We start from the raw sequence: 237,317 nt of genomic DNA, 5'->3' as shown, positions 1-237,317 counted from the left end.
GAGTGGAGCTTTGCGTTCTACCCCGGCTGGTGTCGTCTCCTCGCAGGGTGTGAACGTCCCCTCCCCCGACCCCTCACAATCGACCTCCCCCGACATCCACCTCCCACCCAGATGGCTGTCAAGGTCGCCATAAGGCAACCTATTATATAGTACATAAGGCTATAGGGTAAGACGTTCATGTCCAAATTCACTGATGGTGAAAACGCATGCAGACGAGAATAATCAGGGGAAGTGGGAGAATAATAAAAAGTACCATTGCCTTGTCATTCGGTGTTACTGGTTAGATGCGTCCTCGACGGTGAAGCTTCGGAACACCCTTAGAAGCTGGAGGTGGGCGAGGTTATAGAAGAAACTATTTCCCTCACCAATGTGTAGCTCTTGACTCCCTGCATGTAGTCGAGCCATGTGTCACTATTGCTTGTTACTTTAAAAGTATCCTTTTTTTCCCCTAGGATTTTGGGAAATAAATCCACGTGTTAATTTATTGCTTTTGTTGTTCATTAGGCTTTTATTTTGTTTGGGATTTTTTCCGATTTTTGGGGGGGTAGGGTGGGGGATACTGTCGCAGAGGACAAACTGCGAGGTCATTGTAAGATTTTTTTTTCCCTTTCATAGAAAAGAAAATGTTTAAAATAAAATTAAATATCAAACCAGTCCTGAAACCTACCCGAAAGTTTGAGGATATAAAAGATTCAAAATGTGATGCCTTGATTGGTGTGGCTGACCTTGGGCAAGTAAATTAAGCTCTCAGGGTATTTATCCCATTTCCTCCTCATAAGGAAGGAGGGAGAATGTCATTAGTAGCAAGGGGAAGCATGACAGTGACCAAGGCAGCAAATGTTCATATAGGAATTCCAGGTTTAGCAGGGAATGTCTATCCAGGTGATCTCGCCATGAAATGAATGAAGGCTCATTAGTAGGATGAAAAATAAATGATATGATCATTGAAATGCTGAAAAAAATATTTTAATCATTGATAACTTCTAGGAGGGGGCTGGAGAGATAGCTGAGAGGTTAAGAGCACTGGCACTTCCAGAGGTCCTAGTTCAATTCTCAGCAATCAAGGGTGGCTCACAACCATCTATAATGAGATCTGTTGCCATCTTCTAGCTTGCAGGCAGTACACTGTATACATAGTGGAAAAAAAAAGAAAAGAAAACTTCTAGGGGCTGGCAATGTAGCTCAGTTGTCATATTGCTTACCTAGCATGCCTGATGGAGCACGTCCTTAATTCCAGCACTTGAGAGGCAGAGGCTGGCAGATCTCTGTGAGTTCGAAGCCAGCCTGGTCTACAAGAGCTAGTTCCAAAAAAATAAATTAAAAAAAAAAAGAAGAAGAAGAAAAAAAAAAAAAAGAAAAAAAAGAGCTAGTTCCGGGACAGAAAGAATTTTTTTTGTTTGTTTGTTTTTCGAGACAGGGTTTCTCTGTAGCTTTGGTGCCTGTCCCAGAACTAGCTCTTGGAGACCAGGCTGGCCTCGAACTCCCAGAGATCAGCCTGCCTCTGCCTCCCGAGTGCTGGGATTAAAGGCGTGCGCCACCACCGCCCGGCGACAGACAAAATTGTTAAACAGAGAAAAAAAAAAGAAAACAGAGGCAAGGGGATCTTTGTGAGCAAGAGGTCAGCCTAGTCTATACTGGGAGATCCAGGCCAGTCAGAGCTGCATAGTAAGGCCCTATCTCAAACAAGACCTAGAGGACATGTAACCATAAAGAGGCCCAGCACTTGGGAGGCAGAAGCAGGAGAATATCTGTGAATTAGGGGCCAGCCTGGTCTACAGATCAAGCTCCACAACAGCCAGGACTACACAGAGAAACCTTATCTCATAGAGAGAGGCTTTCTCTCTCAGATATGGTAGAATACTGAGATCCCCATAGCTCCTTCTGAAAGACTACACTTCCCAGCTTCTTACCCTATAAAGGGCCCTAATCCCATCTTCCTCTGCAGGCATTTTGACCATGGGGTGGGGGAGACAGAAATGGCCCCTTACCCTGTGTAAACATGGTCATGGTCTTGTCTATCTCTTTACAGTTTCCCTTAATTAACAATCCGGCCCTGGGCTGACAGTCAAAGCCAATGGTGACACTTAGTGAAAGCCTGTGAAAAGAATAAACCTGCTGGAGAGAAAGCAGGAAGCCGTTCAGGGCACTGACAAATCCACAGCTGCTGGGGGCTGATGCCCTCTCCTGACCTCCACAAGCGTCACGCATGCATTTGGTGCACAAACTAGACACAAGCAAAGCACATGTACATTAAACATAAAAATAAAATGATTTCTCCTTTAAAAGTTGAGGCTGGGATGGAGTGGTGAGAAAATTCCATAAACTCAGCACACCAGTGGGAGTGACATGAAGATTAAGACTTCCAGGTTTCTGGTCAGTGGTGGCGGACATCATTGATCCCAGCACTCCACTCTGGAAGTAGAGGCAGATAGAGAGGAGTTAGAGGCCAGCATGATCTACATGATCTGCAGGGTGAGGTCGAGGACAGGCAGGGCTACACAGAGAAACACTGTCTCAAAAGAAACAAAGAGCCGGGTGGTGGTGGCGCACGCCTTTAATCCCAGCACTTGGGAGGCAGAGGCAGGCGGATCTCTGTGAGTTCGAGGCCATCCTGGTCTACAGAGCTAGTTCCAGGACAGGCTCCAAAACCACAGAGAAACCCTGTCTTGAAAAACCAAAAAAAAAAAAAAAAAGAAAAAAGAAACAAAGAAGTCAGAGTTCCAGGTGTCTGGCTATTGGGGTATACACATGTAATCCCAGGATTTGGGATTTGGAAGCAGGAGGATAAGCAATTCCATGACAACCGCAGACGCTTGGTAAGTACAGGACAAGTTAGTATTACATAAAGAATACCCTCTCTAAAAGAATAAAAAGCATTTCAGTCCTGCAAAAGGCTTAGTTCTACAATAAAGAAAACCCTGTCTCGAAAAACCAAAAAAAAAAAAAAAAAAAAAAAAGAGCTAGCTCCAGGACAGGCTCCAAAGCTACAGAGAAACCCTGTCTCGAAAAAAACAAAGAAGTGTATTTGCCGGGCAATGGTGGCACACACCTTTAATCCCAGCTCTCGGCAGGCAGATCTCTGTGAGTTTGAGGCCAACCTGATCTACAGAGCTAGTTCCAGGACAGCAGCCAGGTCTGTTACGCTGAGAACTCCTATATCAAAAAACGAACAAATTTAATAAGTCATATACATATGACTTACTTAATTTATATATATATATATATTTTTTTTTGAGACAGTGTCCCTCTAGGTAGTCTTGGCTGACCAAGAACTCACTATGTACAACAGGTTGGCCTCCAACTCACAGAGATCCACCTGTCTCTACCTGTGGGTGCTGGGACTAAAGGAGTCTCACCACCACAACCAACATGTCTGTGCCATAGAGAGCTTTCTAAGAAGGATTTTGGGTGAAATCTCCTATAGTAACTTAAGCTACCCACAGCAGGAGAGACTCAGGAGACCCAACAGTAACCCCATAGAGCAAAGAGACGGTCTGTTAGAGGTCATGTGGGTACTGGAACCTCAGGAAAAGCAACTCATACTAGTAAACTCTAAGCCAGCTCTCAAGCCCCAGACAGAGATCTTAATCCAGGTTACCTTGGGCCTGGGCAGATTCCTATTGTTCCATGCACTTGCTAGTCTGTGTGCAGCTTAGTAAAAGAACTTGATAAGATCCAAGGCTGAGCTTCACCAGGGTAGTATCTGATCTAAAAGCCAGGCTCACAGCCTCCCAAGTGCTAGAATGACAGACCTGAGCCAAAAACTTTTTCTTTCTTTCTTTGTTTTCCTAGATAGGGCTTCTCTGTGTAGCTTTGGTTGTCTTGGAACTCATTCTGTAGACCAGTATTGCCATAAACTCAGAAATCTGATATTACCCAGTATAACTTTCTCTCCCTCTTTTTTTTTTTTTTTGTTTGTTTTGTTTTTAAAGAAAAAATTCTATGTATAGCTCTGGATGACCTGGAATTCACTCTGTAGACCTGACTGGCCTGGAACTCAAAGAGACCTGCCTGCCTCTGCCTCCTGAATGCTGGAATTAAAGGTGTGAACCTCCACCACAACGCATGACATTTAATTTTATAGTATGGAAATAGTTTTACCTTAACCTGTAGATTTCTTTTTTTTTTTTTTTTTTTTTTTTTTGGTTTTTCGAGACAGGGTTTCTCTGTGGTTTTGGAGCCTGTCCTGGAACTAGCTCTTGTAGACCAGGCTGGTCTCGAACTCACAGAGATTCACCTGCCTCTGCCTCCCGAGTGCTGGGATTAAAGGCGTGCGCCACCACCGCCCGGCAACCTGTAGATTTCTTACTTGCAAAGAAGAGATATTTAGGTTCTGGGCGTCTAGCTCTGTTGCCTGGGTGTATCCCAGTATTATACAAACTTCTGTGTTTAATCCCTACACCAAATAAAACCAGATTCCACGATGAAAGCCTGGATCCCAGTGTTCTGGAGATGGAAGCAGGAAGATCAAGAGTTCAAGGTCATCATGGCCAAAGTAGTTTGATGCCAGCCTGGGCTGAGCTAGGTGAGACCCTGTCTCAAAAAGAGAAAAAAGTAGCCGGGCGGTGAAGCATGCCTTTAATCCCAGCACTCAGAAGGCAGAGGCAGGCGGATCTCTGCGAGTTCGAGGCCAGCCTGGTCTACAAGATTTAGTTCCAGGACTGTACACAGAGATACCCTGTCTCGAAAAGCCAAAAAAAAAAAAAAAAAGAAGAGGAAGAGGAAGAGGAAGAGGAAGAGGAAGAGGAAGAGGAAGAGGAAGAGGAAGAAGAAGAAGAAGAAGAAGAAGAAGAAGAAGAAGAAGAAGAAGAAGAAGAAGAAGAAGAAGAAGAAGAAGAAGGGGGCTGGAGAGATGGCTCAGAGGTTAAGAGCACTGCCTACTCTTCCAAAGGTCCTGAGTTCAATTCCCAGCAACCACATGGTGGCTCACAACCATCTGTAAAGAGGTCTGGCGCCCTCTTCTGGCCTTCAGGCATACACACAGACAGAATATTGTATACATAATAAATAAATAAATATTAAAAAGAAGAAGAAGAAGAAGAAGAAGAAGAAGAAGAAGAAGAAGAAGAAGAAGAAGAAGAAGAAGAAGAAGAAAAAGAAGAAGAAGAAGAAAAAATAATCATACTCAAGCCTGGAGAAATGGCTCAGCAGTTAAGATCACTTGCAGTTCTTCTAGAGGACCCAGGTTCAATTCCTAGCACCCACATAGCAGTTCACAACTGTTTGTAATGCCTGTTTCAGGGGATCTGACACCCTCATACAGACACCTACATACAGGCAAAATGCCAATGCACATAAAATAGGAACACATTATTTAAATAAATAAATAATAAATGAAATAGTCATTCAGCAATTTAGCAAACAAGATATAGAGAGAAAACTAAGTCTCTGAGGGAAAATCATATAGAAAATATCAAAAACATCTCATCACATGATTTTGCTTTTACATTGGTAGTTTCTTTTTTATTTTTTTTTTAATTTTTTATTTTTTTTTGTTGTTTTGTTTTTTTTGTTTTGTTGTTTTTTTTGTTTTGTTTTTCGAGACAGGGTTTCTCTGTGGTTTTGGAGTCTGTCCTGGAACTAGCTTTTGTAGACCAGGCTGGACTCGAACTCACAGAGATCCTCCTGCCTCTGCCTCCCAAGTGCTGGGATTAAAGGCGTGTGCCACCACCGCCCGGCTTAATTTTTTAGTTTTTTTTTTTTTTGGTTTTTCGAGACAGGGTTTCTCTGTGGCTTTGGAGCCTGTCCTGGAACTAGCTCTGTAGACCAGGCTGGTCTCGAACTCACAGAGATCCGCCTGCCTCTGCCTCCCAAGTGCTGGGATTAAAGGCGTGCGCCACCACCGCCCGGCTAATTTTTTAGTTTTGTTGTTATTATTTTGTATTTGTAACTAGCTTGCTTGTTTGTGACAGGTCTTAGTGTACAGGTCAGACTTCCCTCAAATACTTGGCAATCTTTCTGACTCAGCCTCTCTAGCGCTGGGAGTATAAACATAAGCTGCCAGCCATTTGCTGTAAATACTCATTGGTCACCATGATAAACATCACTCTGAGTTAAAGGTAAGCCTACTAGCCCGGCAGTTGGAAAAGCGAAAGCAGTGATCTGAGAGTTGAAGGATAGCCTGGCTACAGTGAGTTCCAGGCTGCCTTAGCCTTGTTGGGGAGATGGCAGGGAACAGACACCCAGCAGGGTGGGATCTCTTGTGGTTACATGGTCTAGCTGTTAGAGAAGCAAGTCTTTAGAAGTCAGCAGGCACAATAAACCTTTTAAATTTTGTCTTGTCATTGGCTAAAGCCTCTTGCCAGCAGATAATCAAGAATACCAGCACAGTTAGCCACATTTGAAGGTTGCTTACATGGAAACAATATTACTTTCTTTATGGTTTATTTAATGTACATTGGTGTAAAGGTGTCAGATCCCCTGCAACTGGATCTTCAGACAGTTGAATCCAGGTCCTTTGGAAGAGCAGTCAGTGCTCTTAACCACTGAGCCATCTCTCCAGCCCCAACAATATTACTTTTACATATGATTTTCAATAATAGTAAAATAGCAATGACCCTGCTTAAGGCCTGAGCATATATGCCTTGATGTGTGGCTGTATTACTTTCCCAGATACTTTCAAAGAATCTTACAGGGGGCTGGAGAGATGGCTCAGCGGTTAAGAGCATTGCCTGCTCTTCCAAGGGTCCTGAGTTCAATTCCCAGCAACCACATGGTGGCTCACAACCATCTGTAAGGAGTTCTGGCGCCCTCTTCTGGCCTGCAAGCATGCACCCAGACAGAATATTGTATACATAATAAATAAATAAATATTTTTTTTTAAAAAGAATCTTACAAAGTAGATTAAACATGTGTTTATAATTAATAAAAATAAAGCCGGGCGGTGGTGGCGCACGCCTTTAATCCCAGCACTCGGGAGGCAGAGGCAGGCGGATCTCTGTGAGTTTGAGACCAGCCTGGTCTACAAGAGCTAGTTCCAGGACAGGCTCCAAAACCACAGAGAAACCCTGTCTCAAAAAAAAAAAAAAAAAAATTAATAAAAATAAAAAAATAAAGAAGCACTGCTCTTGCTCCCCTCGTCAGCCAGGGCTTCACCTCATCAGATGCAACTTATCCAGTGCACATTAGTGACTACCTATGATCTATTTCCCCCAAAAATAAAAGGTTCTTTTTAAAAATTATTTCTTGCGCCGGGCGGTGGTGGCGCACGCCTTTAATCCCAGCACTCGGGAGGCAGAGGCAGGTGGATCTCTGTGAGTTCGAGACCAGCCCAGTCTACAAGAGCTAGCTCCAGGACAGGCTCCAAAACCACAGAGAAACCCTGTCTTGAAAAACCAAAAAAAAAAAAAAATTTAATTTGTATTTTATGTATATAAACGTTTGCCTGCATGTGCATCCTAGTGATGAAGGCTCCCCTGGAACTAGAGTTCAGATGGTTGGGAGTCACCATGTGGGGTTGGGAACTGGTCCCTTGGTCCTCTGCAAGAGCAGCACTGAGCCATCCCTCCATTCCCTTTCTTCTTTTTTAGCCTGGGTTCTTTGTCTCATTTTACCATCAAGCTGGGCCTCACTGGGCGGTGGTGGCTCAGGCCTTTAATCCCAGCACTTGGGAGGCAGAGGCAGGCGGATCTCTGTGAGGTCAAGACCAGCCTGGTCTACAAGAGCTAGTTCCAGGACAGGCTCCAAAGCCACAGAGAAACCCTGTCTCGAAAAACAAAAAACAAAAACAGCAACAACAACAAAAACACTAGGCCTCAAAGTTGGTTAGTTTATTGTATTGTTTCATTTTGCTTTTTTTTCTTTTTATGACTGTTTAGCTTGCATATATGTCTGTACATCACAGATCCTGGTACCTCCTGAGGGCAAAATAGGACATTAGATTCCCAGGGGCTGGAAATACAGTTTTGAAACTCCATGTGAGTTCTAGAAACAGAACCCAGGTTCTTTGGAAGAACAACCAGGGCTTTCAATCACTGCACTGTCTTTCCAGGCCCATGAGTTTTTGTTTTGCTTTGTTTTGTTTTTGAGACAGGGTCTCACTTTGTAGCTCTGGCTGCCCTGGAACTCACTACAGAGAACAGGCAGGCTTTGAACAGCTCTGCTTGCCTCTGTCTCCCTGGTGCTGGGATCAGAGACCTCAGAGCAGAGTTTGTGCTCTTCAAGTGGTACGGGTAGATTTTCTCTTTTCGGTGGCTAGGACGGACAAGAATGTTTCCTTCCTCCTTTAGCTCCCCTCCTTAGAATATTGCCAAATGCTGGAAATATGACATTTCATTTAGTTCTCCTCATCCTTGACTAGAGAATAGTTAAGGCTTGAAGAACTTTCCATCAACAAAGTCAAACTGGGAAGACCTCAGGGTCAGGTGAGACTCAGGTTGCCTGGGGCCAGGCACTGTGGCGTTGAAGCCCTAGGGCCTCTAGCCAGCTGCCTCTGTGGTTCTAGCTTCCTGAGTTCTCACGCTGTCTGATTGCAGAGCTGTCTTCCTGGGTCTGTTGTTGGGTGTTGGGCTGACTTGATGAGTTCTGTATCTCCTACCTCTGAGGGCTAAGGAGCTTGTTTTTTTTTTTTTTTTTGGTTTTGATTTTTCCATCATTTTCATGACAAAGTAGTCCTGAGGCTATGTATTAAAATTTGCCCAACCAAGTTTGAGAAAGATCAGTTTCCTAACTTTTTTTTTTTAAGACAGAGTTCTCTGTATATCCCTGGCTGTCCTGGAACTCACTCTGTAGACCAAACTGGCCTCAAATTCCAGAGATCTAAAAAAAAAAAAAAATAAATAAAATAATTCCAGAGATCTGCCTGCCTTTGCCTCCAGAGTGCTAGGATTAAAGGCGTGTGCCACCATTGGCTAGTAAAGTTTCCAATTTAGTATTTTGTGTTTGGTCGTTATTTGATCATTTTATTTATTTAATTAATTTTTTCTTTTTCTTTTTTTTTTAAATATTTATTTATTTGTTATGTATACAATATTCTATCTGTGTGTATGTCTGCAGGCCAGAAGAGGGCACCAGACCTCATTACAGATGGTTGTGAGCCACCATGTGGTTGCTGGGAATTGAACTCAGGACCTTTGGAAGAGCAGGCAATGCTCTTAACCACTGAGCCATCTCTCCAGCCCCCCTCTTTTTTTTTTTTTTGGTTTTTCGAGACAGGGTTTCTCTGTGGTTTTGGAGCCTGTCCTGGAACTAGCTCTTGTAGATCAGGCTGGTCTCGAACTCACAGAGATCCGCCTGCCTCTGCCTCCCGAGTGCTGGGATTAAAGGCGTGCGCCACCAACGCCCGGCTCTATTTTTCTTTTTTGAGACACAGTTTCATTGTATAGCTCTACCTGGCCTGGAACACACTATGTCGATTAGGCTGGCCTGACTGCCTCCTGAGTTCTAGGATTAAATGTGTAGCTTATGTTTTCTAGAGCTATCTTAAATAGGCTATATTCAAAATCAAGTAGGAAAACAAAAAATCATTTGGGGCTGGGGAGATGCTTCAGTAGTTAGGTCACTTGGTCTCTTCCAGAGGACCTGAGTTCAGTTCTCAGCATCTACACGGGTCTAATAGCCATGGTAACCTAGTTCCATGGGATCTGACGCCATCTTCTGGCCTCACTGACACAGCATGCATTAAGTGCATAGACATACGTGCAATACATGCAAGCAAGACACCAAAAACATGAAATAAAAAATAATTTTTTTTGCCGGGCGGTGGTGGCGCACGCCTTTAATCCCAGCACTCGGGAGGCAGAGGCAGGAGGATCTCTGTGAGTTCGAGACCAGCCTGGTCTACAAGAGCTAGTTCCAGGACAGGCTCCAAAAACCACAGAGAAACCTTGTCTCGAAAAAAACCAAAAAAAAAAAAAAAAAAAAAAAAAAAATTTTTACATTTTTTTTTTTCGAGACAGGGTTTCTCTGTAGCTTTGGAGCTTGTCCTGGAACCAGCTCTTGTAAACCAGGTTCACCTCAAACTCATAGAGATCCTCCTGCCTCTGTCTCCTGAGTGCTGGGATTAAAGGTGCACACCTCCACTGCCTGGCCCTTTTTTTTTTTTTTTTTGCTGATGTCAGAGCCTGTGGTTGGAGTTTCTCTGTGTCTTGGTAGTCAGTCTCAAATAACCATTCAGAGACTTATTATTAATTGTAAATGCTCAGGCTGATCACTAGCTAACTTTTCCATCTTAAATTAATGCATATTTCTTATTTACCCTCTGCCATGTGGCTGGGCCTTCTTTCTTTCTTTTTTTTTTTTTTTTTTTTTTTTCTAGACAGGGTTTCTCTGTGGCTTTGGAGCCTGTCCTGGAACTAGCTCTGTAGACCAGGCTGGTCTCGAACTCACAGAGATCCGCCTGCCTCTGCCTCCCTAGTGCTGGGATTAAAGGCACCACCGCCCGGCCTGGGCCTTCTTTCAACACAGCACCTTCTTCTTGCTTCTCTCTCTGCATCTCTTGAGACTCTGGAGACTCTGGCATTCTCCATCCCAGTGTCCTCTGTCCGGCTGTCCCGCCTATATTTCCTGCCTAGCTACGGGCCAGTCAGCTCTTTTATTAAACCAACCAGAAGGTGCCTTGGCAAAGGTGCATCTTCACAGTATACGAAAAGATTATTTCATAACAAGGACCCGTCTATGGAAATCAGGGGAAAATTTTCCAGAGTTTATTCTCCCCTTTCACTTGGGGTTCCGGGATCAAACTCAAGTTACCAGACTCTCAAGACAAGCCCTTCTACCCATTCGCTGAGAGAGTCTCAGTATATAGCTGAGGTTGGCCTGGAATTCACTGACATGGCCAGGATGGATTATCTCCGCCCCCCCACCACAACCTCCCAAAAGTAAGATCAATCAAAGTTTAGCTCTGAGGACAATTTGTTCATATCAGTATCAGCAGCGTCTTTCTTCTGCCATGCCTCCCTCTTTTTTTTTTTAATTAATTTAACTTTAATTTATTTGCCTTGGTGTGAAGGTGTCAGAACTCCCCTGGAACTGGAGTTATAGACAGTTGTGCTTCCTTGTGGGTGCTGGGAATTGAACCCAGGTCCTCTGGAAGAACAGATAGCCGGGCGATGGTGGCACACGCCTTTAATCCCAGCACTCGGGAGGCAGAGGCAGGCGGATCTCTGTGAGTTCGAGACAAGCCTGGTCTACAGAGCTAGTTCCAGGACAGGCTCCAAAATCACAGAGAAACCCTGTCTCGAACCCCCCCCCCCAAAAAAAAAAGAACAGATAGTGCTATTAACTACTGAGCCATCTCTCCAGCCCCGCCTCCCTCTTTTGTATTTGGAAGAACTTCTGTAGAGGCTGACCATTCCTTTTCCCTTGTGGCCTGCCCCCTCCACATGACCTGAAACTGGCTGCTCAACAGTGACTGCTGGTCAAGACTTTGCTCAAAGACAAAGATCGAGCCGGGCGGTGGTGGCGCACGCCTTTAATCCGAGCACTCGGGAGGCAGAGACAGGCGGATCTCTGTGAGTTCGAGACCAGCCTGGTCTACAAGAGCTAGTTCCAGGACAGGCTCCAAAGCCACAGAGAAACCCTGTCTCAAAAAAAACAAAAAAAAAAAAAAAAAAAAAAAAAAAGACAAAGATCGAAATCCTGTGCTGAGAAGGGCACCAGCTGCTGCCTCTGACTTGAGGCACTGGGGCTTCCTCGTTTTCCAAGCCTGCTAGCGTGTTGCTGCTCAGGACTCCCGCTATCCTTCCTACAGTCCTCATATTTGCCTATAATTACAGTAGTGTCGATGCTGTACTTACACCAAAATATTTTTTTTTTTTTTGAGACAGGGTTTCTCCGTAGCTTTTTTGGTTCCTATCCTGGAACTAGCTCTTGTAGACCAGGCTGGCCTCGAACTCACAGAGATCCGCCTGTCTCTGCCTCCCGAGTGCTGGGATTAAAGGCGTGCGCCACCACCGCCCGGCCACACCAAAATATTTTTTTTTTTTTTTTTTGGATTTTTCAAGACAGGGTTTCTCCGTAGCTTTTTGTTCTTGTCCTGGAACAAGCTCTTGTAGACCAGGCTGGCCTCGAACTCACAGAGATTCACCTGCCTCTGCCTCCTGAGTGCTGGGATTAAAGGCGTGCACCACCACCGCCCCAAAATATTTTTTTTAAATATTTATTTATTATGTATACAATATTCTGTCTATGTGTATGCCTGAAGGCCAGAAGAGGGCGCCAGACCTCTTTACAGATGGTTGTGAGCCACCATGTGGTTGCTGGGAATTGAACTCAGGACCTTTGAAAGAGCAGGCAATGCTCTTAACCACTGAGCCATCTCTCCAGCCCCAAAATATTTTTTTTAAAAGTTTTTTAAGACAGGGTTTCTCTGTGTAGCCCTGCTTGTCCTGGAACTTGTTTGAACTCAGAGATTCACTTACTTCTGCTTCCTGAGTGCTGGGATTAAAGGTATATAAACCACCAGTGTCTGACAGATGAAAATAATTTAATTTATAAACTTACAATTTCTCTACCAAGGTATGAGAATTATTCTTCTTTTTTTAAAATATCCATTTATTTATTATGTTTACAATATTCTGTTTGCGTGTATGCCTTCAGACCAGAAGAGGGCACCAGACCTCATTACAGATGGTTGTGAGTCACCATGTGGTTGCTGGGATTTGAACTCAGGACCTTTGGAAGAGAAGGCAATGCTCTTAACCGCTGAGTCATCTCTCTAGTCTGGTATGAGAATTCTTCAAAGTTGATTATTATTATTATTATTATTATTATTGTGTGTGTGTGTGTTTGAATGATGTGTGAGTGCAGGTTAATTTACAGAGGTCAGAGGACAACTTTCAGGGATTGGTTCTCACCTTTTACAGTGGATTCTGAGAGTCAAATTACTATATTTTTGTTCGTTAGCATCTGAGAAATTTCATTTTACAGGCAGATGTAGGGGCTTATATATGGGATGCTGGGTTGGAGGATTGCCAAGTGTTCCAAATCACACCTGGTCTCTACTAATGCAGTTCTTTTTTTTTTTTTTTTTTTTTTTTGATTTTTCGAGACAGGGTTTCTCTGTAGTTTTTGGTGCCTGTCCTGGAACTAGCTCTGTAGACCCGGCTTCTAGTGACCTCAGCGGTCACGGGTGAGTTCGGACTTGGTGTTCCCGCGTCAGGGAGGTGGGCGTGGCCTGCTCGCGCTGTTGTCCCGGTGACCGGGTGGGGCGGGGCCCGGGGCGGGGCTGACGGGCCGCTGCGTCACTTGGTGGTGGCGATGGTGCGTGTGTGTAGGGGGCGGGGGATACGCTGGGCGCGTCCCCGGGGTCACGTGGTGCGCAGCGCGCACAGTCCTTCTGTCGGTTGGTCCTGGAGCGGCGCAGCAGGAGCGGGGCCGTGAGGTGAGCTCGTGGCGAGGCGCGGCGACGCGTAGCCAGCTGGCTGGGGCCATGGCAAGGGCAGGCCCCGTGCCGCGCGCGCGCCGTGCGGGCGGGACCGGGGACGGAGGCCCACGCTACTGCGGGACCCTGGCTCAGTCCCGCTCCCCGTCTGGCCCCCGATTACCTAGCCCCGGAGGGAGGCCCGGGGACCTCTGCTGTGAGCGTGGCGGGCGTGCGAGCGCCGCCCAATCACTGCGGCTGCCCGCGGGAGTGACGGCCACTACGGCCAATCAGCTCGGCCCGAGGGGGCTGGGCTGCGAGGTGCGGGCCCGGGGCGCGGAACGGGGCAGTGGGGGTGGGGAGGGGTGCCGGAGCTGCACCCCCAGCTTGACCAGTGAGATTGGGGTGCATCCTACACTGCTGCTTATGCCATGGGAACGCGTTTTCGTGTAGCACTTTTCTTATCCTGCTATAGGAAGCACACCCTGTCCTCAAGACCCTGTACATGGGAACATGGGAGTGTCCCCTTTCTCTATAGTTTGTAAAATCTGGGCGTCGCTCCCCTTCCTTAAGCGCTAGTCCTGGGATTTTTCTCTCAGTTTCTAACCATCCCTGAGAACGGACTGAAGACATCCTCGCTTTTCTTTGCTCCCCTATTCTGAGGCGACACTCCCATATTCAAGCCTAATTAACAGTTCTCCCTTTTCAGTCTACTGATAGGTCTCTCAGAAGTCAGGTCAGTAACCAGAGTTTTGGAATACTTTATTATTTCCCACAACTCTGAGGAAAAGAATCCTTCTTTCCAGGCCCCAAAACTGGTATGCTTTGAGAAGTTAGTAAATTTGAGGGCCAGTTTTTTTTTTTTTTTCTCCGTACTACAGTCTGAGGTGAGCATCCCTTTCCGGTTCTAGTCCAAATCCTGATGCTATGGCCCATAGTTTTCCTGTTTCACCTATAAGGGGTTTCACTGACTTGTACTTAAGTCTGTCCTTGGGGTTGTGACTTTTCAGGCGTTCTCCAACCTAACTTGTTTCTTGGGGGAGACGGCTTTCTTGTCTGAGAGTGTGTTTACTTTCTGGGCTTCTTCAAAGTTTGAGTTGCACCCATTTTAGCAGGAAACATCACCCTGGGGGTGCAGCAAATGCTGGACACACCTTTCTCTTGGATCCTCCCACTCCTAGATGGGGTCATTCTTGAGCACTCCCTCCCCCATTTTCCCACCTTGTCCTTTTTTGTTGTTGTTTGGTGTGTGCCATGAAATGCATGTGGCGACCACAGGAGAACTTGAAGGATGTTATTTCTCTGCTTCCCCTTCGTGGGTTCTAGGAATCAACCTCAGGTGGTCATTCTTGGCTGCAAGTGTCAAGTGGCCAGCTAGCCAACCATCCAGTTTTGAGACCAGGTCGTGCTGTGCAGCTCCCCTGGAACTTACTGTGCAGTGCCGGCTGCCTTCCAATTCATTGTCCTGCTGCCGTGGCCCGGACTGAGATTACAGGTCCTCCTACTGAGCCCCTCTTTTTTCTTTCTTTTAAGCTTTTCTGCCATTCAAGATAGTTTCACTCTTGTGTTTCCTTCCCTCTTTAGAACCGCATTCCTCTTCATGGGCCCTCCCAAGCTCTTCAGTGTGTCTCTTTGGTCTTCCTTCCTCTGTTGAATGCATAGCTGCAGAACGCTTTCTGTGCCCTCCCCGGGGCAGTTCTTTTAGTCACTCCTCCCAATCTTTTCTTCCCTGACAGGATCCCCTTCTAGGCTCGCGGTTTTCATTGTTGTTGTGAGGCCCTGTCTCACCAAGTCCAGGTTATCCCGGAATTTACTGAGTAGTCCAGGTTATTACTTATTGAGTAGTAGTCCAGTTTGACTTTGAACCCACGGCATCCCCCACCTCAGCCTCGCAAGTGTTGGAATTCTGCAAGAATGCCTGGCTCACATGACTTTTTTTTTTTTATGTCGTTTATCTTTCTGCAAATAGAAATTCCCTTTTGGTTCACTGCCTATCCAGGCATTTTTCTGGTTCCTGTTGGACACTGTTTTGCTTATCTGGTGATGATAATGATTGTCCTCTCTCTTCCTCTTTGTTGGAGGAAGAGACTTCCTGACCTGTTGCTGCAGTCAAATTATAAAGGAATCCCCTTGTAATTTTTTTGGTTATTTGTAGGACTTTTTAATCTTCTGATGTTTTACTTCCTGTAAGTTTCTGGTGAAGTTCTCAATAGTTTTTGTGGGTCTGACCCCTGCAATCGAGGCAGGAGGATTGTTGCAAATTTGAGGGCTGCCTGGGCCATTTGAAGAGTTCCAGGCCGGCTAGGGATACCTAGCAAGACCCTGTATCAAGCAAACAGATCTGATTAGGTAGGTTCTGTCGTCGTCGTCGTCGTCGTGTGTGTGTGTGTGTCCCCGGTCCCAAGAGGGTTTCTTTGTGTAGCTCTGGCTATCCTGGAACTCCCTCTGTAGACCAGGCTGACTCATAAAGAGATCGCTTGCCTGAGGGCTGGGATTAAAGGCATGCACCACCACTGCCCAGTCTCTTTTTTGTTTTGCGTGCTTGCTCTCTTTCTTTCTTTCTTTCTTTCTTTCTTTCTTTCTTTCTTTCTTTCTTTCTTTCTTTCTTTCTTTTTTTCTTTCTTCTTTTTGAGACAGGCTTTCTCTGTAGCTTTGGAGCTTGCCCTGGAACTCGCTTTGTAGACCAGGCTTACCTCGAACTCATAGAGATCCTCCTGTTTTTGTGTCTTTGCCTCTTGAGTGCTGGGGTTAAAGGTGTGTGCCACCACCGCCCAGTTCCTCTTTTTTATTTATTTTTTTTAAACCCCCCTGTTCTGGGTGAAGGCTTTAAGAGATTTTTCTAGTAATGTATGCCTTGTAGCCCATAAACTACCTTCCATTCGCTCTGTATCAAGAAAAGAAGTCATATGGGCTGACGGATATAGCTCAGTGGTGGGATATTTGCCTACCGTGAGTGGAGGACCTGAATTTGATTCTCTGCTTGAAAAACGGTTTTAGCAGCCTTATGTGGTGGTGGTGCCACTTTTAATCCCAGTACTTGGAGGCAGAGGCAGCAGATCTCTGTGAGTTTGAGGTCACCCTGGTCTACAGAGTGAGTTCCAGGGCTGCCAGAGCTATATAGAGACTCTGCCTCAAAAATAAATAAATGAATGAATGAATGAATAGAAAGAAAAAAAAAACTGTGTGTATTTCTCTCTCATTCTTCTTGAATATCTGAATATCTGCCTGTCTTTTTTCCAAACCCCCACTTTAAAAATCTACAAACATCTGGGACATCTTGTCTCAATAGGTCCTCATCCCTAATATTTCTCTTTTCCCCTCCAGATTTTTGCTTTTCATCCTTGAACTCTGATTCATTTCTCCACAGCTGGCGTTTCACATGCTTAGGGGATAATGACTCCTCTGACCTTTCTTCATTTTGGGAAGTACTTGACAGTGCAGCTGCAGGAGGCGAGGCTGGGGGAGGGCATTGGGGTCTGAGAAGCTATATCGTAGGACAGGGCAGGAATACAGCATTTCAAGACTCAAGTCCTGAATCTCATTTGGAAACTGGACATTTGCCAGGCACCTGCTTCCTAGGGATGCTGGGGGATTTAATGGTACCCCTGGGAACCTGTAGGAATTAATGGAGTTTGTGGGGAAGTGCCCTGAACTGGGTGTGAGAACTTGGATAAAATTGACCATTATTGTGTTTTGGAACAGCTAAGCTGCTTCAAATTTTTTGTTTATCAAAACCATAGAACTAAGTTGTGTTATTTCAGGAAGAGAAATAAATCCTGTGTTCATTATATTTCTTAAAAAAAATTGGAGGTCTGTCTGAGTAGGTCCTAATAAAATATGATTGCTTATGTTTGTCTCTTTATTTGGCTGTTGCTGCTCTGTATGATGCTTTAAGTACACCCTTGAAGGGTCCTACATTCCTGCTTCTCATCTTGAATGTGGAAAGAATGACCGACCTCTCGTTAAAAATGCTGCTTGGATTTAGTAGATGGGGTGGGGTCTGAATATATGCCATTCTAGTTTTTGGGTGGTGTTAAGATTAGGGAAGAACACATGAATAGCCATATCCACATTCAGCTGGAGTGCTCAGTGAAAACAGAAATCTGATTGTTAGCCAAATGGTACTGTTTTCCCTTTTTCCAGACACAGTTTATAAGGTTTATAAGTTCTTTCAAGTCCATTGTTCTCAGACAGGATCTCGTCTTGAATTGTCTGCTGGGGTTGCAGATTTATACCAGTGTGTCCAATTTCTTTCTTTTTTTTTCTTTTTGGTTTTTTTAAGACAGGGTTTCTCTGTAGCCTTGACTTTTCTGGAAAGCTCTGTAGTTCATGCTGGCCTTGAACTCACAGAGATCACCTGCCTCTGCGTCTGGAGTGCTGGGATTAAGGGAGTGTGTGCCACCATAACTTGGTTTGCTTAATTTCTTTTTTCCCTCCCTTTTTTTCCAGTTAAAAAAAAAATAAGGTTATTTTGTTTTATGTATTTGCCTGCATGTTTATATCTGTACCACATGCATGCCTAGTGCCCACAGAGGTCAAAGAGGGAATTAGATCCCCAGGAACTGAAGTTACAGTCAATTGTGAGTTGCTGTGTGACTGTCAGGAATTGAACTGGGTTCCTCTGAAAGAGCAGCCAGTGCTCTTAATCCGTGAGTCATTTCTCTAGCCTCCAACCCTTCCTCCCACTTTTTGAGATAGTCTTGCTGTGTGTAGCCCAAAGCTGTCTTACCTCAAAGTCTGGTACTGTAGATAGTTGCACTGTAGTTCCCTGTTCCTGGCCAACCTTTAACTTTTTAAACTGTCTACAAAATTACAGGTTTCTCTGTATATTGCCAGATTTAAGTGTGTAAATATATGTTGTTTAAAGGTGAACTTTAAAAAATTTTCTTTTGGCCTTGGGTGCTGAGGTTTGAACCATGGTATTGCACATTCAAGACAAGTGCTCTTCTACTGAGCTCTCGTACCCCAAGTCTGATGGATAATTTTTGACATGGAATCATTCTAGTAAGTACTGCATAGCCAGTTTGTTCCTGATTCCTCTCTTGTTACTGTGAGAAGGGAGTCAGGGTTCTCCACATCAAGCCACTGGAGTCTCTGCAGTTCTCTTTGATTTTCTGGTTCTTCAAATGGACCTGAGAAAGGCCAGGCTGAAACTAGGTGCTTGGCCCTGAATGGAAGCTGCTGGTTCGTCTGTAAATGCTCCAGAAGGCAGTCCTGGAGATCTGGTGACATTCTTGGATGAGCTCTTAGTTTGTGACACTCTCTCCTTGTGTTTTGGGGACATTTCATTGTTTTAGATTTTTAAGCTCGGTTCTCTTAAGTAGCCTAGACTGACTTTGAACTCCTGGCCCTTCTGCCTCTACCTCCCAGGTGTTGGAATTTTAGGCATCTGCTGCTTATGCCCAGCTCTCAGTGGTTTTTTTCCATTCTGAATCTCTTGATTCATTCGTACCTGTTAGCCTTCATGGCCCTTTTCCAGCCTGATCCTATTCCAGGCCCTAATCAGGACGAACCCGAACGGCGAGACTGTTTTGTGTCCCTGATCTCCCTGTAAGCCCTCCATTCCTTACACGAATGTCAGATTATCTTCAGTGACAGATTTGATCTGGATCTGGCACTGGTCCCAGCTCTTACACTCACATGTAACCTCAGGCCAATCACTTTGTGCTCTTGGGTCCAGGCCTCATTCTCTCCAGCTGGACGCTGGGCAGTTGCTGATCTGTAGGGACCTTGTTTAGAAGCCCAGTTGCCTGCAGGAGTGCCTACTAGCAGGTCTGATTTCCTTGACGTGCTCCTGTGGGCAGACTGCCAATGCTTTCCTCGTCCCAAGTCACTTTTGCTGGTGCTGTCTCCTTTCTAGCCAAACAGCCAGCTTGTCTTCATGCCCAGTGTCAACATTCTTCTGCCTCTGTGTACTCTTGTCAGTTGTGGGATATATTTCATTCAGAACTACCTGACGTTCTCAAAGAAGTCTGACTTGTGTTCTCCATTCAATGTTAGTTGCCTGTCTGCATCACCAAGAGGGAGGCTGTTTGTTTTTCAGGCTGTAGTTTGTATTTATCCACATTTACTTGTAAATGCTTTTTTTTTTTTTTTTCCTTTTCTTTTCGAGACAGGGTTTCTCTGTAGCTTTGGTGCCCGTCCCGGAACTAGCTCTTGTAGACCAGGCTGGCCTCGAACTCCCAGAGATCCACCTGCCTCTGCCTCCCGAGTGCTGGGATTAAAGGCATGCGCCACCACCGCCCGGCTTGTAAATGCTTTTAAATAATGCTTATTTTAAGTGCACGCACATGTGCACACACATGTATGAAGTATTTGTATGTATGTGTGCATTTTTGGAATCAAGGTGGTTCTTCAATAACTTAGCACCTTTATTGTTCATTTATTATTTTGAGACAAGGTTTTACTATATAGACCAGGCTGGCCTCCAACTCAGAGATTTGCCTCATTTTGCCTGGTACACACCCCTCCCCCCTTTAAACTTTTTTTTTTTTTGATACAGGGTCTTACCACATAGATCTGGCTATCCTGGAACTCACAGAGATCTACCTACCTCTGCCTCCTGAGAGGTGGGATTAAAAACAAATTTATTTACTTAATTTTTTTCTTTTCCCCACCTCATTTATTTGTTATTTTTCCATCTTAATTAAAAAAAATATATATATATTTTAAAAATATTTATTTATTATGTATACAATATTCTTTCTGTGTGTATGCCTGAAGGCCAGAAGAAGGCACCAGACCTTATTACAGATGGTTGTGAGCCACCATGTGGTTGCCGGGAATTGAACTCAGGACCTTTGGAAGAGCAGGCAATGCTCTTAACCGCTGAGCCATCTCTCCAGCCCCCATTAAAAATATTTTTTGTGAGCCGGGCGGTGGTGGCGCACGCCTTTAATCCCAGCACTCGGGAGGCAGAGGCAGACGGATCTCTGGGAGTTCGAGGCCAGCCTGGTCTACAAGAGCTAGTTCTGGGATAGGCACCAAAGCTACAGAGAGAACCTGTCTCGAAAAACCAAAAAAAAAAAAAAAAAATTTTTTTTTTTTGTGTTTTGCTTTCATGTATGTCTGTGTACTTTGTGTATGCCCTCTGAGGCCAAAAGAAGGTGCGGGCTCTCCTGGAACTAGAGTTACAGACAATTGTGAGCTTCCGTTTAGGTGCTGGGGATTGAACCTGGGTCCTCTGGAAGAGCAGCCAGTTCTGTTAACCAATGAGCCATAGTTCCAGCCCTTATTATAATTATTATTATTTTGAGATGATATCTCCCTGCATAAGTCAGGTTGGCCTTGAATTTGAGAGAATCTACCTATCTTTGCCTCTTCAGTGCTGGGTTTATGGGCGTGTATCATCCTGCCTGGCTCCCTCTCCAGTCCCCCTGCCCCCACCTTTTCCTCTTTTAATTAGCAGGGCAAGTAGCATGAAATTTTAAGGGTGAAAGGGCAATTAGCAACCAGATGGAGTGGATTGTATTATGTTTAGAATTCCAGCACTTGGGAGGTGGAACCCAGGGGAATCAAAAATTCAAAGGCCGTTTCTTGGCTGCATAGTGAGGTCTGCTTAGGTAGGTTATGGGAGACTGTCTCACACAACAACACAAAAAAATGGTTTGCTTTGCTTTAAGACTTGGAGGGAGTGGGTGGTCGTGCATGCCTTTAATTCCAGCAATCAGGAGATCGAGGCAAGTGGATATCTAAATTCAGGCCAGTCTGGTCTACAAAGTGAGTTCCAGGACAGTCGGGCTAGACAGTAAAACCCTGTCTCGAAAAAACAAAACAAAAAGTGGGGGCTGGAGAGATGGCTCAGTGGTTAAGAGCATTGCCTGCTCTTCCAAAGGTCCTGAGTTCAATTCCTGGCAACCACATGGTGGCTCACAACCATCTGTAATGAGGTCTGGTGCCTTCTTCTGACCTACAGTCATACACACAGACAGAATATTGTATACATAATAAATAAATATCAAAAAAAAAGTTCAAAAGTGTATTGTGGTGCTTTTAGTGCCCCTGTTCAAAAACCAATTACCTGATAATTTCTTCCTAGATTCTATTTATTCATTTGTTTATTTTTTTTGTTTTGTTTTTCTAGATAGGGTTTCTCTGGCTTTGGAGCCTGTCCTGGAACTAGCTCTTGTAGACCAGGCTGGTCTCGAACTCACAGAGATCCGCCTGCCTCTGCCTCCAGAGTGCTGGGATTATAGGCGTGTGCCACCATCGCCCGGCTTTGTTTATTTATTTTTAAGGCAGGGTCTCAACTTCTATCTTTGGCTGGCCTGGACCAAGCTGTCCTCTAAGGCATAGAGATCTACCAGTCCCTGCCTCCTAAGTGCAGGGACTAATGAATCACCATTTTCCTGAATTTTAAAGGTGCTTAATATTGTGCTTCTGAATTTTGAAAACATACTAAGTACAGACACCACAAACTATTCCAGAGGGCCTGGAGAGATGGCTCAGCTGTTTTTTTTTTTTTTTTCGAGACAGGGTTTCTCTGTGGTTTTGGAGCCTGTCCTGGAACTAGCTCTGTAGACCAGGCTGGTCTCGAACTCCCAGAGATCCGCCTGCCTCTGCCTCCCGAGTGCTGGGATTAAAGGCGTGCGCCACCACCGCCCGGCGATGGCTCAGCTGTTAAGAACACTGGTTGCTCTTCCAGAAGTCCTGAGTTCAATTCTCAGCCACCCTATAGTGACTCACAACCGTCTAATATAGGATCTGATGCCCTCTTCTGTCATGTAGACTTCTTGCAAACAGAACATTCATATACATAAAATACATAAATAAATAAATCTTAGAAAAAAATTTTAAATAAACCCTATCCCAGAACTGACACATTTACCTGAAATCCCTTTGCTCCAAAGGGTGAGGCGGGGAGCTTGAGATGCAGTGTTTAACCTTTTGACATTGCAATATGACTGACATAGTCATCTGCAAATGCATTGGGCCATATTCATAGCTATCCTGGGTTGCATCTGCCCTGTAGATATAAGTTTATGTGCCTGATAGAGTTTGAGGCTAGCCTGGTCTATTATCAAGACTTTGCCTCTAAAAGAAGACAAACAGGGACTGGTAAGATTGTTCAGTAAGTAAGAGTGCTTGCTGATGACCTGCTTTTGATTCCTGGAATCCATGTAAATGTGAAGGAGAGCAGCAACTACAGAAATTCATTCCTGCAGTCACAGATATCATATACACATGTACATAATAATAAAATTTTTTTCAGAAATTAGAGGAGCCGTGGGTGGAGCTTGGTGGTGTGTGCCTTTGATTCCAGCACTCTGGTGGCGAAGTTAGAATGAAGCTTATTGTTCCAGGTATCTGTTCTACATAGGGAGTTCCAGGCCAGCCAGGGCTCCGTAGTGAGACCTTGTTTCAAAAAGAGACAGAATAACATGGCTCAGGTGGGTGGTTAATGTAGCTTGATGATAGATTAGTTACTTGGGATATGGGAGTTCCTGGATGGATCCCCAGTAACATAAAACTACTAGATTTCCAATGAGTTCCTTGAGAATGTTTTGATAACCATTACTTATGGGGTCTGGAAATCAGTATTTGAAGGTGCATTTTTTTTGTTTTTCAAGACAAGGTTTCTCTGTAGCTTTGGAACCTGTCCTGTAACTAGCTCTTGTAGATCAGGCTGGCCTCAAACTCACAAAGATCTGCCTGCCTCTGCCTCCTGAGTGCTGGGATTAAAGGCGTGCGCCACCACCGCCTGGCTTTCAAGGTGCATTTGATCTACTGATTTAGTGTCCTCGCTTCTTAGGGAGGCGTATGGGGAAGATATCTGTATATATAATAATTGATGGTCCTGGGGCTGGACCCTGGGATGCTCTCATTCTTGGTAAGTGTTCTATCACTTAAAAAGTTTTTTTAAATTAGAAAATAATTTTATTTATGTGTTAATTATTTATTTGTTTTTCTGAGACAAGGGATCACTATCTAGCTCTTCCTATACTGGAACTTACTATATAGACTGGCCTTAAATTTACAGAGATTCTCCTGTCTGTCTCTGTCTTCAAGTGTAGGGATTAGTGTGGTGTGTGCCAACATGTTCAGTGCCCCACCTCCTTAAATCAAAAAAAATAAATAATTTTTTTTGTTTTCTTTTTAGACAGGGTTTCTCTGTGCAGCTTTGGAGCCTGTCCTGGAACTAGCTCCTGTAGACCAGGCTGGCCTCAAACTCACAGAGATTGCCTGCCTCTGCTTCCCGAGTGCTGGGATTAAAGGCGTGCACCACTGCCTGGATTGGTTTTTATTTTTTGTATGTGGGCGTTTTGCCTGCATCTATATATATGTGTGTCATGTACACGCAGTATTCGTGGAGGCCAAAAGAGGGTGTTGAATCCCCTGGAACTGGAGTTACAGACGGCTGTGAGTTGTCATGTTGGTGTTGGGAGTTGAACGGGGGTCCTCTGGAAGAACACTGACTGCTAGCACTCCTCAGTGCTGTCTCTCCAGCTCCTAGCCTTAGCCTTTTTTTGTTTGAGATGGGTTTTGTTGTGTAACTCTGGCTGTGTAGTCCTCCTGCTTCAACCTTCAGAGTACTGGGATTACGTGTGTGTGTCTTATTTAGCTAGCCACTCAATTTTGATAGGTTGCAAGCTTAGAGAAAGGAGGGGTGCTGCCTTTGGGTTGCTTTCTCAGGGACTGCCCCTATTTTGTCTGTTCTTGACTAACAGGGAGGTAACCTCATCAAAATCAAAACCTTTACTTGGAATAACGTTAATAGCTTTGTTGGATCTTTGCCTGGGTCTCTCCAGTTGGACCTTGGTTATTTGGCCAAATGGAACTACTGAGCTTTCAGAGGTCTTGTAAAATGTAAGAGTCTAGTGTTAGTCACCAAGCGTAAATAGGAGGGTGTGGGAAAGGGAGGTGGTGCTTGAGTCAGTGGTCTTTGGGAAAGGACTCAGAGGTTCTATTGGGGGAAGACTTTAAACTGAGGCCTTGTTCCATGAAGGAACATAATCCTAGGAATTCAGGCCAACTCCTAGGTATCCGTGGGGAGTGCATTTGAATGTCTTTTCTAGGAGAAGAATGTGATTTTGGAGGTCTCTTTCCTACATGAAAAAGGTCTATTTTTTAACTTTACTACACCTTTAATAGTAGCACTCAGGGGGCTGGAGAAATGGCTCAGTGGTTAAGAGCACTGACTGCTCTTCCAAAGGTTCTGAGTTCAAATCCCAGCAACCACATGGTGGCTCACAACCATCCGTAAGGAGATCTGGTGCCCTCTTCTGGTCTGCAGGCACACATGCAAACAGAATACTGACAATACTGTATACATAATAAATAAATCTAAAAAAAAAAATACAAATAAAAGTAAAGGCATGCGCCACCACCGCCCGGCTTTGCCTTCAAAAAAAAAAAAAATAGTAGCACTCAGGAGGCAGGCTCTGAATTTGAGGTCAGTCTGGTCTCCCTCCATAGGGAGTCCAGGCCAGCCAGGGCTGCATAGTGAGACCCTGTCTTAAAAAGACAGTGTGGTGGTGTGTGTGTCTACAGTTGGGTAATTAAGTTACCTTTCTTGCTTCTGTAGGTACACAGATAATTGAAATACCTAGGTGTAGTGATATTTCATTGGTATTTTAATAAATAAAGCTTGCCAGAAGTTCAGAGAGTAAAACAGCCACACTGATCAGCCTTACAGACGAGACAGTGGTGACACACACCTTTAATTCCAGTAGCCACACTAGCTTACCATAGAAACCGGGCAGAGCCGGGTGGTGGTGGCGCATGCCTTTAATCCCAGCACTAGGTAGGCAGAGGCAGGCGGATCTCTCTGAGTTCGAGGCCAGCCTGGTCTAGACGAGCTAGTTCCAGGACAAGAACCAAAAGCTACGGAGAAACCCTGTCTCGAAAATCAAAAAAAAAAAAAAAAAAAAAAAAGGCCGGGTGATGGTGGCGCACGCCTTTAATCCCAGCACTTGGGAGGCAGAGGCAGGCGGATCTCTGTGAGTTCGAGGCCAGCCTGGTCTACAAGAGCTAGTTCCAGGACAGGCTCCAAAACCACAGAGAAACCCTGTCTCGAAAAACCAAAAAAAAAAAAAAACCAAAAAAAAAAAAAGAAAAGAAACCGGGCAGTATTGGTGCATGCCTTTAATCCCAGCCTTAGAGAGGAATATAAAATGGGAGGAGAAGCCGGGTGGTGGTGTCTCATGCCTTTAATCCCAGCTCTCAGGAGGCAGAGGCAGGTGGGTCTCTGAGTTTGAGGTCAGCCTGGTCTACAGAGCTAGGACCAGGACAGGCAGAGCTGTTACACAGAGAAACTCTATCTTGAAAAATCAAAAGAGAGAGATTAAAAAAAGAGAGAATTAGTTGTCTATTAAATAATGTGTTTTAACATTCTATAAGCAATGAAAGGACTGCTTATTGGAAAAACTTAGTTTAGCTGTGTTTTCCTATGACTTTCAGAAAGAACACAAATGTAGCCAGGTTATGGTGACTCATGCCTATAAACCTAATATTTAGAAGGCTAAGGCAAGAGGATTGCTTCAGGAGCTAACCTGGGCTACAGAGTGAAACTTTATCGCAATAAAAGGAAATAGGGGAGAAAAGAAAAAGAATCTACAAAAAAACTTACTGTAAGTGTGGTGCTCATGCCTATAATTTTATTATTTGGGAGGCTAGATAGAGGCAGGTAGATTTCTGTGAGTTCAAACCCAGCCTGGTCAATGTAGCAAGATCCCGGCTAGTCAGGGCCACAAAGTGATCCGTCTTTGCGGGGGCGGGGGGCACAAAACCAATCAACCAAAACTAAAAAACAAAACAGTAACACCCTCCTCCCCCCAAATCTCAAAACCAGGTCTCACTCCAGACCTCTAGTCTGCAGTCTCTAGACAGTGGAGTGGCTTGCAGGCTGAAGTCCCTAGGGCCTGAGAAAAAAAGTTCAAAAGGTAGCAGACCTCAGGGACAGAAAGAATAATGGCCTCTTTTCAGGTGCTGTATTCCTTAGGTTTTGCCATCCTCCCTGTGTCCCCAAAGTTAATGGTTCATATGTTTTGTTTCTATGCAGAACTTTTTTTTTGCTCTTTCCTTTTTTCTTTCTTTCTTTCTTTCTTTCTTTCTTTCTTTCTTTCTTTCTATCTTTCTATCTTTCTATCTTTCTATCTTTCTATCTTTGCTTTTCAGAGTTTTAGCACAATGAAGTCCTTTAATCTTGACCTTGTTCCACTTTCCTTCTGAGGAAGCTGAGGTCACCTCATAACAAGCTTGTTAGATGCTAGGGTGCCCATTAAGAGTTCCTTACCTGCCAGGTGGTGGTGGCGCTCGCCTTTAATCCCAGCCCTTGGGAGGCAGAGGCAGGAAGATCTCTGTGAGTTCGAGGCCATCCTGGTCTACAGAGCGAGTGCCAGGTCAGGCTCCAAAGCTACAGAGAAACCCTGTCTCAAAAAACAAAGCAAAGCAAAACAAACAAATAAGAGTTCCTTACCTTCTGGAAGAGTTCAGCTGAAACCAGTATTGAGTTGTGATTGAGCAGGTCAGATGTCACGGGAGGGTATAGAACTGATACCTTGTTGAGAGGTACTGATACTGATGACTGTGCCCAAGTCTAATGAACCAGGGGGGCTTTTCTGCAAAGGTTCTAGAGGTTGGAACTACAAGCAGTCTGGATTAGTAGGACTAAGAGCTGCAAGATCAATAGCATTGACAGCTTATTGTGAGTCAGGTTCTTGTAAACCTGTGTGAAGGTATACACTCCATATTTTAGGGGAGGAGCCTGAGGCTTAGGGACAAAATAGCTTGCTCAGCATTATGTGATCCCAACCTGGGCCACCCTGTTATAGAGTCCTGGCTCATAACTGCTTAGATAGTCTTTCCTCTTTCCCTGCTTTCCAGCTCCCATCTTTGGAGACTCGTTTGGTTTGGCATGTAGTTGTTATCTGGAGTCAGACTAAGTTCAGTTCTTGGTTCTCATACAGCCCAGCCTGGCTTCCAGAGACTAGACTGTCCCTCTGTACTCAGAACTGGCCTCAGACTGAATCTCCTGCCTCCACCTCCCAAGTTACCAAGCCCTCCCTGCTTGTGTGTATGTGGGATGTATATACATGTTTGTGTTCATGTATAATCACAGCCATCAGGAGGTAGAGGCAGCAGGAGGGTCCGGGTTCAAGGACATCCTCAGTTACATGAGAGTCCATCTAAGAAATAATAAAAAAAATTTACAAAAGTGGGGGGTCCTTAATTGGGTACCCCTTGGTAATGAAGAAACCTTGAAGTAGGGCATACAGAATGGTGACCAGAAAATGGAATAGTGCCGGATGTTTAATCTTGGCCACTTGAAAAGCTGAGGCAGGATTTGGCTACAAAATAAGACCTTGTTGGAAAAAAGAAAAAAAAAAAAACACAAGAAAGGAAAGATGGGAGAAAGGAGTTCAGGGCACTGCCTGTGTCAGGCTGGAGGCCTTCCTGCACAGTGATGGGGAAGACGTTCCCTTAGTGAGGCTGAGTAATAGGCTAGAGGTCATAGAGAAAAAGTATTCCAGGGAAAAGCCTGGGCACCAGGCTCTCCCACTGATTCTGGAAAGTTTTACTGATTCAACCAGCTCATTCTCAGCAATATGGCATGAATAAACTCAACCCATTTAATTATAAAAGAAAAGCTTAGGTTCTCAGAATGCATTTTTTGTTGATTTCCAATCAGTGTTTCACTGTGTACTTCAGATTACCTGAAACTTGGGGCAACCTTGTGTCAGGTGTACCCTTATTTTATTTATTATTATATGTGTAGGATGCATGGGTGGGTTGGGGTGGGCTGTGTGCTATGGCACCCGTATGGAGATCAGAGGACAACTTTTGTAGTGTCAGTTCTCTCCTTCCGTCTTTATGTAGATGCAGGAATAGAAGTCAGCTTGTCAGGTTTGCATTGTTCATCAAGTGTTTTTACCCAATGAGCTATCCCAAAGGCACCAGAAAGCTTTTTGTTGTTGTTGTTGTTTTGTTTTGTTTTTGTTTTTCTCAAGATGGTTTCTCTGTGTAGCTCTGACTGTCCTGGAACTCACTTTGTAGACCAGGCTGGCCTTGAACTCAAAGAGATCTGCCTGTCTCTGCCTCTTGAGTCTGGGATTAGAGGCGTGCACGACCACTGCCCAGCTAGAAAGCATTTTTAAAACCTCTATTATTGGCCTGGTATTGGTTGCACATGCATTTAATCCCAGCACTCGAGAGGCAGGCAGATCTAGATCACTGTGAGTTCGAGGCTAGCTTGGTTTACAGAGTGAGTTCCAGGAGAGGTTCCAAAGCTACAGAGAAACTCTGTCTCGAAAAACAAAATACTCCTCCCCCAAGTAAAACCCTTTTTTTTCTAAGGCTGGAGAGATGACTCATTGGTGAAGAGCATTTACTACTGTTGCAGAAGACTTGGGGTCAGTTTTCAGAACCCATGTCCAAAGACTTGAAACCTCTGTAACTCTAGGTCCATATGTGTGTGATGACTCTGTGGGCAGTGTATACAGGTGGTACACATGTACATACAGGCAAAATACTCATACATGTAAAGAAAAATCTTTTTTTTTTTTTGGTTTTTCGAGACAGGGTTTCTCTGTGGTTTTGGAGCCTGTCCTGGAACTAGCTCTTGTAGACCAGGCTGGTCTCGAACTCACAGAGATCCGCCTGCCTCTGCCTCCCGAGTGCTGGGATTAAAGGCGTGCGCCACCACCACCCGGCTAAGAAAAATCTTATATAAAAAACCCCACAGTCCTCTTGGGAACTGGAGAGGTGGTTGAGTGGTTAAGAGCCCTTCTTTGGGTTCAACTAGCATCCACACAGCAGTTAACAACTCTCTGAAATTCTAGTTCTAGGGGATCCAACATCCCTTTTAACTTCCACAGGCACCAGGCATGTTTGTGATACACAAACATACATATAAGAAAGATACTTACATAAAAGAAAGTCTTTTAAAACATACATATACATACACACACACACACACACACACACACACACACACACACGGCTGGGTAGATGACTGAGCAGTTAAGAGCACTGACCCCTCCTCCAGAGGACCTGCATTTGATTCCCAGCACCCACATGGGGGCTCACAACCATCTGTAACCCCAATTCTAGGTGACTCAACTCTTCTGGCTTCTGTGGGTACCATACATGCGTGTGTGCACAGGTAAAACGCCCATATGTCTAAAACAGAAAACAATCCACAAGACAGAACTAAACTCTCTGTCCCTTCCCTGTTTTCATCTCTCCTGTCTTTATCCTGTCAAATTTAATAGACTAATGGAACTCATTTAGTGTGAACTAGGAAAGAGCCCTTCTTGAAACCACTTGTGAATAGCTTCAGATGTATTTATTTGTGGCACAGACTTGCTTCAGACTTACTAGGCAGTGGAGGATGAGCTTGAAGCTCTGTCTCCATTTCTCAGGCTTGCTTCATGGTGTGTGGCTTTTATTTTATCTTTTTAAGGTTCTGGGAATGATACTCATAGCCATGCTTGCCAAAGCATACATCTTATGCCATGTCCCTCAGTCCTGTGCTAGGCATTTTAATGGGACCTTAGAGACTTTTCTGGTGTGATCTTCACAACGCCCAGGATAGAGGCCATTAGCGCCATAGATAGAAAACAGGAAGGAAGGCCTGAGGAGGTAGCTCATAAACACAATTGGAGTAGTAATTACAGATCTGGACAACACTTGGGAGGCAGAGGTAAGCAATTTAAAAAGTGAGTTCTAGGCCAGCCAGGGCTACATAGTAAAACCCTTCTTTAAAAAAACTAAATATTGGGGCTGGAGAAATGGCGCAGTGTTTAAGAGCACTGACTGCTCTTCCAAAGGACCTGGGTTCAATTCCCAGTACCCACATGACAGCTCACAACTGTCTGAAGATCCAGTTGTAGGGGATCTGACACCTTCACACCAATGCACATTAAATAAACCATAAAAAAATAAAAAAAAGAAAAAGAAAAAAACTAAATAATTAAAAAAAAAACCTAAATAATTCTGGGGTCAGCTTCTTGCTATGTGAATGTCCTTAATTTTCCTTCTCTGTATGGGAAACTTCCTACCACTTTCCTTCTGACTTCCAAATGGATTCTGTGGCACACATAGACATACACACAATAAATAAAAGTGTAGTAAAATTTTTTTGTTTTTGTTTTTGTTTTTGTTTTTGTTTTTCGAGACAGGGTTTCTCTGTGGTTTTGGAGCCTGTCCTGGAACTAGCTCTGTAGACCAGGCTGGTCTCGAACTCACAGAGATCCGCCTGCCTCTGCCTCCCAAGTGCTGGGATTAAAGGCGTGCGCCACCACCGCCCGGCTCAGTAAAATTTTTTTTTTTTTTCCAAAAAATTTATTTATTATGTATACAATATTCTGTCTGTGTGTATGTCTGCAGGCCAGAAGAGGGCACCAGACCTCATTCCAGATGGTTGTGAGCCACCATGTGGTTGCCGGGAATTGAACTCAGGACCTTTGGAAGAGCAGGCAATGCTCTTAACCACTGAGCCATCTCTCCAGCCCCTCAGTAAAAATTTTTAAATGAAAAAATGCTCAGTTGTTCCTAAGTGTAAGCATTATTTCTAGATTTCTCCGGAACTGGATGTAAGAGACTGTTGGTTTGTTTGTTTGTTTGTGTTTTGTTTTTCGAGACAAGGTTTCTCTGTCCTAGAACTAACTCTTGTAAACCAGGCTGGCCTCAAACTCAGAGATCCATCTGCCTCTGCCTCCCGAGTGCTGGGAATAAAGGCGTGCGCCACCACCGCGCAGCTGTAAGAGACTCTGGGTTTCTTGTGTTCTGGGTTGTGTAGTCTTCTGATGGAAATGACAGTCAGATTCTAAGCATCTTCACAGCGTGGCCTTGCTTTCCAGCTTGAGGATTAAAAGAAGGCCACAGCTAGAGCCCCAGCCATGTTTCACTTTCCTCTCCACAGGACCCACATTAGCTTTGGTCCTTTCTGGAAACTTAAGTATTTCTGCTTGTTGTAAAAGATGTGATAATGCTGGCACAGCCTTTGAAAGTCTTCAGGGGCTTTATATTCCTTTATTCCAATTTTGCCTCTATGAATACAAGCACAACCACATCTGCTTCTAGGGTAATCTTATTTTTGATTAACAGGGATTTCTTGTGCTTGGCTAATTTTTTTTTTTTTTTTGGTTAGATTCATGTCGATTTTTATTTATGGATATATGTGCCTATGTGAGTATGTCTCTTGTGTGTAGATATCCATAGAGGCCAGAAGAAGGCATCAAATTCTCTGACTATCATGAGCTGCCCAGTGTAGGTATGGGGAACTGAACTCAGGTCCTCTGCAAGAGCGACAAGTACTCTTCTCTGCCTCTCCAGCTCTGCCTTGTATAGTTTTCCTATTTTTTCTTTTCTTTTTAATTTATTATGCATACAGTATTCTGTCTGTGTGTCTGCCTGCAGGCCAGAAGGGGGACCAGACCTCATTACAGATGGTTGGGAGTCACCATGTGGTTGCTGGGAATTGAACTCAGGACCTTTGGAAGAGCAGGCAATGCTCTTAACCGCTGAGCCATCTCTCCACTCCCCTTGTATAGTTTTCTATAACCTGCATAAGCTGTTAGTGCCTGAATGCTTCATCTTTTCTGCAATTGTGTCTCACTTCAGTATCATGGGAACAAAAAATTTAGTCTTAATTGTATTACCTGGTTTTGAAGGTCCAGTAACATAGTATAAGTATGAAGTTCTTTAATTTTTAAAAAATTATTTATTTTTATTTTATATGCATTGGTGTGGATGTATGTCTATGTGAGGGCGTCAGATCTTGGAGTTACAAACAGTTGTGAGTTGACATATGGGTGCTGGGAACTGAACTTGGGTCCTCTAGGAGAACTGCCAGTTCTCCCAACTGCTAAGCCATCTCTCCAGCCCCTAAAGTTTTATAATATCTATGTGGAGGGGCTGGAGAAATGGCTCAGAGGTTAAGAGTATTGCCTCCTATTCCAAAGGTCCTGAGTTCAATTCCCAGCAACCACATGGTGGCTCACAACCATCTCTTATGGGGTCTGGTGCCCTCTTCTGGCCTGCAGGCATACACACAGACAGAATATTGTATACATAATAAATAAATAAATATTAAAAAAATATCTGTGGAGGTCAGAGGAAAGTTTATGGGAGTTTGTTCTTTCTTTCTACCATACGAGTTTTTGGGAATAAACTCAGGTCCTCAGGCTTAGTGGCAAGTTTACCTACAGAGACATCTTTCCAGTCCACAAATAAATTCTTGCATTTAAAAATTTGTACGGCCGGGCGGTGGTGGCGCACGCCTTTAATCCCAGCACTCGGGAGGCAGAGGCAGGCGGATCTCTGTGAGTTCGAGACCAGCCTGGTCTATAAGAGCTAGTTCCAGGACCGGCTCCAAAACCACAGAGAAACCCTGTCTCGAAAAACAAAAAAAACAAAAAAACAAAAAACAAAAAAACAAAACAAAAAAAAAAATTTGTACGACAGCAAAAGAAAACATTTGTACAAAGTCCTAGTTATGACGGCTTGTGCCTGTAATTTCAGCATTTGAGAGACTGAGGCAAGAGGATTGCTTTTGAATTTGATATATATAGTTTTGAGTTGTACAGTCATAGCAAGTTCCAAACCAGTTTGGGCTACAGAGAGACCCTGTCCCCAAAAGTAAAATTGTTGTTTTGATTTGTATTTCCTTTAATTTAGGGTACTTAGCTGGGCATAAATCACATACTTATTGGATCTTTGTGTCTTCCCCTGTCACTCACTATAATTCATTTTTAGCATGCTTTTTTTTTTTTTTTTAACCTTTTTGTCCTTAGAACAATCTTTGTTAACAAAGGAAGTTGACTCTTTGTCCTAATGGGCTATAGTTATTTCTCCATTTGAACTGTGTGCCACAGTGTGTATTAAAGATTTCATTACTGTTGACTCAGGGCATTGAAAGAGCACTGTGTCTAAGTAAATAAACTGGACTCCTTGTCTCCTTTGGACCAGTGGGTTCCTGTTTAGAGAGTTTGAATGTAAGGAGTATTTTGAAGTTATGCCGAAGTCTTGACAGTAGAATCCTACAGATTGTATCAGGTATTTTTCCTCTTGGGAAATTCCCTGTGTCCGTATAGAAAGAACATTTCCATATTGAGCATACACTCTTTTCCTCTTTGTAATCTGAAGAATAGATGAATTAAGATTATTTTTATTTTTTAACTAAATGTAGTTGGATGGTGGTGGCATATGCCAATTACAGCACTTGGGAGGCAGAAGCAGGTGGATCTCTGAGGTCGAGGCCAGCCTGATCTACAGAGAGTTCCAGGACAGCCTGGGCTACACAGAGAAACCTCTTGAAAAACCTAAAGACAGACAGACAGACAGGGCTACACAGGGAAACCGTCTTGAAAAACCTAAAGATAAATAGATAAATAGATAGACAGATAGATAGTGAGGGCTATACAGAGAAACCGTCTTGAAAACCCTAAGGATAAAATTATTCATATATATATATATATATATATATATATATATATATATATGATAAACCCTGAATGTTAAAGTAAAAATATATTTTAAAATAATACTGTTTTGTTTTTTGGAGATAGGGTCTCTGTAGTCTAGGCTGACTTGAATCTCCATGTAGCTTTGAACTGGGATCCTCCTGCTTCTGCTTCCCAAAGGCCTGGCTGGAAAAAAAAAAAAGCAAAGTCTCACTATGTAGTCCTGGCTTTCCTAGTACTCACCATATAGATTGGACTGGCCTTGCCTCCCAAGTGCTGCAATTAAAGACATGCCCCACCATACTTGTTGTCCCCCCCCTCCCAACAGGGTTTCTCTGTAGCTTTGGAGCCTGTTTTGGAACTCGCTCTATAGACCAGGGTGATCTCAAACTCATAGAGATCCTCTAGTCTCTGCCTCCTCCTGGGATTAAAGGCGTGCACCACCTTACCACCGCTTGTCTCATACATGTCTTTTTAAAATTCCCATTTCTATGTTGAACTGATTACAAATATTATTATTAGTGGTAGAAAGATATTAGTATTTTAAAATTCTTATTTTCTGTTCCAAAATTTGTATTGGTAGCTTTGGAGCCTGTCCTGGCACTCTCTCTGTAGGCCAGGCTGGCCTTGAACTCACAGAGATCCACCTGCCTCTGCCTCCCAAGTGCTAGGATTAAAGTTGTGTACTACCATTGCCTGGCTACAAATTTTTTTACATTTAATTGTTTTTGCATTTTATATGTGCTTGTGTTTGTACATAGCACAGCACAGGTGAAATGTGTTTCCTCTTCTCACCATCTGGGTTCCGGGGATCGAACTCAGATCCTCAGGCTTGGCAGTAAGTGCTTTTATTCACTGAGCCATCTCATGTGAGACTTTTTTTTTTTTTTAAAAAAAGGTTTATTTATTTTGTACACAGTATTTTGCCTGTATGTGTGCCTGCAGGCCAGAAGAGGGCACCAGATCTCGTTATAGATGGTTGAGAGCCACCATGTTGTTGCTGGGAATTGAACTCAGGACCTCTGAAGAGCAGCCAGTGCTCTTAACCGTTGAGCCATCTCTCCAGCCCCTCATGTGAGATTTTTTTTTTTTTTTTTTTTTTTTTTTTTTGGTTTTTCGAGACAGGGTTTCTCTGTGGTTTTGGAGCCTGTCCTGGAACTCGCTCTGTAGACCAGACTGGTCTCGAATTCACAGAGATCCGCCTGCCTCTGCCTCCCAAGTGCTGGGATTAAAGGCGTGCGCCACCACCGCCCGGCCCATGTGAGACTTTTTTAAAGATTAAAATTTAATTTAGTATTGTTTGAGCTAGGACCTTAACTCCGTAGCTCTGGCTGACCTGGAACTTGATATGTATGTTGACCAGGTAGGCCTGAAACTCACAGAGATTCCTTGGCTTGCCTCTCCAATGCTGGGATTACCTGGCCCTCGACTGTTCAACACCATGGAGACTTTTCAGGAGCCCCTGAAATAATTTGATCATCTTCATTCATCAGTTTCTGCTTTATGCCTATATTATTATTTACTTATTTTTCTCTGAGACAGGGCTTCACAATGTAGTCTTGGTTGGTATTGAACTTTCAGTGATCCTCCTGCCTCTGCCTTCCTTTGATTTCACACATGTGTTAACACACCAGACTTGATGGCCTACTCTTTTTCTTTTGCTGTGCTGGGAATTGAATACAGGGCCTTGTGCACTATAGAATTCATTTAGTCAAGTCTGGCCTAGAACTGGAAGTTGAAATGTAACTGAGCATAACCTTGAACTCATTTATTTACTTTTTTGAGATATAATAAATCGGTCTCTGTAGCTCTGGCTGTCTTGAAATTTACAGATATCAGCCTGCCTCTGCCTCTGGAGTGCTGGGATTAAAGTTTAGTTAAACTGGACTCATGAGATAGATCAAGCTGGCATAATATTCTTTGTGTTCCTTCTACCTCAGCTTCTTGAAAACTGGGATTTTGGTGGGTGCCAGAATGCCTGGCTTGCCTTTTTTTTAAGGATTAATTTTTATGTATGTGTGTGTTGGTGCCTGTGGAAGCTAGAGGAGGGCGTTGGATCTCCTGCAGCTGGGGATACAGGTGGTTGTGATCTGTCTGATGTTGGGAACTGAACTTTAGTCCTCTGAAAGAACAGCATGTTAATCAGGCCCTCCTCCTTTTCATTTATTTATTTTGTTTTTGTTGTTTTTTGGCTTTTCAAGATGTGGTTTCTTTGTGTAAATAGCCCTGACTGTTATACAAAATTCACTCTATAGATCAGGCTGGCTTTGAACTCACAGTTTGGTCTGTTTCTGCCTCCCAAGTGCTGGAATTAAAGGCATGTGCCACCATTGTCCTGCTTTATTTAGATGGTTTGTGAGACAGGGTTCTTTGTGTAGACCTGGCTGTTCTAGAACTCACTCTGTGGACTAGGCTGGTCTTGAGTCCAGAGATCCCCCTGCTCTGGAGTGCTGGGATTAAAGGCATAAACCACTGTAGGCCGAAGTTTCTGTCCCTCAGGACACTCCCAGTTAGCCAACATGGAGGCTTAATATTAATTATAAATGCTTAGCCTATAGCTCATGCCTTCTCTCAGTACAGCATGTCCATCTTGCTTCTCTTTGCATCTGCTGGTGACTCCAAAGTCCTTCATCTCAGAATTCTCCTAGTCTGACTCTCCTGCCCAGCTATTGGCCAGTCAGTGTCTTTATTAAAGCAATCATAGCCACATATATCCACACAGTGTAAAGGAATATTCCACAGCATACCACCATGCTCAGCTTTATTTAGTTACTTGAGATCACTTTATTTATATTTATTTGACTCTCACTGTGTAGTAATGACTGCCCTGGAACTCACAGAGACCTACCTGCCTCTTCTTCTGGAGTGTTGGATTAAAGGTGCGCAGTACCCTGACATCCCCCCCCACCCCTTTCTTTCTTTAGTGCTGGAATGGGACTCAGGACCTTGTGTAGCAAATACAAGGCAAGTGCTTTAGTACTTGCTGAGGTGTGCATGCAGCTCTAGGACTCTCTGTTTCTTTTTCCTTGTTCTTTTTATGGTAAGGTCTCTTGTAGCTAAGGCTGGCTACAAACTCCCTAGGTAAGAGGATGACCAGGAACTTTTTTTTTTTAGCAAGAAAAATAGAGTTTATTTATTTATTTATATATTTTAAAATATTTATTTATTATGTATACAATATTCTTTCTGTGTGTATGCCTGAAGGCCAGAAGAGGGCACCAGACCTCATTACAGATGGTTGTGAGCCACCATGTGGTTGCTGGGAATTGAACTCAGGACCTTTGGAAGAGCAGGCAATGCCCTTAACCGCTGAGCCATCTCTCCAGCCCCCTAGAGTTTATTTTATGTGTATCAGTGTTTTGTTTGAATGTATGTCTGTGTATTGTGTACGTGCTTGGTTCTTGCAGAAGCCAGAAGAGGGTGTTGGGGGGTCTCTGAAACCTGAGTTACAGAAGGATGTGAGCTGCCATGTGGGTGCTGGAAATTGACCCCAGGTCCTCTGAAAGAGCAGCCATTGGCCTTAACCACTGAGCCATCTTTCCAGCCCTGGAAAGGAACAGATTTATTTATTTACTTTTTAAAAGATTTATTTATTATGTATACGGTGTTCTGCCTGCATGTATGAATGCATGCCAGAAGAGGGTACCAGATCCTCCTTATAGAGGGTTCTGAGTCACCATGTAGTTGCTGGGAATTGAACTCAGGACCTCTGCAAGAGCAGCCAGTGCTCTTAACCTCTGAGCCATCTCTCCAGCCCAGAAACAAATTTATTAAAGAAAAGTAAGGAAACCTTTTGAGAGTGACAGATTGACAAGGGAGGAATACTAACCCTCTGCCTTTACTTGCTTTGAGTATAGGCGGGCCACCATGCCTGGCTTTATTGGGTGCTGGGAATCCAACATAGGGCCTTATGCGTGCTAGGTCAGCACTCTACCAGCTGAGCTATGTCCTCAGCCCTGTAACTCGTTGTCTACTTTTCCAAAAGTAGGGTTGGGTGCCAGCTTTCATTCTTGCTTTGTTGTTCAAGGTTGACATCAGGGGTCCTCTTTCAGCCTCCAGGGAGCCAGCAGTACAGGCCCAAGCCTCCATTATTGCCTCATATCTCAGCTTACATTTGCTTCCTTTCTAGCACTTCACTTTTTATAGCAATTGCAGCTTGAACTGATTTCTTTTTATTGGCTACATTTTAATATGAAGGCTCCTTGAGGGTAAGAACTGTTCGCCTTTAGGTCTTGACTAAATTTCTGAATAAATATTTGTTGAATGTGTCATTGAGTAGTTGAACTCGTTCACAAGAGCATCAGAAGTGAGCCTTAGAATCCTCGCTGAGAGAGCCCTCCGAGCTTTCAGAGCTCACTGGCTGCCCACAGTGGACACGGTAGAGGAGTGCTGCTAGTGGGGGCACCCGATAGGATAGGAGGGGCTTGGTATTTTGAATAATGCCTACTTGGTTTTTTTGTTTGTTTGTTTGTTTTTTTAAAATTTGTGGTGCTGATGCTACATGCTGGGCAGACTTTCCCAAGTTTCATCAATATTTAATTGGTTTTTTCAGGAGAACAAAAGCAGCCCTGTTGATGACTGAAAATGACAAAGCATCCACCTAACAGACGAGGAATCAGCTTTGAAGTGGGAGCCCAGTTGGAAGCTCGGGACCGGTTAAAGAACTGGTACTTTTATGTTTTTTGTCCTGCTAATTAAAGCATTTGAGGGAGGGTGTCTCACCAGCACCGGTGTGTTCTCTGGCTTCTTCAGTCTCGGAAGATGCAGGGAAACTTAAGTTTAGAAAACAGGTCCGTCCTTTCTCTTTGATAGGGGGATCCCTGGGTCACACTTGTTCCCTCCCTTCAGGATAATTAGATTGAAATGCTGAGGGTTTTGACTGCATTGCTGAATTTTGTTTGTTTTGTGTGACAATGTGTCCGGTAACTAAGGCTGACCTTGAATTGATAGAGTAGCCTCCTAAATGCTGGAATTACAGGTCCCTGCAACTGTGACTGACTTGCTTTAATTGCCTTTTGTCCTCTGGCTGTCAGATACTTTGAATGTTCTATAAATGTGGTCACTGATAATGTTGGCATCTGGGGATTATTCTAAGAGTCATATTGAATATTTGGAGAGCAGTCTTCAAAATTAAACATACTTGGGTTTGGTGGCATATACCTGTAATCTCAGTAGCTGGGAGGCCAAGGTAGAAAGATTACTGAGAACTGGAATAGAGCTTGGCATAAAGAGTTCTAAGTCAACATAAGCTACAGAGTGAAATCCTGACCCCAAAAATCCAAACTAACCAGCTAAGATTCAAGTTCAGTTGGTAGAGTTGTCTAGCATGCACAAAGTCCTGGGTTTGATTCCCATCACTGGATAAATAGAGGTGGAGAAGTAGAGGCATGGGTATCAGAGGTTCAAGGTTATTTTACCTGCTGCATAGTGAATTTGAGGCAAGCTATGATTATGTGAAACCCTGCCTGAAAAGAAGAAAAAGAAAAACAGGACCGCTTCAAAGATAGTTGTAGTTGAGGGCATCCTAGAATTTGGTTATTTCTTAGTGCTCCAAAGCACAGACGTTTCAGAACACAAACCTTTTGAATGTTTGTAACGAAGAGTTTTAGCCCTTGTGATAGTTATCTCAGAATAGACTGACTGACTTCTGTGATGTAGGAGAGTCAAAGGAAAAGACTTGGCCAGAAACTGACCATGCTATTAGGATCGAAGACCCTGGGACTGGAGAGTGAATTTAGTGAGAGAATGCTTGTTTGGTATAGGTGAGGCCCTGAGTTCAGTCCCTAGTACATCAGAAATAAAAGAAAATGTAGTTTGGTTGCATTTATACTGGTTGTGGACAGAATTACTGGTTCTATAATTTTTTTAAATATTGGTTTCAGCTACTTATATATTTTTTGTGTGGGGGTAGTGTATATATGTATGTGCATGTTTTCAAGTGCATTTGCTTATGTGTGCATGTTTGGTGGTCATTTGCCTGTATATGCATGTGGGAGGAAGATTAAATGGATTCCTCTAACACTGCCCACCTTATTTTTGAGACAGTCACTCACTGAACCTGGAACTTGTTATTTTGACTCAACTGACTGGCCAGGGAGGCACCATGATCTGCCTGTCTCTTTCCCCTCCCCAAGTAATGGGTGCCGTGTCTAGTGCTGGGGATTCAAACTCAGCTCTCATGTTTGTATAGCAAGTCCTTTGTCACTGAACCATTTTCCCAGCCTTTCTGGCCACCAAGGATAAATGGAGATTGAACCCAGGGCTTTGTGCATATTTGACAATTGTTCCTTCTGTTCCAAGCCTGTGTTTCTGGTTTTGTTTGCTTTCTACTGCTGTGATAAACTCAGAAAGAAAAGGCTTTCATGTCTGGATCATAGTTCATCCCTGAGAGAACCCAAGGCAGGAACTCAAGCAAGGCAGGAACCTGGAATCAGGAATTGGATGAAGCAGAGATCACAGAGGAACTCCGCTTACTGGCTTGCTCCTAGAGGCTACTTAGTTTGTTTTCTTACACATCCTGCCCAGGGATGGCACGGCCTAAGTGGGTAGGATTGTCCTACATAAATTGTTAATTAAGAAACGCCCTCACATACTTGCCTAACAGGCCAGTCTGATGGAGGAATATTTTTTTTTTTAAGTATTTATTTATTTATTATGTATGCAATATTCTGTCTGTGTGTATGCCTGCAGGCCAGCAGAGGGCACCAGACCTCATTACAGATGGTTGTAAGCCACCATGTGGTTGCTGGGAATTGAACTCAGGACCTTTGGGTCCCCCCCCCCCCCCCCGAGACAGGGTTTCTCTGTAGCTTTGGTGCCTGTCCCAGAACTAGCTCTTGTAGACCAGGCTGGCCTCGAACTCACGGAGATCCACCTGCCTCTGCTTCCCAAGTGCTGGGATTAAAGGCGTGTGCCACCACCTCCCGGTTTAACTCAGGACCTTTGGAAGAGCAGGCAATGCTCTTAACCTCTGAGCCATCTCTCCAGCCCCCTGGAGGAATATTTTTGACTGAGGTTCCTTTTTCCAGATGTTGACAAAAAAACTAACCAGTACAATTTTTTTAATTTATTTTTTCTTTATTATGTGTGTGTCTAAGCTCAGGTCTGCTGTGCGCATCTGTGTATTTGCAGAGGTCAGAGGACAACTTGCGGGAGTCACTTCTTTTACTGCAAGATCAGAGAAGCGCAGGTCATGAGGGATGCAACAAGTGCTTTTATGAATTAAACAATCTTGCTGACTCTGGTTTTCACATTTTTGTTCATTTGTTTGTTTGAAACAGAGTTTCTCTAGAACTCAGAGATCTGGCTTCCTCTGTTTCCCCAGTATTGGAATTAAAGATGTTCACTACCATTTCTGGCTTTTTTTTTTAATGAGCATAGGTATTTTTCTGGCATGTATGTATGAATTAATGACTGTGTGAGGCTGTTTGATCCCCTGGAACAGGAGTTACAGTTGTGAACTGCCATGTGGGTGCTGGGAATTGAACCCAGGTCCTCTGGAAGAGCAGCCTGTGCTTTTAACCACTCTAACTCCAGTTTTGACATTTGTTTAAGATCTGCTTTTACTGGGTGTGATGATGCATGCCTGTGTTTCCAGTACTTAGCCTAAGACAGGAGGATCCATCAGTAGTTTAAAGCTAACCCGAGCTACTGAGATCTTATCTTGATAAACTAATAACCCAAAAATAAAAATGTTACTGTTAGTATTAGGGATCAAGGGAAGCCTTTTTTTTTTTTTTTTTTTTAAATACAGGCCAAACTGGTCTTAAACTCACAGAGATCTTCCTGTCTCTGCCTCCTGAGTGCTGGGATTATAGGTGTGTGCCACCCTCCCACCCTGGCAACATTTTAATTTTTAATTTGAAAAAAAATCTAGATACAGATAAAGCTAATTATAATTTACTTATCTATCAAAATCAGTAAATGCATTTTTGTTTAATTTGCTTAATTTTTGTTTTTGAATCAAGGTCTTATCTTCCTGCTTCAGCCTTCTGAATTCTGGAATTTGTTGCTTTAAAAATATATTTATTTATCTTTAAAATTTTTAAAGTACTATTTTATGTGTATGAGTTTTTTGACTGTATGTCTGTTTGAGTTCCACATAGGTGCCTGGTGCCCAAGGAGGTCAGAAGAGAGTGGGATCCCTTGGAACAGAGTTACAGAGAGTTGTGAGCCACTCTGTGGGTGCTGGGAATCTGCAGGAGCAGCCCAGTTCTCCTAACTGCTGAATCAGCTCCATTTTATTTGCGTATGTGTGTACCTGAGTGTATATGTGCAACACATGTGTACAGGAACCTTTGGAGGTCACAAGAGGTGTTGTAAGTCCAGCGGTAGTGGTGCACATCTTTAATCCCAGCACTTGGGAGGCAGAGGCAGGTGAATCTCTTTGAGTTCAAGGCCAGCCTGGTCTACATGGTGAGTTGAAACCATGTCTCAAAAAACAAAAACAAAAAAAATCAATTTCTTTTGTTTGTTGTGTGTATAAGTCAAAGGACAACTGGAAGGAGTATTTTCTCTCTCTACTGTGTGGATGGAACTCAGGCATCATGCTTGGTGGCAGCACCTTTAATCTGTTGAGCCATCCTGTTGGCCTTCTTTTTATTTTTTATTTTTTTTTTAAATATTTATTTATTATTTATACAATATTCTGTCTGTCCATGTGTCTGCAGCCACAAGAGGGCACCAGACCTCATTACAGATGGTTGTGAGCCACCATGTGGTTGCCGGGAATTGAACTCAGGACCTTTGGAAGAGCAGGCAATGCTCTTAACCACTGAGCCATCTCTCCGGCCCCCTTATTTTTTATTTTTAAATTATTATTATTATTATTTTGCCAGCAAGGTCTCAATGTGTAATTATGGCTGTCCTGAACTTGTGATTCTCCCTACGTGCTGGTATTATAAACGTGGCCATTCTGTCTGGTTTATGCTGAGTGGAAGACTAACCCAGAGTTTTGTGCATTCTAGGCAAGCACTCTAGCAGCTGAGCTAATTCCCAGATCCAGTTATTTGCTTTTAATATAGCAACCTTTATATCAGACAGTGAATAGAATGCTCTCTTGCTTGCTTTGGGTCTTATCTAGGAGACCATTGGAGACTAAGGGGCCATTGGTGCCTGGAGTGGGCTTTTAGTGGAGTCTGTTCTGTGTCAAGAGACAGCATAGGATCTCAGGAAAAGGCAGACTGGAGCCGGGAGTAAAGCTTAAGTGAACATTTGGACGCAAGCAGAGGCTAAGGAAGTGGGGCGGGTGTTGTACCTGGTGTTAGTTGGTTGACTAGGTTGCTTGGGTACAGGTGACTACTTAAAGTAAGTCCTTGCATCATGCCAGATAAGTTTACTGTCTTGTTTGCCCTTCCAAATGTCAATAGCAAGTCAGTAGAACAGCCTGTGAGCTTCAGATTCTGGTTTATCACACTGTTTAAAATCCCCGTCTGGTAGCCGGGTGTAAACTTTAATCCCAGCACTCCAGAGGCAGAGGCAGGTGAAATCCGTTAGTTCCAGGATAACTAGGGCTACACAGAGAAACCCTGTCTTGAAAAACAAAAACAAACATCTGTGTCAGGTACAGTAAGAAATGGCTATTGTTTAGAGCAAAGTGCTCTGGATTCAGGTCTAAAATTAGCTCCCATTACTAGCTTAGTTCCCTTGGTTAAATTACTTTATTTCCCTGGTCTCAAGTTTCCATATAGGGAGAATGAGGAAATCCAGTTGATTGTTCCGTGGATTAGGTAGGATCATGCCCCAGTATCTGATTTTTTTTTTTAATCAGAAATTACATACAACCATAATCATTATTGTTTTGAAATAGGGTCTTGTACTGTAGTCCAAGCTACCTTCCAACTCACTGTGATCCTCCTGCCTTTGGTGTGGTAGTGTTTACTGTTGCTGTTGTTTTTGAGATAAAATTTCACCGTAGCTCTGACTGGCCTGGAACTCACAGAGATCTGCCTTCCTCTCCCACCCAAGGGCTGAGATTAAAGGTGTGTATCATCACACACAGCAGTTTTTATTATCATTATTTTATTATATCGTAAGGATTTATTTGTTATTTTTTATTTATTTATATATATTGGTATTTTGCTTGTATGTGTGTCTGTGTGAGAATGTCAGATCCCCTGGAACTGGATTTTCAAATAGTTGTGAACTATGTGGGTGCTGGGAATAGAACCTTGGTACTTTGGAAGAACCGCCAACCACTGAGCCATCTTAATTGCTGAGCCATCTGTCCATCCCCTATTTTATTACCTTTTTTTGTCTTGTGAGTGTGCACATGTATAGGGAGGTCAGAGGACAGTTTGTAGGAGTCATTTCTTGCCTTCTACACTGTGGGTTCTGGGCATTATGATTTTCATTGTAGGTTGGATTTCTACTTTTTAACATCTGCAAGATGCATTCTGACAGCGTTCCCTGGCCTGACATTTAATAGTTTGCGTAGATCATTGCCTTTGAATGCTTTGGTGTAGATGGAAGTGGTTGTGCTGTGAGCTTCATGGCAGGGTTTCTGCCAGGTGGAGTGTGTGTTTTTAAAATAAGTTTAGTTGTTTCTTTCCTTTCTTCCTATACTGCCCAGGCTGGACTAGGCTAGTCACCCTCCTGACTCAGTTTCCTATGTGCTAGGGTTACAGTTGTGAACTACCTACTATACTTCAGTAACCCATTAATTTTGACACAGATTCTTGACAGCACTCCCCCCCACCCCCCCGGCCTCCCCTGAAGAGTTCACATAACCCTGAAGCTACTCATCCAGGAGGCTGAGGTGGGAGGTTCAATGCCATCCTAGGCTACAGAGGAAGCTCAAGGTAGCCTGGGCTGCATAGCAAGATTCCTTTCTCAGAAAACAGCAGTAATCATCAAACCAAACCCAAAGAAGCCAGAAGAGGGCTCAACGGTTGAGATCTTGTCTAGAATGCTTGAGCTCTTTTTTTTTTTTTTTTTTTTGGTTTTTTGAGACAGGGTTTCTCTGTGGTTTTGGAGCCTGTCCTGGAACTAGCTCTTGTAGACCAGACTGGTCTCGAACTCACAGAGATCCACCTGCCTCTGCCTCCCGAGTGCTGGGATTAAAGGCGTGCGCCACTACCGCCTGGCAATGCTTGAGCTCTTGGTTTAATCCCCAGTACAGAAAGAAATAAATAAAGCAAGAGTGTAATTGGACAAAATTACAAATTTACTTTAAACTTTTATGCTTGTTTTTTGAGACAGGGACTCACTCTGTAGCCCTGGCTAGCCTGGAACTCTTAGAGGTCCACCTGCCTCTGCCTTTGCCTCAAGTGCTGGAATTAAGGCTCCAAAACCACAGAGAAACCCTGTCTCAAAAAACCAAAAAAAAAAAAAAAAAAAAGTGCTGGAATTAATTAAAGGTTTGCATGGGCGTGTCTTGGTTCATTTCATAAGCCAGCCAGGGAGATATGACAGCAGGACAGCTGCTTCATGCAATGCACTTCATCTTAAGATCTCTGTTTTAGGGTTAAGGCTTGTAGAACTTCATTATTGTGCCAGTTGAAACTGGTCTGTGTGGGAAATCTGACTATTATAATTCTAATCTTGATTTCTTAGATCCATCTTGGTGACCTGGGACTTTACTGTGAGTGACTCCGTTTTGATGTTAAGGTCAGGCTGTTGGAGCCTCATGCAGTGGCTTAGTCTAAAACAATGGCCTCCTGTAACTTTTGTATAGCAGATGGAGTTGACAGAGTAGAGAGGGAGAATTCTCAAGACAAAGTTACCACCAGAAGAGCCTCCCCTTCCAGAAGTCTTGCTTATTATCTCTGTGCTCCTTGGTCCCTGCCTTCTAGCAGCCAGCCAGCAGCCAGGGAGTTGTGCTGGCTCAGAGGCACCCACCCATAGCTGTGGGACTGGAGTCAGTTACTAGCAGAAGATGAGAATCTGATAGATGTGTTTTCAAGTCATCCGAAGGTAAACTATCTGCTTTGTTCTCTGATATCTCAGAGCTAAGGGCCTTGTATCCTCACTGCTGCGCTGTGCTCTTAGGCCAGAGAGAAAAATTTTTCCTCAGTGCTAGAGATTAAATGCAGGGTCACATACATGCTAGAAAATACTCCACTATTGAGCCATCCCCCATTCATCCTGTTTCTAATGTTGCAGAATTAGATAGCTTATTTATAATAATTTTCTCAGTAAGCTAAGGGGCTGTTTACGGTTTTGATTTTTTACATTTATTTATGTGTGAAGGTGTGCCACAGCACACATGTGGAGGTAAGAGGACAATTTGCAGGAGTTATTTCTCTCCTACCATATGTGTCCTAGGGACCCAGCTCAGATCTCAAGTTTGGTAGCAAGTGCTGTTAACCAATTGTGCCACCTCAGTAATTCTATAAATGAGGTAAGGGGGCTGGAGAGGTGACTCAGTGGGTACTAGTACTGGCTGCTTTCCCCAAGGATCCAAGTTTGGTTCCCAGCAAACACTTTGAGTGGTACACAACTGCTTGTAACTCAATTTAAGGGGATCCTACACCCTTCTGGCCTCTGTAGGTACTGCACCTAAGTGACATACACATGTACATACACATAAACATACACATAAATAAAAATAAACCTTTTAAAAATAAACGAGGGACTAAACAAGAATCACAGAGGTAAAAAATTCTTCCCCAAATTACAGAGTAAGTGGTAGAGCTGGGACTTGAACCTCTGTTGATCTGACTCCAGAGGCACACTATACTTCAGGTGCATTCCTCTGCTTATTTTCTGGATGTGCTACTACTTTGCATAGGAATAAAAAGGTGGGAGGTATAAAAAAAAATAAAAAAATTAATTATAGTTTTCTTTCTTTTTTTTTATTTGGGAGGGGGGAGGGTGTTCCAGACATGGTTTCTCTGTGTAGCCCTGGCTGACCTGGAACTCCCTTTTAGACCAGGCTGGCCTCAAACTCAGAGATCTTTCTGCCTCCGCCTCCTGAGTTCTGGGACTTAAGTTTGAGCCACCACCACCCAATTTAATTATATTTTTCAATCTGTGTGACAGTAGAGCACATGGGGAACACACAGAGGAACACATACAACAGGTGTGGTTGCATGCGTCATGTATTACTCTTCAGTTTAGTTTGTCTGTGTTGCTTATGCAGAGGCCTGGGTCTACCTCATCTTAGTGTGCTGTGTGTTAGACAGACAGCAGTGACAACTAGCGTGCTTGCAGGTTTGCTCTTGACAGGTCTGAGGCTTATTGACCCTAGTGGTTCTCCATGGGCTGTCTAATTTAATTCTCTACAGAAATACTAACTGTACTGGAGGTATAGAGCTCACTGATAGAGCGCATATTTAGACTATAGGCCAGGTTTCAATCTCTAGGTCTAAAATAAAGACATAAATAAAATAAGGGCTTATTTGGAATTGAGGTTCAGAGGTAAAATGACTTCAGACACAAACTTCTTTTTTATACCTTTTTTTTTTTTATTGAGCTCTACATTTTTCTTTGCTCCCCTCCCTGTCTCTCCCTTTCCCCCTTCAATCCTCCCCCAAGGTCCCATGCTCCCAGTTTACTCAGGAGATCTTGTCTTTTTCTATTTTCTACTTCCCATGTAGATGAGATCTATGTAAGTCTTTCTTAGTGTCCGCATTGTTGTCTAAGTTCTCTGGGATTGTGGTTTGTAGGCTGGCCTTCTTTGCTTTATGTTTAAAAACCACCTATGAGTGAGTACATGTGATAATTGTTTTTCTGTGTCTGGGTTACCTCACTCAAAATAATGTTTTCTAGCTCCATCCATTTTCCTGCAAAATTCAAGCTGTCGTTATTTTTTCTGCTGTGTAGTACTCCAGTGTGTAAATGTACCACATTTTCCTTATCCTTTCTTCGATTGAGGGACATTTAAGTTGTTTCCAGGTTCTGACTATGACAAATAAAGCTGCTATGAACATAGTTGAGCACATGTCCTTGTGGCACGATTGAACATCCTTTGGATATATACCCAAAAGTGGTATGACTGGGTCTTGAGGAAGGTTGTTTCCTAATTTTCTGAGAAATCGCCACACTGACATCCAAAGGGGTTGTACTAACTTGCATTCCCACCAGTAATGTAGAAATGTTTGCTTTTCCCCAGCATAAGCTGTCATCCGTGTTTTTGATCTTGGCCATTCTTACAGGTGTAAGATGGAATCTCAGAGTTGTTTTGATTTGTATTTCTCTGATGACTAAGGATGTTGAATATTTCCTTAGTCTTTCAGCCATTTTAAATTCCTCTGTTGAGAGTTCTCTGTTTAGGTCTGTACTTCATTTTTTTTATTGGATTATGTGATCTTTTGGTGTCCAATTTCTTGATTCTTTGTATATTTTGGAAATCAGACCTCTGTCTGATGTGGGGTTAGTGAAGTTCTTTTCCCATTCTGTAGGCTGTCGTTTTGTCTTGTTGACCATGTCCTTTGCTTTACAGGAGCTTTTCAGTTTCAGGAGGTCCCATTTATTAATTGTTTCTCTCAGTGTCTGTGCTGCTGGGGTTATATTTAGGAAGTGGTCTCCTGTGCCAATGCGTTCAAGTGTACTTCCCACTTTCTCTTCTATAAGGTTCAATGTGGCTGGCTTTATGTTGAGGTCTTTGATCCATTTGGACTTGAGTTTTGTGCATGGTGATAGATATGGGTCTATACGCATTCTTCTGCATGTTGATATCCAGTTATGGCAGCACCATTTGTTAAATATGCTTTTTTCCATTTGATATTTTTTGCTTCTTTATCAAAAATCAGGTGTTCGAAGATGTGTGGATTGATATCCGGGTCTTCTATTTGGTTCCATTGGTCTTCCTGTCTGTTTTTATGCCAATACCAGGCTGTTTTCAGTACTGTATCTCTGTAGTAGAGTTTGAAGTCAGGGATTGTGATGCCCCCAGAAGTTCTTTTATTGTACAGGATTGTTTTGGCTATCCTGGGTTTTTTGCTTTCCCAAATGAAGTTGAGTACTGTTCTTTCGAGGTCTTTGAAAAATTTTGCTGGGATTTTGCTGGGAATTGCATTGAATTTAGACACAAACTTCTTACTGTTGAGTCTAGGACTCACTTAGCTCTGTTTGACCATAATGCTCTGGGGGCCTCGTGGATTTGTTTGTAAATCACCCATGAAAGATTTTTTTGGGGGGGGACTGGAGAGATGGCTCAGAGGTTAAGAGCACTGACTGCTCTTTCAGAGGTCCTGAGTTCAATTCCCAGCAACCACATGATGGCTCACAATCATCTGTAATGAGATATGGCGCCCTCTTCTGGTGTATGGGAAGCAGAATGTTGTACACATAATAAATAAATTAAAAAAACGTTTAAAAAAAAGATTTTGCCGGGTGGTGGTGGCGCACGCCTTTAATCCCAGCACTTGGGAGGCAGAGGCAGGCGGATCTCTGTGAGTTCGAGACCAGCCTGGTCTACAAGAGCTAGTTCCAGGACAGGCTCCAAAACCACAGAGAAACCCTGTCTCGAAAAACCAAAAAAAAAAAAAAATTTTTTTTTTTTCAGAATTTAGGCTCCCAAAGAAATAAAACAATTGATATTTTTACTTCTTTGGGGTCAGAAGGGAAACTGGCCTCAAATTTACTGAGATTCTTCTGCCTCCCAAATGCTGGGATTGAAGGGATGTACCACAGCATCTGGCTTGGAGTTAGTAAACAAAACAGTTGGTGGGCAGAGGTGTAGCTTAGTGACAAGACACTTGTCTGGCATGCAGGAAGCCTGGGTTTGGCGGCCTGCAGTGGGAAAAAGGCAGCACAAATACTAAGCTGGATGGAGTGGTCACTCCTGTAACACCAGCATTGGGAGACTGAGGCAGGAGGATTGTCAAAAATTCAAGGCCATGTTGGGTTATATAGTAATTTTCAGGCTAGCTTACAAGACTCTGTCTCAAGATGCAAAATTCAAGCCAAAAGAGATTCTAATTTTGGAGCTGCTGCTTCTGGGCAAATGTCTCTGTGAGAGAGTAATTCTGCCTACCCTGCTCAGTCCCAGACTTGTGCAGATAAACTGGCTAAGTTGACAGGCTGCGGTTTCTTAGTCAAGATGCTGGGTGGATGGAATAGAAAGTGCTTGCTTTGCTTGATACTTCCCCCTTCTTCCTGTCATCTGTCGGCAATGCACCATCTGTCCCAGCAGCAGGCTGGCCTCCCCTGTTCTCACAGTGAGGTAGGAACTCTGTCTGGTGCCTTCCTGGGCCTTCTGCCACATTCTTCTCTACAGTATTTCTAGTTAGGTGCTCATAGTTTGTTTCATGTACAAAGAATTAAAAAATTTGATTTTGCAGTCTTTTTCCTTTAATTTGGTGTGTGTGTGCGCATTGTATGCGCGTGCTTGCTCTCGCATGTACACAGTATCACAACATGCATATGGAGGTCAGATTACTAATGACTTTGAGTAGTCATTTCTCTCCTTCCACCATGTTGGAATAGGGGCTCTTTTGTTTCTGACATTTTGCATGCTCCAGGCTAGCTAGCCCAAGAGCTTATGGACTGTTCTTTCTCAGCCTCTCATCATACCACAGAAGTGCTGGACTTACAGGTATGTCCTACCACATCTGGACTTACAGATATGTCCTACCACATGTGGACTTACAGATATGTCCTACCACATGTGGACTTACAGATATGTCCTACCACATCTGGATTTACAGATATGTCCTACCACATCTGGCATTTTTATACAGGTTCCGGGGCTCAAACTCAAATGTTCAGGTTTGTTTTAGCATTGAGCTATCTTATCTACCATTTAGTTTATTTTTTTTCTTTAAATGTTTATTTTTTAATTTTTAAAAATTTTATGTGTATGTGTATTTTTTCTCCTACACTTGAGTCTTTGCCTGCCACCCACAGGAGTAGGAAGTAGCTATCAGATCTCTTGGAAATGGAGTTACAGAAAGTTATGAGCTTCATGTGGGTTCTAGAACTCAAACCTGGGTCCTCTGGGAGAGCATCTAATGCTCTTAAGCATACAGCCATCTCTCCAACCCCTGCTATCTCTTTTTATTAGGATTCTTTCCACTGGTCATGTTTTGGTGTTTGGTTTCTACCTCTTTTGAAAGACAGGGTCTTAGTATGTGGTCAGGGTTGGTCTTGAATTAAAATTGCAATTGTCACCAGGTGGCGGTGTCACATGCCCTTAATCTCAGCACTCAGAAGGCAGAGGCAGGTGGATCTCTGTGAGTTCGAAGCCAACCTGGTCTGCAGAGCGAATTCCAGGACAGTCAGAGCTACAGAGACAGACTGTCTTAAAAAACAAAAACCAGTCAAAGCCGGGCGGTGGTGGCGCACGCCTTTAATCCCAGCACTCGGGAGGCAGAGGCAGGCGGATCTCTGTGAGTTCGAGACCAGCCTGGTCTACAAGAGCTAGTTCCAGGACAGGCTCCAAAACCACAGAGAAACCCTGTCTCGAAAAACAAAAAAAAAAAAAAACAAAAAAAAACCAGTCAAAACATTGCAGTCCTCTTAGTATTCCAAGGCCTGTTATTATAGATGTGTGCTATCATACCTGGCTTCTCTTCACTTGTTTTCTCTCTCTCTCTCTCTCTCTCTCTCTCTCTCTCTCTCTCTCTCTCTCTCTCTCTCCTCTCTCTAAATTATGTGAATATGTGTGCCTGTTAAGTGCAGGTGCCTGAGGACGCCAGAAACATCGGATCCCCTGGAGCTGAAGTCGTATACACATGGTTATGAGCTGCCCAACATGGTAGTGAGAACCAAGCTCAGCTTTCTGTAAGAACAGTATGTGCTCCTTGCTGCTCAGCCATCTTTCAGTCTTCCCCCACCTTTCTTTTCTTTCTTTTGTTTTTTTAAAGGTGAACTAATGTTTTCATTTGTTCATTCCTTGCCTTTGAGGTATTCTTCAGCGACATCTTTCCCTTGATTCTATGTCATGGTACTTAACCACAGCATAGCTGCAACCAGTCCTTTCACAGGGCTTCCTATCTGGGCCAGTTTTGCACAGGCTTGTCCATTCCTCTAGGTTCTTTTTTTTCATCAGTCCTAATTATTAGGTTATTTGGTGTTTAGAACAAAGGATCTCCCCACACTTACATAATGTAGGCTTATCACAGATGGGTGCAAGCACACAAAGATAAACTGGGCGCTTGTCCAAGAGTTGGCGGCTTTGTGAATTCACACATTCAGTAGCAGTGCCCCCTCTTTAGCCCTGGTGGTGGGTTAGGGGAGAAGCCGAATCTTGAAAACACCTAAGCTTATGCTTCTGTATGACTTGGCGATGGCAGACTTCATTTCTTATGCTGTTTCATATATTTATTATTTTAAAGCAGTCTTTTTAAAGAATTTTGTATATGTTTGTGTATTTATGTGTATGTGAGAGCAAAGTGAACATAGATTTATTATGGCAAAGTGAGGAGGATCTCCTGAGTGGGAGGGGCTACAAAGAAGGATTACCTTTCATTCTGAGTTTTCCACAAACATATATCAAATGGCATTACACTGACGGCTGTGGAGAGAACAGAACACACAGATCCCTGATGAAGTTGAGAGATACTCAAGGATTTGGTATTAGCCTTAATGGCCAAGTGTTGTTAATCATATGATCTTAGGATTCCTGCCTTTGCCAATTGCTCAGTTTATTCAGTGATTTACTGTGTGCCAAGCCTAAATCTAAAAACTTTGCATGCAACACCGTACAGTACTCTGAGTTGCCTACTTTTTTTTTTTTCTTTTGATTTTTTGAGACAGGGTTTCACTGTGTAGCTCTTGCAATCCTGGAACTTGCTTTGTAGACCAGGCTGACTTTGAACTCAGAGAGCTCCGCCCGCCTGGGGATTGAAGGCTTGTGCCATGGACCTAGCTAAGTTACCTACTTTTATTATGCACTTGCACATTTTATGTATGAGGCAACAGGCCCAAAGCATGTGACTTAATGTACATGAAGTTACAATTAGTTAAGTGCTAAGTGTGGGATCTATTTCTTTTTCCTTCCTCCCTTCCTCCTTCCCTTCCTTCCTTCCTTCCTTCCTTCCTTCCTTCCTTCCTTCCTTCCTTCCTTCCTTCCTTTCTTTTATTTTTTTTGAGACAGGGTTTCTCTGTATAACAGTTGCGGCTGTCCTTGGCTCACTTTGTAGACCAGGCTGGCCTCAAACTCACAGAGATCTGATGGCCTCTGCCTCCCAAGTGCTGAGGTTAAAGATGTGTGCTACCACTGCCCAGTGATCTCTTTCTTATTTATTTATATTGAGGTTCTCATGTAACCCAGGCTGGCCTTGAATTTACTGTGTAGCAAAGGATGCCTCCTGACCTTCCAGCCTCTGTTTCCCAAGTGTTGGGATTGTAGGTATGAATCTTCATGCCCTGCTTGAACTTGGGATTTGAATATAGATAGTTTTAACTAACTGGCCACAGTGATGCACACTTAGAGTCCTAGTATTCGGGAGGCTGAGGTAGGATGGTTGCTGGAAGTTTGAGGACAGCCAGTGCTACAAAATAAGACTTGCCTTGAAAAGTAAAAGAGGGCTGGAGCTTTAGCTCTCTGATGATTGGACATAGAAAACAACATTAACAGTAATAGGTATTTTGGCTTCTGAAACGTACCCATGGCATGACTACTTTTATTATTATTTAAAAATATTTTATTTTTTATCAGTATATATGTGTGCTTGAGTGGGTTTGTTCACCTGAGTTTAGTATTCTAGAAGGATGTTGGATCTCCTGGAACTGGAGTTACAGGTAGTTGTGAGCCCCTTGATTGTGGGTTCTGGGAACCAAACTCCAGTCTTCTGCAAGAGCAGGGAGAGCACTTTACACTGAACGCTGAGCCATATCTCTAACTCTGGCCTCTTGGGTTTTTTTTTTTTTTTTTTTTTTTTTATGATTGCTAGGTAGGTCTGGTACTTTTCTTGTAGCTCAGGCTGGTTTAAACTCACAGTAATCCTCCTGCCCTCCTGAGTGCTGGGATTAGATATACATCTGACTCATTTTTGTGTGTGTTTGGTCCTTTGTTTGAACTCAGCATTGAATATGCTAGACTGGACTCTGTTAGTGAGCTATGCCTCCAGCCCCTAGGTATGGCTTTGAGCCCATGCTTAGTCTTGTACCTGGAACAGAGAGCAAAGTCCCTGCAATTAGTTATCATGGGAAGACATTTACTTTGTACAAAGTTCATGTAAAAACCCCTGTGGAAAAACAGGGAATTTCATAGGGGGCATGTCAGAAGTTTCACAAAGATGACATGTGAAGTCAGTTGTTCAGATACTGCCAGTTGAGGTGGTTTCAGTGGTGATTGAATGCATATCCATCCAGTCTTTGGGAGCTGCCATTCCAGTGGAGGGAGCAGACCATAGAAGACAGAATGCATGGAATAATGACTTCAGTTGGGATCAACTGATGCTTTTTTCATGGTAGGTTAGCATTTACTGGAGGAAGCCCTCACAGATCAAGTGCCATTGTCATCATGTCAACATGTTTCCCTCCCCTGCTGATGTTTACCTTGGTCATCTGTAGGGTTTCTCCAGCATAAAGTTTCCTAGTTCCTTCACAGCTTGTAAAGAACTTACTTTCTTTGGCCCACAATTCAAGAGTGGAAAGTTTTGGTCCATCCCATTATCCATCCATCCAAGAAAGGGGGGGGGGGGCAGAACATGCATGGCTGTGGTGCATTTGTGGAGGTTAGAAGCTAATTATTTAGTCACTTCTTTTCTTCCACTTTTATGTCAGTTCCAGGAATTGAACTCAGGTCATCAGGCCTCAGAGCAAGTGCTCTTATGCCCCTGAGCCATCTTTCCCTCCCTGGTTCACTATTTGAGAGAGGAATACCTACAAAAATTATTTGCTTGATTGCTTGATTAAGAGTCTCACTCAGTGCCAGGCTCACCTTAAACTATCTTCCTACTTCAGCTGGAATTATAGGCGCGTGTCACTGTGCCCAGTCTCCTTTTATTTCGTTCTGTCAGTATGACTGAGGTTTTTATTATATATCTTGTGTTGTAATCCAGCAGTTCTTTGTTTTCTTGTTCACATTGTTTCCCGGCAGCTTTCAGTTGGCTTCTGTATCCTTTTGATGTAGTTCATCATTTTTTGTGTCTGTTTTGTGTGTGTTTCAGAGTTTCTTTTTTTCAAAGAATAGCTCAGTGGTTAAGTTCACTGACTGCTCTTCTAGAGGACCCAGGTTCAATTCCCAGCACCCACATGACAGCTCACAACTGTTTCTAATTCCAGTTCCAGGGAACCTAAGATCTATGGCAAAACACTGGTGCACATAAAATAAAAATAAATAAACCTTACTTATTTATTTTAAAGAAGTTTCTCTTTTCTGGCCCTGAAAGTTATGATAAGCTCGTCTTGGATATTTTCTGCCCCAGTCTCAGAATTATCCATTTCTTCAAGTCAGACAGGAATATCCAGTTTGTTTGTTGTTTTTTTTTTTTAAATATTTATTTATTATGTATACAATATTCTGTCTGCAGGCCAGAAGAGGTCACCAGACCTCATTATAGATGGTTGTGAGCCACCATGTGGTTGCTGGGATTTGAACTCAGGACCTTTGGAAGAACAGGTAATGCTCTTAACCACTGAGCCATCTCTCCAGCCCATTGTTTGTTTATTTTTGAGGCAGGCTCTCACTGTACAGCCTCCCTGCTATCCTGGAACTGGGTCTGTAGACCAGTCTGGCCTTGAACTCTGCCTTCCCAGTGCTGGGATTACAGATCTGTGTCATACTTGGCTTTTTTGTGAGTTCTGGGGATCAGAACTTAGGTCATTGTTTTCATGGGAAACAGTTTACTATCTGAGCTGTCTCCTAGCCTGATAAACTGTTTTTGATATTAAATTTTATATCATTTTCTAGATGGAAGACATTGAATAAGTAAGAAAGTAAAAGTAATTTTTCTTGTTAATTTGAGTTAGGGCCTTCCTCTTTAGCCTGTGCTTGCCTTGAACTCACGTTGCTCCTTCCACTCAGCCACTTGAGTGTTGGGATTGCAATTGTGATCCTCCACATCTGTTCAAATAGACTGTTTATATTTTTATTTTGTATGCACTAGTCTCCATTTGTCTTTTGATAGTTTCGTGAAACCCACGCTAGCCTTGAATAGGCTTGGTAGCAGAGGATGGCCTTAAACTTCCAATCTCTTGTCTTCACCTCCCAAATCTTAGAGTTGCAAGCATGTGCCACTATTCTTGGCTCTTGTGTTTGCATGGAGGTAGGAGGACAACTTTCAGGAAGCAGTTCTCTCTTTCTACTGTATAGGTATGTGAGAACTGAACTCAGGTCATTAAGTTTGGCAGCAAATGTTTTTCCTCCCTTGAGCAATCTTGCTGTTCCATACGTTATAAATGGAGACTGCTCTTTAGTTCCGACGGCCCAGACCCGAATAATCAAACACTAACTATATTAATTGCAACACTGCTTGACCTATTAGCTCAGGCTTCTTATTAACTAACTTTTACATCTTAAATTAAATTTCTATTAATCTGTGTATCTGTAGCCTACCAGTTAGGTTCAGTATTCTTCTCTTTCGGCAGCTACATGATGTCTCCCTGACTCTACCTATTCTCTCTCTGTATCTCTGTTCAGATTTCCCGCCTGGCTTTACTTTGCTAAGCCATTGGCCAAAATAGCTTTACTGAGCAACCAATAAAAGCAGCACATATACAGAAGGACCTTCCACATCAACGAGTGGCTCTTTTTATGTTATTTTAAAAGTCGTATTGAGCTAGGTATCTCTCTGTAATCACAGTGTTAACGAGGCCAAAGAAGGAGGGTAGCCTGGGCTATATGTAGTAAGGCTGTTAGATAGGGAAATTATTTAGAAAGGACTTTATCAGAGTACACACATCTTAAGCTGAGGCTGGATGACATTTTACATACAGACATGTACCACGCTTGGGATGATATTGGATCCCACAGAAGACTGCTTGCCGCCTCACTGAGTTGCATAGCCCCTCTATCCCCAGAAGGAAGCTTTTTTGTAGCCCTCCTTTTCAAGTGAGTCCTGGAGGCATCAGCAGCTTATTAAGTATGTGTGTGTGTGCGTGCGCACTTGTGTTCAGAATCTTGATTGTAGGAGTTGAGGACATGGAGGGTCTGACATAACCGGGGTCACAAGGCAGTTATGACAGAGGGAGAAGGGCCAGGAAATTGAAGGGTATTGTTAAGGAAGTGAGACAAAGGATGAGATGGTTTCAGGATATGAGAGTGAGAGCTGGAGGAGGCAGGACATCAGCAGTATTTTAAGCTTGAAAACCCTGTATGTTAGAGAGTGTAGAAAGAGAACTAAGCAGGAGTGGTGGGAGAAGGGGCTGGCAGGGGAGGTTTAAATAGAAGAGAGATGTATTCAGATCCCTGGTAGGAGTAGGAAAACCATACTGTTTGGTCTCTTTTTGTTTTTTTTTTTTTGGTTTTTCGAGACAAGGTTTCTCTGTAGCTTTGGTGCCCGTCCCAGAACTAGCTCTTGTAGACCAGGCTGGCCTCTAACTCCCAGAGATCCGCCTGCCTCTGCCTCCCGAGTGTTGGGATTAAAGGCGTGCGCCACCACCGCCCAGCTGTTGTTCTTTTTTAAGACAGGATTTCTCTGTGTAGCCCTGGCTGTCCTGGAACTCACTGTGTAGTCCAGGATGGCCTCAAACTTAAGAGATCTATCCGCCTGCCTGCTTCTGCCTCCTGAGTGCTGGGATGAAAGGCATGTGCCACCATTGTCCGGCTCTCTGCTAACTCAGTGCTAACTCAGGCCTGTGCCTGGTACTAATGGGAGGATCTCAGGGCTTGCTATACTATACTGAGCATTGCTGATGAGTGGATAGAGTGGAAAGGTGGATTCAGGATCAAGACCCTTCCTGAATTGAAGCTATCAGGTGTTGATTAGCAGAGCTGGGAAAGGAGTAAGGAAGGCTGTCCCCAAACCAGTAGAGTTTCCCCAAAGCTGGCCCTTTCTTTTTGCCAGATAATCTTCCATCCCCATCCTCTCTCCAGCAAAGGTTGCTGATGGCTTGGAGTGTTGCTTTTGTGCGTAGAAATGCCTGGCTTCTGCTGTGTTCTGAGTCAGGAATAGAGGCATGCTTGGAATTCTGAAGCACAAGGAGTTGCTGTATGTTTTCAGAAAGACTATGTAAGGAACAGTCTGGAAGCAGCCAGGATACCCAAACCCAGGACAAAAAAATGAGGCAAATTCTGGGGTAGTCTAGATACACTACTAGGTAGCTATGAGGAAAGGCCCTCTGTGGATATGTCTGTCACTACTGGATAGTTGTGAGGACAGACTGGCTATGTATGTGTTACTACTCAGTTATATACATGTGAGTTCATAACACGAGTATCCTCAATGGGTTCAGCTGTTACAGGAGTTACATGCTGATCCTGGTTACTCCTGCTAGTCACTGAGTTTTCTTTTCCTCAGATGTAAAATGGATGTAGTGATGGTAATGATTGCTAAGTCCTCATGGGACTGTGGTAAAGTCATGTGAGATTCCTTACATAAGGGTCCTTTGTGAACTCTGTAGCAAGCCGTGCACATGAGTGTTTTTGGTTTTGCTTTTGTGTTTTAGAGGTCTCACTATATAGTGCTGGCTGGCCCAGGACTCAGTCTGATGACCAAGTGCTGGCATTAAAGGCATTCACCACCATGTCCTGTTGTATTTTTAGTATTATTATTAAATTAAAAAGATTGTTCTTTAAACCTAGCAATTGGGAGGCAGAGGGAAATGGATCTCTCTGAGATTGAGGCCAGCTTGGCCACAAAGAGTTTCAGGACAGTCAGGACTGTTACACAGAGAAGCCCTGTCTCAAAAAATAAAGTCAACAACAACAACAACAAAACTAGTTTGTGTGTGGAGAGAACAACTTGCAGGTGTTATTTTTCTCCCACTACTATGTGGACCCCAGGAATGTAACTCAGGGGTCATGCTTAGTGGGAAGACCATTCTCTGTCTGCTAAGTCATAGTCATCTTGAGGGCAATTGTTTGTTTTTGAGATAGAGTTTCACTTGCTCTGTAGTCTAGGCTAGCCTCAAAATCTGGGCAGTCTTTTTGTCTCAGACTCTCCAGTGCCAGGATTGTAAGTATGAGCTACTACACCCAGTTTACACGTGTTATTCATAGTTCATGATTTCTGTTTACTCCAGGAATTATAAACTAGTGACTGTTGTCAGTTGGAGTAGGTCCCAATGTTTTTGTTTTTTTATCTTTGCAGCACCGGGAATGGTGCCCAAGGGATTGCATGGGCTAATGCATGCTCAACTGGTCCACATCCCTGGAGTAGGCATTCCAAAGGAAATCCCCACCCCCACACCACCTTTAGGTCCTTCCTTCACTCTCCACCTTGCTGCTTTTTTTGCGTTTGAAGTTCATGGGTGTGGGCGGGACCAGACCCCCACCCAGCATTGCCAGTTGCTCTTCTGTGAGCAAACCTGAGCATCAAGCCAGCCTTCCTTGGGATTGGGAGCGTACAGTATGAACAAGTCAGCATTGTATCCCTGAACTAGAACTGGCTGCTTCTGCCCAGCTGGAGATACCTGTGGAGTCAGCCTTTCCCAGTACTTGGCAGGGGCTTTGGGTGTCGTTCCCCCCCCCCTCCACTGGCCCTCTCCTTTCCTTGGTGAGTTTGTCTGGTAGCTTTCAGAAGTGTTTCTCAAACTGGAAAACCCCAGGTCTGGAGCCTCCGACTTACAGTCTCTACTTTTAGAAAACCACAGAATCCTGCAAATGCTACGTTCTTAGTTCTTAATTGTATTCTAACAAGTCTTCTTAGAATTTAGTGGTTTGAGGTTTGAAACAAGGTTAAACATTTATTTTCCTCCAAGTTTCTGTGGGTCAGAATTCAGCTAACTGGGAGGTTTTGGTTCAGCCTTGCAGTTGAAAGTGGCTTATTCATAGAGTTGGAACTGTGGTGTGGTTCTTCAGGGGACACCTTGATTCCCCACCATATAGGCATTTCCATAGGAATTTATACTGTTTTCACAATGTAGTACCTGGTTGTTCTTGCCCTTCCCCAATGGGAACCCAAGAAAGACTATATAGGCAAAAACAACACTACTAAAATACATATAATTTGCTGGGTGTGGTGGCACATGCCTGTAATCTCAGCCCTCAGGGGGCAGAGGCAGGAGGCCAGCCAGATCAGTTCTCTGCCAGTTATGGCTACACAACAAGACCCGTCCAAATACCCCCCCCCAATCCCAAGAAAATAAGTTGATTATGTTCTCTTCAGTATTTAAGTTTTAGGGATTAACTCAGGTTTTTGGGCTTGGCAGCAAGTGCCTTTACTGACTGAGCCATATCATCAGCCCCAGGTTACTTTTTGACCATTTTAAATTTGTAGTTCTATAATATTCGTTTATTTTATGGTGAAGATGTTTAGAATTAGGTGGTGTAAGGCACCTAAATGGTGAGATGAAAATTATCTCAACTATAAATCACCATACAGCAAACATGCAGGACTTTATAATGTGTGGGTGTTTTAACTGCATGTATATTTGTACACCATGCCACTTGTGTGCCTGGGATCCATAGAGGCCATCAGATCCCCTGGAGCTGAAGTTACAGATGGTTGTGAGCTGCTGAGTGAGTGCTGGAATTGAACCATTGTCCTCTGGAAAAGCACCAACAGGAACTTTTGTGTGACCCAGCTTTGAAAGTCCCACACCGTTCCTTCTGCCATATTCAAGCAGCGGATAATGAGACCCCACATTTTGAAGGCAGGGGTGTACACCTTTTGTCATAGGTTCTGTTTTCCTCTGGTGTGAGAGCTTAGGTAGTGAAAATGTTGCGTGTTCAGATGACTCCTGTGCTTTTGGTGTCCATTTACGGTCTTGATGATTCATCTCTAGTCTGTTCTGAATACTGGCTCAAGGTCAGATTAGAAGAATTTGTGGGCACCCTGGCTCCAGGGCAGGCTGTTCTGTTCTGCCTGACATTGAGTTCAGTTACCTTTCTGCCTCTGGAGCATCAGGAAACAGGATCTCTCAAAGTCCATGTGCATGTATTTTAATATCAGAGGAGGTCTTACCATGCTTTCTTTGAAGAAAGCTTATATTCCATCTCTCACACATACAGGAGACAGAGAGAGGAATAGTTGTACATGTAGGGAGACAATTTAAGGACCATTGGGAAGGAAAGCCAACTTTGTATGAAGAGGGTTTGGGGACTGGCAATCCTGCTGGGAAAGGTAGCTGAATTGTTAGATTAATTTTTCTGCTTTGGTCCTAAGTAGAGGAATTAAGCTATAAACGATTGTGGAATCGTACTAAGCTTGACTCCTGCTACCCAAAGATTACGTATGTTTTAGAAGGGCTAATGCCTGCAGCTGTTTTCACCTTTGTAGTGTTCTTTAAGATGAGTCTGTTCTGCCGTGCATGTTTGACAAGTTTTGGGTTTCATAGAACGGAGCTTCTTCATGCTTTAAAAATTACAATGAAAGTATTGGTTAAAAGCAAAGTTTTGCCTATCTTAAGCTCGCAGATGTTTTGAAGACATTGCAGTGGCTGTTGGGAAGAGGTCACGTGAAGGTTGATTGCAGACAGTTGCTTCAGTTGTTCTTGATGATATGGCTTCTTGAACTTTTTATATGTTTTCTTTTCTTATTGATATTTATTGAGCTCTACATTTTTCTCTGCTCCCCTCCCTGTCTCTCCCTTTCCCCCTTCAATCCTCCCCCAAGGTCCCATGCTCCCAATTTACTCAGGAGATCTTGTCTTTTTTTACTTTCTACTTCCCATGCAGATTAGATCTATGTAAGTCTCTCTTAGTGTCCGCATTGTTGTCTAAGTTCTCTGGGATTGTGGTTTGTAGGCTGGCCTTCTTTGCTTTATGTTTAAAAACCACCTATGAGTGAGTACATGTGATAATTGTCTTTCTGTGTCTGGGTTACCTCACTCAAAATATATGTTTTCTAGCTCCATCCATTTTCCTGCAAAATTCAAGCTGTCGTTATTCGAGGGACATTTAAGTTGTTTCCAGGTTCTGGCTATGATAAACAAAGCTGCTGAGAACATAGTTGAGCACATGTCCTTGTGGCACGATTGAACATCCTTTGAATATATATCCAAAAGTGGTATTACTGGGTCTTGAGGAAGGTTGTTTCCTAATTTTCTGAGAAATCGCCACACTGACATCCAAAGGAGTTGTACTAGCTTTTATTCCCACCAGCAATGCAGAAGTGTGGGGTTACAAAGGCAGTTCAGTGACTCATAGTTACATTTTGAAGCTGGACATTCCTTTTCCTGTCTGTGAATGGAACACTCACAACTCAGCTGCTAATTCCTAGCCCCTCTAGCCTCCTTGCAGCTGTCCAATTGTTGAGGCTAAGCCTGATGAATTATTTGGTGAAAGCAGTTATTATCATTAATCTGGAGTTCAACCTGATATCTGAAGCTTAGTCAGCTACTGAGTCTAGTTTGCCTTGAGGGTGGGGGTGTGTGCGTGGGTATGGGTGTGTGTTAAAGCACACATGTGTTTGTTCTCTTTGGGGGCCTGTAGTTGACTGACTACAACAAAGGCACTTAATAAAGCCCTGTGATTGATGAAACTAAGCTGTGCCCAAGGCAGGTAGAAACTGTTATCTTCTAAGTTCTACTAGATCAGTCTCTAATATTAAGTCCTACTGGGTTGATGTTTAAAATGGTCACTACTGCTTCCTGTTTTCTTGACACACAGATAGGTCCCCTCACCCAGGAGTGACTTGCATCTTGTCACTTATTTTTAATTTTTATTTTAAAAATATTTATTTAATATTTTGTTTTTCTTTTTTAAAAATAAGTATATATTTATTTTGTTTTTTTAAAAATATTTATTTATTATGTATACAATATTCTGTCTGCGTGTATGCCTGAAGGCCAGCAGAGGGCACCAGACCCCATTACAGATGGTTGTGAGCCACCATGTGGTTGCTGGGAATTGAACTCAGGACCTTTGGAAGAGCAGGCAATGCTCTTAACCTCTGAGCCATCTCTCCAGCCCTAATATTTTGTTTTTCAAGACAAGGTTTCTTTGTGTGTCCCTGGCTGTCCTGGAACTCACTCTGTAAACCAGCCTGCCCTTGAACTCAAGAGATCCACCTGCCTCTGTCTCCCTGCTGGAATTAAAGGTGTGCACCACTACTTCCTGGCTTTATTTTATTTTTTATGGGTATGTGTGCACCTGAATGTGTTTTAAGCCAATGGAGGAGTCTGCAAGGTCAGAAGAGGTGCATTGGATCCCCTGGAACTGCAGTTCTAAGTTTCTACGTGTTCTTATCTGCGGGACAGTTTTTCTAGCACCTGTTCTGTCACAGAAGACAGAAGCACTTTCAGGAAAGTGTCCCTTGACAACTGTTGAGTTTCCTGGAGAGTTGCCTGTAGGTCTGCAAACAGTTGGAATACCCCAGCACAATACACTTTTCTTGTAATTCCAACACTTGAAAGGTAGACTGCAAGTTCAAGGCAGCCTGACGATAGTATAAAACAACAACAGAAACATTTTCTCTATGAATTTGAGGCCAGCTTGGATCATTCCAGACCAGTTTAGTCTGCATAGTGATCTCTGTCTCAAAAAACAAAAATTTTACTTATGGTTGGAGAGATGGCTCAGTAGTCAAGAGACTGGTTGCTCTTCTGCAGGACCTGGGTTCAATCCTAGCATCGATATGGCAGCTAACAACTATAATTCCAGTTCAGGGCATCTAGTATTAGTACTCTCTTCTGACATTCATGGGTACCAAGTGCATATGGTGCACACAGACAGATGTGTGGGCAAAACCCCCATACACATAAAATAAAAAGAAATAAATTTATTTAATTAGCCGGGCGGTGGTGGCGCACGCCTTTAATCCCAGCACTCGGGAGGCAGAGGCAGGCGGATCTCTGGGAGTTCGAGACCAGCCAGGTCTACAAGAGCTAGTTCCAGGACAGGCTCCAAAACCACAGAGGAACTCTGTCTCGAAAAACAAACAAACAAACAAAAAAAATTTATTTAATTACTTAAAAATTATGTATATATGCATGTGTCTGTGTGGGTATGTGCACATGTGAATGAGTACAAGTGCTCTCAGAGTTCAGAAGGTATTGGGGCCTTTAGAACTGGAGTTTCTGGTAATGATGAGCCACCCGGTGTTGGTGCCGGGAACCAAAGTTGGGTCTTCTGCAAGAGCAGTATGAGCTTTTAACTGCTAAACCAGGTCTCCAGGGCCAGCAGAGTCTCATATAGCCCAGGCTGGTTTCCAGTTTGCTATATGTGTGGTTGAAGGGGACCTTGAATATTCTTATCTATCTCTAGGGTACTGGATTACAGTCTCATGCTATCACATCCGACTTTGTTTTGTTTAGAGACAGTATTTTCCTTTAAAATACTTTATTAAATTATTTATGAAAAAAATTATATTGCCAGGTGGTGGTGGTGCACACCTTTAATCCCATCACTTGGGAGGCACAGGCAGGTGGATCTCTGTGAGTTAAAGGCCAACCTGGCCTACAAGAGCTAGTTCCAGGTATAGGCACCAAAACTATACAGTGAGAGCTAGGTAGTGGTGGCGCATGCCTTTAATCTCAGCACTCGGGAGGCAGAGGCAGTAGTATCGTTGTGAGTTCGAGGCCAACCTGGTCTACAAGAGCTAGTTCCAGGACAGGCCCCAAACGTACAGAGAAACCCTGTCTCAAAATAAAAAAAATAAATAAATAAAAACAAACAGAAAAATAATTTATGTTTGTGTGTACATGTATACAGTGGTATACATGTGGAGGTCAGAGAACAACTTGCTGGAGTTGGCTCTCCTTCCATCATGTAGGTCTCAGGGATTGAATTCAGGGCATCAGGCTTCTTGGTGGCAGGCACCTTTACCTGCTGAGCCATCTCTCCAGACCAAGTCTTGCTTTGTATTTCATGCTGGCCTTGAACTTGCAGTGGTACTCCTGCTCTAATTCTTCAGTGCTTGAATTACAGGTGTATGCTACAGTACTAGCTTCTTTGGGTTGGGGTGGAGGTTGGGGGGCAGGCAGTATTTGGCTACATAGCTCCAAGCTGGGCTACAGTCTTCTGCCTCATGAGTGCTTAGGATTACAGGAGAGTGCCACTATGATACTCAGCTTCTTTGAGCGTTTAAGCCCCAGAAAGATTGAACACAGGGAAACAGGCACTTACAAAAGAAAGGATTGAAGTTGTGAGACTCAAGGAGGCTGTTCTTAGGGTCCCGATTTGAGGGTCTATCACTGGAGCTTAGACAGCCAGGAAGCCATTATTGGCATTGCCACCCACACTACTGCCCTCTAACACTGAAGTAGCAACTGGTGGCCAGATATTTGCTATTGAAAAGCAGTGGCAGCCACATCCAGAAACTCCTTAGTGTTCTGGGATCAAAGGCCAAGCTATTGAGTCGGGAGCTACATTTTAACAAACTCTCCAATGATTTACTTGTGTGTGGTTGGTCTGTTCACAAAACTATGGGTCATCTTGATTGCTTATTGGAAGGGAATGAAGGACTATTGTTTGTTTTCCCAACTCAATCAGGAAGGGTGGAATGGGGACTGAAAGAGCACATAGACTGAGTGGGCTATACTTCTGCATCCTCCAGATATGATTTACATATTCACCTTTTTTAAAATCTGTTTTTCTTTTTTCTTTTTTTAAATTTTTTGTTTTTGATTCATATTCACCTTCTTTAAAAGCAAGTAATAGCATGTGTGATGGCACATGCCTTGGATCCCAGCACACCGGAGGCGTGGGTAGGTAGATCTCTGTGTGTTCAGGTCCAAGTCAGGGCTACTATGTAGTCCTGTTTCAGAAAAACAAATGAACAAAAAATATACAAGTAATAGAGTCTGTGAGATGATTCAACCGCTCAAGGTACTTACCATCAAGTTTGACATCCTGAGTTCTGTTCATGGAATCCAAACACTGGAAGGAAAGAACTGATTTCCAAAAGTTGTCCTTTGACATGCCCTGTGTGCTGTGGCATACATGAATATACACAATTAATACAATGTAAGAACAAATTCAACACTTCATATAGCAGTACATCACGGGAGCTTTCTGCATCAGGGTCTGCAGTGTCATCTTATTCTTTTCAGTATCTGCACAGAGTTTTATTATATGACTTTAAAATCTCAGGAACAGCTTGACATGCTGGTACTCACATAATCCTTGCATTTGGAAAGCAAAGGCAGGAGGATCAGGAGGTACATTTTGGTGTTTGATGCTAATGTGGGCCATATGAGACCCTGTCTCAGAAAACCAACCAAAACAAGCAAACAAAACTAAACAAAAACCTAACCTGATGAGGCTGTGTTATAGTCTATGGGCACATCCTAATAGAACTAGGAGTTCACGTTTGCCTCTTGCCTCCTTACACGCAGGCCCTGTGTATATGTCATCTCTTTTGACTGGTACTATAACCAACTTTACATGAGTGAACTCAGGCTCTGAAAGGTTAATAGTCGTCCATCAACTAAGAAAGCGCCCTGTTGAGATATTTTTAAAGGTCTAAGTGTGTGTCCGTATCAGCATGCACATGGAGGTCAGAGGTGAACATTTGGAGTTTCTTCTCCTTCTAGTGTGGGTTCTGGGGTGGAACTTATCAGCCTGTGTGGCAAGTGCTTTTACCATCTTGTTTGCTTCAGATTAAGGCTTTTATTATTTATTGTTTGTTTATTTCTGAGATGGGTCTTCAGTCCAGGTTTCATGGGTCTTTCTGGGACTCATGCCACTTCCTCCTCCTCCCCCTGTGAGGAACTGTAATTGCAGGTGTGCCTCAGCCTTGCCCCATGAGACTTGAATCCAAGTCTGCTCTCTTCTGTAATTTATTTGACAGAGCATCTCAAAGTGTTAGGAGTGTTGTTTTTGTTTTGTGTCTTTTTGAGACAGGGATCTTCAAGAAGCCCTGGCCTCAGATTTGCAGCAATCCCTTTACCTTAGCCCCCGAGTGCTGATGCTACAACAGGCTAGTACCCATGCCTGACTTCAAAATGGCGAGACTTTGGTGCTGGAGAGATGATGGCTCAGCAGTTAAGAGAGCTCTTGCTGCTTTTCTGGAGAACCTGTGCTTGATTCCTTAGCACCTGTGTGGTGGCTTAGACCCATCTGTAACTCCAATTTCAGAGAATCCCACTTCCTTTTGACCTTCATGGGCTCCACCAGGCACCCAAGTGATACACAAACATACATACAGGCAAAAATCTGTACAAGTAAATAAATCTTTAAAAGCAAATATCAAAATTCAAAAAGAACAGCAAAATGGGCAGCCTTAAATACTTTGTCTTATGCTCTGTGAAAAGAGACTTGGTTGTTTTGGCAAGCATTTAGGTAATTTCTCTTTTTTCTCACTCAGGTATCCAGCTCACATCGAAGACATTGACTACGAAGAAGGGAAAGTTCTCATCCATTTCAAGCGCTGGAACCATCGTTACGATGAGTGGTTTTGCTGGGACAGTCCTTACCTCCGCCCTTTAGAGAAGATCCAGCTGAGGAAAGAGGGCTTGCACGAGGAGGATGGCTCTTCTGTGAGTAGCGAATCCGTGGAGTTCTGTAGTGTAGACTGCTGAGCCTCAGGCAGTGTGTGTGTCTGGTCTTTGCTCTCTAGTGGGCAAGTCAGAACCCACTGGTGAGCAATCCTTGGCTTGTGATGGTAACCATGTGCAGTCTAGTTTTTTCTTGTTTGATGCAATTGATGTGGATAGAAGCTCACTTATATTGGGTTCCATCCATATGAATACGGTTTTATGTCTCTTTCAGAGAACACTGTTTTCCTAGTGTCTGAAGTACTATCGGGTTCATAGTAAGTCTTCAGGAAATATTTCTATAATAAACCAGGTACTCCTAGTACTTAGGAGGCCAGGGTTCATGGATTGCAGTGTGTTTGAGGCCAGCATGGGCTACAAAGTAAGACCTTGTTTTAAACACCCCCACACCTCCTCTGCCAGGAATGGTGATACATGCTTCTGATCCCAACCCTGCGAATGTGGAGGCAGAGGGGTATCAAGAGGTCAAGAACTCTGTCCAAAGAACCAAACCAAACCGGTGGCACTCATATCTCAGAGGCAGGACACTTCTACAGCTCAAGGCCACCCTGGTTTACATGGCAGGTTCCAGACCAACCAGAACTACATAATGAGACCCATCTTAAAACCAACAATAAATAAAACTAGCCCTCCACCAGACTGTGATATAATGAATGGATGATTGAAATCTAGAATATTGTATACTAGATAAGGTAGCCATGAAGACCCTTTGCTGTGCTAATCTCTAGTTATTTAAGTAACCATTTTATATGTGGATCCTGAGCTTGTTATACAGTCTTTTATTAGCCCTGGAGAACTTGGATTTGATTGAACTGTTTTGGCTTTTCTAAATTTCCTTACTGCTCCTGGAGTTGTGACTGCCTTCAGAATGACGCACAAACCTTTACTTTTGTTTAAAACAGACATTGAGACATTTGTGGTAGCCCTTGCTTTGGGATCTGACTCAGCCTGGATTCTGGTTTCCATTTTAACCTTACTGAGGAACTTGAACTCTGGCTGGCCTTTTCGTTTTGCTTTTTTTTCCCCTTTGAAATTAGGGGAAATATTGAAATTGTTCAATATTGTTCCATTTGATCATTATGAATGCAAACTGTGTGCTGAGAGAATAGCACAAAATATGAAAGTTGCATGAGCGCCTCCCTTGGGCCTGGCAGTGGTGTGGGTGGCATGAGATGCTGTAAATGCTGCTTCCTTGAAGAGGAAGTAGCCTCATTCCTCCCAGCTCCTAAACTAGGTATGTTCTCTGTTAGCACTGGTCTCTCAGATTCCCTTTCATTGTGAATACCAGATAGGGGAAGATTATCTCAGTGCTGTCGTGTACTTGCCCAGTCCTCCCTGACTTAGACGCTCTTATGCTTCAGCCTTCTTATATAATTTGTTTGTTTACTTACTTACTTATTTATTTAGTTTGTTGTTTGAGACAGGGTCTCACTACGCTATGAGTTCCTACCTATCCTGGAACTCACTATGTAGACCAGGCTGGTCATGAACTCACAGAAATCTGTCTGCTTCTGCTTTCCAAGTGCTGGATTTAAAGGTGCATGTAACAATGCCCAGCTATTTTATTTTTTAACATTTATTTATTTCATTTTACGTGTATTGGGTTTGTATGTGTGTATGTATTTGATGCTTTTGGAGGTCAGAAGAAGGCGTCAGATCTCTTGGAACTATTGTTTTTTTTTTTTTTTTTCTTTTGGTTTTTTGAGACAGGGTTTCTCTGTGTAGCTTTGGAGCCTGTCCTGGAACTAGCTCTTGTAGTCCAGGCTGGCCTCAAACTCACAGAGATCTGCCTGCTTCTGCCTCCAGAGTGCTGGGATTAAAGGCGTGCGCCACCACCGCCTGGCTCCGAACTATAGTTATAAAGATGGTTGTGAACCACTGTGTGGGTACTGGGAACCAAACTCAGGTCCTCTGCAAGAGAAGCAAATACTCTTTTTTTTTTTTTGGACAGGGTTTTTCTGTGTAGCTGTCTGTCTTAGAACTCACTCTATAGACCGGGCTGGCTTGAACTCACAGAGATCTACCTGCTTCTGCCTCTAAAGTGTTTGGATTAAAGGTGTGCTACCACTGCCTGGCTGAAGCAAGTGCTCTTAACCCCTGAGTCCTCTCTCCAGCTTCCACCTTCACGTATTTGGCTCTCTGTGCTCACCGTCATGTATCTCAATAGCCCATTCCAGGCCACTCTTGTTTGTGTGTGTACACTCATATATATATATTCTCATATGAGTGTTATTTGTACTATGTGTGTGCTTTGTGCCTGAAGAGGCTAAAAGAGTTAAGACAGTTTTGAGCTTCTGTGTGGATGCTCAGATCCAAATCCCAGTCCGTTGCAAGAGCAGTAAGTGCTCATAACTGCTGAGCCGTTTATCCAGTCCCAATTGTTATTATTTTTTAATTAAAAAATGATATTTGGCCGGTTGTGGTGGCGCACGCCGGTAGGATTTGCTGAAGGAGGCAGAGGCAGGAGGATCACGAGTTCGAGGCCAGCCTGGGCTACACATAAGAAAAAAAAAATGATATTTGTGCATGTATGATACACGTGCAGAAAAACTTTCAGGAGTTGATTCTTTCCACATGTGGATTCTGGGAATTGAATTTAGATTGTTGGGTTTGGGGGTAAGTGCCTTGACCTGCTGAGTCATCTTGACTAGCCCATTTTTTTTTTTTATAATTTGTTGCTATTTTATTTATTTATTAATTTTTTAATGATTTATTTAACTTTATTTTATGTGCGTTCGTATAAAGGTGTCAGATCCCCTGGAACTGGATTTACAGAGAATTGTGAGCTGCCATTTGGGTGCTGGGAATTGAACCCAGGACCTCTACATAACCATTGATCCATCTTTCCATTTCCTCCTTGTTGCTATTTTATTAAAATTATTTATTTGTTTGTTTATTGGTTGACTGACTGTGTGTGTGCACTTATGCCACAGTATAGGTTTTAGGTGTCAGAGGACGACTTGCAGGAGTTGTCCCTTGTTCTAGCATGTGTGTTCCAAGGATAGAACTCAGGCTATCGGGCCTGGTAGCACTTACCTCGTCCATTGGGCCATCTTGCCAGCCCTTTGTTCGTTTTTTTGTTTTTTTCGAGACAGGGTTTCTCTGTGGCTTTGGAGCCTGTCCTGGAACTAGCTCTGTAGACCAGGCTGGTCTCGAACTCACAGAGATCCGCCTGCCTCTGCCTCCCAAGTGCTGGGATTAAAGGCGTGCGCCACCATCGCCCGGCCCTTTGTTCGTTTTTGAGAATTAATCTTTCTGTGTGGTCAAGGCTGACTTCACAGTCCTGATCCTTCTGCCTTAGTGTTCCCAGTGCCAAGATTGCTGGCTCTCATCACCATACCAGCCCTCCTTTACCACTCACACGCATCCAACTGCTTTTATGGATTGGGCTATACTGTGCACCTGTAGAATTGAGTTGGTAACTGGATATTTACTTTTTTTTTTTTTTATAGGAATTTCAAATAAACGAGCAAGTACTTGCTTGCTGGTCTGACTGTCGATTTTATCCAGCCAAAGTCACTGCTGTGAACAAGGATGGTAAGGTGTTGCAGTTGCAGTTTTTTCACTTGTGCTGTAGGGGAATTTTACAATATGAGTATTTGATAGTGTGTTAATATTTATTGCCTAGGAATAATTTTTTTATGTTTATCTGCCTGGCAGTAGGGCGAGATTATAAATGGAAAGAAAGCTAGCTATAAAGGATAGATTTGCCCTAGGTTCAATCCCCAGCATCAGAAATAAAAGAGAGGGAGGGGATTAATTCTTTGTTACTAAATTCCAGTCATTATTTCGTCAACCTAATCACATTGGACTCTGATGAGAAGTCTGTGGGTCCATTCTGTCTAGAACTTCTTGATATTTTGGTGAAATAAACACCATTGTTTATTTTATTTATTAGTTAAAAGCTTGCAAATTAAGTGGACACCAACAAACATTTGAAAATATGCTTTGTGGATGCAAGGTGATTTAGAGTGCTGGAATACAGAACCTCGAGTGTGGTGGTTACTTTGCCAGAGTTTTGCACATGTGGGAATCCAGGGCAAGGACTTTGATCCAAAAACTTGCATTTTTTTGAATGCAAGGAAGTGGTATGCGGAATAGTTCGCATGATCAGAAGCGACTTTGGGTCCACGTGGTGTCTCTTCCTTAGCATAGTCCAGCAGGGTGTCTGTGCTGTGGCCCTGATATCTGGAGTGAATGTTTCTAGCAATCAGGGCCCTTCTGTATCAGGTCAAGAGGCCGAAGATGTAGCTCATTAAGAGAGCCCTGGTCTAGCATGCATGGGACCCTGGACCAATCCAAAGCACTGAAAGGAATAACAAATTAAAACAGAACAGAAAACCAACAACAGCCCAAATTAGATTTTTTTTGTTGTTGCTGTTTTTGAGACAGAATCTCACTATGAAGCTTCGGCTGGCCTGGATCACTATGTAGACCAGCCTGGCCTAGAATTCATAGAGATCCCTGTTTACTTCTACCTCCTGTGCTGGGATTAAAGTCATGTATACCATGCCTGGCCCACACTGGTTTTTCATTCCATGAAATTATTTAGCTGTTTATTCAGTACTCTGCCAAGTGTTGGATGATTAAGTTTTGTCTGAAAGAGGTTGTCATTGTCTAAAGAAACCTCCAAAGCGAGGTTCCATTTTTTGAGCTATCTAAGTAGTTATTGATTTTTCCAGTTCACATAAAATCCATTTGGATAATTTCATCTTTCCCTGGGTTATGTTTTTTATTTATAAGTCCGTGTTCAAAATAACATCTCTGATTAGTGGTTTTCATAAATATCAACAGACAGCCTGTTTGGGGAAAAGCTCACATATTAAACCACTGTAAATCCTCTTAGAAACAGACATAGTTGGTCAGGATGTATTCTGCCTCTCCAGATTCTTGTTTTCAAGATTTTCTTTCTTTCTTTACTATCTTTTGTAATCATGCATTCTTTAGGTTCTTAAATGCCTGGAAAAACTATACAGTGATTAGTGCTGGTCAAGAAATGTTCTCCCCGCCAGTAAGATAGATGCGCTGGAGATACTCCCTTGGGGAACATCAGTCCTTCAGCCGGGATGAAAATTTGGGGGTGTTCCATGAGTCACTCCTTAGATAACAGCAACAGTTAGCAGGAGCGTCTTTAATTCCCAAGATGGCCGAATCCATGGGGATAGAATTGGAATAGAGTGACTGGGATCAGATACACAACCAGGGAAGGGCAGATGGAGGAAGGGAATTTTAGGAGCTTTGTGGTGGTGATTGGGGGGGAGGTGATCTCTTAGAAGAGTAGAAGGTGGTTTCATAGAGGTCACAGAAGTCTTAGTACTGACAGTTTATGTCTAGTGTTTACAGAGCCCTGAACTTGGCATATGACAGCAACCAAAAGACTTAGTAAGACAGAACAAAGCCCATGGACAAAGGGGCTGGAGGGCAGTGCAGTTGCAGGGTGGTGCAGACGATCCTAGTAAGGATGAGAAGGGTGTGGGTGTGTGGGATGACTGTGAAAACTTTTTGTAGTAATTATTTAAGGAATAAACATCATTGACTACATTATTGGCTATAACTAATTAGTTTTAGAAGGCTCTTAAACTGGGCAACTACAGTTGGGCATGGTGGCACGTGCCTGTAATTCAACATAGACTAGAGGATCCCACGTTTGCAGTCAGCTTTGGGCTACATACTGAGTTAGAGGCCAGCCTGGGCTACACAGTAAGACTCAGCCTCAGGAAAAAAAAAAAACACAGCACAACCAATCAAATCAAACAGTATTAACAAGATAAATGGGGTAACTAAAGCACTGCAAATTTAAAAAGTCCTTTATGTTGTTTTCTTATGAGTTCATATTATAGGAAGGAGAGTCAATCAGACCATGGGCTCCTGAAGTGGTTATGGCCACTTTGGTGGATTGGTTTTGTAGCTCTGAATTAATTCCACCTGCTTCATTTACTCAGTTGCAGGACATGTTGACTGAGTGCAGATTTCTGCCAAGGCCCGTTTATGTTGTACTGCTATTCTTGCTGGTTTTTGAGGCTCACTGGAAGAGGGCAAGAGGATATAGAGTAGACTAAATCCTGAAGTTATCAAGGCATGCTGGGAAAGCTGGCCTTGTGGGTGCTCAGATCTGTGCCTTGTTAGGAAGTAAAGACACTGATTTCTTTTCTGTGAGCTGTGCCCCCCAATCCACTGATTCTTAGGTGCTGTCTCCAGACTTAGCCTTTATTCTTGGGTCTGGCAGAATAAATAGGTGATTCCTTCTTCATGCTGCTTCATTCTAGGCCTTGTGGGCTTATTTGTCTTGTTTTGTTTTGAGAGCAGGTCTGGTTCTGGAACCTGTAGTACTTATTTCTCCAGCCTCAGCCTCCCAAATGCTGAGATTACAGGCATATGTCATCTTGCCCCACATCTTCTGTCCTTCTCCCTGTTTGTCCATCTTTCTCTTTGTTTGTTTGGGGGACTGGGATTAAATAAACCCAAGGCTTCATGCATGCCAGGACAGTGCTCTACCACTGAGCTATATCCCAGTCCTTGACTTTCTTTTCATTCCTACCTTAGATTTTTCTACCTGCCTCAGTTGGTTTTTCTCAGTAGCCACAGGCCCTGTAAGGAGGGGGTTCTCTGCTGCCAAGGTGCCCTTTGATTACCTCTAAGCTACTCTGTCTAGCCCGTGCCGATAAGGGGAAGCTTATGCATTCATCTTTGGTTTAACTTCTTTCCCTTTTCCTTCCTTCCTTCCTTCCTTCCTTCCTTCCTTCCTTCCTTCCTTCCTCCCTCCCTCCCTCCCTCCCTCCCTCCCTCCCTCCCTCCTTCCCTCCCTTCTCCTCTTCTTCCTCCTCCTCTTCTTTTTTTTAGAGTCTTTCTTTCTTTCTTTCTTTCTTTCTTTCTTTCTTTCTTTCTTTTTTTTAAAGATTTTTATTTATTATGTATACAGGGTTCTTCCTGCATGTATCCTACAGTACAGAAGAGGGCACCGGATCTTATTACAGATGGTTGTGAGCCACCATGTGGTTGCTGGGAATTGAACTCAGGACCTCTGGAAGAGCAGCCACTGTTCTTTACCTCTGAGCCATCTCTCCAGCCCCCGAGATAGAGTTTTTCTGTGTAACAGTCCTGGCTGTCCTAGAACTAGCTCTGTAGACCAGGCTGGCCTTGAACTTATAGTGATCTGCCTATCTCTGCCTTGCACCTCTACCGCCCAGCTGGTTTACCTTCTCGTTGCTCTTAGTTTCCTCAGAGGTTTTCCTGAAGCTGAGCACTGACTGAGCAGGTTGTGGGGACTCTGGGCAGAGTAGGGAGCAGCAACTGTTGTCAAGAGGAGTCTGGCATGATTTATAATCCCTAAATAACAACTAAAGAGTTTCTTAGGGAAATTGGCTAACACTTGGAGAAGAGGGAGAACAGTACTTGTCATTGATAATGGGTCTTTTTTTTTTTTTAAATGAAAATTTTGTATCCCAGGGCAGCTTTGTATTTACTGTGTAGCTGAGGATGCCCTTGACTTGGATCCTTTGCCTCTATCTTCAGAGTGCTAAGACTGTAAAATCCTTTCACCACAACTGGTTGTTGTTTTGGTTTTGAATTAAGATCCTACTCCATACTCCTGACTGTCCTGTTCTTACTGGGCAGCCAATGTTGGCCTCAAGCTCATAGCAACCCTCTTACATCAGTTTCCCAAGTGCTGAGATTACAAGTGGGGGCACCATGCCCAGCTTTTTTGTTTTTGTTCGTTTGTTTTGTTTAAAAGATTTGTTTATGTACACAGTGTTCTGTCTGCATGTATGCTGCAGGCCAGAAGAGGGCACCAGATCTCATTATAGATGGTTGTGAGCCACCATGTGGTTGCTGGGAATTGAACTCAGGAGCTTTGGATCAGCAACCAGTGCTCTTAACCTCTGAGCCATCTCTCCAGCCCATGCCCAGCTTTTTATTGGCTCTTTGGCATTGGAAAAATAACCTCATGTATTGTGAAATAGCCTTAGTTGGTAACTATGTTAGCCCCCCCCCCCCCCATCACTCAGTGTAGGAGTGAAAGACAGGATTCTGGTTTCAGTGTGTGTGTGTGTTTGTGTGTGTGTGTGGCCATCTTTGGTGAGCTGACTTGGCACTTGTCCAGGGTTCTTGACTCGTCTTTCAAATATTTTTTTCTCCTTAAGACAGAGTATGGCTAGGTTGCGGAGGCTGGCCTTGGAGTTTTGGACTTAAGTGCTCCTTCTCCCTCAGGCTCCCTAGAAGTTGGGTTGCCTGTGTATATTGCCATTCCTACCATCTCCATTTTTATTTGGGGAAATCAGAGCCACATGACTGCGAGTGCTCTGTGCCTCAGTGGAACACCATTGCTCCTAAGGGTTTCTCACCGAGGAAACTGCAAGTGGTTAGCATTCGCAACAAGATAGGTGGTTCTTCCTCATAGTGATCTTATGTTTCCCAGGTTGATCTGGGACTTGCTATGTAGACCAGGCTGACCTAAATTTGTAGTAGTCCTTGTGTCGCTGCTTCATAAATGCAGGGCTTAAGGGTGAGTGAGTGTACTAAGCTAGTCTCTTCATAATTAGAGGCATATTTCTAGGTCAAGTGCTCCCCTTTCCTTCAGCTCAGTCTATTTTGGGCCAGTGTCTGGAGCTTGTGTTTATAACCGGAAATGCTATGGAAATGGTCTCAGGTTTCTGGAGAGCAGTTCTTTTCTGTATTTTCTTTATGTTAGCATGGAACCTACATTGTGGGTATGGGGAGTTTGGTACCTTGTGAGCAGCTTTGCAGAGACGATAACAAAAGGAAGACAGGTACACATGTGCAGGATTTGACTTTGTTCTCATTCTGTTGTCTGTGGAGGGCTCTTTTTACAGAGTGACTTGGAGGTGGTGATAATTAGAGCTACTTATTGATCTTTTCTCTGTGACAGTCTCTGGGTTAAGTTATTTCCACACTTTGTTGCTTTTAAGACTGGGTCTTACTATGTAGCCTGGGTTGGCCTAGAACTCATGACTTTCTTGCTTTGCCTCCCAAGTGCTGGGTCTGTGCCACTCTATCTAGTGGAATTTGCATTTTTATCCCATTTAGTCTTCTCACAAATGTAGAAAGGTCATTAGCATCAAAGTCGCCCTTTTTTTTTATAGGTGAGAAATTAAGCTCACAGTAGAAAATGAACACAAAGAACATAAATAGAGCTGAGGTTTGAGGTCTGTGAGACTCTAGAGTTTCTGAACTGCATCTTTGTAGTTCAAGCCTGCGTCTCCAGAGCATGCCAGCAGGATTTCCTTGAAAGGGCACAAGCTGTCCAGTGTCTTAGTTAAGTTTCTGTTGCGGTGAAGAGACACCATGACCACCACAACTCTTATGAAGAAAACATTTAGTTGAAGGGCTCACTTAGAATTTCAGAGGATTAGTCCATTTTCATCATGGCAGGGAGTATGGTGGCAAGCAAGCAGTGCTGGAGTAACTCAGAGCCTTACATCTTGCAGGAAGCAGGAAGTTTACTGAGACAGTGGGTGGTGGTATCCTGAGCATAGGAAACCTCAAAGCCTGACCCCACAGTGACACACTTACTTCCTCCAACAAGGCCATGCCCACTCCCACAAAGGCACATTTTCTATAGTGCTACTCCCTATGAGATTATGGGGGCCAATTACATTCAAACTAACACATTCAGTATGCCTAGGTGTTCGCTGATCTCATGCAGGGAGGGTGTCAAGTGGTGTCAAGTCAAGTGTGTCTAATCTCTCAAGACAGGCTCTTATTGCCAGGCGTGGTAGCACATACCTTTAATCCCAGCACTCAGGAGGCAGAGAGAGGCAGGTAGATCTCTGTGAGATCCAGGCCAGCCTGTTCTATAGAGCAAGTTCCAGGACAGCCAGGGCTGTTACACAGAGAAACCCTGTCTTGAAAAACAAAACAAAAACAAAACAAAACAAACAAGACTAGTGAAAAAAAGTACTTTTTAACATAAAATTCCACAGAAAGAGACATCAGCATAGAGAAAAGGCAAAAATGAGCAGCAAGCATGCTGATTTCACGCAAAAGACAGTGGTTTCCAAAGTCCCCAATTGCTTGAAATTCTGATCTTTTCTCCTAGGCTAGGACCCCTTCCCCAATTAACTGTCTTACTGGTTTAGGTCACAAGCCTTGTTTATTGACTGATTTGGGGCTCACGAGCGCCCCATGTTCTGATCGTGGACTCAGTTATATAGCATCAAACGTGTAGCTTTCTACCTCTAAACTTTGAGACAAGGAGGGCCTAGCACCTCCTGCCTTATCGCTAACCAATGAACTCTAAGCATGCCTCATACTGAAATGGATTGTAACAATTTTTATTTCTTACACTGGGCATCTTAGTGAAACCCTGTCTTAAAAAGTAAAAAGGCTGGGTATATAGCTTGGGTTGAGTGGCTTGGGAAATTTCCTATGGCAGAAAGCAAGTCCAGCATGTAAAATAGCTCAGAAGCAGAGGCTTGGGGAAGGAAAGCCCTCATGTCATATGCATGTCTTGTGCTTAGATGCTGAAGCACTTCTCTGGGTGCTTTCCTATGGGCTGGCCTTGTTCTCACCTCCTGAACTCATGGGCCACCATACCTGATGGGAAAACATGTGTTTTTTGCTTGTTTTCACTTCTGTTTTTTTGAGTGAGTCTCACTGTATGACTAACTCTGGCTGCTCTGGAACTGGCTATATAGGCCTTAGAGAAGAAAAGCTTGCAGAGTAGCTGGGTTCTCACACCCCTTCAGCATTTCGACTGCTTCCAAGATCATCTGATTGCTGAGTTCTTAGCCCCAGAGGGCAAGGCCTTCCTTTGTTTGACCTGGCACTGATAAAGGGCTGCTTAAACTCACCCAGGTACTCAGGTTAGAGAAGATAGGGCAGGCTACAATTTTGTTGTTACTGGAGTGAAACTCAGCCTTCTGAATGCTATGCATGTGCTGTATCACTGAGCTGTATCCTCAGGCAAGGATGTATTTATTTTTTTACTTCTCTCACATATTTACATGTTATCTGTTAGATATGATTTGTGGCCAGCAGAACACTCTATTTTCAGCCACCCGTGGAGGAGTTCCATGGGGAAATGTTCTTTAAAATTTTTTTAATTGTGTGTGTATGCCTGCAGAATCCAGAAAAGGGTGTCAGATCCCCTGGAGCTGGAGTTACAGGCAGTTGTAAGCCGCCTGATGTGGATGCTAGGAACCTAACACTGACCTTCTAGAACAGCAGTGCCTGCTCTTAACCACTCTCTATCCCTTGGGAAAATGTTTAAGTTCTACACAATCATCATGAAAATAGATTTGGGGCCTTGCTTCAGAAGTGGGGCTAGGCTATTGTCATGCCATCTTTCCTCTGATGTATTCTTTAGACTGTTGAGTGTGAGCCAGGAGAAAGTTTCAAGATGATAGATAGCTCTTTCCTGGATGTCGAAAGTGTCAGGAGTGGGTGGGATATTGCTTTGTAGCAGTGGGGCCTCCAAATCTTTGGCCAGAGTTTGGGTCATTTCATAGTGGCCAGCTGGTGTTCTGGATCTGTGGTTTGGACTTAGGCATCAGGGCTTTGGCAATGGACAATAGGAAAAGAACTGGTCAGAGGTCAGTAGGCAGGTGTGTGTTTTAATTTTAGCTCATTGTTGTTTGTTTTTGAGACAAATTGTTACTTGGTATCCCAGACTGGACTTGACAGCCTACTGAATGCTGTGATTGCAGGCATGAGGTGTTCTTCCTAGCTTTAAGTCCTGTCTTAGATTTAATGTGCAACTTGGGTTCCCTCTCATGTAAGGCTTCTACCATTGGAGAGAGTTAACTTCAAAGTGAACCCCAAACAGCTGAAAATGGTGGTCCATTCTTCTACTACTTTTACAGCTTGAAAATATCTCTAAAAATGGAAGGCCTCCTCTCCCGCTACTTTCTTTTTTGAGTCAGTCTATCACACTATATCCTAAACTGATCTCGAACTCAAGGCAGTCGTCCTGTCTCAGTCTCCAGGTGTAGGTACATAGGTACCTACATGTCATCATATTTGACAACTGTTTCTCTCACTCCCTGTCTCCCTCTCTTTCCTCCCCTCTCCCTCTCTCCCTGAGATGACAAGGTTTCTCTGTGTAACTCTGGCTGTCCTGGAACTTGCTCTGTAGACCAGGCTGGCCTTGAACTCAGAGTTCTGTCTACCTCTCTCTGCCTCTGAAGTGCTCAGATTAAAGGTCTACATCCCCACTGCCTGACTGACTGTTTTCTTTTTAATGTACTATATTTTCTTTGTTAACCGTATTGTCCAGCGTGGCTTGTCAGCATACTGAGTATTTAAGATTGAAGGAGAGGGCTGGAGAGATGTCCCAGTAGTTGAGAGCACTGGCTGCTTTTCCAGGAGACTTGGGTTTGATTCCCAGTATCCACATGTTTACTCACAACTGTTTATAAAACCAGGGTATCCAGTGCCCTCTTTGGTCTCTGTGAATAACAGACACACAGTAGTACACAGACATACATACAAACACCAATACACACAAAATAAAATTTAATTGAATTTAAAAATACTGAAGGAGCGCTTAATCTTGATGTTGCCACCATTTCTCAGCTTTATCCCTACATAGCCAGAGATACATTGCATCATGTTGCTTTATTTACTTGTTTATTTAGTATATATGTATCTGTACATATCTCTCCCCACTCCCTCTCTGCTCACTACCTTATCTTTTCAGATAATGCTTCTTACTGAACCTAGAACTTTGGCTACAGTAGCTGGTCAGTAAGTACCAAGCATCTCCTTGTGTCTGCCTCCTAAGTGCTGGGATTATAGGCCTCGGAGTTAGTCTTTTTCGTATCAATACTGGGGCCCTAAACTGAGCCATCTCCCTAGCCCTTGAGAAATCTTCAAAGGTTGGATATAGTGTCACTGTTTGTCCATAATCCTAGCATTGGTGAGGCAAGAGAACCACAATAAATTTGAGGTCAGCCTCAGCTACCTGTTAAATTCAAGGCCAGCTTGGTCTACAGAATAATACCCTATCTCATACAACAATAAACAAACAAGTAAACCCCACCCACCCCCACAAAAATATAACACAGAAAATCAGAAGGAGTGCTGGAGAGATGACTCAGTGGTTAGCGAACTGCCTATTCTTTCCAAAGGCCCAGTTTTGATTTCCAGCAACCACACGGTGGCTTACAACCATCTGTAACTCCAGTTCCAGGGGATCTGACACCCTCTACTGACCTCTCAGACACTGCAAACATATGGTACACAGATATATATGCAGGCAGAATACCCATATACATGAAGTATAAATAAAAGAAAATAATTAAAAATAGTCAGTCTTTTTTTTTTTTTTTTTGGTTTTTCGAGACAGGGTTTCTCTGTGGCTTTGGAACCTGTCCTGGAACTTGCTCTGTAGACCAGGCTGGTCTCGAACTCACAGAGATCCACCTGTCTCTGCCTCCCGAGTGCTGGGATTAAAGGCGTGCGCCACCACCGCCCGGCTAAAAATAAGTCAGTCTTAAAAACCCAAAGAAACAGCTCTGTTAGCATTCTTTAGCAGTTGCTCTTCTGCTAGGTACCACCCACACTGAGTGGACTGGGAAAGAAAGACGGGAGCTTAAACATTTGCTGTCGTGGCCTAAGAATGACACTGCTGAGCCTCCTGTGTAGAGAATAGTTAATGCCTTCTTTCCCAGGTGTCCTCTGTACTATCCTGAATCTAACTGCTGCTCTTTTACTTGACCAAGCTTGTCTGTGTGTTCTGAGAGGTTCCTAGTCAGTTTCCTTCTGTGGTGGTGATATCTGTTTGATAATGGTCTGCAGGAAAGGTCTACAGGTAGCTGCCAATTGCCTTCGGAGGTGTTTCTCAGCTTTATATCATTTGAACCACCTGTAGGACTTGCTAAAAGCCCCCGTATGCCCAGCTCCCAGCACTTCTCATTTCGTCTCTCCAAGGTAGGGCTGGTGAGCTACACTTCTCAGGAGGTTGCCAGTGTCACTGGTGTGGTAGCTTTGAGCACTGGACTGTTGTGTGTTGAGTACTGTATGAGGAAGAAGTTGAGATACGTTCTCTGATTTTGAAGACCTTTCGTGAATTTCCGCAGGTGGCAAATGAGGATTTCAGAGTAGAGGGAACTGGCCAGTAGCTAGCTGGAAAGCCAGTAAGCCTTTACCGAATGTAATATGGTCGCTCGTTTTTAAGTTGGCTGCGACTGCCTGAGGCTCACTGAGTGGTACTCTCTAGGTAGGAAGATACTTCTGTTGCACAGTGTGAAGATAGAACTGGCCATGGTGGCCGATGCTTGTAGTAATCCCAGCACTTGGGAGGTTGAGGTAGGATAATAGCTGTGAAATCAAGCCAAACCCTGCTACACAGTGTGTTCCAGGCTGATTTGAATTATATTATGAGACCCTGTCTCAAAAAAACAAAACAGCTTGTGAGTTGGTAAGAGCCAACATCAGCATGCATCTGCTATTTTCAACTACATAATTTTAAAAAAATTACTTTATTAAAAAATAAGAGGAGATGGAAATGTTACAGTGTTTCAGTGGGTAAGTAGTGAGTCACTCTGCTCTGGTGGAGATTTGATTGATTGAGAGGTTAGCATGTACAAGGCCCTCGGTTCAATTGCCAGCACCAAGAAATCCACAAACATGCCTAGATGTATGGGTTTCTATCTTTAATATTTCACAGGATTCCTATTGAACAATTGCTGGATAGCATTTAGCATTTTGGCCTAGATAGGTTCACAGATTTTAAGGTTCACACAACCTCTAAAAAAGACTTGATTACTGCCCTTCAAAACAGAAAATCAAGTAAAGATTAAATTGCAAATGCCACTCACCAAGGAATTAGTAAGTCTGTATCTATTTTTAATTGTTTTACTGTTCCTTTTTTCCCCTTGGCTCAAATTAAGTGTACATATTTCTTATTTTAATCAAACAGCATAAAATTTTTAAAGTAAATTTTGAATTGCTTAGATTAAAAAAAAAAACCAATCTGACCAATTAAATAGGAAGCTAAATTTGCCTTTGTGTGTGTGTGTGTGTGTGCCAGGAATCGAACTTAAGGTCTTGCGCATGCTAAATGGGTACTTTGCCACTGTGAATCTGCCCTCAGCTTTTTTAAAAACACATTTATTGTATTTGGAGCTCCTTTGTGTATATTCTTTAAAAGTTGCTGCTTTCATGAAACAGCAAGTTAAAATCATATCTTCTTGAATTTTAGGTACTTACACTGTGAAATTTTATGATGGAGTAGTTCAAACTGTCAAACATATTCATGTCAAAGCTTTTTCCAAAGATCAGGTGAGAAATGTGGTTTTGTGCTTTGTGTTCTGAATGATGCTAACATTGTACTTTTGTTTCTCAAATAAAGACATTACATGTGTTTATGATGACAAGTCTTTATTTCCTCCATCTGACAGTTTGACCAGAAAGTAATAACACAGGTTTTCAAAAGTTGTAATATTTGTATTTCTTTGTCTTTTTCTTTTAACACAGATTTTCTTCTTTGAAAATGCTAAATATATTCCCCATTGTTTAATTTTTGTTTTCTCATTTCTTTTCAAGTGTTCTGACTCTATCCTCTTCCTGTACCCTCACCCAACACAGGAAGTTTGAACACTTGAGCGCTGTAACAGACTTTCTCTACAGAGCTCTGAGACCTCTTGAAATACTTTATGATTTCTCCCTCTTTAGTGTCTTTCCTCCTCATGTTTTAATCAAACCTAAGTTTGTGTATTGGTGTTTTTTGGACTGCTTATAATCCTGAGAGTTACTGATGAAACAGCTAAAGCAAGTTAGCCAAAGGTTTTTGGTTCTGAGACATCCTCACTGGTTCCTCTGTTTGGGTGGAAGTGGAACTGCGGGTGCTGTAACCTGTTGGTTCTTTTCTTGTGATGATCAAGTGCTTCCACTTGGCACAGATTTCACCAGATTTTCTATAAATATTGAGGGCAGAAGAACTTTCAAGGGGCCTCAGGAACGTTTTGCCTTTGCTGGTTTTCCTCTAGAGAGCATTGAGAACATGCTGACACTTTGCCCAGATGACTGATGCTTTCTTTTTCTTTGCTTGCCTCTCAGGCATCTAAAAAGCGGCCCTTGTGCTTGACTGTGCCATTTTGTCCTTAAATTTGCCATTTTTGTGGTGAAGTTTTGTGGAATGAGTTGATAAAGGCAGAGGAACTGAAATATGGGCTTGAATGGAGCTGGTAGATAGAGAGGTCCTGAGACTCCTCAGCTCTTTATAGGGAAGGTTCAACTTTTTAGGTTATTTTTTTTAATATTTATTTATTATGTATACAATATTCTGTCTGTGTGTATGTCTGCAGGCCAGAAGAGGGCATCAGACCTCATTACAGATGGTTGTGAGCCACCATGTGGTTGCTGGGAATTGAACTCAGAACCTTTGGAAGAGCAGGCAATGCTCTTAACTTCTGAGCCATCTCTCCAGCCCCAGGGTTCAACTTTTTAAAGAAAATTGTATTTTGGAACAGATTCTTACTCTCACCCAGGCTATCCTCTAACTCATAGTGATCCCCTGCCTTACCTCCCAGGTGCTGGGGAATATATGTATGAGCCATGAACCCTATAGAATTTAACTATTCAGTAAATTGACTATGGCCTGGAGGTGGGGCCTTGCTGAGGGAAGATTTACAAGCAGTTCCCTTCTCAGTTCCGGTGCCTCTGAGCGTCTCACCTTTCCTCAATCCCAGCAGGCCACCAAGATAGACCGGGCAGCTCCAAGATGTCCGTGTATAGATGAGATGGACAGACAGACAGACACACACACACATAAACAGAGACAGACAGACACCCTACACCCACCTGCCAAGAGGCTGTAGTCCTTTGACTCAAGATGATTAAAAATTTTTTATAAAGTATTGGAATAGGTGAATTTTTACTGTAGAATCTTGTTACTCTAAATGTTTTGGTAATTTAGTCTTGAGTCACATTTAATTTTCTGAGTTTATAAAATGAATATTTACTTGTAGGAAATCTGGAAAGTGCTGGAAAGCAGAAGGAAAGCAAAACTACCCCACTCAGATGAAGGGCTTCTGCTTGTTTTGTGTTTGACACTTTGTGTCTGTCCTGCTGGTTTGTTGTTGTTAGAAATGTGTGTGTTGGTCCCAGAATTAGTGTCAAGTGCATGTACTGTCTATAGCTTGTTCTTTTAACAATATAACATTCCCCAGAGTTCTTTTGTCTGAAGTTCCAGCTGTTTGGTAGCTCTACAGTGTTCTGTAGTATGCATGTAGCTATCCCTGAAATGACTCGTTTTCGGGTGTGCATCAGGGTGTTTGTACACACTGTGAAGTCTGATTATTTTGTTAGCAAAGTCTATTTCGGGAAATTCATTTCTGTTCAGAAGTAGGAACTTTCAAATCTTTGACCAGAATTGATATTTACCCCCTTCTAGAAGGGGTACAACTGCATATGTCTGTTAATTGTTCCTCTCAGTGTCTGGCTTTTTTCAGAATAGTATTAGAACTAAAAAAGAAAAAAAGAAAGAAAAAAGTCTCATTGTTTATAACTTTTCCCTGTGCGACAAATTTATTTTTGGTTGTTGAGCATTTGAGAATTCCATTCCTGCTTCTGGAGAAATCAGTGCACCTAGAATGTGTGTGCTAGGGATGCCCTGTGATGTCAGGATTGTAGAAGAGGGATTCATGCATAAACAAACTTAATTATAATCTTAGAAATTCTAACTTTTAGAGTCAACTTCATTAAGAGACAGTCACACTAGGACACAAGATTTTAGAATGAATTTTAAAGTAATTTAGTAACAAATTAGAAGCAGTACTACTTTTCAGTGGAAAAAACACCCGACAGCTCAGGAACCCAGTAAGTGGCTTAGTTATTAGCAGAAAGGGACCTGAGACCTGAGTCCTTGGTCTGTCTTGGGCATTCTGAACAGTATTCTTATTGAGTCTCCAGTTACCAGTTGGTTTTCTTCTTCATAAAGCTGGGCAGCACATACACTGGGCCTCTGAAAAGTCCTGAATAAGAAAGTGAGAACACTTCTGTTAGAAACACTGCCTCTAGTCAAGAGTCCCACTAGTTGACATCCCTTTAATTCATCTCATGTGGCTCCTTGTCATAAGGGAGATTGTAGAGTCTCAGAAGGAGGCTTAAACATATGGTTAGTCCTCAAAGCTCAGATACTCTCCTCAAAGCTCAGATACTCTCCTGGTGCTTTGCATCGTATGACCCGGCCTGTGTCCTCTTAGTGTCTTCATTGTCTGCATAAGTGTGCAAGCAACCTCCTGATTGTGTATTTGCAAGTAATCACAAAGTGTTTCATCGCTATTTTGCTCATTTTAGAATATTGTGGGTAATGCTAGGCCTAAAGAAACAGATCACAAAAGTCTTTCGTCATCTTCTGAGAAACGAGAGAAATTTAAAGAACAGAGAAAAGCCACGGCCAACGTCAAGAAAGACAAAGTGGAAAAAGCCTTAAAGACAGAAAAGCGACCCAAACAGCCTGACAAAGAAGGAAAGCTGACCTGCTCAGAAAAGGGCAAAGTGTCAGAGAAAAGCCTTCCCAAGAACGAGAAGGAAGACAAGGAAAACATTTCGGAGAACGACAGGGAGTACTCTGGGGATGTCCAGGTGGAAAAGAAGCCTGAAAATGACCTTGTGAAGAGTCCACAAGAGAACCTGAAGGAGCCAAAAAGAAAACGAGGCAGACCCCCTTCCATAGCTCCTACTGGTGAGTTTCCCACGCGGGCTCTGCAATGGGTGATGCCAGTGTTCTCCTGTAGCCTTTGTGGTTCTTTATACCTTCTGTACTTCAGTCCTTCGTGTTTGTGACTTGCTTGTGGCCTGAAAACAAATCATGCCTGTGGAGCTGAATTTCAGTGAGGTGTGTGTCCAGGTGAACATGTTGGGAGTGTGGCCGTGGCTGAGCTTCTGAGTGGACAGCCCATCTTCCCTGAAAGAGCCAAGGGAACTGAGGCCTTCTCCTTGTGCCTGCTCACATGACGTCAGTCTGAGGAAATAACATCCTGGTGGGCAAACATGAAAGGGGAGAAGAATGGGAGCTGAGGCAGCAGGGACTGGAGGTACAAGTAGCAGTAGGGCACACTCAGAGCCTGCATGGCACCCTGGGTCCAGGCCTTAGTACCAGAACCAAGCACACACAAACATGAGCCTCTGAGGGAGCAGCCTTCCCGCACCCCCCCAAAAAAAAAAAAGAAACTTAGAGCTGGAGGCAAGGGCACTTTTTAAAATCGAACTCTTACCGGGCATTGTGGCTCACACCTGTGACACTAACACTTGGGAAGCAGAAGCAGGAGGATGATTAGTTCAAGACTAGCTGGGGCTTTGTGATGATGAGACCCTGTCTCAAAAAAAGACATTGAGCTTTTAAAAGATATTTATGGAAGGGGACATTTCACTCTAAATTGAAAGATAATTTGGTAATTAAATTGGTGAGAATTAAGGATTCAATATAGATTTAAGGAATAATATCCAATTATTTAAAGGAAGTATAAACTCTGAGCTAGGGGATTGCCATGAGTTCAAGGCTAGCCTGGGCTACATAGTGAGTTCCAGGTCAGTTCATGTTAGAATGAAACTTTGCCTCAAAAAAGCAAAAATAAAATAAAATAAAGTAAAATAAAAAAGAAGTATAATAAGTTTGGAATTCCTCAAGTGGGTTGGTAGCAGGAAGAGCAGTCCCCGGATGTCTAGATGGAACTCATCCATGACTGAGTGCTCTTTAGACTTCCTTCTTTGCACATTCTCTGTTCAGTTTGGATGAACATTGAAAAACTGTGAACTCGATCACATTTTCAAGCAATGTCTGTATTTTTTTTGGCCTGGGAGCCCATAGCCTTGCACATGATAAACGTATGCTTCACCATTGAGCTACATCCCTAGCCCACAGTATCTCTTTTTTCAGTACAAGTTTAAGCAGTTTCAGTATATAAATTAAAATGTAAAATTTGACATGAAATGTATTTTGTCAAAACTGGAGTAATAGCCCATTCATTGATACCTAGTGGAAAAGTCTACCTTAAGTTAACTTATGTAGTAGTATATCCTCCTCAAATCTGAGTTCTAATTTTATAGGAGTCTAGATACAGCCTGATATGTCTTCAGGTGAAATACATGCCTCCCCTTTTAAAACACTGGGTAAAGCCCTTGTTGCGTATGACTGCTAACCTGAGTTCGACTCTCTGGACCCCACATAAGGGCAGACACTTTAGTGCATGTCTGTAATTCTAGATTGCCCATCCCAGGAGATTCACTGGGAGTTTGTGGGCCAGCAACCTTGTCACATACAGCAAGGGATGGGAAGAGAAACTCTATCTCAAGGTATAAGACAAGGACCAATCCCCTGGATTGTCATCTGATCTCCACACTTGCTCTGTGATATGCAGGACTTGTATTCACTCACATTTACACATACACACACACACACACACACACACACACACACACAAATAAAACAATGTAAAAAGTCTTTTTTCCTTTGGTTTTTTAATTGTTTTTCGAGACAGGATTTCTTTGTTTAGCCCTGTCTGTCCTGGACCTCACTCTCTCTGTATACTAGGGTGGCCTCAAACTCAGAAATCTTCCTGCCTCCATCTGTTGGAATTAAAGGTCTGCACCACCACCAACCCCCTCCCCCTTATTTTTAAATTGACTGTGCTGGGGATCAAACCCAGGGTCTTCTGCATGATAAACAAGTGCTGTGTCTGCTGTTAGCTATGCCCACAGCCCTCTCTCGGTTTTTATTTTTCATATTGACTACATGTTGAAATATTTTATAGATGGATTGGTTTGAATAAAATACATTCTTAAAGTTAGTTTTAAATTTCTTAGTATGATTGCTTAAAAATTTGGTCACATGTGGACTTACGTTTGTTGCTCTCATTGTATTTCTGTTGGACAGCATTGTCCTTAAGTTTAGTTGGTGTCTTGATTGCCTTTCGAGAAAGAATTAAGCAGTAATACCAAGGCCTGCGAGACTCTTGATGAACTGAGCTCTCTCTGCATTGAGAGTGGTACTAGTGGTACTAGTTGTATACTGTCCTTAGTGCGTCTGTGTTCAAGGATGAAGAGTGAGTTGGAACCGTCTAGAGGTTTGAACCATCCCATGTAGTACACCACGTTCAGATAGGGAGTGAGAGGCAGGCTCCCCTCCCCCCCTTCAGGGATTGAACCCAATGTTTGCTCACACAAATGCTTCATACCATGCTACATCTAGAGACCCCAAAGCAGACATTCTGTTGAAAGTTGGAGAAGGGCAGTTTGCAGGGAGAAAGAAGAGATAGAAAATGGGACTTGTCTGCAGCTCAGTTTAGCTCTTCCTGCTGCAATTTGGAGTCTTTGGAGTATGTACTGGCATATCTGTGTCCCAGGTCACAGACTTCTCATGGAGTCATCCAAGGTTTCAGTCTACCCTGCATTCATTTATTGCTTTTTTAAGTGTTTGGTTGCATACCAGCTAGAACACATTTTAGAGAAGGGCGTTCCCAAGTTTCCTATTACTGGACTGAGGCATTTGTAAGAACAGGCCGCACTTGTGCCCAAGTACTCCCTGGTCAGTATCTGTGGAGACCTTGGGCTCATGGCTGTTAACAAGCTTCCTAGATGAGGTGTTCTGGGAAGAGTTAGGGGAACACTTGGGTTCTCTATAGGACCGTGTTTGTATGTGGTATCAAAAGGAAGAAGGCTTGTCTGATGCTGTGTACATAGTTCAGGCACCCTTAAGAAATCAAGTAGCCTGCATTCATTGATGTGGTGGAGTCTTGAGCTCCCCAGATTACACAGATCTGATTGGGAGCAGACTCTGAGCTGTGTAGAATGGACTGGTTTGTGTTGATGTTTAGCTTAGATTCAACCATGGATCCAAGTTTCCGCCACTTGGAATAGAATAATGTTGATATGTTGGGAAGATTGAATATAACAAGAGCCAAGAATGGGGGTTGCCTCCTCAGAGCTGGGTGCTGCCTCTCTTCTTCTGCCACACCGAAACTGCTGACCTTACCTGGGTCTTTTCTCTTTTTCCTCCCATTTGCTTTCTATCCTCCTTTTCCTGTCCATAGTCCTCTTCTATCTTCTTTTGCCCCTCCTCAGATTCTTTAGTCCTGCTTTCTTGCCAGGCTCTCTAATCTTTCTTCTGACTCTTTTTGGATTTTCATCTTTCAGATTTGAGGAGAGTGTCTTATGCTTTAAGCTTAAAAATAGAAAATGAAGCACCTCCAGGGACTTAGTGTCTACCCTGCTGGGTTAGTGCTCTACAGCCATGTCTGGGGCACTGAGATTTGTGTTGGTTTTCATTTAGATCTTCAAAACAATACAAAACAGAACAAAAACACCGAGTAGCAGGTAGACAATGAAAACAGTAATTAAGCCCTAACCCTGACACAGATTTTAAGAGTGAGCCTGCATGGGTGGGTTTTCTAAGTACTGGGTAGGTCAGGATTTGTTTAGTTTTAGTTCTTTTCTGTCTTTGGACTGGGCAGTAGGTTTTGAAAAGATTTGATGCTCAAAATGCTTGTGAGTCAGGCACTGGTGGTACAAGCCTGTAATCCCAGCACTTGAGAAGTGGGGGTCAGTTTTAGCTACATACGGAGTTCAAGGCCAGTGGTTCTCAACCTTGCTAATGCTGTGAACCTTTAATATAGTTCCTCATGTTGTGTTGACCCCCAACCATAAAGTTATTTTCATTACTACTTTTTAACTATAGTTTTGTTACTGTTATAATTGTAATGTAAATGTTTTTGGAGCTATTTTGTCAAAGGGATTTCAACCCATAGGTTGAGAACCACCAGTCTAGACTTTGTGAGCTCCTGTTTTTCTGCAGTACCCTTTCACAATACTGCAGGAGCCTTATATGGTAGTGACTGTCTGTAACCCCAGGAGGTAGAGGCAAGAGGATCAGGAGTCTCAAGTTCTCCTCCGCTTATATATATCTAGTTTGAGACCAGCCTGTGAGGTACTACACTGTCTAATTTTTTTCCTTTCCTCCAAATGAAACAAGACGACAGGAGCATGTGCAGCAGTAGGACATGCTCGCAATCCTGTCTACTCCAGAGACTGAGGCAGGAGGCTTACAAATTCCAGGCTACCCTCAGCAACTTAGTAAGAGACCATCCCTCTCCTGTCCCCTGCCAAGACTTTTATATTGCCTACAAACCTTTGTATTGTTTGTTTGTTTGTTTGTTTGTTTATTTAGTTTTTCGGGACAGGGTTTCTCTGTGTTGCTTTGTTGTCTGCCCTGAACTAGCTTGTAGACCAGGCTGGCCTCGAACTTACAGAGATCCTCCTGCCTCTTCCTCCCAAGTGCTGGGATTAAAGGCGTGCGCCACCACCACCCGGCGAACCTTTATGTTTTTAAGAGGTCATGTTGGAATGTGGTGTTTTAAAGAGGTTTTAGAAGTGCTAGAGCCTAGGCAAGACCACAAAAAGAAACTGAGGAAGTCAGTCTGCAGAGTGTGTCAAATCTTCCCAAGGAAACAGTTTGTCACTCAGTTAGTTAGTTGTCTTGTCTTTTTCCTTAAAGTATGAATGTTCATTTTCAGAGTTTAATAAGGTATCTTTTTTAAAGTTTTGAAGCAGGGTCTTACTGTATCTTAATATCTATAAGGATATCTTTCTCCTCTCTCTATAAAACACAAAATATTATTTTATTTGTAAAAAGATGCAGTTAGGCACTAAGAGTTAAATATTTTTGTGTGCTTTGTATATATTACAGCTGTAGATTCAAACTCTCAAACTTTGCAACCAATAACATTGGAATTGAGAAGACGGAAAATATCAAAAGGAAGTGACATCCCATTAAAACGTCCCCGACTTGACAAAAATTCATGTGAGTCTCCAATTTATGTATATGTGCCTAGAATTTGATAAGTTATTTGGGTCAACCTCCGTGTTCTGTCTGTCAGTCCTGTTTCTTTTCTTTTTTTTTGGGGGGGGGGGGTTTCGAGACAGGGTTTTTCCGTAGCTTTTGATTCCTGTCCTGGAACTAGCTCTTGTAGACCAGGCTGGTCTCGAACTCACAGATATAAGTCCTGTTTCTTATGAGTGCTAATGACTGTCCTTAAGCTAATGTGAGTGGAATGTGCTTGTGTCAGTAGGTTTTTGCTGGAAGCAACGTGATCTGTATTTGTGTTGTCTCAGTGATAGCATATCTGCCTCCTTAAAGTGTATTTGATTGGGATTCCTTTTGAGATATTATATGACCTAGTAAGGATGAACTTCATGTGGTGAGAAAAATTTTAGCCAGGCATGGTGGTACGTGCCTTCAACTCTAGTACTAGGAAGGCAGAGGGAGGCTGATCTCTGTGAGTTTGAGGAGAGCTGAGGCTACATAGAGAGTCTTGGTCTGAAAAACAAGCAGAACATTAGAAATACTATATGTATGCATATATATATGTGTGTGTGTGTTTACTAGAAATACTATATGTATGCATATATATAATGTTTATTAGAAAACAAACGTGTTGTTTTCAAAAAGGATTGTGATGGCTTTTAAATACGGTTCTCAGCCCTTACTTTGGGAGTCAGCATACAGTCTTTTACACTGGAAGCTCCAAAATAGAGCCGTGGTCAAGATTAGGACGTGCCTCTGCACATCTCTTCAGTCTGAATTTTTAAATTTTTTTTAATGGTTTATTTAGCTTTATTTTATGTGCATTGGTGTGAAGGTGTCAGATCCCCTGGAACTGGATTTTCAGACAGTTGTGAGCTGCTATGTGGGCGCTGGGATTTGAACCCGGGTCCTCAGGAAGAGCAGTCCTCAGGAAGAGCTGAGCCATCTCTCCAGCCCCCAGTCTGAATTCTTGACATTTGGCTGTAACCTCTCCAGCTCAGACTAGGAATTCTTAACAAAGTAACTTCCTAGCAGAGGTTTTAGTTTTGCTATAAGCTAGGAGAGGCTATCAGTCTGGCATTCCAGAAGTCTCTGTAGAAAAGCCCTTGTAGAATTGAGCAGCTCAGAATCTGCCTTAGTGGAAGTCTTCTTTCCTGTTGGTTTCTGAGTACAACTCTCTGAATGGTTTACAGCCCAGGAACAGTCCAAAAACCGCTCTGAAAACAGTGACAAAGACTTATCCAGGAGACGGTCCTCTAGGCTGTCTACTAATGGGACCCATGAGACCCTAGATTCCGACTCGGTTGTACCTGATCTGGTTCATACGGTTGATACGAATCCTCTACAAGACCAGGCATCCAATGCCAAGGAATCTGCTGAAGGTAAGTCAGTGTCTGTTTAGTATTTAGCCTACCTGGTGCCTGTCTACTAAAAACCAGTCTAGATTCTTCTGTATAAGTTTCTTTTTTTCTTCTCTTCTCTTCTCTTCTCTTCTCTTCTCTTCTCTTCTCTTCTCTTCTCTCTTCTTTCTTTCTTTCTTTCTTTCTTTCTTTCTTTCTTTCTTTCTTTCTTTTTTAAGTTTTGTTTATTTATTATGTATACAATGTTCTGCCTGCATGTATGCCTGTAGGTCAGAGAGGGCACCATATCTCATTTCAGATGGTTGTGAGCCACCATATGGTTGCTGGGAATTGAGCTCAGGACCTCTGGAAGAGCAGCCAGCACCCTTAACCTCTGAGCCACTGTCTAGGTTTCTGTGTTAGACTGTATTGAAGTTGTTTTTTTTTTTTTTTAATTAATGTGTATAGGGCTGAAGGGATGGCTCAGTGATGCTGCTCTTGCAGAAGAACCATGTTAAATTCCTAACACCCAAGTTTTGCAACCCATAACCACCTGTAACTTCTGTTCTGATGTGGCCTCTGCAGACACTACATGCATGTGATGCACAGATAGATATATTTGCAGACAAAACACACATACACAGCTGGGCATGGTTGTATAACTTTTAATCTCAACTTTGGGGAGGCAGAGGCAAGCAGATCTTTATGAATTCCAGGCCAGCCAAGGCTACAAACAAACCCCCACCAAAACCCATAAATAGAAAATAAAATGGAATCTAATAATACTAACTCTTTTAAAAAAGTGTGTGTGTGTATAGGTATGTGTGCCACAGAAGTATGAGCCATCTTTCCCAGGTTAGACTTTCTTAAAAGCCAAATATTTTGGTGGTGTGTTGTTCTTCCCAGATGATTCAGATGCTTTTGTGGTTGTTTTTGCTTGTTATTCTGTGTTGCATGTCAGGCTGGAGGCACATGGCTTGGGGAGCCCTGCTTCTATGCCTTTTTTGATATTGCCTTGCTCTGTGTGCATTTTTGCTGACTTTCTTTCACTTTAACCAAATTCTTTTAAGCACTTGTAGCCCTGGCTGTATGGGTGGAAGGCCTTTTCTTTTTTTAAATTTAAAAAAAATTACATTTCACTTACTTGTTTGTGTGTGTGTGTGTGTGTGTGTGTGCGCGCGCGTGCACATATGCCACAGTATGTGGGTACTGGGAACTGGCTGCAGATTATCTGGCTTGGAAGCATCTTGTTGGCCCTTCTTTTTTGTTTTGAGATGATATTTCTCTATGTAGCATTATGGCTTGGAACCCTGTATAGATCAGGTGAGCCTCAGACTCTTTATTTCTTGATTGTATACATATATATTTCCTAAGCACTCTTTATTTATTTCTTCCTCTAGGTCAATTGAAATCTCCATTGGAGGCTGGCCAGGTTTCATCTGTATTAACTTGCCACTCCTTTGGGGATGGACTGGGGGCTGCAGATTTGGAGTTGAACTGCAAGTCAATGGGAGAAAACACTATGAAAACAGAACCACTCTCTCCTCTTGCTGAGGCACAGGAGGTTTCGACTGTTGAAGGTATTTGTTTAGAATTAATGTAACCATGTTTTATGTGTATACTTGCACTTTTACTTCAACTATAAGGTGTTTGCTTATTGAGACAGGGTTTCTTTGTGTAACAGCAATAGCTGTCCTGGAACTTGCTCTGTAGACCAGGCTGACCTTGAATTCACAGAAATCTGCCTCTAGAATACTTGTACTTAAGGTGTGTGCCACTACACCTGTAAGTTTTTTTTTAAAAAAAAAAACCTTATTCTAAATTGTCTTATTTGTGAATGTTATGCATGTAACATGGAGCAAAGAACAGATTCGTGTGATTTCTAGATCAGTAGCTGTGACCCATGTAGTCTTGGTGTTTGTTTTTCTGTTATAAAGTGAAGAGAGGCTGAAGAGATGGCTCAGCCGTTAAAGCTGGGTTCACATCCAAAAATATAAAGTGAACAGAAAGGTATTTGTCAGTGGAGTGTTAGAAACTAACAAATGTTGTGCTTTTAAGTTTAGTAGGTTTTTATGCTTTTTATTTGTTTGTTTGTTTGAGGCAAAGCCTCACTCTGAAGCCCAAGGTGGCTTAGAACTCACTGTGTAGCCCAGGCTATCCCCAAACTCATGGCAATTCTTTTCTTTCAGCCTCTGAGTGCTGGAATTGTAGGCATAAGCCACCTGGTTCTGTTTTCTTGAGTAGAAAGTCTTAGCTATATTATCATTTTCTTCAAGTGGGCTTATTTGTTTTATGCTATCTTAGGTCTTTCTATCTAACAGAATGGCTAATCAAAATGTGGACTCCAGAAACCCTTAAAGTACTGAGAATAGACTGTTTGCAGCATGTTTAGAGGAGCTGAACTCAGAACTCCCTCTCTGACCCCTCCCTATATGCCAAAGTTCTGGCTGTTCATTTTACACAGATGAATGGCCATATTGGTCTTAGTGTTCTTTTTTTGATTTTTCAAGACAGGGTTTCTCTGTGGTTTTGGAGCCTGTCCTGGAACTAGCTCTTGTAGACCAGGCTGGTCTCGAACTCACAAAGATCCGCCTGCCTCTGCCTCCCGAGTGCTGGGATTAAAGGCGTGTGCCACCACCGCCCGGCTGGTCTTACTGTTCTTAACTGCCCCTGGGAGGGAGGTGGCATTTAGTTAGGGTTGGAGGAAGGGTCTTAGAAAGTAGGCAACAGGTAGGCATTTGAGGATGGGGGCCCATGAGACTATCATGTGTGTGCCTTTTGACTTCCTAAAGTAGGTTAAGGCCTAACAAGGAAGTTGCTGTCAGTCTGAGGCCATTTGCATTGAGGAATTTGATGGTGTTCTTTACTTTCAAGTTAAGTCTAACTTTACAGTAGACAGAGGAGCCTGGTAAGTTACAAGAAGATGCAGCTCATCCAAAGCTGTCTGTACCTAATGGATTTCCAGTGTGGTCCCGAATCCTGCCCTTCTGACTTGGCCCAGTCCCATCTGATGTGTTGCTGGGTGCTGTGGACACAATAAGAAGAGAACAAAATTACTGCCTGGAGGGACTTTGTGCAGTGTGGGGTGTGGGGCCATCTGTTTCCAGGCCCTTGTCCCATTCATGTGTCCACTCTGAATGAAGGGCAGCAGGTAGATGATTAGGACTTGGGGATGGGTAGCCTTTGGAATTCTGTAGCTAAAAGGGAGAAATACTTGTCCTAGAAGCAAAGAGGTGTTCCTGAGGTTTGTTTTGGAACAAGGGCTCTGTGGGAAATACAGATGATACAGAAAGATTGCCGGGAAAAAGGTTGTTAAAGACTCATACGCCAGGAATGTGTTATATAAGTGAGCAGGAAATGGGCTGAGTTGTCAGCAAAACGGCCACTGGGAGCAGGGGTGACTAGAGGCAGCACAGTTACTGGGAAGTGACTGTTCTCCAGGCTGCTGCCACAGATTTGGTCTTCCTAAATCTAGATGGAGAGTCATGACTGTGAGACTCCTAGGCAGCAGTTGGAGCTGGCATAAACAACATGTCAGGTTCAGAGAAGGATGGCAGCTGGGCCTCCCAAAGCCCAGCCCAGGAAGCTGGGGCAACACTGCCACCTTATGGAATAGATGTTGAGTGTGTATGTGTGTAGAAATTTATATTCTGTGGGAAAGCCAGGAAATGTTCACTGGGACCAGATGAATGGAGGTCTGGGGCCAACTTTGTGAGCCACTTCTCTTTTCTTTTGTGTGGGTTTGGGAAGCAGAATCACATGGCAGGTGTATGCAGCAAGCACCTTTACTCCCTGAGCTCCTGTTGACCCTAGACATTTCTCCTGGGCAACATATGTGTAAACATACGTATATGGTTTATCTTTTTTTCTTAGTGCTAAGGACTGAACCACAGATTCACCCCTATTGAGTACACACTCTGCTACTGAGCTACACACTTGGTCATGCCTTCTTTTCTTCTATGGTATTAGATTGAACCCAGGGCTTTGTACAAGTCAAGCCAGGGTTATACCACTGAGTTACACCCTCAGCTCTGTGTATATTTTTAAGTCTAATTTGTAATTATCTCAGACCCACGAAAGTTTTGTAAATACAGTACAAAAAAGAGAAGCATGGTGGCTCACACATGTAATCTCAGCATCTGGGAGGCTGAGGCTGGAGGGTTACTGTGAGTTTGAGGCTACCCAGGGCTACCCAGTGAGTTCAAGGTCATCCTGGGCTACTTAGTTTGTTCAAGGCCAGTTTGGTGCACGGAGTGAAATCCTGTCTCAACAACAGTTAGACAGAATTTCTGTAACTGTCTTACAAAGCAACACCTGGTAGGGTAGGAGGTGGTTCAGACCCTAAAGGAGCACTGCTATAGTTTCTGAACTGGTGGGTTTTTCTCCCCTTGCCTGCTCGTGTGTGTGTGTGTGTGTGTGTGTGTGTGTGTGTGTTCAAGCTTCCCTGTGTAGCCCTAACCAGCTGCAAACTCACCATCCCCCAGCTTCCTTTGTCTGCCAGGTACTGGGATTGATTACAAGCAGCTGCCACCACACCCAAGTTAGTGTTTCATCTGGTTTTCATTTTTCCTGTGTCCTTGGTTTTGAAGTTGATACAAAAAGGACAGGACCCCTTTATAATTTTGTTGTGGTTGGTTTTTAATTTTTGGAGACAGGGTTTCTCTGTGTAACACTTCTAGTTCTCCTGGAACTCTGTAGTCCAGACTAACCTCCACCTCACAGAGGTCTGCCTGCCTCTTCCTCCTGGGATTAAAGGCATGTGTCACCACACCCAACCCTAATTAATTAATTCTGAGACAGGGTCCCTTGTATCCTAGATTTACCTGGAACTTGCTGTGAGGATATCTTCAGCCCTGATCCTTCTATCTCCACTTGCACTAAGCTCAGTGTGTTTAGTGATGAGGTGCAGCATGTAATCATTGGGCCAACAGTAGATGACATGTGCTCCCTGCCAGAGGGGGCCGTCTGGATCCCTTCCTACATGCTGAGTGAGCTGGGTCTGGATGGAAATGAAGACTTCAGTGAACTAGAGATGAATGGCAGGGAGAGAAGGCACACCTGAGGCCAGGTGATACTGGCTGAGGTAGGAACTGAGGCTTGCTGAAGAACAATGACTTTAGAAGACAAGATAGTGCTAAGGACCCAGAATTAGGCCAGTCTGAGTGTCATCCACCTAGCTTTTGAGATATTGGCAATGGGCATATCAAAAGAGATTAAAGTAGGTCTAGCATTTTTATAAATTTTGTGTGTGTGTGTATGTGTGTGGGGTGTGTTTGCCTGAATCTGTCTGTGCTTCACAATTGTTCCTGTGTCTGTGGCGGCCAGAAGGAGAGCTTGAGAGTTCCTGGAAAAGGAGTTACAGACTGTCATGAGCTACCACCTGGGTACTGAGAATCAAACCCAGATCCTATGGAAGAAAGTAACCAGAGCTCTTAACTGCTGAGCCTTTGTTCCAGCCCCTAAAATTGACTTTTACACTGAACAGAATTTAAGGACTGGAGTGGGGTACGGTTGTATCATACATGAAACTTGGGGTTCAACCCCCTAGTCCTGCAGCAGTAAAATAAAACAATAAAAATGCTAACCTATTTAAAAGCTTTTTCAGAAGTATGAGATATGTTTGTTATAGTAGGAAAAGTATAAATCATTGCCCAGGTATGTGTGATTTATAGCAATACTAGCCTCCAAGGAGCTGAATTCTGCCAATAGCCAGAAAGCCCTGATTCTCTCCCCAGAGGACACAGATGAAAACAAAACCTGGCCAAACCATTGATTGCTCTGCATGCAGGAAGGAGTCCAGATGGCCCTGGCTCTTGGAGACCACGTGCATGCATATGTCAGTATACATACACATATACTAATTTCTCTGTTATGGGACTATAGGAATAAGAAGGCTGCTGATCCCACTCTGTATTCTCTATTACAGTGTGATAGGATTACTCCAAACACAGAGACTTGGAACATTTTTATTTTCTCTTAGTTGATGTGGCTGACTCAGCTGGGGGTTGTCCAGGACTGAGCTCTCATCTGAAAACTTTCAGGGGAGGAGCCCAGTCTTCAGCTACTTGAAGATGGTGACTGAAGGCCTTGGGGCCTTGGCATTTTCCTGGCACTTCCGGGTCCTCTGTGCAATGGCCTTGGGAAGTGGCTCAGAACATGGCCTGTGTTTTTAAGCCAACAGAGAAGTCTGTCTGCCAGGAAGCTAGTGTTACAACCTCACTAGCAGGAGATGCTACTGCCTTTGCCATATTCTGTTAGAGATGACTCACGGGTGCTGTTCAAATTGAGGGGTGGGATGGAGGAGTACACAGGGGCATGAAGCCCAACTGCCTGAACAACAGTGGCTGAACATTTCTAGTGTTCAGATCATCCATCTTTTGATATAGCACGTACTCTGCCTTGTTAGCATCACCATCCTTGAAAAGAGCTCTTAGTTTGGCTGGCTGGGGGCTTTGTCCTAGTGACACCTGGCAGTGTCTTTTCCATATGGAGTTTCCTTGCCTACCTAAGTCTGTGTGATCTTGGCATTGCTATCCCTCAGAGGCACCCAGGTGCTAGGCTTGCTTCTCTTGGCAGTGCAGCTGTCTCACCTCCTACTCAAATACAGAGAAGAATCAGGGCTTTTGATTTGAGGGAAATTTTTTCCTGCTGAACTGACTTTGTTGTCTATTGAGAGAGGCCCCTTGTTGGTTCCCAGGTGCTCAGCCCTGAAATAGTCACACACAAACTATATTATTTAAATCACTGCTTGGCCCATTAGCTCTAGTTTCTTATTGGCTAACTCTTACATCTAAATTTAACCCATTTCTAGTAATCTGTGTATTGCCACGAGGCTGTGGCTTACCAGGTAAAGTTCCGGTGGTATCTGTTTTCTGTGGGGCAACATGGCTTCTCTCTGACTCTGCCTCCTTTCTCCCAGCATTCAATTTAGTTTTCCCCACCTATCTCTATTCCCTGTGCAGGCCCAAGACAGTTTCATTATTAACCAGTGGTATTCACAACATACAGAGGGGAATCCCACATCAGTTGTCTTTTCAAAAGGTTGCTGTAGTGGCAGGCTGTCAGGTCCCATGTGTCCCTAGTTAGCCTATAGTCAGACCACACCTCTCTTGGAATCTGTTCATAAATAAGGAGATAGTAATTAGGACATTGGTAGGCTCTAAAGATAGAATTGAGCTGTCTCAGGAAATACTGCATATAGAATGATTGGTTAATGTTGGCCTAAAGGCAGTTGTTGGGAGGGTTTCCCGTAGCTACTGGACTGTTCTTTCATTGACTTGGGTATAGACCAAAGAATATATGAGTTTGCACAGTGAGGATTACAAAGTTCTTGGTGGGCATATTGCTGCAGGCCTGTAATTCCAGCATTTACAATGTAGAGTCAGGAAGTCTAGAGTTTGTACGTAGCTTCGCCTACATAGCAAGAACTTATCCCCCCCAAAACAACCAAAATTGATGAAAAAATGTTACTAAGGCCTTAGACTAAAACAATCAGGTGGAGTTCACTAAGCAATTATAATTTACCGTATAGTTTTTTTTTTTTTTCCTGACTGGTTTTATATCAGTTTGACATAGCTAAAGTTATATGAAAGGAGGAAACCTCAAAAAAATAAAAAAAAAATAAAAAACCCTCTATAACATCAGGCTGTATGTAAGCCTGTAGGGCATTTTATTAATTAGTGATTGAAGAGGAAGCATTCATCCCATTGTGGTTGGTGCCATCCCTAGGCTGGTGGTTCTGGGTTCTATAAGTAAATAGGCTAAGCAGCCATAGTGGGCAAACTAATAAGCCCCACTCCTCCATGACCTCTGCATCAGCTCCTGCCTCCAGGTTCCTGCCTTATTTGAGTTCCTGCCCTGACTTCCTTTGATGATGACCAGATAGAAGTGTGCTCCAAATAACCCTGTCCTCCCCAAGCTGCTTTTTTGTCATAGTGTTTTATCGCAGCAGTAGAAACCCTAATTAAAACAAGTTTGATAAAACTGGGGAAAGTTGGGGTGTACTTTGACTTATGGTTTTATGTTTTGATGTTTTAAAAAAGATAGTTTATTGGAAGTCAAATATTGGGGATACAGAGGTCCTTGCACCCGTAGATCACTAGGGAAACTGGGAATATTAAACACCCTGGGACCTCTCCTCAGTGGAGATCAAACACCTGTTTTCCAGCTCAGAAGGCTGAGAGTGGATATTGTTAAGGACCTGGTGACCTTTTAGCTACCCTCACCCACCTTTTGCTATAGAGGCAGACGTCACCTAAATCCCCCAGAATGTTTATCCCAGACTCTCCCTCCCGAGACCTTTATATTTAATGGAGCCCATCCTTACAGGAGATGTCACATTTTATAAGCCTGCTGACCTCTTTGTGATCCATCAAAGACCACACTGAATTCTAGGCCTTTTACATGTAGACCTCACCCTCATGGTCACATGTCCCTTGTAAAGAGTTTATAAGTGTTCCCTTAAGCTTTATTGTGTGCCAGGGATGGGAATGATTGTTGCCTGGAAACCTTTTCCCAAATTGTATTGTGTCTGATCCAGGTTGACAGAATCAGTCTTCATTCTCATCTCTCTGTGGATCACTATCTGCATTGATACCTTGCAGGGTCCCTCAGTCAAATCCAGTGTTTCATGCATGCTAAGCAGGCATTCTACCACTGAGGTACATCCCCAGCCCTAATCTGCATTAAAAAGATAAAATGTGCCAGACAGAGGACAGCTAGGGCTGTTACACAGAGAAACTGTCTCAAAAAACAAAAACAAAAAAAGATGAAATGGAGCTGGAGAGATGGCTTAACAGTTAAGAACACTCCCTGCTCTCATGGAAGCCCAGGCTCCATTCCCAGCGTCAACGTGACAGTTCACAAACACCTGGAACTGGAACTCCAGTTCCGGAGGATCCAACACCCTCTTCTGGTTTCTATGGGTACTAGATATGAACATGGTACACATGGTACATCATTCAGACAAAACACTCATACATATTTAAGATATGTATATGTGTATACATACATATACGCACACATATTTTAAAACTAGGCGTGGTGGCATATGCTTTTAATCCCTGTACTCAGAAGGTGAGTTCAGGACAGTCTGGACTACATAGAGATTTCCCCACTCCTCCCAGAAACCTTTCACTGTCCCAGTAAGAGATGCTGCTCATGTGGGGGCAATGATTCTGCTGGATGGCCACACTAGGAGCTTTGTGGTTTATATTGGATTTCACTTTTTTAGGAGTATGTAGACAAAATTGAGGGCTTTACAAAGTAATCTGTCCCCCAGCCAGGATGTGCGAGAGGTGATTAAGGAAACAGTTTACATTTTTTTTTAAATTTATTTATTTATTATACATACAATATTCTCCCTTCATGTATCCCTGTGGGCCAGAAGAGGGCACCAGATCTTATTACAGATGGTTATGAGCTACCATATGGTTGCTGGGAATTGAACTCAGGACCTCTGGAAGAGCAGTCAGTGCTCTTATCCTCTGAGCCATCTCACCAGCACCCTACATTTTGTTGATAATTACAATAACTGTCCCTGTCTGAATTTTAGAGACCCATGAGTGTGCTTATGGAGATGTTTTACACTGGAAAAACATCTTCCATTTATTGATCCCTGTACATAGGTTATCTTTAACTCTTCAACTCCTTGGAATTGATAGTATTTATCATTTTCATGGCAAGAAACTGAGGAACCAGACTGACTTAGGCGGCTTAGGCATGTAGCTAATAAAGGGCTGTGCTGGTGTGCCTATGCAGTGGGGGCGCAGAGCGGCGCTGGTGTGACTATGCAGTGAGGGTGCAGAGAGCGGCGCTGGTGTGACTATGCAGTGGGGGCGCCGAGCGGTGCTGTTGTGACTATGCAGTGAGGGTGCACTAGCCAGTGGTGCCCAAGGTCTGTGAAACCCTGAGGACACAAGGCTGTTTCAGATAAATGTGTCAGTCTCCTCTTTCTAAACAGAGTCAAGGTTGTTTCCTGGATGTTGGATCTCCTCTCCACCCAGTGTATTGATGTCTTGTGCAGGAATTGCTTGCCACTGCTACGTTTTCTGGCTGTGCTGATGTACACTCCATAACAGTCAGCACAATCCATGGTTCTTCACTTTTTTTTTTTTTTTTACAGTTCCAAATACTTTGAGGAAAACAGATGACTTTGTGACATTGAATGTGCCAGCTGTGGACCTAGACCACAAGTTTCGATGCAAGGTCGTGGACTGTTTGAAATTTTTCCGCAAGGCTAAGCTGCTGCACTATCATATGAAGTATTTCCATGGGATGGAGAAATCACCAGAGCCAGAGGAGAGCCCGGGGAAGAGACATGTGCAAACTCGGGGCTCTGCAGGGCCTGACAAGGCCAGCCAGGAGAGCCTGACCAGGAAGCGGGGCTCTGCCAGCTCCCCAAGTGAGTATCTTGCTTTTGTGTCCTGAAAGGACTCTGACATTTCTTAGATGGAAAACTGCCGTAGGTTGTTTGGTCCCCATGAGGAGGTAGTTCTTGGGACTATACCATCATAGAACTAAAGCCCTCCTGGAGGAAGCAGGAAGCTCTGCTTCTCTGTGTTCATGTGACATTGGGGAGTTACTGTGAAGTTACAGGATGGGCGGGGACCATCAAACAAAGGAGCTCTGAGATCAGCAGAAGTTGGCCCCAGGACAGATGAATGCTGCCCTAGTACCCCACAGATTAATGTCCTGTTCCTGCCAGGACAAATGTTGAAAAGATGTAAAAGTGAGTTTGAGCCTGTCTGTTGCTGGGTGCAGGCGTGAACCCTCTAACCCCTCACACACTCTCAAGACACTTTCTAAAAGCTGCTTAGTACAGAAATCACAATCTTCCTTCCTACCTCAGCAGAGAATCCCCCCCCCTTTTTTGAGATTTCTTCTAAAATTTAGAGAAATTGAAAATTATGCTTTGCTTTTTAGATAGAGTCTTATTTATGCCAGGCTAGCCTAAGTATTGAGAATGATTTTTTTTTTCACCCTGAGACAGGGGTTCTTTGTAGCTTTAGAACATGTCCTGGAACTAGCTCTTGTAGACCAGGTTGATTTCGAACTCGCAGAGATTCGCCTGCCTCTGCCTCCCGAGTGCTGGGATTTAAAGGTGTGTGCCACTACCACCCACTTACTGTTTTTTTATAGTTTATTTTTACTTTATGTGCATTGGTGTTTTGCCTGCATGTTAATCTGTAGGAGGGTCTTGAATCCTCTGGAACTAGAGTTGCAGAGAGTTGTGGGCTGCCATGTAGGTGCTGGGAATTGAACCTGGGTTCTTTGGAAGACCATCTGAGCCATCTCTCCAGCCCATAGTTTATTATTTTTGAATAGGCACATTTTTAAAAATATGAAAAGAAACAGTGCTTTTAATAGTATATTTAGTATATCCAAAATAGTCTTGTGGCACCATGTGGTAATTTGATCAGTGGCAAACCATGTATATAACCACAGTGTCATAAAATTATGTTATCTGTGACATAGCAGCCGTTGGAGTTTGGACAGTGAAATTAGCTAAGGATGAATTTTTTAGAACATGTCCTGTGTAGTGGACATATGACAACCATCTTAGTGTGTGAGCAACATGAAAATCGTGACTTTTATATATTTTACCTAGAAGTTAATCTTTAAAAATTGCCCTGTGTTTTCTTTTTTGTTTTTGTTTTTTGTTTTCGAGACAGGGATTCTCTGTAGTTTTGGAGTCTATCTTGGAACTAGCTCTTATAGACCAGGCTGGCCTTGAACTCACAGAGATCTGACTCCTGCTGGGATTAAAGGCTTGCGCCACCACCGCCCAGTTGTCCTGTGTTTTCTACCTAAAACACAGATCAATACAAACTAGCCTTACCTGTGAGGTGCTCAGTGCTGTGAATGGGTGGCCAATGGTATTCCATTTGTTGGCCTGTGTAGCTCTCTTTCCTTCAGCTGGCTATACTTGCTGAGACTAAAGGCTAAGTTAGAATGAACTGCCCAAGGAAGACTAGTTGTCAACAGACCACTAGAAAGAGAGTAGCTGTATGACATACGGCATAGGGCACTCCCCATCCTAGTGGCTTTACTTCAGTCTTGTCCAAGCCTCAGCAGGGGATGGCTGTTTTTCAGAGTGGGCTTGTATGAGCTGGACTGTGTCTAGATTGAACACCAAAGCCCATGCCCTACTTTTTAAAAGCAGAGATTACCTACCTCAGGGAAAGTTGCTTATTGAGCAGGGGCTCCAAATGCTGGAGCCAGAATTGCTCCAGGCTAAACTAGATCAGCCTGGCCACTTTGCTAGGATTTATTGCCATGCTTTGGCCTGGGCCCTGCTAAAGAGACCTAAGTCTTCTTCTGGGAAGTGCTTATGGTTGTGGGTGCTCTGGAACAAAGAAACAAAAGTCTGGTTCATTTCTTTCATCTAAGCAATACTTGATACATTTAGGGTCAAACATTGACTTTTTTGAGACTGTGTGGTGCTGACTAGCCTGGAACTTTATATACTGTGTTGATCTATAGAGATTTACAGAGATCTACCTGCCTCTGCTGGGATTCAAGGTATGCACAATTGTACCCACCCAAACACTGAGTCTTTAGGGATATTAATACTCTTCAAGGGGAGAGAGGAAGCGTCCTTGCCACCAAATTTTCTAGCACCACAATAATGCGGATGGCAGCGGAAACTAGCACTCTGGTGCCCCAAGTTCAGTTTAGTCTAAAGCCAAGGTTTTCCCAGGGTAAGAAAATGGCCCAGGGCCGGGCGGTGGTGGCGCACGCCTTTAATTCCAGCACTTGGGAGGCAGAGGCAGGCAGATCTCTGTGAGTTCGAGACCAGCTTGGTCTACAAGAGCTAGTTTCAGGACAGGCTCCAAAACCACAGAGAAACCCTGTCTCGAAAAACCAAAAACCAAAAAAAAAAAAAAAAAAAGGCCCAGGTGGGAATGGCAATAGATAGTAAACAGGAGCGGATTTCTTTCTCTTCCATTCCATGGTGCTCTTCCTAGGTTACACCTCTGTGTGGTAAGCTCAGTGGAAAAGGCACTTACTGCCGAGCCTGATGGCAGGAGTTTAGTCCCAGGGACTCATGTAGTAGAGAATGTATGCCAGCATTTCTCTCCCATGTTCTACGGACTGGGGATTCCTAAATTAAAGCATCACTAGTGTGGCTCCCGGTGATGGATCTTTCCTCCGCATCCTCACATGCATCTCTAGTTAGTTCTAGAAAGACACTAGTCCCCTCATGATAGGTGCCTCCCAGAGTTTCTCTTTCCATATAACATCACATTGCAGGTGGAGACATAACAGAAATTTTAGGATTGGGGCAGAGTTGCTTGTCAAGCATGCAGAAAGCCCTGTGTTCAGTCCCCAGCACTGCCAGAAAAATACCAGTTTTAGGGATGAGGGATCAAGAGAGCACATAATTGAGGTATATCAATGTAGCTTAACTGTCACTTTCTTTTATATAGCGAAAAGGGGGCATGACAAAACCCTTTGAGTTCAAACGTGTCCACCTTTGTGACACTGCAGCCTGTCATTGCTCTCTGCAGACATGCTGGCCTCATTCATAGCTGCCCTGTGATGCCTGTGACTAAGGGAACCTTAGGAGGTTGGACAACTGCTAGATGCTGCAAAGTAGTGGAAGTTTACAGAGATACTGGGGACACAGTGTCTACTTATATAGCAAGGGCAAACTGAAGGGAGAAGTCTATGATACCAGGGAGGTGGGGGGTAATGTTGAGAATTAGATCTGTGTCCATTTGCATTTCCCATTTTGGGAACAGTTCATGTCCCAGGACTTCTAGTAGATAGATTGTAGTTTATATCTCTATCTCTATCTCTATATCTATGCACACACACACACAAGTTTTTTTTTTTTTCTATTCCTGACAAAGTTTCACAGTGTAGCTTTGCTGGCCTTGAACTTTATTATTATTATTTTTTTAATTTTTATTGTTATTTGAGAGACATTCTCACCCTGGCTGGCCTGGAACTTGCTCTGTAGACCAGTTGGTGTGAACTCATGAGATCCACCTGCCTGTGTCTCCCAGGGGCAGAAAGGGACCTTCCCAGACAGGACCAGGTCAGAGACTGTGTTAATTTTTTGTCTTGCGCATACTTGATTACTAAGAAAAGAACAAGATCTCAGAACTGAAATAAAATATTAAAGTAACAGCTCTTGAATGTGTGTTAATTCTAGCTGCAAAAGAGAAGGAAAAGAATAAAGAGAAGAAATTCAAAGAGCTTGTGAGAGTGAAACCAAAGAAGAAAAAGAAAAAGAAAAAGAAAACCAAGCCTGGTAATTTTCCCTGGATGGTTTCCCTGCTTAGGAATAACTAGCAGGCCTTTCCTAGGGCTTGTGGGCTCTGCATGGGCCCTGGAAGAGGGTGTGGGTTGATGCTGAACACTAAGCCAACTCAGCTCATTCACTAACATAGCTCAGGTTGCTCTCAGACTGAATTCTTCAGCTCCCGCCTCCCAGGGACTGAGATTACAGCTGGGCACGATCTTCATAGTTTGCTTCATAACTGTTAAACACCCAACTCTCAAGAAAAGCTTCAGTTCTTGAAAAGTACGTTTCAATTCCAACAACAGTATTTGGGGGAAAAAAAAAATCTCTGTTCAACCTTGGGAGCTAAAGAGATGCCTTGTTTTATTCTCAGAAAAGAAGGAAGGGTAGGGTGAGGAGAAAAGTGACTGCCCTTCACCCCTCTCTGTGGTGTACTTCCCCAGGCCTTTGAGCTCTTTGGACTGCAGGCTGCTGTTGGGTTGCTTCTGGGATGTGGGTGGTGTCTTGGGTTGCTCATTTGTACCTGATGCTGTTCTTGTAGAATGTCCTTGCAGTGAAGACATCAGCGACACCTCCCAGGAACCTTCTCCACCTAAAGCATTTGCTGTCACCAGGTGTGGGTCCTCACACAAGCCTGGGGTCCATATGAGCCCACAACTCCATGGTTCAGATAATGGAAACCATAAAGGGAAACTGAAAGCATGTGGTAAGAGCCCACTCTCACCTGAACACCTGTTAGGAAATGTGCGGTCCATAACCAGTGGGTGTGGTGTGGAGGAAGGACTCAGTGACCATAAGTAGTCAGGCACCGGGATCCCTGCAGTTGGTCCTACCTTTTTCTCTGTGGTGTGCAGAACTCTAAAGGTGGCTGTGGATAGAGATGGCTATATGCCAGGTCCTGGCTGCCTAGGGGCAGCTAGGGAGCATTTTAGCGCCCTTAGGGCAGTGGTGTGTGTAGTTCACAAGAAGTCACTCTTCTGATAGTGAGCTCAGGGATTTTGGGAGCCTCTTCGTGGTCCCTTAGTGAAATGAGGACATGTAGTTCAGTCCTTGGCAGACAGCATGTTTCAGTAAGAAGCCCTGCCTGGGGCTGGAGAGATGGCTCAGTGGTTAAGAGCATTGCCTGCTCTTCCAAAGGTCCTGAGTTCAATTCCCAGCAACCACATGGTGGTTCACAACCATCTGTAATGAGGTCTGGTGCCCTCTTCTGGCCTGCAGGCATATACACAAATAGAATACTGTATACATAATGAATAAATAAATATTAAAAAAAAAAAAAGCCCTGCCTGAGAGCAGTGCCCTGTTGCCAGGCTGTGGAAGTCCCTGAAGGAGGGGCGGAGACAGTGTGGTATGCAGAAGTATTATCTGTGAGTTTAGAGCATTGACTATTGGCCTCCCTTTCCTTCCAGAGGAGGATAATTTGAGTGAGTCTTCTTCTGAAAGTTTTCTTTGGACTGATGAGGAATATGGTCAAGATGTCGATGTCACCACCAACCCCGATGAGGAGCTTGATGGGGACGACCGCTATGATTTTGAGGTGGTTCGTTGCATCTGTGAAGTCCAAGAGGAAAATGACTTCATGATTCAGGCAAGTAGAGCTCCCAGAACACAGGCCAGATAAACTGATCTCCTGAGAGGACGTAAGGCCAGCAGCGATAGTGAGGTGTGTCAGCAGTCTCCAGTGTGCACTGCTCACAGCAGCTGACCAAGTTTGCCTTTTGATTCAGCTTTCTGAGAATTGTAGACTGCTGTAAATAGAATGAGAGAGGAGTCACTGAAGCTAAAGGGGACGGCCTGACCTGTCGTCCCACAGTGAGGGGTGACAATTCAGTTTCTTTATGGACTCCTCTTCTCTTTGACATAAATCTCCCTTGTGGCCTAAAGAAGTGGAGTCTGGGTTTATAAAATATCTGTTTCTGTCTGCTACTTGGTGTTATGGAGGAGAGGGTGGTGTGTATCTGTCTGTGTTGGTGGCAGTAGGTGTTCCCAACGAAAGGACTGGCAGCCCACCATGCATTAATACTCTGCATTGCCTAATATCCATTAGGAATAATAGGTCCATCTTCTTGGTTTGCTTTCTTTGTTTTTATGTACATGACATCAAATTTGGAAATTGACTTGTTTTAGTGTACGTAGTTGAATTTATGTGTTTTATCCTTTTAGTTGACTTTTTTAGGTGGAGTCTGTCTTAGCTGTTTTCTATTGCTATTATAGACTATCCTGACAAATGCAACTTAAGGGAGAAATTACTGTGGTCCATAGCTATGGAGGGGTAGTTGGACACAGCATGGCATGGTGCAGGAGCTCATCATAGTGCATCAGCTGTCAGAAGAGTGGAACTAGTTAATACCTGCATGCTGCATGCTTAGTTTCTCTATTCTTCCCTGCCTAGGGAAATGATGCCACCTACAGTGAGAGGGTCTTCCACTCAACCTACTCAAGATAATCCCAAATAAACAGATCCACAAACTAACCTGATCTAGACAGTCCCTTGTTGAGAGACTCCTCACAGGTGATTCTAGATTAAAGCAGATGAAATTAACCACAGTCTCATCCTGGTCCCGTTTGTCCTTGAACTTTCTGTCTCTGCTCCCTAAGTACTGAGGTTACAGTCACATGCTACCACGTGTCTCTGCTTCCTAAGTGTAGACTTTTGTGGTTTCTTCTAGAGCTTCAGAGATTTTAAGAACCTTATGCATCCCCAGCACTCGGGAGGCAGAGACAGGCAGATCTCTGTGAGTTTGAGGCCAGCCTGGTCTACAGAGCAAGTTCCAGGACAGGCTCCAAAGCTACAGAAAAATTCTGTCTCCAAAAACCAGAGAGAGAGAGAAAAAAAGAAAGAAAGAAACCTTATACATGTTTTAGCTGGGTGGCAATGGCATGTACTTTTAATCCCAGCACTCAGGTTGCAGAGGCAGGTGGATCTCAGTTTGAGGCTAGTCTGCTCTACAAAGCAAGTTCCAGAACAGCCAGGGCTACACAGAGAAACCCTGTGAAAGAATTAAAAAAAAAAAAAAAAATCAAAACAAAAACCTTATGTCTGTTTTATCCTTTTGCAGTTTGTTTTGGTGTGAAATGGGGCTGTGGCTTCCCCATTGAGCGGCAGTAGAAGCCGAGGAGGGAAGTGACAGTAGTCAGTCTGGAGTCGGCACTATCCAGCTAATGTGAATTTTGGTTCTGAGACAGATTCTAAAGTATCCAGGCTGGCTTTGGTCTCACAGTGTAACTGAGGCTCACCTTGTGTTCCACCACACCTCACATCTAAGTGTTCTTCATGTTTTGTGGCCTCTACCAGAGCTGATAGCCTCAGGGGTCCTTCAAATATGGCTCTTGGGACTGAAGAACGCAGGACTCTTTAGTCTACCCTGTTCACTTATGTGTAAGCCTCCCTGTGGTCAGTGGTGGGCAGGAGTCAGTAGAGAGTGCTCCCTGCCGTTTTCTCTCACCCTCACGCTTCTAGAGGCTTCCTACCTTCTAAGTTGTGTTGCTTCTTTACTTTTCCCAGTGTGAAGAATGCCAGTGCTGGCAGCACGGGGTCTGCATGGGATTACTGGAAGAAAATGTGCCCGAGAAATACACCTGCTATGTCTGCCAAGACCCTCCAGGTAGAGGTTTCTGGAGCCGGGGTGCCAGCAGTATGTATGTAACTTTCTCTTAGCTCAGCAGCTAGTGACACCCTGTCTGTGTTCTTGATGAATTTCTTTGTGGATGGCTAGGTGACTCTCCTCAGCATTTTGGAAGCCCCCCTGGTGACCAGCTCTCCAACCCAGCAGTGAGGGAATGTGTATGAAGGTGCTTACTTACCCAGCAGCAGGCTTGACCTTGATCTAGAACATTTCTTGGAATGTGGTATTGTGAATGATGAGCACAAAGCGGGACACCAGTTTAGGATTTCCCCAGGTCTGTCTGAGACTGTCCACAGTGTTGTCTGCTCTGTGAATCGACTCATCGTTCTTGCTCAGGGCATTGCTGGTTTCTTGTTCCAGTTTCAACAGTGAAGCACTTCTTTCCCTGAGAAATCTGAGGATGGGTGTGCGGCTCTGTTCTTGGCATTTCAGAGATGTTGGAGGGTACATCTGCCCTCTAGTGCATCACGGCCCCTGGAAGGGCCATGGCATGGTTATATACAGCTTGTCACCACTCCAAGCAGTGTCTTGCTCAGTTCTTCAGCAGGATCAGCTGGTTTTGTGGTTTCCAGGGGTTGTCCATGGCTCTTGGCTGTCCTTTCCACCACACCCAGCCTGTTGTAGGGTTTTCTAGTGACTGAAGAGTGACTGAGTTTCTTTGGAAAGTGCTGTCTCCTGAGCTTTTGGAGCAGGAAGTACTGCTGAGTCCCTGAGCTGTTTTCTTTTAATAAGCATGACCCCTGGAGTCAGCCGGGTCATGTTACATAGCAGATGGGAAGCATCTGTCTAGTTAGGGGCAGCTGGTACTGTTGGAAAGGGGCGTGGAACCTCTCGTTCATTAGATAAGTCCATTTGGAACCCTTTGCTAGGCTCTGGGACTGCAGCCATCAATGAGATAGTTCCTTGTTTTCTGACTCTTAATAGGATTGGGAACAGAAAACCAAAGTTGAAACAAATTAAACGCAAGACTGTGTGCACAGGTGAAGCTAGAAGGGGGGAAAGTGATGAAGGAGTAACCAGAGACTCTGAAAAGGCTCTTTTGATGCTGGATGGTGGCATAAAGACCCTCATGAGGAGATGGCGGGGCTCCAGTACTGGAAAGGTCTAGGGGAAATAGCACTTCAGACAGAGACACACAGAGGAGAGGTCAACGTGTGCATGTGTTCCCAAAACTTAGGAAAACCATAGGGTGGAAGGAGGAAAACAGGAAGGAATGGTCCTGTGAGCCATAAAGAGTTAGTTAGGGGTTTGGGTTATTCTTCTGTAAGCCGTCAAAAGCTGTGGAAGGTTCTGAGCAGAGGAGGGAGGAGTAAGTAAGTATCTCTTAAATGTAAGAGATAGTCCAGCCGGCCATTGTAGCGTGCATCTGATACCAGAATGCACCAGGCTTTTTCTTTTGGGCCACCAACCAGCTCCCAAACACAATGCAGAGACTTATTATTAGTTTTGTATGTGCAGCCTAGCTTATGTTCGGTCTGGTTAGCTCTTTTACCTTAAATTAACCTGTTTCTCTTTATCTGCCTTTTGCCTCAGGGTATTTCACTGTTCTTTTTTTCTTTATAACTTACTTTAACTGTTTCTCTAGTCTAGCTGGCTGGTGACTGCTTGGCCCTGTGCATCTCCCTTGTTCTTCCTCAATCCTAGATTTCTCCTCCAATTTATTTTCTCTCCATGCCAACCCTGCCTGTCCTTTTCCTGCCTTGCTTTTTATTACACCAGTCAGGTGCCTTAGGCAGGCAAGGTGAAACAAATGCAACACATCTTTACATCGTCAAACAAATGTAGCTTCAACAAGAGTAACACACCTTTACACAGTTCAAGTAATATTCTGCAGCATAAACAAATGTAACACATCTTTACATAGTTAATGTTCCACAACACTAGAACTCTCTGAATGGAAACAGGAAAAACAGGAGTTCAAAGCCAGTATAGGCTATATAATCAGTTTGAGGATAGTCTGAGCTACATGAGACCCTGCCTAGAAAAAGAAAGGGCGAGAGGGTAAAGAGAGAAGGGACAAGAGTGGAGATAAGGAAAGAGGGAAGAAACATATCAGAACTGTGCTTTGGTTACCCCTGTGGCCAGTGGAAAGAACCATACTGTATTCCTACCCCATCTCCAACACCTATAGAGACCAAGCATAGAGCAGGTGCCAAGTAAATGTGAACGAAAGGAGCACAGTAATCAGTCCGTCATGGAAACATGGTGATTGGACCAATGATGGGGCAGCCTGGGTTTCTCTCAGGCCATGTTTGATCGTCTTTTAATGTCACCACTTTAGGTCAGAGGCCTGGCTTCAAGTACTGGTATGATAAGGAGTGGTTGAGCCGGGGACACATGCATGGCCTGGCATTTCTAGAAGAGAACTACTCCCATCAGAATGCCAAGAAGATCGTGGCCACCCATCAGCTTCTTGGTGATGTGCAGAGAGTGATTGAGGTGCTTCACGGCTTGCAGCTCAAGATGAGCATCTTGCAGTAAGTGTGGGCTTTGGTAGGAATCTACTTTGGCTCTCAGTTCTCCTAGGTTTGCGGAGAAAGTGAAATGCCTCAAAGTCAGCACTAAGACTGATAAGTTTAGATCTGTACCAAAAATTCTGTTGCTATGCTGAGCATGTGGCTCAGGGGTAGAGTGTTTGCCTAGCATGTGTGGGTCTCTGAGTGTGATTGCCAGTACCCTTGCTCCATCCCCCTCTAAAAAAGATCAGTTACATAATAGGCACTCCTTTGTAAAACATTGACTTTATTGAGGAATATTTTACATATAATTAAGTTCATTTATTTTAAAGACCTTACTGAATTTGATAATTATATAATAATCTATGTCACCAACACCACAAACAGAACATGGTGTGTGCATCTGGGTTCTTTTGTTTTGTTTTGTTTTGTTTTTAAGGCAGATTGTTACTCTGTAGTCCAGGCCAACCTCAAATTAAGTATATAACCCTTAATTTGACTCATAGTGTTCCTCCTGTCTCAGCCTTTTGAGAACTGGGGTTACAGATGTGGGCCACTGTAGTGTGGTATACACATTTATAGTTTGCTTTGTGCTATCTTTGGGTGTACAGTTTTGAGGAATTTTTAAATTTTGTACATAATGCAAATTTAATTTAAATGTCACCATCTAAATCTATTTATTTATTTATTTATTTATTTATTTATTTATTTATTTATTTTCCCACTTGTGACAGGGTCTCTCTATTTAGTCCTGGCTGTCTTGGAACTAGATATGTAGACCTGGCTGGTTTTGAGCTCACAGAAATCCACCTGCCTTTACCTTTCTACGCCTAGCTCTTTTATTTTGTCTTTGCCTGGTCTGATTTTGAATTTCTGAGCTCAAACAATGTCAGTCTCCAGAACTTGTCATCCTCCTAGATTGATTTCTCCATGCATTAATTAATCTTCAATGTCTTCATCCTCCCAGTTCCGGCAACTGCTATTCTGTTTTCTGTCCCTATGAATTCAATTCTCTAGGTACCTCACAGAAGCCATGCAGTATTTACCTGTTGCTTATTTCACACAGCACATCTTCAAGGTTCATCTATATTGTATCAGAATTTCCTTTTAAAAGGCAAAGTGTAGTATATGTATATCACATTTTGTTTATCCTTTTATCCTAAACACCCATGATTTATAGACACCTTTTTTTTTTTTTTTTTTTTTTTTTTTTTTTTTAATTTTTTTCAAGACAGGGATTCTCTGTTTAGCTTTGGAGCCTGTTCTGAAACTTGCTATCTAGACCAAACCGCGAACTCAGAAATCTACCTGCCTCTGCCTCCCAAGTGCTAGGATTAAAGGCATGTGCCACCACTGCCCAGCATAGATAAAGAATCTTAAATCTGCATCAGCATAGATAAAGAATCTTAAATCTGCTCAGCAGTTAAGACCTCTTGCTGTTGTTCCAGTGAACCTGAGTTCAGTTCCCAGCACTGGCAGCTCACAACCACCTGTAACTCCAGCTTTCTTTTTTTTAAGAAGACAGGTTTTTTTTTAAGATTTATTTATCTATCTATCTATTTATCTATCTATCTATCTAGATATCTATCTATCTATTTATTTATTTAGTGTACAACATTCAGCTTCCATGTATGCCCACACACCAGAAGAGGGCGCCAAATCTCATTACAGATGGTTGTGAGCCACCATGTGGTTGCTGGGAATTGAACTCATGACCTTTGGAAGAGCAGCCAGTGCTCTTAACCACTGAGCCATCTCTCCAGCCCCTGTAACTCCAACTTTAAGAGATCAGTACTCTGGCCTCTCTTGTGTATACACACACACACATGCACACATGTGCATACACACACACACTTTAAAACAAGTCTACTGGGAGAATCATTGTTAGCAGCTTGCTCAAGGATTGTTGTTCAGACTCCTGTCCCTGTCAGAGTTTTCTCATACAGAAAATTTATAGGCCTTACGGAACTGGCTTTTGGCTCTTGGTGGCCACTTGTTTCCAGATAGGCCCTGGAGGACCGCCATCCCCATTGCATCCGCTGTGCTCTAGACTCCCCGTTTACTTTCGTCTTTCTCTTCCTCTGTTTTCTTTCTCTTTCTTCCTTTACTGATTAAAAGTTGTAATAGAAGTCCTGGGTGGTTAAGAAATGAAAGGTGGGCAAGATGGCTCAGTGAATAAAGGTGCTTGCAGCCAACACTGATGACCTGAATTTGATCCCTGGATCCCATGTTAGAAGGACAGAATTGATCCTGCAAGTTGTCCTTTGACCTCCACACATATGCCTTGGGCAGTGGCCCCTTAACAAAATGAGTAAATGTAATTAAAAATAATAATTGAAAGGTAAAGTGAGTGACTTTTTAATTAAAGTGTGTGTATGTGTATGTGCTTGCTTGTGTGTTTGCTTATGCACATGATCCAGGGAGCTGGATCAGAGGTTCAGAATACTTAGAGCTCTTGCAGAGGACCCAAGTTTGGTTTCTAGCACCAGCTTTGGACAGTCACAACTGCAATAGCTCCAAGCCCTCTACTGGCCTCCTGTTTTTACATTTAACACCTGAATATGCACATACATACCTCAAGCACAGATATACAATTAAAAAATAAATCTTAAAAATGATGACAGGTTTAAAAAAACTATATAGGTTAGGACTGGGAGGGTAAGTAGAATGTTTGCTTAGTGACCTCAGCCCTGGGTTCCATTCCTAGGATGTGCACATGTATACACTACCACCTCAACACATTAAAAACAAATACACAGCCGGGCGGTGGTGGCGCACGCCTTTAATCCCAGCACTCGGGAGGCAGAGGCAGGCGGATCTCTGTGAGTTCGAGGCCAACCTGGTCTACAAAGGGAGTTCCAGGACAGGCTCCAAAGCTACAGAGAAACCCTGTCTCGAAAAACCAAAAAAAAAAAAAAAAAAAAAAAAAAACAAATACACAAAATCTCAGCACACTTGTTCCCACTGAGAACAGTAAACTGTGATGTTTTTCTCCTCTGTTCTTTTCCCTCTTTTACAATTGATTATACTTTGACAAATGAATGTAATGACCCTCTGTAGGATTAGAAGTCCAGAAGGAGTGGTTCCAGGGAACAGTGGCGTCCTTTACAGAGTTCTGCATATACTTGCAGTCACCCCTTGCATCAGATGCAGAGGACACTGTGCTGTATGATCAGACTGTGCTCTTTACTTACCCCAGCCACTTCTTTCTTTGGAAGGATGAAAATAGAAAACTGTAAAAATTGTGCTGGGCAGTGGAGGCGCACGCCTTTAATCCCAGCACTTGGGAGGCAGAGGCAGGCGATCTCAGTGAATTGGAGGCCAGCCTGGTCTACAAAGCAAGTTCCAGGACAGCCAGAACTGTTTCACAGAGAAACCCTGTTTTGAAAAGCAAAACAAACAAACAAGCCTGTAAAAACCTCATGTTACGCATACATACGTAGCCACCTGCAGCACTGAGTGTTGTTGCACGTCACGGCTATTGTGCCAATTGATTGAATGTATTTTTAGGAAGCTACATTTGTTTTATTGCATTTTATTTATTTATGTGTGTGTGCATCACAGCATATGTGTACCAGTTAGAAGAACAACTTTTGGTAGTTGGTTCTCTCCTACCATGTGGTTCTAGGTATCAGATTAGGTTGTCAGACTTTCACATCAAGGATTGTTACCTGCTGAGCCATCTCCTTAGCCCTTGGAAGCCACGTTTGAAGAATACCTTCACACCAACAGAATACCTCCATTCTAATGTCTTCCTTTCTCTCAAAAGTCAGAGCTGGTAGCTGACAGATGATAGCACTAGTTTCCAAAGGAGGAGGAAACCAGAAGAAGCCTGAGCTTGCTCACTACTGCTCAGCAACCAAGCCCAGTTCTACCCACTGTGGCTGTGGTGAAAGACTAGGGACGTGGCTTCCTAAAAGACTGAGGCTCTACACCCCAGTGTGCCACATGGGTAGATATCCCAGGTCGAAGCCTTTCTCCCTCGTGGGAGAGAGTTTGTAAACCAAGAAGCTTTGCAATGATCCTTGCTACCCTCAAAACCGCTTCTCTGTTTGCCACCCCACAGAAGCAGGGAGCATCCTGATCTGCAGCTGTGGTGCCAGCCTTGGAAACAGCACTCTGCGGAGGGGAGAGTGCATTCCAGACACATCCACATCACAGACTCCAGGAGCAAGGAGGAGTCCCCGAGCTATAGAACTTTAAATGGGGCGGTGGAGAAGCCGCTACCCCTGCCCCGGTCTGTGGAGGAGTCCTATATCACCAGTGAGCACTGCTACCAGAAGCCCCGCACCTATTACCCTGCTGTAGAGCAGAAGCTGGTAGTAGAGACAAGAGGCTCTGCCCTTGATGATACAGTCAATCCCCTCTGTGAGAATGGTGACGATCCCCTCTCCCCTCGCCTAGGCTGGAGCAGAGGGGACAGTGATCCTAAACCCAGCTCCCCAAAGGTATGTGGCTTGCTTGCCTTCTCTTACTCTTTACTTAGTAGCTGAATGCTTTTAAGTCCTTTTCCTGGGCACTCCTGTGGAAGACACTTCTTAGTAGAACTCTGTTTAAATTTGCTCATCAGAGAGTTTCTGGAGTTTTTCTTGTTTGTTTTTTCTTTTTTCTCCTATTAAGATGGATACAAAGACAGGGTACCCACTTTAGTCAAAGGTCATCAAAATGGCACAGTGTGGAAATCAGGGACAAAAAGAGGAGGTTATCAAGTAGAAGCTGATTCTAACTTGGAAAAAATAGAATGAAGATAAATTAGGTTTTTCTTTAGTATCATTTACATCACAGTTGCTCCTGGGTGCTCATTATTAATATGAGCATAGTCAAGCACATTAAGTATGTTTCAACAAAACTGCATGTTGTTCTTTTCTAACCCTGTCACATGAAGGGTTAATTTCATTAAAGTATTTGCCACTTAGAGCCAGGCTTTTGTTTGTTATACAGTTTTTGTGATTTTTATGTCACTCTGTTCTGAGTCCCCAGTGTCATACCAGTGTCTTCCTCTTTAATTCTTCCCTGTGCCTATCTTCTGTGAGTGAGGCCTTGTGTGGTTTCAGGGCTCTGCCCTGGTCCCTGGTCATCCTTATTTTCCCAGACTATGGGGCGGCATCAGCAGCATGATTGCACTGCTGTGTGTTGCCAAGAGGAAGGGAACATCCCCACCAGGCTTCCAGAGTGGGGATTGCACCTTCAGCCTATGTACCTGCCAATATCTCAGCAAGTCTGGCCAAGGTGGGAAGGGTAGCTTTTTTGTGGCAGATCATTTCCTAACCTAGGTTTAGCTACTTTTCTTCTGGCTCTTCTCATCAGACCCATGGAAGCTTTCAGGACACTGCTCTGTACATGAAGGCCCTAAATGTTATCTTGAAATGTTAGCATCCCAAACTCTGTAGTAAAAGGCTAACAGTCTTGTGTCCTGTGGATTAAGCAGACTTCTAAAGTAAACATGTGTGAAATCTAGAAGTTCTTTTCCTCATCAAGGCAACCCCTGGTGAGCTGTATACTGGCACCATATTTACCCTTATGAAGCTTCAGAATACTACATCCATGCTGCTCACAAGGGAAGTAACTCGTCAGGGTCACATGTTCACCCAGAGACAGCCAGGACTCGCTAAACATGACTATAAATACGGCAGCCCTCAGGGTTCTGAAAGGACTACTTCATGTTGGGGTACTGGGGCAGGGTCTGCTGAGCCCGTGGGTGCAGTCCTAAGGCAGTGAGTGGTATTGGCAGTAGATGGGAATTGAGGACATTCAGGTAGGCAGTGCTTTTTCCCAGGGTTGTAAATGTTGGCCAGTTGGAGAAAGAGCTGGCTGTCTCTGCTCAGGGACTTAAACATCATTGCATATCCAGGTGAAGGAGTACATTTCCAAGAAGGTCCTGCCGGAAGAAGCCCCTGCTCGGAAGCTGCTGGACAGAGGCGGAGAAGGCCTGGTGAGCTCGCAGCACCAGTGGCAGTTTAACCTACTGACGCATGTGGAGTCTCTTCAGGATGAAGTAACACATCGGATGGACTCCATTGAGAAGGAGCTGGATGGTAGGATTCCTTTCTGGGCACCACTCTTGAGCTTCCCTTCTCATGTTGCCTTCTGAAGCCCACAGTCTGGCTGTCCAGGGTCAGCTCTCTTCTGGTCTCCTTTTACTTAGCTCTCCCCTCAGCGAGGACAAGCCTAACTGTTTGTTTGCTTATTTGCTTTTCAAGATAGGGTTTCTCTGTGTAGCTGTGGCTGTCCTGGAATTTACTCTGTAGACCAGACTGGCCTCACACTCATAGAGATCCACCTACCTCTGCCTCCCCAGTGCTGGAATTAAAGGCGTGCACCACTACCACCTGGCTAATAAAGTTCTTAAAGTTCTTATCTGTTACATATCAACTGGGGTTCTTGGGGTTTGGAGTTTGGTTGGCCTTGAGTGCTGAGATTAAAGGCATGCGCCACCACTGCCCAGCCGGCCAACAAGTCTAACTCTAACACGTATTAAGCATTATGAAGTCTGGAGCTATCAGGGGTCTTGCCTCACTTGTCCATTCTTCTCTGCAGTGCTGACCATACAGGGCTGAGAGTAGGTAGCTCAGGGACAGAGTGTGTGCTCAGCAAGAGGGTGCTCTGTTCAGTCTTCAGGCAAAGATAAGGGAAGGCATCGCCATAGAAGAGCAACTAGAGTCGGCTGTTGGGAGCATCTAAGCACGTTTTTATTGAGTTCTATGGGGAATTAAGACTTTTTTCCGGGACTGGAGAGAGATGGCTCAGCGGTTAAGAGTGGTTGTGGTGGCGCACACGGGTAGGATTTGCTGAAGGAGGCAGAGGCAGGAGGATCACAAGTTCGAGGCCAGACTGAAAAAAAAAAAGAGAGTACTGGTCCAGAGGGACCTGGGTTCAATTCGCAGCACCCACATGGCAGCTCATAACTGTAAGTCTAGTTCCAGGGGAGCTGGCACTTTCACACAGACATACATGCAGACAAAACACCAGAGCACATAAAATAGAAATAAATAAATCTTTTTTGTTGTTGTTTCATTTTCTGAGACGGGGTTTCTCTGTGTAGCTTTGGAGCCTGCCCTGTAACTGGCTATTATAGACCAGGCTGGCCTTGAACTCATGGAGATCCACCTGCCTCAGCTTAAAGGTGTGTGCCACCACCACCTGGCCAGAAATCTTTTAAAAAAAGATTTTTTTTTCTCAGATGTGCATTTATGTGTGCCTGTGTGTGTTGGTGTGTGAGCACAGCTCTGTGTCACAGCTGTGGAGGTCAGAGGGCAACCTTAGGTGTCAGTCCACATCTTCTCTGTCTTGTGACAGGGTCTCTTGCTCATAACTACGTAAGCCAGGCTAGTAAGTTAGCTGGCAAGCCTCTGGGGACTCTCCTGTCTCCCACTTCTGCCTCTCATTTCTCTGTGGATTCTTTTGGATTTCCATTTGTGCTGCCACATCTGGCTTTATATAAATTCTGGTTGTCTAAACTGTGGTCTTAAGCTTGTTGGCAAGTTTGTTATCTCCTGAGCCATCTCCCCAGCTAGGAAACTACTTTGTGCTTAAAAAAGAAAAAGAAAAAGAAGCTTTTTTGTTTGTTTGTTTTTGAGATAGGATCTTATTATGCAGCCCTAGTTATCCAGGAACTTGCTTTGTAGACCATGCTGTCCTCAAACTCTCAGAGATCTGCCTGCTTCTGCCTCCTGAGTGCCGGGTTTAAAGGAGTGTGCTGCCATTGCCTGGCCGGATTAGTTTTTGTTTTGATTTTTCGAAATTGCATTTCTCTGTGTAACATCCCTAGCTGTCCTAAAACTAGTTCTTGTAGACCAGGCTGGCCTCAAACTCATAGAGATCTGCCTGCCTCTGCCTCCTGAGTGCTGAGATTAAAGATGTGCACCACCACTGCCAGGCTAGATTAGTTTTTGAGACAATGTCTCTCTGTGTGGACTAGATTTGTCTCATCTCTGCCTCCTGATTGCTGGAATTAAAGTTGTACTCACCACACCAGGCTTACACTAACTTCTTAAAGGGCGAAAAACGTGTATTTTGTGCTGCTAATTATGTATCACATACTAATATGAAGCAAATCAGAATTGACTGATTTAAAAAAAAAACTTAAAAGTCCCTGTAGACGCTTAATTTTTCTAGCAGCCTCGCTTGCCCTATTTATATGGAAAAGCTTTAGAAAGACTGGTAATGACTCAGGTTGGTCTTCAGGGCCTCTGGGCTCTGCTCTGGCACAGTAGCAGCTAGATTGTGTGACTAGTTAACAATTAAAAGTAAATACAATTCAGATGCATTCTTTAGATGCACTGGCACCTCTTTTAAGAGCTCAGCAGCTGTGTCTGATTTGGCTGGTGAGCCACTGTATCGGGGAGCATAGATGTAGATCATTCTTTCCACCACTAACTGGGACTTGGTGCCCATACTGTTGAGAAGCATTTATATCGTCATCGCTGTAACCAAATACCTGACAAACCACTTGAAGGAAAATTTGCTTAAGTAGCTTATGATTTCAGAGAGTCCAGTCCATGGTTACTTGGTCTTGTCATGGCACCTGTCTATGTCTTGGCAGACAGACATGAGAGAGGATGGAATCCAGGCACACCCCTAGTGGCCTACTTCCTCCCCAGATAGCATCGCCAGCTGGGGACCAGACATTCTACACATAAGCCTTTGGGGATAGATCACTTGCTAGCCTAAACATTAGTTTTGTTCCCTGGAGCAGTGCTTTGTGGGGGGCTAATACTGAGGCAGCCTGGGTTGAAATGGCCTTGTGAAGTGGTTTTTCTAAACCAAGTTCTAAGCCCTCACTGGATCTTCTCTCTTCCACCTGCAGTACTGGAGAGCTGGCTGGACTACACTGGGGAACTGGAACCCCCAGAGCCGTTGGCCAGGCTTCCACAGCTCAAGCATTGCATCAAGCAGCTGCTGACTGACCTGGGCAAGGTGCAGCAGATTGCCCTCTGCTGCTCGACATGAAATTGGGCACCCAAGACAATTGGAGCACAATCCTGGCCATCTGCCAGGGGAGCTTCGCATATTTAAGTAAATAAACTTAGCATGCTGAATGCACGTGACACTGACTGACTTCAGGGATTTGGCCAGGAGTGTGATGGACACTGGGACAGAGACCATTTTGAGTGCTGGAGGACAGGAGGACAGGGCACTCTTGATCTGGAAGCCGACCACGAAGGCAGTGCAGTCTTAGCACCCCTTTCTGTGCACATTGTTGAACGAAGCAAGTCTTTGCACATCTTCCTTGGAATCGTGCCACTGATGATAAATGGAGTGAGAGGCCCCCCCCCCCAAAAAAAAATCTAGTTGGAAACAGTTGTAAATTCAATTCACAGTTTATTTGACTTTTGTGTCAGGTTGAGGCGTGTGCCAACCCCTCTGGTTTCTCTGCCTGGCATGGTGTATGGGCAGCAGGCAGGCACCGTTTTCATCCTTCAGCTTCACTGGAATGTTGGGACCTCACTGTGCTGCACAGTTTGGAAAGGAGGAGCAGGGGCCTTGACAGCACTGCTTCTTAAGACTTCATTTTCTTGCCACGGCTCTTGCAGGATTTCACGGTACAGGGGACAAGATTTTATGTTTATTACCCCAGAGTCGGCTGGGCCATGGCTATGGCAGCGAAGCCAAAACGTCTGAAGGAAGAGGTAGAATCTTGTTGCAATGAGAATTGACAAAGATTTCCAGAAGGAAGCAGGCAGGGTCTGGAACCCAAAGGACAGCATTTTCTATACACTTAATTTCAACATCTTCCCACTTTTATTTAAAGTTAAAAAAAATGTTTCCCAAGATTTTGAACTTTGACTGTAAAGATTTGTTACAAAGAATGTGGGAATTACCTTATTTTCTATTGCCATCAGCAGTTGAGAATCTGTGTGCCACTTTCCTCCTGGAGGCCAGCGTGGCCACCGGCATCTGCAGGGTTGCTGATGCACTCAACACTTTCAGTGTCCTGGTCGTATTACTTGTGAAATCAAGGTGATTATGCTGCTTAAGGTCCAGGTACAACTGTTTGTACCTTCGGAAAGAATATTTGTGTTATTTTGCAGGTCTGGTTCCATGTGTAATTGCTGTATTGTTTTGTTTTACCTTACTAGACAATGTTTAAAAGGTTCCATGCTTTGAGGACTTCATTTTACCAGTTTTTGCATCACTAAAGGCAAATATCAAAGTACATTTATCCATCAACACCCACAGGTTCATCATGAGTTTTGGAATCTGTCACGTTTTAGGTTGCAAATATTTACTATATAAACATCAAGGAACCAATGTCAGTAGCTAGTAACAGCAGCATCTCCCTGCCTTGGGAATGAGTAAGCTTCAGGCACAACAAGTCATTGAGGCCTGCGAATTCAGGCCTGTGTACAGAGAAGTTTCAGGAAGTGACTGCCCTGTCTAGTGACTTGTTCATCATCTGCTCTAAAATGAGCTTCAGGGCAAGCATGAGTTGACCTGACACAGCTTAAGGAGTGCGCGACACATAAGGAGTGTGTAACAGTCCCTTACAAAAGGCTGCTTCCCGCTGCTAGCACTGATGTTGGGGGAAGAAATGCTCCATATGACGTTGATGTTCTGGGTGATTTATTAGATGGCTGCATCTTGAGAACTGGATGGTGATTATCTGAAAGGGGAAGAGCCAAGATAACTATCTGTTGCTACAACTGTATGAGGTATGATGATTGTTATATTAGGTACTGATTTGGGAGCCAGAAAGATGACTCAGTGAGCAAAGGTGTTTACTACCAAGCCTGCTGACCTGAGTTCAATCCCCAGGACCCACACAGTAGAGAGAATTGATACTTTGAAGTTGCCCTCTGACACACATCCACACGCTAAACAAATGTAATAAAGGTTTTTAAATCTTCTCTGTACTGCCCTAGAAAATTCCATTAGGGACTAACTCTGAAGGCAACCTATTGTATCTTGTCCAAACATGGAAGCAGAAGCTCGTGGTCCTGATTCTGCGATGTGGTCATTGCTGTGTTTATCATTTAGGTTTGAAGGAAATGATCTGGTTTCATTGTGACTTTTGTTCTTAGGGAAGCAAAGCAGACTCCCCGTGTTCTAATAACCGCAGTTCTTCCCTAAATAAAAGCCATGTTGAGGGGCTCCACTTCCAGTTCCTGGGTCACAGTGAACTAACCCTAAGTTGGAGCACTAGAATCTGTTATTTGCAAACAATGCAGGAAGATATGCATGAAGTTCTGTCTGTTTAGAAAGCTGTCCACCTATACAAAGTTGCCTTGACACAACAGCTCTGGTTTGATAGTCATTTAGGTATGTATGCAAGGTGGATCCTGGCTGAGCCAACATTGCACTGTGGATACGTACTGTGTTTACACGCTATTAGACAGAAGGCACTGTACATAGGAGTGTTGCTCTCAAGCAATATTTGCAAAACATGCAAACTTCTGTATCTGGTAAAAATAAAACAGGTTCTTGTTGCTATGTGTCAGTCACATATTACTGGAGTATAAAAGGTTGTGATTTTAGTTTGGAGGCAAGGTCTCACGACGTAGCTGAATGTTCCAGAACTCGCAGAAATCCCTTGCTTCTGACTCAAGTGCTAGCTAGGATTAAAGTCCTATGGCACATGCCTGGTTGTTTTTTAGACAGTCTTGCTACAAGTAGTCCAGGCTGGCCTTGAGCATGTCATCTGACAAGCTTCAAACTTGAAGTCATCTTGCCTTAGTCTCCCGAGTGCCCCACCATAACCCAGCAAGAATCAAATGTTTCACCCTACTTTTAAGATGTATAATCAAGGCTGGGCGGTGGTGGCGCACGCCTTTAATCCCAGCACTCGGGAGGCAGAGGCAGGCGGATCTCTGTGAGTTCAAGGCCAGCCTGGTCTACAAGAGCTAGTTCCAGGACAGGCTCCAAAAGCCACAGAGAAACCCTGTCTCGAAAAACCAAAAAAAAAAAAAAAAAAAAAAAAAGCCCCCCCCCCCCAAAGATATATAATAAGTATGTTTTATAGCATGCCTGCTCTTCTATGATAATCTTGTACAGGGAGACAGACACAAACTCAAGAAATTCCAGGGGCCGGGCGGTGGTGGCGCATGCCTTTAATCCCAGCACTCGGGAGGCAGAGGCAGGCGGATCTCTGAGTTCAAGACCAGCCTGGTCTACAAGAGCTAGTTCCAGGACAGGCTCCAAAACCACAGAGAAACCTTGTCTCGAAAAACCAAAAAAAAAAAAAAAAAGAAATTACAGGAAAAGCATGACCAGATGCTTTCAAATCATCCAAAGTTAGATGCTCATACCAGCTTCTATCCAAGTCTGGCTCATGCATTGTGGTGGAAGCTGCAGATTTACTAGTTTTGGTTGCTGGAAGCAATGCAAGGGCCTTGCCTTCTCTACACTGAGATTCACCCACCACTCTGGGTGAATCTTTCTATAAACCCAAACTAGCCTCTCCCCCAACAAGCCTCAAGGAAACCCGGATGTTTCATTCCTTGAAAAATTCCTTCTCTTGGTAGTTGAGGATTAGAGAAAAGTGTTAAAAACAGGAGCCCCCTGAATACATTAAAATGAGGACTTCCAGTAACTTTAACACATTCCAACGTCATTCCATGGAAAACCATTGTGCAAATGGAGCATTAGGGGTTGAGAAAGGTTTCTGTTTATTCATTGTAAACACAAAGTGCTTCACTCCAGGGAGCTGACGGGAGAGCTCTTTCCCTCTTCATAGTATATGCTCTGGTCATGGTCACCAGTATGCTTTTAACAAAGGTCATGAACCCGCTATTAGTTTTAGTCAAAACATTTCTCTAATGATAATCACCGTCGCGTGCAAAGCCAGTAGACCCTGACCAAAAGGAGACGGGCCAAACCTTTTCATCCGCGTTAGTTACCGTACAGCTGTATACTGGGTGTGTGTGTATATATACATATATACACATATACATACATATATGTAACAGTGTTAAAGACGTTTGTCCACTGTGTGGATTGCAATCACTGATCTTTAAGCCACCAAGCAGAAAGTAAGCCTTAAGATTCATTTACAAGGAAATGACACTATAAGACTCATTTCATTTTCCTTGGTAACACCAGTTGTTGCCTGATCAGTTTTTTGTTTTATATTTTTAGAGGATCTCTCTACATAGCCCTGGTTGGAACTCACTATGTAGACCAAGCTGGGCCCAGCCCCAGTCCCCTTTTCAACCACCTCCTCCCAGTGCTGAGATTAAAAGCAAGAACCACAACACTGAGCTGAGTTTTTAATAGGGCCACCCATTTTATTGCTCAAGCTCGGATACTAGCTAGTGCAAGGCAGAGGGTAGTATGGAACACTAGCCGACTACAACCATCATTAGCATTCTGCAAGACAACTCAGGTTCAGAAAAACTGCGAACGTGGTAGAGGGGTGGCCTAGAGCTACTCAACAGGGTGAGAAGAATTTCCTGCCTAAGGGCAAAGTCTTGCGCATCTCCACCCCAGGGGTCCAGCTTTACTCTTAGAGGCTCCCGACATCCTCTTATCAACTGAAAAGGTGGGGAACACGCTCGGGAAATAAGCCCAATAGAGGACGAACGACACACCAGATCACAGAAACTGTCAAAATTCAACTTTCATTAACTCGGGGTAGGGTATCACAGTCCAAGGAGCCCCTGGCTCCGCTGCTCAGCCAGTGATGCGCACGTCTGCCCGGCGCCGCAGCCGTCGGGCCCGGGCCGCCTCGGGCAGAATGGCCTGCAGCTGCTCCTGCACCAGCATCTCCACGATCTGCTCCTTGGTGCGGATGTCGGGCCGCAGCCACTGGCGGGACAGCTCCCGCAGCTGCCGGAAAGCTTCCCGGGGACCCGCCGCGTCCTGGTAGCGGAACTGCCGGAAACGCTGGCGAAACGTCTCGGGGCCTGGCCGAGAGGCGCCGGGCCGCGGGGTGGCTTCAGCCTGCAGAGCCGCGTCCGAAGCTGCGGGCCTGCCGGGGAGTTCCGGGGCCGCGGAGCTCACGGAGTCGGGGGCGGGGTCCGCACAGTCGACCGCTCCTTCCTGCTGTTTGGGCAGCGCCGCGGGGCTCGGGGCGGCCAGGCCGGGATCCGGCGCCGCCATGACTACAGCTCTCGGCGTCACCCTCTTTGTCCCGTAGCTACAGGCTGGCTCTGCGTCTGCGCGAAGACGGGGAAGAGAGGGATGGGCTGAAGGGCAGAGGCAGCGCTGCCCTAGGGGGACGCGGGCTCGAGCGACGGCGAGCCGAGCTTACCTCCACCTGCGAAGTTCCGTAGCGGCCGGAAATGGGCGACACCGCGGGCTTCCCTAGGAGCGGAAGGCGCACGATCCCGGAAGCCCCGCCCACTGGCAGTCACGTGAAGTATGACCTGGCCAAGGCCTTTTGGAACGCAGAAGTCAGCTCTTCCGAGAGTTCGGACAGCATCTCCGAGAATCGTCTGTTCCCGGAGGAGCCGCGGAAGAGGGAGGCAGGGAGGGCGGAGACGGAGACTGACCAGGAGTCGGAATCGCAGTCGAAATCCGGGTCGGAAGAGGATACTATATTGGAGAGGGAAGAGGTACAAGGAGAGGCGACCCTGCGGACAGGCCACCTCGACTTGCAGGTGATCTGCGCCTGCTAGGGCGGATGCTGGACCAGGATCGGGGCGGAGCGTCGACAGTCCTGGGTCAATGAGAGGGCTGGCCAGGGCCTTGACGGAGCTTGACGGCTCACCCGGGTGGGACAGCGGGATAGGGGCTCCTACTATTTTAAGAAATACCGCTCAGCCAGGCGTGGTACCAGCACTCAGGAGGCAGAGGCAGGCGGATGTCTGTGAGTTCGAGGCCAGCCCGCTCTACACAAGAGCATTCCAGGACAGCCAGAGAAACAGAGAAACCCTGCCTCGGAAAAAAAAGGAAAAAGAAAAAAAGGGGAAGGGGGAAGGAAGGAAGAAAAGAAGGAATGGAAAGGATAGCGAGAAAGAGCAGGCAGACTCAATCCTGTAACCTTAGATTTAGAGGTCACGCCTGGGCTGCAGAAGTGCACACACGCACACCCTCCCGCCTGCGTGAGTGCAATAGAACTCACCTTATTTTGAGGATGACAAAATACTTGGGTAAGATTCTTAATATTGTTTCCTGGCACAAAGCAAATGCACGAGGGTTCTTTGTCATTATTTTTGCTTGTCCTCGAAAACCAAGAGACAGGTGGTTCTGTGGGTACTGCTTTTTAATTTTAGGATTAATGAGTGAACTGTAATTACGGTTTCCCTTAACCACATGTATTTATGGAACCTTTGAACTGTAAATACCCCGAATTGAAATGTATTATAATGTAGAATACTCAAGCCTCTGTGAAGGTAAAGAAAAAGGTTTTATATTTATTACACGTTGGAACATGTTATATTATTTTGTGTATTTTGGGTCAAATAAACTATATTATTTTAATTTTACCTGTGTCTTTTTTGAAATACAGGTGCTATAAAATTTGTAATTACACATACAGTTTGTAGTCTATTTTTGTTGAACAGCTGCTGTCCGGAGTGTTGGAAGTCAGGCTGTCTGGTGGCTTCCTCTTTGCAGGGTTTCTTTGCTTTAGCACCCCTAGCAGTAAATAATACCTACCGCCCAGTTGTTGGGAGGAGTAAATAAAGCTCTGGGAAAGACTGGGCTTTAAAAAGTGCCTTCAGGGGCTGGAGAGATGGCTCAGTGGTTAATAGCATTGCCTGCTCTTCCAAAGGTCCTGAGTTCAATTCCCGGCAACCACATGGTGGCTCACAACCATCTGTAAAGAGGTCTGGTGCCCTCTTCTGACCTGCAGGCATACACACAGACAGAATATTGTATACATAATAAATAAATAAAATAAATTTTTTTTTTTTTTTTTTTTGGTTTTTTGAGACAGGGTTTCTCTGTGGTTTTGGAGCCTGTCCTGGAACTAGCTCTGTAGACCAGGCTGGTCTCGAACTCACAGAGATCCGCCTGCCTCTGCCTCCCAAGTGCTGGGATTAAAGGCGTGCGCCACCACCGCCCGGCAATAAATATTTTTTAAAAAAATAAAAAGTGCCTTCAGAGCAAGGGAGGTGACTCAGTTGGTAAGGGTGCTTGCTGCAAAAACATGAGGTTCTGGATTCTCCTGCACCCATGTGAGACTGAGCTCACCTATCACCCTAGTGTTGAGGGCCAGAAGCAGGTGGATCTTAAGAACTGGTTCCCCAGCCTAGCCAAAACCTATGTGCTTCTAAACTCAGTCTGCAGCCCTATCTCAAGGCAGTAAGGAGAACAACAGTAAGACACCCTCCTCTGGCTTTCTCACACACCTGTACACTCACATGCACATGTCACACACACAGAGACACATTTTCATTAGGCACACTGCCCACAGCCTCTCAGCTACAGTTTTCTTATCTAAAATCCGAGCTCTAGATGTAAGAGAGCTGACCTCAGGGAAGCTTGTGAAAATTCGGAGATGATACCAGCGAAAGTGTAATGTCTGGCAACTTCTGGCGTATTCTGTTTGACAGCTTGCTCACAAATAAGGTTTGTATCTCCATCTTCCAGAAAAGGAACTGAACCCCAGAATGGGACAGAGGTTCCATATGATACGTTTCCTGGAGCTAGAGAAATGGCCGGTTAAGGGTGGATGCTGTGGCTGGGCAGTGGTGGCCTTTCATCCCAGCAGAGGCGATCAGATCAGCCTGACCTACAGAGTGAGTTCCAGGACAGTCAGAGTTACAGAGAGAAAGAAACAGGTATAGCAGCGTTCTCCTTTAATTCCAGAAGTTGACAGGGGCAGGCAGATCTCTGTGAGTTTGAGATTAGTGTGGTCTACATAGTGAGTTCTAGGCCAGTTAGAGCTACATGGCAAAACCCTGTCCCCATCCCAGCTCCAAGCTTCCAGTTTTCAGCACCCAGGTAGGGAGGGTAGCTCACACCACCTGTAACTTCAGGTCTAGAGGATTTAATGTCTGGCCTCTGCCAGCACCTGCACTCAATGTTTTGCACAGATGAACTCTTCTCTCCTCTCTCTCTCTCACGCACACTTAAAATGAAAAAAGTCGGAGGTGGAGCTAGAAGTTATTACTGGCAGGAATTAATGACTATTATCAAAAACATTGTATGCATGTATGAAATTATCGAAGAATAAAAATATATTAAAAATACAACAAAATCCTTTTTCTATGGTTCTCTAAGAGCTTTTCTAGAAGGTGTTGTCTGCACAAAGTCCTACGCTAAGTAAAGCCAAAACTTAAATTGCAGGCTAGATGGGGAAGTGGGTAGGATCTGGAGAGAGGCTGAGAAGTGAAGTGGGAGAGTTGGTGAGGGTAAGGCACAGAGCACAGGATTCTGGGTTAGAATTAATCCTTTTCCTCTTGGGAAGGGATGTCTGGGAATCAGGATCTCAATCTCTGTCTCGTTTCTATCCACAGTGGAATCATGGGCTGTTAGAGATGGAAGTGGGGACCTTTGAGGTTTATATGAATCATGGAATATTAGAAAGGAGAGGGAATTTGGGATTGAATTGAAAAATATTAAATTCATTTCTAAAGCCTTTATGATTTAGCCGGCATAGGGTCTAGAAAAATTCTCTTCCTAGGAAATGTACATATTCTTATTTCAGGTATTTTATATGTATCTTTGAATACGTCAGAGGCTCAGATTAATTACATATATATAATAATATATATGTATATGTTATATATATATATATATATATACACACACACACATATATTATTCTATTTTGCAGATTGGGACGTCAGTACCCCAAAAGGTAGAAAGTTGGAAGACTGTCAGACAACTCGTAAGTGATGCCATGAAGGAATTTTTAGAATGCTATGCCAAGGTTGTTATCACATTCGCCCTTTTTATTTATAATTTCTATTTCCCTAGGAAGGGATCTTAAATCATTAATTTCCTAGCTTCCAAAATAAGCCTTGGAGCTCAATAAACCCTCCATAAATATTGATTGGTGAAATAATAAATAATCATTGATTCCATTCCTTTCCTGTGAAGGGAAAACTTGACCATAATCCTCTGGCTTTGCCAGAGATTTCTAGGTGTTTGAATTAGTGTCCAGTTAGTATTACCCATCAACTCAAAACAGCCTACAATTATGTGAACAAGAAGCCTTAATTGAATGTCCTATCAGGTTGGTGTATGGGCATGTCTGTGAGGGACTGTTCAGATTGTTTAAATCCATGGCGTAGGACACCATGGGTGGGGCCATTCCCTGGACAGGTGGTTCTGGGCTGTGTGAGAACATTCCCTAAGGGGTTGGAGAGATGACTCAGCAGTCACACACAGGTACTACACTTCCTGAGGACCTAAGTTCAAATCCCAGCACCTACATCAGGTGCCCTCCCCCAGCCACCTCTAATTCCAGCTCTAGGGTATCCAGTATCTCTGACCTCTGTGGATACCTGCACTCACATGTCCATACACACATAGATACACACACATGCAGATAGTAACTTGAAAAATCAGCTAAGCGTGAAGCAGAGACTAAACCAGCAGACAGCATTCCTCCATGCTTCCTGCCCTGACTTCCCTCAGTAATGGCCTGTGACCTGGAAGTGTAAGCCAAATCAACCTTTTCCTCTCCAAGGTGCTTTTGGTCACAGTGGGGTTGTTTTGTTTTTTAATTTTAATCTCCCCCCGCCCCTTTTGTTTGTTTTTTAGTTTTTTGAGACAGGATTTCTCTCTGTGTAACCCCGGCTGTCCTGGAACTCGCTCTAGACTGGGCTGGCCTCTAACTCACACTCACAGAGATCCGCCTGCCTCAGCCTCTCAAGTGCTGGGATTAAAGGTGTGCACCACCACTGCCCGGCTAGTCATACTGTTTCAATGCAGTAATAGAATGAAATGAGAACAGAGAGTGTATTCTTCTTAGGGGCTGTGGAAAGGAAGCCTGGAACTTTTTTTTTTCTTTTTACTCGCTGGGTGTGTGACACACCTTTAATCCTGTCACTCACTGGGTCTGATAGCACATACAACCCTACCACTCTGGAGGTTGAGGGACTAGGTATTGAGAGTTTGAGACCAACCTGGGCTACATAGTGAGACCTTGTATCAAAAAACACTTTCTTATATGGAAATAAGTATAGATTCATAGGTAGTTGCAAATATAGTAGAGAAATTGTGTGCTGGGTGGTGGTGCACACCTTAAATCCAAGCACTTGCCTAAGGCAGAGGCAGGTGGATCCCTGTGAGCTCAAGGCCAGCCTGTTTTATAGAGTGAGTTCCTGGACAGCCAAGGCTACATAAAGAAACTCTGTCTCTCCCAGCACTTGGGAGGCAGAGGCAGGCGGATCTCTGTGAGTTCGAGACCAGCCTGGTCTACAGAGCTAGTTCCAGGACAGGCTCCAAAACCACAGAGAAACCCTGTCTCGAAAAACCAAAAAAAAAAAAAAAAAAAAAAAGAAACTCTGTCTCAAAAAGGAAAAGCAAAAGGAAAATAGAATAGTAGACAAATTGTATTCTTAATACAGTGCCTCAGTAGTAGCCTTGACGGTTATGGTGTGAATCTGGAAGCTCCCCCACAGGGTCACACAGCTAAAATGCTTGTTCCTCAGGTGGCTGCACTATGAAGGCGGGTCCAGCTGATAGAATTACGAAATTAGGAAGGTCAGAGCTTGCTCAGGGTTCCTGCCCCGCCCTTCCCGCTGCTCCTGGGCTACAGGCACTAAGCCTCATCTCTGTTCTCACTGCCCGCTCTGACCTCCCCATTATGTTAGATTGAAACTGTTGCAGTAATGTGATCTTCTTTGAGTGCTAAAGTTCTTCTCATATTTAGAGTGCAAATATCTATTTGCTACTTGGTTTGCGAGTTTGGACAATCAGGGATACCAGACCTTAAGTTCAAAGAGAATGAAATGGAATTAAACATTTGATTATCACCACTTTTTCTCTCAGAAGTATCTTCATTGCCTTCGCACCACTGTGACCAAATAGCAAGGTCAGCTGGAAGGGGAGGATTTCTTTCCAGCCACGACACCCAGGCAGAAAACCACGGTGGCCACAGTTTGAGGCAGGTGGGCTGGGGGTCGGGTGGGCTTCTTCAGTTCTCAATGGCCAGGAAGCAGAAAAAGAAGAAAACAGAAAGAAGCCAGGGCAAAACGCACCCCTACCCACCCACAACCCCAGTGACCTTCTCCTCTCAGACACCCCCTTCCACAGCTCCACCATTGACTAGTTCTGTGACTTCGTGACTCCATCCAATGGATTAATTTGGATCAGAGCCCTCAGGACCTAATTGTCCTTAGATCGCCATCTCGTAGACAATCATAGCTGAGCTGAGATTCTAGGTGATTTTTTTCAAATCTTAAACAAACAAAAAAACAAAAAAACGGTAAATGGTGACACACACCTTTAATCCCAACACTCAGAGACAGGTGAGTTTGAGGCCAGCCTGGTCTACAGAGCAAGTTCCAGGATAGGCTCCAAAGCTACAGAGAAACCATCTCAAAACAAACAAGCAAACAAAAAAAAAAAAACCCAATAAATAAATTAATTAAAAGATTTATTATTTTTTATTAATTTTCAAATATTTGTGGGGCCATGTTTAGGCCTAGCACTCAGGAAACAGAGGCAGGAGGATCTCTGTGAGTTTGAGGCCATTTTCACCTATGTAGAATTCCACCCTGTCTCAAAAAAAAAAAAATTGAGTATGGGTATTTGCCTGCATGTATGTTGGTGAGTTATGGGCATGCATTGCCTCTGGAGGCCAGAAGAGGGCATCAGATCCCCTGGAACTGGAGCTAGTGATGGCTGAAAATCACCAGTTGGGTTCTGGGAATTGAACTCAAATTGAACTGGAAGAGCAGCCAGTCACTTGACCGCTAAACCATCTCTCCAACCCCTATAATTATGTGTATGCATGTGTGCAGGTGTGGACATGTGCACACTAGTGCAGGTGTGGACATGTGCACACGAGTGCAGGTGTGGACATGTGCACACGAGTGCAGGTGTGGACATGTGCACACGAGTGCAGGTGTGGACATGTGCACACGAGTGCAGGTGTGGACATGTGCACACGAGTGCAGGTGTGGACATGTGCACACGAGTGCAGGTGTGGACATGTGCACACGAGTGCAGGAGCCATCAGATCCCCGCAGATGGAGTTAAAGACAGTTGTGAGCCATCGGATGTGGACAGTGGGAACTGAACTCAGGTCTTCCACAAGATCAGCCCTGTCTAGGTGTTTCTTATTAGTCAACAGTGACTAACCCTCAGAGATGTGCTTGATTCCTGGACCCCAGGACAGCCTCTTCACTTCCTAAATGAGGAAGCTACAGCTCAGAGAGTAGACAAGCTAGCCAGTGTGGGACCAGGACCCAGGACTGAATATGTCCTTCCTGTTACTTGATACTGTCAAGCTTTGAAAAATATTACTAAATTTGGGTGTGGTGGCACTTCTAAAGAGGCAGATGGATTTCTGAGGTCTAGGCCGGCCAGGGATTTTTTAAAAAAAAGTCAGGCTAGTGTTTAGTATTAACTCTCTGTAGTTTGTCTTGTTTTGTTTTGTTTTTTGTTAAGACAGGGTTTTTCGGGGCTGGAGAGATGGCTCAGAGGTTAAGAGCATTGCCTGCTCTTCCAAAGGTCCTGAGTTCATTTCTCAGCAACCACATGGTGGCTCACAACCATCTGTAATGGGGTCTGGTGCCCTCTTCTGACCTGCAGGCATACACACAGACAGAATATTGTATACATAATAAATAAATAAATAAATATTTAAAAAAAAAGACGGGGTTTTTCTTTGTAACAGCCCTAACTGTCCTGGAACTGGCTCTGTAGACCAGGCTGGCCTTGAACTCACAGAGGTCCTCCTACCTCCCGAGTGCTGGGATTAAAGGCATTCACCACCACTGCACAGCTATGGTTTTATTTTTAATTTCTCCAATAACTAATGATGTTGAATATATTTCCTTTCTCTTTGTGGCAAAATGTTTGTTCAAATCCACTGTACATTTTTACTGTTGGCAGTAGCTCTCATTTTTGTTTATTTAATGCAGTTTTTTAAAATTGTGGTAAGAGTACATACATAAATATTACCATTTTAGCCATTACCCAAGCTAGCCTCAAACTTGCCAGATTGGTCTTGAACTCATAATCCTCCTGCCTCAGCCTCCCAAGTACTGGATTTATAGGTATGTATCACCATTCTGCCACTGTTTTTATATTTTAGAGACAGGGTCTTCTCTGTAGCCCAGGCTGGCTTCAAGCTTGAGATTCTCTTGTGTCTCTCCTGCCTCCTACTGATTATTTTAGTTCTTGGGTAGGGTTTTTGTTTGTTTTGTTTTGTTTTCCCAAGAAAGGTTTTCTCTGTGTAACAGTCCTGGCTGCCCTGGAACTCACTCTGTAGACCAGGCTGGCCTTGAACTCACAAAGATCTGACTGCTTCTGCCTCCTAAGTGCTGGGATGAAAGTCATGTACCACCACTACCCGGCAGTTGTTGGTTATTTTGAGAAAGAGTCCCATGTTTCCCAGGTTGGCCTCAAACTTGTTTTGAAGTCAAAAATGACCTTGCACTTCTGACCCTTCTTCCCTCACCTTCTGAGTCCTGGGGTTACAAGTGTGTGCCCAGCGTGCCCAAACTTATTAAATGTCCTCTTCTGTGGCATTCAGTCTATTCACATGACAGGACAATAGGTGCTGTCTATCCATCTCCCAAGCTTTCTTCTTTTTCTCATCTAAAGCAAACTCATTCAATTAAAAGAGCAATTCCCCAAGTATATATTCATAAATGCATATAGAAATAAGTATGTATATATTTGCTAATATTCCATTCTCCTGGATTTTGCGGATTAAGGTACCAAGGAAGAAAAAGATGAAGACCTGGGAAGAAATACAAAACCTAGTAAGTGGATCTGCTTTAGTAATTGATTCACATGTCATGAGCATATTGGTTCTTTCTACTCTTTGGCTATTGTGGATAAAATTGCTGTGATATTGGTGTTTGAATTTCCATTTCAGTTGATTTAAGTATGAACCCAGAGATGGGATTGCAGGGTCAAATAGTAATTTTGTATTTAACTTTGTAAGAATCAACCAAACCAGCTGGGCGGTGGTGGTGCATGTCTTTAATCCCACTTGGGAAGCAGAAGCAGAGGCAGGCAGATCTTAGTGGGAAGTAGAACTTTAACTCTTCCCTCCCCAGCTTGCTATATATATATATTTTTTTTTTGAGGGGGGGGGGTTGGTTTTTCGAGACAGGGTTTCCCTATAGTTTTGGAGCCTGTCCTGGAACTAGCTCTTGTAGACCAGGCTGGTCTCGAACTCACAGAGATCCGCGTGCCTCTGCCTCCCGAGTGCTGGGATTACAGGCGTGCGCCACCACCGCCCGGCCCCAGCTTGCTTTTGGTCATGGTGTTTCATCACAGAAATAGAAACCCTAAGACAGGTTGGTATAGGGATAGATGGGCATTGCTGTGACAGACCTGATCATATTTGTTTGGGGAGCATTGTGGGAGGATTTTGGAATTTTTGGGCTAAGAAAGCCATTGAATGTTGAGAACTCAGTGAGCTGTTCTGTTGGCGCTTGGAAGATAAGAATGTTGAGAGCAGGGCAGACAATGGAGGCCTGTGTTTGTGAAATTTCAGAGGGAAATTTAAAGACTCTATTGAAGCTTGGCGGTGGTGGTGCACGCTTTTAATCCCAGCACTCGGGAGGCAGAGGCAGGTGGATCTCTGTGAGTTTGAGGCCAGCCTGATCTACAAGAGCTAGTTCCAGAACAGGCTCCAAAGCTACAGAGAAACCCTGTCTCGAAAAAAACCAAATAAATAAATAAAGACTCACTCTATTGAGGTCATTTGTTATTTTGGATTAAGATTCTGTGGTTCTGGTTCACTGGGGCTAAAGAATCAGTTTGAATTAACAAGATCCCATAACTGCTAAAGTGAAACCTTTGCTTTGCTGGGACACTTGATGCTGGTCGGCTGGAGCTGAGAATTTAGCAGTGATTAAGAAAAGACCAGCAGGAGGTGGTGGCGTACACCTTTAATCCCAGCACTCGGGAGGCAGAGGCAGAGGCAGGTGGATCTCTGTGAGTTTGAGGCCAGCCTGGTCTATAGAGTTTCAAGACATCTAGGACTACAAAGAGAAACCCTGTCTCAAAAAACCAAACAAAAGAGATCAGCATCATTGAAGTGAAATCTTCTAGGAAGTGTTTCATCAGGGTCAACCTACAGAAGTTATACTATGTTCTAGAGGTGGTCAAGGCTATACCTCATGCTGGCAGCTCAACTTGGTACTGTGTAAGAGTCTCTCAGGTGGTACTGGTTTTGAAGGCATGAAAGGCTCATGGAGAGCTGTTGCATGGAGAGCGAGCCCTTGTTCTGTCCTGGCCGCCCAGCTAGCTTACACCCGAAATAACCACACAGAAACTGTATTTATTAAATTACTGCTTGGCCCATTAGCTCTAGTTTCTTTTTTTTTTTTTTTTTTTTTTTTTTTTTTTTTTTTTTTTTGGTTTTTCGAGACAGGGTTTCTCTGTAGCTTTGGTGCCTTTCCAGGAACTAGCTCTTGTAGACCAGGCTGGTCTCGAACTCACAGAGATCCGCCTGTCTCTGCCTCCCGAGTGCTGGGATTAAAGGCGTGCGCCACCACCGCCCGGCTTAGCTCTAGTTTCTTATTGGCTAATTCTTACATCTCAGTTTAACTCATTTCTATTAATCTATTATTGCCACCATGACTGTGGCTTACGGGCAAGATTCTCACCAGAGTCTGTCTCAGGCAGGAGATCCATGGCATCTGCCACTCTGCCCTTCTTCCCAGCATTCAGTTCTGTCTACTCCGCCTACATAAGTTCTGCCCAGTCAGGCCCAAAGCCGTTTCTTTATTCATTAGCCAATGAAAGCAACACATAAACAGAGGAACCTCCTACACTAGAGAACAGTTGAGGTTTGGCAGTGTGAGAAGCCAGGACTGTTGGTGAAGGTGCAGACTCCGTACCAGTTGAAGCTCCAGGACTGAAGGTGTCATGAAGAGAAACTGAGGCTTGGCACCATGAAAGAGCCCAGGAGAGGCTATTGGTGAAAGTGCAGTCCAGTTGCAGCAGAAGACTCCAGCATTTTGGAGATGCCAGTACCATGGGATGACCCCTGAGGACAGCAGCTGAGGTGGATTGGAGCCTGTGTGAGGCCAGAAGACAAGCTGTGTGTGCTTCAGAGGGCAGAGCTGGAGAAGTGATAGGGAGGGAACCCAGATAACTGGTCGTTAAGTTATTTAACTGTCGGGGTTTGGTTTTGCTTTGCTCAGATTCTGACTATGTCCTGGTTCTTCCCTCTTGGAAGAAAGTATTTAGCTTAATTTTAATTTTTATAGGAGCCACAACTGAAAGACTTTGAACTTTTAAAAGAAAAATTGAGTCAGTCAATAGTGGTGAATTCCTTTAATACCAGAACACAGGAGGCAGATGCAGGCAGATCTCTGGTCTACAGAGCAAGTTCCAGGACAGCCATGTCTACACAGAGAAACCCTGTCTTTGAACAAACAAACAAACAAACTGGGTGGTGGTGCACACCTTTAATCCCAGCACTTGGGAGGTAGAGACAGATGGATCTCTGTGAGTTCGAGGCCAGCCTGGTCTACATACTGAGTTCCAGGACAGGCTCCAAAGCTACAGAGAAACCTTGTCTTGAAAAACAAACAAAAGAAAAGAAAAGAAATAAAGAAACCACAGCTAGACAATCAGCCTCTGTCTCTAGGTTCCTTCCCTTTTTGAGTTCCTGTTCTGACTTCCTTCAGTGATGAACAGTGATATGGATGTGTGAGCCAAATAAACCCTTTCCATCTTGTTTTTGGTCATAGTGCTTCATCACAGCAATAGAAATCCTGACCAAGACAGTAACTATTATTATTAATTGAGCTATACTCCCAACCTTGTTGTTGTTTTGTTGTTGTTATTGCTATTTGTGAAAGATGTGTTTCTATAGAGATTGTGGTGGTTTGAATGAAAATGGCCCCATAGGCTCATCATCAATTGGTGGTGGAACTGTTTGGGAAGGATTAAGAGGTGTGGCCTTGTTGGAAGAGGTGCGTTACTGGAAGAGGGCCTTGAGGTTCCAAAAGTCCATACTGTTTCCAGGGTCTCATTCTCTGTCTCCTACTTGTGGATCAGGATGTGAACTCTCAGCTGTTCCTGCTGCCACGTTGTTACTCTGCCATCATGAACTTTAACCCTCTAAAATTGTAAGTCCAAATAAACACCTTTAGTAAGTTGCCTTCATCATGATGTCTTATCATAGCAATACAGAAGTAATTAAAATGGAAGTCAAAGGACAACTCTGTGGAGTTGCTTCTCTCCTTCTACCCTTATTTGTGTGTCAAAGATGGTTGGGAATATTATTTTCAGGTGTTTGTTTTTTGTTTACACTGCATTTGTTTAACTCTGTGATGCTGTGTTACTGTGCTTGTCTAAAACACCTGATGGTCCTAATAAAGAGATGAACGGCCAATAGCAAGGCAGGAGCAAGGACAGGTGGGACTGGAAGGCAGAGAGAATAAATAGGAGAAATGAGAAAGGCGCAACAAGAGAACAAGGAGAAGACATCAGGGGCAGTCATCCAGCCAGTCACAGAGTAAGAAGGAAAGAAAGGTATACAGACATAAAGACAAAAACCCAGAGGCAAAAGGTAGTTAGGATAATTTAAGAAAAGCTGGCAAGAAACAAGCCAAGCTAAGGCCAGGCATTCATAGTTAAGAATAAATTCTGTGTGTGATTTATTTGCGAGCTGCATGGCAGGCCCCTCAAAAAGCCAATAATAAATATTCTACAACAAAAGGTTGAATTCCGGGTGCCAGAATTACACAACAAGCACTTTCTTAACTGCTGAGCTATCTGGAAGGCTACCTGTTGTTGTTGTTGTTGTTGTTGTTGTTGTTGTTGTTGTTTAAAATTTTTTTTCGACACAGGGTTTCTCTGTTGCCCTGGCTGTCTTGGAATGTTTTATGTAGACCGGGATGTCTTTGAACTCACAGAAATCCGCTTACCTCTGCCTCCTGTACGCTGAGATTAAAGGTGTGCATCACCACTGCCTGAATGTTGTTGTTGTTGTTGTTGTTATCATCATTATTATTTGAAAGAAAATCTTACTATGTAACCCTGGCTGGCCTAGAACTCACAGAAATCTGCCTGCCTCTGCCTCTTAAGTACAGGGATTAAGAACACATGCCATCATGGCCAGCTGGTGTTATGAATATTCTTTTGAGACAGGGTCTCTCTATGTAGTCCTTGCTGTCTTGAAACTTGATATATAGACCAGGCTAGCCTCATAACTCACAGAGATCTACCCGTCTTTGCCTCCTAAGTGCTGAAATTATTGTCCCACCAAGCCTGGTTGGTATTATCCTTTAGTGTGAAGTATTAAATAGAGTTTTTTTTTTGTTTTGTTTTTTGTTTTTTTTTTAGTTTTCATGAACAGGAAATATATACTAGTATATATAATTATACAAAATGATGAGTTTTGTTGTGACTTAAATAGAAATCTTTTTTTTTTTTTTTTTTTTGGATTTTCAAGACAGGGTTTCTTCGTAGCTTTTGGTTCCTGTCCTGGAACTAGCTCTGTAGACCAGGCTGGCCTCGAACTCAGAGATCTGCCTGCCTCTGCTTCCCGAGTGCTGAGATTAAAGGCTTGTGCCACCACCGCCCGGCCATTAAATAGAAATCTTTAAGATGTGTTACTTATAGGCAAAGATTCAGGTTTCCAACAGATTAAGTCCTGTGATTTCATTTGCACATAGATCATACCAGGGGGCCAGCTGGCATCCAGATGAAGCCCAGGTGACTTTAGCTAATAAAAATCCCCTATGATACTGGGCAGTAGTGGCGCACGCCTTTAATCCCAGCACTAGGAAAGCAGAGGCAGGCAGATATCTCTGAGTTTGAGGCCAGCCAAGGATATACAGAGAAATCCCATCTTGAAAAACAAAACAAAACAAAAAAATAAACAAAATCTCCTGTTAGGTATAGAAGAGATGACTCAATGGCTAAAAGCACTGGCTGGTCTTCCAGAGGACCCAGGTTTGAGTCCCAACACCTATGTGTGTTTCACAACCATCCATAACTCCAGTTCCAGGGTCTCTAATGTCCTTTTCTTGCCTCTTCTAGCACCAGGCACACCCAAACATACATGCAGGCATTTGGTGGTTGAGAAAAGCCCCCCATAAGGCTCATGTGTTTGAATGCCTGATCCTCAGTTAGTGGAGCTTTTTGGGAAGGATTAGGAGGTGTGGTTGTTGTTTGCAGTGCTGTCTTTTGCTTTGGTCCTTGCTTTCTTGTTTGGAAATGTGCCAAGCCTTTGAGCTCTTTGTTGGTCACGATTAGCATCTGTTTCATGTTAATTGTCTCTCTATTTTGTGGCTCTCATCTGATATTTACTTTTCATGTCTCTTACCTCCTCTTTTTTCTTATTTTGTAATGTTTATTTTTTTAACCATAACTGCTCTTTTTGTATTTCTGTGTATGTGTGGTGTGCAAATCTGTATGAGTGTGTATATATATATATATATATACACACATATACATACATGTACATGTGCATATATATGTATGTGTACACATGCGCACACACATATATTTACCATGTATGTGCAGAAGCCCACAGAGGCCAGAAGAGGTTGTGGGATCCCCAGGAACTGGGGTTACAGATTGTGAGCTACCATGTGGGTGCTAGGAACCAAACCCAGGTCCTCTGCAAGAGCAGTGAGTGCTCTTATCTGCTAAGGCATCTCTCCAGTGCCACCATAACTCCTGTAGATGAAACAGTTACAGACTCGTAGACAGTGGTAAAAGTGTGCTTAGTTAGGGTTTCATTGCTGTAGAGAAACAACATGACCGTGGCAACTTTTTTTTTGTTGTTTGTTTGTTTGTTTTTTGAGACGACTTCTTTGTGTTACTGCTCTGGCTGTCCTGGAACTCACTTTGTAGACCAGGCTGGCCTCGAACTCACAGAGATCTGCCTGTCTCTGCTTCCCAAGTCCTGGGATTAAAGGTGTGTTGCCACCACCACCCGGCACACAGAATTTATTCTGATTTCTTAGCGCTCTCTCTCTCTCTCTCTCTCTCTCTCTCTCTCTCTCTCTGTGTGTGTGTGTGTGTGTGTGTGTGTGTGTGTGTTATGAATAAGGTCTACTATGACTTCTTTTTTTTTTTTTTTTTTGGTTTTTCGAGACAGGGTTTCTCTGTGGTTTTTTGGAGCCTGTCCTGGAACTAGCTCTTGTAGACCAGGCTGGTCTCGAACTCACAGAGATCCGCCTGCCTCTGCCTCCCGAGTGCTGGGATTAAAGGCGTGCGCCACCACCGCCCGGCCTACTATGACTTCTTTAGATGCACGCTAGGCATTTGCTCTGCCAGGGGCACACACAGCCCTGCAGCCTAGGCCTTTATTCTGTCTCCACTGCGTTCAGGGCTCTTTATTTTCTCTGTTGGTTGGGGAATGACTGCAGATGTACCTGGAAAGAAAGGGTGGTATGTCATGTGATGCTTGCAAATTCAACTTTTCACTGAAGAGCTTAATGCAAAAACAAGTTAAGGCAAGAGCTGTTGTCACTGCGAAGTATAGCTCCCTTGGGGAGGGTTGGATGGTAACTGCCGTCTTCTCCACCCTCAGGACCACAGAGTCATCTACTTTACCAAGGTCCTTTCAGCATTTGATCTTGCAGTTCTTTGGAGGATTCCCTGCTTGTACTGATTTAACACGACCTCTGGGACAAAGCCATGGGCCCATTCCCTAGTGTCTCTTAAGACACCGGATTGCTGAGCTGAAGTGTTGAATGTCCTTACCTGTAGCCGAAAAGCTTTTACCTTCTTCCAGATGGTTTGATGACTCTGGCAGTCAACTAGCCATTTGAGCCCCAGGGTCTCCATGAGTACGGTTGGGTTTAAGGTCCCTCATGGGGGTTGTGAGGGTAATGCCCATGGTAGCTCAAATCTAGATTCCGTTATCATGCCGTTGCCTCTTCGCTCCAGAATTTTCGCTTGTGACATAAGTAGATTCTTGGAATAAGATTTTTCTCAGAATCAGGCTTCCAGCAGCTCTTGGCAGGGTGTGCCTTGCTGTGGAAGGAACTGTTTGTTTCTAATTTAACGATTTTGTAGGGGAAGATTTGTTGTTCTCCCTGTGAAAGGCAAAGGGTCCAGTTGTGCCCTTTGCCAGCTCAGGAAGCATGAAGAGAAGTGTGGGGTCTCGTAGCTGGAAGTTCCTGAGGGTGGAAGAGGTGAGGCGGGCCACAGGCTCTGGGAGGGGATCCCTGAGCAAGAGAGTTGAAGGAGCAGGCCTCGAGGAAGGAAGAAGCAGGTGTGGGTGAGGCCGCAAGTGGATGGTGGCACGCTGTGCCTCTAAGCATTCACAGCATGGCACGAAAAGGGGTGTGCCAGGGAGGCACAGGACTGAGTTCTGATCCCTGCTCTGTAGCCTTCTACCCTGGGGTGAGCTCCGAGGTCATGTTATACCCCTTCTTTCTGGAACGGTGAGAAGAAACGAGGCAGGGCAGTCGAGGAGAGTAAGAGGGTTAGCTAAGGACTCTGGAGCCAGGCTGCCCAGGTTTAGATGCCCACCACCTGCCAGTCATGTGACCTTAGGCTTGGAACTGGGTCTGCTGTACAGTTTAGCTCCTGGTAAAAAGAACTTACTGCTGAGGATAGGTGAGAAGAGAACAATGGCCTGACGATAGCAAATTATACCCGGGAAGCATTAATATTGTTAAAGAAGTACTTTAAAATGATTTTTTTTTTTTTTTTGGTTTTTCGAGACAAGGTTTCTCTGTGGTTTTGGAGCCTGTCCTGGAACTAGCTCTTATAGACCAGGCTGGTTTCGAACTCACAGAGATCTGCCTGCCTCTGCCTCCCGAGTGCTGGGATTAAAGGCGTGCGCCACCACCGCCCGGCTAAATGATTTATTTTGAGGTTATAATTCTGTCACTTCTCGCTTCCCTTTCCTCCAGTCCTTCCACATAGCTCTCCTCCCTCTCTTTCAAATCCATGGCCTCTTTTCTCATTATTGTTGTTACATGCATATATGTTTATATATATGCATAAATATTTCTAAACATACCTTGTATAATGTTATGTGTATGTATGTTTTCACTGTTAATAGATAAACTGTGTGTTCTTCCCTGGGTGTCTTAGTTAGGGTTTCTGTTGCTGTGAAGAGACACCATGACCGCAGCAACTCTTTTTTTTTTTTTTGTTTTTTTTTTTTTTTTTTTTTGTTTTTCGAGACAGGGTTTCTCTGTGGTTTTTTGGAGCCTGTCCTGGAACTAGCTCTGTAGACCAGGCTGGTCTCGAACTCACAGAGATCCGCCTGCCTCTGCCTCCCGAGTGCTGGGATTAAAGGCGTGCGCCACCACTGCCCGGCTGCAGCAACTCTTATAAAGGAAAACATTTAACTGAGGTGCTAGTTTACAGTTCAGAGGTTCAGTCCATTATCATTATGGAGGGGAGTATGGCAGCCTGCAGGCAGAAATGGCGCTGGAGAAGTGGCTAAGTGTCCTACATCTTCCGGGCAACAGGAGATGGACTGTGACACCGGGAGTATCTTGAGCATAGGAGAACTCAAAGCCCACCCCCACAGTGACATACTTCTTCCAGTGAGGGCATATATACTCTAACAAGGCCACACTTCCTACTAATACTAATGCCACGCCCTATGAGCTTATTGGGGGACAATTACATCCAAACTACCACATGGGGAAGACTATTTCTCCTGTCCTCAGCCTTCCTTAGTTGCCTGCAGCTCTTTCTTTCTTTCTTTCTTTCTTTCTTTCTTTCTTTCTCTCTCTCTCTCTCTCTCTCTCTCTCTCTCTCTCTCTCTCTCTTTCTTTCTCTTGGTTTTGTTTTTGAGACAGGGTTTCTCTGTGTAACAGTCCTGACTGTCTTGGAACTTGCTTTGTAGACCAAGCTGGCCTCGAACTCACAGAGATCCGCCTGCCTCTGCCTCCCAAGTGCTGGGATTAAAGGCGTGCACCCCCATCGCCTGGCTTCCTTGCCTGCAGTTCTTTATGTAGGGTTGAAGCCTTGCAGGCTTTCCTCTGTCCACTTTACCATGTGTTGTTATTGTCCTTGTTCAGCTCCTATTTAGGCAGCCATATTGGCCAGACTTTATGAGTGTAGCTTCTGATCTTACTAAGAGACATAGCTAACTCCCTGACCAACACATACCTGCACATGTACGAAAACCCAAAATGCTAATATGGCAAAACATTGGCAAAACTAATGAGCAATCATTAGACACAGTTTTTCTTTTCTTTTCTTTCCTCCCTCCCTTCCTTTCATCCTCCCTTTCTTTTTAGTTTTTGGACATGGTTTCTCTATGTAGCCCTGACTGTCCTTAGAATTTGCTCTACAGACCAGGCTGGCCTTGAACTCTGAGATCTGCCTGCCTTTGCCTCCCAAGTGTTGGGATTAAAGGCGTGCGCCACCACCACCCGGCTTATACATAGCTTTTCAAGTTTATATTTGAAAGTTTTCATAATTTAAAAGATGCAAAACTATCCAGATGTGTTGGTACATGCCTAACATTCTAGCACTTTGGAGACTGAAGCAGGAGGATTGCTTTGAGTTTGGACTACATAGTGAATTAAATAAATTGTGCAAAAACTAAATTAAAACTTCAGCTTACAAACTTCGGTTCCTAGCAAGTATAAATGGAGAGAGAAACTGCACTCATAGACTGCCATGCATGTAACTAGACAGTTACCATCCAATCACGCGTGGGGGCGGGGTGGGCTAGACAACTACCATCCAATCACGCATGGGGGCGGGGCGGGTGTGTCTGTGAGTTCAGGTCCAGCCTAGTCTACATAGTGAGACCCTGTCTCAAAAACAACCAACAAGCCAAACAAGCAAACAAACAGAAACAATACTATCTAGAGATTTTATTTATTTATTTATTTTTTATTGGTTTTTCGAGACAGGGTTTCTCTGTAGCTTTGGTGCCCGTCCTGGAACTAGCTCTTGTAGACCAGGCTGGCCTCGAACTCCCAGAGATCCGCCTGCCTCTGCCTCCCGAGTGCTGGCATTAAAGGCGTGTGCCACCACCGCCCGGCTTAGAGATTTTTTTCTTAAAGCTCAGGAATTAATAAGAGAAATACAAATAATCTCATAACTAAATGATCAAAGGATATGAACAAGTCATACAAAGGAGAACTTGAATCACATATGAGACAATTATTTTCTAGTGCTGGGCGTTGATCCTAGGGCACATGCTCCAACTCTGGAACATGCCCAAGCTCCTGGATGTATTAACGAAATTATTTAAAAGCAAATTGCACATTAAAAAAAAACTCATTGGCTTTTTTGAGACAGGGTTTCTCTGTGTAGCTCTGATTGTCCTGGGACTCTCTCTGTAGGTCAGACTGGCCTGGGGCTCATAGAGATCCGCCCGCCTCTGCCTCCTGGTACTGGGATTAAAAGTGTGTGCCACCACTGTTCAGCTACATTGACTTTTTTTTAAAAAAAAGCACTTTTTCTTTAATTTTTTTCCCCCTTTAATACAAGGAGAGGCAGGTGGATCTTTGTGAGTTCAAGGCCAGTGTGGTCTACATAGTGAGTTCCTGGCCAGGCAAGTGAGACCTTGTCTCAAAAAAGTAAATAAATGGGCTAGAGAGATGGTTCAGTGATTAAAAACATGAGTGCTCTTCCAGAGTTCTTGGTTCACTAGCCAGCACCCATAGGGAGTTCACAGCTGTCTGTAGGCCATAGGCTATAGCTACAGTTCACAGCTGTCTGTAGGCCATAGGCTATAGCTCAGTTCACAGCTGTCTGTAGGCCATAGGCTATAGCTACAGTTCACAGCTGTCTGGAGGCCATAGGCTATAGCTACAGTTCACAGCTGTCTGGAGGCCATAGGCTATAGCTACAGTTCACAGCTGTCTGGAGGCCATAGGCTATAGCTACAGTTCACAGCTGTCTGGAGGCCATAGGCTATAGCTACAGTTCACAGCTGTCTGTAGGCCATAGGCTATAGCTACAGTTCACAGCTGTCTGGAGGCCCATGGGATCTGATGCCTCCTGCTGGTGTCCTGTCAAAACACCCGTGTACATAAAATGCACAAACAAAATGAATGGTTTGATTTTCAAGACAGGATTTCTCTGTGTAGCCCTGGCTGTCCTGGAGCTTGCTCTATAGACCAGGCTGACCTCAAACTCAGAGATCCACTTGCTTCTGCCTCCCGAGTGCTGGGATTAAAGGTGTGCACCACCACTTGGCAATAAAATGAATCTTAAAATAAACAAATAAAAATGTAAGAGCCTTAAACATGACTCCTATGTGTGTATGCACATGTATGTGCACGCATGTGCTGTGGAGGAGAAGGTGCCATGGGGTGGGTGTGGTGGCCAGAGGAAAACTTGGTGGAATTTCATCTTCTTCCCCTTATGTGGGTTCTCAGAATTGGACTCAGGCCATCAGACTTGCTGGCAAAACACCTGCTGATCCAACCCTTGCCCACAAATTGCATTTTTTTTTTTTTTTTTTTTTTTTTTTTGGTTTTTCGAGACAGGGTTTCTCTGTGGCTTTGGAGCCTGTCCTGGAACTAGCTCTTGTAGACCAGGCTGGTCTCGAACTCACAGAGATCCGCCTGCCTCTGCCTCCCGAGTGCTGAGATTAAAGGCGTGCACCACCATCGCCTGGCCAAATTGCATATTTTTATGAGAGTTAAAAACACACTATTCCACATAACTACAGTGCCGGTATAATACTAAAAACATGTTAAATTGTACTCAGTGAATACAGTGCTTGCCTAGCATTCATGAGACCCTGGATTAGGTCCCAGAACCCTGTAGACTGGGGGTGGTGGCAATACTATAATCCAGGCACTCAGGAGACGGAGTTAGGATTGGAAGTTCAAGGTTATCCTTTGCTGCATATCGAGTTTGAAGCCAATCTGGACTACATGGTATCCTCCTTGGGAGAAAAAAAAATTAAGAAAAAATGCTAAATGTACTGAAGTCGTATACAGTATATTCTTACTAGTTTCTTTGTTTGCTTCTTAAAAGGTCTTTATAGTTGTTGTTACTATTTTATTTTATTTTTGAGATAAGCTGGCCTGGAATTCATTGCATAGTAGAGTAACTCCTGGTCCTTCTGAGTCTACTTTCCAAGTGACATATACTGTCATGTCCGCTTTCGTATGACACTGGGTGCTGTGGAGTAAGCCCAGGCCTAGGTGTATGCTGGACAAGCCCGAATAAGCCACATCTGCAGCCCTCAAATGTCTCATCGCTTTGAAAAAAAACTGTGTTTGAGCATGGTATGGAGTTAGTGGGGGTGCAAAATGGCTTAGTAGTTAAGAGCACTGACTGTTCTTCTAGATGACTCCTAGCATCCACAGGACAGCATAAGCCTTGGCAATTCCAGTCCCAAGGATAGCCTAGTTTCTGTGGGCACCAGGCACACACATGACACACAGACACACATTCAGTCAGAATACACATTAAACAAAACAAACAAACAAAAACACAAATGTTAAAGTCTGTGTGTGTAGGCAGGGTGTGGTGTCATAGACCTTTAATCTCAACATTTGGGAGGTAGAGGCAGGTGGATCTCTGTAAGTTTGAAGTCAACCTGATCTACATAGCAAGTTCTAGGACAATTGTGGCTACACAGTGCAACCATTCTTTTTTTTTTTTTTTTTTTGGTTTTTCGAGACAAGGTTTCTCTGTGGTTTTGGAGCCTGTCCTGGAACTAGCTCTTGTAGACCAGGCTGGTCTCGAACTCACAGAGATCCGCCTGCCTCTGCCTCCCGAGTGCTGGGATTAAAGGCGTGCGCCACCACCGCCCGGCAGTGCAACCATTCTTTAAAAAAAAAATGTGTATCAGGGTGGGTGCCTATGTGTGTGCATGTGTATAGAGGTCAGAGGTCAATTCTGAAGCACTGTCTACTTTGTTTTTCCTGACATGGTCTCTTATTGGCTTGGAGTGTGCCAAATTGGCTGGCCAGTGAGGCCCAGGATCTGCCTATCATCGTCTCCTCTGAGCTGGTATCACCAACACGGGCTACCACACCTGGCTTTTTGGTGTGGGCTCTGGAGATTGAGTCTCATGCTCACATGGCAAATGCTTTCGCTACCGAGCATCCCTCCCGGGCCCTTTGTAGTTTGTTATCATGGACTCAAAAGCTCAATAAATGTCTCTTTAGAATCGAAAACGACCCCCATTCCTGCTTTCGGGAGATTGACTTTCTGAAAACACGGTCTAGTGCTCGACCTCTATATTGTTCTGCATTCCCAATTTCCCACCCTTTCTCCACATTTGCTTGGCTAGTGGGTGCTGCCCTGACTCCCCAGTTCAGTTTGGGATGGATGGCCTGCTTGTCCTCAGTTCAATTCCACATCCTCAGGGAAATGACAGGTGGCTCAGATTAGATAATAGCTTTCTATATTGTTGATGTAACACACTGCCACTATTTAATTTTTAAGTTGCATTTATTTATATATTTATATATTATATATTATTTATATATGTGTATATTTATTTGTGTGTGTGCTCCTGTCTGTGTATGCCTCGTTCCCATGTGGTCAGAGGACAGGTCATGTGAGTCAGTTCTCCCCTCTCACCCTTTAGGTCTGGGTGTCAAATTCAAGGCTTTGGGTTTGTCATCAAGTGCCCTTTACCAATGAGCCACACATATCTCTGGCCCCAAATCACTACAATTTAATGACTTAAAATAATGCAGATATATTAGCCTTCAATATAGTAGAGGTCGTCGTAGGCTAAAATCATAATGTCAGAAGTTGGGAATATGGCTCAGTGTAGAGTCTTTACCTAGCATATGCGAGGCCCTAGATTTAGTCAGCAAATAAACAGGCAAATGGGCACCACAGTAATAAATAAACAAAACAAGAATCAGTGTCGGCAGGCCTGCATTCCTTTCACAAGGCCCCAGAGACTGCAGTATGGAGGTGTTGATGTCTCTGCTTCTAGTGCCGCTCACCCTTCTTCTTTTGTGATGTTTTTCTCCATGTTTAAAGCTAGCAATGTTCAATCTTTTTGACCATTTTCCCTTCAGATCCATCTGACTCCACAGTTTTTGTATATTTCACCCTTACATAGCACACACACACGTGCGCGCACACACACACATACACACATGCACACACAAATACACACACATACACATGCACACACGTATACACATACATACACACTCACATACATGCACACACATACAGTTGTATTCTTTATTTTCTCTACAAAAATAAAAATTAGTGCACTGTGACTGTTTAACAATTGGCTCCTTGCCGGGCGATGGTGGCTCCTGGTGGGGCGGATGCTCTGAGTGTTTCCCCCCAGCCCGGGACAGTTTAAAGCTACCCACAAAATTTCAACTGGCTTCAACTGGCTTTCAAACTTCCTGAGAGGATGGGGTGTATGCTGAGCAGTAGAACTCTTGCTCGAGGCCCCAGGCTTAATCCCCAGCACCCCACCCCACTCCCCAAAGCAAACCTTCTGACTGTGTAACCACTGTTCCAACATTATCTCTGCCTTTCACGTCATCTGATTCTGCCCTGTGTAGGGCTGACCAGCCCAAGGGCAGATGATTTCATTGCCCTGGTCCACTCTGTTTCCACAGGGGCTGTATCAGCTCACCATGGACATAATCATGATGATCCGCGTGTGTAAGATGTTTCGCCAAGGCCTCAGGGGCTTCCGGGAGTATCAGATCATCGAGCCTGTTCACCGGAAGCAACCTGTCTTCTCCTTCTGGGATGTAAGTAGCCCCACTAACCAGGGCTGCTGGGATTTAGTGAGCACACCACATCTCCCGGGACTCAATCCAAGCCAACTGTGGGAGAAGACAACGGAAACCTTGGCCTCTGTTCGTCCCAGTCTGGCATTGGAGAGGCGACATCACTGAGCAAGTGGGGTGCCCAAGACTGAACCCTGTATTAGATATCCTCTCATGGCCTTGTGGTAGGCAGTGCTGCCTGAGGCAGGCCTCGGGTGCAGACTGTAGCAGGACATACTGCCCTGAGTTTAGGGCAGAACAGAGAATAGGGAGAAAAGGGGGGCTCCTGTCCGGATTCTCCTTCCGAAGTTTGTGGCTCCTTCTCCTTGTGGAAATAGAAGCCAGTTGTGTTCTGCTCACACACATCCCTCAGGTGGAAGAAACCCCAGGGCTGAGGGAGGCATGGCATGCTTTCCAGCTGGAGAGATAGCCCAGTAGTTAAGATCACTGACTGCTCTTCAGGACCCGGGTTTAATTCCTAGCAGCCCCATAGCAGCTCACACTGTCTGCAATCCCTGTTGCAGGGATCTGCTGCCCTCACACAGACATACAGGCAGGCAAAACGCGAATACACGTTAAAAACAACAAAACAAAACAAAAAACTACATTCTGACAGTAATCACAAGAGCCTGAAGAAATTAGGGGGTCACATCAGAACCCGGATTTTTCTGAGTGTTTTAAGGTGCATATGCTTTCTTTACCAAAGGAAGGAGACATTTTTCAGGACCCTGTTTGCTGTTCTGATCCCATTTTCAAGATAAAGAAGGTCCCAGCTTCAAATACCTTATCTCAATAGTAAATCATGAACTCTTTTTTTTTATTGGTTTTAAAAATAGTGGTTGGTTGACCACTGTCTTATGTTTGTATTGCTGTGATAAGACACAATGACCAAAGCAACTTACAGAAGTTCATGGCCATCATGACTGGGAGTATGGCAGGCAGGCAGGCACAGTGCTGGAGCAGCAGCTGAGAGCTCATATCTGTCCCAAGTAGGACACAGAGACATAGCACTGGAAATCGCAGGAGTCCTTTTGAAAACTCAAAATCCCACCCCCAAAGACCTACCTCCTCAGATCCTTCCCAAACAGTTCCACCAACTGAGGCCCTTGTATTTGAACATACAGGTCCACAGCAGCTATTCTACAGTCACCATAGCCACCATTCTGATAATTCTTCCATTTCCCAAAGATATCTCCATGGGTACTCGGTGAGTCTCCATCTACTCCAGGTTCAGTATTTCCCCAGTTCAGTATGTAGACCAGCCATGCCCATTTTCCTCTTGAACCATGACTGACTAGACCCAACCCTCTGCCTTCTGCAGCTAACATTATATTCCAAGAAATGCCCCCAGAATGATTTCTAAAGGATGGAGGACAAGGATATGGACAGTGAGGGATAGGACTTCCACCTTTTTTTTTGAGACAATAATCTAATTAGTAAATTAAGCTGTAGTAGGAGCTGGAACCTATGGGCTGGCTGGAGGGGCAGGACACACTCTCCTAAAGACACTCCAATGCATTTATCTGGCTGTGCTGGTCAAACTCAGCAGTCTTCAGGCCTGTCACTGGCCATGAGATAAGGGGGGATAGGAAAGAACTCCAGCTTTGCCTTCAAGGTTGCCCTACTTCTCAGGGTGACAGCAGGAAAGACTGAGGCTGACACTTGGGCAACGGAGAACAGAGGCTGATGCCAGGGGAGTGTGAGGCCAGACCTCACCACGGTACCCAGACAAGTGGCCTCCAGTAGAGGAGAAACCTTGCGATGGCCACTAGAGGGGTCACGTGGCTGTCGACCAAAGAGCTGGGCTGGAATAAGGGCCAGCTGAAGAGAGCCAGAGGCTAGTTCTCTGTGGAGTAGGTGACTGTATTTCTGAGCATCTCTCTCTTCCTTCGTGAGCTTCCCTGAGGAGCGCCACCAGAGTTTAGTAACGAAAAGGGGACGTGGCGAAGGCTGTGTCGTGTGAACTTTTCCTGGGGAGACGCAGACAAATGCCTACGTGCTCCAGTTAGGGTACCAACAGCAGAGCAAAGCACCGACCGACTCCACTAGCTTGGTGAACCACTGAGTTTATTTGAGCTTACTTCCAGAAGCGCAACAGAGGGGTTGCACATAGGAGCACGGGTCACCTCTAAACAGCCCCATCGCTGAGAAGCCTCATCCCAGCACGGATAGCAACTCTCTCATAACTGGATAGGTGGCACCCCGCTTGAGTTACCCTCCACGATCTCTCTGCTCTAGCCCCTGAAGAGAGGGGCTAAATGCGTTCCGTTGGCATGAGGTACAGGCAGGGGACTGATATCTCAGGTGAGGGTCTAAAGCTCCCCCCGCCCCCCACCCCGCGCCTCCACGAGGGACAGCACAGGCAACCCGAGGATGTCTGGTGAGTAGTCTTAGCTGCTCTCACGGAGGTGGGCATGGCTGTTGGGCTGGGAGGACAGCTTTTCACAGAGGCAAGGGATCCAACTGAACTCCAGGGAACCGCTGGAGGCGTTCTCTGGGGAATGGGCTCCTTGGTTTGACCACTTTTCTACGTTGCGTCTTCCTATGTGTTCTCCTTGCACCCTTCCTTCATCTGGCAGGAGACCGGGTTGGATTAGTTCACTCCTGCGATCTCTTGTCCTCTTCCTGGCCATGCTCTAGCTTGGCCACTTCTTTTCTTTTTTTCTTTCTTTCTTCCTTTTTTTTTTTTGGAGACAGGGTTTCTTTGTGTAGCCCTGGCTGTCCTAGAACTCGCTCTGTAGGCCAGTCTGGCCTTAAACTCACAGATCTCTGTCTGCCTCTGATTCCCAAGTGCTAGGATTAAAGGCGAGTGCCATCATCACCCAGCTGGCCACTTACTATGTGACTGGCGCTTAGGCAAGTGTTTCCAGTATAGGACTTGATAAAAACAATTTTTTCCTATTGACAAAACCAACTTTTGCCTGTTGACTAAACGGAGGGATAGATGGAAGATGTACCATGTTTGAGTTACTATAGAAACTTAACAAAGCTTGGAGGCTAGAGAGATGACTCAGCAGTTAAGAGTGTTGGCTGTTCTTCTAGAGGTCCTGAGTTCAATTCCCAGCAACCACATGGTGGCTCACAACCATCTGTAATGAGATCTGGTGCCCTCTTCTGGCCTGCAGGAATACATGCAGACAGAACACTGTGTGCATAAATAAATCTTTAAAAAAAAGAAAATAAAACATAAAAAAGAAACTTAACAAAGCTTGACTTCACCTGCCCCAGATTTTGTTCCTTTCCACACTTCTGTGCGATCCAGTCTGTTTCTTTCCCCTCTTCCTTTTCTCCCTTATTCTTGTTTTTCCTACTGCCATGTCCTTCTCTCTACCCTGTCCTTCCCTCTACCTTGATGCTGCCATAGGGCTGAGTAGGTGGGGTGGGGGTTTGGGACAGAGGTGATAAAGGGCCATCTGGTTGGAGGTTTCCCATAGCTTCCTGTCTATCATGGTGGCCCACGCAGACAGGGTTTCCCGTGCAGAACTCCAGGGGCAGTTTTCCTGCTTCTTCATTGTCTGTCTCCTTTCTTTCAGAAAAAGAAGCAATGCCGGATCTCGTTTGATACCTTGGAATTTGCTGCAGAGGAGGTGTGTGGGGCGGGGCTTCTCCCCGTGTGAGGCTCGGGTGGGTCTGCCCTTCTGTCTGTTTCGGGCCAGAAGAAGCATCACACGAAGATGGTTTCAGTCCAGGTTCTGCCAGTGCTGGTGGCACTTTGAAGGAGCCATTCCATTTCTGGTCACAGCGATCCTGCCCACTCTTCCCCAGCCCTGGCACACCAACGGTGTTGCCACTGTTTAACTGGGGAGGGCCAGTCTGGGGGAGTTTCTGGGTTTGGACTTATGGGAAATCAGCAGAGAGCAGAACAGACTATGTGATAGACCTGGTCAGAGGAGAGCAAAACCGGGTGGTGGACTTGTTGGTGAATTCTGGTTTGGCACTGAGCTCTCTGAGGGATGCTGACATACATGCCCCCTCCTGTGTTGGATGTCTTTAAATGGAGTCCCGCTCTGACAAGAGAAGGCTTATATATCCGTGTGGGTCTTTGCCTGTGTGATGTGGGCTCTAGGCTCAAGCATCATTATCACCGTCCCTCCTCCTCCTCCTTCTTTGTGCTTTGAGACAGGGTTTCTCTGTGTGGCCCTATCTGTCCTGGAACTTTCTTTGTAGACCAGGCTGGCCTTGAACTCAGAGATCTGCCTGCCTCTGCCTCCCGAGTGCTGGGATTAAAGGCATGTGCCACCACGCCTGGCACCTTCCTCTCCTCTAACCACCAAATCCTAAATATTAAGTAAAAATTTAACATCCAATTTTAAATATAAAGATCCTTCCTATTTATAGGAACCAGTCACACTCTCCCTGGTTCAGATCTGACTTGACCGAGCTCTGTAGCCCATTTGGGCTCTTCTCTGAGGAAAGAGGGAGAACAGAACTTCCTAACTGGTGCTATTGCCACCTATGCCCACACCCCTTGGAGGTGTGGGTCCTGTTCCTTGGCTCTCTTGGATGCAGTCTAATTTCTCATGGTCCCTCATTGGTGAAGCATGGTAAGGAATTCTTCTAAATTCTGTGTTTCTTCAGATGAGCCAATGCCTGTCACTAGGCAGGGAAGGGTTACCAAAATTTTGCCCTGATTCACACAGGGGAAACCAGGGAGCTCTCTAAACACTGCAGAACCCTAGACTTGAGGGACACACTGTGCATAGGAGTCAAGAAAAGGGAGAGGGCTTCAGAAGGGATACCCGCAGTGACTGGCATGGCCTACAGACAGGGGCAGTGCAATGAGACTTGACTACACAGAAGAACATTGTAGCTGGTCCAAGGACGGCTCTGCCCCAGCTGCAGTGTGCTTGTGCTGGGAACCATGACATCCTGAAGCAAGAACAGCCCCAGACCCTGCCCTGGCAGGTGGCAGGTCTACTTATTTTATGAGTTTCTTCACCAAATAGGAGTGATTCTTGGGCTGGGTGCAGATGCAGTGAGATGGGTGTATAGATGCTCACTCTAACGGTTGGCACATGATCCTCAGTCCACGTTAGCCATTACTGTGCGTAGAACAGGTGAGCATGTAGCAAGATTATGGATTGTTGCCAACTAAAACCCTCCGGCCATGTCTCCCCAGGGGCACTTCCCTCCAAGGGCCATTTATATCACCCAGAAGAAGCCGTCCTGGAGGACAGACCAGGAGATCCAAGCGCTCTGCAATGTTCTTCAGGTTCTAGATTGCTACCGCAACTATGCGGAGGCCCTGCAGCTGCTCCTGGCCAAGGTCATGCGCTTTGAAAGGTCAGTGAGAGGCACCCGGCCCCTGGCTCCTAGACTAGGGTGGGGCTAGGCAGGAGGACTCCAGGTAGGAAAGGCATGGCAGGTCACTTGGTGAGGCTCCTTGATGAGGGCAGCAGCATAGCTCAGTCACTCGCTGGGTGTCATGGGATCTGATGATCCGACAGGGGCTTCTGAACCAATTTAGTCCAACTCCAAAATTTTTCAGATGCAGAAATGAGGGGCAGGGAGGGAGACCACTCAATCTAGTCACTGGGTCTTAGTCCATTTCCTGTGGCTAATAACGCTACAGTTGGGCTAGTTACAAAGGAGAAAGCCTTTTGGCCTATGGTCTGGGTCAAGGGCAAGGAGCCACATTTGGTGATGACCTTGCTGGTGGCGCCCCAAGCATCATACGGTGAAAGTCAGGGAGCCTATACATATATCCTTTGGTCTTGCTTCTTAAGAAGCTACCAGTATCTGATAGTGAGGGCTCATCCTACTGATCTAGTCCAATCCTTTTTCCCCTTGGCTTTGGAGATCTAATGCAGTCTTTTTTTTTTTTTTTTGGTTTTTCGAGAGAGGGTTTCTCTGTGGTTTTGGAGCCTGTCCTGGAACTAGCTCTCGTAGACCAGGCTGGTCTCGAACTCACAGAGATCTGCTTGCCTTTGCCTCCCAAGTGCTGGGATTAAAGGCGTGCGCCACCACCGCCCGGCTTCTAATGCAGTCTTGTGCATGTCAGTGCAAGCAGGACTGGTAGGCCCTGTTTATCTTCTAGTCCTAGGGATTGCACTCGGGCCTCACACTCTTCTGAAGAATACGCCCTAGACCTTTTCATATTTTTTGTTTTGAGACAGGGCCTTAGGCAGGCTTTAAACTCACTCTGTAGGCCAGGCAAGCCCTGAACTAGAGATTTTTTTTTTTCGAGATAGGGTTTCTCTGTGGTTTTGGAGCCTGTCCTGGAACTAGCTCTTGTAGACCAGGCTGGTCTCGAACTCACAGAGATCCGCCTGCCTCTGCCTCCTGAGTGCTGGGATTAAAGGTGTGCGCCACCACCACCCGGCTTGAACTAGAGATTTTTGCCTCAGCCTCTTGGTAGCTGGGATGACTGGCCCATATCCCCAGGCCCAACCTTCCTCCCCGTAGTGCTAAAATGGTTGCCACGGTCATAGCTCCTAATGTCTACCTTCAGTCTGACTCTAGTTGGAAAGAGTATCTCTTGGATCAGCCTTGGAATTTTTCCTTCCTTCCTTCTTTCCTTCCTTCCTTCCTTCCTTCCTTCCTTCCTTCCTTCCTTCCTTCCTTCCTTCCGTCCCTCCCATTGGATTGGCTTTGCCTAGAATCATTAGTAGGATCTGGGTTTAAGAATATCTAACAATGGGGCTGGAGAGATGGCTCAGTGGTTAAGAGCATTGCCTGCTCTTCCAAAGGTCCTGAGTTCAATTCCCAGCAACCACATGGTGGCTCCCAACCATCTGTAATGAGGTCTGGTGCCCTCTTCTGGTCTGCAGACATACACACAGACAGAACATTGTATACATAATAAATAAATAAATATTTTAAAAAAAAAAAGAATTTCTAACAAATCCAATTTGCACTAGGCTTGGGTGTCTGTGCCCTAAGTGTGTTGGGGGGTATAGCGCTACTAGAGAGATGTTCTCTCTCTCTCTCTCTCTCTCTCTCTCTCTCTCTCTCTCTCACACACACACACACACACACACACACACACACATTTAGGAAGGACACACACAGCACCTGTGTGGAGGTCAGGGGACAACTTGAGGGAATGAATTCTCCCTTTCTACCACATGGGTCCTTGATCACAAGCTTGAGTTGTCAGCCTTGGCATCTAGTGCCTCCTCCTGGGACCGGTCTCACCAGCCCCTTTGTCTGTCTGTTCCTAGGCAGGTCATCTGTAGTTCAGAGACAAGAGAGTCTGAGGTTCAAAGAGGAGATGACCTGCTTAGAGTCACAGAGCCAGGTGCAGAACCAGGGTTCGGGTCCCATGAGACCCTAGAGCAAGCGCTGATCGCTGCTCAGTTTCTCTAGAGTCTGTTGTGTTGGACAGCGCTGGTCTTTCGAGTGCTCCAGATGCTAAGCTACACCAACAGTGAGGCAAACTGAAGCAGTCGCTGCTTCCAGGAAGCCCCAGTGTAAGTGAAGCAGGAGATTGGCTAGGTGTGAGGGGCGGGTCCAGCGCGACAGACAGGGGCTGGGCCGTTCTGAAGTCTCCTCTACCCCAAGGTTGTGTCTTCACGTCTTCACTCAGATCACACAGCCCTGAGTCGGGAGCACTTCTTAATTAGAAGTCAAACCTTCCCCAGGTTTGGTCGCAGGCGTGTGATCGTCAAGAAGGGGCAGAGAGGCAATAGCTTTTATTTCATCTATCTGGGCACGGTCGCCGTGACCGAGGATGAAGATGGGAGCAGTGCCTTCCTGGACCCTCACCCAACGCTGCTGCACAAGGGTGGATGTTTCGGGGTGAGCCAGGGGAAGGGCCTCACTTCCTGGGCTGGGGTTGTCAGGGCTTCTGCTCCAACCTCTTATCCAGGCCCTGCCTGCCTTGTCCTCGGTGCAAGTCACTGGCCCGCGTGCACCCTAGGACCCTCACCTGTGAAATGCAATGTGCAAAGCTGACCTCTTTACCCGATACTTAAGAACTCCCTGTTCTGCCCCACAGACACAGGGAGGACATAGACCGCACAGAGAGGCCTTGCCAGATCCCCCTTTCCTCTGGTCCGCTCAGACCTATCGCTTCTTTTCCGCAAACAGATAACTCGTGTAGTGGTGGGGTGGGGTGGGGGTGTGAGTGGGAGTAAGGAAGGGGCTGAAGCAGGCCGGGGCATGGTCTCACACTTGTCCTTGTCCCTGTTCACCCACCAGGAAATGGGCCTTCTGAGTACTGCAGTAAGGAGGGCCACAGTGGTCTGCATGGAGGAAACCGAGTTCCTGGTTGTCGACCGGGAGGATTTCCTCGCGAATAAGCTGGACGATGAAGTTCAGAAGGAAACTCACTATCGCTACAATTTTTTTAGGTAACCTCCCCTCATTCAGTATCTTTCCTCCTCCTCAGTGCTTGGCTCTGCCATTGGGTGGAAATATCCTGGTGTGGTTGTTGGCCCATTTTCTACCCAACTTCTCTATCTAGCCAAACACCTTCAGGTCTCAGCTCAGATATCCCTTCCTTGTGGAACAGTAAAACCCAAGAGAAGAGAACTTAGATTGAGCACTTGCTGGGCCAGGCAGGGTGCTTGTGCTTTGTACTCATTCCCGGTCTCATCTCTAGTCTCACATTCAATTCTGTGAGGTTGTTTGGATTATTTTCTGTTAAGTTTTTTTTTTTCTTTTGGTTTTTCGAGACAGGGTTTCTCTGTGGTTTTGGAGCCTGTCCTGGAACTAGCTCTTGTAGACCAGGCTGGTCTCGAACTCCCAGAGATCCGCCTGCCTCTGCCTGCCAAGTGCTGGGATTAAAGGCGTGCGCCACCATCGCCCGGCTGTTAAGTATATTTTTGACTGACAAGCCTCTCCACCAATGCAATAATCCCAACCAGACCAAATTAGACTGAATTAGAAGATGCCCAGGTTTAATGAATGCCAGCACTCCTGGGTGGCCCCTGGGAAAACACAGAGGGAGGAAAAGAAGAACCAGAATGACCACCGAAGAGGAAAAAGAGGAGACCACGTGTTCATTCTCTAGAGGACAGTTTAAATAGCCTGTGGGAGTGGCCTTGATCCTCCCTGGGGAGGGGTCACCGTTTGGCAGGCTTTCTTGGAGATAGAGTTTGGACTGAGGCAACTCTCAGGAGAGGGGGCTTGGAATGGAGTTTTCTGCCCAACATTCCAAAATGGATGCCAGGGGGGCTGGGGTGAAGTCCCCAACTAAACATTCCAGATTCTTTGTATAAAGGGGTGTCAGGGAGTTGAGGTGAAGCCCCTCAGCCAAACGTTTTCCTCAGTGTGTAGTTGAGAGTGTCAGGGCTCAGGTTGATGGCATGCCATCTCTGATTTAAAAGTAACAGGGTCTCAACATCCTATTTCACTGACGTACCCCATCTGTCATCACCCAGATAGACAGGGTGCCCCATCTACTGCTGCACCCTGTGTTGCTTAAATCCCTATCCATACTGTGACTTTTCATTGTGTACTAATTTTTTTATAGTTTGCATGCCATATCTGACAGTAGTGTGCTGACAGGGACCAGATTTAGCCACCATTGTGATCTTCCCGTTGTCATGGTGCTAAGCACACATGATGCTCATCAAATAAATGTTGCCTAAATGTACTGGATGGAGGGGTCTAGCCCCTGTGGCTGGGCCTGGGAGGTAGCATCACCGAGGGGATGGAGCCTGGAAAAGGCAGGAGGTCCTGAGAGGTGTGCAAACTGGGGAAATGGGTCTGACAGCCAACCTCCGCTCTTGGGCTTAGTAAAAGGAAAATTCCATGGACTAATTAAATTTAGCAGGGCTTATTTGAACTGAGCAAAGCAAAGCAAAAATAAACAACCTGAGACTCATATAGATCTCAGAACCAAAGCAAATTCTGAGCATTCCAAGTAGCAACATGATCAGATGCAATATGAGACACAGAACTGGGTTACTACAGCCCAGCTAGTAATATGTTATAGTAATATGTTATAGCTTAGCCGTCTGTGATTTAGCAGCTCACTGCACAGGAGTGCTTGTATCACTTTGTTCTGAGCCTAGGACATGGGCCCAGCCCAAATCCACAACCTCGGTTTCTAAGGTAACTCCGGGTAGGCTTCACATCTTGGGGTTTAGTTTCTTGCTTCACGAAAAGGAACAGTGAAAGCTTCTGCCCCAGACTCTAAGGGTGGGGTATGTGACAGAGGAGAGGGCCCAGGGCATGGTCCACACTAGGTGCTGTGCTCTTCTTGGCATGTTCCTCCTCTTCCTTCTTTCTAGATAACCCTCTGAGGTCAGGCTATGGACCCTACTCCCATGTAATGCTCAGAACTGAACTCATTGAACTCGGCATGTTTAATGCCTGAGACACCTTGAGTTAGCCAGCTCAGTCAACCTGAGTCTGTTGAGTTTGGAGCCCATCACATGTTAGAACCGAGGGAAGTCCATCATTGTTAGCAGCACTGTGAAGTCACCAGATAGAGAGAAGCAGCTTGTGTGACTCATGGGGACTGAGGCCCCGGAAGAGATGGCCACTTTGGAGTGAGCCTTTAAACAACTCCAAAAGGCTCTAGACATCTTTCCTCTCCCCCAGGCTCTGAGCTAAATGTTTGAAGCTCAGGGGCCAGAGGTTTGTATAAGCCCTGGGACCTAAGGTTAGGGCAGGACCCCTTGGCTGGGAACCAAATAGCCAATGTGCTGAAGTAAAGAACCATCTGAGCTGATGGTCCTTGCTATCGGGAGAGCTTGTGGGCTAGAGTTGTAGGGAGTAGCAGAAACGGAGTCAGAAAGAAGATTCTGGAGGGTGGAGCAGAGTGTGAGGAGCCAGACTCAGGGCTGTCTGGGGACAGGGAGGGGGCACTCAGTGGAAGAGGAGGCCTTGAGGAAATGCAGCATGCTGACCACAGACTGGGGTGAGGCGACATGCACTGAGGTGAAATCTTCCACCCCAGGCATTCTCTTGAGAGTCCAAGAACAAGGCCCCTTTCTGGACTGTTCTAATATTGGGTGCTAAGTTCTGATTAGGCTTCCCTCTCCCCGACCCCCAGGAAGTTGGATCTGTTCCAGTCCTGGTCTGATGAGAAACTCTGGCAGCTGGTGGCCTTGGGGAGGATAGAGAAGTTTTCCCATGGACAGCTGGTGTCAAAAAACTTCGTGGATTCGTCATTTATCATATTTATTTGCAAGGTGAGAGTCTGAGCAGGGAGCAAAGCTGAGAAGAGCAGGGGCCAACTTAAAGCCCATCCTCTGCCCGGGAAGACATGGTTTGGGCCGGATCTACAATGCATGCAGCTCAGGTCCTTGTCTAACCATGCTCTAGCTTAAGGTCTACTGCCAAGCATGGCATGCTTGCCTCAGAGAGTTGCTGTGAACTTCGGGGTGCACAGCTGTTGTGGATAGGGATGGGAATGCACTGGTAATGTGGAAACTGTGTGTAGGACCTAACTCTCTGAGGGCTGCCTCTCTCGACATACATGCCTCTATTCAGATTTATAAGTTAGGCACAGTAAGAGATTTAAGTTATCATAAAATAGAACTATTATGTACTGAAATACCCTACCCTCACCCCTTTTGTGATGATGTAAGATGAAATATAAAAAAACAACTTTTAGCCTTTCTTTAGTGCAGCGCACAATGCCTGTCTGCACAGTTCGTGAGCTTCAGGCAAGGGGCTGGAGATTAAAATACACAAAGACTCACACAGACAGAAAGACAGGGACACGGACCTCTAGTCACTGGTAAGAAGCCCTCTTCAATAACACCACGGAGGCTTTCTATATACCCAACAGGTGGGCCAACAGGTGAAAACCTTATCCTCTGATCTTCAAGGCCAAGGCAACCCGTGCTCGTGAAGCAGAGCTGGTAAACAGCTTTGACACAGCTTTTAGTAACTCAAATCAGAAGGGAAGGAAAGATCGCTAGCAGGGAAGAGCAGCTGGAGGCCAGGACTCCAAATGGTCCCAACACTATAGCATATTTATATCACAAAACCATAGATTTTGTGTTTTGGGTCACTGTTAAGTAAAATAAAGTTACTTGATCATAGTACCTGACACTACAGCAGTTGAGCTGATAATGGAGAGCTATCAAACACCTCTCAGGTAGTAGCATATACAGTGTGGATACATTGGTCATGGCTCATGTTTTGAGCTGATAATGGAGAGCTATCAAACACCTCACAGGTAGTAGCATATACAGCGTGGATACATTGGTTATGGCTCATGTTCTAGGCAGGATGGAGTAGGCTGGCAAGAAATATACCCACACTACTCAGAAGGGCACGCAGCTTCAGACTCACAATCTGTGTATTTCTGAGGCTCTCCATTTGATGCTCTTACTCTGGAAGGCTATGAATGACTATAACCACAGCTAAGCTCTTGTTCATGGTGCACATGCTGTGTTTCATTTTGTCTCACAGTCACCTCCCAAAGGTTGGTAGGGTCCTCATTCTCATTTAACAGAAGAGTAAACTGAGGCACTGGGCTATGAAATGTTTGTTCACGGTCACAGAGTTGTGGCGGGGCCAAGGTTCACTTCTGGTCTGTCTGACTCCAGAGCCTTTCTCCAGAACTGGGGTTGGAGTTGACCTGCCAGTTCCTCACACTGTAAGTCACCAAAGAGATTTGGTGCAGTTTTGCCAAGGTGAGGTTGGTCCAGGATGTGAATGGATACAAAGATGGAGAAGACTCGTTTTCTCCGTCTGTCTCCTCCACTGGATCTGGAGCATAGTCAAAGTCGCCAGCACCAAGTGCCAAGGGATAGGTATATGGGAGTGATCTCCAAGGACTAGGGAAGGGGAAGCTGCAAGGCTGCAGGCTTTGAAGAAGCCTCCTGAAGGAGGTGAGAGAAAGGTGAACTTCAAGTATTGAACCCATGGATCAAAGAAACGCACAGGATCGACATGCACCAGAGCTGGCTTGCATGGGCTGGCCTGAGCTGAGTGTCACATTTTTGGGCATTTTATGAGTTTACACATACTTATTTTTTATTTAATTGATAACTTTATCAATAATAACAACATTTATAGACATCCTAGTGTAAGCACATAGGACACGCAGGATAACAGCTGAGCTCTTTTGGATTCACACAGCTCCTGCAAAAGCTCCAGAAACCTTTAGTCAAAAGCAGAGCCCCAACCTGGTCTGGTTCCTGTTGTGGAACTGCAGCACGCTGGCTCTTTGTGTCCAAGCCCTGATTCTCCTGGTGAAGATACTAACAGGGAGCATCAGTGTGCTTCAGTCCCACAACATGGAACAAATGCATTTGTCCTTACGCAGGAGGAAACAAACGGATGGTATCACTGCAGAATGGGGGAGCAAGGGCATGGCTCATCTGTGGGAGGAACGCTCACTGCAGCCTGTCTTGCAGAGACTTTGGAACAGTAAATAACCTTGGTGATTATACAGTAAAAGGTCATCTCGATGGAAAAAAGAAAATCAAGATGGGGCCGGGAGTGGTGGCGCACACCTTTAATGCCAGTACTCAAGCGGCAGAAGCAGGCGGATCTCTGTGAGTTCGAGGCCAGCCTGGTCTACAAAGTGACTTCCAGGACAGCCAGGGCTGTTCCGCAGAGAAACCTTGTTTCAAAATACAAATAACAAATAAATAAGTAATGAATACATAAATGAACCTGCTGCTTTCAGACACTAAGAGAAGGACGGAACAGGCAGGTGGGATGAACCAGTGAATTCCTGAGCAGATGACTTGAAAGGTCTTTTCATGATGACCTCTGTGCCTAAATCTAAAATGGCTAATGCCTTCAGTGACCCAGGGCCAGCGATAAATACAAAAATGACCATAGGGCCAGCGAGAAGGCTTAGTGAGTAAAGGAACTCGCTACTAAGCCTGAGGACCGGAGTTCAATCCTTGAATTCACATGGTGGAAGGAGAGAGCCGACCCGCAAAGCTGTCCTCCGACCTCCACATTCTCGCTGTGGCTAGTACCCCTCTGTTGTCTGAGTCATCACGGAACGCACACCACTGACGAGCAAGTGTGCAAGCTACCAGAAATCTCAACTTACTGAACGCCATCCATGTGAGGGTAAGAGTGGGCGGACAAGAGATGGCCTAGGAGATTTTGATGAAACTCGCTGGGGAAATACTGCCTTCAGCTTCCTTTGTCAAATCCTGGCTGGTCTGTGAGACAGCGCCATCAAAGGTGACTGAGAACCGGAGGACCGTGTGGGATTTCTAGAGTGTGCGTGTTTTGTTTTGTACAAGTGGTCTCGACCCCCCTACCTCTGTCGTGCTGAGAACTGAACCCAGGACCCTTCACAGAGTAGGCAAGGAATTTATCATTGAGATACATCGCCACCCCCTTTAAAAGGTTAGTTTGCATTAATTGTACATTTTCTACACCCACCATTGTTTTATTCTGGAGACAGGGTCTCCCTATGTAGCCCAAGGTGGCCTTGAACTCTTCATCCTCCTGTCCCTACCCCTGCAGTGCTGGGGGTACATGTGACCCACACCTGGCCTGAAGGTAACATTTATGTACGTGAACATGTATTTTTCCTGTTGCTAGTCTTAGCAGCACCACTAGGGGGAGTATTGTTCTTCAAGGGCCAGGCCCAGTGAGAGAGAATTAGGACCAACTAACCTGGAGCAAAAAGGGATTTATAGCGGGCTGGTAAGTAGGTAGAGGATTTGTGGAGCGATGGAGGGTGTGAAAACCTGCAGAAGCAGATCCTGAGCTGCAAATGCCTGACACACAGGGTAAAGAGGAAGCCGCTCCCACAGCCAGTGTAGAAGTAATAGGGTAGATACCTGGCACCTCCCCAAATCAGCCTTGTTAAGTGCACTCACCAAAAGGGACCCAAAGAACCCCAGGACCTTTGCTGCAAGGAGCTGGGATAGAAGCGACTGGCTTCCAGTCTCTACACATTCAAAGGGACTGGATTAACGGTTCTGTCCCCTGCCTCAGGCTCCGGAGCACTGAGATTACAGACCCTTGCATCAGTGCCGCCGCAGCCAGCTGGGGCGTCTTTTTTTCTATTTTCATCTCCATTTTTTCATCTGTAAAATAGGACCACTGAATTCATAAAGTCTTGTCATAAGAATTAGTTTAATGGTGAGGCGGTGGTGGCGCACGCCTTTAATCCCAGCTTTCTGGAAGGCAGAGGCAGGTGGATCTCTGTGAGTTCGAGACCAGCCTGATCTACAGAGTGAGTTCCAGAACAGGCTTCAAAAGCTACAGAGAAAGAAACCCTGTCTTGAAAAACAAAAACAAGAACAAACAAACAAACAAAAACTCCCAAAAGGAAAAAAGAATTAGTTTAATAATCAAAATCTTTTTTTAAAAAAGAAGGTGGACTAGAGTGATGCTTAAGCAGTTAAGAACATATTGCTCTTGTAAAGGACCTGTGTGGGGTTCCCAGTGCCCATGTAGGGTGGCTCACAGTCACCTGTAATTCCAGCTCCAGGGGATCTGACACTCTCTTGGCCTTAGTCAGCAACTGCATTCATACGTGCGTGTGTGCGCGTGCGCGTGCGCACACACACACACACACCTCTACATGTGCGTGTGTGTGCAATTAAAAATAGTAAGAAAAGCTGGGCGGTGGTGGCGCACGCCTTTAATCCCAGCACTCGGGAGGCAGAGGCAGGCGGATCTCTGGGAGTTCGAGGCCAGCCAGGTCTACAGAGCTAGTTCCAGGACAGGCTCCAAAACCACAGAGAAACCCTGTCTCGAAAAACCAAAAATAAAAATAAAAATAAAAATAGTAAGATACATCTTTAAAAAGTAACTTTGAAGCGCCTGGGTCCTGTGTTAATGCTCACCCACCAATCCAGGGCTTCTAACAGCGGTGCCGCTCAGCCAGCATCCACACCCGGGAGCTCATGAGAAACACAACGTCTGCCAGGCACAGTGGCAGCTTCACATAATCCCACCACTGGGAGGGAGACCAGGAGTTCAGGGTCGTCCTTGGCTATCTAGGGAGTTTGAGGTCAGCGTGGGCTAGGAGACACTGCTACAAAAACCAAACAAACGCAGAAAACAGCAAAACAGGGTGTTACCCGGGTGCAGTGCTGTGTGCCTGTGTTCTTGCAATCCAAGTACTTGGGATACTGAGATAAGAGGATTGCTTCAAAACCGAGGCCAGCCTGGGCTACACAGAGTTTCAGCCTCCTTGTGTTGGACAGTCTACGGGTCTTGACAAGTATTTGGTGACCTGTATCCAACCTACCGCCATATACAATAATTGTGCTCCTAAGACCACCCTATCCCACCTCTGTCTCCGCCACCCCCAGCCAGGAATCTTAGGTCTGTTTTTATTGTCCCTATAGCTTTATCTTTTCTAGAATGCCACAGGTTGGGATCCTAGAGTATGTTACCTATCAGATTGACTTTTACTTAGAAGTTTGCATTTAAGAAAATTTTATCTCTTGAATTGATTTCTTTTTAGTGTTGAATAATATTTCATTGTCGGCCGGGCGGTGGTGGCGCACGCCTTTAATCCCAGCACTCGGGAGGCAAAGACAGGCGGATCTCTGTGAGTTCGTGGTCAGCCTGGTCTACAAGAGCTAGTTCCAGGACAGGAACCAAAAGCTATGGAGAAACCCAGTCTCGAAAAATCAAAAAAAAAAAAAAAATTCATTGTCAAGATGCACCATAGTTATTTCTCCATATATATTTATATAAAATATATGAAAATTTTCAAGCCCCCTGCACCCCCTGAGCTATTAAATCCAAAAGTCCAGGAAGGAGGGCTGGTAGTTCACAAAGCTTGAGTTTCTGAAGCACACTAAATTACTTTTTTAAAAGGGAAACTGGCCGGGCGGTGGTGGCGCACGCCTTTAATCCCAGCACTCAGGAGGCAGAGGCAGGCGGATCTCTGTGAGTTCAAGGCCAGCCTGGTCTACAAGAGCTAGTTCCAGGACAGGCTCCAAAGCCACAGAGAAACTCTGTCTCGAAAAAAAAAAAAATAAAATAAAAGGGAAACTGCTCTCTCTCTAAAGATTTGTTCACCACACAACCTGCATGGGAGTTAAATGCCACAGGTGACCCCCCAGGGGAAATAACACAAAGGTCAGAGTGTAGCCACCAGCAGGGTACCCTGGGCCAGCAGTGGAGTTCAGCTTGTTCCTTACGGTGTTCCACTAAAATCTAGCCTTTAACGTGAAGGTTTATGTATCAATTCTCATCTGTGGCTTCTTCGAGAATTCAGAACAGGCACCCGCACACCAGATCCTGTGTGTCCTCTCGCAGGAACTGAACCGCCTCTGCTTTTTTCTGACTTTAATTTGCTATGTAGCTGGCTCTTCGCCTGTTCAGACTTCCTCAGCACCCAGACTCCTGTACTTCCTGCCACAAGATGATGGAGTCAGCCGTCAGCCGCTGATTTCCTGTAAGCGAGGTTCGGGAATAGGATTCCCGCTGGTATCTCAAACGCAATTAATGCCCACAATCAATCCCTTCTGGGCCACTTGGCACACATGGCTGGACCTCTCTCTGCAAGTATCAGAGGCAATAAAGGTTTCTGAGAGACTCTTCTGAGAGGAACCACTGCTTCTCTCTCGTCTGCGGTTCTTGGGTGAGACGTATATGGTGAATGAATGTTGGACAGGGCCTGGCACACAAGGAATTACTAGATGTCAGTCCCCTTACCAATAGCAGCCTGTCTTTAAGTTCACCCCTGCTGTATTTCTTAGACTTCCTATTAAGAAGCAGAAGATTTCTATAAGATAGGAAATAAAAAGAACATAAGGTTTTTTTTTTTTGGTGCTGGGATTCAAGCCTGGGACCCCACATATGTTAGGATTGCTTTGTTCTTGTTTCTTCTCAAGGCAAGGGGTCTTTGTGTATCCCATGCTGACCTCAAACTTGAAATCCTCCTGCCTCAGTCTTTTTGTGCTGAGACTACAGCCTGCGCTACCATTCTTGGCCTGGAGACCCATATCTTAATCTAAACTCTCAGAGCAGCAAGGCAGGAGAAGGGGATACTGGGAATTAAAGACTGGCTTCTAAAGTTCTCACTCTGACCACTACAAGCCCCCTTTCTAGGAAACTGATCCAAGCAAATCAGGAGGTTGTGTCCAATCCAAAACTGAAGAAGTCCCATCCCTGTGCCTGTCCAGGGAGCTGCTTCAGTGACCTCTGTAAGAATTAGAAGACACGTCAGGTGGTGATAGCACATGCATTTAATCCCAGCACTAGGAAGACACGGGTGGATGGATCTTCGTGAGTTCGAGGTCAGCCTGCTCTACAGAGCAAGTTCTGGGATAGCCAGGACTACACAGAGAAACCCTGTCTCAAAAAACAAAAACAAAGAGAACTGAAGATGTATGTTAGTTGCTTGCTGTGCAGAGCATCAACAATCAACAAACGGCTTACATTGTCACTATTTCTCAGTCATCTAGGAGTAGGTTGAGAATAGAGAAGGAAGGACAGTAGCTCCCCTAGTTCAATCCAGCATTTTCTGCTGACTGTTAGTTACCTGGATCTGAGTCATCCCCACTCCCAGAACAGAGGACCTGGGAAAGGTGAAGGCTTTTGGGTTAGTTTAAAGTGGGGCTTTGCGCCGGGCGGTGGTGGTGCACGCCTTTAATCCCAGCACTCAGGAGGCAGAGGCAGGTGGATCTCTGTGAGTTCGAGACCAGCCTGGTCTACCTAGTTCCAGGCAGGCTCCAAAACCACAGAGAAACCCTGTCTCGAAAAACCAAAAAAAAAAAAAAAAAAAAAAAATAGAAAATGTTTTCTGGGGCCTGGAGAGATGGCTCTGTGGTTCAGAGCACTGACTGCATATGTTGAGGAAAGACATATGTTGGGCTCCCTGGTCAGGAAGTTGATATAGAAACAAACACTTTGCATTGGTATGGATCTTGGTCTATTGATATAAATTTAAGGTCAATTTTGTTATACTGTGTGTTATGTATTTCTGCTCTTGTTTAAGGTATCATGTTTGTGCAGCTCATTAAAAAATGTATAATTAAGGATTACAGCTTGATAGTCATTTATAATCGTCAAACTTGTAGTCATGTTAGGTTTCCTAGATATACAGAGATATATTTCAGTTTAGATAATCTTCAACACTTCAAAGACCTACAGAATATGGCATTTAAAATGTTTTAAGAACTTAGACAGCCGGGCGGTGGTGGTGCACGCCTTTAATCCCAGCACTCGGGAGGCAGAAGCGGACGGATCTCTGTGAGTTCGAGACCAGCCTGGTCTACAAGAGCTAGTTCCAGGATAGGCTCCAAAACCACAGAGAAACCCTGTCTCGAAAAAAACAAAAAAAAAAAAAAAAAAAGAACTTAGACAATTTGTCAACAATGAGGCAAGTCAGCTTTGGGCAGCACCGATCTGCTTCAAGAGGCTGATGGACACTGAAGAAACTCGTTATGGAATTTGTCTTCAAGGTGACAAGGCTAAGCCGGGCGATGGTGGCGCATGCCTTTAATCCCAGCACTTGGGAGGCAGAGGCAGGCGGATCTCGGTGAGTTCGAGACCAGCCTGGTCTACAGAGCTAGTTCCAGGACAGGCTCCAAAGCCACAGAGAAACCCTGTCTCGAAAAACCGAAAAAACAAAAAAAAAAAAACAAAAACAAAAAAAAACAAGGTGACAAGGCTAGCCATTTGGGCAAGAAATTGCTCTTGACTGGACTGCTTGATGGTATGTTATATAAATTGGACATGCAGGACCCATAGAAAAGTGACTGCTGTATTTGCCTAAAGAAGGTGAGACAGTCCTTTTGGGTTCTGCTTCATGAAAGAGTCTGTTAGACATTCTGCAGGACACAGAAGAAAGTGACTGACAAACTGCCAATATAGGCAAAACAACCTTTCAAATTTCCTGCTTCATAGCCGGGTGGTGGTGGCGCACGCCTTTAATCCCAGCACTTGGGAGGCAGAGGCAGGCGGATCTCTGTGAGTTTGAGGCCAGCCTGGTCTACAAGAGCTAGTTCCAGGACAGGCACCAAAGCTACAGAGAAACCCTGTCTCGAAAAAAAAAAATTTCCTGCTTCATGGAAAAGTCTTCTGGAAACTATGGGCTTGTAGGCTAAAGATGGGTGCTCCAACATTACAGAAGAACTTTGGGCGACTGTCCCAGGCACCCAAACTCTGTCAATTCTAGAGTTTTGGAAGTTGCTTACAATGCATTTCCTGTTTACTTGGATAATATTGTATCCTTCTAGGGTTTTTGATGGAGTTGAAGACAGATAGTTATAGTTTTCCTTAGTTATGATAAAAGATAAATTAGATATGAAACTTTAAACTTAAAATATTGTAACTAATTCTTGCTTGATATGTTTTGTTATATGTAATTTTACTATGTTAAGGTTGAAACCTTTCTTTTTATTTAGATGGAAAAAGGGAGATGATGTGGGATTCCCCTGTATGCTGTTAATATGTTTTATTATCATTGGTTAATAAAGGAACTGCTTTGGCCTATGACAGGGCAGAATAAAGCCAGGTGGGGAATTTGAACAGAGATAGAGAGAGTAGACAGAGTCAGAGAGATGCCATGTGGCTATAGAACCTGACCAGTAGGTCACAGCCTTGTGGTGCTACACAGATTAATAGAAATAGGTTAATTTAAGATGTAAGAGCTAGCCGGGCGGTGGTGGCGCACGCCTTTAATCCCAGCACTCGGGAGGCAGAGGCAGGCGGATCTCTGTGAGTTCGAGATCAGCCTGGTCTACAAGAGCTAGTTCCAGGACAGGCTCCAAAACCACAGAGAAACCCTGTCTCAAAAAAAAAAAAAAAAAAAAAAAAAAGATGTAAGAGCTAGTTAGAAATATACCTGAGCCATCGGCCAAATAGTATTGTAATTAATATAGTGTTTGTGTGATTATTTGGGTCTGGCTGGCTGGGAAACACAAGCACAGTCTCCGTTTATAGGGACTGTAATGAATCAGCTCTAAGCTAACTGAGGGACCCGTCTTGTAAAAATAAGGTAGAGAATGACTGAGGAAGACACCTGACATCGTCTGGTCTCCACATGCCTGAGCATGTGTGTGCATACACAAACATGTACACACATACAAATAATTAGCATAGAATCATATTCTAAGCAATAACATAGGATTATATTTTTGGGCTGATGTCTAACTGGGGTTTCTTTTTGTTGGTTGGTCTTTTGAGACAAACTCTCACTGTGTAGCCCTGGATGGCCTGGAATTTGCAATATAGATGAGGCTGGCCTTGAACTCAGAGATCCGACTGCCTCTGCCTCCTAACTGCCTGGATTAAGGATGTACCACTACCCCTTATCCTCTTCTTCTTTTGTCTTTTGCTAGAGTTACCTGAGAGGTGAACATTATCCTTGGGAACCTAGGTGATTTGTTTTTGTTTGTTTGTTTGTTTAGTTTTTTCAAGACAGGGTTTCTTTGTGTAGCTTTTGGCTGTCCTGGAACTCACTCTGTGGACCAGGCTGGCCTTGAACTCACAGAGATCTGTCTGCCTCTGCCTCCCAAGTGCTAGAATTAAAGGCATGTACCACCACCTGGCCTTTTTCGCTTTTTTTTAAGAAAAGAGTTTTTTGTTTTGTTTTGTTTTAATGTGTATGGGTGTATTGCCTGCATGTATATAAGTTCACCGTGTGTGTGCCTGGTGTCTGCAGAGGCCAGAAGAGGGCATTAGATCCCTGGGGACTGGAGTTATAGCTGGTTATGAACTGCTGTGTTTGTGCTGGAGACTGAGCCTGGCTAGTCCGGAAGAGCAGCCAGTGCTCTTAACCACTGAGTCATCTCTCCAGCTTCACAGGTGATCATTTCAAAGACCAGAAATTAGCTACAGAATAATTATAAAAGTCACTGGGCAGTGGTGGTGCACACCTTTAACCCCTGCACTCTGGAGGCAGAGGCAGGCAGATCTCTGAATTTGAGGCCAGCCTGGTCTACAGAGTGAGTTCCAGGGTGGCCAGGGCTACACAGAGAAACCCTGTCTTAAAAAGCTAAAGTGTGTGTGTGTGACTGTCAGTATCAGCAGGATGTGTAGCCTGCAGTGAACAGTACCACTGGCTGTGTCATTACATCCTCAGCGATGACTTTGGTCAGTGTCAATACTGTGTGTACTTTCTATGCTTCTTTAGGTGCTTGAATTTGCTACAAGACAATAACATTTTTATTAAGGAAAACACATGGAACGATATACATTGAGCAAATAAAACAAAATGGAATTAAGTCAGGTGAATATAAAGCTTCCTTTCAAAGCCTGGCCTGCCTGGAGCATCCAGGTTTAACCCTTGGCTTTTATCTCTTGATGTGTCCAGGGCAGCTGTGAGATCCTGCGGATGATAGACCTGGGAGCCTCCAGTACCTATTATAAGTGGGTCTGGCAGCAGCTGGATCTGTTGGACTACAAACCTCTGGGAGTTCACCGTGAGGGTAAGTTACATGGCCACATCTGTTGATGGCATAGCTGGCAGGGGAGAGGTGTGTCCTCTGGGCTCTGTCCTGGTTCCAGTCCCCACTCCGTAGACTCATGGGTATCTGAGCTCAAAGGGGTGAACAGGAGATCTGCTTTGACCCTCCTCTTCTACCAGCTCTAAGAGCCTGATTGTTGGCCCTGCCTGCTGGGTCCTCCCTCCCTCTCTGGATTCTTCCATGTAAGCAGTACTTATGCCTCATGCCCCCCCACACCCGTCTTTCCCCAGTTCTCTTCTGCTTTTCACATCTTAGATGACGCATCCTTATTCAGAGTGCTGAAGTTATTAGACTTCTCGTGCTGAAGCAGCATCTTCCACCTCAGCCCTCATTACATCCCATTTACATCTGCGGTATTTCTCTTGTGTCGTGTCTGTTCCACTGCCATCACTGAATCTGAAATGGTTATTAAATGGCTGCCTCCCTAGAATTTAAACTCTAGGATCCCAGGGCCCATGGCCATCCCAGGCATCTTATGTATATTCAGAGTGACACCCAGGGTCAACACTCATATTTTAGCTACTGTGAATGGTTTTGAGTATATCCTGAGTTGTGACTGTACCTGTGATATATATATGTGTGTGTGTGTGTGTGTGTGTGTGTGTGTGTATACATATATATATGGCACGGATAGTTGCTATCATTCATTGAATTCTGCATATACTCAGTCATTTGTTTATACAGAAGTGTAATTCCTAACTGATGTATTAGTCAAGCCTTTCTAGAGTAACAGAACTTAAAGAATTAATAGTGCTCTCTATATATAGAAAGGGGCTTTATTAGAATGGCTTATAGGCTGGGGTTCAACTAGTCCAGCAATGACAACCTGTGAGTGGATGGTAGCTGTGAACAGCCCACAGGCTGGATGCCTTGGCCGTTCTTCAGGAGACGCTAGAATCCTGAAGAAGTGGGCTCCAGTGCCAGAGAAGGAATGGACTAGCTAGCAAGATGGAAACAAGCAGGGAAACAGCAAAAGCTTCCTTTCTCAGTGTCCCTATATAGGCTTCCAGCGGAAGGCGTGGCCAGGTTAGAGGTGCTACCTAGCCCAGATCCAGATTAAAGGTGCATCTTTCTACCTCAAAGATCCAGATTAGAAGTAGCTCTTCCCACTTCAAATTAAGCAAAATTCCCTCAGAGGTGTGCTCTCCATTCTTAGGCTTTAGTTAATTCCAGATGCAGTCAGGTTGACAACCAAGACTAGCCCTCACTGCAGATTTTCAATAAGATACAATTATATCTCCATTTTACAGATACAGAAACTGAGGTTCAGGGAGCTGAAACTTCTGTATAAGGTCATACAGATACTAAGTAATGGAGGGCTGGAGAGGGCAGGTCCGCACATTGAAAGAAAAGCAAACGCTTTCATATTAGCCAAAGGCTCCAGGCACGCCCAGTCTCCAGTTCTTGGTATTAAACACAACCAGTGTGAGATAAAAACTTCTAGAACCTGCCTGAGGTGACAACTTCCTGACTTTGGGTAGTGTTTCTGTTCACAGGAGGCTGTATATGTGTGTGCACGCGAGAGCATGTAAGAGAGAGAGAGAGAGAGAGAGAGAGAATGTGTGTGTGAGTTTGTGTGTGTGTGTTATACATTTGGGTAAAGAGACCCAGCCCTCAACAGACAGCCACAGTGGCCCAGGGGTTACATGTTTACTAAATACCAGCACTGACTTCCTCCCAACAATCCTTTGAGATTATAATCCAGCCTCTCCAAGATCACTTTGTGGATGTGGCCAGTTGTTCTGATATTAGAACTGAAACCAACATTGGTGGCTGGGCAGGGGAAAAGGTGTGTGTGGGGGTGGGGTGGGGGTGTGACAAAGATAACTTTGGAGCTTGACAGAGCCATGTTTACCCCACATAGTAGGTGGCGTTGGTTAATACTTAAATCATTTGATCTGGCTTCTCCATCACTTTTCCAGACAGTATCACCGTTAAATGTAGTCAGAGGCTGCGTGTTCATTCCCAGACCCAAATAATCACACAGAAACTATATTAATTACTACACTGCTTGGCCTATTAGCTCAGGCTTCTTAACTAACTCTTACATCTTAAATTAACCTACTTCTATTAATCAGTATATAGCCACAAGGCTGTGGCCTACCTACAGTAAGGTTCCGGTGTGCCTTCCTCCTTTGCCAGTTACATGGCATCTCTCTGACTCCGCCATGCTCTCTCTCTATATATATATATCTCTTCTAACCTGACTATATTCTGCTCTGCTATAGGCAGAAGCAGCTTCTTTATGAATCAATGGTAATAAAACATATTCACAGCATACGGAGTGGAATCCCACATCAGTTAAGAGTCTAGGCTCATGCAAGGTGGTGACGGTGCACATCTTTAATTCCAGCCCTCGGGAGGTAGAGGCAGGTGAATCTCTGAATTTGAGGTCAGCTTGGTCTACAGAATGAGTTCCAGGAAAGCCAGGGCTACATAGAGAAACCCTGCCTTGAAAAAAAAAAAAAAAGAGCCTAGGCTTAGACACTGGACAAATGACTTTGTACATCAGTGTCCTCGGGTCCTGTAAAATGTAAATTATGTTCCCTATATCATAGACTCATTTGGATGTTAAACAAATGAACATACAAAACTCATAAACCACCCCCTGGGTGCATGAATTTATGGTAGACACTTGTCACCATTACTGCAAGATGACAGGCAGGCTGAAAGGAATGTCAATTCTCATCAGCCATCCCCCAACACCAGTCCCCTAGGTATAAGGTTGTACTGCACAAGTTTGGATATGCTGTGATTCTATCGTGGGCCAGTTCAAAATATTTTTAAGTTTCTCTTTTGATTTTTTCTTTGACCCACCGACTATTAATCAGGGTGTTATTTGGTTTCCAAGATTTGGGGACCATCCAGCTATCTTTCTCTTTATTATTTCTGTGATAAAACATTCGGGACAGTTTGGATCCTCTTGAATGTGTTGAACGTTGTTTTATGGCTCAGAAAGCAATCTATCTTGGTAAATGCTCCATTTGCATTTGAAAAGAATATGCTGTCATCGGCAGCTGCGTGCTGTGAATGTAAGTCAGCCGGGCTGGTGATGGGGAGGAGGGGTCCGTGTCCTTCCTCGTTTTCCTCATCTGCTCTATTAGCTGTTAGTACAGAGCTGAGAAAATCTCCACCTACTGTTTTCTCTCTCCCCCTACTTTGTCCTCCTTCCCCTCCCCCCTCTGTATCTGAGGCTGACTTTGACCCATAGAACCACATGGCTGAATTCTTCAAGACAAGAAAGCTTGGCTTTGAGGTGTCGAGATTGAGCCCCAGACTACAAGGCCGGGCACTCTACCACGTGCTACATTCTTGACCTAAGATGAACTTCTTTGTCTCTGGTAGTATTCTTTACTCTAAAATCTACCTTTTTTCTGATGCTCCTTTTGATTTAATTTAGCTTCCTTTGATTGCTATTAGTTTGATATTTCTCTTCCTATCATTTTGTGTTTGGTTGTGTGTGTTTTTTTTTGTATCTTTTATTTAAAATGGCTTTTTCTGTTTTTGTGGCACTGGGGATCAAACCTAGGGTCTTATGCATGCCAGGGAAACGCTATACCATTCATCTATAGCCACGCTCACAAAAATGAGTTTATTTAGAAAGTTTTAAACATTTTTGTTTATTTTTTTTTTTTACTTTTTATTTATTTATTTTTTTTTTTTTGGTTTTTCAAGACAGGGTTTCTCTGTGGTTTTTGGAGCCTGTCCTGGAACGAGCTCTTGTAGACCAGGCTGGTCTCGAACTCACAGAGATCCGCCTGCCTCTGCCTCCCAAGTGCTGGGATTAAAGGCGTGCGCCACCACCGCCCGGCTGTTTATTTTTTTTTTTAGGTTAGAAGGGTGCGTACTTGGATTAGACTAACTGGCTACCAGACCCTGGGGGCCCTCCCGTTTCTACACCTCTAATGCTAAGATTATACATGCTGTCACATGTACGTGTGTATGTTTGTGACTGTGAGAGCATGTACACATGCCATGGTGCACATATGGAACTCAGAGGTCAACTGCAGATGTTGGCTCTTGCCTTCCTCCTTGTTTGATGAGGATCTCGTTTGCCAGGAAGTATGCCAGACTAGCGGTCCCCTGATTGGTTTCTAGTTCCATTTGTTTGGAATATGCTTTTCTATCCTTTCATGCTATGGTGGCCTCTATCCTTGATGGTGAGGTGCATTGTTGAAGGCAACTTATAGATGCCATTTATCTGTCTGTCTGTCCGTCTATCTGTTTTTCAAGATAGGGTTTCTCTATGTAGAACTGTTTGTCCTGGAACTCACTTTGTAGACCGGGCTAGCCTTGAACTCACAGAGATCTGCCTGCCTCTGCTTCCCAAGTGCTAGCCAGGATTAAATGTGTGAGCCACCACCATTAGGCAATGCAGTTTATTTTTTTAAGCCAATCTACTACTCTGTGCCTTTTGATGGAAGAATTGATATCATTAAGCTTCAGAGTTATTATTGAAAGTTGTGTATTAACTCCTGTGTTTGTGTTGATTTTATAGCGTTTGGTGTTTTCCTATTCCTTTTGTGCTTACTGTTCTAGTCTGGTTTATTCTTCCCTGTGGCCCCTGGATGTGTTTACCCTTATTTTTTTTTAAAGATTTATTTGCTGGGCGGTGGTGGCATACAACTTTAATCCTAGCACTTGAAAAGCATAGGCAGGTGGATCTCTGTGGGTTCAAGACCAGCCTGGTCTACAGAGAGAGTTCTGGGACAGCCAATGCTGTTAAATGGAAAAAGCTTGTCTTGAAATTTTTTTTTATTACTTTACATGTATGTATGTGTTCTGTATGTGCACCCTGGGATCCCCTGGAACTAGGGTTGCAGACAGTTGTGAGCCATCAATGTGGGTGCTGGGTGTCTAATCCAGTCCTCTGAGTAACACCTGCTCTTAACTGCGAGCCACCTTTTTTTTAAAAAAAATATTTTTTATGGTTTATTTAACTTTATTTTATGTGTATTGGTATGAAGGTATCAGATCCCCTGCAACTGGATCTTCAGACAGTTGTGAGCTGCCATGTGGGTGCTGGGAATTGAACCCGGGTCCTCTGGAAGAGCACTGAGCCACCTCTTTAGCCCCGTGTTTACCTTTCTCTTCTGGCCAAAGGAGCCTATCAAGAATGGGTTAGTGCTCATGAATTCTTTCAGTTTGTGTTCATCGAGGAAAGTGTTTCTTTCTCCTTAATTATGACCGTTTTGCTGGCTATAGTAATGAGGATTGGTAGTTACTGTCTTTCATTCCTTGAAATTGAGATCTCCCTGGCTGTACCTCCCAAATATAGAAAAAGTCAAGTGTTGTAACAAGAGCGGCAGGGCTGCGTCCCCGCCACCCGGCTGCCCACATGGCTAGCTTTACCTGAAATAATTACACGGAAACTGTATTCTTTTAATCACTGCTTGGCCCATTAGTTCCAGCCTCTTATTGGTTAGCTCTTACATATTGATCTAACCCATTTTTAATATTCTGTGTAGCCCCACGAGCTGGCTTACCAGGGAAGATCTTAACCTGCGTCTGTCTGGAGTGGGAGAATCATGGTGACTCCTCACTCAGCTTCTTTCTCCCAGCATCCTGTTCTGTCTACTCCGCCTACCTAATTTTCTGTCCTATTAAAGGGCTAAGGCAGTTTCTTTATTTAACCAATGAAATTAACTACTCCATCAGTCAAGGTGTGAGCCAAGATGCCTGGCCCGCCTTGTTTCCTGAGGCAGTCTCTCACTGATCATAGGATTTGCCATTTCGTAGGCTGGGCTGTCTAGCCCACAAGCCCTGAGGCACTGCCTGTCTCTCCCTCCCCAGTGCCGGGGTAAGTACAAGCTACCATGCCCAACTATTTGCATGGGTGCTGCGGATCAATCTCAGAGCCTTGTGGGTGCTAGGCAAGCCCTCTCCCAACTGACCTGCATCTCCAGCCCCAAATACGATCTGGCAGTAGGAAGAGATGGACTCTGAGCCGACTAGAACTGAGCTCAAATTAAGCGTCAGTCTTTCAGCAGACAACTTAGATTCTCTGTTCACCTCCTCTATCCTAGGCTAACTGCTCAACTAGATGCAATCATGGAAGGATCTAGTGCAGGACTGCCCCTGAGGGCAGTCTGTGGAATCTGCCTCCTCCTCCCTCCTCCTCCTCTTCATTGGCTCTGAAGCCTTGGCAGACATAGAAGTTGCTATGTAGGCCAGACTGGCCTCAAACTCAGAGATCTACCATCTCTGCTTTCCAAGTGTGGGGATTAAAGGTGCGTGCCACCACGCCTCCTGCTTTCTTTCCTCAGCGTATCAGACGACTTGGGCAGGTTCCGAAGGGGTTCTTTCACCGTCCTTGTACTGCCCAAGGCCCATTGCTCTGTTTTTTCTGTGCTTTCTCTTAATAGTAATATCTCCTATGGAGAGATTTAAGGAATTCCAGATCAAATCATATCCGTTACAAGACTTCAGCTATTTGAAACTTCGGCGTCTCCAGGAAGTCAGAGGGCAAAAGGGAAAAACCTTCCACGGGAAGATCAACTCAACAGAAAATAGTCTCCCAAAGTTGCTGGGCCCAAAGGTCAGGTAAGCTGAGCTCTTAGCTGATAGAGTGGTCTGGGTGCGGGTGTTAAAGATTTTGGAGATGCTGGTGAGGGGCAGAGTGTCTGGCAGGTCATCCTAGGTGGATGGGTGTGGCTGGCTGGGTTTGTCCTCCAGGATCTGCATTGTCTCTGTCTCATTTGGCTACTTAAGAACAACCACCATTCATTTCCTCAAGGCCACAGTAATGTTTTTTAAAAGGTAGAAAGGATCTTCTGGCTTTTTGTGTCCCTGTTGCTGGGTCCTTTTGACTCAGTGTCTTCAGAAGATTGTCCACCTAGGGGAGCAAGCTCTAGCATGGCAGGTACGAGCTTGGCTTACAGTCAGTCCAACCCAGGTTCAAAGCCTGGCTTGGTCACTTGCTTTGGCTGTGTCCCTGGCCAAGGGATCTGACTTCTCTAAGCCTTGTGCTTTGTGGGTTTCTGAGTTTCAAGGTCATTATAAGCCAGTGGTTATATGAACTATTGATAAATCATACTTAATGCTGACAGGATGCTTAGCATCTGGCATTAAGTTATCTAATTAATCTCCACAATGTCCCTAAAGGCGCTCTGGTCATCACCCAGTTTCCAGGTGAGAAAACTAAGCTTCACAGAAGGGTGAAGTTGCTTGTTCAAGGTCACACATTGTAGAAAGTGGTAGAACCAGAATTCAAGCCTGAGCATCTGGTCGAATATCTGTCCCGTCTGCCATGGGTCTCGCTGGCATGCGACAGAGCCACATTGAGACCTGTGCTCTTGCCTTAACTCGAGGACCTGAGGAACAGGAAAAGATTGCATCAGGAGCACCGCTCACTCCTCGTCCCATTTGAAACTCAAGTATCATGAGATGTCTAAGCCAGGCGGTGGTAGCACACGCCTTTAATCCCAGCACTAGGGAGGTGGAGGCAGATAGATCTCTGTGAGTTTGAATTCAGCCTGATCTACATAGTGAGTTCCAGGACAGCCAGAGCTACGTCCTTTAAAAAACAAAAACAAGCCGGGCGGTGGTGCCGCACGCCTTTAATCCCAGCACTCGGCAGGCAGAGGCAGGTGGATCTCTGTGAGTTTGAGGCCAGCCTGGTCTACAAGAGCTAGTTCCAGGACGGGAACCAAAAAAGCTATGGAGAAACCCTGTCTGGAAAATAAAAAAACAAAAGCAAAAACAAACAAACAAAAACCAAAAAAACCAGTATCAATAATGGGGTTAGTATCTGTCGCGGCCACCCTCGTCCAGCAAGGATGACGCGACCACCGGAGCTCTTCTCACTGCAGTTTTATTCAGGACCTTTTGACAATTGTAAAATCTCTCTCTCTCCCCAGGCAAACCTCTCCCAGCCCTTAAGTAGGCCTGGGCCGCCATCCTCAGATTGCCAGGTGGGCACTGCCCATAGGTTCACGCATATGCAAGCAGCTGACAGTCATTGCGTGATAATAGCATAAGTCAGGCCTTAGCCATAGGAGTTGATTATCACAGAGAGCACTCGCTTTCGGGATTGCGGAGGGCGGGAGCCAGCACCATCATGTGCGACTCCACGCAGCTCTCTACATTGCCATCAGGTGTGGCTTCACGCAGCTCGCTACAGTTCCCCCTTTTTGTTTTGTAAAGCTACAGGCAAGAGTAGAGGTCTGATCTCTGTTAAAAATGGAACATGTGCTAGTGTCTGTCCAGGTGTCATTCACCCAGAGAACACTAGACCTGTCCGGTGTCTTTTTACAGAGGTGGGAGCTAGACACCAACCCACATGCAATCAAACTTGCTCTTCTTGAGGTTGATGTATGCTTACCTCAAGTGCAGTGCGCAAGCCTCGCATCCTGTGCTCGCTTCTATCTCTTTTAAGGTAGATAGCCAAACTTGGGGAGACTGTCCTGCTTCAATGGCCGTGAAGGCCTGAATGATCATAACTGCATTGCAATGCTGTGAAACCCTTATGTGACAGACGCACCACAGGCATACCAGGGAGGCAAGCACCATTAATCCTGTTAGGGCTCCTATTCCCGCCCACTCCTTCAGATGATCCATGGAGTGATCCAGGAGGATAGTCCTTCTGCCAGGCTGGTGTCCATGCGTGTGGAATCTGCGGTCGCGATTGTCATCCGCAGCTTTTCCAGTTGTTTTTGAATTCACCAGACCAATTACCTAAAAGATATCTAGACAATTCTTTAGACAGATTAGCTACATGGGTTAATCTTTCATACTGAATGCTGGTCACATACAGCCCTGGATGGATAGAAATGTCTGACAGACTAGGGTATGGACTTGCCTCTCTTAACATACCCCAGCTGCCATACCCCCGTGGCACATTCATTCTTGTCAGCTGAGTGCATGGAAGACACCTCCTCGTGCACCTCTTTGGCTTCCCTAGCAGCTCAGCTGATCCTGCTTCTGCTAAGTGACCATATGCTGTATTCTCGTGGGTTGTCTGATCTCACACAGGATTTAAAGATAAATGCCCATGACAACAGGTGTTGAGATTGCCAGCAGTAGGGTTCCTAATCACCATTAGACCCAACCTCCCATTTGGGCTATGGTATTCTACCAACCCTTTGGCTAAAACAGTACCCACAGGTACCTGCTCCTACAATAAGGCAGTCTCTTGATTTAAATTCGCTCTGCCGCAGACTTTCAGCGGCGTGCAGAGCCTGAAACTGCCATTGCCTTTTCCTTGCCCTGCAGCTACGCTGCGTTCTCGGGCAGCCCTGTGGGGTCTGTGCTCCAGCTTGTCTCAGCTCCAGCACTTGTTGCGTTTGCTGATACTCTTAGCACTGCTGTGGCATTCGCCAGGCTAGGCACCGACTGCTGAGACAATGTTCCTTCTACCACAGCCACCTACCTAGCAAAGCTCTGCTCCAGCTGCCTTCTAGCCCCAGCTGCATTCGTTCTAGGTCCAGACTGGTGCATAGAGTGGAGCGGAACTCAGGGAAGCAGGCTTGCTGCTCTGAAGGGACCCCACTTAAATTATCTTATAGGGAATTTGGACGTTGTCAATCTCTCTGGCTACTTCCTGCTGAGCGGGGACGTTGCATTCTTACTGCCATTTTCAACCACGCTCGGAAGCAGGTCTCTACATTGCCATCAGGTGTGGCTTCACGCAGCTCGCTACAAGTATCACTGTCCTGTTTTTCAATGGCCTCTTCGTTTATCCATTAACGCTTCCGATCTGCTGGCTTCCACAAGAAGCAACCCATGACTTCCAGGTTGTGTCCCCCTCCCCCCTTATTTGAAACAGTATTTATCTGTAGCTTTGGAGCCTGTCCTGGAACTCGTTCTGTAGACCAGGCTGGCCTCAACTCACAGAGATCTTCCTGCCTCTCCCTCCTGAGTGCTGGGATTAAAGGCATGTGCCATCACTGCCCGGCTACTTGTTTTTCTTCTGATGGAATATTCCCACTTCCAGCTTCCACACAGGTAGAGAAAAAACAGACCCAGTGTGTCTGTTGTGAGCCAGTAAGGGAGAAGGGACAGAGGGGGCCCAAGTAAAAGTTACAGGGCACGCTGGGTACGCACCTGTCCCATGCTCTTCTTGGAGGGGCAGGAATGAAGCCAGCCTATCTTTGCATGAGCTGAGCGAGCCCCAGCTATCCATAGCTCATAATCTTTTCTCTATTTCTAATCACCTGCCTCGCCTCTCTCCTGCTGCCATAGACAGAAACCGAGGACAGCACAACAGGGCTGCCTTTGTAAAATTAAGCTCAATTTGAATAGAGTCTAGGGGCTGCAGGCTGAGCAGGGGAACTGGTCTTCATAAACAGAGAGGCAGCCTCTGCTGTGCCCCTAGGTGCCTAGAGAGCCTCACCTTTGAACAGTCATTCTGTTTGTAAGCATCTCTGGCTGGTGGGAATTCTTTTCCTTTACTGGGAAACCTGAACTTTATGCTTGTACTTCTTGTCCACCAGGCTGCCACAGCTGCATGGGATCATCTTCTCTTCCGGAAGCAGCCTTCTGGTGGCTAAAAGGTCCCTAGTTCCTTTCTCTCCCAAGTCCAGGCTCTCTGACATTTCTGTGACCCCAGCCAGCAGCAGTCAGACTCACTCAGGATTTGGTTTTGAGGGTTTTTTCACCTTCTTCAGAGGTGCAGATTCTCGGGGGAGGGGGGCTCTCATCAGCAGTACCGCGAGGGCTGACTTCTTGGGACTGATTAGCTGGCTATTTTATGGACCAGTTCTAACAAGCTGTTACATTTCAGATCTAGGTTTGGTCATCCGGCCAAATGTCCCATGGCCAACACCAAGTTCGGTGAACTCCCCAGGGATGCCATAGTGGGGGTCTACATGAAGGTGCACACTCTGAAGGAAGGTGACATTGTGGTAAGTGTACGAGGAGCTTCGTTCACAGGCTAGTGCACAGCACAAATGGGCTGTGGGTACTGGGTAACGAGCAGAAAGGCTTAGAAACACATCTTTCCATATTTGATGATATAAGAAATCGTGCTGGGCTGGTAGGTGGCTCAAGGGGCGAAAGCGCTTCTAGCTGAAGCCTGTCAACCTGACTTAGCTCCCCGGAACACACAGTGAAAGGAGAGAACTGACTCCTGAAAGTTGTCCTTTTAACACACACGTGCACGTGCACGCGCACAAGCACACGCATATACACATGCACACACACATACACAACACACACATATATATACACACACAAGCACATACATACACACATGCACATACATACACAACACACACATGCACACACATGATAAAATAAAATATTTTTTTAAAATTTTTGTTTTTTTAAGAGAGGGTCTCTCTATGTAACAGCTCTGGCTGTCCTGAACTTGCTTTGTAGCCCAGGCTGGCCTTGAACTCATAGAGCTTTGCCTGTCTCTGCCTCCCAACTGCCAGGATTAAAAGCATGTACTACCACTGCCTGGCTTAAATTAAAATTAAATTAAATTCAAATTAGAGTAAATTAAAATTTCTAAGAAAAGAAAGAAATAAAAGACTTTAATTCGTGGTGGTGCATGCCTTGGGAGGCAAGGCAGGCAGGTCTTTCTGAGTTTGAGGCTAGCCTGGTCTAGATAGTGAGTTCTGGGTCAACCAGGATTACACAGTAAGATCCTGTCTCAAAAAAAAAAGTAAAACAATAAAATAAAGACATGATAAAGATATTGTGGTTGATCTTTTAGGAATCTATATATTGGGGTTCATGAAAGCAGAGGGGAGGGAAATTTTAAGAGAGTCATAAAATAATGTAAAGTTACAAAATATGGGAAAGTACTATCTGACAAGGCAGCAGAGGGCGGGTAACTGGAGAGAGAAAAGGAACCATCTGGAGATGACGAGGCCAGGGGGACGGGTGGGGGAAGGGAACGACTAAAAATAATCCCTACATGTAGCTATGGCAGTGTGACTGGGAGCTGGGGAAAGCCCAGTTGGCAAGATGATAGGTGTGAGTGTGGATAACTGAATTTGAGCCAGAGCCCATTGGAGAAAACTGGGTGTGGTGGCTCTGGGGAGGCAGACGAGCCCCTGCTTAGTGAGCTGTGTGGTTTGAAAGAAAATGGCCCCCAAAGGGAGTGGCATTATTAGGAGTAAGCGTGGTCTTATTGGCGGACATGAATCACTGTGGAGGTGGTCTTTGAAGTCTCATATATGTTCAACCGGTGTCCAGTGAGATAGACCACTTCCTGTTGCCGTGAGACAATATGTAAGAGCTCTCTCAGCTACTCCAGCATGTCTGCCTGCGTGCTGCCTTGCTTCCCGCCGTGACAGTAATGGAGTAAACTCTGAATTGTAAACTGCCAGCACAATTAAATGTTTTCTTTCATAAGAGTTGCCGTAGTCAAGCCGGGTGGCGGTTTCTCCTGCCTTTAATCCTAGCACTCGGGAGGCAGAGGCCAGCCTGGTCTACAAAAGCTAGTTCCAGGACAGACTCCAAAGCTACAGAGAAACCCTGTCTCAAAAAAAACATAAAAAATAAGAAAAAAGAGTTGTGGTCATGGTGTCTCTTCACAGCAACAAAAAACCCTATCTATGTCATGATCTTCAAGCCAAAGAGCCCCTGTCTCAAAATACAAGGTGGATGGCTCCCGAGGATGACGCCTGAAGACTAGCCTCGGTCTTCCACATGCATGCACACACGGAAAGATGCCATGATGAAATAACTTCCAAAGCCTTTCCAAAAAAAAATATAAAACATAAAATGTCCTTATTGGGGAGATACCAATAAAAATATTTATAAAGGAGTCTGGTGAGGTGGAACATATCTATGGTGCCGAAACAAGAGGATTGTGGATTTGAGGCAATCCTGGGCTGCACAGGGACACTCTGCCGTAGAAACAAACAAACAAATTTGTGAATGAAGCTGCAGATGCTGCTCGGTTATGCACACTTGTCTGGGTACGTGGGTTCAATCCCCAGCACCATCGTGAGGGACTGGAGAGAGAGACAGAGTGGGAGAGAGAAAGAGGCGGGGGGGGGGGGGCGCTGGAAGATGGCTCGTTGTTCCTTTGGAGCTCTTGCTGTTCTTTCAGAGGACCTGGGTTCACTTCGTGGTAGCTCACAGCCACCTGCAGTTCCAGTTCCCGGAGACCCAACATCCTCTTCTGATCTCTGGGCAGCTGCATGCACTCGGGTGCACATGCGTATATAATACATAAATAAATCTGTTTTAAAAAGCAAAGAAAGGAGAAATGTCTAGGTGAAAGTGCTGGCCGTCCTTTAAAACAGTGGAGAGAGAGCGAGTCGAGGACACCGCCTCTTAGTAAGCCTTTTCAGCTCTCTGCTCGGAAGTCCTAGTGTGCGGTACAATACGAGGAGAGAGGATAAAAACGTATAAAGATCAAAAGCTGGGCCTGTGCTACAGAACTGCAGTCCCAGGTACTTGAGAAGCTGCAGCAGAATTGCAAGTTCAAGATCAGCTTGAGAGAGAGAGAGAGAGAGAGAGAGAGAGAGAGAGAGAGAGAGAGGAGAGAGGCTCTTGCTATTTTATTATATAGCTCAAACTAGACCCATCTACCCCTGCACTCTAAGTGCTGGAGTTGATTGACTATGTCTGGCTAAAAATAATATATATATATATTAGCCATATATATAATTTGATATATATGTTTTTCTCTGTGTAGCCCTGACTGTCCTGGAACTCACTATGTAGACCAAACTGGATTAACTTGGAGATCAGGTTGCCCTTGTGTCCTCAGTACTGGGATTAAAGGCATGTGTCACCACTGCCTGAAAAATACTTATTTTTATTTTATTTGTATTTTTTTGCCCAAATATCTGTGTGTATATCATGTGTGCAGTGTCTGCTGGGGAGGGTACTGGGTCCTGGGTACTAGGAGGTACAGATAGTTTAAAACCACATACCCAGGCCCTCTGGAAGAGCAGCAAGTACTCTTAATCACTGAGCTGTTTCTCCAGCCCCTAAAACAAAATCTTAAAATGAAGGACTCAGTTGGGCAGTGGTGGTACACCCCTTTAATCTCAGCACTCAGGAGGCAGAGGCAGGTGGATCTCTGTGAGTTCAAGGACAGGCTGTTCTACAGAGCTAATTCCAGGGCAGCCAGGGCTACACAGAAACCCTGTCTCAAAAAATAAAAGCAAACTAACTAACTAACTAACTAACTAACTAACTAACTAACTAACTAACAAGAAGGTCTCGGTATGAAAATATAAGAATTTAGCCAGGTGCAGGCCACACGCCAATAATCCAGAATGCAGGGGGCTAAAATGGGGGAACTGTGAGTTCAGCGCAACCTAAGCTACACAGAACTGTCTTTAATTATATGATTTCAAACCTATGACAGGGAAAAGGTAAAGCTTTAGTAAAATGTTAGTGGGTCACTGGAGACTTAGCGTTCAGGGCACGGGGTGAGCTAGCGACATGTAGAGCGTTGTTAGGCAGAAGGGTGTTGGTTTAGACTGTAACAAAGATTTTAGATATTGTCAACACCCATAGGACTTTGCAGTACACAGACATGGCTGGCCTCTGGTGGGTTTAAATGTTTATTTTTGTCATACTGGAGATTAGACCTAGGGTTTCACACATGCTAAGCAAATTGCTCTGCCACTGAACTACATCCCCAACCCAAGAATGAATCTTTTTCCTTTCTTTTTTGATTTTCAGAAAGGGTCTTACTCTGTATGTAGCTCAGGCTGGCCTGTACCTTACTATGTAGCACAGGCTGGTTTTGAATTTCTGGGTGATTCAGCCTCCTGAGTGCTGAATACATACATACATAATACATACATGCATAATATGTACATACATATACACATACGTATGCTTGTAATACACACACACATACACACACACACACATATAATTAGCTGTTACACCTGGAATTAAGAGTAAATTTGATGTGGGATGTCCTTCTGTAAATGTGTTGCTTTTATTGGTTAATGAATAAAGTTGTTTTGGCCAATGGCTTAGCAGAGTAAAGCCAGGTGGGAAATTTGAACAGAGATAAAGGGAGAGAGTAGGCGGAGTCAAGGAGATGCCATGTAGCTGTGGAAGGAGAAAGATGCCAGAACATTGCCAGTTAGCCACAGGTGATACATAGATGAATAGAAATGGATTAATTTAAGCTGTAAGAGCTAGCTAGGAATATGCCTAAGCCATTGACCAAAAAGTTTATAATTAATATAGTTTCCATGTGATTGATTATTCAGGTTTGGCCAGGGAAACAAAAGCAAAAGCATATTCTCCATTTACAGCCCATGGGGAAGGTTGGGAATGGCTGAAAAGGGAAAGGCCTAGGAGATGATTGGTTCTATTTTTCCTTTTTTAAGTATTGAGAGAAAATGGGCAGGGCGGTGTTGGTGCACGCCTTTAGTCCTAGAAGTTGGGAGGCAGAGGCAGGCAGATCTTAGTGAGTTTGAGGCCAGCCTGGTCTACAGAGCAAGTTCCAGGACAACCAGTGCTACACAGAGAAACCCTGTCTCAAACAGATAAACAAAAAACAAACAAGAAGAAGGAAAAACAAAGAAGATGACAAGAAAATGGGTTTACTCAGCAGAGAGAGGTGTTGGAGGGCCAGGCATGGTGGTATTATACCTGTTCTAGCACTCAGAAGGCTGAGGGAAGACCATCACTCAGACCCAGGCAAGCTTGGGCAATAGACCAAGACTCCATCTCACAATGAATTAATGAGGACAGATTTGAGATTGGACATAGAGAAAGTTAAAGCATAGTGGTATGAGGGGCCCTGAGAGCCAAGCCTGCTGTATGGTGGTGGGACAGAGGACCTAGAGGGCCCTGTTTCTCCAGGACCGGGTACTGTGTTGGTGTTTCTACACCCCAATAAGCCTCTCCATGGCTGCAGCAAGCCAAATCAGACCAGATCAAACCGAATTAGCAAAAGCCCAGGTGGTAGTACACATCTTTAATCCTGACACTCGGGAGGCAGAGAGGCAGGTGGATCTCTGTGAGTGAGTTCCAGGAAAGGCTTCAAAACTACAGAGAAATCCTGTCTCGAAAAACCAAAAAAAAGGGGGGGGGGGGAGAAAGAAAAAACTCAAAACCCAGGTTTAATGGGTAAAACGCTCCTGGATGATCTTCTGGCACCCCAGAGAGGAGAAGGGGAAAAGAGACTGAAAAACCATGTGTCTGTTTTCTGTGGGGGCACTTTAAATATCCTGTGGGAATGGTCTTGAGTATCTCTGGGGGAAGGAACCATGTTTGTAGGACTTTCTGAGATGAGGTAGGGTTTGGGGAGAGAGAGATGGAGGTGGAGCTTCCATCAGAACATTCCAGACTCTTTGGCTATGTGGATGCCAAGGGTTGGGGTGGAGCTTGCACCAGAACATCCCAGACTCTTTAGATATAATGATGCCAGTTTATGTCCATGGGGTGATGTGGGGGAGGAGGGGAGCTGGGAGTCTGTGGGCTCATGCAGAGTTGGAGGTATGGATGAGGAAGCATTCAGTTAGCTGCCATCCTGGAGACCTCAGACATTCAGATCTAACTTACATGCTCTCAAAGTTAAGCCCAAGCAACGTTTGTCTAACTTGGATATACCTACCAGTGAGTAACAAACAAAAGTCCTGGACTGGCCCTCCTTGTCAGCACACAAAGCCCCAGAAAGACCCCTCCTCCTCAGGCCCCATGTTTCCCATCCAGAATCTGCAGGCAGATCTGGCTACTGTGAGGTTTAACTTTCTGTCGCTTCTCCCTAGGGCACCCACCAGGCCTTTCTTCCAGAAAGTATGCGTGACCTCCGACCTCTTATCCTTTTGAGCATGGGAACAGAGCTCATACGGGTGAGAAAAGAAAAGTTCTGTGAGTTGATTGATGGGGAGACGAAAGAAAAGATGATAAAGATGGACGTGGATTATCCCAGGTCAGTGCTGGAAATGTACATAAGTCCTTTGGAGCCACTGAACGAGGTTTTCCATTAGCTAAAGAAAGTGTGTGTATGGACGTGTGTGTGTGTGTGTGTGCGCGCGCGTGCGCACATGCGTGCGTGTGCGCACATGCGTGCGTGCGTGTCTAGAACTGGTGATGATAAGGGTGAATTGGTGTTGATGTTGTTTAGTCCCAAAGAAATATACAGAGGTCTGCATTAATTATAAACTGATTGGTCTAGTAGCTCAGGCTTCTTATTAACTTATAACTTACATTAGCCCATAATTTTTGTCTGTTTTAGACATGTGGCTTGGTACCTTTTTCAGCAAGGCAGTCACATCTTGCTTCCTCTGTGTCTGGGTGACGACTGAAGACTGAACTTTCCTCTTCCCATAACTCTCGTTGCCCTGCCTCTACTTCCTGCCTGGCTACTGGCCAATCAGCGTTTTATTAAAAATAATACACGTGACAGGATAAAAGACCATTGTCCCACAGCAAACTGGGTTGTTATTCTACTCAGAACAGCTGCAGTTTCTGATGCTACTTTCAGCATTGGGTTTCAAAGAGCTAGCTCGAAAACCTTCTCTCCCCTCTGAGTCATCCACTTGTGAATTTGTCTTTAATAAAGCCAGAATATGGGGGAAGCTACATACATTAAGATGTGCACAACCCTCCCACGCACAATAAACAGTGACAGACACCCACATGTGTCACCCTGAGGAGACAATGGTGCGGCTTGAATAAGGTTACATTGGAGCTAAAGAGATGGTCCGGCCCTCAAGGTAGAGTCCAACAACAAAACAAAAGAATTCGGGACTGGAGAGATGGCTCAGCAGTTAAGAGCACTTGCTGTTCTTGCAGAGGACCCAGGTTTGTTTCTTATAACCTTCTGTAACTCCGGTTCCAAGGAATCTGATCGATGCCTTCTTCTGACCTCAGAAGGCATGCACATGGTGCACAGACATTCACATAAATAAATAAATCATTTAAAAAAAATTTTAAAAGAAAAATTGACTAGATAGGTGTTAGGAATATTTCCTAACTGAGCCACTCCGCCGATGCAAAATAATCCCAATTAAGCCAAATCAGTGTAGATTAAAAGATATCCAGGTTTAATTAGACACCTGTGCTCCCGGGTGGCCCCAGGGTTCCCAGGAACCACGAGGGGGGGGGGGTCACGTGTTTATTTTCCGGGGAGCAGTTTGAATAGCCTGTGGGAGTGGTCTTGATCTTTCCTGAGGAGGGGTCAAGGTTCGAGGGGCACAGGGGAGGGTCCTCCAAAGATGGAGGCTGGAGGCTGGGATTACAATAGGTATTTCTCCTATTGTAGGTCAGTCGTCCTTATAAATTTAGACCATGAAACCCAATATGGACAAGTTCAACAGAACCACCACATACCAATCAGGCTACCCATGCATGCTTCAGCATTGCCAGGGCCTAAATTACATTAAAAAAAATTCAGGATACAGGCGCAGTTAGGTCTCAAAGAAACCCAGGACAAAGGGCTAGTTGAGGTGTCTTTTAGCATGTCAAAGGGGACTCTGGCTAGCTCTCCCAGCATGCTCAGTACCTGTAGCTCCTCCCAGCATTTCTCACCCTGCCCCCTACCCTAAACCTCTCCCAGGGACTTGGCTTCTTCGGCTTCTTCGGTCTCTGAGCCTCTTGGTCCACAGGCTCTCCTCTTAGCTCCCTGCTTCTCTTATTTATTTATTTATTTGTTATGTATACAATATTCTATCTGTGTGTATGTCTGCAGGCCAGAAGAGGGCACCAGACCTCATTACAGATGGTTGTGAGCCACCATGTGGTTGCTGGGAATTGAACTCAGGACCTTTGGAAGAGCAGGCAATGCTCTTAACCACTGAGCCATCTCTCCAGCCCTTCTCTTCCTCTCTTGCCCCTGACCATGGTCTGGTTTATTCTGCTGGCCATGTTCATTCTGGACCCTTCCAGATGCCTTTGGCTGTTCTTTCCCTCATATCTATAAGTCTTCAGTCATACCTAGGAGCAGTCAGGTCTCATCCTTTTCACTCAGACTGAGGGCAGGGTGTTTCCGGGTGTATACAGGTTTTGTGTGTATGTGAAAAATTTAGCCATTTATTTTCTAAATCAGTGCACATACATTAGGTTTCATTGTAGCGTTTTCAAACAAAATTTGTTAATTCTCTTGATTTTCTCCCCATCCCTCTGTCTCACCCCTGTCCCCTTCTGCCTGGCCCCTTGTGTAGTCTTGATGCTAGGTACAGATTCTAGTGCAAACTAGAGAAACAACGAGTTGAATTTACTAAACCCTGGACTGAACTGACCTGTTGCTCAGGGCAGTTAGGCATTTAAGTAGGAGATACTGAAGAGGGCAAGACAGCTCATGCCTGTAATCTCAGCACGTGGGAGGTAGAGGCAGGAGGTTGCGAGTTTAAGACTACATAGTGAGTTTGAGACCAGTCTGAGCTACACAAGGCTCTGTCTCAAAACTCAGAAGAAACTGAATGGATTTAAGAAAACTCATGAGCAAATCAAAGAACAGTTTTTATGTAGATATGGCCGTTAGGTATAATCTTAAGGGGAGCCTCTCCATCCACGCAAAATAACTCCAATTAAATCAGATTAGACCAAATCAAGCCCACATTTAATGAGTGGTGGGGAGCATGGGGGGCACCGTGCAAAACCCATGACCATGGCGCAACCCTAAATGGCCTGTGGGAGTGGTCCTGACCCTCCCTGGGGAGGGGTGGGGCTTTCCCGGAGGTGGAGTCTGGACCATGCAACTCCCAGGGGGAGGAGGCTTGAGATGGAGCTTTTTTGCTCCATTGGCGCCCCAAGGATGACTGCCAGAGGCTGGGGTGATGCTTCCAATCATCCAGTGGCCAAACTTGGGGCTGCTGGTGAGAGAAACAAGTTGAAAATCGTTGGCAGCTTCTTCCAGCCTCAGGGTGCCATTCTCTTCTGGATCTTGAGTATGACTCTATTAAAAATGGTCTTTGGGCCCTGCGGCGGTGGCGCACGCCTTTAATCCCAGCACTAGGGAGGCAGAAGCAGGCGGAGCTCTGTGAGTTTGGGGCCAACCTGATATACAAGAGATAGTTCCAGGACAGCTACGACGGTTACACAGAGAAACCCTGTCTCGAAAATAAGAACAGTAATAATGGTCTTCCGAACCAATCTCCTGGATGAGTGATCTAAGGAGCCTCAACTCGTCCTGTGATGCGTGGGGCAGGGCAGTGTTTGTGAAGATCAGATTCCTGAAGGTTTTCTTTAGCTGCTGTTTGGAGCGGTTGCCCCTTGCACTGCTGGGCAAGCGCCGCCTTGTGCCACCACGATGCTGCCAGGCAGGATTCTGCATTTGCTAATTGTTGAGCTTGTGGTTTCCTGGACAGCCCCAGCACACGGGAGATAGAGCCATCGTGCAGCTCAAATATCTTTAAACGGCGGCGCCTGTCCAGCGAATGCCTTCACGGCCTGGGTCATGGCACACCGGGCAAAACAAAGAGCTGACCATAGTGGCATAGTCACAGTTTAGGACGGGCTGGGGTTTGGAGCTAGACACTCGTTGTTCTGTTTACTCAAAAGAATAGACTAGAAATCAGTGTGACCCTCAGTGTCGGTGGGTGACATGCGGTTTTATCTGTCTTGGACTCTGGATCCAAAAATAAGTGGTCCTGTAGGAATGTGTAATTATGTGCTTCTCCCTCATAGGTTTTTGGCAAGTTCCTTTGGCCTCTTCAAGCCCATGGTTCACATCTGTGAAATGGGTTAGTTGTGAAAACAAAAAACTCGACCCATGTAGCTGGGCGTGATGGCTCATGCCTTCGATCTCAGCAAAACAAAAGAAAATGGGCTGGAGAGATGGCAGGAGGTAGAAGCATGCAGATTTTTTTGAGTTCGAAGCTAGCCTGGTCTACAAAGGGAGTTCCAGGACAGCCAAAGCTGTTACACAGAGAAACCCTGTCTTGAAAAACAGAAAAAACAAACAAACAAAACCAAAAAGACTCAGCCAGTGTATGGGCTGTGGGCACGTGATAAATGTTGTGTAAGGAGATGTGAGTTAACACAACTTTGAAGAGGAGACTGTCCATCCATGTGCTGGTAAAGGGCTGCCAACCAGGTTGCTAGGAGGCAGGAGACAATCTTGCCAAGGAACATGTGCTGATTTCTGTGGTGTGACTATACTAACCAGCCAATTGCCAGCTACCAACACAATGTCATTCAAGATAGGTAGCACTGAGAAGAGAGGCCCACAGTTAGCTTTCCAGACTGGGCAGGGACGTTACTGAGACCTGGAGGACCTTAGAGCTCATTCTGACTGTTGGGTGTTTTCTTAGGTTGAGTTCTAAGGATCACAGTTGCTTTGTCCTGATCAACATCGTTTCGCTGGGACCATTCATGGTTACCAGTGAGGTGTTGGGCTTGCGTCCTTGGACAGGTGAGGTCAGATGAGTCAGAGGAAGTTTGGAATGCCCTTCCCTTGCTGAGGTATCAGAAGGAATGAGCCAATAAGCACTGAACCCTACTGCTCTACCTTCTCACCCTTAGATGCTGCGAGGGAGGGGCCCAGGTAGGATTAAGACATCATGACCAGCCCAGGACAGCCACTCTCTATTTCTCTCAGATTTTTCTGTTCTGAACATTTCATATAAAAGAATTATTTTGTAGCCGGGCGGTGGTGGCGCACGCCTTTAATCCCAGCACTCAGGAGGCAGAGGCAGGCAGATCTTTGTGAGTTCGAGGCCAACCTGGAGCTAGTTCCAGGACAGGCTCCAATGCTACGGATAAACTCAGTCTCAAAAAACAAACAAACAAACAAAAACAACAACAACAAAAAACCAAAGAATAATTTTGTGTGTGTGTGTGTGTTTGAGACATAGAGAGCGAGCGAGACAGAGAGAGACAGTCTATCCATCAGCTGATAGGCATTTGGATTGTTCTGCTCTCCACTGTTATGATCGATGTGTCTCTGAACATTCTTGTGCAGGTTTGTATATGAACATATATATATGGCAAACCACCGAGTCATGTGATAACTGTATGTTTAACCTTCTGAGAAGTTGTCAAACTGTTTTCCAAAGTGGCTGCATCAGCTTACATCCCTCAGCCCTGGAGACCCTCCCTCCAGACTCAGAGCATCTCCATGCTTCTGATGGTAGCCATCTTAGTGTGTGTGTGTGGTCTTGCCCCGGTGGTACCCTCCTCCCACTGTAGCTTTTATTGACAAAAAGCTGATCAACAGCTACATTATTTTTTTTTTTCTGATAGGATCTTGCTTTATAGCCCAGGCTATCTTAGAACTTGCTGTGTAGATCATGCTGATCTCAAACTCATAATCCTCCTGTCTCTTGAGTGCTGAGATTATCAGCGTGTGCCATGACCAGCTTTCCAATAGCTTATGCTTATTATTTTCATTTATTTTATTATTGTGAGTGTCTGCATGTATTCATGTGTGGTAGGTATGTGTGGGTACATAGAGGATAACTTTGTGAGTTAGTGTTCTCTTTCCACCTTCACATGGGTTCTGGGAATCGAATCCTGGTTACCAAGCTTACATGACAAGCGCTTACCCACTGAACCATCTTGCTGGCCTTGGTTTGTTTGGCATTTTTGTTTGTTTTTATTTTTCAAGACAGGGTTTCTCTGTGTAACAGTCCTAGCTGTCCTGGAACTCACTTTGTAGACCAGGCTGGAACTCCTAGAGATCCACCTGCCTCTGCCTCCCAAGTACTGGGATTAAAGGTGTGTGCCATCACGGCCCAGTTTTGTTTGGCCTTTATGAAACACAGTTTTACTATGTAGCCCAGACTATTTTCAAATTCACCATGTAGTTCAGCCTAGCCTCAAATTCAGTGATCCTCCTGTATCTGTGTTAGAAGTAGTGAAATTTTAGGTATATACCTCCATCTCCATTTTATCCACCAAGATTAGCTTCAATCCACTTTATTGGATTCAGTATATCAAAAGTATTCTTTCGACACATCAATTTTAAAATTAATAATTCACATTTCTTTGTGTTGTGTGTCTAATTCATACTGGCCACATTTCCGGCACTGAGCAGCTCCCCAGTGACTCCTGGCCTGACAGAAGAGCAGCATAGACTTTGAGGAATGAGTTGGTAGAAAGGCAAAGAAGGTGGAGGATGTGAGAAAGCACAGGGCCCGGAAGCAGGGAGTGTTTAGTGTTTGAAAGGAAGGGTGGAAGCCTCCATCCGGGCCGGGCCCTGGAGTGCAGCTTCTGTGTTTGTCCTTCAGCGATGAAGAGCTGTGTCAGAGATACCTGAAGGAGAACAACTGGAATATCTTCCGGAAGGATCTGCTGCGGCTGCTGGTGAAGCCCCTCAATGAGCAACCGTACATCCCCATCCAGACCAAGAAGAAAGAGATCTACGATCCGAGGTCTTTGATCCTGGATTTGTGTAACCTCAACAAGAGAGTGAAACAACGTTATCCTGTTTTTATGGTGCCCCAGAAATATCTACCCCCCTTGAGGATTGTCCAGACTATTTCAGCACCCCGTCATAAAATCCAAGAACTCCTTCCTCAGTATAAAAATGCAGGAGTTCTTCTTTAGAATCAATAAAGCACATTAGGATTGGCTTCTCTGTTCCTGGATGGCCACAGGGGAGTTGCAGGCTTAGGATGGGCAAGGCTGGAGGACTCAGCCAGTAACTTGAGAGGCATGATCTCCCTTAGCACTTGTGGGATGCAAAGAGACGTGGATGCCCAGGGGGCTGGGGTGTGTCTGTTACTAGGGAACTAACGTGACCATTCCCCATCTAGAGAGAGCTCCCTCACCTCAATCAATGGACACAGTGCTGAGAACCAACACAGGCCAGTTGCTGCAGTCAATACACTATGTAAGAAAATCAAGAAACCCACTATTTTAGATTATTCCTACTGTTTTTCTTAAAACATGAGCAACTAATTTAAAATATTTTAAATAAAACATATGGGATGTGTTGGGCAGCAGGCTGTGGGCGAGGCCTCTCTGGCTAAGTCGGCATCCTGTGAACAGCAGAGGCCCACCAGCAACAAATAGGCTGTGAGACAGAGTTCAGGAAGACGCCTTGGTTCCTCTGGTACTCCTTATTTCGGGGCGCCTGTTCCCATCCAGCCTTCATACCACAGATGAAGCACCATGCTACCTCTCCACATGAGCACTCCGAGGCCTGAGAGAGGTCACGACAGCGTAGGAACCCTCTTGCACCCCATGGCTAGGGCCACTCACCTGCAACCCAGCAAAGAGTGGCCTGGGCTGTGGACTTTGAGTCGGGAGCCCCGGTGGGCCTGGTGCTGTCCCACCCGGGGCCCCCTGAATATCATGAGTCATTCCGGTGCCTACACTTTGTATCCCCAATAGTGAGTGGAGAAAGTTGGCAAGATCAATGGGTTGCATAGACGTGGAATTGACTATAGTTTTAAAAGATATGTTCAGCAGTAGATATTTTTTGTATTAAAAACCATTTTCTTGTGTACTAAACAGGAGGACTAGGATTTTTTTTTTCCTCAGAAGAGAGTGTAAATGTTATAGGGAAATGGTGAACTTAAGCGTTTTGACTTCTCTGGTGACTTGAGAGAGTCAAGAAATCAGAGACACCTAAGCAGGACGAGGTGGCAAATGCCTTCCTTGATCCTTGCACTGGGGAGCGTGAGGCTAGAGGGGCAGGGAGGTCCTAGTTAGTTCTCCTTGTCAACTTGGTGCACCTGGGGAGAGGGACCTTAACTGAAGGATTGCTTTCATTGGACAGGCCTGCGGGTACATCTGTGGGACATTTTCTTGATTGTTAATTGATGAAGGGGTCCAGCCCATGGTGGGTGTTTCCATTCTTGGGCCTGTGGGCCTGAGCTGAATAAGAAGGGTTGGTTATGAACCTGGGAGCCAGCCCGGGAGCCAGCCCGGGAGCCAGCCCGGGAGCCAGCCCGGGAGCCAGCCCGGGAGCCAGCCTTCCTCCACGGCCCCTACTTCAGTTCCTGCCTCTACTTCAGTTCCTGCCTCCAGGTTCCGAGCCTTTGGTATTTGGGGACAATGAACTATATAAACTGTAAGTCAGATAAACCCTTGCTTCCTCAAGTTTTGTTTTTTGTTTTTTGTTTTTTTTAAGATTTGTTTATTTTGTATACAGTGTTTTGCCTGGGTGTATGCTTGTACACCAGAAGAGGGCACCAGATCTCATTGCAGATGGTTGTGAGCCACCATGTGATTGCTCGGAATTGAACTCAGGACCTCTGGAAGTGCAGTCAGTGCTCTTAACCTCTGAACCATCTCTCCAGCCCCACCTCAAGTTGCTTTTAGCCATGGTTTATCATAGCAGCAACAGAGACCAAACTAGGACAAGAAGTTCACAGTCATCCACAGCACCAGTGTTGGAGGACATCCTGGGCTACAATGAGACCCTGACAAAACACAACACCAAACAAGAAGTCTGAGGCATCCCGCAAAGACCAGGTACCACTGTTGGGGGAGACTAGGGAAATAAGGGTGTCTCACTAGGGATCTCTTTGGGCTGAGGGCAGTGGCTCCAAAATGGTGGTACAGATGTCTTCATTCGTGGGAGGTGTACTTATTGGCTGTTGCTTTGAGGCAGGCTCAGAGGATGATGCACTCTGTTCTCCAGATGAGGGCTCTGCAGCTGGAAAGAACCAGATGGTACATATTCTAGGCTGCGTAGGTCCTGTGGTCCCTGTCACAGCGGCCGGTGCCACCTCAGGAAAGCAATAGTAGAAAATGTAAATGAGTAGGCGTGGCTGGTGATGATGAAATAAGCGGTTGGTCTGACCTTACTGTTAGGTCACAGTCCACTGATCTCTGTGCTAGGTAGCTGGGGCCTTGTAGTCTGACCAGCAAAAAGAAGAGCGGTCTGATACACAGCGGTGTCCTGAACACTCAGAGGACAGCCGTCTTACTAAGTACCTGAGCGTGGGGTCCAGGAACCTGCTGGGCCTGCCAGCTCTGCCGCTTTGGGCTGTTGATGTAATAAGTGTATAACAAGCAGAAGTTTTTGTTTATCAGGAAATTTGGGTCCCACTTCTTGAGAAAGTGAGAAAAAAAAAAGCTTCTAGAATGTTTTTCCACATGTTCTCAGTGAGAATGATGGGTAAAAAATGGACTTAAAGCAGTGTGTGGTGGACATGCCTTTAATTACCAAACTCCAGAAGCCAAAGACGGAAGCCCATTCAAGGCCTCAGTGGGCTATATAGAGGCCCTGCCTCAAAAACCAAAATGAGGAGGAGAGCTGAGGGGAAGGGCGGGAAGGAGGGGGTGAAAGAGAGAAGATAGAGACGTGGGTACAGAAGGGAGGGAGAAGGTAGAAGAGGAAGGGCTATTTGAAGAGAACTGTGGGACAAGGGCCCTGAGGGAGGTGGGACAAGGGCCCTGAGAGGGGTGGGACAAGGGCCCTGAGGGAGGCGGAACAAGGGCCCTGAGGGAGGTGGGACAAGGGCCCTGAGGGAGGCGGAACAAGAGCCCTGAGGGAGGAGTGGGCTTCAGGATCTCAAGCAGCAGGACACAGTTCTCTAAGGCCCCAGCGCAGTGGCAGGGATTGAGAGGAAGGGAACTGCAGTGTGCTCTCCACAGACACGGGGAACTTCTGTGTGGCGGCTCCTACGAACTCAGTGCCCAACCATGCACAGCTGGGTAGTGTGAGCTTCCACTCTACCCCGTCGTATCAAGGGCAAACACACTGGAAGTACTTGCTGCACACCAGAGGTTGTTAACATCGTTTAACTGTGGTCCACATCACCAGGGACAGTTTCCTCCGCCAATGGAGCTGACGTCAGAGCTGGGCCTCACAATCAGGGATAAAGGCAGGTGGTTGGGGGTGCGAGGGGCCAAGTCAGCACCGCAGCCCATCCGCCCTCTTTTCTATTGACCTGGCTGATGTCAGCGTTAAGGCGTAGTCTGGCAGGAGGAGATCAGAAATGTCACTCACCTGTTGGTAGACAATGGAAGAAGGTGCTACTTAAAAGGAGATTGGAGGGGCAGGGGACAGGGGACAGTCAGGGTGGGACAACCTCTGAGCTTCCGGACTGAGGACTGCAGAAATTAGGGCAGTTCCCCAAGCCCCTTTGCACCTGCCCCACCTGAAACACTCTGCAGCAGCTCTCAGGGGTCCGCATCAATCGGGACGATAATTCAGGACTTATTTGGGAGAGTTCATTCAGAAGGTAGATATGCTGGCCCTTGGCACAAGTGTTAGCAAGAGATCATGGTTTCCCACTGCGGAGACCCGAGCACAGACCTGCCAGCAGACAGATCTCAAGTTCCAGAATGCCCACATCCTATTCCTGAGTAAAGGAAAGGGACGGGGCCTGGTGAAATATGACTGCATTCAGGAGTTGGAGGTGAGAGGCAACCACGAGTTTGAGGCCAGTTCGGGCTGTAAAGGAAACCCAGGCCAGCAAGGGCCACACAATGAGACTCTATCAAAGGTAAAAGGCAAACACCAGAAGAATCTGTGCTCAAGCATGACTGTGTGGTCCGCGTGAGTTCTGGTCTGGTTCCTATCATTATCATTATTATCTCTGAGACAGGTTTCTCTGTGTAGCTCTGTCTGTGCTGACCTAGCTCTGTAGATCAGGTTGGCCTAGAGCTCAGATAGATTCACCTGCTTCTACCTCCCGAAGGCTGGGATTAAAGGCGTGCGGTACCACTGTCCAGCCTGCAGTACCACTGTTATAATGAAACATCCAAGGCTGATTTATAACAAGACGTAGCTCATTTAATTCATGGTTTCAAGGCTGGAAGTCAGAATGGCATGCTGTTGGCTCTGGTGAGGTCCCTGGCTGCTCACGAGTCCAAGTTGGAGGTCACGTGATGAGACAAGAGTCTAGAGATGCGTTTATGACAGGCTACTCTGGAAAGAACAATTGGGGCTCATGAAAACTACCTTCGTGCCAGTGGTGGTGGCACGCCTGTAACCCCAGCACTGGGGAGGCAAAGGCACGTGAGTCTCTTTGAGCTGCAGGCTAGCCTCGTCTACCTAATGAGTTCTAGGCCAGACACGGCTATTTAGTGAGACCCTATCTCAAAAAACAAAGCAGTGGTTAAAAGCACTGGTGGTTCTTCTAGAGGACCTGGGTTCAATTCCCAGCATCCACAGGGCAGCTCACAACTGACTGTAACTCCAGTTCCAGAGGATATAACACCTTCACATCAATGCACATAAAAAATTCACATAAACTATTTAAAAAAAACAAAAGGCATCACTTTAACCCCTTGAGGATAGCACCTGCCCAAATAGCCCAGAGGTCTCCCGCGTCGCCATACCCTTTTTTTGCGGGAGGGGACAGAGCTCCTGGAGCCTAGCCTGGAAACTCACTGTGAACTGAGGATATGACCTCCAATTCTGCTCTTCCTGCCTTCACCTCTGAGTCCTGGGACTATTGCCTGTGCCAGAATGCTTGGTTGTATGTGATACTAGGGAATCTAACCTGGGGCTGTGGGCTAGCCAAACACGCTACTACTGAGCTACAACCCCATCCCATGGTTTCTCTGTGTAACTATGAAACAACCTTAGCTGTCCTGGAACTCACTCTGTAGACCAAGCTGGTTTTGAACTCACAGAGATCCAGGCCTCTGCCTCCCGAGTGCTGGAATTAAAGGCGTGTGCCACCACCCATCCCTCTTGACTCTTACTCCACTCTAGGACCACGCTTCCAACACACAACCCCACGGGGACATTCTCCAACTAAATGACAGCAAAAGGCTGACACTGAGCCTTTAAATACATCCCGGCTATCAACCAGGAAGACAGGAGGCTCTGTTCCCTTTGTTAGGGAGGGAGCCTGAGGTCCAAGAAGGCAAAAGCCTTATCTCACCCCACTTGCCTGCTAGGTGGCTGATGCAGGCGGTCTGTCTTCTGCTCACCCTGCCCACTCCTGGTTAGTCAGCTTTAGAGTGTGTGTGCTGTTTGTTACACCACTGTTACTCAATTATCCCCATGCAGCCACCTGTTTTCCAGAGAAAGTCTGCGTACCCAGCCTTGCCATTACACTAAAGAGAACACTCTAGCCCTCCACCATCATTTCCCGTATGTAAGTAGGCACACTCAGCCAAAATAGAGCCCCTGGCAGTAAAAACTTCCACTGTTGGGGAAAATGGAAAAACCCATTGGAGAAACAAAGGGAATGTTGCCAATGTTTATTATAGAAGAATTTTAGGAGCCCATCTTGGGGTTGTAAGCAAACAAATCAGTAAATCTCCAATCCTTTCTGTGGGGGAATTTCACCTTCCGTTTCTGGCAACCCTAAGGGACGAGACGGAGGGATGTGACATGAAGGTGACACACCTGGATCTCCGGCCACTTTGCCCTGGTTCCTTGCTGATGTTTAGGATGTCAAGACTGAAGTCTTTAACAAGGAACTTAGTTGCAAGCCTGTCCCTGGTTCAGAGCAGACCGTGGAATGCCCATAGTTTCTAGTGGCAGAGAAGTGGGACCAAAGCTGGAAGAGAGATATTCGTGGCTGCTGCAGGCAGGGACTTTGAAAACCAATGCAGGAGAGAGCTGGTGGCAGTGAGAGGTGGCGCTCATCATCAATGACCTTCCTTTGTTTCATCACTTTCCTTATTTGAAACAAGGTTGTTGTAATATAAGCGGCGGGGCTGCGTCCCCGGCACCCAGCCGCCCACATGGCTATCTTATGCCCCGAAATAATTACACGGAAACTGTATTCTTTTAATCACTGCCTGGCCCATTAGTTCCAGTCTCTTATTGGCTAGCTCTTACATATTGATCTAACCCATTTCTAATATTCTGTGTAGCACAACGAGTTGGCTTACCAGGGAAGATCTTAACCTGCGTCTGTCTGGAGTGGGAGAATCATGGCGACTCCCGACTCGGCTTCTTTCTCCCAGCATTCTCTCTGTTTACTCCACCCACCTAAGGGCTGGCCTATAAATGGGCCAAGGCAGTTTCTTTATTAAATGAAAGTAACTCCTCCATCACAAGGTCTTATTGTGTAGCTCAGGTTGGCCCCTGCCTCAGCCTCCCACGTACTGGGATTACAGGCATGGATCACCATACATAGTGTCATCTTAACAATTTTAAGAGTACAGTAGCATTAAGTAATTCAGTCCTCTCAAAAATGAACGAACAAACAAGAGCAATACCCAAACAAACAACAAGACACTATAATGGTGAATACACACCCTTAGACAACTGTCCAGATCCATGGGCTGGATGCACAGCACCAAGATCCAGTCCTAATGTAAAGTATGGACTCTGGTGTGGATGGTTTATCCTCTTCAAAACTGTCCCGTCTGGTAAGGAATGCTGATGATGGGATGTGGTGGTTTCAGTGAAAATGGCCCCATGGGCTCATAGCAGATGGCACTATAGGAAGGTGTGGCCTTGTTGGAGGAAGTGTGTCAATGGGGGTCGACTTTGGGGTTTCAGAAGCCTAGGTCAGGCTCATGGTATGCTCTTTCTGCTGCTCACAGATCTGGATGTGGACAAGTTCCTTCTCCTGCACCATGTCTGCCTCTATGTTGCCCTGCTTCCTACCATGATGACAATGGACTAAGCCTCTGAACCTGTTAAGCCAGCCCCAACTAAATGCTTTCCATTATTGCTGTGATCATGGTTCTCTTCACAGCAATAAAGCACTAAGACAGAAGTTAGTGGGGTCTGGAGAGATGGCTCAGTGGTGGGGGCTAGAAAGATGGTTCAGTGGTTAAAAGAACTGGCTACTTTTTCAGAGGTCCTGAGTTCAATTCCCAGCAACCACATGGTGGCTCACAACCATCTATAGCAGGATTTGATGTCCTCTTCTGGCTGCAGGTATAGAGCATCCATACATAAAAATAAAATATAAATAAGAAAGAAAGAATGAAAGAACGAAAGAAATTGGTACTAGGAGTTGGGTATTGTTGCGATAGGCCTAACAGTGCTTTTGTTTGGAGGAATGTGGATTTGAGACTTTAGTTTAGAAAAGAAATTAAATGCCTTAGGTAGGGTTTAATGGGCCGTACTAGTAGGAGCATGAAAGACAGTGGTGTTGAGGGTGATTTGAACTGTGTGGGCCTGGCTCAAAAGATTTCAGAGAAGAATTTTAGTATGTTGCCTAGAGACTATTCTTGTGATATTTTGGTAAAGAATGTGGCTGCTTTCTACCCTTGTCCAAAAATATTCTGCCTGAGGCTAAATTAAAGAGTTATGGATTAACAGCTTTAGCAGAGATCTCAAAATAGCTAGTATTGACTGTGTCATGTGGTTATTAGTGGCTGGTCTTTTTTCTTTTCTCTTTTTTCTAAGACAGGGTTCTCTATGTAGCTTTGGAACCTGTCCTGGAACTCACTCTGTAGATCAGGCTTGCCTTGAACTCAGAGATCCCCCTGCCTCTGTCTCTGCACCACTACCACACAGTAAGCAACCAGTCTTATACAGATCTATAATGAAGCAAGGAGAATACAAAATGTACAGTTTGTGGGAAAAGGGGCACCAGGAAGTATAAATACATCAAAGAAAAGTCTGATGCTAATTGGAATAAAGGGAGTGGTGACCTCAGAGCAAGACCCTACTCAACTAAGCTTCCAACTTGTGAAAAGGAATTCAAGAAAAGCTTAGGGCTGGGACTCAGCGGCATGACTTTAATCCTGGCACTCTGGAGGCAGAAGCTGGCAGATCTCTGAGTTTGAAGCCAGCCTTGTCTATAGACTGAGTTCCGGGACAGCTAAGCTTAGACAATGAAGTAAACTATTAAAAACAGAAAGCTCGTGAATATGTATTTGAAGGAGGCGCCATGTTCTAGGCCTAGTAAGCAGTAGAACTTTGCAGTGTTGGTCACATGATTCTGGTTTTAGAGTCAAGAAAAGGGTAATGGAATCTTTCTCTGTGACTAAAGAGAGCTGATGAGTCCAGGCATAGGTCAGCAGTGTCCTCGCATGGAGGCCTGGAAAGGCCATTGTGAGACCCCAAGATGTTGCAGATGCCAGAGCCATAGGGTACCTGCCGAGGAAAGCTGCTGGCAGGGAGTGGAACCAGCCCGAGAGAGAGCAGTGTGTGCAGTCACCAAAGCTGAAAGGAGCTGGAGATCTGAAGAGCACTTTTACATCAGCTATGGAGGTGCAGAGTTTGGTTTTGCCTGTCAGTTTTCGGTTCAGGATTTCCTAACTATGCTCCCTTTGCTCCCTGTTGGAAGTATGTGATTTTTTTTTAATTTTATTTTATAGGGGATTACAGTTAAGAGATTGCCATGGTCTCAGAAGAGACTTTTGAATTTTGAACTCTTAAACAGGACTGAGACTGCTAGACTATGGGGACTTTTAAGTTGGACTGGGTGCATTTTGCATAATGATATGGCTACAAGCTTATGGGGAGGGAGCAAGGAAAGGAATGTGGTGGTTTGAATGAAAATGGCCCCCATGGGCTCATAGGAAGTGGCACTATTAGGAGGTGTGGCCTTGTTGGAGGAAGTGTCACTGGGGTGGGCTTTGGGGTTTCAGAAGCCCACACCAGGCCCAGTGGCACTTTCTCTTCCTGCTGTCTAAGGATCTGGATGTAGAACTCTCAGTTCCTTCTGCAGCACCATGTCTGCCTGCTTCCTACCATGATGATAATGAACTAAATCTCTGAAACTGTAAGCCAACCCCAATTAAATATTTTCCTTTATAAGAGTTACCATGCGCCCGGCGGTGGTGGCGCACGCCTTTAATCCCAGCACTCGGGAGGCAGAGGCAGGCGGATCTCTGGGAGTTCGAGGCCAGCCTGGTCTACAAGAGCTAGTTCCAGGACAGGCACCAAAGCTACAGAGAAACCCTGTCTCGAAAAACCAAAAAAAAAAAAAAAAAGAGTTACCATGGGGGAGCTGGGCGGTGGTGGCGCACGCCTTTAATCCCAGCACTCGGGAGGCAGAGGCAGGCGGATCTCTGTGAGTTTGAGACCAGCCTGGTCTACAAGAGCTAGTTCCAGGACAGGCTCCAAAACCACAGAGAAACCTTGTCTTGAAAAACCAAAAAAAAAAAAAAAAAAAAAAAAAAAGTTACCATGGGGGGGGGGCTAGAAAGATGGCAGGGAAGTGGAGAGATGGCTCAGTGGTTAAGAGCACTGACTGCTCTTCTAGAGGTTCTGAGTTCAATTCCCAGCAACCACATGGTGGCTCACAGCCATCTGTAATGAGATTTGGTGTCCTCTTCTGGTGTCAGGCATTCATGCAGGCAGAACACTGTATATATAATACATAAATTTAGTTAAAGAAAGAGTTGCTATGGCATGGTGTGTCTTCACAACAATACCATACACAGATACACATAGGCAGGGCCGGGAGCACTGTGAACCCTACACTGTCCACTCAGTTTTCAACCTAAAACTGCCATTTCTTTCTCCTGAATGTTAAAGGTAACTGTGACCTTTAACATTAAACAGATAAATAGGTCTTATAATTATAATATAGAAGTGTCTTATAAACAAAAATAATCTTTTATTTTTATTTTTGGTCAGAACTTTTTTGAGGTCTGGGGAGATGGCTCTGAGGTTAAGATCACTTGATGCTTTCCCAAAGGAGCAGGTTTGGTCCCACTGCCCACACTGGTGGCTCACAACTGTTTGGAACTCCAGCTCCGGGCCTCTACAGGCACCTGCACACACGTGGTGCGCATAGATCCACTTGTTTGTCATATCCCTTTGGTTTCTCCTGTGTGACACTTCCCAATCTTGTTTTGAGGTCTGTGTTCCCAATACGTTTGCAGATTACAGAGCAGTTATTTTGGAGACTGTTCTTTGATCTGGGTTTATTTGGTATTCTTACATTTAGTGTCTGCGTTGTGTGGCACTGTGTGCTATCCCTGCCCCCTCCCGCAAGTGCTACCATCCCGTGCTCCTGCTGGATAAGCACGGAGCCACATCCTGAGTTCTTACAGTTTTCATTTTGAGACAAGGGTGGCTAGGCTGGCCTCAAACTTGCAAAGCTCTCCCCTCAGCATCTTGGGCATCTGGGATTGGAGGCATGTGCTGCCATTCCCGCCACCTTGTTCTAAGGATCCCTAGGTAACAAAGGGTTTCAGTCTGTTCCTCTGCTGGCAATATTAACTTACAGGATTAAGTGGTTGTCCCTGATGTAAAGTCACTCTTCTCTTTTTATTTATTCTTTTTAAAAAGCATTTTATTGAAAAAAGTGACATTATCATTTTGGCTTGCAATATTTGTTATGGTTCAATGGCATGAAGTACATTCGTGTTGTACAGAAGAGCTCCACACTTTTATCTCATGGATGTGGAACTCCATGCTCATCACATGCAGACACACAGGCAGGCAAAAATGCTTAATGTAAGGTTTCAGCTGGGTGGTGATGGCACATGCCTTTAATCCTACCAGAGGCAGAGGCAGGTGGGTTTCTGAGTTAGAGACCAGCCGGGTCTACAGAGTGAGCTCCAAGACAGCTACGGAAACAAACACTGTCTCAAAAAAAAAAAAAAAAAGTCTCAAAAAGACAAAAATAGCCAGGCAGTGGTGGCCGTCACCTTCAATCCCAGCACTCGGGAGGCAGAGGCAGAGGATCTCTGTAAGTCTGAGGCCATTCTGGTTTACAGAGTGAGTTCTAGGACAGCCAGAGCTGTTACACAGAGACCTAGTCTTGAAACAAACAAAACAAAAAGACAAAAATGATGATTCCGCTTTCTCAGCTGTGAGGTGGTCTGGCTGCAGCATCTGTCACTCCACAGATCACCAGGGACAGTTCAGCTGATCTGGCTGGCTAGGCAGGGGTCCTCTTTCTCCATTCCATGTGTGCATCCCCACAGAAGCAACGTACTTGGTTAAAGGGATGAGCTCCCTCAAGAGGACTCGTCAGTCAAGGGTGAGGGGTGAGTAGCTTCAGTCGGCAGGCAGATCTCTGTGAGTTCAGTCTACAAGAGCTAGTTTCCAGGACAGGTTCCAAAGCTACAGAGAAACCCTGTCTTGAAAAACCAAAAAAGAAAAAGAAACCAAAAAACCTCCAGATGAAAGGTGGCTTTGGAAGGCCCTGCATTACCTGGTACTGATGCAAAAACCTTGTGCCTCCCTGAAGTTCAGATCAGTCATCCAGCACCTGTATCAAAGGGGCATCAACAGAGGCAGATTGGATCTAAACTGATGGGGGCTGAAGCAAACAGAAGTGCGTTTGCACCCAGGTTCCCAACCTTGAGAAGCACCTCCCATGTCGCGGCCCCCTTCGTCCAGCAAGGATGACGCGCAACACCGGAGCTCTTCTCACTGCAGTTTTATTCAGGACCTTTTGACAATTGTAAAATCTCTCCCCCCCCCCCGGGAAAACCTCTCCCAGCCCTTAAGTAGGCCTGGGCCACCAACCTCAGATTGCCAGGTGGGCACTGCCCATAGGTCCACGCATATGCAAGCAGCTGACAGTCATTGCGTGATAATAGCATAAGTCAGGCCTAGTTGATATTAGAAGTTGATTATCACAGAGAGCACTCGCTTTCGGGATCGCGGAGGGCGGGCGCCAGCACCATCAGGTGCGACTCCACACAGCTCTCTACATTGCCATCAGGTGTGGCTTCACGCAGCTCGCTACACTCCCACTCAAGTTGAATCTAAAAAAAAATCCTACTCTACCTTATCAGACACTCTCAGAAACTGACTTGGGGTACGTTGTGTTGCATCTGACCTTGGCCAGTCAGTGGAGATTTCCTGTTGGGAAAACCCTGGCTCTTCAGTGGGTACATATACCAGCATACGGCACAGAGCAACGGTCCAAAAAGCCGCGTCCAGCAAGTACACGAACGGACACTACCTAACCCTTCCTCCCTGACAGGTAATGGGCTGTATCCTGTGGCTGCAGTGCAACTTAAAGGTGGCTCTAAGGACAACAGGTGAAGGTGGCTTCCAAATTCAGGAGGTAGAGGCCAGGACTGCTAGGAAAAGGGCACACACTGTAGGGGGCCACGTTTTCACAGTCAGGTCTACATAGGGAACTTGGAGGGGAGGAGAGCAAGGAAGACGAGACCTCAGCTACATGAACACTGCTTCCACAGATGACGCTCTTTATTACCAAAGAACAGAGATTCCATGTTAAACTTTAAAAAGAAGCTTTTATTTATTTTGTAGCATGTGCATTACAGGAAACAAAACACAAGAAGCCAAGAACAGTCACCCAGTCACATGCAGCTCAGCTTGCTGTGTCCCTCTGGGTGCTGCAAGTGTACATACATCAGGTAACTGAGGTTACACAATATGTACCATGCTTGCCCCCACATTGTGATTATTCACCATCTAAAACCCCACGCTACATGAGTATGTTGATAACTAAGAATACACCACACCATCTCAATCTGTCAGACAACGCTGTAATCCTGTCTTCCTTGGCAACAAAAATTTCATAGAAGACAAAAATGGCAGCAGGCCTCTAGATAGAAGTACTGGCAAAGTTACAATTAAAATTCTGCATTCCCTCAATGCTCAGCTTACAGGGAAACACAAAGCAACAGAGCACACTAAGCACAGCATTCCTAAGTTTATCTTCAGATCTGTACACTAAAATGTGAAGGCATGTTCCTGCTCAATAAATGTATTCCTATGAGCACTGAAGATGCACTACGGCATCAGGGGTTCTCAGGATGTCAATCTCAACAGTGCAGTGCTGCAGACCTCGCCCTGTGAGCCTCCCTCTGTCCCTCCACAGTCAACCTAGCAATATGTCCAGACACGGCTCAATTCCATGTTCAAGAGGAACCTTTTCTGTCCAGCTATACCTTTAACCATATCCACTCCTTTAGGTCATTTATGAAGTTCAGATGTTGTGGAATGAACTTTGAGCACAATAAACACAAGTATCTTCCCAGCAATGCATATATGGATCCCTGGGTACAGTTAAAATTGTCTTCTAGATGTGGTGGTCCTAGGCAAGAGCTCTTCCCTCATCCGTCCTCTTCTCTGTCCAACTCCAGTTCAGGATGATGCTAGTGAAATATGACAAAGGGCACCTCGAGAAAACAGCCTCTCCAAAAGACTGGCAGGACATTTATAATGACCGTTCTGCTTCTAACACCCTTTGGGCACTGGGACTTATCCTCTAACACTTGGCAACATTAACGGAAATGCACATGGGAACAATGCCAGAGAATGGAGAACCAACCAATAGGCACAGCACCTCACTCTGCACTGTTCTTTCCCTGCCCACCTCCACCACCTGGGAACAGCATCTGCTCAAAGAACACGTCTAACAGTTCCATTCCAGTGTAACCATTCCTATGAAATAACAATCCTTAAAAGGTGCTGTTAACCCTCTATTTTCACCGTGTGTGCATTTTTTATATTTATGGATTAGTGTATGTGTGTAGGCACATGCATGCCACTTTGTATGGAGGCTAGAAGACAATTTGTGGATCAGTTTCCTCTTATGTGGATCCTGGAGAGCACATTCGGGTCACCAGTTTGTGGCAAGCGCCTTTACCTGCTGAGCCACCTACCAGTCCATTATGCACATTTTCTTACTGTATGAGACAAAGCCCTGGCTTGTAGCCCTGGCTGGCCTGGGACTCACAAGATCCACCTGCCTCAGCCTAGGATTAAAAACATGCATACTACACCAAGTTATTATGCACTGAAAAGCTTAAAGACAAGATGTTTCTAGTAACACTTCTGTTTCCCCAGCATATGTACAGTGCGGGCAGAGAATAAACCACGCATCCCTAACAGACCTGAGAGCAACACTCTGGTCTAGAACCTCCCCACCTCTCTTAACCCAAGGGTCAGGTTTATGAATGTGTCATGGTTTTGTGGGGATAACAACCTCACTTCCTACATGGTTTTAAGAGTTCTTTCCTATGAACTTTAACACAACTTTCAAACACTACTCTGTCACATACTGGCAGCCTCTTTCCCTTCTGGAAGACTAGGAGCTGCATATCTGACTCGTCCGCCTTCTGTACACATGATATACTGCAAAATAAGAAGCACAGAGAAAGGGACAATGGCTAATCTTGCGTTACCAAAACTTACATTAGTATTAGGCCTTCATACATTTTCTTTCTTCCTCCCTCCCAATCCAGCACAAGTCTGTATTGCTCAGAAGTGATTTTTTTCATTCCATTTCCAAAAGACGGCATTTCACCACGAGTTTAAACAGGAGAATCTACAACATGTATTATTTACTACATCTACCTTTAACATACTTTGTGCACTTCTAAACACCTAGAAGGACTAGATGTTTCAGATGAGGACATAAATTTGTCCCCTATATACACAGTAGTGTGGAAACCACACACATATGTAACAATGGTTAGATCTCAAAGTGTCTTCTGCTGACAGCATTCTGGTCTCTGACCTTTTTCTTCAGCCCCTCCCCTGTATCACAAGACACAGGCGCCTGTCACTTGGATGATACTTTCACAGCTCTTCAGAAGACAACCTTGCTGTGAATTTTGACACTGAGTACACAGAAGGTGTTAGTTTACTAACTCTACTTTTGTCATATGCTGGCAATTTAATACCTAGAAACTCGGTATCATAAATGAGGACCCCTCTGTCCAGTATGTCCAGTATGTACAGTGTAGCAAAGTTAAATGTATATAACATACAGGGTGATGGGTAAGCTAAAAACGTCTAGCACACTAATGGGATCTTTTTGCAGTTCCTTCCCTCCCACCTCCTCAGTCCACTGGACAAGTCCAGCCTGTGCACTGTTCTCGGAGGTGGGTTAGCAATTCTACTTCTAAACATAGTATCTCCAGTTTTTCAAAACTATTTACATAAGGTATTATTCTACTACTTCTACTTTTAAATGTATCAAACACTGAAAATACTTAGACCAGGTATCTCATGTAAGAACTTATCCGCTATACACACTACACTGGCAAATAAAACTGTATGCGAAGCAATGGTTATTATCTGAGGTATCTTCTAAATATAACCATTTGGGCTTTGACCCACTTTCTTCTCCCTTCAAGCCAGTAGACAAATATAGACATAGGCAATGCTTAGAAATAGCTGAACAAATTCATATCCCCAAACCATTTACAGAGCAATCTTTCCTACAAATTAACAGTGTACACAATGTGCTAATTTTACTACTTTGCCAGACATTGGCAACCTCTTTACCATCTAGAGATGAGAAGCTGAAAATTTTAGGCATGTGTCCATTATATACAGACTACACACAGCAAAACAAAATGCAAATATATAGCAATGATATCTGAAAAGGTCCTGTATAAACACACTAGTACATGACCACGCTGCTTCCCATTACTTCCTCCAGACCACTGAGCAAGAACAGACAGTACTGCTCACAGAGGGCTCCATAATTCTACTCCCAGAAGACAGCGTTTCATGAATTTTAGCAAAAAGATATTTACAAAGTGATATTTTACTACCTCTACATTTAACATACGTTGGGCACTTCTAAACATCTAGATAGACCAGATGTTTCAAGTAAGGACTGTTGTCCACTGTGTACACAGCAGTCCAGTAAACGGCACACATGGAACAAGAGTAGTAATTAAAAAATTTTAACACAAAAAGAAAATCTTAACATAAAAAATACAAAATGTATTCTACTACCTCTACTTTGTCATACACTGGCGACCTCTTTGACACCTAGAGGGACTAGATGTCGTAAATTAGGACTCCTTTGTCCTTTATATATGCTATGTACACGGCAAAGCCAAACACAATGGAGCACAATGGCTCAGAGCTCTGCCTTCCCCTGGGAACCAGGGCACAAACACAATGTGGTCAACTTGGGTTTAGCTCTTCCTTCCCAAACAATATTTTAAATGAATTCTAACAAAAACGTATTTACATAATGTGTTGTTTTTCTACCACTACTTATAAAATATGTCAGGCACTTTAGAGCATCTAGAAAGATAGTTCCAAAAAACACTCGCCATTGACACACACACACACACGGGGGGGGGGGGGGCGGGGTTGAGAAATGAACAAAATGTGTACACAATACAACAGGAAAAAAAAAGACGTCTTCTTCACAAGGTCAATCTGGCTCCGGATCTCTTCTTCCTCCGGCTGGGTCCTCTAACCTATTGAATAAACAAGGACGAATGTCGCTCCAGGGGTCTTTCTAGAGGTGGCCTAAACAATTCCACTTCAAAGTCACTTCTAGAAGACACGTCTACGGTGTTTTTAAAGACGACTGGGTACGCACGTGTGATTTCCTACCTCTACCCTGCGTCCTCAATCTCTACAGCTACGTGTCCAGATTTAGCCAAGGTCTCTCTAAAAGGGTCGAGGGAAAGGTTGAGAGCAGCTTTTTCATATTATATACAAGGCCTTCTACGGCGGCGGGGAAATCTTCGCCAGCGTTTCCGACTGGCCGCTTGCGATGTCACGTCCCGTCTTCTCTCGGGTGGAAGGGGGACCCCGCGGCCCTACGATCGATCGTTCCTCCCGCTATGCTGGACTCGGCTCACCTCGCTCCAGGGCCGTCGAGGCCTCTGTTCATCCAAGTCCGAGGGCTCAACAGGGCGGTCCCCTCCCAGTGATGGCCGAGTGTTCCTGCGCAGACCCGCCGCCTCAGGCTGCAGAGGCCCTCGAGGGCCAATCTTGGCCTTCGGGTGGCCGCCATTCTTTCCGCCATGTCACGCTCGCCGATAGCTGGAGATGTCCTCGAAGGCCTGGCTGGGGCTTCTCCATGGGCCCGGGCCTGGAGAGCAGGGCGCCGGTGGATGGAGGAGGCGGTGCGCAGAGGCCGCCGCCATCGAGGCCCTTAGTTGGCGGGGGAAGGGGCGCTGCAGGATCGCGGCTCGGCCGGATCGGCGGCTGTTGTGAGGGCTCGGGCTCCTGGGGTCCGCAGGACGGAGACCAAGGCTGCTCCCGGGCCCCCCGGCTCTCCCGGCGCAGGCCGGAGGCCGTGGGGGCCCGGAGGAAGGAGGCCGCACACCCTAGCTCGCCACGCTCTCTGCCGGAACTGACTTGGCAGTTCTCCTCGCTCAGACAGGCGCGGCACCGGAAGTCTCCAGAAACACCACCGGAGAGCTACAGTTCCCTAACTGCAAGGTTCCGGCCCGTGGAATAGGACAGGATGAAGCAGGGGAAATGGGGGGAATTTTTGATCTCTTTAAACCCTCTGTAGAGACCAGAAGGCCAGAAAGGGGGCGGGGGGCAAAACGAACTAGCAGACCCAGCAATTAGGGATGACTAATACAAATAGTTGTAGCCAAACCCCTAACAGCCAGAGCACTTCACTAGGAATGGCAAGTCTCACCAGAAACGGTGTTTTAAACTGGTTACCTAGTTTGCCTCTTATCTATTCAAATACAACATCGTAGTACTGTTCCACGAGGCTAGGAAGGTGAGTCAGCCCCCCACCCCATCCTCCTCCCACTGTGCTTCTGTCCAGTGTTGTGTGTGTGCGGGTGCGCGCGGGCGTACTTGCTTGCTTACCAACCCAGGATTTTTTATTATTATTTTTTATATGCATTTGTGTTTTTTGCCTGCATGTATAGCTATGTGAGGGTTGCCAGATCCCTGGAACTGGACTTATAGTTTTGAGCTGCCATGTGAGTGCTGGGAATTGAACCCGGGTTTTCTGGAAAAGCAGCCAGTGCTCTTAACCAATGAACCATCTCTCCAGCCCTATTATTGTTGTTGTTGTTGTTATTATTATTATTATTATTTTAAAGCTATGGACTCTCACTGCCAAGAAACTTACCAAGAAACCTAGAGTGCCTGGCCAGTGGCCCCACCGGGGTCTGCCTATTTCTGCTGGCATTATAAGCATGTTCCATCACAACTGTTTTTTTTCCCCCTAGATGCATTCTGGGACCTAAACTTAGGCCCTCCTTCTTTGTAATACAAGCACTCTACCAAAAAACCCTGTAGTTTCTGATGTGACCTTTATGTTCTAATGGGTAAAACAGACACTAAACATGCCTAAAATGCATCTAAGGACAGGTAGCTGAAGTGCCTTGGACAAATAAGAAGTAGGGAAGGGACATAGATGTAAGTGTGGGATACTGAGGTGATGGACGCTGACTTTGGAACAGTCTTTGGTTTTTGTTTGTTTTACTAATGACTCGCTCTCTACATAGCCACGGCTATCCTGGAACTTACTATGTGGACCAGGCTGGCCTCCAATGCACAGAAACGTTTGAAACGTTTGTCTCTGCCTCCTTAGTGGTAAGAAGTCTTGAAGGAGGCAAGGAATGAGCAGCCATGGGGAGTGTCAGGGAGGAGCCTCCCTAACAGAAGAGAAGAGCAAACAGTTAACAGGCTAGAGAACTGTACCACGTAGGCCTGGCCTAGGGAAGAGAGGACAGCCAGACCTGTCGACTTGTACAGAGATGGAAGTGAGACCGACTGAAGGGCTTTGCATTGCATCATGAAAGATGGCAGAAGTGAGGACACGAACAGACGCGGGGAGACCTGATCAGCCTGGTGAAGCATGGTCAGGGCTTATGCAGTGGTCCTCCTGACCCTGGTCCTCCTGACCCTGGCTTCCCTTTCCTAGTTTCGGCTACCCGCAGGTGAACTGCTTCCCAGAAATACTCGACGGATATTTCCCCAAACAAGCAATGTGTAAGCTTTCCATTGCCCGTGGTTCAGAGTAACACGTCACATGCTTCTCTACCTCACACCATTCATCCAGGATGTAAGTTGTCCCTTGTCTAGTGTGTCCACTCCTCGATCTCTTAGTTACCACCTCAGTTATCAGACTGGCTGTTATCAAATCATATAGCAAGTTCCAAGTCAGCCAAGGCTACTTAGTAAGCACCTTCCACAAAACAAACAAAACAAAATCAACAACATCACTGTTGTAAGGATTGGAGAAATGGCTCAGCAGTTAGTACTTGCTCTATCTAGTGGACTAGAGTTTGGATCCCAGCACCCACATCAGGAAGCACAAAATACCTGTAACTATAGTTACAAGGAATCCAAAGTCCCTTTTAGCTTCCACTAACACACACACACATACCGAGAGAGAGAGAGAGAGAGAGAGAATAAAATGTCATAAAAACCCATATCTTATTTAATAATGGCTCCAAAGTATAAGACTAATGGTATTAGCAAATTGTATGTAGCAAAAAAGAAGCTATATAGTGCTTCTTTTAGTGAAAAGGGTGAACTTTTCTATTTACCAAGAAAAAATATATATATATATATGCTGATGTTGATGAGATCTATAGTAAGTATGAGCCCCTACACACACACACACACACACACACACACACACACACACACACACACTACTGTGCTGAGGATGGAACCCAGTCTTGGACATGCTAAGCGCTTGTTCTACCACTAGACCATGCCCACTGAGCCACACCCCTAACCCAAGTTTAAGACTTTTTTTTTTTTTTTTTTTTGGTTTTTCGAGACAGGGTTTCTCTGTGGTTTTGGAGCCTGTCCTGGAACCAGCTCTTGTAGACCAGGCTGGTCTCGAACTCACAGAGATCCGCCTGCCTCTGCCTCCCGACTGCTGGGATTAAAGGCGTGCACCACCACCGCCCAGCCCAAGTTTAAGACTTTTGATGGATTCCTAAGAGGACAACCAGACAGTCAGAGAGACTTTTCTGACGGAAGGCTGTGAAAGGCCACGGATAGATGACAAGAGCCTGAGACAGGGGAATGACTCGAGGACCAGAAAATTGGTGAAACAAAGGTTTCTAGCGTTGCAAAAGAAGCTTCTGGGCCTAGTGCCTGCAGAGGAGGAGTAATCCCACCAGGATTTCAAGCAGTGGGGCTGAGCAGATAAGTTGGCACAGTGACAAGCCGAGGAGTAGGAGATCATGGTCTCTTTTCTGAACTCTGGCTTCCTCGGCAGCCGAACAAGCTGGTATTCCTGGAACCTGCAGATGACAGTGCCACACATTTCCTGCTTTTTTTCTTTCTTTGTTGATTTTTGAAACAGGATCTCTGATACTGTCCTGGCTAGCCTGGAACTCATTCTGTAGACCAGGTTGGCCTTGAACTCACAGAGATCCACACGGGGGTGTCTCCCAGGTGCTGGGATTAAAGGCTTGTGCCCCCTCCGCCAACAGTCGTTCTTATACAGATGGATTTGTTGAGCACACACTCTGGGCCAGGCACTTCAATAACTGAAGGCTTTGGTTAGGCTGTCTTACTTAATTCACAGAGTAACCCTGTAAGGCACATTCTATTACTCTCTTCTTCTTACAGATGGGAGGCTAGACAATCTGTCTAGTTCTCAGGAGAAGCCAGGAGTCGAATTCAAGTCACCTAACTCCAGAGCTCCCTGAAGGGCACTGCAGAAGATCTCAAGGCCTGAGTAGACACTTGCACACAGAAACTCATAGCTCAGACTCAAGCGAGCAGAGCAAATGAAAACGTGAAGGCCTTTCTATCTCAGACCAGGGTGGAGATTTTGGGATGCAGAATTCTGCCCAATCGGGAGGCAGGTTCGGGGCTAAGTCTAAATAATGCAGTTCATTCTAAGCATCCTTGAGGGTGGGGCACATGGGTTCAGAGAGTCTAGAACTGTGAGTTAAGGGTGCACCAGATCTGCCTGCCCTATCCTTCTGGCTGTCTTACTTCAAGGATGACATGGAGAAAAAGTCGTGAACAAAAATAATGAGCATCTCCAACCCTTCTCCTTGGGAGCCATCACATGTCATCCCTGTGACACACAGCGGCTTTATTAGGGCAAAGACGCTAAGCTCATTAGCACGAAAGAGTGCTGTGCTTCAAGCCTCCCACACAGCTCGCCAGGGAAACAAACACAGGGCAGCAGCCACCTTGCCAGGGCCTAGACACGCAGTACCCACCCCCTTATCTCCTTATCAACAGCAGCGTGCCTCTGCACCCAGCCAGATCTTATTTGCAGCAGGACTCTGGAGGCCAGTTGTGTGGAGGTGTGTGCAAGCAACCTGATCATAATCCTCATTGGATCACTCTATGGATCTAGGAGTCTGTTCTGTTCTAGGCCAGAATCTTTCAAGCTTCAGTCACCCCCAAAGCAACTTACCAATGTCCTCCATATCTATGTGCCACTGTGCCTTGGTATTTAGGCTACTATAAGAAAATATCATCATGCCAGATGGTGGTGGCGCATCCCTTTAATCCCAGCACTCAGGAGGCAGAAGCAGGTGGATCTCTGTGAGTTTAAGGTCAGCCTTGTCTATTTAGAGAGTTCCAAGATAGCCAGGACTACACAGAGAAACTGTGTCTCAAAAAAAAAAAAAAAAAAAAAAGAAAAAAAGAAAAAAGAAAGAAAGAAAAGGTTATAAATGAAATTTGGCAAGGTGTGGTGGCATCTGACTTAGTCCCAGAACTCAGAACCAGAGGAAGATGGATCTCTGTATGTTCCACAGTCAGGAATCTCTCTAGGGTCCCTTTCATAGGGACATAAATTCCATTCATAAAGGTTCTATCCTCACGATCAACGTCTCTCAATGGCTCCTCCTCTAAGTCTGTCACCTTGAGGAGGCACTGTTAGTATTTCAACTGTGAATTCCTAAGGAGCCCAGTACCAGCCTAGGCTTAGGATCCCTTTGTTCTTGTGGAATCACCCAGTTGATATGCTAGTCAAGTTTTCTTGAAGTAAATACATAACTTTTTAAAAAGAGGGTTTTAAAGAACCCATTTACTTGGCGTATGTGTGTCTGTACACACGCCTACAAGTGTGGCTGTCACAGGGCAACTGGCAGGAGTCGATTCTCTCCTTCCGTCATCCGAATCCCGAGGAACTGAACTCAGTTGTCATCAGTCTTGGCAGCAAGTGCCTTTAGTGACTGCGCTATTCTGCTGCCTCAAATATTTAACACTTAAAAAGGTTCATTTAGATTACTTTTGAGATCATATTGATACAACCAGAGAACCTGAATTATACTTGACCAAATGATGTGAGATTCTCCTCTGTATGCTGTGAATGTATTTTATTACCACTGGTTAATAAAGAAGCTGCTTTGGCCTATGGCAGGGCAGAATAGAACCAGGCAGGAAAACCAAACAAAGATATAGAGAGAGTAGGCAGAGTCAAAGAGATGCCATGTAGCTGCGGAAGGAGAAGGATGCCAGAACCTTACCAGTAGGCCACAGCCTCATGGTGACACACAGATTAATAGAAATGGATTAATTTTTATTAATTATAGCTAGAAATATGCCTAAGCTATTGGCCAAATAGTGTTGTAATTAATATAGTTTCTGTGTGATTATTCAGGTCTGGGCGGCCGGGAAATGAATGAGCAGTCTCTGTTTACAGTCAAACTGCTGGTATCAAAAGGACATAGGAGCCAACATGAAAGAGCTGCCAATGGCCAGAGAGAGCTAGGACCATCTGAGCAACAAAATAAATATCATAGTATTGGAAGACAGGTGAATGTATAACTAAGCATCCTCAAGTCCATGTTAATATTAATTATTGAACAGATAAATATATAGGAATTTTAATGAGAAATTCTTGAAAAATTTTTAAATTTTTATTTATTTTATGTGCATAAATGTTCTGCCCGCATGTATATATGTGTACCATATGCTTGCCTGGTACTCAAGGAGGTCAGGAAAGGTCAGCCTCCTGGGACTAGAGTTACTGGTGGTCATGAGCCACTGTGTGGGTGCTTGGAACCAAACCTGGGTCCTCAAAAGAGCAATAAGTGCTCTTAACTGCTGAGCCCTCTCTCCAGCACAAGAGAAATTATAGTTATATAAGAATTCCCCGGCTGGGCTGTAATTCAGTGGTAGAGGACATGCAAACAACCACAGTGTGGAGGAACACGGCATGCGTCAGCTTGCTGAGGTGGTCAAGCCATGCTAGCACACACGGTGACATAATGTGGTGACAGGGACGCTCTACCTATGATGCCCTCCCCCAACTACATGACCCCAGTCTAAACAGGAGAGAGACATCAGACAAACCCAAACCCAAACCCAGGGCTCCCTGTAAAACTTCTGACCAATGCCTCTCAAAACCACAAGGTCAGAGGCAGGTGTGGTGGCTTAGGCCTTTAACCCCAGCACTCTGGAGACTGAGGCAATCAGATTTTGTGAGTTTGAGGCAAGCCTGGTCTACATAACAAATTCCAGGCTAGTCAGGGTGATATAATGAGACCCTGTCTCAAAAAAAACAAACACCTACTAGATCATAAAAACTTAAAAAACTGAGCAGAGGGGAGCAAGGAGAAGAAATGGCGGAAATGCAGTGTGGGGTCCTCCACAGGACTGAAAAGGGGCATTAGTGGGCATCCTGCCTGCTTTTATGCAATCTTGGCACAGGCTAGAGTCCTCAGAGAGGTGGGAGCTTCAGTTGAGAAAATGCCTCCCTAAGATCCAGTTGTAGGGACTGGAGAGATGGCTCTGTAGTTAGGAGCACTGACAGCTCTTCCAGAGGACCTGGATTCAAGTCTCAGCACCCACATGACAGCTTACAATTGTCTGTAACTCCAGTTCCGGGGGACCTGACACCCATGGCAAAAACACCAATGCACATAAAAAATAATCCAGTTGTAAGCAAGACTGTAAGGCATTTTTTTTCTTTTTTTAAAAATTTATTTATGTGCATCTCTCCAGCCCCGACATTTTCTTAATTAGTAATTGGTGTGGAAGGGTTCAGTCCATTGTGACTGGGGCCCCTTGTTGGTCCTGGGTTCTCTGTAAGAAAGCAGCAAGCTGAGAAAGCCATATGGAGCAAGCCAGTAAGCAGCACTCCTCCATGGCCTCTGCATCAGCTCCTGCCTCCAGATTCCTGCCCTGTTTGAGTTCCTGTCTTGACTTACTTTGATGATGAGGAAGTGTAAACCAAACAACCCTTTCTTCCCCACCTTGCTTTTTGGTCATGATATTTCGTCAAAGCAATAGTAACCCTAACTAAGACAGTGGGGAATGCTGAAGGTTGAATGAAGGATGGATGTAGGCTAATTAGGACACATGTCAGAGGAACGTAAGAGAGGAAACTGGCCCCAAAGACTGGAATCGGATGTCTTTGTTCAGCCATTCGTTAGCCTACTGAAGGTCACTGAGGATACCCCCTATCAATAAGTCTCTTCTAGAATTGAAATAGCACGCATGGCATAACATTTAAAAACTGTCCTTTCGGGCTCGTCCTGAAATCATCTTGGTGTGACCCAGAGTGATGCCAGTTGATGCCAGAGGTTGAGGTACGGCTCGGAGGCCCCGGGCTCCATCAACAGTGAGGACAATAGTGGGCTTGGCAGGGAGACGCTGCTCTGAGACGTCCGAGGGTCTAGGTTTAAGTCTGGCTCCACAGCAAACAGCTTGTGACCTTGGTTAAGTCACCATCCTTCTTTAGGGCCTTTCCTCATCTGTCCAGGAGGGGCCCAAGCTCTTGCTCAGAGACAGGCTCTCAGAATTCCTGGAGACTGTGTGGCAGATGCCCAGCAAGCCTTCAGTCAGCGTTTTCGCTTCCCCTCCATTTATAGACTCTGCCACACCTCCCATGTTTTCTACAGATAGAAATGTTTGATCAACATAAAATTTCACACTGTGAGATGAAGTTTCCTTCTCATTATATACATGGTGGAAATCAGACTCTGTTAACTGACTTAGTCAGCACTGCCTAACCAGAGGGCTAGAGATAGTGGGTGACTGAGGACACGGTATGCTTATTTAGTTAGAGACGAGGTCTTACTTTGTGCCCTTAGCTGGCCTGGAACTGCCTATGTAGACACGGACTGGTCTCAAACTCATTGGGACCCACCTGCTCCTGCCTCCCTAATGCTAGGATTAAAGGGCTCGATTTAAAGACACGCGCCGCCACACCTGGAGCACACAACCCTCTAGATGGAGCCGGTTTGCTGATCTGACCCTTTACTCAGTTTCATGATCTCATTACCTTTGTAGATATCTGAGCTTATGATCATGTGTTCTTTTTATTTTATTTTATTATTTTTTTTAATTTTCGAGACAGGGTTTCTCCGTAGCTTTTGGTTCCTGTCCTGGAACTAGCTCTTGTAGAACAGGCTGGCCTCGAACTCACAGAGATCCGCCTGCCTCTGCCTCCCTAGTGCTGGGATTAAAGGCGTGCGCCACCACCGCCTGGCTTGATCACGTGTTCTTAATTCCTGGTTCATACTGCTGGAACTTGATCATAGATGTTTGGACCTGAAGCCATACTCTGGTTTCTTTGGTGACAGTGTGCCTACCGGCACAGTTTCCAGTGGCACCTGATCTCACAGGCCTCCCAATTTTACAGTCTTGAGAGATAGACTTATAATTTGTTCCTGGCTTAGCATGACTTCTCAGCTTTATTTTATCCTTTCTGGTGCCAGGGTTCAAACCTAGGGTCGTGTGCATGCGGGGCATAGAGCTCTACCATTAACCTACATCCCTAGCCCTAGCTTCTCTGTTCTAACAGATTCTTATACCAAGTTCTTGAGGCAGAGGGATGCCCAGGACTCAGCAGAACAAAGAAACTTGCTAATGGAGATTAATGATGGCCTTTGGGGTCAGGCTTATAATAAAAAGGTATAGGTTTTTTATTTTTTGTTTTTTTTTTAGATTTATTTATTAATTATGTACACAGTTTTCCCTGCTGCAGGCCAGAAGAGGGCACCAGATCTTATTACAGATGGTTGTGAGCCTCCATATGGTTGCTGGGAATTGAACTCAGGACCTCTGGAAGAGCAGTCAGCGCTCTTAACCTCTGAGTCATCTCTCCAGCCCCTAGGTTTTTTTTCTTTTAAACTTCTTTTTGAGATAGTCTCCAATGTGTAGTCTCATGTGATCCTCCCTCCTGCCAGTAGCTAGGACTGTAACACCACATCTCCACAGAGTTTAGTTAAGAAGTCACATGTCAACATGTCAAGGATTAGATTACCTTGAGTTCCATCTTGGCTTTTGCACCTCAGGACAGCTGACCTCATGCAAGACATGAACCCCCTTTGTGCCTGATTTCCTCATCTGTATAGTGAGGCTCAGATCAATACCTCAGAGCACTTCCATCACAGACTTGACACTCACCCTTGCCACCATTGTGCCCAGCATTGCCTGATCACCTCACTCCATGGGCTGTTCTTGTGGACATGCCCTCACTGTCGAGAGAAACTTGATTGTTCCTGAGGATGCTACAGGGCCATGGCATGTGTCTGGGGTTAAGGGGTTTCTGCGTCACTATCGTTCTTCTTGTGTAGTCTTATGTGAGTCATTTCCATCATCCCTAGGAGGGTAAAGATTTGATAAAGTGGCAACCAGACAGTGGAGAGTGCCGTACTCAGTGTGTGTGTGTGTGTGTGTGTGTGAGTGTGCAACATGACAGTGGAGAGTGCCGTACTCAGTGTGTGTGTGTGTGTGTGTGAGTGTGCAACATGACAGTGGAGAGTGCCGTACTCAGTGTGTGTGTGTGTGTGTGTGAGTGTGCAACATGACAGTGGAGAGTGCCGTACTCAGTGTGTGTGTGTGTGTGTGTGTGAGTGTGCAACATGACAGTGGAGAGTGCCGTACTCAGTGTGTGTGTGTGTGTGTATTTGTTCTGCTGCCACTGCCACTGCTGCTTCTTCTGCACAGCGTTCTATCTTTAGCGTCTGGTGGCCCCAGGGCCAGGGAAGAGCATTCAGAACCAACTAGCCAGAGCAAGAGTAGAAAAGCCAGGTACAGCTGCTATGGCAACACTAGAAAGCTGCTGGGAAGACACTGGCAAGACCAGGCCCCACCCTTAATCAGCCAAGGCTCCGCCCAGAACATAAGGAACCCGAAATCTAGCGCTTGTCTGGAAACAACCTGACTGGCCGCCTACAGATGCCATTGTTGCCCTGATAATCCAAGTGTGTTTGGCTGTCCCACTGAACATAGATTTCATGGGTGTCTGCAGACCAAGACTGCTTGCTCTGTCCATCCTACCACAGCTGACTAACTGCCCTGCCTGGCTGATGGCATCTCTCCTGACAGGAGGCTCTTGTCTGAGGTGACCTAACTGCAACCGACTAAACAGACCCTATCCATGCTTGACAAGCTACATTTGACTGGTGCCAGCCGCCTGTGTCTGACTGCCCACAGTCCGATTGAGTCTATCTGTGTCAGCTGACCAGCCCCTTCTCCCAGTCTGTCAGTCTGCATGGCTGCTGATTCTGTCTACCCCAGAGTGTACATGTACCTCACAGACAGGGTACGCCATGTGGCTGGGTCTGTCTGATGTCCCTTGCTGGCCACCTGTGCCTGAGCTGGCTTGATTCACAGCATAAGTGTAGAACTCCCTCTGCTTGGAGGCCAGGATGGCTGACCGCTCTGGTTTCATCTGTCCTTCACGCCGTAGCCAGTCCGATTACTTGGCTGGTCAGCAGCAGTGGGCCCATGAAATTCCTCTCCATGTCCATGAAACCTCTCACCACAGATTCCATGATGACTCGTGTGTTGTTTGTGCAGGGCCTGGGACCCAATCGTTCCTAATAAGACTGAGCCCTGGAGGACCCAAGGCAAGTGGCCCAACAGGGAAGGAGGCTTAGGAACAGCCTGAGGTGGAGCAGGCAGCAGGAGGAATTGGGGGCCAGGTGAGGGCCAGCTAGAAGAAACAGCAGGGCTGGGGAAAGGACTAGAGGGCTTCCAGATCTCCTACCTCAGAAATGTAATTCTGTAACAGAGTCAGGATCTCAAGGAGCTGGCTTGGTGTATGACCTCCTGTAAGCATGTGACCTGGTGCCTTTTGTTCCTTCAGATTTGTGGGAAATCTCTGTCTTCCTGCTTCATGGAAGGGATGACCTGCAGACCTCCCGAATTTAAATCTTCCCTGTCGTGTCTGAGTGAGGCTTCCAGGCTGAGCCCATGGAAAGGCTTCTTTTCTGGAAAAAAACTCTCTGCTGTAAGAGGGAAGGAAGTTCTGGCTAGTGAGGCTTTTTTTTTAAGTAAGTGTATCGATTGCACGGCTATGCTATGAATTATATCTACTGCTATTAATGCTAATAAAATGAGCGCATTGGACTAGCTTATCTCAGCGGAACTCTAACACGCTAAGATGTTGTCTCTCCATTAATAACAGGGGCCTGACTGCCTCACTAACTTCATTAGAAGTCAGAGGAGTGATGGGATGAAATGACCAGCTTTTCTCCAAGGGCTCTCAGAGCATGAATTTGGATCTCAGCCAATGTGGGCAGTGGGGCTTCCCAGGGGGCTAGGAAAAGAGGCAGCAACAAATTGGATGGAGCACTTCGTACCTCATTTATTTCTATATTCATTCTGCAAGTATGTATTGAGCACTACATACCAGCCCTGTTCCAAATGCTCGCCCTGTCTCCATGGAGCATAGGCTATGGGCTCCAGGAAGCCTTCCCTATGTCTCAGCTCTGGTCCCATCAAGGCCATGTGCAGGGCACCAGCCATTTGCTTTCTGACCTAAAAGAACAGCTAGAGTGGGCGAGATCATGGAGAGTGAAACTATTCAAAGTGTGCTTGTCGCATCGGGATGACCTAGGAACTAAATGAGACACCAAGCCATGGGCCCCAGTACATGGCTAAGAAGTTCTCAGGGTTGGCGGTAGCCCTGTGTTTTAATAGGTCCTCCAGATGATGCAGCCATGTGAGAACCACTGGTAGAATGACTGAGTCTGTCAGCTTTAGGGTCAGAATTCCCAAAAGCCTCTCTGGGAATTTCTACCCTACCATATAGGAACTGTGTGATTTTGACTTACCTAGTTGTAGAGTCTCTTTACGGCTTGATTCTCCTCATTTGTACAATTTACATAATTATGATTGCTTTAAATTGTTGTATTAAGTGATATAAAGAACTTAACACATAATTTCTATTCTGGGATTGTATCCTGGAGACATATTCCTGCATGTACTAAATAATGTATGTATAATAATACATTGTCTATAATAGAAAAGAAACACCCTAAATATCCAACAGTAGGGGTTAAGGTGTTCAATATTGTTTTACCATATAAAGAGCAAGGAATCTTTTTTTACTTCTTACTTTTATGCTAGAGATTGAACTCAGGACCTTGGGAATGGCTTGCCATCAGACTACACTGGCTTACCATCAGACTACACAGGTAAGGGAATTCTTGATATACTCATATGATAAGAACTTTTAAACTTAAAAAAGGTGTGGAACAGCACAAGTTTGCAAAGAAAAATAATCAGGGGGAGGGCAGATGCTAGGGAGATGGCTCAGTCTGTCCAGTGTGTACCACGCAAGCATGAGGTTCTGCGTTTGGATTTCCAGCACCCATGCGCAAGCAGTGTCAAACACTTGGGTTGGAGTGGAAGAGATGGGTAGGATCCCTAGAGTTTGCTGGCCAACCAGTCTAGTCAATCCATGAGCTCCAGGTTCAATGAGAGACCCTGTCTCAAAAAGTAAAGTGGAGCTGGGCCATGGTGGCGCACGCCTCTAATCTTAGTACTTGGGAGTCAGGAGTCAGAGGCAGGTGAATCTCTGAGTTAGAGGCCAGCCTGGTCTACAAGAGCCAGTTTCCAGGACAGGTTCCAAAACTTCAGTGAAACCCTGTCTTGAAAAACCAAAAATAAATAAAATAAAATAACTAACCAAACAAATGAAGCACTGATAATGGGGGCTGGAGAGATGGCTCAGTGGTGTTTTCCCCTCATGTATGGTCTGTATGAGGATGCCAGATGCCCTGGAACTGGAGTCACAGATGGTTGTGAGCTGCCATATGAGTACTGGGAATTGAACTTGGATCCTCTAGAAGAGAAGTCAGTGCTCTTAGCTGCCGAGCTATCTCTCTAATCCTGTTTTGTTTTTCTTTTATTCACCTTTTTGGCACTGATAACGAAACCTAGGTTCCTGTATGCTAAGCCTGCAATGTATCACTAGGTTCCTGTATGCTAAGCCTGCAATGTATCACTAGGTTCCTGTATGCTAAGCCTGCAATGTATCACTAGGTTCCTGTATGCTAAGCCTGCAGTGTATCACTAAGCTGTTCTCTCAACCCCTGAACCCTTTTGCTGTTTTGGTTTGTTTTAGATTTATTTCTTTTATGTAAATGAGTATGTTTTGTCTGCATGTATGTGTGTGCACTACATATGTGCCTGGTGTCTGTGCCTGTGGAAGTCAGGAGCACATCAGATGCCCTGGAACTGGGATTACAGACAAATGGCTGTAAGGCCATAATTTGGATACTGGGAACCAAACCCAGGTCTTCTCCAAGAGCAGCAAGTGCTCTTAACTGCTGATCCAGCCCCCACTTTTATTCTTTAATTTTATGTCTATGTGTATCTGTGTGTGGTATGTACATGTGTATATATTCATGTATGTACCTGCATGTAGAAGCCAGAGGTCAAGGTCAAGTGTCTTTATCAAACACTCTCCACTTTATTTTTTTGAGACAGAATCTCACCCTGAACCTGAAGCTCATCAACTAGCTAGACCAGCTTGCCAGTAAGCCCCAAGAATCCTCCCATTTTGTCTGCCTGTGCTGGGATTGCAGGCATGCGTACCACACCCAAATGTTCCCATGGGTGCTGGGAATCTGATCAGGTCCTTATCCTTGTGTAGCAAGCGCTTTATCAACTGAGCATCAGCCTTGACACTTTCATTTTTAAAAGAAACCAAACCTCAGAGAGAGGCCATAACGAGTCCCAGGCTTTCCAGAGAAGCAGAGGTCAATCTATGGCTCTTTCAGGACATCCTACCTTCTCTAAAATTCTGCTCCCCTCTTCCGTTAATTACTCTGTTTAGGACGTCTCTATTTGGTCCAGACTAGTTGTGGTTTAATTCCCAACCAAGCTTTCCAGACTACTGCTCTACCCTTCCCTACGTGAATTCTCTATAGTAACCAAAAAGATGTCATTTCTGACCCCAAGTGCTCCTGCTTCCTCAATGCTGTACCTGGCCTGTGCATTCTGGCCAAGGTACCTTTCTTCTTCTTGTGCAGTTATGGAGACCAAACTTAAGTTCCACTCTCTCCAGGAAGTATTCCCTGATTTCTCCAGCTCACAAAACTCCCTCCCACCTCTGAACTAGCACAACAGTCTTGTAAAACCCTTGCATTTGACAAGGACTGTAGGATGGCTGTGCCCCAAGCAGTGGCAAATGCCAGGCAGAGTGGGTCCCTTATCTCCGATTCTCCATTTTTGCAGCTATAAAATCAGGCAGATAACCACAGCCATCCTTATTGTCTCTGGATGCCCTGGCTGAGCATGCTCCTGAGCTTCCTGGAGCGGGGAGCTAGACTGCAGAAACTGCTGGGCCTCTTCCTTCCCTGATGTTTACTTGGCCCAGCGGCCTGGCCTGATGAAACCCAGCCCTGTTGCTGAGCACCTTGGGAGGCCTCCTTCCAGGGTCCCTCTGTGTTCAGACAGTGGCCCTTTGTGGAGGGGAGGAGGGGACTGAAAGAGGAGCCGCTGGAAACCTTTCCCTCCCCCCTGCCTGCAGCAGCCTTCAGTGGCAGCCCCGATCCTCTGTGCCTGGGTGGCCTCGGCTTCAAGTTGGAGACTGGTGGGGTGAGATAGGGCCTCCAAACAGCCAGCTAGGCTGGAAGAGGAAGGGTCCCACCTACTGAACCAGAGCCTAGTTAACTCTCTGCAGCTGCTTATTATAGGCGTTCCAAAATCTGTCCTCCTACAGGCCAGACGGACACTTGCAGCATCCTTCCCAGAGCCACAGAAGCCACCAGGCTTCTGGCTAGGATAGAATGTTGTGCTTTGTCCTTTTTATCCAAACCGCAGGGATTCCTATTCCCAATAAAGAGACGGAGAATCCTAACATGGACTAGAAAGCCCGGCATGGTAGGAGCCAGGCAGAAGGGAGGGGGACGAGAGTACTGGGAGTACAGGATGGCAGTGTAGTAGTGAAAGACGATCCCTCAGCCCGGCGTGGTGGCGTGTCCATAATCTCTAATCCTAGCACTTGGCAGGTGAAGGCAGAAATATTGTGAGTTTGAGGCTAGCATGTGTCACATGATGATACCCCTCTCAAAGTCCCCCCAAGAGGCCCAGTCACCTGGACCCCCAGGACCCACGTGAAAAGACAGGTGTGGAAGTGCACACCTCTAATCCCCCTGCTGCTACAGCGAGACCAGGGAGAGACAGAATATCTGAGAGCTATCCTGGAGTGCTCACTGAAGGAGCAGAAGCAAGAAAGACCCTGCCTCAGAAAAAGTGACAGGGGAGACCTCCCCAAAGGTGTCCCTGACCTTGAGAACACACACACACACACATACACACACACACACCAAAAACCCACAAGCAAACAATTAAACCAAACAGAAAGGAGCAGCAGGAGGCTTGGAGTCCAGTTCCTGCCGAGCCACTTTCTGGATGACATTAACCAGAGGCTTCCCTTCTCTCTGCCTCAGTTTCTCAATGCAGAATTACAGAGGTGGGATAGAAGACTATCAAGGATTTTTGCAATATGATTCCCCCCCCCCCCAATTCTTTGATCAGAGAGAGGAAAGGGAGGAGCGGGTGGGTTGGAAGTCTGTGACTGGCATGCTCTCTGGGGATGCTCTGGGGATTCGACAGCAGTCGCTAGGCAGCCTCCTCTCTGTTGCTGGGATCCCCTCCCCCTTCAACATTCCTCCTCGCCTTTCCTACCCACTCTGAGGCTTCTTGTAATGAGGTCTAGCAGCTGTTAGACTTAGATTTGTCTTGTTGTATCTTTTGTCCCCACAGAGAGAGACTCAGAGTGACTGTGGATGTCACTGACAGGTCCCTGATGGAGTGGAGAAAGGAAAAGAGTCAGAAAAATTAGGAAGGAAGGTGGGATGGCAGAGGAGGGGCCTAGAGGAAAAAGAAAAGAATGGGAAGCAAGAGAGAGGGACGGGTAAGATGAAAGTCCCAAAGCCAGGTGTGGTGGTGCCCAGAATTTAGGAGGTAGAGGAAGGAGGATTAGGAATTTAAGCCCATCCTTGGCTACATTATGAGTCTGAGGCCAGTCTAAGCTATGTAAGTTTCTGTTTCAAAAAGTGTGGGGGAGGCCAGGCGGTGGTGGCGCACACCTTTAACCCCAGCACTCGGTAGGCAGAGGCAGGTGGATCTCTGTGAGTTTGAGGCCAACCTCGAGCTGAGTGAGTTCCAGGACAGCTAGAACTGTTACACAGAGAAACCCTGTCTTGGAAAACAAACTAACAAAAGTGTGAGGGATGGGGGTTGAAGACATGGTCCAGATGGCAAAGCACTTGCCTGACAAGTATGAGGACCTGAGTTTGATCCCAGGTCATCTGTAAAAATGTCAAGTGCAGTACACACTGATAATCCCAGCTCTGGGAAAGCCGAGACAAGCAGATCCTTGGGCATGCTGGCCTAGAAGACTCTGTGTGTTCCAACCCACGACCATGAGAGACCCTGTCTCAAAAAAGGGGTGAGGGACACCTGAGGAACAATACCTGAGGTTGTCCTCTGGTCTCCAAACACATGTACATAAATGTGCATCCATATACACATGAGGAGAAAGGACCAAACACATGTACATATATGTGTATCAACACACACATACACATGAGGAGAAAGGACCAAACATATGTGCATCAATAGACACACACAAAAGAAGGAGAAAGGAGACAGAACAAAGAAGGCCTGGATGGGAGAGAAACAGAAAGAGACGTGGGAGAGTACACAGCACACACCCTGGTGACACATGCAAGTGGGGACAGCTTGGGTTGTTCCAGGACCACAAACAGCTCAGTTTGGCTGGAGGTAAACATGTAGACAAAACTACAACCAGACTGTCTGTAGGAAGTCTGGAAGGCATGATTGGCAATTTCAAATCTTATTTTCTTCTGCTCAAATCCAATGATTAAACTGGGTACAGCCCAGAGAGCATTTCTATCCATCCAGTGGTTCAGCTAGGGGTGGTGTCCTATCCAGCTCCACATCTCTAGAGCAGAACACAAACCATGCCTCTAAGAGGCAGTCAGTAAACACTGAGTGTTTGGAGGAAGGCACTGCTGGGTCCGTGGCACAGAGAAGGGAAAGTAAAAAAGTTCCAGGTTCCCTAAAAGAGGTTTTTACTTGATTATAGGACAACCAGGCATGGTGACACACGCCCTTCATCCCAGCAGGTGGGAGGCACAGGTAGATGAATGTCTGTGAGTTTCAGGCCTGTGTGGTCTAGACAGTGAGCTCCAGATTAGCCGGGGCTGCATGCTTAGACCCTTTCTCAAACAACAACAACAACAACAAACCCCAGGAATTATGAGACCAGAGGAAACTAGACCAGATTCCCTGTTCCTTTAACCAGAAAGTGCAGAAGATGGAGGCGTTGGGCAGTTTAGGTCCCTTGACTGAATCCCAGTGGCTTGGAGGACTGTCTGCTAGAATTCACAGGGTCTATGTGTGAATGAAAAGCAGGGCTCCCTAAGAAAAGGGGGTCCTTATTATAAAAGGGGAAATTTACCTTTTCTGTAAGTTAAGCAGAACCTTGTTGTTGTTGTTGTTTGGGGGGTTCGAGACAGGGTTTCTCTGTAGCTTTGGAGCTTGTTCTGGAACTAGCTCTTGTAGATCAGGCTGGCCTTGAACTCACAGAGATCCACCTGCCTCAGTCTCCCAAGTGCTGGGATTAAAGGCATGTGCCACCACCGCATGGCTATTGAGTAGAATTCTTAAGGGGTTTCCCTATTCTTTTTTTTTTAATATTTATTTATTATGTATACAATATTCTGTCTGTGTGTATGCCTGCAGGCCAGAAGAGAGCGCCAGACCCCATTACAGATGGTTGTGAGCCACCATGTGGTTGCTGAGAATTGAACTCAGGACCTTTGGAAGAGCAGGCAATGCTCTTAACCACTGAGCCATCTCTCCAGCCCCAGGGTTTCCCTATTCTTATGTGTGTGGGTGTTTCACCTGTATGCATATATGTGCCACATGTCTGCAGAGCCCACAGAGGACAAGAGGATCCCTGAAGCTGGAGTTATAGACAGTTATAAGCTGTTAGTGGGTGCTGGGAACTGAACCCAGGTCCTCTATAAGGGCAGTAAGTGCACTTAACTTCCGGGCCATCTCTCCAGCCCTGTGCTTTCAAACACTGAACATGTCCTATTCTGGGCTATATACTCAGCCCAGAAAAAGGTGGTGTAGGAGGTCCTTCTGTTTATGTGTTGCTTTCATTGGTTGAATAAAGAAACTGCCTTGGCCTTTTGATAGGGCAGCACTTAGGTAGGCAGAGGAGACAGAACTGAATTCTGGGAAGAAGGGCAGACAGAGAGCCACCATGTAGCCGCCAGACATGCTGAATCTTTCCCGGTAAGCCACGACCTCATGGTGACATACAGATTATTAGAAATGGGTTGAATCAAGATGTGAGAGTTAGCCAATAAGAGGCTAGAACTAATGGGCCGGGCAGTATTTAAATGAATACAATTTCTTTTCTTTTTTCTTTTCTTTTTTTTTTTTTTTGGTTTTTCGAGACAGGGTTTCTCTGTGGTTTTGGAGCCTGTTCTGGAACTAGCTCTTGTAGACCAGGCTGGTCTCGAACTCACAGAGATCTGCCTGCCTCTGCCTCCCAAGTGCTGGGATTAAAGGCGTGCGCCACCACCGCCCGGCAAATGAATACAATTTCTGTGTGGTTATTTTGGGTGTAAGCTAGCCAGGCGGCTGGAACCAAAAGCAGGCCTGCTTGCTCCTATTACAGATTGGTGCCCAACGTGGGGCGGGATGAAACAAAGGGACCCATCCTCCGTGCAACAAAAGGGAAAAGTGTCTTTTCATTTTTAAAATTTTAAATTGGTGCTAACGATCAAACCCAGGACTTGAGATGCACGAGGCACTCGTTCTACCACTGAACACAGCCCCTAGAAAAGGATATTAGAACCATGGCCACTGCTGTCAATGGTAGTGGAACGGGGGCTTGTATAGGGATGAGAAAGATAAGGATATGTTTAAGAGTAATAGATTCTGGGGGCTGGGCTGGAATGTTTGCATGAAGCCTTGGGTTTGGTTCCTAGTGCCATACACATGCGCACAAATGCACACACACACACAGGAAGTGGTAGGACTTGAGATGTGGAGCTGCACCACAGACAGCCGCAAGCCCCAAGCTACAGAGCTGGGATTTTCTCTTGAATTTGAAAGGTTCCTCGCTGGACCTGTGCTGTGTATGAGCTGATCAGGATGCCAAGGTATAGAACAGAGGGAAGGTTTGCTGTTTGCTTGTTCATTTGTTGATGATAGTGCTGGGAACAGAGCCCAGGGCCTTACACATGCTGGTACATGTCCTACCATGAGTCCCAGCACCAGTCCGCCCGAGTTTCCAGTCCAGGAGCAGAATAGCCATAGCAGAGAACATTTTCCACTCCCACAGAGACTGCCTCAGGTCTGTAACTAGTGGGTGGAAGGGTTCATTGAACATCCATATTTCTGCTTCCATGACTTTCTTGTTCATATTCTTTGTCCATTTGCTTAATATTTTTTTAATATTTATTTATTTATTGTGTTTACAATATTCTGTCTGTGTGTATGCCTGCACGCCAGAAGAGGGCACCAAACCCCATTACAGATGGTTGTGAGCCACCATGTGGTCGCTGGGAATTGAACTCAGGACCTTGGAAGAACAGACAATGCTCTTAACCTCTGAGCCATCTCTCCAGCCCCCATTTGCTTAATATTAATTATTAGGAGTTCTCTGTACATTTTAGATTCTTGTCCTTTGTCAATCAAAAGCACGGCTGATCCAATTTCCCTTCAGCTAGTGGCTCAACTTTCTGTCTCATGCCCTCTTTTGATACACAGAATTTCTGTCTTTAGTGTAGCTGACTATACAGTTCAAAAGAATTGAATCTGGAATTGCATTTGCATGTATGAGTGCACACATGTTCACATGACACGACACACATGTGGAAATCAAGGTTAACTTGCAGGGGCTGTTTCTTCTTCTACCATATGGGGTCCAGAGATTGAACTTAGGTCTTAAGGCCCTTGCTAAGCTGTCTCACTGCCCATGCCCCTCCTTTACGGGTCTTTGAAATAAGCCCTCATTCTGGAGCTTATGCTGGTCTGAACCCTGCTATATAGCACATTGTTGGCACCCAGCTTCCGCTCTTCCTGTCTGCATCTCTCAAATGCTGGGACATGTGCCCTACCACACCTCATTGGAAATGAGAAATACAGGAAATATCTCTCCTAGCCACACACGCCCTGTTAGTCTGTGTCTGTGAAGAATGAAGACTGATATAATTTGTAATTGTTTTCGTGTCTTGTTGAAAATAATGTTTTACTCATCTTGGTGTCCTGGAGATAATGTATTGTTACTCTGTTTAAAAGGTGTGTGTATGTCTGTGTCTGTTCATGGATGTCTGCTCATGAGTGGAGCTGCCTTTACGGTCCAGAGGAGGGCACTAGAGACCCCAGCCTCAAGCTGGGTATGAGCTGCTTGACAGAGGTTTTGGGAGCTGAACTTTGGTGCTATGTAAGCTCACTACACACTCAACCACCCAGCCATCTCTCCAGCCACAATTTTCCTGATACATCTAAAAGTTTAAAGTTTTACTTTCCAAATTTAGGTGTTTAGTACAACCGAGAGTTATGTTCACACTACAAGGCAGGAAGCCAGTTTTATTTTTTTCCAGATGAATAACCAATTGTTCAAAATTATTTTTAAAATAATCCATCTGTACTAGTTTTCCAGGGCTGACATAACAAATTAGTACCAACGTGGTGACTTAGAACAATTGAAATTTATTTTCCCACAGTCCAGGAGGTCAGCACTGTCAGTTCTTTGAGGGACTCTGAAGGAGGAAGCACCTCTTGCCTCTCTCCTGGCTTCTGATGGTGGCCACCATCTTGGCATTCCTTGGCTTGTCTGTAGCTATGTCTCTTGAGTGTGGCCTCCATCTTCCCATTGTCGTCTGAGTGTCTTCATGTGTCCTTGGTTTTGGACTTAGTGGTTTTTTTTTTTAAAAATATTTATTTATTTATTCATTATGGATACAATATTCTGTCTGTGTATATGTCTGCAGGCCAGAAGAGGGCACCAGAACTCATTACAGATGGTTGTGAGCCACCATGTGGTTGCTGGGAATTGAACTCAGGACCTTTGGAAGAGCAGGCAATGCTCTTAACCACTGAGCCATCTCTCCAGCCCCTGGACTTAGTGTTTTGAGGTCCACTCTAAACCCAGGTATTTTGTTTGTTTTTGTTGATGTTGTTAGGACAGTGAGAAATCACAGCTCTATGGGCCTCAAACTAGCAGTTCCCCTGCCTCAGCCTGCTGAGTGTTGGGACATGCCCACACTGCTATACCCAAATTGGGACAAGCTATTCATGAAATCCTTACCTAATTGCATCTGTAAACCCCTATTTCTGTTTTGTTCTGGGGGCCTTGCTTTGTAGCCCAGGTTGGCCTGGAATTCACTGTGTAGCCCTACCACAGTGCTCTTGCTCCATCCTCTCAAGTACTGAGATCCCAAGTGTGAGTCACTGTGTCCAACTTCAACCCTATTTCCAACAAAGTTAATGGCTTTCATTTTAAATTTTAAATTTGGGGGTGACAATACTCAATACACTGTCATCACACCTTTACTTGTCTTTTGCAAATACCGTTTCTGGTATTCATCAAACTTATGGGGGGCAGAATCACTATTTTATTTTCTTTAATTTGTATGTGTGTTTGTGTGTATGCACATATGTGTGCACAAACACACACATGGAGGTCAAGGGACAATTTTCTTTTTCTTTTTGGTTGTTCCCAATAACTTTGGAGCCTGTACTGGAACTAGCTCTTGTAGACCAGGCTGACCTTGAATTCACAGAGATCTGCCTGCTTCTGCCTCCTGAGTGCTGGGATTAAAGGCCTGTGCCGCCACTGCACAGCTTCAGGGGACAATTCTCAAGAGAATCTTCTCCCCTTTCACCTTGTTGAGGCAGGGTCTGCCACTCTGTCCCCTGAGCTAGCTGTGTGCTCCAGCCTAGCAGTCTTCTGGGCTAGCAGACCCTCGGGCTTCTAGGTGATTCTTCTGCCTCTGCCTCCCGTTTCCCTGCAGGAGTGTGACATCACAGATGACCCATTTCCCTGCAGGAATGTGAAATCACAGATGATCACCACATGTGTCTTTTTGTATGTTGGGGAGACAGAATTTAGGATTATCAGTCTTGTACAGCAAGAGCTTTGCCGACGGAGTCATCTTGCCCCTGCCCTGCTTTATTTTTTGAGATAGGGTCTGTCTACTATGGAGCCCAGATTGGCCTCCACCTCCAAATCTGCCTGCATTTGTTTCCTAAGTGTTGGCCTAGCAGTCAGAGTGCTCATTTTATATTAGGAAGCTCTGATGAAATGGTTATACATTTTTCATGTGCTAATCTTATTTGATACTTGCAATAATACTTTGAGGTCGATCCTTCTAAAACCACCCACATTGTTGGGGATATACCTGTCAGCATTTGCCAGCTTATGATATATGATAACAAGCATCCCAAACCTTCAGTGGCTTACAGCAGTTTTCTTCTTTGAATCTGCATCAGCAGCAGTGGGAGGCAGCTGTAGGTCATCTTTAGGTCTCTGTGTATCTTTTCATTCCTGGATGCAAAATCCAGGCACAGTTCCTATACAAGATGCACGGTTCCCGCTGGCAGAAAGAATTAGGAGTGAGACTTTAGACTCAAACACGCATTGGCCTTCAGCTTTCCAGTTCCTATTTCTCTGGCCAAAGAAATTCCTGTGGTCATTTGGCATGGTCTGAGGAAGTGCACTCCTCCTGAAGGGTGCTCAAGCCCCAGGGCAGCTCCCTGGATCATTTCAGCAATCCTCTCACTGGCAGAGGAAGGGCAAATGAGGAAGAGCAAATATTTGGATCATAGGAGCTGAGGAACCAGGCTAAATGCTGGGAGGTGGTAGAGTCTGGATTCAAATTCAGTCCTCTAAAGCCATAGTGTGTATGTATTGGGTCTCCACTGCCTGCTGGATGGAATCCATATATATATATATACACACACATATATGATGCGAACGTGTGCTGCTCAGCCTCTTTCCTTTTGTGTGTGCTGGACTTTCTGTTCCAGACGCCAGTCCATTCTCAGTTCTTCTGAGAGAATCGTGACATGAGTCACGCAGGCCTTTGTAAACGTATACAGTCAGCTCCTCAGATTGGTGGGGTCTGCATGTGCAGTCAGCCAACCACAGATTAAAAGTCTCAGGAAAAGGGAGCTTGAGAGATGGCTTAGAGGTGAAGAACACTTGTTGCTCTTGCAGAGGACCCAGGTTTGATCCCCAGCACCCACAGGGTGGCTCACAACCATATGTAACTCCGGTTCCAGGGCATCTGGATGTTCTCTTCTGACCTGCATGGGCACCAAGCACACACATGGTATACATACATATATGTAGTCAAAAACACTCGTACACATTAGATAAATCAAAAACAAATTTAAAAATACTTTTTGTTTGTTTTTAGAGACTGTGTTTCTCTTTGTAGCCCTCGCTGTTCTGGAGCTCCATCTGTACAGGAGGCTACAGCCTTCAGCTCCGTTTCCTCCTGCCCTGTGTTCCTCTCTCCACCCAGCCATATCCCTTCCTATCTCCACTTCTCTAGTGTTGAGATTAAAGGTGTATGACTCCCAAGAACTGGGATTAAAGGTTTGAGCCACCACCACTGTCTGTTTCTCTTTGAGAGTCCAGCAATCTAGCTTAGCCCAGGGAGGCCTGAACTCACAGAGATCTGTCTCACTCTGCTGGGATTAAAGGTGTGCGCCACCACTGCCTGGCTTCTATGGCTAACTAGTGGCTCGCTCCACGCTCTGATTCTCAGACAAGCTTTATTTGTTAGAGCACAAACAAAACATCACCACGAAGCATCACAGTATAACAATTGTCTACATACAGCTTACATTGTGTTGAGTATTGTAAATAACCTTGAAGTCGTGTATGGTTTATGCAAATTCTATGTTGTTTTATATAAAGGACTTGAACATCTACCATTTTGGTACCCACAGTGGGATTTCCTAGACTCAGATCCAAAGGATATCAGTCTAAGTTTGTCCTTTCTCTTATCCTCTCTGAAGGGTGGGAATACACCTTCCTTTGTCACGGGCACCCTCGGCCCCTGATGGCTTGCTTACATGGTGCCCCTGGGTGGGTGAGGTGGAGCGTTCTCTTGAGGATGACAGCACTGTCCTACTTCCCACCTCTCTAAACTGAGCTTAGCACCTTGTGCTTAGGTGACTCTGACAGGTCAGGACCGCATGACTCACCTCGTGAGCCTGCCACACTGTCACCAGCGGGCCCTGGGCCAGGCAGGGTGTGTGACGCGGAGAAGGGAAGCGGAAATAACTTTCGCCTTCCAGTGAGCTTTCCCTTCCCCCAGGAAAAAGATAGACAGTCCTTCCCTTAGGTTGGCTGGGCAGTTTCCTCCTAGGA

The 237,317-nt window shown here is 45.0% G+C and overlaps 3 protein-coding genes across 5 annotated transcripts; 2 read left to right on the top strand and 1 right to left on the bottom strand.

Annotated features, from left to right (window-relative positions):
• Positions 1-13,193: 13,193 nt before the first annotated feature.
• Phf20 (PHD finger protein 20) lies at positions 13,194-123,947 on the top strand. 3 transcript variants are annotated; one of them, XM_057780694.1, is made up of 18 exons: positions 13,194-13,321; positions 38,258-38,372; positions 66,891-67,062; positions 70,533-70,617; positions 82,244-82,323; positions 85,342-85,729; positions 90,728-90,841; positions 92,038-92,226; positions 93,585-93,764; positions 102,308-102,586; positions 106,346-106,444; positions 106,977-107,141; positions 107,845-108,023; positions 109,941-110,040; positions 112,343-112,538; positions 116,584-116,965; positions 118,369-118,552; positions 121,324-123,947. In XM_057780694.1, the coding sequence occupies exons 2-18, from the start codon at positions 38,290-38,292 to the stop codon at positions 121,464-121,466; spliced, it is 3,018 nt and encodes a 1,005-aa protein (XP_057636677.1). In that variant the 5' UTR covers positions 13,194-13,321; positions 38,258-38,289; the 3' UTR covers positions 121,467-123,947. The 3 variants fall into 3 exon arrangements, with proteins under 3 accessions (XP_057636677.1, XP_057636679.1, XP_057636678.1); XM_057780696.1 differs by lacking the exons at positions 82,244-82,323; positions 85,342-85,729; XM_057780695.1 differs by lacking the exons at positions 13,194-13,321; positions 38,258-38,372; positions 66,891-67,062 and having other exon boundaries at positions 85,362-85,729.
• A 1,768-nt stretch (positions 123,948-125,715) lies between these two features.
• On the bottom strand, positions 125,716-126,838 carry Scand1 (SCAN domain containing 1). The gene is made up of 2 exons (XM_057780984.1): positions 126,706-126,838; positions 125,716-126,610 (listed from the first exon to the last, which is right to left on the bottom strand). Exon 2 carries the CDS (start codon positions 126,552-126,554, stop codon positions 126,126-126,128), a length of 429 nt encoding a protein of 142 aa, XP_057636967.1. The 5' UTR covers positions 126,555-126,610; positions 126,706-126,838; the 3' UTR covers positions 125,716-126,125.
• Positions 126,737-195,801, top strand: Cnbd2 (cyclic nucleotide binding domain containing 2). The gene is made up of 12 exons (XM_057781102.1): positions 126,737-127,054; positions 150,005-150,142; positions 153,694-153,747; positions 155,280-155,443; positions 157,744-157,900; positions 158,303-158,454; positions 161,109-161,247; positions 172,275-172,389; positions 178,794-178,971; positions 183,152-183,272; positions 189,078-189,241; positions 195,483-195,801. Exons 1-12 carry the CDS (start codon positions 126,737-126,739, stop codon positions 195,799-195,801), a joined length of 2,019 nt encoding a protein of 672 aa, XP_057637085.1.
• Positions 195,802-237,317: the final 41,516 nt, after the last annotated feature.

Source organism: Chionomys nivalis, chromosome 9, assembly GCF_950005125.1.
Source record: "Chionomys nivalis chromosome 9, mChiNiv1.1, whole genome shotgun sequence".
NCBI classification, from domain to species: domain Eukaryota; kingdom Metazoa; phylum Chordata; class Mammalia; order Rodentia; family Cricetidae; genus Chionomys; species Chionomys nivalis.
Note: the sequence above shows the minus strand (reverse complement) of the source record. Positions and strands in the feature narration are given on the sequence as shown.

Bases quoted from the DNA above. Each gene is read 5' to 3' on its own strand.
- Phf20 (XM_057780694.1), top strand. From the start codon at position 38,290: ATGACAAAGCATCCACCTAACAGACGAGGAATCAGCTTTGAAGTGGGA. The intron at 70,618-82,243 runs GTAAGGTGTTGC...CTTGAATTTTAG, and splicing joins CACTGCTGTGAACAAGGATG to GTACTTACACTGTGAAATTT. The intron at 102,587-106,345 runs GTGAGTATCTTG...TGTTAATTCTAG, and splicing joins GGGCTCTGCCAGCTCCCCAA to CTGCAAAAGAGAAGGAAAAG.
- Scand1 (XM_057780984.1), bottom strand. From the start codon at position 126,554: ATGGCGGCGCCGGATCCCGGCCTGGCCGCCCCGAGCCCCGCGGCGCTG.
- Cnbd2 (XM_057781102.1), top strand. From the start codon at position 126,737: ATGGGCGACACCGCGGGCTTCCCTAGGAGCGGAAGGCGCACGATCCCG. The intron at 153,748-155,279 runs GTGTGTGGGGCG...ATGTCTCCCCAG, and splicing joins TGGAATTTGCTGCAGAGGAG to GGGCACTTCCCTCCAAGGGC. The intron at 158,455-161,108 runs GTAACCTCCCCT...CCCGACCCCCAG, and splicing joins TATCGCTACAATTTTTTTAG to GAAGTTGGATCTGTTCCAGT.